General features: G+C 58.3%; 4 protein-coding genes, 1 long non-coding RNA gene and 1 other non-coding gene across 7 annotated transcripts; 3 read left to right on the plus strand and 3 right to left on the minus strand.

Moving 5' to 3' along the window:
• Window positions 1–9,892: 9,892 nt before the first annotated feature.
• On the plus strand, window positions 9,893–75,969 carry TBC1D2B (TBC1 domain family member 2B). Its single transcript, XM_042940772.1, is given in 14 exon segments — window positions 9,893–10,210; window positions 24,668–24,821; window positions 32,699–32,761; window positions 32,764–32,857; window positions 49,292–49,455; window positions 52,307–52,533; window positions 53,098–53,481; window positions 58,472–58,582; window positions 59,407–59,600; window positions 62,040–62,534; window positions 65,212–65,329; window positions 69,653–69,838; window positions 69,986–70,107; window positions 73,260–75,969. Coding segments are annotated over 14 exon segments (2,823 nt in total). The 3' UTR covers window positions 73,453–75,969.
• Window positions 75,970–78,051: 2,082 nt separating this feature from the next.
• On the minus strand, window positions 78,052–120,847 carry ADAMTS7 (ADAM metallopeptidase with thrombospondin type 1 motif 7). Its single transcript, XM_042940771.1, is given in 26 exon segments — window positions 78,052–78,297; window positions 80,468–80,630; window positions 81,969–82,115; window positions 82,209–82,382; window positions 82,639–82,791; window positions 83,494–84,759; window positions 85,052–85,265; window positions 86,369–86,495; window positions 88,436–88,577; window positions 89,918–90,162; window positions 91,201–91,321; window positions 92,168–92,301; window positions 92,464–92,633; window positions 92,721–92,866; window positions 93,171–93,263; window positions 94,135–94,279; window positions 102,803–102,946; window positions 104,016–104,165; window positions 106,430–106,506; window positions 106,509–106,556; window positions 106,870–106,941; window positions 106,943–106,954; window positions 110,462–110,658; window positions 111,584–111,749; window positions 113,284–113,639; window positions 120,757–120,847. Coding segments are annotated over 26 exon segments (4,911 nt in total). The 3' UTR covers window positions 78,052–78,139.
• An 18,513-nt stretch (window positions 120,848–139,360) lies between these two features.
• On the minus strand, window positions 139,361–148,777 carry LOC122221102. Its single transcript, XR_006203069.1, has 2 exons — window positions 148,676–148,777; window positions 139,361–139,710 (listed from the first exon to the last, which is right to left on the minus strand). It is a non-coding gene; the product is annotated as an uncharacterized LOC122221102 (long non-coding RNA).
• TRNAK-CUU lies at window positions 148,506–148,578 on the plus strand. Its single transcript has one exon. It is a non-coding gene; the product is annotated as a tRNA-Lys (tRNA).
• A 6,180-nt stretch (window positions 148,778–154,957) lies between the features above and the next one.
• On the plus strand, window positions 154,958–178,181 carry MORF4L1 (mortality factor 4 like 1). Of its 2 annotated transcripts, XM_042940773.1 has the most exons (13): window positions 154,958–155,182; window positions 160,649–160,695; window positions 162,340–162,407; window positions 165,751–165,867; window positions 167,357–167,443; window positions 167,870–167,950; window positions 170,407–170,432; window positions 171,149–171,237; window positions 172,368–172,469; window positions 173,569–173,657; window positions 174,147–174,319; window positions 174,812–174,896; window positions 177,938–178,181. In XM_042940773.1, exons 1-13 carry the CDS (start codon window positions 155,143–155,145, stop codon window positions 178,020–178,022), a joined length of 1,089 nt encoding a protein of 362 aa, XP_042796707.1. In that variant the 5' UTR covers window positions 154,958–155,142; the 3' UTR covers window positions 178,023–178,181. The 2 variants fall into 2 exon arrangements, with proteins under 2 accessions (XP_042796707.1, XP_042796708.1); XM_042940774.1 differs by lacking the exon at window positions 165,751–165,867 and having other exon boundaries at window positions 154,963–155,182.
• A 13,888-nt stretch (window positions 178,182–192,069) lies between these two features.
• CTSH (cathepsin H) lies at window positions 192,070–205,358 on the minus strand. Its single transcript, XM_042940775.1, has 12 exons — window positions 205,219–205,358; window positions 201,904–201,935; window positions 201,217–201,322; window positions 200,137–200,207; window positions 199,530–199,634; window positions 197,980–198,066; window positions 197,266–197,321; window positions 196,534–196,615; window positions 195,725–195,793; window positions 194,730–194,836; window positions 193,162–193,287; window positions 192,070–192,432 (listed from the first exon to the last, which is right to left on the minus strand). The coding sequence occupies exons 1-12, from the start codon at window positions 205,307–205,309 to the stop codon at window positions 192,357–192,359; spliced, it is 1,008 nt and encodes a 335-aa protein (XP_042796709.1). The 5' UTR covers window positions 205,310–205,358; the 3' UTR covers window positions 192,070–192,356.
• Between the last annotated feature and the right edge of the window lie 15,219 nt (window positions 205,359–220,577).

Genomic DNA, 220,577 nt, shown 5'->3' on the forward strand with positions numbered 1-220,577 from the left:
CTGGCACGTATATTCTAGCTGGGGAGGGAGGGTGGGACGGAGACCTGAGGGGTCCACATAGAGAATGTGCTGTGGGGGGGTAGTGTGCATCCCGATGACGAGGGAGAGGGAGGAGGGGCTCGCACTACTCAGATGGGGGTAGGGACAGGGGCGGGGGCCGCAGGAGCCTTGCCCGGGGGGAGGCCCCGGAGCGGGCAGGTGCCCGGGGAGAGACGCTGCTCGCCAGCAGAGGGATGAGGAGGGTCTTTGCCGGAGGCTCATGTCGGGGAGTCGAGGGGCCTCTGGTGTAGACGGGCCCTCTGGAAGGGCCAGGAGGAGGTTAGGGTACAGGATACCTGCTCATCCGTGAATCCCTCGCGTGATCCTGAGCCCCACAGCGGAAACCCAGGCCTGCTCGACATCCGGGCAGCAGGTGCACAGGGCCAGCCCCAGGGAGAGGCTCCAGGTTGGGGGTCCTACCTCCACGAGACCCCAGGCCCTTCGCGACTACGTTGCTGCAGGGAGGGAGCTCCATTTCGTCGCGTGTAAAATGGGAGCAGAAGCAGCAGCCGCTCTTTGACTGCGGGGTCGTGAGGACAGACGGTTAAGGTGACACACGTGGACATTCAAATCCAGACGGTGCTGCAAGGTGGTGGCAGACGCGGGGACAGCGGCTGCCTGGGGGAGCTCGTGGCCAGGAGGCGCAAGGAGTGGCCAGGAGCCACTGGCATCCTTCCCTGGGTCCGGGCGCCGCGTGACCGCAACGTGTCCCCCTGTGGTTCCTGGAGCTCTGCACCCCGGGTCTGGCCCTCTGCCGTTTATGTTCCGGCCGTGGGACCCTGAGCAAGGGATTGACCTTCGCTGGGCTGCAGCGTTGCCTCTGCAGCAGGGCCAACGCTCCCGTGGCGGGAAGGTGGACGAGCAAAGTCCCAGTGATGGTGCTGGGAGTCTCGGAAAGAGACGGAACCAGCCGCTACTTTGACCGTGAGCGTGCCCTGACCTCACGGCTCTGAATCGCGGTTGTTAGAGCTCCACGTGCTCATCCCAAGTCAAGATCAAAAGCCTCTGGCGGCCGTGTGATGCACACAGTCGTGAAACTCCCCCCCCCCCCATCTCGGAGTCTCCGTTTCCACGTCCACAGAAAGGGTGCCAGGCGGTCCAGTCGCCCCCCCAGGGACGGAGAGACATCCGCAGGGCGTGTCCTCTGCCCAGGGACAGGCGCACCAAGTGGTTCCGGAGGGTCAGCTACTGGGCACATCACCTTCAGGAACAGTTAATTTCCAGCCTTGATAGCGAGGCTCCAGCCAGGGGGCCCGGGACCGACACAGGCACGCAGGCAGTTCTAACCGGTCGTCCTGCCACAGATACAAGCCTGGAAAATACTGGGCTCAGAATGGAAATCCCAAGGACGAAAATTTTCTACATGGGGACGGGGGGCGGCGGGGGGGGGGGGGGCGGTGTGTGGATTATATCTTTATTTTCCCTAATCTCTAACTGAAATTCAGCAATTTCTCCCATGACTGGTGCAGAGAACAAGGCTCACTCGTGCTCACATCACCTGTGACTTTGTCACCAACAGAAATGACGAGACATTTGCACGTGCAGCTACCGCAGACATCTGGAGACGCTGGATGTTTCTCCTCGTTGCGTCAAAATGATAGTAGTCGGACCCGACACCGGATCCTGTGTTTTAACACGCTAATCAAGAAACACGTCGCTTCTACACCACAGATATTTCACCAACCCTATTCCAGGGTAATTGATCTCCACCCTAATGCTACGTATTTTACCACGCGTGTTTGAAGACACTTTTCCGAGAAGAAGCGTGCGGCCTTCACCGGACACCAAGGGGGCCCGGGGCTCAGCAAAGGCGAAGGAAGCTGGGGTTTACCGCCGGAGCGGAGCCCTGCAAGTATTCAAATGCAAAGAAATGTGTCTCTATAATTTTCCATCAGGTTCTGTCTTCCCACCTCCCTTTCAGGCAGGACACCCTGGTGAGCAGAACCTGGTCGTTTGCATGAGAAGACAAAGGCGGTTTGTGACAGAGGGGCCGGGGCCAGGGTTCTCAAGTCAGGCAAACAGCTGGGAGCCTGTGTCTGTGCTCAGAGGAACCCCGGGCCCAGGTCTGGCGGCATCAGGAGCCCCCCGAAGGACTGGGGTGGGTGATCTCTGATGGTGCTTCGCACCCCACTGCTCAGCCTTGCCCCCCCCCCCGCCCCCCGCCCTGACCTGTGCTTACCTTTGGGCCGGGCCAGGCACAGAGGTGACCCTGGCGTGGCCCTGCCCCTTACAGTCCCCCTCCCCGGGGTGCCCTGAGGGGCACAGGCTCTAGGGTCACACTGACGGGCCTAGGACCCTGGCCCCTTGCTGGCTCTGCGGCTTTGAGGGGGTGCTTAACCTCCCCGCTCGGCGTCTCTATCAAGGACGGAGGGGAGAAGCCCACCCAGCAGGGTTTGGGGACTCAGAAGCCGATCCAGGTGATAGGGCAGCAGGAAGGCAGCTGCATCTGTCGGCTGGGGAGTCTTCCAAAGCCACGTCTGTCTGTCTGATCAAAACCTCCCCGTGCTGGGCTCTCCTCCCCGGGTCATGCTCCTCCCGTAGGACCCAGGGATGCTCATGGGCCATCCAGGAAGTGACTCCTGCCTGCGGGGGCCTAGCTCACCCTCCTGGGAGGCCACCCCCAGGTCTGCCCGGCCGTTCCACCTGAGGACCCCACACCAACCCTCCGTGAGTCCACGTACTGGGAATGGGATGCCAGCGAGGCCTTTCAGGGAATCCTGGTCATGCGTGTGGCCGTTTTCACACCCTTGATATCCTGGCAGTGGGCACAGATTTGCTCCCTAACACGAGGGGGTGGAGAACAAACAGGCCGTTTTCTTTCTTCTCAAATTGTCCGCCTCAGTCTCCACTCTCCTCTGTGCCGAGAACGGGCCTGGCTACGGTTAGACGCTCAACAGGCATGTTTTAAATTTTTTTTTTTTTCAACGTTTTTTTATTTATTTTTGGGACAGAGAGAGAGACAGAGCATGAATGGGGGAGGGGCAGAGAGAGAGGGAGACACAGAATCGGAAACAGGCTCCAGGCTCCGAGCCATCAGCCCAGAGCCTGACGCGGGGCTCGAACTCACGGACTGCGAGATCGTGACCTGGCTGAAGTCGGACGCTCAACCGACTGCGCCACCCAGGCGCCCCTCAACAGGCATGTTTTAAATTATTATTCCGATGCATGATACACCCACATGCCTTTAAAAAATAAAAAAAATATTAAAAAGTTGGCATGCCTGGGTGGCTCAGGCGGTCGAGTGTCTGACTTCGGCTCGGGTTATGAGCCGGGGGCTCAGCTAGTCGGTTCGAGCCCCGCATCGGGTCCTGTGCTGACAGCTCGGAGCCTGGAGCCTGCTTCGGATTCTGTGTCTCCCTTTCTTTCTGCCCCTCCCCTGCTCATGCTCTGTCTCTCCCTGTCTCTCAAAAATGAATAAATGTTAAAAAAAATTTTTTTTAATTAAAACAAATTAAAAAAAAAAAGCAAAAAAACCAAAAACGTCTGTGACCCGAATGAAGAAACACCTCCAACCCAAAACAGTACTGGCTCTGAAGTCCCAAGAGAAAGTTGTAAAGTCACAATGAACACGTGTGTGAGTAAATGTCTATGCGATGGAATATTCATGGAAGGTTCATCGCATTCGATGAGGGTTTGGGGGTCAGATTATCTGACCCCACCAGAGTCCCCGAGTGTGTGGGAAAACTGCCAAGACATCACCAGTTGTCAGTTCAATGAATTCTCAAAGCCAAATCTTTCCAAAGCAAATTCATAAACATAATATTTTCCCAAAAGCTCAAAGCAAAAGAAATATGTGTATATGTTTACACACAGTTTATCATGTAAAATGTGACTGCCATTACAAAATTAGACACATTTGCTACGAAGTGATATGAGGATTCCCAAGAGCGCCTCGGGCCTCCCACGGTCTTAAGGGCACGGCCAGCGCACCTGCTCCACAAGCCCCTGCTGTGGGCTCCTGACCACCGAGCTGTGGCCTCCTGACCACCCAGAGGGAAGGGAAACCCCCTCAGACCAGCGGGCTTCCCCGTCGACTGTCAGTTTTCACGGCAAAGACGAGTTAATTTCTCTATAGATTATCTGGCCTCCCCAGTGAGGAGTTGTGAGCCCGGCACAAAAATGAAAATCTGCAGGATTTGCATGCTGTGTGCTCGTGAGGCCTGAGTAAGGGACAGCCAGCGCGAGGCCAGCTTAGGGCCCACCGGCAAGAGCAGGGCTCTAAGAGCACATGTTAAGAACACTTGTTGGGGCGCCTGGGTGGCTCAGTCGGTTAGGCGTCTGACTTCAGCCCAGGTCACGATCTCGCAGTTCATGGGTTCAAGCCCCGCGTCGGGCTCTGTGCTGACAGCTCAGAGCCTGGAGCCTGCTTTGGATTCTGTGTCTCCCTTTCTGTCTGCACCTCCCCCTTTTATGGTCTGTCTCTCTCTCTCTAAAATAATTAAAACATTAAAAAAAAAAAAAAAAACGATGGTGGGGCACCTGGGTGGCTCGGTCAGTTAAGTGCCTGACTTCGGCTCAGGTCATGATCTCACAGTCCGTGAGTTCGAGCCCCACGTCGGGCTCTGTGCCGACAGCTCGGAGCCTGGAGCCTGCTTCGGATTCTGTGTCTCTCTGTCTCTCTCTCTGCCCCTTCACGCTCTGTCTGTCTCTGTCTCAAAAATAAAAATAAAAACATTAAAAAAAAAAAAGAACACTTGTGCTACTGCCTCGGAGGCCAGATGGCTGCCCTGGGGCCTGGCACACAGGACACCTGCCCCCTCCCCCACAGCTGGGACAACAGCCCGACAGTGGGTCTGTAAGGATGCTTGAGTCCCTACTGTGCGCCAGGCACGTCAAATACAAGCACACACGATTTCACGTTTGCCTCAGGCACTAGACGTGGAAGACGGAGCCTGCTTGTCCCCACTGTGAAGACAGGAAACTGAGACCCGGGACTAGAGACAGACAGGCTGCACCCGCCTGCCCGCCCCCACCTTGCTCCTGCCACTGCCCCCGCCCGGGGCTCTTGCCCTGCTACTCAAACTCTGTGCGCACCTCAACAATGCATCGAATCAAAATTAATAGATATTTAGCCAATATTTCAAACTTCAAAATACAAAAGAAAGTCCAGATAGGCTCTTTCGGGGTCTCCTTACTGCCTGTCATCACACCCTGTCTTCAGGGGGCTCCCTCCCAGCTCCTGGCTCCTCAGTGCTTGGCTTGCGTGAGCATCTCTTAAACTCCTTTTGGAGGCCCTTTCACTGAATCAGGGTGGTGTCTGAACTCTGTTCGAACAGCCCCTCTTCGAGTGGTCACTTGAAATGCCCCCACCGCCCAGGCGGGCCCCACAGGCAGAGAATTCGGTGCCTAGAAGTTGTGTGAGGAGGGGGGTGGAATCTGAGGGCAGGGGGCCTGGGGAGAGGAGCCCCGAAGGCAGGTGGGCCCGGGTCCTGAGCACAGAGCCAGGCTGAGGAGCAGGACAGGAAACAGGAAGGACCCAGGGCCTCTGCCGGCAAGGCCTCCCTCCCTGCCCCACCGGGGTCCAGTCCTCACCTGCTCCCTGGGCTGTGTGACTCCCCCTAACTCCTGTGCAGGCCCCAGCCCCTGCCAACCCTCTGCCCTCCACGGGCTCCCGGGCCTCGGCCTGTCTGAGCCCTGGTGCCCTGGCCCCCCCGGGGGCTGGGAGGGTGGCCAGCGCCCCAGGTGCCCGCCCTCCGGGAAAGGGAACCACAATGTGTGGAGATTTGCCTGTCCATTTGGTAGGGAAACGAGGCCTCCTGGAAGCCAGAGTCTGCAAATCCGGGCTCAGAGGGTCCCTGGCGGGGCTCCTGTCTCTGTGGCCCCCCTGCCCACCCGGGGCCAGCACCCGTGGGAGGTGGAGGCAAGGAGCCGGGGCTGGAGACTTGTTGAAGTAGCCACCACCCTGGGGACTCACTGAGCACTGGGTGCTGTGCCAAGCACCCCACGTTTGTTAACTTAAGCTGTACGGCAGCTCTAGGAGGTAAACGGCACAGCTGGCCCCATCCTGCAGATGAGGAAACCAAGGCACAGGCAGGCGGGTGATACGCCTGGAGTCACACGGCCCCTCCCTTACTTTGGCCCCCTCCCACTGGCCCTATCAGGGCAGGAGGCACGAGACCTAGTGGGAGCATGTGGACAGCAGCCTTCTTCCCAGCGGGGGTGTCCCTGTGGGGTGGGGAGGGGGCTGTTCCCTGGTCACTGCAGCCTCTGCTCTGCCGCCTGCCTGCCCGTTCTTCCTGTTCCCTCTCCGGCACCGCCCCCTGGCCTGTGAGCTCCAGTCCCCTCCCCGACCAGGACGGCTTCCTCCAGACATGCTCTGGGGTTAACAAGGCCCTACAGAGACAGTGCCTGACCTCCAAATAATAGACCCATCTCTGTGCTCTATGCCTCAGGGACAGGGGTGCCCCATCTGTGCCGTCTGGCCCGGGGAGCTACGGGAGGAAGACCACAGGCCTCACGGCTGTGCCTCGGGCCACTGATCATTTCCTAGCAGGCAGGACAGGGCCCCTCGTGGTACGGGCGGGAAACGTACCCGCAGCCCAGCGAGGGCACACACGTGTCTAAGGACACACAGCATGCCAGGTGGTGAAGCCTACTTTCCTTTCTGGACTCCCCACTGGACCGCGAGCTCCTCCTGCGGCTGGCTGGCATCTCTGGGGTCTGAGAGGCGCAGAGGCTCTGCGTGGCTGGGCCTCTCACCCCATCCCTCTCGAAGGAAAAGGGCCCAGGATGAATCACTGGCTGTGTGTTCTCCCGGGGCTTGCCCAGAGGCTGGCCATGTGGGAGCAAGTTCACTGCCCAAATTTCCCCTTTTCGGTAAACAGCAGCCACTTCCTCCTGGGCTGGCCACTTCCTCTGGTCACTGGGCTCCAAGAGGCACCAAGCACGCCTGTCCTACACACAGGGGAGGGATGCAGGCCGCGGAAGGCTGCCCCCTGCCCAACAGGACATTGATATGCAATCTCAGAGGCTCTGGGAACTGCAAAATGTCCTTTCAAAAAAGGGCTCCAAGGGAGAAATCAGGAGCCAGCAGAGGTGGGGGGGGGGGGGGGGTTGCTGGTTAGAAAAGAAGGGAACTGGCCGCAGAGTCTCCATGTAGGAAGGCCTTCGGAGGGGGGAGGGTCTGGTTCAGCATTTTACATAAACTGTAAAAACTGTGCACGTGGAGGGTGGGGGAGGTGCCGCAGGACGCGGGAGGGGCTCCATCCTGCAGCCCTTCAGCTTGAGGCCCTCAGGAACGAGGCCTGACACAACGCGGGGTTTGTTAGTGGAAAACCAGCACGGTAGAGCGGCCATGAGACAGTGTGCAGGGCCAGTGGCCTGGGAAAGGTCTGGAGGGGGGGGACGTCGAGAGCGTGTTGGGGTTGGTCCTGGAGGCTCCGGCCACTTCCCCAGGGACTCTGCTGAGATGTTGTGGCCACTTGGCCCCTCAAGGGGATTCAGGGTGAGGCTGAGCACTCCCCACTCCCCGCACAGGGCCACATTCTGGGCCTGGACAGGGCACTTCGCTCCCTAGACTCTGCAGGCCCAGTGCCCGGCTCTGTGGCTTTCAAGGGGCCCACGAACTGTCTGTAGCCGAGGACAAATATACCCGAGCTCCAAAACCCAAGAGGAGCAAAATCCAAATTAATAAACACTTCATTAGATGTCTACAAAGCGTGACATTATGTCAGCATCACAGCAATCATAAAAACGTCACTCCTGGGGCGCCTGGCCAGCTCGGCCGGTGGAGCGAGTCATTGTTGATCTTGGGGTCGTGAGTTTGAGCCCCGGGTTGGGTGTAGAGATGACTTAAAAAACTTTAAAAAATGTCACCCCCTTGGAAAACCATGTGTAGGCTGGATTTCTCTCACTCGCCAGGGTGCCCACACAGACACCACGATCGCCAAGAAATTGTTGGTCAAACATAAACTAAAATGGATTCCTCACGGTCAGACAACATCAAGATCACAATTATAAAAATTCCTTCAAAGGTTTTTAGAGCAAAGTTTATTATAGGACGTGGGGCATTGGAACATGTTCGCTGCGGTGTGGGGTGTGGTCCCGCACAAGGAACAGGGCACCACTGCTCCCCCACGGGTGACGTGGGAGGGAGTGGAGGCTCTGGTGCGGGACGGTCACGCTCAGCGGGTCACAGAGGCCGACCGGGTCGGGTCCCGTCTGTCCGGCTGGGGGCTCAGCCCTGTTCCCGGGAGGGGGCCTTCCTCATGCTTCGCAGAACTCTGTCTCTGCCACAGGCCACGGCCACCCCACATTTGCAGAATTGGCCCACAGGGCTGAGGACAGTGGCTGTCCCCTGCTCTTCCCTGTGCCTCCTGCAGCCACGCGGATCTAGTAGGATCCAGCACTCCCAGCCGGTCCCTTTCCCATAGGATTTCCTGGTCGCGTCCCACACTGCCGCCTCACCCTGCAAGCCCATCAGTCACTGCCCCTCTCACCCATAGGGCAAGGTCCAGATGGAACTTGGTTCCCCGACTCCACAGTGTGGCCCATCCTACTCCTGCTCTCTCACCTCCCCCATGCTGGCTGGTCTGCTGCGGGACTGCCCTCTCAGACGCTGCTTAGGACAGTCGTGTTCACTATACAACGATAGTAATGACAGCTGGGACCTATGGAGGGCCTACTATGTGCTAGGCACGTGCTGAGCACTTTGCTGTGCATGTCTCCTGTAACCCTCACAAGGACAGTAGTACGAACTGTATTATCCCCATTCCCTGGGTGAAGAAGCTGAGACTCAGAGAAGTTAGGTAACTTGCCCAAGGTCACACCTCTGGTTAGTAGCAGAGCTAGAAGATGGATCCCATCAGTCTGGCTCCAGAGATCACCCTCAACACCTGTGTTTTGTGCTCAAAGAGAAAGAACCCAGGGCATGAAGGTGGGGGCCACGCCGGGCAGATCCTTGGGGTGGGGGTGGGGGGTGCCCACCAAAGCTATGTCCCGGAACAGTGAAGGTAGGGGGCATGTCTGGCTGGCTGAGCTCTCTCTTCCCGGAAACTGGTGGTGCCCTGCCCATCTCAGAAGGCTCAGCAGTCCGCTGAGTCTGTTAACGGACCTATGTAAAAAAACGCGGAAGGAAGACGGCGCGGTATTTGCTTTGAGTTGGCCCTTTCAGAAACTCGGCTATTACCTTCCTCTTTCAGCGGAAGTGCACTTGGCACACGTGCTCCACTGGTCTCAGGTGCACAACAGGGACCCGCCGGAGTCGCTACTACATCAGCACCGACTGTTCCCTGAGCTGCACCTGGAAGCCTGGACACCCCCATCCTCGCCCCCCTCCGGCGAGCGCCAGATTCTTCTCTGCTCCGACGTTGTGTCTCTGTGTGTTTTTCAGTTTGTACACGAGGGCCTTGGGTCCACGTTGTCGCCACCGGCAGGGTCTCGTCGTTTCTCACGCTTCCTCTCTTCTGGCGGCGGCCGGTCTGCACGGTCGTGGCCTCTGCCGGGCCGCCCCGCCCTCCGCGACCGTTCCCCAGGGCGCCCCCCCCCCGCCCCCGCCCCAACTCCCGCCGTCGGCCGCCTCCCCGCACCCCGGCCCCTCCCGCAGGTGCTGCGGGCCCCGGGCGAATGGCGCGCACAGGCGGCCCGGGGCAGGTGCCGCGGCCCTCGTGCCCCCGCGCAGGACGCGAGCTCCCCACAGGGCCGGGTCGGGGACCGCCACGCTCGCTGGGGCGGGAACGGAGTCGGCGGGGGCGGCGGGGGCGGCGGGGGCGGCGAACTACAAGTCCCAGGCGGCCTTGCGCGCCCGCGGGCCGTGCGCAGCGGCGGGGCGGGGCGCGCGGGGGCGGCGCGGGGGCGCGCTGACGGGGGCGCGCGAAGCCGGGGCGGCGGCGGCGGCGGCGGCGGCTGGGCGGCGATGCCGGGGCCCGGGGCGCGGGCCGAGGAGGAGGAGCGGGAGGGCGCGGCGGCGGGGCCGGCGCGGCTGTGCGGCTACCTGCAGAAGCTGTCGGGCAAGGGCCCGCTGCGCGGCTACCGCAGCCGCTGGTTCGTGTTCGACGCGCGCCGCTGCTACCTCTATTACTTCAAGAGCCCGCAGGACGCGCTGCCCCTCGGCCACCTAGACATCGCGGACGCCTGCTTCAGCTACCAGGGCCCCGACGACGCGGCCGAACCCGGCGCCGAGCCGCCCGCGCACTTCCAGGTGCACAGCGCGGGCGCCGTCACGGTGCTCAAGGTGGGAGTGCGCCCCCGCCCCTCCGGCACCCCGGTCGCTTCCCGGCCCCCGCCCCCGGCGCCCCCGTCCCTCCCTGGCGACCCCGGCGCGGGCGCCCCCGTCCCTCCCCTACGCCCGCCCGTCCCTGGAGTCCCCTCCCCTACCGCCCCCGTCCCGGGCGTCCCCGGCCCTCCCCGCCCCTGGCGCCCACGTCCCTCCCTTCCCCGCCCGCCCCGGGGCCCAGCGGACCCGGGCTTGGGGCTGCGGGCTGCGCAGTGCCCGGACCCGTCCTTCGCCCCCGCCGCTCTCTTGGGCTCCCCGCGCCCTCCCGGGAGTTCGCGACTGAGGGCTCCTTGACTGGCCTGGGTTACGACCCCTCTGTGCCTCCGCTGCCTCTCTTGTAACGTGGGGGTAACGGTGCGTCTCCCTCGTGGGGGGTGTGGGGTTGAGTGGGATCCGCCGGTTGCCCTCGCGCGGCACACAGTCGGGGGCGGCGGGGCCCTTAGAGGTCACTCACTGCAGCCCCTCCTGGCGGGCAGGGGCGCTCTGTGGGGGTCGCACAGCCCGAGAGTGGCGGAGCCTGTTTTCTGGGGAGAGGTGGGAAGGGGTTGCTTTAACCGGGTCCGCCCGAGCAAGGCTTCCTTAATCTTGTAGCCGAGACGGGGTGGGAGACACACGGGCCTCCCCGCCCTCAGGTCCCGGGGGCCCTCCTGCTGAAGCCCGCATCCCCTTCCTGGCCTCGGCCCCCGCCCCCGCGCCCCCACCCTCCACCGTCTTCCGTGTCGCGGAGCAGCAGGGCTGCGCCGGCCCGGCCAAGTGCAGAGCGGCGGGGGCCTTGCGGAGTCCCTGGGCCTGGTGAGCGCACAGCTGTTGCCGGACCTCCGAGCCGAGCCGGCAGCAGCTGGAGCTGGAGCTGGAGCCATTCTCAGAGCCGCCTCAGCTCAGCTGTTGCGGTTCAAGCAGACTCTGCGTCCTGGGTTCTTCCAGGCCCTTCCACACCGCTCCAAGTGGGTGCAGACGGCCTGTTCCTCCAGAGGAAGCCAGGCAGGGCTGCAGTTCAGCTCAGGCTGACTTAGAAACCGTTTGTATAAACTTGGGAATGACTCCAGGAGCACCCGGACTGGTGCCAGAGAAAGGCTTGTCCTCACTGCGTGTGGACGGCCCTGCGTCAGATGCGTTTACTGTGGGATTGTTTGTTGAAGAACGAAATAGAGCATTCTCTTTCAGATTGTCTTAGCGGACTTCCGAGTCCTCTATGAGGTTTGTCATTTAGAAAAATGCGAATAAATGTTGGTGTGGACCTGAGTGGGGCTTTGAGGTTGAGCCTGAAGACTGTGGTGGGAGAGGTGAGTGGTCTGGAACTCGCCCGGGACTGCCGTGCGCTTGTGCTGGGCGGCTTACGCCGCCCGTCTGTCCCAGTGTCCTTTTCAGTCCAGCGAGAGTCTCCCCTTCCTCGAGTTGTGAGCGTTCGGGAAATGTCGTGGGAAATGGCCGGCGCAGAGCGGGCACCACGCGGCCGCCACGTGAAACCAGCAGTGTCCGTGGCCAGATACGTGGTATGGTCATGAAACAGAGTATTATGCAGCAGTGAACGTAAAGAAACAGCTGTCGACACGCTTGGCTCGTGAAACTGAGCAAGCAAAGGTTACAGAATGGTTGCACACAGACGGTACCGTTTACGGACTGGTTGAAAAGGTCACGCAGATGTCTGTGTGGTGAGTGGGGAGCCGCGTGGGGTGATGAGCCCCGGGCTCAGGACGGAGTTTACCCCTTGCCGTGTTTATGTCTAGGACGGGTGGTGGGTGCACCGTGCTTCTTACGGTATTCTGTCCACCTTTGTGTGCATTCAGAGTATTTTAAAGAAGGAAATGAGTTTTGATGTGGATTTCGTGTGGATCACCGACTGTGACGAATCTGTAAAGCTGAGGGTCTGCCTTACAAAAGCAGTGGGAACGGAGACACAGGCAAGGCCGGGTTCCAGAGCAGGGGCTCGCTTGGAGGAGGAATTTTATTGTATAGTGATAACTTTTGAGCTGCGGGCGTAAAACTTCTGTGGTGGTAAAAGTGGAAATTAGTAATTTATGTTCCTCCCACTTTTCAGGTCTGAGAACTGACTCCTGTAAGTGCTGATGCTTCGTTTCAGGGTCCTCGGCCATGGGGGAGCCTCTGACTTGCCGAGGGGAGCCTCAGGTTAGTGAGGAGGCTTTGGCTTCGGCTGGTTGGGTATCATTTTACAGATACCGTTTCTTTTGACAGATGAGTTGAGGAAAAGAAAAATCAGCAGTTTGCTTACTGTGTTATCATGTGTTTCTTGTTCTAAAGCATCTGTCAGCCCTCTCTGGCAAAGCTGTGGTTTCGCTGGCTTTTTCAGAATGTTTTACTGCTTGAGTCTTAATGAAAGCTGATACTGGAATTTCTTGCTAAACTTCTCTATTCCTGAATTCAGGGATCTGATCCAGCGCCTTATTTTACAGATTTTACAGGGAAGGAGGCCAGAGAGGGGCTGTGATTTGCCTGAGATTGGAGGCTAGACTCAGACCCTCTTTGAAAGTAGAGACTCCGGGAATAGTTGAGTGTTCAAAATGCAGAATCTCTAATTGTGTTATCTGTTCTGACAGGTGTACCTTCTTTGACTTTGAATACCAGTGGTTTGGGATTAGATAAGGTGTAGTGGTTTTCCCTTTACTGCATTTGATTTCTGCCTTTTTCATGTAGTAAAAAGGCACCAGGAACATTCTGCACTTGGGAGTTGGTACAGTGGTCAGGCAGAGGCCGATGCTTCTGGGGCCGGCGAGTCTGGTGTGCTGGAGGCCTCTCCCCGGTGCAGGGGACAGTTGTGCAGCGAGCTGGCGCGCAGGGAGGACTGACTGCGGGTAGAACAGAGCAGGAGCCCCTCTCCTCCGCCAGGTCTCTGCAGCCTGGGGCGCTCCGGGCATCACCAGACTGCCAGCACATGCATCCCCTCCCTGGGCCCCTTTCTTGGAGCTGTTTGGCGCTCAAACGGACGTGGTGTCGGTTTCTGAATCACACGCGACTACACAGGCATGCGTCCTTGTTCTTAACCCGCTTTTGTGGGAAGGATGCACATTTCTCTGGTGTTGAAACCGCTCTCGGCTTAATGACGGGCATGTGTTAGCTCGGGGGAGCCTGTGTGTCCCACACAGAATGGAGGCGCCGAACCGGCCTTCTGGGCTGAATGGTTCTGCTCGGCTGTCGGGCCCTAGAGGTCCGCTCGGCGGTCTTAAAGTGTCACTTAGCTGTTTTATCAAGACCTGACTTCTCATGGGTTCGTCTCGGTCTCCCAGTTAACAAGCTCCTGAGAAGCAGGTGCTGTGTCATCGTGTGATGTCACCGTGGCTTCCTCTGACCCACCGCCCACGGCGTGGCCTGCACCCCATTTCCTGATGTTTGTATCCTCCCCTCGCGGACGCCGCCCGCAGAGTAGGTGCCCAGGCAGACGTCTGAGGCGTGAAAGCATAGAAGGGGATCACCTTCTGGTTTGGGGGCAGGCCTCGGCCCTCTGGAAGGGTGAGCCAGACCCCTCAGGCGGGCTGACTGTCGTGGCGTGCAGCACCCACGAATACGGCAGGCGTCCGCTCTCCAGAGAGCCTCGCCCCGGTCCCGGCTGGTCCCGAGTTTCGGTCTGTCGTGTTTCATGTCCGTGGCTGGGCTCCGAGGAGCTGGTGTAGTTGGAGGGGGAGGTTTTAATGACAAGGCCACGGAGTAAATATTGTAGGCCTCATAACCATGCTGTTTCTCTGACTGCTTCACTCTCATGGGACAGAAACAACCAAAAAGCGAGCGTGGCAGCATTTCTATAATTTTTATCTGTGCACTGGGATTTGAATTTCATGTGATTTTCACATGTCGCAAAATATGTTCTTTCTGTCTTTTTCCCCCAACCATTTAAAAGTGTAAAAACCATTCCCGGCTCATAGGTGTATGAAAATAGGCGGTGGGCTGGGGGTGGCCCTGGGCTGGGGTTGCTTGAACCTCCTGTTTCGGGAGGGCCTGGGGCACTTCTCGTCCACTCACTCGTTCCCTCTGCTTAGGCCCTGGGGGCTCAGCTGAACAAAACAAGTCCTGTCCCTCTGGGGCTTTCTGGATGGTGGGGAGATACGGATAACACCAACCACTGCTGCACACTGTGGAGGGGACAGGGATCCCAGTGTGTGTTTGGGGGGCGCTGGGAAAGACTTGCAGGGGTGGAGGGGGAAGGTAATGACGGGGGAATGCCAACGAGGGCCAGGTGTCAGCCAGGGAGATGGGGGGCACAGCTTTTGGCAGGGGAGGCCTTTGGGGCCGAGGCCACAGGAACCGGCAGTTTTCAGCAGGGGTTCAACCTTGTTTTTTCCTCTTCCACACTGGTGGTTGGGTCGTGTCTGATATTTTCATCTAGGTACGTTGGACGATTATCTAGTCTGCGTAGTAAGGGTTGAAGCGTTTATGTCCCACGCTGGCAGGAAGGTTTGAATTGTGAGGCTGGAGATACGGTTGCCCTGTGCTTCTTAAGCACCGCATTTTGGGGGCAGCGGGGTCTGGGAAGCTGCCCCACCCCGTGGACTGCCTTTGCTAGAACATTCCCAAGTCCACCTTCACCAAATTCTCTCCTGTTCCACTTTATCTGCTCGTATGCACGTTACCAGTTTCCTTCCCCTTTGGACGTGGCCGTTTCCCCGAGAAGAGGAGGGCCGAACGCGTCTGGGGTTGAGGTGTGGACACCAAGTGCTCACGGAGGCTTCGGAGGGGCGGACAGGTGTCCTTGTTCGGGCTCCTTTACCCATCAGCCGCTGGGTTTCAGTCTTCCTGTCTGATCAGAGCGAAATCCCTCCAAGGAAAGCAAAGAACCCTGTTATTGTAGAAATGACTCTCGAAGTGGGGCTTAATTAGGAACCATCATTTCTCTTACAGGTTTATGCAGTAGGGTCTGGGTGACACCGGGGTGGGCATCTGCCTACATCCCCGAGGTCCGGTCCTCAGCTGTCGCAGAGTGAGCGCAGTATGGATGGCGACGCTTCTAACTCGCGCCCCTTAAGCCCCTAAATACCCGGCCTGCAGCGGTCGGTGACGTGCGAGGCCCCCTGGGTGGGAAGAGGCCAGGACCATCCCTGGGGAGCCTGCGGATCCCACAATTTCCCAGATAAGCTGTAGCTCACCAGGCCGCTCCGGAAACCCTGAGCAGACAGAGGTTCGGTGCTGTCGCCCCTGGAGGTGGGTATTGGAGTTCGGGTATTGGAGTGCCGATGCTGTGTCCTACCAGGGTACGTGGCCGTGGGCAGAGACTGTCTGGGAGCACTGCCTCCCCAGCATTCAGGGGAGTGAGGCGTGTCGCAGATGCTCGGTGTGACCGGATGCTCCTGTCGCAGTGTCTGTGTGGTCATCAGCGAGTATCTCAAGAGCATCTGCTGTACTGTAAGGTTATGCTTTTCCTGCAGATGTGGCGATAGTTTTTCCATGCATTTAAGAAACTATAGTATCGGGACTTGAAAAATAGTCTAGCAGCCGATGCCTTTGGAAAACCTTTGCAGAGAAGCCGTGTTTGGCTGCAGGATTCAGCACTGGGCGTGAAGGTGGGATGCCTGCCGGTGTCTTGATTCTGGGGGACGGGGGTGGCATCTTCCCAGAGTAAGCGAACAGGAGGGGTCCTGTATGTGCAGGACCGATTTGCATGTGGCCCGGAGCCAGACGTCTGTGGTCTGTGTGATAATCCTGTGACTGCTGCAGCATTGGGGAGACCTTGTGACGGTCGTCGAGGGCTCCCCGCAGGAGGTCGGCCGGGCAGTGGTTGGGTTTTGGTACGATTGCGTAGCTGCTCACAGACGGAGCTCCTCTTGGGCCAGCGGGACATGTTCCCAGTCATTTGCTTACCTTTCCCAGGCTGATTTTGTGGGAGAACCGGAATCTGGTGGGGAGGGGTCCAGAGCCGAGTCCTTCAGACTTCCGGCCCTTCCCAGGCCCCCCAGAAGGGAGCAGTGCTCCGTGTGTGCTCGGTCCGCCCCTCAGAACGGGTCTGAGTGTCGGATGGCAGGCCTGGTGGTGGATGGGGGTGGGCAAGGCCGTGCCATCAGAGGTGTTCACCTTGCATTGTAGGAATTATTTGTAGGCAGGGGGCCCGATTTCCCTGTCCCTTCAGCTCTGTGATGTCGAGGAAAGACTGTGCTTGCAGACAAGGTGGCCCGACTTTCCAGGAGTGACGCCGGTCAGTCAGCCTTTCGCCTAACGGATCTTGTCGAGCGAGGCCATGATGGGCGCCTGGTGAGAGTCAGGCGCTGTCTCTGGCCTCGGGGAGCTTGTCCTGTCCTGTTCTGAGGTGTGATTGGGGCATTGTCCTCAGTGGCTCTGTGGGTCGGAGGAAGTCATGACGTGCTTTTGCTCTAAGGGTCATTTATCCCCAAGTCAGGATTGCTCGGGCCCTCAGAGGGCAGCGTGCCCTGACCCCGGGGGCCGAGTGAGGGATTGGGGTCCCGTAGGGGGGCGGCAGCCGCTTGGGCGCTAGAGTCTTCCCCAGACACACGAGGGATGTGTCATTATCTAAACCTAGCAGTTTGTGGCACTTGCTTCGTATTTCGACTTTAATCCATCGGTAGGAAGTTAGGCTCACGTGTAGCGGGTGGTGCACAGACACCTGAACCGCCCTGTACCCAGTCCGTGCTGCAGCCTAGGCTTACGAGGATTAGCCACGGGAGATTTGGAAATGGACGGTGTGGACGATAAGCATGGGGCTGCCTTAGCAGCGAGTGAGGCGGTGGTGTCTCCCGGCAGGGACGAGGCGTGTGCCAGAGGGGGACAGACCTCTGCTGCCCGGGAGCCGTGCCCGGCGCCCCCGCAGACCCTGTCCCAGTGGTCTTTCTTTCAAGTCTGCTGTTTAAAGGAACCATCTTTTTCGGAACCGTGGTTCTCAAACTGCATGTAGGAAAGGAGCCTCCTGGGATCCTGTTCCTGCACACTGTCGGTCCTGCCCCAGGGATCCTGACTCGGTTGGTAGGCCGGAGTGCACCTCGGGAATCCGCATGTTTATCCGTCACCCCGGCCCTCCCGCTGCAGCTCTGGGGGCCTCTCTTCGGGAACCACTGCCGTCCTCCGGATCATGACTGAGCCTTCCCCCGGCTGTGACGTCCAGAGGGGCCGGGCTGCTGATGGTTTTCTGTGCGGCTGGAAGCAGTTGTGTGGACGGAGACCAGTGAGGCGTGAGCCCCTTACCCTCAGGTTGACGCCCTGTGGTTTCTGCCTGCACATCTGCTTTGCATTCTGAGTTTCTATGAGCAGTGGTTTGGGGCCTGGCACCCCGCCCCAATTCCCCCAGGCCCTGCGGTTTGTGTCTCCTGGGCCGGTAGTGCTGCCCAGCGTCCTGGGGGTATTTCTGGGGGGTGCGGTTTAGTGATCGACTCCACTGAGGAGCTCATAAGGACTTGTAGAGGGGAGCCACCCAACACTTTCCTGAGACACCAGCTCTGCCCAGAAGACTGTTAGAAATCATCATGCCTCCCAGATGGCTCGCAAACCCGCTTAAAGGGTAGGATCTCTGGTGCCACGCTCCCCTGACCGCCCCGGGTCTCTGGTGTGTGGGGCCTGGAGCCTCCCCTTCCCAAGCCCCAGTTCCTAAAACTTCATATTAAGTCATTCATTCCTGTGTCCTATTTTTTTTTTTTAAGTTTATTTATTTTGAGAGAGAGCGTGGGGAGGGGGAGAGAGAGAATCCCAAGCAGGCTCTGTGCTGTCAGGACAGAACCAGATGCGGGGCTTGATCCCAAGAACCGTGAGATCAAGAGTCTGACTCTTGCGGCGCCTGGGTGGCTCAGTCGGTTAAGCGTTTGACTTCAGCTTAGGTCACGATCTCGCAGTCTGTGAGTTCGAGCCCCACATCAGGCTCTGTGCTGACAGCTCGGAACCTGGAGCCTGCTTCCGATTCTGTCTTCCTCTGTCTCTGCCCCTCCCCTGCTCATGCTCTGGTCTTTCTCTCTCAAAAATAAATAACCATTAAAAAAAATTTTTTATAAAAAAGAGTCCGACACTTAACCGACTGAACCACTCACGTGCCCCTCCCGTGTCCTACTTTTAAGTTAAAAACTGAAGCCCCAACAGCGCAGTGCTGTGTGGTGTGTGGAAACATCATAGGCAGGGTGGTGCGGGGCTGTCTACGGGCTGCTGGCTGTGGCTGCAGTCTGCATTTCTCCTGAGTCCATAAAACCCTGGCTCTCCCTGATTGTGCAATAGCAGAGCTGATAGGGAGCCACAGGAATGCAACCCTGTGGCCACTGGGAGGCCACGTGCCCCTTTCTCTCTGAAACAGAAAGCGCCTTGGCGGGCTTCCGTACTTCCTGCGGGGAGAGCAGACCCAGAGAGCGGCCTTGCCCTTTTCTTGGCGAAGTCCATCACCTGGCCCGGCCCCCCACGATCCCTTATCTGTGGTGCCGCCTCGTCTGTGAGCGTGCATTTGCTTTGCCGCGTTCCTTGTCTGGGCCCTCCTTCCCTGACCTTTGCCCTCGGTTGCTCATCTCTGTGACATCATTGAAGCTGGAAAGATGTCAGCTGACAGGTGGGTTTGTCTCAGGGGATTTGCTCTTTGAAAGAGGGTGCTCGAGTGGTGAAGGGGGAACCCTTCTGGTGTCTGTGTCCCCGAGTGGGTGGGAGGTGGGGTCTGGGTTCTTGCCCAGCCTTTGAACAGGATGGAGACCACAACTCATGTAATTCTTTTCATAGCTAACGTGAAAATGCTCATTTCGAGTTAGCAAGTTTGAAAAGGTAGGAGGTATGTGCTCGTGGCACCCGCCAGAGGACGAAGGTCGGTGCAGACGCATCCGCTTTCCGGGGGCCGGAGGGCCCGCACGGACGCCCTTCTCCGTGTCTGCCACTGGCGTGGACACAGGCTTCAGCACCCTCCCAGGGAACAACTACATCTGTTTCATTGGTACGGGGCCAGATCTCCTGAGATCCTGGCCAGGCTCGTGATTTCGAAACATTCAGAAGAAAATTTGGAACCTAAAGTTATTTATCAGATTTGGGTTGTTGGTTTTTCCTCTGAGTCTTATATCATCAGACCACTTACAATATTCTTGTGCTTTTTATTCCTTATGGAAGAATTACCTTAGATGCGCCTTGGGGATCTAGGTCTTTTCCAGACTTAAGAAACAAGATTCCCTCGTGACAAAAAGACATCGTGTCCTTTTAAGCAACGTGGCCGGAGAGGTGCAGACCGAGTCCGTCCCTCTGGGCACCCTCCTTTCTGTGGCTCTTCGGAGACTGGTGATCACACCGTTTCTTCCCGCCCTGCAGACGTGGGTGGGCCCCGACCTTCTGGGGAGGAGCCCAGGGCCTGCACTCTGAGCGCGCGACCGACATGCTGTGTCGTCACATAGGGCAAGACGGGTCCTGCCAAGGACGGCAGGTGGGACGTCTGGACCGGGGCTTGAGGCGTGCATCGGAGTTCGCAGGTGGTTGGTGGGGCAGGCGGAGCGCGGGCTGTGGAAGCCGACTTGGGCTCTGCTTGCCTGTGGTGTGGGGAGGGCTGCCGTTCCGCGGAGTGGGGTGAGGCGTGGGCCGGTTAGCGTGCGCACTGCACGGGCCCGCGGAAGCCAGCAGAGTCTTGAAGCTTGGGGTGCGTGTGACCTCACCGGGTGGGCGTGAGAAGAGGCTTTGGGGCACGCTGCCGCCGCGGGGGGCCGAGACAGATGAGCCAGGAGAATGCCAGGGAGCGCGAGCCGGGAGCTGGACAGACCTTGACCTTGGAGAGCTGGCGACACCCTCAGGCTGGAGAGTGGCTTCTGTCTTCCGCACCTCGTGCGTCGCGCACGGCGCTCCCGTCGTTCCCCGCAGTGGGTCCGCAAGTCGCGTGCTCAGCTCAGAGTCGTGGCTGAGAGCGTCCAGTAGACCCTGCGGACCGACGCCCGTGCTCCCTGGGACCCTGCTCTGTGTCGCCCCTGGCGCGGAAGCTACCTTTGGCGCGAACCGCTCCGGGTTTTACGTTCACCGTGTCAGTATTCGGGAGGAGCCGCGGGGAGATGCGGAGATGGGCGCGGTCGTCCTCCTCCTCTTCGAGGGACAGACGAGGGACAGACGCGGGACAGACGCTGGCTGGAGCTCTGGCGGGGCCAGCCAGCGAGGTCTTGGGTGGCGGAGGGGACGCGGGTCGTGGCTGCCCAGGGAGCTGCTTGTGGGGCCCCGTTCTGAGCCGGACGTGCGCGACCTCCTGTGACCCTCAGAGCCGGCTCAGCAGGTCGGTTCCTCCCTTCCCGTCCCATCCGCCGGCCGGTTGCACACGTTGCCTAACAGCACGCGGCACGGGGGTGGGGGGTGGGAGCGGACAGTGAGGCTCCAGGCACCGTGCGCGAGCCCGGGCTCAGCGGGTGATACCGCCCTGGCCGCATGTGCCCAGCGTTCAGGTTGATGTCTGGCACGTGGCCCGTGCTCACGTGACAGCGCACCCCCCCCCCCCCCCCCCCCCCCCCCCCCCGTCGCCCACGTGCACGTCACGTGGAGGCCCAACGTGTTCTTCCGGCGTGTGTTTACGCACGAAGAGCGCGTGAGAGGACGCACCCCGCAAGGTCAAGTTCGTTTCCCTCTTTTTCCTCCTTTCCCACATTTTGCACAGCAGATGCGGATTGTTACTATTCTTTGAAATAAAAGTCTAGAAAGACAGATACCATATGTTTTCACTCTTATGTGGATCCTGAGAAACTTAACAGAAGACCAGGGGGGAGGGAAAAGGGAAAAAAGGGAGGGAGGGAGCCAAACCATAGGAGACTCTTGAAAACTGAGAACAATCTGAGGGTCGATGGGGGGTGGGAGGGAGGGGGGGTGGGTGATGGGCATTGAGGAGGACACCAGTTGGGATGAGCACTGGGTGTTGTATGGAAACCAATTTGACAAATTTCATATTAAAAAAAATGAAAGTCTAAAGTACAGTGTTTTTTTTAAAATGTTTATTTTTGAGAGAGAGCATGAGTGGGGGAGGGGACGCGTAGACGTTTCCTCTGCCTGCCTTCTCGGGACTAGAAAGGTCTCTGCGGTCCACGATTACGGGCATGTTGCAGTAGCCACGGCTCCTTTGTTGCCTGGACAGGAATCAGCCCCATGACGCGCTCAGCCCGGGCGTCCGTCTGTCCCTGTGGCTCGCAGTCCGGGGCTCTTCCCTGGTGCGCAGGGCCCTCGGGGCCTCCCAGACACTTCACGGGCACCGCTCACGGCTCGGCGGGAACCTTCCCCCGAATTCTTGCCGACGCTCGGCGGAGCCAAGTCAGCCCTTGCATCTAGGAGGTTCCTGTCGCCAGAGGCAGAAAGAAACAAACTTGATTTTAATCCTTTAGGCATTTCCTGGTGACTTAAATGACTTTTGTTGTACATTCAAATCGTGAATCAAATTTGAATCCATTTTCTTCTCTTCCAAACTTTTAACCGGTTGTTTGTCCTGATGCCATCGCTCAATAACTAAGGTCTTTTCCCTGCTGATTTTCCTTGAAGTGCGACATTTGGTATCTGCTCTGTGTTCGATTTGCTGGCCGCGCGGGCCTTTGTCACGCGCTTCCCAGCCTCGTAGGGCACAGCCCCAGGCTTTGTGTTTTTTGTTCAGAATCTTGCAGGTTAAACTGCAGATGAATTTCAGAATTTCTGTGCTGTGCTTTGAAGAGCTCCTTTAGAATTTTGACCGGATTTTTGGGAAGTTTCTGTGATGCATGAGGATTTCTTCAACCAGGTATTTCGTAGTTTGATCGTAATTGTGAATCTGACCCTAGCTGGTTGTCGCTGCTGTAAAGGAGACAGCTCACTGGGAGTGTCTCGGGAGACCACGTCTCCCCCAGTTGTGTGCGAACGGCGACACCTGGCCCACGTTGGCGCTCGGTAAATATTTGTCAAGGGAATGACCAAACATTTGTGTGTGCGTGGCATCGTTCCCTTTTCCTTTTTTGGATGGATAAGTCGAGATAGGTCTCCAGGAAGGTCGCGGAGTCCAAGCAGGTGAGGGTGTGCTTTGATGGGCAGGGACCCTTTACCAGGGAGCGAAGGGCTGGGATCCGGGGGTAGGGGAATGTGGCTGGGGGACAGGGCCTGAGACCCGCCCCTCCCCCAGTAGCACGCCCCCTGCCAGGAGCGTGGGCCCTGAGTGAGCACGTGTTGAAATGAATTCGCTTGGACCGATTAATGCAGGACAGTTCTGAGCCCTGGGGACAGAGACAGGCTTGGTGGGGAGTGTCCCGGGGTCCAGGGGAAGGGACAGGTGGGGCCCTGCTCCGTCAGGTGTGGGGGCTTCTGGGTTTGGGGCTGGTGGAGGTCTGGGGACAGAGGCCCACGGGAGCAGCTAGGGCAGACTAACGAGGGACGCGAAAGGAGTGCGCCCGCCTCCGTGGGAAGCTCACCTCGGGAAGCTCACCAGCGTTTGCGCTGGGCTTTGAGGGACGTGTAGGAGTCACGGAGACCGGTGTTCTGGGAGACTCGGTGTGGCTCCCGTGAGTCTTCAGACAGATGGCGGTCACACGTCTCACGCAGGCACCTTCTGTGTGCTGAGCCGAGCCTGGGCTCCGCCCCTTGCGGCATGATTGGAATGCCCGTGTGGCTCTCCAGAATCTGGGATCAGAGCATTTAGATTGGGGGTGGTGTGGGGCAGATACCCACTCTCTCTCAGTCCTGCTCCCCACCCCTCTGGCCGGTGGGTGCTTGGCAGATGTGGTGGTGATAGGCTTTGGCACCGACTGGCTCGTTTGTTACCAGCGGGGCTGGAGCTCAGCGGCGAGCTCCTGGTGACAGACTCGCTGGGGTGTTCTGTGACACCACGTCACTTGGGAGTCCTGCTGCCCCGTCCAGGAAGGGCATCTGTGAGACCGCTGAGCCAGGCCTGTTGTTGTGGTCCCTGAAGAGTGTCGGCACCTCTGTAGGTAAAGAACTGAGAGGCCTTCTCAAGTCATAGTGTCCTCGGGAGGAGCAGTGGTGGCTGCCCCACACCCAGGAACCCACTGCCTTTGGCCTGCGTTTCGGTCCTTGAGGCCACTGCCCAACCCCTGGGTTTCTGCCAACCTTGGCTCTCAAAACGGACTGAATTTACTGTTACCTCTGGACCAGTGCTGTCAACGCGAATACGGTACGAGCCGTAACAGATGCTTGTACGTTTTCGGATACAGATGAGGTAGCTTTAATATATGTTATTTAATCCACCGTGTCCAAAATTTTCAGTCGTGTGGCACCGGCCGCATTTCGCATGCTCAGCGGCCACTGTGCTGGACCTGGCCGATCGGGACCAACGTTACGTGTCAGACCCAGACTGGACCCGGGCGCCTGAGAGATTTCGTTTGGGATTCTGATTCAATCCGGGCTGAGTCAGGTCGGATCTCCGTTCAGTCCTCCGTGCGGGGAGACCAGAGGGAGGACACGGAGGCTGTGCTTCGACTGACGGGGCCGCCCTGCCTGCCAGCCTGCGCTTCTGTCTCTGGTCTGAGCGCCTGACGGCGGGGCCCTCGCGGTTTCCTGTCTCCCTGGTGGCAGCACGCGGGATCGAAGTCGGGGTGCTTTCAGTGATTTCTGGATCCTCTTTACGTATTTATGCTTGCTTGTTCATTATTTTGAGCGAGGGTGCGTGAGTGAGGGAGGGGCAGAGAGGGGGAGAGAGAGAATCCCAGGCAGGTTCCCCACAGTGCAGAGCCCGATGCGGGGCTCAAACCCACAAACCGTGAGACGATGACCTGAGCTGAAACCAAGAGTTAGATGCTCCCTGGCCGAGCCTCCCGGGCGCCCCAAAAGGGAAGGAGCCCCAGTCAGTCATTGCCTCGAGGTGGTTTTGCATGCCTTCCCGACCAGGCTTTTGTAACACGAGTAGTAAGTCAGACGTTGAAAACATGTGACTTTAACATTTGGTTTTGCCCAGGAATTTAGTGAGAGATACTCACGAGGTTACTGACTGTTCCCCCGTCAGACGTTTCCCTTTAAATCGGAGCATTCTCGCGCAAGCACCTCTTTCGCCGTGTCTGCAGGGGCTGGGAGAGAGGCTTGTGACGGGTTCGGTTGCCCTGTGCCCTTTCTGGTACTTGCTGTCCTCGGTGTTAAAAGTTTTAGCCGTTGGACGTGCCGCCCGGTTTTCGGTCTGCAGAGGTATCTGTATGCTCTCCAGGTGCCAACAGCTGCAACTACTGTCGTTTGATGTGACGCGGCCAGGACGCGGCCACACGTGCGCGAGGCGTGAGTTCTCGAGACAGGACGTGTGTGTGTGCAGCGCGAAAGGGCGGCGAGACCATGCCGTCCTCCGGGCTCCCGTGGAGGCTGTCGTGTCATCTTGGGATGTGGGAAGATTCTCATCAGGGCCGGATTCCTGACGTTCGTGCTGTTTACTGGCCGGGTGAGCAAAGCCGCTCACCCTGGCGGGGAGATGTCCTTGGGCTCTTCTTCCTGACGCTCCCCTCGAGGGGCAGGGTGTGTGTCTGTCCTCGCAGGACGGGGTTTGTCCCGGCCCTCGGTCCCGTCGTTGGCCTTGACTTCGCTCTCTCCTTCCTCCCGTAGGCTCCTAACCGCCAGCTCATGGCCTACTGGCTGCAGGAGCTCCAGCAGAAGAGGTGGGAGTACTGCAACGGCCTGGACGCCGCCACGTGGGACAGCAGGGCCTCCCCGGCCCCGGGGGACTTCTCGCAGGGTCTGGTAGCCAGAGACAACTCAGGTAAGTCAGAGGCGGGGGGCCGGTGGCACTTCCTTGGGCGTGGCCGCGTGACCGGGCAGGGCAGGACGGCGTAGAAGCCCGGAACGAAAGTAACGGCGATGACCCCTCCGATGGCACTCCTGGCACCTGCGTGCTTCCTCGCGCAGAATCCCGTTCCACCCGATAACGACCTCGGGGCTCAGCGAGGTCCGTGCCCAGCACCCTGAGCGGATTGGCGATGGGGGTCTGCGGGCCGTGACCCCCGTCCTGACTGCAGGGCCAGACCCCGTGTCTGCCCCGCTGACGTGCTCGTGGCCCGAGGTCACCCGTGTTTGTGTGTGCTTGGTTCTCGATGTGCTTGGCCCATGACGCCGTCACGTCCCTGAGGGAGAGTGACCCGTTAGATGCGATTCCGTATTCTGGGTCTGTGGCATCTCCACGACTCTGGGCGATTCGAAGTGTGGAGGTCACGTGGCTTTACGTTCAAATATCAGACTTACGGCTGCAGGGTCTTCTCGGGCCTGGTGGTGTGGAGGCCCTCACGGAACACAGCAGGTGGCCGTTACTCGCGGACCATCCCCGCAGAGACCGTGGGCGGGCCGTGTTCGTGGCTCCTGTCTCCCCGCGGCGTGGACGGCCGCCGGGAAGAAGCAGGCCGCCGAGGCCGTTGCGCCCGCGTGTCTTGACGATCAGAGACGCCGATGCCGGAGCCTGGCCAGCGAGGGCCGCTTCTCACGCCTACGGAGACGTGTGGCCGGTGCTTCATGACGCCCGTGGGCCTGCTGGGTCCCCCGCCAGCCGCAGCCGGTCCCGGCATCCGCGCGGCCCTCGTTTCGGACACGGGTGCTGGGACTCCTCCGAGTCTTCCCCCTGCAAACCCGATGTCCTGCCTGCCACGTGTTCCCCGACCACAGTGTCTTCTGCAGCTCGGCTCCGGTCAGTGAGGCACGGCTGAACGTCGGCCACGCCTGTCCGGTGCGTGCTTCTCACGGACACGGACACCGACACCGAAGGGACGTCCCTGCGTCTGGTGCCCAGTTCTGTGTCGGCTGGGGTGTTGGGAGCCGCCGTTCTCGGACTTTTGACGAGAAGAGGCTCCGTAGCTCGGCCTGGATGCCACGTGAGCATTGGAAACACTGCAGGGAAGCGGGCGGACTGGTGCCGCGGGTGCCTTGTGCCCCCGTTTTTTTGTTCAAGTTTATTATAATCTGTGCACCTAACACGGAGCTTGAACTCACAACCCGAGATCAAGAGTCACAGGCCCCGCTGACCGAGCCAGCTAGGCACCGCCTGGTTCTTTGTCCTGAGGACGCAGTGGGTCTGACAGACCCGGGGCGCCAGACCGGAAGGAGTAGGTCTGTAACATAAATCCTTCCTTTCTTGGAGCCACGTCCGTGGCCGGGGAGCCGAGGAAGCATCTGAAGCCCACGGCTGGTTCTCTTTATTTGGTTTGGGGCTGAGCGGGGCCTCTGACGTTTGCTTGTTTGTTCAGCAGGGTGGGCACGCAGGGTGGGCCTGGTCCCTCCTCTCGAGACGTTCCGGTCACGCTGTGTGAAGATAAAGTCGGGGAAGCGTGGGACAGGAGGTGTGGGTAGCAGGGGTGCATGGGACGGAACGCACAGCGGGTCCCCTCCACGGAAGCGGAGTCTAGGCCGGGGCCTGAGGATGACCTGGGGCGGGGGAGGAGTCCAGCGAGGCCCCCCGCGGCTGTCTGTGGGGAGCCAGAGGGGGCCGAGCGGGGTGTGGGGGCGGCGCGAGAGCGCCTCTCCCTGTGGGTTTGGCACTCGGGGCTGCATCCCCAGGGCAGTTCCGTGTGTAGACGTGACTCTCACTGCACACCTGGATTGTGGCACCTAAGGAAAGACAACGGGACCCTGGACCGCAGGGCGGTTGTGAGACTCTTGTCGTGTGGGAAGCCAAGAAGAGGCTGTGTTGTAGCCTTTTTATCATCAGAGAGAGGGCTTGGTCAGAGGATGAAGTGCGTGAGGGCGGGATGGCGGGCGTGGGCAGGGCGCCCTGTGATGCCGCTGCAGCCACCGTTGTCTGTGACCCTGATCTGCACGAGGAATGACGCTGTCCCGCTCTGCCTCGTCACCCGCCGTCCGGGGCGCTCCCAGGTGTCCAGCGCCACCCGGACCCGAGCTGCTGGGGGCGGCGTCACGGGCGTGGACACCTCCCGTGGCAAGCAGTGGTGCATCTCGGGAGGCCGCTACGTCGGGTGGGAGAAGCCCCGGAGCCCGGGCTCGTGTTGCGCCTCCAGGGTTTACGGCCCGAGTCCAGTCTCCTGCCGCGAGGTGTCTTCCTGGAGCCGCGGCTCATCTGCACATCACCTTTGGCGCTCGTGTACGGGAGTCAATCAGCAGCCAAGACCACGCGGCCCATGAGCCGATGGTACTGCCACCTGGGCCTTCAGGAAGTTGGCCGACCTTGCTCTGGGGCCCCGGGCGCGTCTATCCTTCGGAGCCTCGGTCTGCTCGTCTGGGGGACGGAGAGGGTGGTGCCGTCTCCTGCGGCAGCCTGTGCTCTGGGCAGTGCCGCAAACCTGCCGTTTAGGGACCGTGGAGCCACGGTCTGTGTTTCTGAGGAGTCTGTGGCCCGGCGGGGCCAGGCCGGTTCAGAGGCACAGGGCTGGCCTCAGGAAGCGGAAGGCGCGGCCGTTTCGGGTGCCGGGTTCCGAGGCCAAGTGGGGGCAAGGGTGTCCCCCCCCCCCCCCCCCCCCCCGAGAAAGCTGGACGGACGGCCAGGGGCCAGACCTGCGGTGGCTCGACAAGCAAGAGCACGGTGAGCCGTGGGTCAGACGTGCCGAGTGAGGAAGGGACCTGTAGGCCGGATGGGGGGCTGGGATCGGCCCGGAAACCACGGCGGTCACGGTGAGGGCTGTGGCAGAGCAGGTGGAAAGAGGTGGGCGGCGGGGAGAGCGTGGGGGAGGGGAGGCCCCCTTGCAGCTGTGTTACGCGGGTCAGATGGCAGGCTGCCTGGGGTGCAGATCGCGGCCAGCTGCGGTCGACAGGAAACCTCGCCAACAGGGACGTGTTTGCCTCGCGGTGGGCTGCTTCCCGGCACCGCCGCCCGGCATTCGCCGTCCTTACTGCATCCGCTTTCCTGCTCGGGGGGGGGGGGGGGGGGGGGGGGGGGGTGGCGCCCCCGTGTCGGGAGGGAGCCCTCCAACCGAGCCTCAGGAGCTGGGACGCTGCCACGTGGCCTCCCCTGGCCGGAAGCGAGGTGGGGAAGCGGGTGTTGGAGCTGAGCACGTGGCCCGATCAGAACGGGCGTCGGTAAGGAAGGGAAGGCCGCGGTGAGCTCGGAGAGGTGGTGCGCACCGTCCCGCGATCGCCGAGGCTTGTTTCCTGGGGCTCCCGTCTTCCGGGTGAGAGTCTGTTCTCGTGCCTGGGGTCTGCAGCTTCAGGTGAGCCCGGCTGCCTCCGTCTCCTCTCCTGCCTCCGCCCCGGGGCCTGGCCTCCGGAAGCGCGCCGTGCCTCAGGCTCGGCTCTGCGCGCCTCTGTGCTCGCGCGACCGAGACCTAGTTTCGGCACGAAGGAATGCTTTGCGGAGACCTTCCCGGCCGTGGGGCGTGAGGCGGCTGGACCCGCAGGAGGCCCCACGAACAGCCGAGAGCTCGTGGCGAGCGGCGCTCCCGGCTCGTTCTCGCTTCTTTCCCGCGTAAACCGATGGGCAGACGAGCAGGGATGCCAAACCGTGTGCGGCCCGGTGCCTGTCTGCGGACGGGGGCGTACCTGGCGGAAATGGCAGAACGGACGGGACCACGCGTTTCCCTCTCGGAGGGGGCTCGTGGGGCGGGGCGGCCCTGCGGAGCCACGCCAGGTGCACGTGCTCACTTAAGCTGTCCGCCCCGCGAGGTGACCCCAGCAGCGGTGATTCCCTGAGCCCGTCCGCAGGGTGCCACAAGTCGCGGTACTCCACGCCGTGTCTGAGAGGCAGCCTGTTCCTGCGGGGGAAGCGCTCGGGACCGAGGGTTGACGCGTCTGTGAACGGGATGCTTTCTGCGACTTCTGCTCTAAAGGGGATTCCTCAAGTCACATCGGGAAAGGGAGTGCGTGCCGGAGGTCGGATTCCAGGTGTACCTGGGAGGAGCCTCCTTGGGGCTGCGGGCAGATGGGGTGCAGGTGGGCTGGGGTGGGTGTTGGCGGGGAGGGTGGGGGGAGGTGAGCTGGGGGAGGGCGTTACTGTGGGGGGGGGGAGGTGAGCTGGGGGGTGTTTCTGTGGAGGGTGGGAGGTGAGTGTTGGGAAGGAGGGGGAGATGAGCTGGGGGGTGTTATTGTGGGGGGTGGATGTTGTTGGGGAGGGTGGGGGGAGGTGAGCTGGGGGGTGTTACTGTGGGGGGTGGGAGGTGGGTGTTGGGGAGGGTGGGGGAGGTGAGCTGGGGGGTGTTTCTGTGGAGGGTGGGAGGTGAGTGTTGGGAAGGAGGGGGAGGTGAGCTGGGGGGTGTTATTGTGGGGGCTGGATGTTGTTGGGGAGGGTGGGGAGAGGTGAGCTGGGGGGTGTTTCTGTGGAGGGTGGGAGGTGAGTGTTGGGAAGGAGGGGGAGGTGAGTCGGGGGGGTGTTGGGGAGGGTGGGGGAGGTGAGCTGGGAGGTGTTACTGTGGAGGGTGGGAGGTGAGTGTTGCGAATGGGGGGGAGGTGAGCTGGAGGGGTGATGGGGGGAGGTGAGCTGGGGGGTGTTGGGGAGGGTGGGGTCTGAGCGTCTCGCAGGAGAGGGGAGGTGGTGCAGACCAGACAGAGGAGCCATCAGCCGGGTGTGGGGCCTCCCCCGCGACTCGGGTCTCTCAGAGGGAGGTGGCAGGACACGCAGGTCAGAGGGCAGGCGCGTGAGCCCCCAGGCCCTCCCGGGCCAGCTCTTCGTCGGCCAGTCATTCACTTGTCGTTCATCTGGTCCCCAGTGGTTACTGGGCCCGTCTTCTCTACTGTTCACGAGACTTCTGTCCGCCGTGGGAGCAGCCAGGCCAGACGTGTGGACCAGCTCCCCCGGGGGCCCTGAGAGCGCCTCCTCGTCGGTGCCTGGGTGGACGCTCTGCTCTCAGGTCTTTCTGTGGCTTCCGACCGCCGCCGCACGGTCTGGAAGACTCGCTCGATGGCGCGGGAAGAAGCTTCTCCTGTCAAGACCCCGCTGGCCCGCTCCCACAGAGATGTCTCTCCTGCAGTGTCTTCTCCGTCACCTGTGGGAATGGCCTTTTCCCATCGCTTCGCCCGCTTTCATGGACGGGGCAGCAGGCCAGGAGTGGGAGAGGAGGGCGGCCGCTGTCAGGACACGTCCGAGTGGCCCGTGGGCCCAGGGCTCCAGGTCCGGGAAGCCGGGGCCACCACGAAGGCGCGTGGAAGTGTCCGAAAGGAACAGAAGATGTCTGAACGTGCCGACCGTCCCTCCCGAGCGAAGCCGCAGGATCCCGCACAAGCTGGTGGGTCTGCTCACTGCCATTCAGGACTTCAAGGAAATGCTGCTGTGACCTAGTTTGTGTCCTCGAGGCGGTTCCTGAATGCTGATGTGAGGACTCGTGTGGACGCAAAGCCAGCCGCTCGCTCTGAATTAAGTAAATCTCCTACTGCCTTCTAAACGTTGAAAACAAGGCAAACTGACAAGAATAGCCAAAACTGGGAAATTGCTTCTTTTTCACGTCGGTAATGACTTGCAGCGTCGGTCTGTTCTTCCAGTGCTCTCTCCGGCCCCCGGCCCTTTGCTCCGCCCGGGCCCCGGGGCCCAGAGCTCCTCGGGAAGGTTTCCAGTGTGGGCCAGGGGTGCTCTGCGCCCCCAGGGGCTGCTCTCCTCGCTCCCCCAGCCTGCACAGGAAGGAGAGGCAGCCAGCTCGTCATGGACATGGGCGCAGCGTGCTGTGTTCACCCCCTGGCCCGGCCTGTGGTGCCCTCCCGAGCGTGTGTGGAAGCCCCCCCCATCAGGGGAGCCCAGGCTTCCGCGTCCCCCGCTCTGGAGGAGCAGAGGTGCCTTCTCACAGCCGTGGTCGCTGCACCTGCTGTGTCCGTCTTCCAGGGCACAGGCTACTTCTCTCCGGCCCTGGCTCTGGGCTCAGTGTCTTAATAGATGAGGCAGGTACAGGGGACTGGGCCCGATTAATAGTATTTGAACTTGTTTGTTTACTGGAACTCTTTCCAGGTGAAATCTTAGGGGGACTTCAGCCTATAAAGAGTGAAGAGGAAGGCGGCGGTTGGAGCCTAGGATGAGATCCTTCAGGAATGCGTCTTTGGGGACCGTAGGGCCCTGGAGGCCAGGGGCTCAGTGCATCCTGCTTGATGTCTTGTTATTCTGTGTCTCTTTGCGAGACGGGTTCCCGTGGGGGGCAGGTGCTTGGTCTTGTCTGAGGTACCCTGAGCACGTGGCATTCGCCATGTGGCAGTAATTTGGAACCAAGAGGTGGGAATCCGTGGTCACTGGCAACTTCTGGCTGCCTTCCTGGAGTCTCGTAAGCCGTTGCCAGCCCACGTGTTTTCTGTCTCCCGACACCCCTCCTGCTTTGCCTGCTCAGAACCCTGCTCGAGCTGCGTGCTGACCCTCGGGGCCGGAGCCACGTTCCCTGGAAGGGCACACAACCATCCTTCTTTGTCACACTCGGAGCCCTTCTCAGGCTGCCGAGGTCAGTCAGTGAGCCGTCTGCACAGCAAGAGCCCAGGGCCTGCGGCCCCGCGTTCCCTGCACGCGTGCTCAGCGCGCTCCACAGACACCCGGCCCGAGCCTCTCCGGTCCTGCACTCCTCTGACCAGAAGCAGCCTTTTCCTCAACGTCCATGTTCAGCAGGCCGTTCTGAGTTTGCTTTCACGGAGAAGAGCGGTTGATAATGGCAGTGTGCAGGCGCTTCAGGAAAGGGCAGCATAGAGCCAACTGTATCCGGCTCGCTTCTGTTTGCAAACATGCCCCGATGCCCTGTTCTCAGGAAGAAGGGTGCCGTGTGGGAGAGTACAGAGTATTTGTAGTCGGGTACATTTTTGTCAGATCTTTAGAATAAGTTTTTATTGGGGCACCTCGGTGGCTCAGTCGTTTAAGCGTCTGACTCTTGACCTTGGCTCAGGTCACGATATCACGGTTTGTGAGTTCGAGCCCCATGTAGGGCTCTGCACTGACAGTGGGGAGCCTGCTTGGGATTCTCCCTCTTTCTTTCTCAAAAGTAAATATATGTTTAAAAGAAGATTCTTCAAAAAAATAAGTTTTTATTGGAATTTTTACACAAAGAGAGAATACTATAATATCATCCCCGTGTTTACTGGGTAATTCCCACAATTAATATTTCCTGGACCTGTGCTGGCTCATGGACAGCCCTGCCCGCTTTGTGTTATTTGAAGCAAATGTTATTATTTCTTAAATAACCAAATATAGTTATTTTAAAGCAAATCCCAGACATCGTACTGTTTCAACCTTTAGTACTTCAGAAGCTTCCATTTTAAAGCTATTCTGAAATCTGGTCATGATTTAGCATCAGTGCTTCTGTGACTTTAGTGAGCCGCTCCCCTGGGAGGTGCACACCTGTTGTCTCAGGGTCACGATTGCAGATATTAGCAAACGTGTGCGGGATACTCCTGTTCCCCTGTTTTCTCGGGGAGAGACTGGTAGTGTAAGCTGATCTGTACTTTGCTTTTTCACCCTACTGGCCCGTCGCGGGGGTTGTTCCTTATCACTGCGGTGAGCGCGCTGGGCCACGGCTCTGTGCCAGCTTGCTGATCTGCAGGACCACGGAGGGGACCCTGGCTCTCCTGTCCTGGGCACGTGGTGCCTTGAGGCATGTCACAGCCTTTCTGTGACAAACATGGAAGTACTCTAGGCGACCGCGGCTGCACAAGCTGCACCCTGTCGTGCAGGTGACGTTACGAGTACCCTGTAGCGTGCCGTGTCCCACGTGGGAGCTCTGAGGAACTGACGTTTGTTTGCCTGTCTTTCAGATGTAATTTACCCGCACCCAGATGCCTCTGCAGAAAAAGCCAGAAATGTCCTCGCTGTGGAAACCGCCCCGGAGAGCTGGAGCAAGCAGCTCACCAGCCAGCCGCAGGGCACCCCAATTCCAGTAATTTCTCTTTCAAACAGTGGGGCACTGAGCTCAAGTGAGTCTTTGGAAAGCAACGTATGAAACTGAACGTGGGTTATTTCTGATGACGTGTTATAATTTTATATATGAAATTGCAAAGCTGCCTTACATTTACGAGGGTCTTTGTCAAGATCCTTTCAGGTACTTGGTTATTTTTCTAGCTTGTAGAAAGCGCCTGTCATGTGGCTCATACCGTGCCAAATGTTTTCACACCTGTGGTGTGTTTTAATTCGCTTGACTCTGTGAGGTCAGATGGTCGAGTTCTGCAGAAACAGACCGGCTCGGGAAGAGTCCTTGTCTGGGGTCTCCAGGCCCCCAGGCTGCCCGTCCAACAGTCTTCCCGGGGAGCCAGCCCCCTCCCCAGTCCCCCAGGGTTGCCCCAGGGTGCGGGCTCGAGTGAGGGAGAGGGGAGGGGAGGTGGGCTCGTGTGTGTTTGTGTTTTTAAGAAATGCTTTGTTGAGATACGACTCCTGGACCGTCCAACTCACCCATTTAAAATGTACAGCGCACGGGGCGCCTGGGTGGCGCAGTCGGTTAAGCGTCCGACTTCAGCCAGGTCACGATCTCGCGGTCCGTGAGTTCGAGCCCCGCGTCGGGCTCTGGGCTGATGGCTCGGAGCCTGGAGCCTGTTTCCGATTCTGTGTCTCCCTCTCTCTCTGCCCCTCCCCCGTTCATGCTCTGTCTCTCTCTGTCCCAAAAATAAATAAAAAACGTTGAAAAAAAAAAAATTTAAAATGTACAGCGCAGTGGTTTTTAGTGCATCCGCACGGTTGGACAGCCGTCACCGTGGTCAGTTACGGGGCAGTTCCGTCACCCCGAAAAGAAAGCCGCTAGCAACCTCTTCCCATTTCCCCGCGGCCCCGTGTCCACTAATTCGCTTTTTGTGGCTGTGGGTTTGCCTGCCCTGGACGTTTCGTGTAAATGGCCTCCCGCGTGGGAGACTTGGTGCCTGCCTGGCTCCTTCCACCGAGCAGACGTTTTCCGGTCCGTCTGTGTTCTGGCAGCTGTTAGCACTTCGTTTCTCTTTATTGTGGAAAACGCTCCGTTGTTCGGAGAGACCACGTTCTGTGTGTCCGCTCTTCTGGTGACGCACGTGTGGGCCGTTTCTCTTTGTGGTTGCTGTGAGCGGTGCTGCCGGGGCACCGGGTCCACGGGGGACGTGTGGTTGTCCCTGTTGGGTACGTACCCGGAGAGGAACTGCCGGGTCGTCTGGGGACTCTGGGTTTATGTGAGGACCTGCGGCGTGGTCCCCACATCCTCACCGGAGCCCGTTACCCTCCTTGTGGTTCTCGCCGTCGTTGGTGGTGAAGTACGGGCTCGTGGTTGTGACGTGCATTTCCCTGGTGACTGACGATATCAGGAAGCTTCATGTGCCTGTGGGCCACTTGGGAATCTTCGGAAAGACCTCTGCTCAGATCCTTTGTCCGCTTTTAACTGCGTTGTCTTTTTTTTTTAATTTTTATTTAAAATTTTCGTTTTTAGGTATTTTATTTATTTTTGAGAGAGAGCACAAACCGGGGAGGGCAGAGAGAGGGAGACAGAGGATCCAAAACTTGGACGAACTGGGGCTTGAACTAACAAACCACCAGATCGTGACCTGAGCTGGTCAGACACTCAACCGGCCACCCAGGCGCCCTTTTTTTTTTAATACTTAATTTTTTAAGGGAGGCTTTAGGGCAACGGTAAACTTGAGAGGAAGCTAGAGATCTTTATACATCCCTTTCCCCACACGTGTGTACCCCCACCCCCATTATCACCAGAGAGGAACATCTTTTACCAAGGATGAGCCTGCGTTAATTGTAATGACCCAGAGTCCACGGCTTACGTTAGGGTCACTCTTGGTGGTGTGGGTTCTGTGTGTCTGGACACACGTATAATGACACACATCCAGCAGAGCATTATACAGAGTATTTTCTCTGGCCTAAAATTTCTCTGTGCTCTTGCTTTGTCCGGAATGTCGATTTTGTTGGAATCATAGAGGGTTGGCCTTTTCAGATTGGCTTCTTGCACTGAGTAATACGCATTTAAGTTTCCTCCGTGTCTTTTGAGCCTGATGGCTCATTTGTTTTTAGTGCTGAGTCATATTCCGTTGTCTAGGCGGAGACGGTTTATTAATCCACTCACCTGCTGAAGGACATCTTCGTTGCTCCCAAGTTTCGGCGATTATGAACAAAGCTGCCGTAGACATCCGCGTGCAGGTTTTTGTGTGGACGTGACTTTTCAGCTCCTTTGGGTAAACGCCACGGAGCGTGATTGCCGGATTGTGTGTAAGAGTGTGTGCGCTTTTGTCAGAAACTGCCGACTGTCTTCCCAAGGGGCCGCCCCATGTTCCCGCCAGCGGAGAATGGGGGTCCCCCTCGCTGCACGTCCCCGTCAGCGTCTGGTGTTGTCGTGGTTCCAGATTTTGGCCATTGTTCCAGATGCGTGGTGGTGGCTCCCCCATGTTTTCGTTTGCGTTTCCCTGGTGACCTGTGACGTGGAACATCGCTCTGTACGCTTACGTGGCGTCGTATATCTTCCGCGGTGGGGCGTCTGTTAAGGTGTTTGGCCCACTTGTAATGGATTGTCCGTTTTCTTATCGTTGAGTTTTAAGAGTTCTTTGTGTATTTTGCATAACAGTCCTTTGTCAGATGTGTCTCGTGCAAACGTTTTCTCCCGGTCTGTGGCTTGTCTTCTAATTTCTTGACTGTGTGTTTCACAGAGCGGATGGTTTTAATTTTAATGAAGTCCAGTGAAACGTTATTTCTTTCACGAGTTGTGTCTTTGGTGTTGTATCTAAAAAGGCATCACCACACCTAAGGTCATCGGGGTTTTCTCTTCCGTGATCTTTCGGGAGTTTTCTAGTTTTGCATTTTACATTTTGGTCTCTGGCCCATTTTGAGTGGATTTTTGCGAAGGGCGTAACGTCCGCATCTAAATTCGTTAATTTGCACGTGGACGGCCAGCTGTTCCGGCACCATTTGTTGGAGAGACTGTCTTGGCTCCTTTGTACCCCCTTGGCTGCTCTGTCAAAGATTGATGGGTTGTATTCATGGGGGGTTATTTCTGAGCTCTTCACTCTGTTCCATCCACGTCTGTGTCTGTTCTTACTCTTGGTGTCACACAGTTTTGACGGCTGCAGCTCTACACTGTACTGAGTCTCCAAGTCGGGTAGTATTAGTCCTCCGGCTTTGGTCTTCTTCAGTATCGTGAAGAATTTGAGTCTTTTGCCTCTTCATTTAAACTTGAGAATCAGTTTGTTGATAGCCACAGAATAACTGGCTGGGATTTTGGTTGGGGTTTCACTGCGTCTATAGATCGATTTTGGAAGAACTGACCTCTGGACAATACTGAGTCTTCCTGCCCACGAACATGGACTATGTCCATAATTTTGTTCTTCTTTGATTTCATTAACCCGTTTTATAGTTTTCCTCACAGATGCTCTATACGTTTTTAGATTTATATCTAAGTATTTCATTTTCTTGGGTGCCAGTGTAAATGGTAATGTGTTTTTAATTTCAAATGCCACTTGGTCATTGTTGGTATTCGGGAAAACAGTTGATTTTTGTATATTAGTCTTATATCCTGTAACCTTGCTGTAATCACTTATTAATTTCAGGAGGTTTTTATTATTCTTTCAGAGTTTTAAAAATTAATTATTTTAATGTTTATTCATTTTTTGAGAGACAGAGAGTGCGAGTGGGGGAGGGGCAGAGAGAGAGGGAGACACAGAATCAGAAGCAGGCTCCAGGCTCCGAGCTGTCGGCACAGGGCCCGACGCGGGGCTCGAACCCACAAACAGTGAGATCATGACCTGAGCCAAAGTCAGATGCTCAACCAACTGAGCCCCCAGGTGCCCCTGGCTCCTTTCATTTCTGACCCAGGGTATCAAAGTCTCAGACTACAGTAGTTTGTTCTTCTATTTTTCCTGTGGTTTTATCGACACTGCTGATCGGGTATGTGTGTTAAGAACTGTTGTCTTCTTGGAGACTTGACCTCTTCTCATTATGAAATGCCTTCTTTATCCCTCGCGACTTCCCTTCTTTTGAAGTTGGCTCTGTCTGAAAATCATACAACTGCTTCTGCTTTCTTTTGATTAGCGTTAGCACAGTGTGTTTTTCTCCATTTACCTTTTTTTTAAAAATGCTTCTTTTTGAGAGAGAGACAGCGTATGAGCGGGGGAGGGGCAGAGAGAGAGGGAGACACAGAATCCAAAACAGGCTCCAGGCTCCGAGATGTCAGCACAGAGCCCGACACAGGGTGCAAATTCACGAACTATGAGATCATGACCTGAGCCAAATGAAGTCGGACGCTCAACAGGCTGAGCCGCCCAGGCACCCCTCCATTTACTTTTAATTTGTAAGTGCTTATATTTGAAGCGGGCTCCTGAAGACAACATGCAGTTAGGTCCTGTTTTTGTCTTCCACTCTTTTTCTGCATTTTGTGGGGTTTTTTTATTTTATTTTTTTAAGTGATCTCAACACGCAACGTGGGGCTTGAAGTCACAACCTCGAGATCGAGAGTTGCGTGCTTCACCAACAGCCAGCCGGGCTCCCCTTCCTCTTGTGGTTTTCGTCGAGCATCTTATAGCTTTCCATTTTCTCTCTTGACATATCAGCCTTACTTTTTTTTTTTTAAGTGTCTGTTCTGGAGTTTGCAACACACCTTTCCCGCTAATCCAGGTTCACTTTAAAGTCATGCTGTGCTGCTCCACAGGTGGGTGCGTGCCTTAGACAGCGAAGCCTTCTCACTTCCCGCGTCCGTCCCTGTGTCGCCACTGTCATCGTGTGGGGCACACAGAGCACGTGCACACAACACGCACACATCAGCGAACACGTCGCTGGTGTTAGTATCTTGAACGAGCTGTTATCTGGTGGATCAGTCAGAATACGAAAAATAAAGTTCTGTGTTTGACTTCCCCTGCCCCGTCTTCCGGGTCTGAGTTTCTTTTTTTTTAAATTTTTTTAAAAAATGTTTTTTATTTATTTTTGAGACAGAGAGAGACAGAGCACGAATGGGGGAGGGTCAGAGGGAGGGAGACACAGAATCTGAAACAGGCTCCAGGCTCTGAGAGGCCAGCACAGAGCCCGATGCGGGGCTCGAACTCACGGACCGCGAGATCATGACCCGAGCCGAAGTCGGACACTCAACCGACTGAGCCACCCAGGCGCCCCGGGGTCTGAGTTTCTGACCTATATCGTTTTTTTCTGCCTAGAGAACTTAACTTTCTTTTGCGAGGCAAGTCCCCTGGCAACAAGTTCCCGCCATTTCTGTTCATCTGAGAGAGTCCGTTTCTCCTTCGTTGTGAGGCTGATTTTGCAGAGGAGAGTTCGAGCTCGGTGGTTTTCTCTCCAGACCTCAAACATTTCCCTCCACTCACGTCTTGCTTGTGTGGTTTCTGAGGAGGCAGCGATGTGGGTCAGGTGTTTTCCTCGGGCTTCTCTCTGGATTTTTCCTTCACCTTCAGTTTGCTGTAATTTGGGAACGTCCTGCCAAGTTACGGTTTCTTGGAGTTTATTTTGCTAGGTGTTCTCTGTGGTTTGGTGTCTGACTCTAATCTGGGGACATCCTGCTCCTGTTTCTCTGTCGTCCCCTGGCGCACTTGCCCTCGCTCCGCAGATGGTCCGTTCTCCCGTCGACCCCAGTCTGCGGATGCGCCCTCCAGCTCCCAGGCTGTCTCCTCAGCCGTGTCCGTCCTACGAACAGGCCCTTTGGGAGCCTTTTCATTTCTCTCGTGGTGTTTTGTTTGTTTTTTTTTTTGAATCTCTGTCATTTCTTTTTGGTTCTTCCTTGGGGCCTCCAGCTCTCTGCTCATGTTGCCCACCTGGCACTGCGTGCCGTGCTCTCTGCCCGTCAGAGCCCTGAGTTCTTTTAAATTTCGGTCAAGTGTCCAGCATCCCTGTCTTGTCTGGTTCTGCTCACTCTCTTCACATCAGGCTGTTTGGCCTTCTGATGGGCCCCGTCACTGTTCTTGATGGCTGGTGTGCCATACGGGGTGACAGGAGCCGCGTCAGAGGCCCCTTGTGACGTAGTGATGCGGGGAGGGAGGAAGGGTCTTAGTCCTGTGACAGGCGAGCGTGGGCCCCTGTACCGTGGACCCACTTGCGTCTCTCTGTCCTTCCCTCCCCCGTAGGTGGACAGGATGGCGAGAGGGGCCAGAGCTGGGTGGGGGTCCCTTCTGATACCAGCCCAGCCTAGCCGGCTGGGCTCTGGCTGACCAGTTGACCCCAAGGGCAGGCCTTGTTAGGAGCAGGGCGTTCTGGAGTATTCAGAACGTTCCTTCCCATCTCCCTGCGAGAAGCCGAGGGCAGTTCTCCCATATTCTCTGTGGGACCCTGGTTGAGCTCTTGGAGGTTAAGTCACAGCCCTTTGGGGGGTCCCTGGGGTTGGTGCCCTCGGAGGGGGCTGCAAGAGCCTCCAGGGACCCCTGGTTCTGTTCAGGGTCCCGCCCCACCTGCTCCAGGACACTGGGGCTCCCATACTCTCCTGTCTTGGGGACAGCAGTGGCCCCACATCCCCTGTCCCTTGAGGATCCAAGGGGCAGTGTTTCTACTCATCAACTCGACCTTGGTGGTGGCCATGGACCCCTGGGGCCTGGGCACCTTGTGGAGGGTGAGGCTGCTGTGGGGCCCCCCGGGACCGCGTGCTGTTGGCCAGCTGCTCCCCCTGGGCTTTGAGGTGTGTGTGGGGAGAGCTGTCACAGGCACCACGTACGTGGGGGGACATGTTTCACCCGGTGGCCCCTTTTTACCTTTCTGGTTGGGTTCAGTATAAAAAGAAACGCCTTCTCAGTGTGTTGTCAGTTGCTGACACAAGGTTCACGTGGACAGTGAAGGGGGTGTGGCCACGCACCCGGCCTGCAGGAGGCTCTCACCCCTGCTCTCCTCCTCCCCTCTTCCCCTGATGCTCCCGCTCCCCGGCCACAGGAGCCTTGTTGGTCTGCATGCGGTCGGCTCCCTAGGCCCCCGTGTCCCCGCCTGCTGACTCCCTGAGCCATGGAATGCAGCCACGGCACTCGGTCCACTGGGACCTTCGCGCACGGTGCCCCCTCGAGGCACCAGCTTGTCTGCCGGCCCCCGGCAGGTGCTCCTGGAGAGGTGGTAGGGCCACCAAGAGACCGTCTCTCTGTTACAGGCAAAACAGTTGAGGCTTGGAGCAGGAAGGCGGCCTGTCCAAGGTCAGGCCAGCGTATGGCAGGATGCCCGGGGTCCCTCGGTAGGTCCCACTGTTCAGCATAAGGGCGTAATTTGGGAAACCGTTGGTTTTGCCGGATTTTCATGCCTGACCATTCTCGTCTGCCCTCACTTAGCAGCGGAACCAGGGGCGGCGGCCCGTAACCCCCCGGTGCTCCCGTGTCCTTGCCTGAGGGCGGCTGGGCCTGGGGAAAGTGCTCTTGTCCCTCCTCGTGGTCACGACACTCGGCTCATCATCGTTTGGGGTCACCGTCCGCCGCCTGTACCTACACAGGGCGGCCTTGTCCACGTGGCAGTCCCAGCTCTGTGACCTCGGGGCCTCTGTTTCTCATTTGTGAAGCGGGGGTGGTGATCACATCCTGAGGGCCCGGCACCGGGAGGCCGTGTGACAGAGCCACCCCCGCTGAGTCCTAGACGCGGGGAGCCGGAGCCGGAGTGGGGGCACAGCTGTGACAGAGCCGCCGTCCGCAGCGGCCCCTCCTGTAGAAACCGTAGGGGGTTGTGGCACTTACGGCGTGCTTCGTGAAGGTTCACGTGAAACGCTTTAGGGGCACGGAGCGACTTTAACGACCACAGAAATCCTATTCCTGTATTGGAAGCTAAAGCCTCAACGATTGCATGTACGCGTATGAATTCAAAACGGCGTTTTATTCAGAACGTAGTCAGGGTTTCCAGGGCAGACCCCACACAGCGTCCCTTCCACCGGCTTCCAGTGAACGGCGTTTTAAGTCACAGGAGTGCGTGAGGCTGCCGCTGGCTTCCAGGACTTGCCTGGGTTTGCTCCTTGCCGGTCACTGCCTGTGTCCTTGTCTGTATCAGGGAAATACTGAATAAGCCTGTATGTATGAAAGGGAATTTTTTTTTTTTATCATTTATTTCTGAGACACACACACAGCCCAAGTGGGGGAGGGGCAGAGAGAGGGGGAGGCACAGAATCCGAAGCAGGCTCCAGGCTCCGAGCTGTCAGCACAGAGCCCGACGCGGGGCGTGAACCCCTGAGCCCTGAGATCATGACCTGAGCCGAAGTCAGACGCTCAACCAACTGAGCCACTCGGGCACCTTGGGAATTTTTTTTGTATGAAAAAGAAGCTGAACGCTTGGGGGAGATTTGATAAAAGTGAGTCACTAAAATATTCCCCCCAGGACACGGGCAACATGTGCAGGGGGAGAAAATGGTGGAAAATCTGCAGATTGTAGGTTGTTTGAGGCTGTAAGTCCACGTCCCACACTCAGAAAGAATCACCAGACCTGGACGAGCTTGATGATGTCGTGCGGGTGCGGCTCATCGGGAGAGTCCAGGCTGGGGCCCAGACTCGGGAAGAGGCCTTGGCTGGCTGACCCAGGAACGCCACGCAGGTGCCCATACCTGGACAGGTGCATGCGTTGGCATGAAGTTACTTTCCGGTGGTTCCTGCTTTTACCAACCTTTTCATTACCCCCAACAGTTCAGATCACCTTCAGTAAGAGAGCTGGGTGTGCTCTGAAGTCCAGGCCGGTCCGCGTGGGAGTCGGGGCTCAGGGCTGGGGGCTGGTCCGCGTGGGAGTGGGGGCTCAGGGCTGGGGGCTGGTCCGCGTGGGAGTTGGGACTCAGGGCTCAGGGCTGGGGGCTGGTCCGTGTGGGAGTGGGGGCTCAGGGCTGGGGCTGGTCCACGTGGGAGCGGGGGCTCGGGGCTCAGGGCTGGGGCTGGTCTGCGTGGGAGCAGGGCTTGGGGCTCAGGGCTGGGGCTGGTCCGCGTGGGAGCAGGGGCTCGGGGCTCAGGGCTGGGGCTGGTCCGCATGGGAGCGGGGGCTCAGGGCTGGGGGCTGGGGACTGGTCTGCATGGGAGCGGGGGCTTGGGGCTCAGGGCTGGGGCTGGTCTGTGTGGGAGTGGGGGCTCGGGGCTCAGGGCTGGGGCTGGTCCTCGTGGGAGCGGGGGCTCGGGGCTCAGGGCTGGGGCTGGTCCTCGTGGGAGCGGGGGCTCGGGGCTCAGGGCTGGGGCTGGTCCGTGTGGGAGCGGGGGCTCGGGGCTCAGGGCTGGGGCTGGTCCGCGTGGGAGCGGGGGCTCGGGGCTCAGGGCTGGGGCTGGTCCGCGTGGGAGCGGGGGCTCGGGGCTCAGGGCTGGGGCTGGTCCACGTGGGAGCGGGGGCTCGGGGCTCAGGGCTGGGGCTGGTCCGCGTGGGAGCGGGGGCTCAGCGCTCAGGGCTGGGGCTGGTCCGCGTGGGAGCGGGGGCTCGGGGCTCAGGGCTGGGGCTGGTCCACGTGGGAGCGGGGGCTCGGGGCTCAGGGCTGGGGCTAGTCCGCGTGGGAGCAGGGGCTTGGGGCTCAGGGCTGGGGCTGGTCCGCGTGGGAGCAGGGGCTCGGGGCTCAGGGCTGGGGGCTGGTCCACATGGGAGCGGGGGCTCAGGGCTGGGGGCTGGTCCGTGTCGAGCAGGGGTTTGGGGCTCAGGGTTGGGGGCTGGCCCGTGTGGCATCGGGGGCTCAGGGCTGGGGGCTGTTCTGCGTGGGAGCGGGGGCTTGGGGTTGGGGGTGGGTTGTGGGCGGGACGGGGAGAGCGTAGGCCTGGGCATGTGGTAAATATGTGCTCCGGAGCTTGTGCAGGGTGTGAGGGAGACGGGTTTGTGCAGGAGGTGTGCGTGGGCCACCGCGGTCACAGGTTGTGTGACGACTGTGAGCAGTGCCTTGTGGCCTGGACGCAAGATCAGCTGTCAGGTGTTGAGCTCTCCCTTCATTGGCGCTCTGTACAGTCAGCCTGGTTACACGTTAGCTGTGTGGTGTTGAGCCAGTCACCTAACCTCTCTGAGCTCTGTATTCTCCATTAGTAAATTGGGTGTGTGTGTGTGTGTGTGTGTGTGTGTGTGTGTATGCATGCCCTCCCACTGCGTGAGTGTGAATGTTCAGCGGTGGTGAAGTCACCCGGTCCTGCTGCGCTCTCCACGGTGTCTGTCGGGCCGCATCAGGGGGACGGTGGCCGTAGGGACCACGCTAGCGTGCGGTCCCACCCGTGTCTGACGGGTCTCGTGCCGGGCCCTGCCCTGCTCCTTTGCTCTAGCTTCTCTCCTGACCTCAGGCCTGGTGGAAGTGGTCACCTGCGTGCCCAGCTGGTGATCTGGGGAGACCGTGCAGTCTTGGGGCCTAGGGCCGTGCCAGAGTGCCCGACTCCGGCACCCAGAGGCTTGGTGATTTGGGGAGGTGGCTGACCTGGCTGTGATGTGGAGTTAGGACGCGGTCTTCCTCATAGGCACAGCTCTGTCCACGTCGGGAGACAAGGTGCCAAAGCCCCAGGGCAGCATCTGAAAGTTCTTAACAAACTTTTCTGGTTTTGATGAACGTTTAGATGTAATAACGTACAACGAACGCACACAGGAATGAATAATACAGACTTTTGCATAAACGCCTCAGACCTCAAAAAAGAAAGAGCACAAGGAGTATAGTCACACGGTTATTTTATTTAATAATTTTTTTGAGTGTATTTATTTTGACAGATACAAGTTGGTGAGTACAAGTTGGTGCAGGGTGGGGGGGGGGGGGAGAGAGAGAGAGAGAGAGAGAGAGAGAGAGAGAGAGAGAATGAGAATGAGAATGAGAATGAGAATGAGAATGAGAATGAGAATGAGAATGAGAACGAGAACGAGAACGAGAACGAGAAAGAGAATATCCCAGGCAGGCTCCATGCTGCCAGTACAGAGCCCGACAACGCAGGGCTTGAACTTAACGAACCGTATCATGACCTGAGCTGAAGTCAAGAGTTGGGTGCTGGCGGGGCCTGGGTGGCTCAGTCACTTAAGCATCCGACCTCTGCTCAGGTCATGGTCTCACAGTTTGTGAGTTCAAGCCCCGTGTCGGACAGCTCAGAGCCTGGAGCCTGCTTCAGATTTTGTGTCTCCCTCTCTCTCACTCTCCCCTGCTCGTGCTCTCTCTCAAAAATCAGCATTTAAACAAAATTTTTATAATAAAGAGTGGGAGGCTCAACCAACTGAGTCCCCCAGGCATCCCCGCACTGACATTAGGACGGCACAAAGGAGGGGTAGCTGGCCTCTGGCCCCCATGGGGTGCGGTGGTTGCGGGGTCCGAGGGGCTGGCAGCCCCCGGGGAGCATGAGGGCGTGTTCCACACATCATCTCGCAGCTGTCTCGACCTCGACTGTCCCCAAACTTCACTTTTGAGGCCACGCATCACCAGGGCTGTGGCCGAGTGATGCCGCTCCCCAGAAACCACGGCGGCCACGAGAGGCTCCAGCCCGTCAGGCCCAGCTGGAAAGTGCACTCGGCCAGCCGCTGGCCGTGGGACAAGCTCAGAGGACGCCAGAGCCTCGTCCAGGGCCTCCCAGGCCGTGAGTGGCCCGTGTCTCCTGTTGTATTTGGCGCTGGGGGATGGGAAGAGGACCCTGTCTGCATCGTGTGCTGGTCCTGGACCCTCCTGGTGCGGGGACCCCAGTCCCTGTGATCCCAAATCCCTCCTTCCTCCCTTCCTTCTCCTTGCCTCGGGCGCAGGGCCTTCCCTGTCCGCTGGGCTCCTCGCCTCCACTGCCGGCCTGCCTGGCTTCTGTCAGTTCTCCGCCTGCTGGGTCTTGCCCCCGGGCCCCTCCTCAGGCTGTCCCCCTGCTGGGAGCCTTCTCTCTCCTGGGGACCCCCACCCCCGGGCTCCTCCACGGCCGTCGTGGCCGGAGCGCTTTGCCCCTGCACCTGCTGTGCTGGGTGTGAGCGGGTGTGAGCGGTGTCCGCCTTTCTGCCCGGGAGCCACGCTTCTGCGTGGATGCGTGCCCTTTGTGAGCGCGCAAAACCCGGACCAACTCCGGAGAACGTCAGCGGTAGGCAGTAAAGCTAAGTAGTATCTTTTCTTCTGGTGCGTTGGCAACGTGCTCCTCACGATCCTCAGAGTTCGGGGCTTGCTGGGGTTGCCGCCCCCTCTGAGAAGCGGTCTCCGAAGGACCGCCCCAGCCGTGCAGCCCGGCGTCTGTCCCAGTCACCTTCGTGCCCTCCCGTGCCCTCTGCGTCTTGCCATCAAGCACCGTGCCGTCAGGGGAGGCTGGGGGCGGGTGGGGCGCAGGGGAGGGCTGTGCCGGCGGTCACCGCACCCCTGGCTACGCTTAGGGGTTGTGGGGAGGCCCTGTAGGACGGTGGGGGTTGACTTAGGTGTTGAAGTGCAAGGAGGCACGTGCAGGGGGGAAGGCGGTGAGGGCAGGGCTTCCTGAGTCCCCGGGTCCACGTGCCTGGGGCTCGGGCGCTGGGCGTGGGTGGCGCAGGGGTGGGTGCAGGTTCTGTGCGCTGGGCCGTGGGGATCTGGAGCGGCTCCGCCTGCCTGGGCTTCCGCGATAGGAGCATTTCTCCCTTGACGGGGCTCTCAAGGCAGCGCACGTCGTGCTAGGTGCCATGGCGCGTGTGTGACGGCGGTGTGCGCCTTGATCCACGTCAGGTGGCCGGGCCCTCTGCGGCACGCCTTCCTGACGACACCGCTTTGCCACGTCATCCCGTCGGCAGTAACTGCTTTCTGCCTGTGGACGTGGCGGCCCACACTTGAGTGCCTGCTGAGGTTTGGCACAAGAAGTGTGGTGGGCGGGCAAGCGGATCGCCATAACAGGACCCAGGGGTCCAAGATCCGTGTCCCAAGGCCACCTTCAGGGCGTCCGAGGCTGGCTCCTCCCTGAGCCCCCGAGGGAGTCCGTCCGTGGCCTCTTCCAGCTCCTGGTGGCTGCGGCCACCCCGGGCCTGTGGCACATCACCCGCCATCCTCCGTGCTGGGCCCCCTCCTCCTCCCTCCCGTGTGGACACTGATGCGCCCCATCTTGAGGTCCCTAGTCGCATCCACAGGCCCCTTCTGGTCACTTCTGCCTTTTTCCTTTCAGATGGCATCTCCGGATACCCTTGTGTGTGTCCGTGTTCTTGGGACAGTCTGTCTGAGAATTGATCGGTACCAGAGGATGGGCTGTGTCACTGTCACTGGGGGGGGGGGGGGGGGCAGCTGTCGGGTCCCCTCCGTTGGTGACCCCGAGGCGGCCTGTGTCCAGGGCGGGGAGCCTTCCTGCCGCTGGTGGAGCTGGTGGAGCCCAGACCCGAGCTGGCAGGGTGCTTCCCCGTGGTCCCATCACATCTGGAATCCTAGCTCGAATGAGTGTTGGATAAACTATTTCCCAGGGCACCCGGGTAGGTCAGTGTTAAGCATCCGACTTCGACTCAGGTCATGATCTCACAGTTCATGGGTTCAAGCCCCATGTCAAGCTGTGTGCTGACAGCTCGGAGCCTGGAACCTGCTTCGGATTATGTGTCTCCCTCCCTCTCAGTCCCTCCCCCACTCACGCTCTGTCTCTCTCTCAAAAAAAAAAATTATTTCTCTGTTGGATTGTAAATGTATGTGGAGAAGTCAGTCTGAAATATGTAAATTTGGAAACAAAGCTTTTCTTGTTGATTCTGGAGGTTGCTGCTGTTTACAGAAAGTTCAGGCTGAACGTGGCAGGTCTCAAGGTGCCGTTTGGCCTTCCTGGTGGCCTCTCACTGTCCGTGCCGGTTCATTTATTGAACAAAAGCGCGGGCACCTGGCAGAGTGCCTGGGGGACATGGAAGGCCGTCTCAAAGGTTTGTCAGTCGAGAGTGGGGTCTTCAAAGAGCAAGGGCTGCCTGGGGAGGGGCCTCGAACCTCCGCCAGGAGGCCCTGTGTAGACAGCTGCGAGCCGGGTAGTGTGTGCAAGCCAGGCCTCGTGTCGCAGTCACAGAACCTCTGAACCTCACGTGGGCTCTTTGCTGTTTTGGCCTGAGCTTCCGCTTTGAGCCTGATCCCATTGCTTCCTTACCTGGGGCTGGGTAGGCGCGCGTCCCCGCGAGGGAGAACCCGGCTTTGTGCGAGCAGCCTCACCGAGGGTCGAGATGGGGAAACCCTGTGGGGTGTGTGTGCAAGGTCCAGGTTGTGTAAATAGCTGTTCTTTCCCCAGACCACCTCCTCCCGCCCTGCGCCTGCTTCCCGCGCTCTCCCCGTGAGAACCGGGGCTCAGCGCTCCTCACTCCTCCCGTTGGGGGTGCTGGTGCCCACGCGCGGCATGTCCGCGGCAGCCACGGCGGGGCCACTGAAACCGCTGTGTCGTGAGTCCGGCAGGGCCCGCACTCGGCCAAGTAACGAGCCAGTCGTGTCCAAGAAATGAGCAGATTTTCTTTCTCTTTCTGTTTCTGTTTCTCTTTCTGAGCGGCTGCTCTGCAATGGCTTTTTCTGCAAACACGGCCACCCTTGTGTGAGGTCTTGCTGGGGCGATGGTGGGCACCCGTGCAGGCACCGCGGTCGCCGCCACCGGGATACACAGCACAGGGAAGACGCTGCCCGTGGTCCCGAGTAGACACAGCCTGTGAGCAGGTGTCCGTGCCCGGCTCCTGGGGCCGTCGGTGGAGCTGGGGGGGAGGGGGGGGAGGTACGTGCTGATGCAGCGGCAGAAACCGAAGCGCATTAAGTAGTTTCTCTGCGTTCGTATTTTTAAAGCACTTTGATACGGTTCGTATCAGGGAAAGACCGTCATGCTTTAGAAACACCTAGAGCATTGAGACATGACTATTGTACGTGAGGGTGCCCTCCGTCTGCTCCCCACAGACGTGCGGCCACCGCTCCCGCCCCAGTGCCTTCAGCCACACGACACGTTTCTCCCTCCTCTGTAATTTAACCACCGTATCGGGTGGAATCTACCTACAATAAACTCACTTGTGTTAGGTGTACAGGCTGGTGGGTTTCAGGAACCGTACGTGGTTGTGTAAACCCCTCCGTGATGGAGGCTTGGAGCATTTCCGTCGCCCCCTCCCCCCAGCCCAGCCCCCTGGGCCCCTTGCGCCGACCTCTCCCAAACCCTGGTCCCTGCAGTCCCTGGTCCGTGCTCCGTCGTCGTCTCTGGTGAGTCACATGGACGAAGTCACACTGTGTGTATTCTTTTGTCCTCATCCTTCACTGAGCACGGTCTCTCTGGGACTCTTGCGCACTGGGGAGAGTTTCATATTTCGTTCCTTTAATCGCTGAACAGCATGTAGACCGTGTGGACGTGTCCGCTGGGTGACCCCCTCACCACGGATGCGCTTGGGGCTTGTACCCCGCTTGTGGCTGCTATGAATAAGGTCCGGTCCTGTGTGCAGACACGGTCTTGTTCCTGAAGGTGAACACCTGGGCCTGGGGTGAGTTGTGGGGTCGCTCAGCTCTGTGTCGATCCAGCGGTTTAAGCTGCCACCACACTGCGCATCTTCGGCCCCGCACATGCCTCCTCGCCTTGACCTTCCCGCGGGCGACTGGTCACTTACAAGTCTTAACCACACGCACACGTGCAGCGTCTGTTACCACTATGACCTTGAAGATTTAAAATACGTCACTTTAGGGGCGCTTGGGGGGCTCAGTGGGTTAAGCGTCTGACTTCGACTCAGGTCAGGATCTAACGGTTCGTGAGTTCGAGCCCGACCTCGGGCTCTGTGCTGACGGCTCAGCCTGGAGCCTGCTTCGGATTCTGTGCCTCCCCCTCTCTCTGCCCCTCCCCTGCTCATGCTCTGTCTCTTTCTGTCTCTCAAAAGCAAGTAAACGTTAGAAGTTTCTTTTTAATTTAATTTTATTTTTTTTTCAACGTTTTTTATTTATTTTTGGGACAGAGAGAGACAGAGCATGAACGGGGGAGGGGCAGAGAGAGAGGGAGACACAGAATCGGAAACAGGCTCCAGGCTCCGAGCCATCAGCCCAGAGCCTGACGGCGGGGCTCGAACTCACGGACCGTGAGATCGTGACCTGGCTGAAGTCGGACGCTTAACCGACTGCACCACCCAGGCGCCCCTGAAGTTTCTTTTTAATTTTAAAACATGTCACGTGTACACATCATTGTTCGATTTTCTTTCTTTTTTCGCTCAGCTTTTAAAACACACTTGCTCTGTGCCACGTGTTGCTTCCTCTGGGGTACTCTGTGCCAGGACGGGAACGTGTCTCCGTCTCTGGTGGATCTTGGCACCTTGAGTGGTGGCCACGGGCACAAGCGAGCGTTTGCAGGGTGGACGCACTCCCGTTCCGCGGCGGTGTATTTACTGCGTCTGTTCTGGCAGCTGTCAGGCTCCCACCATCACGTTGTTGCCGGAATGAACGGTGCTGCCATGGGCACTCCCCTCCGTCTTCCTGCCCACGTCTGGGAACTTGGGAACTGCTGGGTCATGGGCTGGCAGCTCTTAAGCTGAGCCGCGTGCTGCTGACTCCACGTGGGGACTGCCCCTCCCTCCGTTTCCTCTGTTCGTTTTCACAGTTGTCTACGTGAAGTTACATCTTGTTGTACAATTCTTTCAACAACACGCTTCCTGTTTCCTGACAGAAATTCAATGTCGTCTTTCCGTCCTGGGAGAGGACACGGTGAGAGTCGCAAGAGTGTGTTTTATACCAATGACGAGTGGGAGCTTTTAGACCCGAACCCTAAGGACCTGGAGGAGTCAATGGTGCAGGAAGAGAGGAGGAAGCAGGCGCCCGAAGGAAACAAAGGTAGGACGGTCCCTGCTGCCTGAGCCCCCCCGCCGGCCCCCAGGGGCGCGGGGACCCTTCCGTAGCAGGCGGTCCCAGGGGCAGGAGGCACAGGGATTTGCATCCTGTCTGTGGGAGATGAGTCGTGAGGGCCTGTGAAGTTAGGGACAGAACATCCGGGGGTCCTGGTGCTCTTTACAGATGTACTGATTTTTCTTATAAACCTTGCGTTTACAGAATTCTGTAACAGACATGAAGGTGGAACGCACAAGGTCACGGATTCCGGTGTGGCCTCGTCTGACTTGTGCCGTTGTGAACTTAGGGCCTCTCTTTCTTCCCAGCCCCTTCCCCTCCCCGTGCTCACCCATCTTCATTTCAAAGTAAATGCTAGACGTCACTCCATTACACGTAAATATTTCATCTAGTATGTATCTCTAAGAGATAACGACTCATCTTAAAGTTATGGCAGCGTGTTATTACACGTAGAAACAGTGAGTCTGATCTAATAGTCTAACCCTGCACTCGTTCCACAGCTGCGTGACCAGGAGGTGACGCCAGGGGACGAGGGCGCTCTGGGGCTGTGTACCCCTCTGGCCCCACCGCTGTGTCCTGTTCCCGCGGGTTTGGGGCTGGATTTCTGTTCGGGGTTCGTCAGCCTGACCCCGTCTGTACAGCTGGTTGTGATGCTCTGTCCAGGGATCCACGAGGGAATGTTGATGTTTTCCTGTAAAACGACAATAATATTGAAATTTTGCCTCATGCATGATTCTAGCGTGGGCTGGCAGGAGGCGGCGGGATTTTAGGAAATGTTTATGGGGGGGGGGGGGGGGCAAGTATTTACTAAAGGAGAGACCTTTCCCATCCCCCGGGGAGGGTGGCCGAGACTTGCTTCTGTTCGCTGGGTCATCCTTTGGGGCCCTCAGTCCCACGTGACGGGGTGTGAGATGCGGCCAGATGGGCGTGCTGTGCTCCCCGGGGCCGGCTCGGTGGGTGCGACGCCAGAGGGGGGCCCACCTGAGCGGGAGCGCCTCCTGAGGAAGGGGACCTGGGTCCCGGCGGATGGGCCGCCTTGGCTCCGACTTCTGGTAGCGGCTCCTGGAGTGAAAAGGAAGGAGGGGTCAGCGAGGCTGAGCGGCCAGGTGGGCAGGAGACTCCCGGGGCCTGTGGGCACCTTCCTGACGGGAGTCGCCCTTGAGAGGCAGCGGGGTCTGCGGACCGGTCCTGTACCGGCTGTGAGTCAGCCCGCCAGCTTGTCGCCCTGTCGCTCGGGGCCGCCCAGCCGCTCTCCTTTGTGTTTGTTCCCCTGCTGTGTAGGTGGATTTCTTTTTTTCTTCTCAGACTTCTACTAAAATCCAAGTTAGTTATATGTAGTCGGTAATAATGGCTTCAGGAGTAGAATCTAGTGATTCATCGCTTACATGCAGCACCCAGTGTTCATCCCAACAAGTGTCCCCTTAATGCCCATCCCCCATCCAACCCCCCCCCCCCACCCCGAGAACCCTCGGTTTATTCTCTGTATTTAAGAGTCTCTTAGGGTTTGCTAAGTGGACTTTTTAAAAAAAATTTTTTTAACGTTTATTTTTTTGAGAGAGAGCAAGCGGGGGTGGGGCAGAGAGAGGGAGACACAGACTCTAAAGCAGCTCCAGGCTCCGAGCTGTCAGCACAGAGCCCGACAGGAGGCTCGAACTCCCAAACTGTGAGATCACGACCTGAGCCCAAGTTGGATGCCCAACTGACTGAGCCACCCAGGCGCCCCTGCTAAGTGGACTTTTTAATCGAAAGCATAACACACACAAAGTTCCCTGATTGCAGATGAGTACTCAGCGGATTTTCCCTGTGAGCACACACTTCAACAGACAGGACAAGACCGGACCCACCCAGTCACTGGCCTCTCCCGGGGTGGCCCCTGTCCCAAAACAGCAGGAAGTCACGGCCTTGTTTTCTAGCTTTAAGGGACCTGTGTGGTTTGTACTATTTCACATTGCCTCCTTATAGCTTGAATATGTATTTGAATCCATTGATGCAGAAATGTGTTTGGGTCCTTTAGTATTTTTAAGTACCCATTTTTTTAAAAACTTATTTTGAGAGAGTGTGAGCGGGGGAGGGGCAGAGAAAGAGGGAGACACAGAATCTGAAGCAGCTCCAGGCTCCGAGCTGTCGGCACAGAGCCCGACGCGGGGCTCGAACCCACGAACTGCGAGTTCATGACCTGAGCTCAACCGACTGAGCCCCCCAGGCGCCCCTTTAAATACCTTTTTTTTTAAGAAAGAGAAGGTAATCATGTGTTCACAATTAAGAAAACGTACATTTAGGGAGGGGCTTTGTCTTGTTTTTATTTTGCTGGGAACAGATGAGCAAAAGGAAGCCAGGGATCCCCGAGGTGTGGGAGTCCCACGGGGAACCCGCTGTCTGTGCAGGTGGGGACCCTGCAAGGACTCCAGCACCATGCTCCTCCCTGGCCTGTTCTCTTTCTGTTTGGTCCTAAAAGTGGATGACATGGGAGAACGGTGACGTGAACTGACCTTTTGGAAAAGGAACTTAGCAATGAGATGCGTCCTGAGAGAAGGTGCGGGGAAGCCTTGTCATAAACCCGTTAGCGCCACCAGGCCTCATCTTAGAAACCGAGCAAGCAGGGAGAGCGTTTTCTTCAGCAGTGATCATGTGACCAGTGTAATACGGAAGGATCCCGCTCCTTGAGTTTAGGCTTGGTTTTCATCAAGGAGGAGTCGGGCGAGAGGCGCCCCCGCCTGTGTCCCCCGCGCGAGGGACCCACAGCTTTCTGGAGGATGACGGATGGGATGCTGATGCGTTTCACCGGACTTCCCAGAATGAGGATTTGTCCTGCACCTAAAAAAGTTTTGTTTTTACGCAGGAGGAACCAGCTCAGGATTTCCCTTTGATTTTGGACGTATTCCCTACAAAGGAAAGCGCCCTTTGAGAGACATGATCGGGTCCTACAAGAACCGTCACGTCAGTGGTGACCCTTCCGCCGAGGGGCCGCAGAGCAGTGGTGGCGTCAGCAAGCCGGCCCCCGAAACGCAGTTGCACAGCCAGCAGGAGGAGCTGGAGCGGCTGAAGAAAGACCTGTCCAGTCAGAAGGTGACTTCCCTTCCGCGCACGTGTGTCCCCCCACACCAGCCGCCGGGACCAGAGGGGCAAAGCCTGGCTTTCGTGGGTCTCTGGGTGTTTTGTTCCCCGGGGGGGGGGCTCCCCTCGGGGTGTTACCTCGTGGGCACTCTGGTGCCCCGGGTCACGCGTTCAGACACGAGTACATCAGTCTCTCTCGACACAGCGCTGGCCCAGAGTCCCTTCCCGGTGGGAACAGTCTCCGCGTGGTGTCAGACACCGTTTCTTCCGAAACTGAGTGCGCCTGATCGCTCCGACCAGAGCTGAGGCTTAAGGTTTTAGAGCCCCCGTTTTCTGAACACCGATGTGCGCTCGCTGGGACCTGCTGCTGATCACAGTTCGCGTGTTTGTTTCCCGTTTCCTATTACCGTTCCCTGCAGACAGGCTCCGCCGGCTAACGTCTCTTCCTCTCTGTTTCCGAGACCCCTCGAGAGGAGGTTCGCTACTAACACGCTCCCGGTGGGGTTTCCGCATTCCCTCCGCCCCGCCTTGCCCCCTGCGCCTGTTCACGGTCCCTGCTCTCCCCTCCGGCTCCAGGAGCTTGTGCGGCTGCTGCAGCAGACGGTCCGGTCGTCCCAGTATGACAAGTACTTCGCCAGCAGCCGGCTCTCCGAGGGGGTCCCGAAGGACGCGCTCGACCTTCTGCACCGCAAGGATGACCAGATCCTGGGCCTCAGCGGCCAGCTGGAGAGGCTCACCCTGGAGAGGGAGAGTCTGCAGCAGGAAGTGAGGACGCTCAAGGGCAAGGTGGGCGAGCTCAGCGAGCAGCTGGGGATGCTGGTGGAGACCATCCAGGCCAAGGACGAGGTCATCATGAAGCTCTCGCGCCAGCTCAGCGAGAGCGAGGACAGTACGTCGTCCCCCACGGGGGTGCCCGGCTCCCCCGCCAGCAGGGAGCAGCTGGAGCTGGACAGGCTGAAAGTAAGTGGGGTGTGGGCTCCGGCTGCTGGGCGGGGTTCAGACAGGCGGTGCGGGCGGCCCCTCGATGTCGCGCAGGGGTGCCGGCCTCAGTGCCTGGTGGGGGAGCGGAGCGTGGGGTCGGCTGCCCCACAGGCCCGCTCGGAGCCGGCGCCCCTGTGGCCACGCTGGCCCCGGGGAGGGTGCTACTTCCTGAACACGTTGGGTCTCCGGGTCGTCCCCAGGGTGCGGACCCGTTGGCAGGTGGGGGGAGCGCGCTGCTGTGGGAGGCAGGGGTGGTCCCCGTGCCTGCGGAGAAGCCTGCCAGCCCCCTCCCCCCCGGAGAGCTGAAGGCCCGTGGTCTGTCCGTCAGGCCCCACAGGGACCCTGGGTGTAGTCCAGTCGACCCCACGCGGGTCTCCAGCCACAGGTGTGTCCCGTCCCCAACACGCTCCTCTCCTGGCTACCCTCGTTGTGTAGACACCTTGGCACCGAGGGTGTCTGGCCCCTGAGTGTAGTGTATCCTCGGAGGCCAAGGTTCGCCACCTTGAGGTTGTTGGCGAGGCCCCGCTGTGTGCCCGGGAGCGCCTGCCCCCGTCAGTGCAGAGGATGGCAAGGGGGGGGGGGGTTGTCTCTCAGAGAATTCTAAAACAGGACTTAACACTGGGCTGACAGCAGCATCGCTGGGACATGTGCAGGGCCTCCGTCGTGATGGCTTCTCGGTGACACGTCTCCGTCAGCGTTGCCAGTGGGCCGGCCTTGCTTGCGCACACGGCCTGGAACATGCCCGACCCGCACCGCGCGGGTGATGTGCGTTTCACGCCACCTTGTTTAACGTGGACTAGAGTTGACGTTTTGTGAGCGTGCCTGTGTTTGCAGCATCTGCCTGCTGGCCCCGCCGAGCATGCTCTGTGGGGACACACGCGGGCCCAGCCAGAGCACGTGCGGGATGGAGCGGCTTGTCCTGTGTCCACGCAGCTCCCTGTGGGGACCCACACAGTTGACCCGGGTTAGGTTTCTCGCCCTTATTTACTCTCTTGTTTCTGTGGCACGGTGGGCAGGCTGGTTTCAGTCACTTGGTGATTTCGTGACCTTTTCCTCCAACGTTTCTCCCCGCTTTTTAAAGCCTGTGGCTCCAAAATCCACGAGAGCTCAAGAAGGAGGAAGGTTCTCTGGAGCCTCTGTGTGGCCCTGGGGTCCAGGCGGGATGGTCGGCCACCAGCCCCACACGCTCGCCCCTGCGCTGGCTCTCCAGCCCAACATGCTCACCCCTGCGCTGGCTCTCCGGCCCCACACGCTCGCCCCTGCGCTGGCTCTCCACCCTCACATTGTCACCCCTGTGCTGGCTCTCCAGCCCCACATGCTCACCCCTCCGCTGGCTCTCCAGTCCTACATGCTCACCCTCAGCCCTGCACTGGCTCTCCAGCCCCACACCCTCACCCCTGTGCTGGCTCTCTGGCCCCACACCCTCACCCCTGTGCTGGTTCTCCAGCCCCACACGCTCACCCCTGTACTGGCTCTCCAGCTCCACACCCTCACCCCTGCGCTGGCTCTCCAGCCTTACACGCTCACCCCTGTGCTGGCTCTCTGGCCCCACACGCTCACCCCTGTGCTGGCTCTCCAGCCCCACACTCTTACCCCTGTACTGGCTCTCCAGTTCCATACCCTCACCCCTGCACTGGCTCTCTGGCCCCACACGCTCACCCCTGCGCTGGCTCTCCGGCCCCACACCCTCTCCCCTGCGCTGGCTCTCCGGCCCCACACCCTCTCCCCTGCGCTGGCTCTCCGGCCCCACACGCTCACCCCTGCGCTGGCTCCCCGGCCCCACACCCTCTCCCCTGCGCTGGCTCTCCGGCCCCACACCCTCTCCCTGAGCTGGCTCTCCGGCCTTACACCCTCTCCCCTGCGCTGGCTCTCCGGCCCCACACCCTCTCCCCTGCGCTGGCTCTCCGGCCCCACACGCTCACCCCTGCGCTGGCTCTCCGGCCCCACACCCTCTCCCCTGCGCTGGCTCTCCAGCCTTAAAAGCTCACCCCTGTGCTGGCTCTCTGGCCCCACACCCTCTCCCCTGCGCTGGCTCTCCGGCCCCACACCCTCTCCCCTGCGCTGGCTCTCCGGCCCCACACCCTCACCCCTGCGCTGGCTCTCCGGCCCCACACCCTCTCCCCTGCGCTGGCTCTCCGGCCCCACACCCTCTCCCCTGCGCTGGCTCTCCGGCCCCACACCCTCTCCCCTGCGCTGGCTCTCCGGCCCCACACCCTCTCCCCTGCGCCGGCTCTCCGGCCCCACACCCTCACCCCTGTGCTGGCTCTCCAGCCCCACACTCTTACCCCTCTACTGGCTCTCCAGTTCCATACCCTCACCCCTGCACTGTCTCTCTGGCCCCACACCCTCACCCCTGCGCTGGCTCTCTGGCCCCACACCCTCACCTCTGTGCTGGCTCTCCAGCCCCACACTCTTACCCCTGTACTGGCTCTCCAGTTCCATACCCTCACCCTGCACTGGCTCTCCGGCCCCACACCCTCTCCCCTGCGCTGGCTCTCCGGCCCCACACCCTCTCCCCTGCGCTGGCTCTCTGGCCCCACACCCTCTCCCCTGCGCTGGCTCTCCGGCCCCACACGCTCACCCCTATGCTGGCTCTCCGGCCCCACACCCTCACCCCTGCGCTGGCTCTCCGGCCCCACACCCTCACCCCTGCGCTGGCTCTCCGGCCCCACACCCTCACCCCTGCGCGCCTCTCCAGTGGCACTGCAGGAATGGAACGCAGCGTGAGGGGTTGTGGATGCAAGAAGGGACTTGCTGTCCTCTGTGTCCTCCAGCACTTAATGCTGCGTGGTTCCCACGCTGATTGCTTCCCTTGTCCCCGAGTTTAAACGTCCTTGTGGGGGACCGTCTGTGTGTGTCGGCGGCACTCTGTCATGTCACTGTCACCATCATTTCCGGGTTTCTCAGTCAAGAGTCTGTGTCTGCAGCCTGCAGGTTTGTGCTGTTTGGAACCTGCGAGCTCTTCTCATCGGTCTGATACAGACAGGGTCACTTTCCGGGGTATTTTGAGGAGGGAGTAAACATCGGTCGTCATATCTTTCCAGCCTAGAGTTCAGGGACTTTATCTTTCCCGTACTTCCTTCCAGACCTTTTCCGTGGCTCCGTAATTCTGTGCCCGGAGTAGGTCGATCCCTGCTCTGTCCGGCACCATAGCTGGCTCGGTGGGCGCTGTCCTCGCTGTGATTTGGGGCTGCCCGTCCTGTGACTGTGTCCCCATCCCCTTGTGCCGCCCTGTCCTCCTTCCTGCGATTTGCTCCTTCCGCGTGGGCCTTCACGCTCGCGGCCTTGTTCGTTTGTCCGGCCACGCGCCGGGCTCTGCGCTCTGCCGGAAGCGCACGGTGTGTCCCTCCCCACCCCGCCCCCCGCCCCCGCGGCACCCAGTGTGGCTTGAAAGCAGAGACAGAGGCAGAACCACAGCTGCAGTGAGGGTGAGCAGCAGGGAGGAGACGTGGGCCGGCACTCGCGGTGGTCTGGACGCTGCTCTGGAGCCAGACCTGGCCTGTGTTCAAGCCCAGCTGTGGCGCCCGTGAGCCCCCCCACGGCGGGTTGGGCCCCTTCTCTGCCCAGTGTGTTCACCTGAGACCCGGCCCTCCCCTCGGGGGTCTCGCGGGGATCGGGCTCCTGGTGCCTCGCGGGGCTTCCCTGCTGTGACCGTCACCGTAGGGAGACCGTCCTTGTGATGAACAGTCAGGCCCTCCCAAGGAAGACACCGTTAGTCTGCTCTCCTGCTGTCACCCACCCCCTTGTGTCACTCGGCCTCGGTCCGTCGGGCTCGGGCGCGTGCTGCGCTTGGCCCGGCACTCCCTCTCCTCCATCTGCCGCCAGCAGCTCTCACCCACCGGGAGGGCGAGACTGAGGCCGCGAAGGGGATCGGGGCCTTCTGTGGGGCTAGACTTAGGTGTCTCGCGGGCCTGTCGTGACATGTGGTCCCACGGACTCAGAAGGTGTGCGCGTATCAGTCAGGCGTGGCCAGTGGCCCGGAGTCCAGCGGCCTGGCTCTCAGAGGCCAGATCCCGGCCCCGAGGCTCCGTCTTCACCTGGGCAGCGGAGACCTGGGGACGGCTGCCCAGCAGTTGTCGTGGTGCAGGCAGATCAGGAGTGTCATGCTGACCCATAATCCCCAGCAAGCGCCCCACAAATGTTAGCGATTGAAGGGATCACGGAAACGTCATTTTCTCTGTGGGTTTTAGGGTGGTTATGGGCCGCCAGCCCCGCGGCGATGTCCAGCCTGGGGCACGTCTCGGGGAACGGCCCTGGCTTCTGTCCCGTGAGGGTCCAGGAGCCCGCGGCTTCCCTGGAAGCCACTCCCAGCCGGCCCCCGAATTTTCCTGCGGCTGTGGCCAAGGCCGAGGGGCCGGAGCCTCCCCGGGAGCCCCGGCAGAGCGGGAGAAGCACACCGATGAAGGGCTGCGCTCGGCGGCACGTGTCCAAGCTCGGGCTTCCTGTCCTCAGGCTTCAAGGCCAGAGCCAAACGTGTCCCCACGTTTGGTAGAGCTTGTCGCCGGCCCGTGAGGCCTCTTAAAACACGGCAGATGCAGCAAACATTAACCATTGGTGAATTTAGGTGAAGGGTATGTTGGGTTCGCTGTACTTCCCTTCCAGCTTGGCCAGGGTTTGACGTCTTCCACGTGGACGCGGGAGGGACGCGCCCTCCGGAGCGCCTCACCCACTGTCGGTTGCAGGTGTGGGTCTCTAGTTGAGGGCGTGTGCGGTGTGCAAAGTGGGTGAGTAAAAACGAGCACCCGCAGAAAGTGTGCTGTCTCTCTGCTTGGGAAAGAATGGAGCGTGAGGGACGTGAGCGCAGGTAGGCGTCTGCACAGAGCGGGGACGTGGGTCCTGGTGGCCGCGGCGGTGGTCGGGGTGTCGGCACTAATTCAGCGGGACCGTTTGATTGCAAGGGCGGAATATTAATTACGTAGAATAATCAGCCTTCAGCTGGTGTGAATCGACGGGTTTTCTCTTCCAACAGGACAGCCTCCAGGGGTATAAAACCCAGAATAAGTTTCTCAACAAGGAAATTCTGGAGCTCTCGGCGCTGCGGAGGAACGCAGAAAGGAGGGAGCGGGATCTGATGGCCAAGGTGGGTCGGGCGCGGCTCTGTGTCCTGGTGGCGGGGGACTCAGAGCCTTCCGGAAGTGGGTGCCCGCAACCCTGTCCTGCTGCCGGTGGGGGTGCGGTCACGACCCCGAATCGTGTCTGAAACGTTGGGAGCGCAGAGTGCTGGGCGCTTGGTCTCATCTGAGGCGCCCCGGTGTGTCCCATCTGCACGTATGACGGGATTCACAGAAAAGCTTAAATCCTATCCTGAGGCCCCCAGAGGAAGGCTCCTTGGATTGTGATTTTAGCTGTTGTGGGGATCGATTTCCCACCTGTAAGCGGGGAAGGGGGAGAACACCTCGCTGCCAGCCCAATGGTGGCGGTGCGAGAGTCCGATGGCATTGTGGCGGGAAAGGCAGCGTGAACGTGACAGCCGTCACCGCGTCCCCCGACCTGTGCTTGCGTGTTCTCCTTGGTGTCTGTCTTGTCTGAGGCGGCGGCGGACGGGAGCTGGTCCCAGGCACAGGGTCCTGGGAAAGTGTGGGTGCCACACGGGCGCCTGCTCATGGCCCACATGCCAGGGACACGACGTGACCTCAGGAACCGGCTCGTGCCCTGGTTCCTGCTGCTCCCTTCGGCCGTCCAGGACCCATGTGGGTGTTGGCATCGGGTCCTTGGTGCCGGAGCCCCGGAAGGGAGGGGACGTGACGGGTGGCCGGTGACATAAATCAATCTCTTGTCCTCCACACGGTCCCCCGCCTCTCCTCCTGGTAGCTGGGGGCTCGTCATTCGTGGGCCGCCTGACGTACCTGAGGGTTGTGTATCCCGCGTCGGTCGGGACGGAGGTAACCCCCGCGCTGTCTGTAGTATTCCAGCCTGGAAGCCAAGCTCTGCCAGATAGAGAGCAAATACCTGATTCTGCTGCAAGAAATGAAGACGCCCGTGTGCTCAGAGGAGCAGGGGCCCTCCCGCGAGGTCATAGCCCAGCTGCTGGAGGACGCTCTGCAGGTGGAGGGCCCGGAGCAGCCGGAGCAGGCATTCGTGAAGCCTCGTCTCGTCGGGTAAGGGTGCTGGCGGGTGGTGGGACCCCCTCCTGAGGCCCCCCGCTGCAGCCACAGCGGCCGTGCGCGGGGGACGGGACGCGAGGCCGTGTCCCGGGGAGTAGGCGCCCCGTCCCGAGACACAGCTGCACCCGATGGCATTGTGGCGGGAAAGGCAGCGTGAACGTGACAGCCGCCACTGCGTCTGAGAGCACAGGGGCCCCCCGAGTGGGGACGACGCTCGGGTGGCCTGGCTCGGCGGCCCAGCACCCCCTGAGGCTCCGACGTGTGCCGTGGACACACTCGGACACGCACAGCGTCGCACATGTTAGAAAATGGCGGAGTCTGGAAGCCCGTGCCGGCTCTCCCCCTGGGGTCCTTAAGTAGTACTTTCTGAAAAACGAGATCCGTTGAGATGTTGGACGCGGAGAAACCGCAGATTCAGTCCCGTCTCCTCCTGTCTCCCCCGCTGGCCGCCCCGGGACGGCCCTGCTGCAGGGGCCTCGCGCCTCCCGCCCCGGCGAAGCCCGGTCAGCACGGCCTCCCCGCGTCTGGGCTCAAGCGCGCGGCACCCGCACTGCCGAGGCCTGTGTGCCAGGAGCCGTGCGGGCTCTCGGCGAGGCGGGTGCGTGTACCCTCGTGCCGCACAGGAGGCTGAGGCTGTGGGGGAGACGTGCTGGCCACGGTCACGGTGCCTGGGGGCAAGGACAGGGCCCGCGGACGGCACCCCGGCTGGCGGCTCTGGAGACCCCGTCCTTCCTCCCTCGTGTGCCCTTGGGCCCTCGCTGTGTACATCGTACGTGTTCAAACCGCCTGTAACTAGAACGCTGACTGTACGCACGGACTCGTTTTTACTTGATGAAAATTTCAAGCCTACAAAGTGACGGCCAGCGACACCCCACGCGTACCGTCAGCAGTTACCAGTGTTTGGCCAGTCTGGTTTCGTCTTCCCCTCCCCCAAGGTTTTTTCCTGCAGTTACTTTAAGGCAGATGCCACACGTTTTGTCTTTTCACCTTAAAACACTCCAGGATGCGTTTCTAACTTCTAACTGATGGCCCTCTTTCGTAAGTGTATGTACTTGGAGAGAGGAAGTGTGTCTGGGTGTGCACATGCGCCAGGGAGGGGCAGAGAGGGAGGGGGAGAGAGGGGATCCCAAGCAGGCTCCACGCTGTCAGCGCAGAGCACGACGCGGGGCTCGAACCCGCGAACCGCGAGATCACGACCTGAGCCAAAATCCAGAGTCAGATGCTCAACCGACCGAGCCACCCAGGCGCCCCTGATGACACTTTTTAATATGCGAACCCCACCGTGTTCTGTGTTTTCGCAACTGCCTGCCTTCAGTGTTAACTTCCTGAAATCGCACGGGGGGGATACGTGTGGCTCCCGGGCATTTCGTTCTTGCCTTGTGTACCTTTCCGGTAGGGGGGGACGTGTGGTGCCCGGACCTCGGTGTCTTTATTCCTTCCCCTGGTGGTTCCTTCCGTGCTCCCTTTACCAGATGAGGTGGGCGAACGCGTGGTTCGTGTGTCTGCCTGTCTGTGTGCGAGCTCCCGTCCTGCCGGGTGTAGACTGGAAGGGGGATCCCCGACCTGCAGGGAATACAGCTGCAGCCGCGCCGGGGCGGGTTTCCGGAGCAGCAGGGCACGGAAGGCCCGCGTGCTGGTTTTCCCGTGGCCGGCCTGGCGGGTCGCCGCACGCTTCGTGGCTTCCGACGCCGCACTTAGGCTTCTGCCGGCGGCCGACGTGTCCTGGGCTGCACTCCTTCCCCGAGGCACATGGTCACGGGATGGTCGGCAGAACGCATTCCCCGGGCTGCCGGGCGTGGCGTTCAGCCCCTGCTTCTGGAGGCCGCTGCGCCCCTGGGCTCCGGCCCCCGCTTCCTTCCGCAGCCGGCGACAGTGGGCCACGCGGCCCCTCTCCTTTGACCCCCACCGTGAAGGGCTCCTGTGCACACGCTGGCCCCTGGAACACCCGGGGTGAGCTCCCCGCCGTGAATGCCTTTTGTGAGGTGACCTCGTCACGGGTGTGAGGCCCTGGGGTTTGACGTCCTTGGGGCCACTGTCCTGCCTTCCACGTCCCTGATATCCACACAGACGTTTTCTCCCTCGTCTTTCCGCTTTTTTAAATGACGCTTTTCCAACACAAAAGTTTCCCGTCCGTCCAGGTGTGATGTACGCACACGCGTGCGTCAGCGCGGCCGAATCTCCCAGTAGCGCCGGCGTCTTCCGCTGCGCTCGGATTCCCTTTCTCTCTTGGTATCGAGAAGAGGTCTGGTCTAACTTGCCCCTGCGCAGACAGCCGGTCGTCCTGACCCCGTTTACGGAGAAGTCCGGTCTCTCCTGGACGCTCCAGCGCCGGGGCCGGGTCACGGGGCCACGCGCGCGCGGCCGGCTCTCTCTGCTGTCGTGCCGTCTTTGTGGAAGTCACGTCGTTTTATCTTCCTCCTGTTTTCTCAACAGTGAGTACGACATCTACGGGTTCAGGACCGTCCCAGAGGACGACGAGGAGGAGAAGCTGGTGGCCAAGGTCCGCGCGCTGGACCTGAAGACGCTGCACCTCACAGAGAACCAGGAAGTGTCCACCGGCGTCAAGTGGGAAAACTACTTCGCGAGCACGATGAACCGGGAGATGGCGTGCTCTCCGGAGCTGAAGAACCTGATCCGGGCGGGCATCCCGCACGAGCACCGTTCCAAGGTGTGGAAGTGGTGCGTGGACCTCCACACCCGGAAGTTCAAGGGCAGCACCGAGCCCGGGTACTTCCAGACGCTGCTCCAGAAGGCGCTGGAGAAGCAGAACCCGGCCTCCAAGCAGATCGAGCTCGACCTGCTGCGGACCCTGCCCAACAACAAGCACTACTCCTCCCCCACCTCGGAGGGCATACAGAAGCTTCGCAACGTCCTGCTGGCCTTCTCCTGGCGGAACCCGGACATCGGCTACTGCCAGGGTCTGAATAGGTGGGTGTCGGCCCCACGCCGCTCCTGTGAACCCCACCGGCCGGGACGGGCCCCTCCCCTGCGGGGACGTTGCAGTCAGCTAGGTCGAGTGACGCAGCGTCCCCCGGGGCGCCCGCCGGCTCGGTCCCTTGAGCAGCCGACTCTTGGTTTCGGCTCAGCTCACCATCTCCCTGTTCGTGAGTTCAGGCCCCGTGTTGGGCTCCGTGCTGACCGCTCAGAACCTACTCGGGATTCTCTCTCCATCTCTCTCTGCTCCTCCGTCGCTCGGGATCTCTCTCCGTCTCTCTCTTGAAATGAACAAACTTGAAAAAAGTAAAATACGAAAACAATACCGCTGCCAAATTTACGTTATCTGAAGCGACTACGTTTCTTGTTCTGGTTCCTCACGAGGTTCAGGGTTTGACCAGAAGTTTGATCTCACTGTACTTTCAATTATAATTGTATACGATTTTACGCTCATGACGCACGAAGCGGATGCTCGTGGCCATTCCTCGTTCATCCAGCGTCTTCGTGAGTTGAGAAGTTGCCCCAGATGGTTCTGCGGCTGGTTGGAACCTGGCACCTGTGGACGAGAGTCTGCGGGTCTCACGCACATCCCTGCTCCCATAGGCGGAGGACACTGGGAGGCCGCCCACCTCGTCGCTCCTCATTCGGAGCCGGGCTAGGGCGGGACGAGGCCACCGGAGGCCCCGGGGTCCGCGCCGCAGGGGGCTGCGTGCCGTGGCTGCTTGGTGCCTGGTGTCTGTGGCTGACGTGCTTTCTGCACTCGCTGGCCCTGCGCTCGTCCAGTGATGCTCTGTCCGTGCAGTGGGAGCGGGAGATACGTTGAAGCGTGAAGAAGCCGTGTGTGCTCGCGTGAGTTAGGAGTTTTGCCGTAAGCCAAGCGCACGCGTTGAGTTGTGGATGCTGACGGTTAATTCTGGTCGCTCACAGGCCCTGACTCCCCCTCCGTGCCAGATACTGACCTCCAGTAAGGGCCGCGTGTTTGTGTCTGAGTGGCCGTGCTGCAGAAGGAAGGTTTCAGCTGGCGTGTTCACACTAGGCAGTTCCCAGGAAGTCACCTGCCTCTGTGGTGGGGAGGACGGATATGCCGTCTGTGCCCCGAAAGTGATGGGTTCGGCTGCCCCTTGGCGCCCCGTTAAAAGAAAACAAGCCGTAAACGGGATGCCGCGTAAGGAACGGTTTAATTCTCTTTGAATCCACGATTCACGTGGAACACCCAGTCTAACGGCTTCCGGAAGCCACAACCCTCTGAAGGCCAGCGGATCCCTCCGGCACGCCTGTTTGGGGGCGATGCTGGCGCCCCGTTCGTCTGGCGCTGCCGTGGAACCTCCTCTTCCACAGTAAAACTTCCGGAAAATTGCCCCCATCGTCTGCACCCCATCACCCTTAGGGCCTCTTAACTTTAACCATTTTATTGGGGTTTTCCCCCAAATATTTTACATGTGCCTCCTGAGAACCCAGAACTTGGGTAGAAGAACGTTGGCCTTTTGTGAGTGATCCAGGCCTGCCTTCTTGAAACTTGGTTAAGGTGACGTCCTGCGGGCTGTGCTGACTGCAGACCCCTGGCCCCGCTCCCCACACCTTTGGGTGCTGTGGGCTTGCTGTCTCTCCTGTCCGTCCCTGCCGCGGCCAGCTTCCTGCGGCCCGTGCGCTCAGGCCTGCCTGAGGCATCCCCTTCCGCCGACCCCACGTCCCTCGTTTCCAGGTCTTAATTCGAGGTGAATCCGTCGTAATTTTATGTGAGGAAGAAAAAGACCACAGCCAGCCTCGGAGAAGTAGGGTTAGGGTTTCCCGTAAGCGAGGCACAGAAGCCGTCAGAGCAGAGGCGCTTGGATTTCAGATGCAGAGAGAAGGGCTTTTTTTCTCGTTGCTCTGTGTCCGGATCCTGCCTGAATGCCTACCGGGAGCCAAGCCTGGGATCACTGGACAGGTCCGTGACTGGGGACAGTACAACGGCTGAACCCAGGTTTCCTTTACGAGCGAGCTAACCATTGTTCAGGCTCCTGCCCCCACGTGCACGCACACCGTGGCCGCGGCTCCTTCTGAAGGCCCGTCGGAGTGGCTGTCTGTAACCCATCGTACACCTCTGGACTCTGCGCACAAAAGAGCTGCATCAGCTAAGCGTTTTTGTTTAATGAGGCTGGTTGATCGTTGGGAACGAATTTCAGCATCCTTAAACGAAAACCAAATGAAAGGGTTGGCGGGAGCAGTACCTTTGCTTCTCAAACATCATTTATCTTAGTGTTTATTTTGAGGGGGAAGGGGCAGAGAGAGAGAGAGAGAGAGAGGGAGAATGAATCCCAAGCAGGCCCTGTGCTGTCAGCACAGAGCCCAACACGGGTCTCGGACCCATGAACCATGCAGTCATGACGTGAGCTGAAATCCAGAGTCGGACGTGCCTCACTCGGGGCACCCGGCTGGCTCAGTTGGTGGAACACGTGACTCTTGATCTCGGGGTCGTGAGGTTGAGCCCCACATTGGGGGCAGAGAGGACTTAAAACAGAAAGAAAAGGACAGATGTGTTGCTCGTGCAGGAAGTTGCTTGTTCTTTGCAGGGGGACCGGAGATGGCCGCGGCTGTGTAAGCAGACGGCGCGTTGCGGCTGGCCAGCCGTGCAGCCCGGGCCCCGGCGTGCGGGGTGCCGGCCCTCACCTTGCTGTCCGTCTGTTTACAGGTTGGTGGCGGTGGCCCTGCTGTACCTGGAGCAAGAAGACGCGTTCTGGTGTCTGGTCACCATAGTGGAAGTTTTCATGCCTCGAGACTATTACACCAAGACGCTGCTGGGGTCCCAGGTACGGCTAGAAACACCGCGTGTCAGCCAGCGGCCTGGAGAGCCCAGCCGACACGTGGTGAATTAAACTTCGGTGGGGGAGGGGCTCCCGTGCGTGCTGAGCCTTGAAACAGACGTACGAGGAGGGCGTGCTGCAGACCCCGGGCCTGGCTGAGTGTGACCGGGCAGGGAAAGTCCCACCGGGCACAGCTGTCCCCCCCCCCCCCCCCCCCCCCCGTCCCCGGCAGTCCTGCTGTCTCCCTCCCTGGGCACAGGTGTCCCCCCCCATAGCCCTGCTCTCTCCCCAGCACAAGCTGTCCCCCCCCCCCCCGCCCCCGCCATAGCCATGCCCTCTCCCCGGTGCAGCCTTCCTGGGGAGTCCGGGGGCAGGAGTAGGCAAGCCAGAGATTTCTGAGGGGGGGGCACCTGCGAAGGACCAGGGAGGGAGCAGGGAGGCGGGGGAGCCCCCAGACCAGGGACCAGGGACAGGAAGGTGGCTCGAGTGGGACGGGTCCCAGATGGCCGTGTGGTTCTCAGGAAGTCTCGGCCAGGCCAGCAGGGACCCCTGTGACAGACCTGTGTCTCATGCCGACAGGCTGCATCGGGGCTCTGCCGCGGTCACTTCCTTCCTGGGAGCAGGCAGCGGGGCTGGCAGTCACCCCCCTGGCGGGAGACATGCCCACAACACCCGGCGCCCGAGGACGAAGGGGCGGGAGAGCCCAGGCTTGTGTCCTCGGGGGCAGTTCTGGCTCCAGAGCAGCCCTGGGCTGGGCTGGGGCCGCCGTCCCTGCTCCCCAACTAGCAATCCTGCTCGTAGGCCTGACCTTCACGGCCCTGCGGAGGCCAGCAGAGGCACCGGCGGGGGATAGGCGGGTGGCAGGAGGGGACTGAGGGTAGTCCTCTCCCCGCTCATCACGGGCACCGCCCGTCAGTGGGTCTGACTCCTCCGCGGTGCCCACTCCTGTCTACTGTCCCCCCTCCCCGCCCCCGTGCGGGAGGGGCCTCCCTGTTCCAGTCTGGGGGTGACTTCCTGCCCTTGCCTCTGGGCCACCAGCAGCCGCCTGGCTTCTCAGCTTCTCTGTCGCTGTGTGACTTTCCTGGGTAAAATCCCTCAGGGTCTCGGTTGTAAATACTGGGAGTAGGCTCTGTCCGCCTGGCTGGCCCCTGCCTGAGTTTTGCTTTAGGTCTGCACGTCTGCCTTCAGACCGGGTCCTCGTCGTGGCCTCTGTCACTGCCTGCCCTCTGCGCCCGCTAGTCCACCAGCCTGGACTCCCCCTCATTTCTCGCCCCCCGCGTCCCTGCGGTTAGCTTCTGGTCATTGCCGCCTGCCTGGTGGCTCTCATCCCTGCTCCCCCTTGACCCCTGACCCTTGTCAGGGTGCCCTGCCTTCCTGTATAACTGTCACTCCTGGGGTCAGCCGTGCCCCCTTGTGACGGAACACCTGCTCGCCGGTCACGCCCTGACCTCGGGTGAAGACGTGACTCCCTAGGTCACCGTTGCCCTGCCTGCATCCTGGGGAGCACCTGCCCTGGGCGCTGAGCACCGCTTCCTCGGTGCTGCGTCCTGCCCCTCTGGGGCCGCCCGCTGCTCTGGTCCGGGGCCTCGGGGACAGCGCTTGTCTGACGGGACCCTCCCCGTGTGCCTGCTGGTCCTGTAGCTGGTCAGCGGCCCTGACGTTCACTTCGATATCGCGGGCACGCGGCACGGTGAGCGCGGAGGGTGCGTGAGCGAGCTCTCCGGCCGGGGGCACTTAGCGAGCCCCCCTCGCATCTGCACAAAACCATCCGGATGCGGGCATCACGGCCCCCCTCCTCCTTGGGAGACCAGCGGAGCTCAGAGACGCTAAGCACCTTGCCCGAGGAGCTACCACCAAGGCCCAGGCTGGGGTCTGGACCTCTGTCCACTCCTCCTGGAAGGCCGGGGAGGAGAGCAGGGCCTGGGCTCTGGGCCCAGTGATCCCAGGAGAGTCATCTGGTCCTCCGGTGACCGCCTCAGTCTGCTAAGCGACCGAGAGGCTAGTTTCGCCAGTGTATAAACTGGGAAGTGAGCCGTTAACAGGCAGCAGTCGCTGTTTTGTGGGAGTGAGGGGGCCAGTAAGTAATGTCCCGTGTATCACAGACACCCGGGAGCCGGTAGCTTCAGAGACTCAAAGTCTCAGATGACTGTGTTTCAGAAGGAGAAGGTCTTACTCCGAAACTTACTCCAGCGTCAGGAAGGAGCCTTTGTCTTGGTTCCCTTGAGCCAGGCCCTCCCCGCTGTGGGGCGCGGCCCCGTGCCCCAGTTTCCACATCTGTCAGATGAGCGTCAGACTCCCCTCCTGTGGAGTGCTTGACGTCAGATTCAGACGATGCTTTAAGGGTCTGTCATAATGTTCAGAATTAAAAAAAACTCGCAGTTACAACAGGCGGAAGGGAAAAACCTATCTTAAGTATGTGGATTTGAGATGAACTGTGCCTCGTGTTGTCCCGGAAAGGGAATCGTAAACTGAAGAGACTCTCTCCCCAACTGAGAAAGTCGCAGAAGCTCCCGAGGAGAGACGGTAAGAGCAGGATGAAAACCGCGTTACTCTACCAGGGAGACCACGGTTGGCATTTTGATGTGCTCCCTTTTTGCTCCTCCCCCACCTCCCCTTAGGTATGGGCGTTGGGGGCGTGAGGTGTCCTGTCTGCTTCGCGTCACGGCTCCGGCGAGTTGCCCCGTTCGGTGGCTGCTGCGTCCCGTCGGGGCAGCGCGTGCGTGGACTGTATGTGTCCTACAGGGGTCACCGCGTGGGCCGCCCTGAAGCGGGGACAGCTCGTGTGCCCCTCTGCCCCCACAGCGCCCTGCTTCCCAAATCCCTGCCGGCTGCTCGCGCCTTCTCCATCGTTCCATCCGCTGTGCACCAGGACCTGGCCGGCACCGAGGACCCTGTCCCCTGGTGTCCCCTGGTGTCCCCCGGTGTCCCCCGGTGTCCCCCGGCGCGTTCCTTCCCCCCCGCGCCCCGCCACCTCCCGAGCCGGCGGGGCTGGGGCTGAACACAGGTCGAGCGGTGCTTGCTGCCAGCTGCTCCGCACCCGGCCCTCTGCGCCTGGACAGCCTCGAGCACGAGGTGCCGCCTGCCGCCTGACGGATACGGGGCGCTTCTCGCGCCGTGGGGGTGGCTTCTCGCCCCTCCTCTTCAGCCCAGCCCTACCCCTCCTGGCAGAAGGAGTCTGTTCCCGTCACTCATCCCGCGGTTCCTCGTTCTGGGGGCACTTGCCCTTCACTCATCCCGTGGTCACTCATTCCGCGGTCACTTGTCCCGCATTCATCCCGTGGTCACTCGTTCTGCGGTCACTCATTCTGTGGTCACTCGTTCTGCAGTCACTCATTCTGGGGTTGCTTGTGCCGTGGTCACTCATCCCGGGGTCACTTATCCCGCGGTCACTTGTCCTGTGGTCACTCGTCCTGGGGGCACTTGTCCCGCAGACACTCGTTCTGGGGGCACTTGTCCTGCTCTCATCCCGTGGTCACTCGTTCCATGGTCACTCTTTCCGTGGTCACTCGTTCCATGGTCACTCGTCCCACGGTCACTCATTCTGGGGTCACTTGTCCCGTGGTCACTCGTCCCAGGGCCACTCATCCCGTGGGCACTTGTCCCACAGACACTCGTTCTGGGGGCGCTTGTCCCGCACTCATCCCGTGGTCACTCATTCCGCGGTCACTCGTCCCGTGGACACTCGTCCTGGGGTCACTCGTCCCGCAGTCACTCGTTATGTGGTCACTTGTCCGGTGGTCGCTCATCCCAGGGTCACGTCCCACAGTCTGCTGTCCTCCCTTGCCCACCTTCAGCCCCTGAAGGTGGCCAGCACTGGCCCGAGCCCCGGCCTCAGGCGCGTGCTGTCCCGGCGCCGTCGTTCAAATGCGCAGGCGCGGTCTTTAGCGGGTGGTGCTGACCCTGCCCACCGAGAGGGGCGAGGCTTCCGGGGAGACCCCTCTAGGGGAGCACGCGCCGGCTGCATCACGTGGCGCCCTCGCGTGCCCTGGAGCGGTCTGTGCAGGTGTCCTGGGGCGGCAGCCGCTGCGAGGTGCAGGCAGTGCTTCGCGCCCTGTGACATCTGTGGGACGGCTGTGCTGCTGTCACACTAACTCTTGGGCCTGGGACTCGGTTGTGACCCATGTACCCTAGGTCTCGCGTGCAGCGGCCGGGCCGACTCTTCTCCCGGCTCAGTAGCGGATCATAGCGGCCTGCGCTCTTGGGTGTTTGGGGCACACGAGTGGGTTTCAGGCCCGGGGGTGGGCGCGCCTGCGGGCGTGAGGTCCCCCGTGCGCGGCTCAGGCGGCGTGCCCGAGCGCACCCACTCCTCCGCCTCCGACCCCTCCCCAGGTGGACCAGCGGGTGTTCAGAGACCTCCTGAGCGAGAAGCTACCCCGTCTGCACAGCCACCTGGAACAGCACAAAGTCGACTACACCCTCATCACGTTCAACTGGTTTCTGGTGGTGTTCGTGGACAGCGTCGTGAGTGACGTCCTCTTTAAGATCTGGGACTCCTTCCTCTATGAGGGACCAAAGGTGGGTCTGTTCGCCGGGTTTCTGGGCAGCGCGGTGGTGGCCAGCTGCCCGGGTGCGTGAGGGGCCGCCGTGGGGCCGGGGTCACAGGCCCGCCCCGGCCGGGCCCAGGTGTGCCTCTGCTCACAGGTGTCTCTGTCCCGCCCACAGGTCATTTTCCGCTTTGCCCTGGCTCTTTTTAAATACAAGGAGGAGGAGATCCTGAGGTTGCAGGACTCCATGTCCATTTTCAAGTATCTCCGTCACTTCACGCGCACCGTCCTCGACGCCAGGTGCGTCCTTGGGGGCGGGGGGCGTGGCGAGAGCGGGAGCGCTGGTCCCTGCTTCCCGAGGAAAGGGTGGGGACAGGCTGGGGACACCAGGTGGCCTCCAGTGATGGGGAGGGGCGGGGGGAGGATAGAGGACAGTTTATTTTTTCCCCAGTGAACATCAGTCCCAGCAGCAAAGCAGCATCTTTATTTGTCCAGCAAGCCTTTACTGAGCGTCCGGGGCACGGGGGCCACGGTGACCGAGGACGGACATCTCACGTGAAAAACCTAGGGGAGACCACTGGCGTGACAGGCTCAGGGCTGCCGTGGGGGGAGCCCAGATGGGACAAGTGCAGGGGAAAGGTGGGGGTGAGCGGGGCCGGGGGGACCCCAAAGAGAGGGTGTCCTGGGCAAAGGGGTCCTGAGGAGTGGAGGTGAGAGGCAGCGGGTCTGGGGCCGTGGCGGAGCAGGACGGGCTTCATCCCCCAAGTGTCGGGAAGACAGGAGGGCTGGCACCGGAGAGGAGACCCGGGGCCTGGGGAAGGGGGGTGGGGGGCGGAGGGGGTAGACTAGAGCGTGGAACAGGAAGCGGAGTTTGGGGAACCCCGGGCTTCTGGCCCGGGCCCCAGGCCTCAGCGGATCGTGTCCGTGTTGTGCGTGTGCCCCCGACCGCGTTTGGCGGCTGCCCTGGGGACTCGCCAGGGGCTCCCACGGCCAAGGTGGGGTACAGTTCACTGCTGCCCATGTGGTACAGGGCCGCCTTTCCCTGCACATGACCGTGTTCCGTGTCAGGTTTATCTACCCGTGAGGAAGCCATGAGTTTTTCCGCAGAGAAGCGTCTGTGGCTCACATACGTTTTCAGATTAGTTTCTAAATTATTTCTGAGAGAAAGAATGCGAGCAGGGGGAGGGGCAGAGGAAGAGAGAGAGGGTCCGAAGCAGGCTCCGCGGCGTCAGCGCAGAGCCCGATACAGGGCTCGAACTCACAGACTGCCAGATCGTGACCTGAGCCAAAGTCGGACGCTTAACCGACTGAGCCCCCCAGGCGCCCCTCAGACTTTTTGGACTGTAGCTCATAAGACCGTTTCATATCAGAACGTGAACTGCCCGTGCCAGAGCGTATAGAAGTGAAACGGTTTGTTGAAATGTTTGTGGTTCTTGCTAAAGGTCTGTGTTAGATGTTGAGGTTTCTAACTTCCTGTTACAAAACGCTTGTCATGATTCACCACGTGGGTTTCTCGTCCACTGATGTGTCACAACCTGCTTGAAAGCCCGCAGGGCCCCCCAGTAAGCTGGCAGGTGCCCCTCTTCTTGGCTGGCCCCGCGAGAAGCCGCAGGCCCTCAGGGCACCGGCGCTGGGGGAGCCCGGCCGCAGGAGGGCTCTGGGGCAGGGGCTGGGCCCAGGTCCCGGGGAGGGGACGCTGCGAGCGAAGGGGCTGATGGCTGAGGCCACGCCCGACAGCCCAGAAGGCATCGCGGTTTGTAAGGATTTTCAGGCAGCTTGACGTATCGGCGGTAGTGGCCTCGGTTTCGCCAAATGAAAAGCCAGGGAGCAAAGCCTGAGAGAGAGCAGGCCGAGAGCGTGCGCCACCCTTCCATCAGGTCAGGGTCCCCTAACCTCCCTTCGGGCCCAGGCTGCAGGATGTGCCCCCCCACCCTCCCGGCAGCGCCTCCCGCAGGCTCTGCAGCGCCACCTCGTGAGCGGCCTCGGGCACAGCCGCCCGGCCGTCGGCCTCAGAAACCCCGTCCCCGTGGCTGGGTGGCGACCCGGGTGTTTCACTCGGCTCCCCAGGCTGGCGGGTCCAGGGGAGCAATTGCACGTAACCGAGCGGCTCCGTAAGAAAGGAGGGCGCGGGTGCTGCGTCCCGCGTGCTCAGGAGACAGCGGGTCAACGGATTAAACCGGTCTCGAGTCGGGGCCCCTGGGGCCTTCAGCCTGGGCTGACCATGGGATAGCTCTCATCTCCTGACCGGGCCGCAGAGCGGAGTGTTCTGCCCTGCCCGCTGGGCTCACAGGCCCCGGCAGCACGGTCCCACCGGAGGCTCTGTGAAAATAACCTAGTGTTGTTTGCCTCCCATAGAGGGGGCTGGAGGCCGGCTCTCAGGTGCGTGGAGTCTGCGACTCGTGGCTGTAGGAAAAGGAGCTGGTCGTGTGGCCCTGGGTCCCGGGTCTGGGCTCACATTTCCGTTCACAGACCCCTGCGGCCCCGGCCGGCAGAGCCCAGTAGGAGGCACGGCTCTGTGGAGGCCTGTCCTGTTCTCCCACGTGCCCGTGTTCTAGAACAGCCTGGGAAGCTTGGCATTTGAAGGTGGCCTTCCTGACCTTCGACCTCACACAGGGAGTCCTCTGGAGTCCGGCTAAGGAGTAGGTGTTTGGAAATTCAGTAGGGAGAAATGCCAAAGGCTACACCCTCCCTTAACATTACACCTTCTAGAATAAACTTCTATCAAGGCAGCCCACGTGGGTGGATGGTGGCAGGCCACCCGTGGCCGCTGGCTCTGTCCTCACAGCCTCTCCGGGGTCTGGAGGTGCGCCAGGGCCCTGTGGCTGGGAAGACAAGCCCCTGGACTGGACGAATCAGGGGCTGCACCCGGCCCCGGGCCCTGGGGCACCTTCTCGTTCTGATCTTACTAAACCACTGGCCAGCAGCTACAGCCCCGTTTCTGTGATTTTAAACCGTTTACTGTAAATCGGTGCCTTGATCCCAGGATAGTAGGAAACCATAGAGTCCACATCTGTCTGCAGACGTGTTCGAGCCTCGTTGTGTGGCTCCTGGGTATCCGCTGCTCCCTGGTCAGGCCCGAGACGGCCCTCCGGGCCATCCTTCTGCTGGTCCCGAAGGCTCGGGCTCGGGCTCGGGCTCGCCGGCCCTGCAGTCACAGGCAAGTGCCGGGCGCCGTCCTTGTGTGCGTGTTGTGGTGGCAGCTCTGGTGACCCCAGACCTCGGGAAGGTCACTAACGTATCCCAGCCTTTCGACGAGGAATCAGAAACCAGAAAGGGAAGGGACGTCACCTGCCCCGCAACACAGCGAGCGCGCGTCTGAGTCCAGGCCGTGGCCCAGGGCCGGCCCCGTGGCCTGTGCGTGAGAAGGGCTGGCCTCCAGGCGATACGCCCGCTGGGGTCCCATCCCGTGTCCTGCCCTGCTGACGCTCCGACCCTGTCCTGTGTCCTTCCAGGAAACTGATCAGTATCTCCTTCGGGGACCTGAACCCGTTCCCCCTGCGCCAGATCCGGAACCGGCGCACCTACCACCTGGAGAAGGTCCGGCTGGAGCTGACGGAGCTGGAGGCCATCCGGGAGGACTTCCTGCGTGAACGGGACGCCAGCCCTGATAAGGGTGAGCTGGTCAGCGATGAGGAGGACACCTGAGTCCCCGTCCCCACCCCCCACGATGCTGCTCTTGCCCTCACAACCAAAGTGTGCCGAAGGGTGACCGCGGAGACGTCTCTGCTCCTTTAAAGCCCGAATGTAACGCCCGTGGTCTCTGGAGGTCTGCCGGGCAGACATCCAGGGCCACGCCGCACTTTCTCCTCTCCACTTGCGGTGGGGTTTGTCCCGTTTACGACCGTCTTCCGTGCCGTGGCGCGTGGCTGCGCGCGCCCCCAGGTGAACTGGCTGGATGTTTTCCTGGCCCTGTTGACAGCACGTGTCAGCCGGGTGGGTCATTGGCTCGCGCCCCCGGGACCCCGTCCCGGGCGCCTCCCTGTCTCGCTCCTCCTGCACCCGGTGCAGCCGAGGGCCTCCGCCGGCCGAGCAGCCACGCTGTGCTTCGCGCACTCCCGGGCTACAGTGTGGCTGCTCCGGGGGCACGAGGGTAGTGAAGAGGGGCCTTTCCTAGAAAAGCAAGTGCGTCCCACGCTCAGAAGCGGCCTGTAGAAAACCCACACATCTTCCCTGCGGGCAGGCGGCCTTGCCTCAACTCTGGAACGGCCCTGGCCCTTCCGTGCACAGCATTTCAAGCAGCGAAGGGCCTGGCTTTCCAGACAGCCCTCACTCCCTCCTGGGCACCAGCTTGGGCTCGCCTGCCCTCAGCCTGCCCTCTGCCTGGCGCAGATCTCTGTGAGATCCTTCTGTGGAGGGAGCCGTCCCGCAAAGCAGGCCCCGCCCTGGGGCCTCGGTAGAGGGGACAGGGCGGGGCCGTGGTGCAGGTTCCAGGTGACGGTCGAGGTCTCCTCCACCTGCTGGCGTGGGGGGAGGCAGCTGCCGGGGCTTGGGGCGCCGCTCGGGTCCCCTCCCCAGTGCTGCCCACGGGCATCCGCTCTGGCGGCGTCCTTGCTCATCCCCGAGGCCGTGGGGGTCACGCCGCCCAGGCCGCTCCGGAGACGGAGTGCTAGCTGTTTGAAGCCCCGGAGACAGGCTTTGCCCAAGGAAGCGGACTTCTGCCTTATCACAGCGAGGACCGTCCCTGACGCGGACGTGTGACACCGTTTCCTGGCACAGTATTGCTCAAATAGGGAAGAAATGACTTCAAGTGGGATTTTTACACTACCTGGAGAAGCTGGAAACAGCCCTTAGTTGATGTGTTCGATGCAGCCTGAGTGCTGAACCGATGGAATTTGAAGCGCTTTTTTCCCAAGTAGGGATGTCCCGTCGCCAGCGTTGAGCAGGGTCCAAGCCGGGTCCGCATCTCCACGGACCGAGTTTCCGTCCGTAGGTTGGTTGACTTGATTTTCGGGTATCAGACACGTTGCACCATTGTTCGTTTCCTGGGAGCCGCTGGTGGCGTCCTCACTGCCGTTCGCGGACCCCCTGCCCTGGCCCCCACGCAGCTGCCGGCCTGGGGACAGCGGTGAGGATGTGCGGCCGGATCAGACCGTACTTTCCGGATCGATTTCCCGGAGGTGACGGTGCCGCTGGTTTTGTCCGTCTTGCCCCAGAAAGATGCATCTTAAAAACGTGGGTCGGGCCCAGGTTCCCGCTGTATGTGGCTGGAGTCGTGGTTTCAGGGAGCGGCTGGCCGGGCTGTGCTGCTGCCTCCAGGCACTCGTCCGAGGCCGGAAGTTGGTGCGAAAGCCGAGGGGTCGGGGGAACGGGCCAGGGGTGCTGGCCTCCGGGTGTCCGGACTGGACAGGATGGGGCCGTCGCTCCAGAACCACAGGGCCCGGAACGGCCCCCTCTCCTGCCCCCTCCACCGGGCGGGCAGCGTCCCGATGGGGCAGCCTCAGCACCGGCCCAGGGCCCCTGCAGGCTGGGTCTCGTGGCGACGCTTCTTGCCCAAACGCGTGTACCGTGGCCAAGGGGATTCCCTCAACGTGTTGGGGGGGGCACCTGCCAGCTTGCACGTGGATGTGTTTTTGTTTCATGGGTTGAACATGTTAATACTTTTGTATATTTTTTCACTACAGTTTATATTTTTATAGACTTTGTATCGAGGTTTTTCTAGATGACGTACGTCTATTTTATATAACGAGTCTTGTGTACGGCTCCCTGTATTTGTGTATAACCCTGAGCACGACGTGGCTCCCCACTCCTGGGCCCCGGGCATCCCGCCTCTGGCTCATGCTGGGGCCGCTTCCCCGGGTAGCACCTCCCTGGTCACTTGCGGCCATGCGGACAGCTGTCCAGCACCCGCTGGGGCTGGACCGAGACTGGATTCTCCTCCATTGTATCAATATAGGAAATATTCTAGGCAGATAGCCAGCGCGTTTTCCTTTTTGAAGCTAAACGTGTGTATTGCACAAATCCCCACCCTTGGCTTTGCGCCGCGTGGTCTTCCCCGGGTGCCCTGGGCGGCGGCCAGCCTGGGGTGGGGGGGGGGGTGCCGGCAGGGGGGCTGCTGGCAGGTGACTTTCCTTCATGTCTCTGCAGCTTCTGTGCTCGTCTTCCAGTTAAACTTTGGAACGGTCCTACTAAAAAGCCAAATAAACTACTAATTTGTATAACATTGTGGTTTGAAATGTGGTTATAATCGCTTGTGATGGGGCTCACCCCAGGGCTTAGGGGGACAGGGGCCTCCCCGACCTGCCAGCAGGGTGTTTAGGTCCGTGCCCTTGGTTTGCTCTTTCGGGGTGTGTGGGACGAGACGCCTCGCCTCGCGGCGCAGCCCCGGCAGCCGAGGCCGAGCTGGCAGATGGGGGGGCCTCGGCCGGGAGCCGCCCTGTGTCTGGAGCAGCCCCCCGGGTCACAGCTGTGCCGTGCCCCGCCTGAGTCATGGGTTGTTTGCCTCTCGTCTGGGCTGACCGCTCGGCTGCCACCGGGGACGCCATCCCCCTCAGCCCCCATCATCGGAAAAAACACACCACGATGATTAAGACCAAATGTCTTTCCACGGTGTGGGGGAGGGGGCTCCAGGGAGGGTTCCCGGACGGAGCAGACGAGGGCCCGCTGAGAGTCTCCAGGTCAGACTCTGTGAGGCTGGGGGTTCCTGCGGCCACAGCAGCGGGAGCGGAGCCGGCACTGGGACCCCCGGGCCGTGCCCTCTGGCTCTCGCCCCTGCTCGGTGTGGGTCAGGCGCCCGTACGGAGGCCGTCACAGAGCGTGGGTCCCCAGAGCTGCTGCAAACACAGGAAGGAAGCCTGCTGCCCCTCCCCCAGCGCAGGATCCCGGGACTCTCTCAAGCCCCCGTGACTCGCTTTCCTGAAGTGACCTCAGAGTGACTAGCTCTGCCAAAGCCGTCTTCCTGCTGGGGGCAGCCCAGAGCTCAGGTGGAAGGGGGCTTGGGCCAGACCCACGCAGAGCGGGCGGGGCTCTGCAGCCGGCGGCGAGGGGGTGTTACCGGAAGGGTGCTGTGTGCGGAGAACGGGAAGCCGGGGAGCGGCTGGGCACCTCTCCCTCCGTGCCTTCCACGTAGGGACCGCCCCGTGACAGACGCCTGCTGGTGGCTTCAGCCTCTGATGCACAAGTGGCCGCGTGGCCCTCGCTACCGCGGCCTAAGGACCGCCGTGAACGGCACATGCCGTGGAACTGAATGTGGTGTCCCCCGGTGTGCACGGGGCGGGGGGCCGGGGCCTCTCTCAGCCTCGGTGTCCCCCACGTGAAGAAGGGGTCTACGCTCTCCAGGAGTAGGGCTTGTGAGCACCGTGTAAGAGGGTCAAGTTCAAGACTCATAGCCAGAGGTAAGGGTTGGAGCCTACCCAGGCCACTTCCTGGAGGAGCAGCTGGGCCGCCCCCCCCCGCCCCCAGCCGCCTCATTCCTGGTTCGAGCCCAGAATACTCCCCAGAGCACCCGGTGCCCACCTGCCATCTGCTGTTCACGCCTGCCTCCGTGGACCTAGGTCTGTCCGGCAAGAAGGGGGCTCTGGTGGGCAGGTGTTAGGTCACGGGTCAGCGGCACAGGAGCCCAGCAGCTGGGGTTGGCGGGGCAGGAACCCCCCCCCCCCCAAATCTGTCTCTGAACATGGAGATGTGGGAAAGGGACAAGCGGGGACCAGGAAGGATGTGGCCGCCCATCTCCTACCTGCACCCCGTCTCTCCCCCTGGTGCAGGTAACAGCCGAAGTGGCGAGGGCCAGGAACCAGACAGGGCGTCCCGGACCCCATCGCCATCATCCAGGAACCAGACAGGGTGTCCCGGACCCCATCGCGATCATCCCAGGGGACAGCCCCTGCTGGAGACCAGAGGGCCTTACTGCTCGAGGGAGGGTGTGACCCATTCACTGTGAAACACAGGTCTCTCCTGGAGTGGAGACATGGGGGGGTGGGCGAGCGACTTGAAGGGGCGGAAAGAGCGTGGCCCAGGACCCCCGCCCACCCCCGCCTTTGCCAAGCTGTACTCCTGCCAGAAGACCTCCCAAGGAGGCCACCAAGCACCTCTTCTAGGGGTTCCCCGAGGAGCACGTGAAGGGTGGTGAGTCAGGAGGACAGAGACCAGGGGGTCTGACCTGAAATTCTCCCAATCCAAGAGGAAGTCACGCCGTGCTCGAAACCATAGTGCTCATTTATGTGTAACAATAATAACGTTCTGCAGACTGTTAAAAAAATACCTTTCTTGGGGTGAGAGATCCCTAGCCCGCCATCAGCGGGCCGGGTTAGCACCTTTGGGGTGCAGCCCGCACTGGGGCATGAGGTCCGTGCGTCTGGGACGGTCTGTTCGTGCAGCCTGGCCTGGCTGGAGTGGGTCAGCGGCGGGCGACACGCTGATGGCCGCGGGAGGGGACCCCGTGGCCTGGTAGGGGGCAGGAGCGGCAGCACTGGGTGCGGACGGCAGGCAGCTGGCAGCGGCCCAGCAGGCGGAGGGTCTCACAGAAGCCGAAGGACAGGCGATCCCGCTCACAGCCTGGAGTGGGGTGGGGTGGGGTGGGGTGGGGTCCTCAGGAGGAGCCACACCTGCTCCCTTCCCTCCTCCACCTGGGATGTCCCCAGGATCAGGGTGGCCAGGAGCCTCAGGGGCTTGGCGGCCACCCCCAAGGGCTTGAGCCCTCTGGGCCCGGAGGTGCCAGTCCCCAGTTGTTGCTGTGGCCCCATCCCACCTGCCCGCCCTCAGGTTTCCAGAAGAAAGGCCCCGAGATGCCACCCGTGACCATCTCAAAGGCTCCTGAGAAGGCAAAGAGCCTGCTGCCCCTCCCCATCCCTGGCGTGACCTGGGCCACACAGCCTCCCGAGGAGGGACGGAGGGACGGAGGGACGGAGGGAGGAGGCAGACCGGGGCCTGGCTGGCCCTCCCGCCCTGTGCTTATCGGAGCTATTTCGGGAAGCGGTTTGCTTCCAGCCCTCCCGGCCTCGCCCCCGCTGCCACTGACGTCCCCCAGCTGCCCGGCTCAGTGCCACAGACGCCCGGGTGCGGGAGGAGCAAGAAGGCAGCCACGCCGCGGGCCTGGGACATCCCCTGGGCCACACAGAGGGCCCCTGCGGCAGGCTGGCTCCTCCGCCCCCGCTCCTGGCCGCGGGTCTGAGCTACGGCATCTGTGGACCTGCATCCTGTTCCCGCTGTGTGACCTCAAGCGAGCTTCCTCACTCCTGGGGGGGCAGTTCCCTTCTCTGCCAACAACCCCCACCTCCACAGACAGGCGGATGTGGGCCACGCTATGTCAGCTGCCTCACCACGGTGACCGCACGCCCTGGAGTTTCCAGGCTTTCTGAATGTCTTGCCTCGCCACCCCACAAACCGTCACAACATCCTGGGGCTCCAGGATCTCGGTGTCCAAGTAACCCCAGCTGGCCTCCACCCTCAACTACTCACTCGGTCAGGAAACACCTAGCCCCCCTCCCCCCATCGCCTCCTCGCAGCCCGCCCCCTGGCCCCCGGGACACCCGGCCAGCTTGGCTGTAGGCCCCAAAGGCCTCTGTTCCTACCCTCTCCCCCAGCTGGCCCTCTCCTCCAGACAGCACGGCTGCCCAAGTGCCCCTGGCACTGAGCCCAGGCGTGAAGGGCGGGAAGGAGCTGGGGCCCGGGCTGCGTGCGGCAGGGGCCGTGAGCCGCTGCTGAGCAGATGCTGGGGGTCGGGGCGGGTGGCGTCTCCGCTGGGCCTTGAGCCTGGGATTTGAGGAGGCCAGACCACCCCTCGCAGCGGCCTGGGCGGAACCGCCCAAGGAGGCAGCCGGGGTGGGGGGCACAGCCCGGAGGCCCTGAATGCCAGCCTGAGCACCGCACACTGTCCTATGTCCCGGGGGTGGCGGGGGGGGGGGCGGGCAGCTGACAGGCACAGAAGCGGCTGGGCTCTCCTCCTGACCCCCCGGCTGCAGTGGCGGCAGCGGCTGACGGGGACCGGGCAGCAGAGGGAGAGGGCCACCCTCCCTGAGCACCTCCTGGGCCCTCCCCCGCCCGGGACCTGGCTTCTGCTCTACCCACCCCGTCCCCGAGCACGGGGGCCCTCGGCCCCTCTATGCGCCGGGAAGTGGGGCCCGAGGCCGCACAGCTGGTGAGGAGCCCGGTCTCCCGTGCTCGGCACGGCTCGGGCCGCCGGGGCTGCCGGAAGGCGGCTGTGCGCCCGCGTGTGTGCAGAGCCACCTCTGGCCGGGCCCTCCTCCAGCAGGACGCAGCTGGCCAGGAAGCAGCCAGCAGGACCCTGGAAGGGAGGCGGCTGTGTGTGGCTGCACCGCCCGCCCCCCTCCAGCCCGGAGCGGGGGTGGGGTGGGGCGGGGGGCTCAGCCAGAGCCGGGGCGTCCCGGGGACGTCCCTGGCCTCACTCGGCAGGTGACCGAGACCCAGAGGAAGGAGGAGCTTGCTCCAGGCCACAAGGCAACCTGGGGGCCAGGTCGGCCACCGCCCCTCTTCCTGTGCCAGAGGGAGCCGCCCGCGGGGTGCGGTGGGCCGGACCCCCTTGCCTCCGACCCTGGCCTTGCCCCGGCTCCTGCCTGGTAACCCGCGGCCTCACCGTTCTCAGCCAGCCAGTGCCGTGGGGGCGGCAGCTGGACAGGGGGTCCCGTCTCCCTCGTGCCCCGTCACGCTCCCCCCCCCCCCCCCGCCCCGCCCCACCCCGGCACAGCCACCGCAAGGAAGCACTCACGTGGAGCCTCGCCGAGCTCACAGTCTTGGGTGCCGCACGGCCGGGAGCTCTCAGGCCAGGCCTCGTGGCCACACTGGTCACTGTCCTCCTCGGGCAGCCCAGTCTGGGTGTTGACACACCTGACCAGGCGTCTCTGCACACCGCCACCGCAGGGGGCCGAGCACTGTGGGGGAGGAGGGGGCAGGGGTGAGGGGCCGAGCACTGTTGGGGGGCAGAGGTGAGGGGGTGAGCACTGTGGGGGGGGCAGAGGTGAGGGGGTGAGCACTGTGGGGGGGGGCAGAGGTGAGGGGGTGAGCACTGTGGGGGGGGGCAGAGGTGAGGGGGTGAGCACTGTGGGGGGGGGCAGAGGTGAGGGGGTGAGCACTGTGGGGGGGGGCAGAGGTGAGGGGGTGAGCACTGTGGGGGGGGGCAGAGGTGAGGGGGTGAGCACTGTGGGGGGGGGCAGAGGTGAGGGGGTGAGCACTGTGGGGGGGGCAGAGGTGAGGGGGTGAGCACTGTGGGGGGGGAGGGGGCTGGGGGGAGGGGCCGAGCACTGTGGGGGGGCAGAGGTGAGGGGGTGAGCACTGTGGGGGGGGCAGAGGTGAGGGGGTGAGCACTGTGGGGGGGGAGGGGGCTGGGGGGAGGGGCCGAGCACTGTGGGGGGGCAGAGGTGAGGGGGTGAGCACTGTGGGGGGGGCAGAGGTGAGGGGGTGAGCACTGGGGGGGGGGGAGGGGGCAGAGGTGAGGGGCCGAGCACGGTGGGGGGGGGGGGGGGCATCCCCTGGAGCCAGTCCCTGCACCTGACAGCACCCTCCCCTGCCTCCTCAGAGCCCACCTGGCATTTACCTGCAGGAGGTACACCTGCGTGGAGGCCCAGGAGGCCCGAGACAGAGACAGGGACAGGGACAAGGGACAGGGACAGGGCCTGGAGGACCCACCACGGCCCCGGGGCAGTGCGGTGGGGGAGGGGGGGAGGCAGAAAGTTTCTCAAGGGAGCCCTCTGTCCGGAGTCAGGCTTTATTCTGATCCGTTAGGGTCCGAGGTGGTAAAAAACCCTCCAAACAGGTTTCATCTCTGACACTTGGTGCCAGGCCCTGGGCTGAGGGCCTCATCGTGTTAACCTTCACCCCCCGCTGTCGAAGACGAAGAAACAGCGGCCCCGCAAGGCAGAGCCACCGGCCCGGAGTCACTGGGCGGCCGGAGGTGCTGGAACCCCCGAGCCGGGGGGCCCCCCGCCGGCCCCTCCTCCACCCCGGCTGCCGCCTAGGCCTCCGCTGGGGTCCCTGAAGATTCACGGCTTCCGTTCCCGCCCCCCTGCGTCGGGTGCTCCCCTCGGGCCTCACCCCCAGAGTCCTCCGCGCCAGAGAACCCGCCCGGTCCTCTTCCTCTGTCCCCAGCAGCAGGGTGGGGACCTTGTGTGGCCACCGCCCGCGTCTGCGGTGAGCAGAATGGACGCCTAGGGCGGAGGACCAAGCGGTGGCTGCCGGGCACCTGTCCCGCCCCTCCTCCGCGGGCGGCTCACCTGGCCCCAGGGCCCCACCACCCACTTGGTACAGGGCTGGGTGTTGCAGGACCGCGTGCTGTTGGGTCTCAGGGCCTCCTCGCAGAGGCCCGGCTCCGGGCAGGTCACCAGACGCCGCTGCTCGCCACCGCCACAAGCCTCCGAGCACTAGGAGGGCGCGACGGCAGGGAACGGGCTGAGGGCGCTTCTAGGGGCCGAGGCCACCCCCACCCCTGCCCCGCCCCGGCCCCCAGGCCTCACCTCTCTCCAGGAAGAGACGTACCAGCTGAGGCAGGGCTGGGCGCCGCAGGGACGGCGCGCCGGTGGCACGGCCGGCCCCGGCTGGCAGTGGAAGGGCCGCAGAGGCCGGAGGTCCTGCGTGTCCACGCACTGCACGTCCCGCGTCGAGGACCCTCCGCCACAGCTGCGGGAGCACTGCGGGCCGAGCAGCACGGGTGAGCGTACCCCACGCACGAGCGCGCGCGGCCTGCGGGACCCCATCCTCCGCCCGGCCCCGGGGCGGGTGGACAGGGCGCAACGCAGAGCGGGTGACGACGAGGTCCCGAGGGTGACGGCAGGTACGGGGGGGAGGGGGGCTGGGGCAGGTCGCAGGGAACCGAGCAGGGACCAGGCAGGGGACCGGATGAGCACACGATGGCAGCCGGGCGCCTCCCACCCCAGGCCCGCGAACCTTACTCCAGTTGCCCGCGTGCCAGGCGGCACACGGCCTCAGGTGGCAGTGGCGGGCAGGCTGGGGCCGGCCCTCGGGGGCACAGTCGTCCTCCCGGCCCGAACTGCAGCGCACAGGCCTCCACACGGCACCCAGGCCGCAGGTGGTGGAGCACTGGGGACCAGGGCACGGGCCGTGAGGGCGGGCAGATCCCCAGCCAGGGGCTGCCCATCCAGGTGGGGGGTGGGGACCCTGGTGGAGCCAGGGCCTCAGCCTCCCCCTCTGCAGAGGGGGCTCTCCACCCACCTCCCAAGACGACTGTGCGTGAGGACCAGAAATCACAAGCCACTGTCTGTGCCCGCAGGGGACACAAGAGGTGACCCAGCCGTCGTGACCAGGCTCACTGCTCCCCGAAGTCACAGAGGAAGGGAGTCTGGATTCCCGTCTCTGCCTGTCCCTCCCCACCCAGGACGAGGAGTCTGAACAGAGTTGCACAGTGACACCGTGGGGGCACCTGCCAGCTTCTTCCTGTCGAGTTCAGACCCTCGCCGGCCTGAGCGGGGAGGGGCCGCTGGGGGCGGGGGGCTATGGCCGCCCCGTCCAGGGAGCTTGCCAGCCGGGTGTGAGGGACGCTGCCCCCGTCTGTGCTACCCGCCCTCCCGGCGGACCCCTGTGCCGCTGGGGGCCTCCGGGGACTCCAGGGATGGGCGCCTCCCTGGACACCTCACCACTCAGACAAGAAACGGGCCTGATAGGGTGGACTGCCCCCAGGGGCACACGGAGAATGTGACCTAGGGCAACATTTCCCTCCCCCAGCACCGGCAGGGTTCGGTCCCCGGGTCCCAGAGGAGGAGACAGAGGTGGTGAGGCCCCTACCTCGCTCCAGTTGCCCACTTCCCAGCTGGCATTCCCAGCAGGGGGCAGGCGCACGGCCAGGCTGGGGTCTGGCTGGGCCTCAGGGGCGACGCTGCCATTGGCCGAGCCGTCCTGAGCTGGTGTGACCACCACGGAACCGGGGGACTCGGGGCCCACGAGTCCTGGGCCCGGGGCCGGCAGGAGGAAGGCTCCTGGTGCTGCCGGGGTCCGAGGGGTGGGAGGCCCCGGCTCCGGGGTGCTGTCCCCGTCCCGGGTCTCCGGCTGAGCGACCGGCGGAGGAGGAGGGGCAGGAGCCCCCCCCGTGCCGGGCCACAGCTCACTGTCCGCAGGCCCCAGGCCACCGTTCAGAGTTGGCTCCCAGGCCACAGTCCCAGCTGTCCACAGCGATCCTGCGTCGGGACTGGGGAGGAATGGCTGGGGCCCGTGGCAGGTGAGGCGGGTGGGGTGGGGTGGGGCCCTGGGGGGGGGGCCGGTACCCTCCTCCTCAGACAGCTCGTTGGTCCTCTCCCACCACGGAGGGGACGTCCAGCTCTGGCTGTCTTCCCCTCCCAGGACCCCGTTTTGGCTCCCAGGGACGGCCGGTTTCTCCGTGCCACCGGCTAGAGTGGGGGGCCGGGGCAAGCTGGGGAGCCCAGAGTCTGGGGCCTCAACAGGGGTGTCTTCCTCAGGCAAGAAATTGACCAGGGGGTCCGCGGGGGTCTGCTCTGAGGGTGGGGGCGGGGAGAGGCCAGCCTGGCCGGGCCAAGGGGCAGGCGACCCGCCTCCTGGCGTCCCAGGAAGCTCTGAGGCCAGCAGGGGGGTGGCTGTGGGGGGCTCAGCGGGACTGCTCTGGGGCGGGGGCGTCCGGTCCCCCGCACCTGCCAGGTCTGGGGCGGGGTCCTCCAAGGGCCCGTAAGAGAGGTCCTCGTGGAAGTTAATGAAATTGTAGTCGTAGTAGAAATCGTCGACGAACACGGGCCCCGGCGGGCCCAGCCCAGGGTGCTCCTCGATGGCGTTGCCCACGCCGGTCGGCTCAGGTGACGAGGGGGGCGGGGGGCGTGGGGCCAGGCGCGGGGGGATGAAGTCGATCTCGTTGAGGAACTCGTGGCTGGAGGAGGAGCCGCTGCCCGAGCCTTCGGGGCCCAGCACGTCCAGGGTCCGCGGACAGGGCGGCAGAGAGCAGGTAGCCTTGCCGGCCGGCCGCCGCGCCTCGTCACAGGGGATGCCGGTGTCGTTGGTGCAGAGGACGCTCCGGAGCCGGGCGCCGTCCCCACACGTAGCCGAGCACTGGAGAGGAGGCCGGAGAGAGGGGCTCGGGCCAGGGGAGGTCAGGGGCCAGGGGAGGTCGGGGCCAGGGGAGGTCATGGCCCGGGGCGCCCTGCCTGCTGGCCGAGGGCAGAGCGGGAGGCCTCGGCCAGCCGTCTCTGGGCCTGTCCAGCCCAGCCCCAGACCGTGGCGTGCGGTGGTGGCTCTCCAGGGCAGCCCAGTCCCACCGCCCTCCCACCGTGGGGCCCACCAGGAAGGGCCCCCTGGAGACCGATGGTGGAGCTGGGGGCGGGCCCCGCATCCTGACACTCACCTGAGACCAGTTCCCCACGGCCCAGGTGGCAGGGCAGGGCACCTCACGGTTACAAGGACTTTCGGCAGGGGGCCGGGGGAGGTGCTCACAGGCAGGCGGCTGCAGAGCCCTCTGCTCATCCGGCCCCACACCGCGGATACAGAGCACAGAGCGGCGGGAGAGCCCCGCAGACCCGCAGGAGTGGGAGCACGCCTGCCACTCCCCTGCCCACCACCTGCGAGGCACACGGGCCACATCAGCGGAGCCTGGCAGCGCTCCCAGGCACCGGGGGTGCAGGCAGGGCGGGGCGGGGCGGGGCCCAGGGACAATCTCCCAGGCACTCAGGGCGCAGGCGGGTCGGGTCAGGGCCCAGGGGACAATCTCCCAGGCACTCAGGGTGCAGGTGGGTCAGGACGCAGGGGCCAATCTCCCAGGCGCTCGGGGTGCAGGTGGGTCGGGTCGGGTCAGGGCCCAGGGGACAATCTCCCAGGCACTCGGGGCGCAGGCGGGTCGGGTCAGGGCCCAGGGGACAATCTCCCAGGCACTCAGGGTGCAGGTGGGTCAGGACGCAGGGGACAATCTCCCAGGCACTCGGGGTACAGGCGGGTCGGGTCAGGGCCCAGGGGACAATCTCCCAGGCACTCAGGGTGCAGGTGGGTCAGGACGCAGGAGACAATCTCCCAGGCACTCGGGGTGCAGGCAGGTCGGGTCAGGGCCCAGGGGACAATCTCCCAGGCACTCGGGGCGCAGGCGGGTCGGGTCAGGGCCCAGGGGACAATCTCCCAGGCACTCAGGGTGCAGGTGGGTCAGGACGCAGGGGACAATCTCCCAGGCACTCGGGGTACAGGCGGGTCGGGTCAGGGCCCAGGGGACAATCTCCCAGGCACTCAGGGTGCAGGTGGGTCAGGACGCAGGAGACAATCTCCCAGGCACTCGGGGTGCAGGCAGGTCGGGTCAGGGCCCAGGGGACAATCTCCCAGGCACTCGGGGCGCAGGCGGGTCGGGTCAGGGCCCAGGGGACAATCTCCCAGGCACTCAGGGTGCAGGTGGGTCAGGACGCAGGGGACAATCTCCCAGGCACTCGGGGCGCAGGCGGGTCAGGTCAGGGCCCAGGGGACAATCTCCCAGAGCTGCAAGCCCCGAAGCCCAGTGACAGGACCTCCCCGGGGGGCTGGGCAAGACCCAAACCCTAGTGACCAGGGACATCCTAGGCCAGCTGCTCCAGGCTGGGGTGGTGGTGGCCACGACCTGGGCCTTTAGCCCCACTCCCTCAGCCCCTCCCGTGGGCCCCGGATGTGGGGTGCGTGGCAGGGCCAGGAGCGGTCAGGGCGGGCTCACCGGGCGGGGCACGGCTCCTCGCTGCACTGCCTCTGGCGGTCATCAGGCCGGACCAGGGGGTCACAGTGTCTCTCGTCCACGGGCCCCACCTGTCGCTCGGCACAGTGCACAGTCTGCCTCTGCACGCCTGGGGGGCCGCGGGGGCTCAGCCTGGGCCCGGCACCCAGGGTGCCCCCTGCCCGGGCTGCCCCGCACCCAGAGACAAGGCCACACCCGCTCCTCTAGAACCCTCCCAGAACGAGGCCTCCGCCTCCACCCCTAGACAGGGACCAGAGCGTGGAGGTCCGTGGCGTTGAGGGCCCAGCCCCTCGGCGTCCTAGCTGGGAGGCTTGGGCGGCTCACCTGGCCTCTCTGCACCTCCGTGTATTTATCTGTAAGTGGGAGGAACAGTAACACCTGCCTCGAAGCCAGGGTGTGAGGACAACACGTGGTCGTGCGAACCCAGCCTCCCCTCCCAGCGGGGTCAGCGCTCGGAAAAGGCGGAGCGAGGCCACTCGCCAGACCCCCGAACAGACACTCCTCTCCAGCCCGCCTTTGTCACTGTTTCTGTCCCCCAGCCACCACCTGCCTCTGGGCCTTTGCACGACCGCGCTCCTCCCCTTGGACGCGGACCCCACACTGTCTCCGGTGGCAGGACCGTCCAGCAGGCCCTGCCTTCCCCTGCTTCCCTCACAGGCCAGAAGACCAGGTCTCCTTGGCCTGAGCCTTCCGTCCTGTCCACTCCTCCTCCCCTAACAGAATTCTGGTTCTCTGCGAGGGCCTGCTGAGAACACTCCCCACGGGAGTTCCCATGCGCGAGGGAAGGACACAGGAGAAAAGGACACGAGTCCCTCCCCTGGGGGTCAGCCCCTCGCCCCTTCCTTCTTCCTGCCTGGACCCCAAGAAGGGGGAGGGCGGGGCTACCTTGACACACGTGAGGGGAACACTCGGATGGGGAGAGGGGTCCTGGGTCCCTAAGGCCACCCCGAGCCACCTGCACTGGTGCTCCAGCTGGCACCCCACGACCTGTAGCGCCACACGCCCCTCAGCCACCCACCTGTGAAGCGGCCGTCCGCTGACCCCCAGGGCCCGGTCTAACGGGTTTGCGGTCATGTTTGTAAACGTAAAGACGCTCTATGGGACGGGATACTTTTTAACAGCTTTTGAAAATTTCTGCCAGGTTTCCGTGTGTCGGTTTCCACTTTATCACCACACGAGGTTGTTAAGGGACGTTTGAGGGGTGCCTGGGTGGCTGAGTCGATGAAGTGTCCAAGTTTTCATTCGCCTCAGGTCGTGATCTCGTGGTTCATGGGTTTGAGCCCCGAGTCAGGTTCTGTGCTGACAGCGCGGACCCTGCTTGGGATTCTCCCTCTCCCCCTACCCCCTCTCTGTCCCTCTCTGACTCACGCTGTCTCTCAAAATAAAAAACTAAAAACTAAAAAGGAACGAGCAGACGTCTGTCCCAGACTCCTGATGCTGAGATCCCTGGACACTGAGGGGCACCGGGGGTGACGAGCCCCGGGGAACAGGGAGTCAGCGACACTTTTACACGTCTCCTACAGTTGGAAGAAATGAGTGCGCGTGGGGAACAGGCCACTGGGCCCAGAGGCTCAGAGCGGGGGTGGGGACACGCTGGTGGTCCTGGCTCCCTCCTCCCCACCTCTCCTCCTCCTCCTCCCCATCCCCCCTGCGAAGCCCCTCCTGGGGCGGCAGCCAGGGAGCACCAGGCTCTGGGCCGCCCCGGAAGGAGCCGCAAAGCCCATCTGCAGCAGGAGGTGGAGGAAGGAGCCCACGGAAGGCTGCGAGGACGAGGGTCCGGTGGCCGGCGTGGGACAGAAGCGCCGGTGAGGGGCCTGCTGAGCAGTGAGAACCAAGGAAGGGGCAGCCGGCGCGTCTCTGGGGACAGAGTGCCAGCAGCTGAGACACACTGGGCGCTCAGCACGTGTCCGGTCCTGTGCCGGCCTCTCCCCTGAAGGACCCAGGGGCAGGGCTGCCGGCGGCCCCGCTCTGGACACGGGGGCCCGAGAGCCGCACGTAAGCAGCCAGCCGGAGGCTGAAGCCGGGCACCGCGCCCACCCCTTTCCTCACCTGTGCCACAGGTGACCGTGCACTGGCTCCAGGGCCCGTAGCTCCAGGAGAACTCGGGCGGCTGGCCGTGGCCGTGGCCATCCTCCTCCCTGTGGATGGTGTACTCGTAGCGCACCCCGGGGTTGCTCTCCTGGAAGAGCAGCTAAGGCGGGTGGGCAAGGGGCCCTGTGAGCACGAGGCGTCCCCACCACCCACCCAGGGGGCCACGAGCACGAGGCTTCCCCACCGCCCACCCAGGGCCATGAGCACAAGGCGTCCCCACCGCCCACCCAGGGCCCCACGAGCACGAGGCGTCCCCACCACCCACCCAGGGCCATGAGCACGAGGCGTCCCCACTGCCCACCCAGGGCCCCACAAGCACGAGGCGTCCCCACCACCCACCTGGGGCCACGAGCACGAGGCTTCCCCACCGCCCACCCAGGGCCATGAGCACAAGGCGTCCCCACCGCCCACCCAGGGCCCCACGAGCACGAGGCGTCCCCACCACCCACCCAGGGCCATGAGCACGAGGCGTCCCCACTGCCCACCCAGGGCCCCACGAGCGTGAGGCGTCCCCACCGCCCACCTGGGGCCACGAGCACGAGGCGTCCCCACCACCCACCTGGGGCCACGAGCACGAGGCGTCCCCACCGCCCACCCAGGGCCATGAGCACGAGGCGTCCCCACTGCCCACCCAGGGCCCCACGAGCACGAGGCGTCCCCACCACCCACCTGGGGCCACGAGCACGAGGCGTCCCCACCGCCCACCCAGGGCCATGAGCACGAGGCGTCCCCACTGCCCACCCAGGGCCCCACGAGCACGAGGCGTCCCCACCACCCACCTGGGGCCACGAGCACGAGGCGTCCCCACCGCCCACCCAGGGCCATGAGCACGAGGCGTCCCCACTGCCCACCCAGGGCCCCACGAGCACGAGGCGTCCCCACCACCCACCTGGGGCCACGAGCACGAGGCATCCCCACTGCCCACCCAGGGCCCCACGAGCGTGAGGCGTCCCCACCACCCACCTGGGGCCACGAGCACGAGGCGTCCCCACCACCCACCTGGGGCCATGAGCACAAGGCATCCCCACTGCCCACCCGGGGCCCCACGAGCGTGAGGCGTCCCCGCCACCCACCTGGGGCCACGAGCACGAGGCGTCCCCACCGCCCACCTGGGGCCACGAGCACGAGGCGTCCCCACCGCCCACCTGGGGCCACGAGCACGAGGCGTCCCCACCGCCCACCCAGGGCCATGAGCACGAGGCATCCCCACGAGCATGAGGTGGCCCCACGAGCACGAGGCGTCCTGCCACCTGCCCAGAGTGATCACTGGAAGGGACCCAGCCCCAGCCACCTCTGGGACCTGGGGCTACACCGTGGGGCTGTCCTAGAGACGGGGGAAGGGAGGCAGAGGCCCAGGGCCCTGTCTCACCGTGGGGCAGGGGGTGCTGGACCCCCGGGGCCCAACTCTGCCCCCCACCCTGGGCCTCGGGAGGCAGGCACCTGGATCCAGATGGGCTCGTCGGTGGGGCCGGGGGCCGTGAGGTTCTCCCAGTTGCCTGTGCGCGCGTACGTGAAGGTGGTGCCCGCCACCGGGTAGTCCCCGCCCCACTGGATGGTCCAGCCCCCGTTGAGGAAGTACTTGTGAGGGTCCTCGCTCCGCAGGGCCAGGAAGTTGGCGGCCTCAGCCACCTCCTCGATGCGGATCTCGCGGGCGCCAGCCGGGATCAGCCCCACGTCCACGTACCCTGTTGGCCAGGGGGTGTGCAGACGCTAAGAGGCTGACCGTCCCCTTCCCTCGCCCCCCTTCCCGCTCCACCCAGCCTGCTGACGGCAAAGGTCCCACCACCAGCCCGGGGCCCAAGCTCCTCCAGAAGGCAGAGGGTCCCATGTGTCCTAGGTCACCTAAACCTAAAGGGGACCCTCAAATCCTGCCCCCGTGACCCATGCCCCTTCACGCCTCTCCTGGATGCCTAGGCTGGCTGGGCCCTTCCCGGGGACACCCTCCGTGCTGCCCACACAGCCCGTTCCCGTTCCTTCACTGACTCTATACGCTTTACCCGGTGACGCAGGGGCTGCCGTCACCCCCATCTGACCGGTGAGGAAACTGAGGCCCAGACAGATTAAGTAACATGCCCGAGGGTCCTGCTGGGGTATGAATGGGGCTCCAGGGTCCGAGCGTCCTGGCCCAGCGCCCGAGGCCCCGCTCCTTATGGGTGCCTGCACAGAGATGCACCCGGGCCTCGGGGACACAGCTCTTTCCTGCGTGAAACGCTCCTCCCATCTCACCTGGGTCTTTCATGCACCAGCTAAACTCCCCCCTCCTCCAGGAAGTCTCCCCTCACCTCCCCGGGTCAGGACCTCCTTCCTCACAGCCTGCTGGGCCCCCCACAACCGCACCTGCCACACTGAAAGCTTTCGTCACCTGTCGCTGTGAGCTCCTCACCTTCAAGCCCCCCTCACCCAGCACACGCAGCCGGCACTCACACGGCTGAGGGGGTGGAGTTGGGGGGGGGGGGGCGGCTCTCTGAAGCCTCACAAGAAGGCGGTAGCCTCTGAAGGGGCTGGCGCCACCCATAAGCCTCATCAGCCAACCCGGGGTCCCCGGGGCAGGAGGACTCCCCTGAGTACACGTCTCTGTGTCTGGGCCAAGGTGCCCGACGCCCGAGAGGACCCAGCGGGGTGGTCTCCCTGCCTCCGGTCTCTAGCCCGGGCGGGACCCCGGGGATCAGGCAGGGCTGCCGAGTTAGGAGGACCCCCCCCCCCCCCACCCACCCACCGCGTACCCAGGCCCTCAGACTCCTCGAAGGTCCCGCTCACGGTGTGGCAGGTGGAGCCGTTGCCGTGGCACACGCCACAGCGGTCCTCGACAGCACCCGAGTCAATCTCGAAGTCACAGCCCACGTTCTGGAACACACGGGAGGGAGTCCCCAGTGCCTGGCCACCAGCTGGCAGCCCTCCCTGGCCCCTGCCGCCAGGGTCCGCCAGGGTGGGAGCAGGCCCCCGCTCCGCCTGTCCCCGGGTGTGACACAGGGGGATCCACGCGTGCAGTGAGGCCATGCTGAGGGGTCACGAGGTACGGGGGGGAGGGCCTTTCACAAAGAGCTACAGCAGGCGGGGCACTGGCACCCCAGGGGCTCCCCCAGCGTGGACGAAAGTTTCCCGGAAACAGGAATCTGTATCAGAGGCCCCGGGCAAGAGCGTCCCTGCCACTCTGGGCCCCAGTGCGTCGGGTGGGGGACAGTGGCTGGGACACGGGTGGGGAAGAGGCCGGGGCTGACGCCAGAAACGAGCATACACGCTGCCGGCGTTACTGACGCTCATCTGCCAGGTTCGGGGCCCTGCATGTCCCTGCAGTGACGTCACCGAACCTGGTGACGGGGTGCAGAACCGGCCACTTTCTCTCTCAGAGGACACCACTGCCTGGGGTCATTCGGCCAGCAGGAGGCTGACCCGGGCTCTGGCTTCCCGGCAGGGGCTGTGCAGGTGCGGGCCGAGCTTCAGAGGCTCAGACAGCAGGCAGGGAGGAGGGGAGGAGGGGAGGAGGGGAAGAGGGGAGGAGGGGAGGAGGGGAGGAGGGGAGGAGGGGAGGAGGGGAGGAGGGCCACGGTGCAGGGGCTGGGGGTACACGGTCTGCCTGTGAGGGGCTCCAGTGCTGGTGGGGGCAGTGGCCTTTGCTGACGGGGGCCAGAGGGGGACCAGGAGGGAACCCGGGGCAGCTGCCGTGGGAGACGCCCCTCCCGTCGGGCATACCTTGCAGATGCCATTGATGCAGAGGTCGTGGCCGGGCCGGCCCTGGTGGCAGGGGGTGCCATCCACCACAGCGTCCCTGAGCTTCTCAGCAAAGTACTCGCTCGAAGGCCGGCAGTGCAGCTCACAGGGGCTGGCTGGGGGCCCAAGGGGAGAGCCGTGAGCGACAGCCGGGGCGGGCGTCGCACTGTGTGTCAGGGACGGGCTGGAGGCTCCGGGGACGGCACGGCCCCCCTGGGGTGGGGTCCCGGCTCCTGCCACCCACCCCCTGGCCCCTCCCCGAGGGCGGCAGGACTCACCGTCGTTGAGCACCGGCACCCAGGTGTGTAGCTGGCCCTTGTAGAGCATGGCGTCGAAGTGGCTGCACTGGACGTGGCGGAACGAGGGGCGGCCGGGGGGGCAGGCCTGCAGGTTGCACAGACGGAAGCGCTTCCGCTCGCCCACACAGTACTTGCCCTTGTACTTGGGCCTGTTGGGGGGGGGGGGGGGAGGCAGAGTGAGCGCACGGCGAGCGCGGTGCCACCGCGTCCCCGGGTGGCCCCAGCCCCACACTCACACAGGCTGCGCACACCGCCGTTCGGCACTCTGCACGCCCACACCACAGCTCCGCGAGCAGACGGACCAGGCGCTCCAGCCCGACCAGCCGCCGTCCACAGCCTCAGGCCGGAAGCCGACAGGAACACACTCCCCGTTCAGACACCACTACCGAGACAGCCGACCAGGTGGAGACGCGCACCCAGGCCAGTCGGCCATCCCCGCCCGGGTGACACTGTGGCAGCTGGGGGGCCGGGGCAGGCAGAGGACAAGACCTCTCAGGAGAGAGGAGGCTCCTCCCAGTGGTGGAGGCTCACAGGAACGACAGAGCCCAGGTGCCGACTTCCTGGTCCAGCGCGCAGGCGGGACAGGGCAGAGAGGCTGGGCTCCGAGAGCCTGAGCCAAGGCTGCCTGCAGAGCAGAGGCATGCTGGGAGCCCCACCCCTCCCCCCCACCTGACACTGCCCCCTACCTTGCTCTCCCCACACCTGGTGCCGTCCACAGCTGCATCCAGCTTGGAGTGACAGGTGGTCCCCACGGAGCACCAGAGTGTGTGGCACACATTCTGCAGGGAGGACACAGGCCATGCCCTGACCCCTCCCTGCTGCCTCCACCCGCCCACCCCTCACCACCCTGCGTGGGGCTGGCACAGGGTGGGGGTCTGCAAATGGGATTCCCAGAGGGCCCTTCCCATCTTCTCCCAAACAAGAGGCGCTGGGGGCGGCCGGCACTGGGGCTTGTTCAGAACGGCCTCCAGCCCCGCCCCCTCCCCAGCCTCCCGCCCACCTCTCCAAGCCCTGCCCATACATCTCCCAGCCCCGCCCACTCCCCCGCCCAGCCTCCCGCCCACACCTCTCCCAGCTCCACCCCCTCCCCACACTTACCTCTCCCAGCCCCGCCTACTCCCCCTCCCAGCCTCCCGCCCACCTCTCTAAGCCCTGCCCATACATCTCCCAGCCTCCCGCCCACCTCTCCAAGCCCTGCCCATACATCTCCCAGCCCCGCCTACTCCCCCGCCCAGCCTCCCGCCCACACCTCACAGCCCCACCCACACCTCTCCCAGCTCCACCCCCTCCCCACACTTACCTCTCCCAGCCCCGCCCACTCCCTTAGAAAGACCCTCACCGCCACCAAACCCGGGGTCTCTAACAAGGCTGCGAAGGCCTTCACTTCGGGCAGGTCTCCCCCAGGGAGGGGGGGGGTCTCCCCCAGGGTTTTATTTTGCCTCTTCTAACCCAGCCCTGGGAGGTGACGGTCTCGCCCATAGCCGCAGTTGGCAAATGGTCCACCCAGAATTCAGAGCTGGGTGTGTAGCCCCCCAGCCCGAGGCGGATCCCACAGGCCGAGTCCCCCAGCATCACGTGTGGGGTGTGGGCCGAGCGCAGGCGCTGCAGGCTGCGGAGGGTAGCCCCGCCCCCACCTGTGCCCACACTCACGTCCATGTCCTCACAGAAGGCCGAATAGGCCCCATACTGGAGGCGGCACTGGTGGCCCACGTCGTAGAGGACCCCGGGCGGCACCGAGGGGAAGTCGATGACATCCTTGGTGGGAGCATCGTCCAAGCACAGGCCCCACCCCCGGCTGCAGAGATGGGACAGGGGACAGGGCAAGGGGGACAGCCTGAGAGACCCATCAGGGAGGCCTCGGAGGGGCGGGGCAGGGCGGGGCGAGGGCGGGGCGAGGGCGGGGCGCGGCGGGGAGGGAAGAGCACTAAACCTGTAGGAAAACTGCAGCCTCCTCGCTCACCCCAGCCTCCCCTCCGACCTCCAGCCCAGACCCCTGGCCCAGCATTCAGGCCTTCCTGCTCCCTCCGGGTCTCCGTGTCTCCGGACACACTCAGGCTCCCTAACCAACTGGCCCCACCCCCAGAGCCATGGTTCCCACCCACGGTGCTCTAGCACTCTCCTGTGAGGAATGTCTCCTGGATCCCCTGCCCAAAGGCCCGGCCTCAGAAGCCTCCAGACCACCAATCCCCCTCCTGGCCCTGCTCTGAATTCCTGCAGGCTCTGCCCCCCCCCCCCCCCCCCCCCCCCCGCATGGGGCCACGGCCGGCCACGTCAGTGAGGGATCTGGAGAGCATCAGGCCACAGCTGATACAGCAGCCAGCGCCTCTGACACCCCACCCCAGGTGAGATCTAGGGTCTCTGTGGGGGACCACAGCCTGGGAGAGCCTGGGGCAGCCCTGCCTGCCCATCACTCCCTCATTTACTCCTGCCTGCCCCCTGGAAGCACAGGGAACCCTGATCGGCAGGCGGGGAGCACAGAGACAGAAGGTATCCCAGGCCCAGCTCGGGCCCACTTATGCCAGCGCATCTCTCCACGGGCACCTTGTGCACAGCTACCGCCTCTGGGGGCCAGTGACCATCCTGCTGCCCTTGCCAGGCCCACATGTTGACCAATGAGCCCAGGGCTCACTGCCATCATGCAGGAGTCAGAAAGGTGTCCGGGGCCTCCCTCCCTCCCTCCCTCGGGGCGGCAGTGGCTGGGGAGAACTGAGGTCGGGGGTGATGGGTAGCCGGCCCGGGCAGCACGGACACCCCGGCCAGGCAGGGCAGGGGGAGGCAGAAGCCCTCCGGTGTTCCAGTCTGAGGTGCGGGGCACCAGATGAGTGGAGGGTCCTGGTTAGGGTCGGAAGGCTGGAGGGGGTGGGTGCTGGGGTCTGGTGGGGAGGCACAGAGGAGACACCACAGGATGGGGACAGGCTGGGAGATAGACTCAGGCCAGCGCACAGGCGGGTGTGGGGAGAGGCCGGGGGCCGTCAGCCCCTGGGACCGCGGGTGAGATGGGGTGGGGGTCTGGGGTCTCCCAAGTCCCCCAGCTGGTGGCAGGCCCCAAGCTCCACCCAGAGCTGCAGTGAACACTGAGACCGGACTCCCGCTGAGGGTCCTGAGGACCCCTCCCCCCAAATCACCTGGACCATCTGTGCTAGCGGAAAACAGACCCTGTCAGCTGGGCGTTGGCAAAAGAGCAGCTGTGGGACCCAGCCCTCTGCCCAGGTGACCACAGGCCAGGTCCTCGCTTGCTCCTCAAACACCCTGGGCAGAATCTAATCCCCTTCTCACACACACAGGGCCCCCAGGGCAGAACGTCACTGGCCCTGGGTCACACCGGAGAGCGGTAACGTCAGAGTCTGAGGCCAGGCCCGAGCCGCCAGTGGCCACACGCGTCCACTTGCTGGGCTGCCCGGTGCACAGCTCCTCCCCTCCGTCCATAAGCCCGACCTCAAATACTTCACCCCAGTGCAAGTTCAAATCCATGGCAGCTGAGCCCTGGCAGAGAGAAAGCAGTGTTCTGACTGCTAACCTCGGTCTGGGGCTCCCTGGGCCTGTGCCCTGGGGCAAAGCGTCAGCAGGACCCAGGGACTCCTTCTGTCCTGCAATTCAGGATATGGGCCAGGAGGGCTCACCGCCTGGGGGGAGCTCGGACCCAGCCTGGGGGCTCCTCCAACCTGCAGTCTAATTCGCCCCAATGCCACACCGGGGCCACCCCCGGGCTGTTTCCTGGCTGGAACCTGCCACGTGTCAGGTCCTGTGGGCGGGGCGGCTGGAGTGACAACAGCCCATCTGGTCCATTCTGTGTGTGCGCGAGAGGCTGGGGGCGTCGGGGGACCCTCCGGCACCCAACACCAGAATCGGGGCCACGTTCGGGCCCAAGTGCTGATGGGGAGTGGGAGCCCCGAGTGTGGCTCCCCGCCCAGCTCCAGATGTCGCGTGGCCTGGGCCGTCCCTCACCTGCCCTGGGCCTTCACACAGGAGGCTGAGGCTGCCTGTGGGACCGAAACCACAGAGGTATAAAAAGCCGCACCAGCCCTCCGGCCAGCTCACCGCCAGGTTCCTCGCACGGGGGACACACACCCACGGCTACGGGTGGGGGCCAAGAAGCGTCCGGTCCGGGGGGGAGACCCAGGGGGCCCGTGGGCGCCGCGGGGCCTCCCCCAGACCCAGGGAACACTGCCTCACCCCATTCGGCACCGTCTGTGCGTCCTTTCCTTCTGCCCCGCTCCCCGAGGGCGGAGCTCGTCCCAGCCCCCAGCAAGGACACGGCGGGCAGAGGGGCTGAGGACGGGCTGCTCCACGCCTGCCACGTGAGCCCCCCTCCTTCCAGCTTTCCTGGGCCTCCAGGCTGGGGAGGCAGGCGCGGGGGCCGGCCTGAGGAGAAGAGCCTCCACTGCGGGCACGCCTCTCGCCGGCCACCGCCCCCCTGCAGCCCTCCTCAGTGCCCCGGCCAGCCCAGGCCCCGGCCTGCTCACCCCACCCCTCGCTCCAGGCCCCAAGCCAAGTCCCTCACGCATTCCAGCAGCTGAAAGCGAGCACAGAGACCCCTGTGTGTCTGTGGGTCCCGGGGGCAGGGCGCGGGGGTGGGGCGCTCCCTGGGTGGGGACCGCTGGGAAGAGCCCTGGGGGAGCTACGGGGAGGGGAGCACATCTTCCAGCCTGGCCCCTTATTCTCTGCCCCCAAGTGGGGCAGGAGACACACCCCTGGGGTGTTTTCAGGCCTGACCCACATGCCCAGGCTGCTGCCCTGGTTCAGGTCCATATTCCCTGTGGCTTACAAGTGGTGATAACAGTTAGAAGCCCTGAGCACTAACCACGTGCATGGCCACGTGCTGGACACTGACGTGTCTGCGGGCCAAACCTTCACAGCCACCCAAGAGGCAGGCCCGTCACGAGCCCCATGGAACACGTCTGTCAACACAAGGAAGAGCCGGGGCCAGAGTCCAGGCCCTAACCATCATCCACGACCCCTCTCTGCCTCCTCCCTCACCCCAGCAATGCCTCCTCCGTCGGGGGCCAGCACCCCCCCACACACACATTTAAACCCCACACTGAGCGACTTCTAGAAGAACATGGCAGACTGATCTCCACTCCCTCCCTGCAGCCCAGGACAGTAAAGGAGTAAAGGAGGCAGAGGTCCACAAGGACAAAAGGCGAGGGAGAGGGGACGACGGCACGTGGAACAGGTTAGCAAAACCCGGGAGGCTGGAAAGCAGCCGGTCAAGCAGTGGCTGACCTGGTCGGGCAGTGAGAGTCAAAAGCCAAGTCCAATGGGAGAAACCACCCAGAGGCAGAACCCCAGAAAGGCTCAGGCTTAGGGCCCCAGGGAGCCATGGAGGCTGGAGCGCCAGCAAGACTGGGGACAGGAGACCTCAGACCCCACACCTGCTCCCAACCCCGTGTGGCCACCTGCTGAGGGTGGGGACCACTTTCTGAAGAGGGTGAACCAGAGGATCTGGCCCAGGGTGACCTACAGACAGACCGACAGAGATGAGGACAAATTTAAGTCTACAAGCTGCCAAGCCCCTTCCCCACCTTACGCGCCTCCCCCCACCCCCCCACAGCCCCCCACCCCCCCCAGCCTAGGTGCCAGAAGCCACAGCCAGACCTACACGCCCAGGACAAGAAGAGAGAGTTCCTCCCTGAGGAAACAGACCCGCTCCATAAAAGAGCTCTAGACACTGGTATGTGACAACCTACCGAGGACACAGCCCCATCTCGCCCAGTCCCCCGCACGGACTCAGAAACACCTGCCAACCAGTGTCCCTGTGCCTCCCCCTGTGTGTGACAGGACCTCAGATAGTTTAAAACCTCTAATATGAAAGTTTTGGTTTAGTTTTGTTTTTTAGAGAGAGAGAGCAGGGGAGGGGCAGAGAGAGAGAGGGAGAGAGAGAATCCCAAGCAGTCTCTGAGCTGTCAGCACAGAGCCCAACACAGGCCTCGAACTCACAAACCATGAGATCATGACCTGAGCTGAAATCAAGAGTCAGAGGCTTAACTGACTGAGCCTGCCAGGTGCCCCAAATGTGACAGATTTTTTAAAATTAAAGAAAGATAATGCAGGGAGAAGAAAAATAATTAAATCCATACAAAGAATAACCTCAGGAAGAAAAAACAGGAAACAAGTATGGAAACGTGACAATAAGGAGGAAGAAATCAGGAAGTTAAAAGTACAGTACAAAAAACTTAATAGAAGGGTGAACATGCGGATGCTGTCCAGAAAACAGGTAAAAGCCAGTAAAAAAGTAAAAACTCACAACATGAGAGAGCAGCTGAAGGTCAAAGAGCTCCCGAAGGAGAAAACGAAATTACCAAATGACACAAGAGCATTTCCAGGGGCTGAAGGACAGGCAGTTGTAGGTTAAAAGCATCTGCCAGGTCTAAAGCAGCATGAAAAAGCTCAACCTTACATGTAAAGGAGCCAGAAGAAGAACAAACAAAACCCTGAACCAGCAGAAGGAAGGAAAGAATAAAGATTAGACAAGAAATAAATATGAGAAACATAAAAAAAAAAAACCACAGTAATACAGATCAGGTTCTTTGAAAAGATCAATAAAATTGATATACCTTTAGCTGGACTCATCAAACCAGTGAGAGAGAATGAGACAGAGACAGAGACAGAGACAGAGACAGAGACAGGGAGAGAGAGAGAGAGAGAGAGAGAGAGAGAGAGAGAGAGGTGGGGGGGAGAAGAGAGACAAAAGGCGGGGGGGGCGGGGAGGGAGGAGAGGAAAGAAAAGACTCAAATGAACAAAATCAGAAATGAAAGGAGAAATACAGCAGACTCCAAAGTACAAAGGGTTATAATAACAAAAAACCAAATGCCCACATTGAACAACACAGAAAAAATGAATTCCTAGAAACATATAACCTCCCAAAAAGAAATCAGCAATAAATAGAAAACTTGACCAGACCAGACACTGGCAATGAAACTGAATCAGTCATCAAAAACTCCCAACATCTGGTCCAGGACCAGGTGACTTCACAGGTGAATTCTACCAACATTTAAAGAGTTAACGTCTTTTCTTCTCAAATTGTTCCAAAAAATTAAAAAGGAAGGAAAACTTCCAAACTCATTCTACGAAGCGAGCATTACCTCGATACCAAAACCAAAGACACCACAAGAAAACAGAACTACAGGCCAGTATCTCTGACGAGCACGGGCGCAGAAATTCTCAGTAAAATACTTGCAAACGGAATCCAGCAATACGTTTATAACATCATTCGCTACAATCAAGTGGGATTTATTTCTGGGTTGCACGATTCACAAATCAATCAACATGATACATCACATGAATACAAGAAAGGATAAAAACCCCACGAACCTTCCAACAGGCGTAGAAAAAGCATTGGACAAAGTAACAACATCCATTCGTGATAAGAACTCTCAACAAAGTAGGTGTAGAGGGAACATTCCTTAGCTTAATAAAGGCCGTATATGAAAAATCCACAGCTAGCATCATCCTCAATGATAAAGCGCTAAGAGCTTTTCCTCTCAGATCAGGAACGAGACAAGGATGTCCACTGTCACCAGTTTCATCCAACACAGTACACAGTACTGGAAGTCCTAGCCATAGCAATCAGATAAGAAAAAGAAATGGAAAGAATCCAGGTTGGCCAGGAAGACGTAAAACTTTCCGTATCTGCAGATGACATAATACTGTACATAGAGGACCCGAAAGAGTCCACCAAAAATCTACTGGAACTGTATGTGAATTCAGTAAATCTCAGGGCACAAAATCAATATACAGAAATCTGTTGCATTTCTGTGTACTAATAATGAAGTAGAAAAAGAGAAATTAAGAAAACAACCCCATTTACAATTGCACCAAAAACAAAGTACCGAGGAATCAACTTCATCGAGGTAATGGCCTGCACTCTGGAAACTATAAAACACGGATGAAAAAAACTGAAGAGAACGCACAGAAATGGAAAGATTTCCACGCTCATGAATTAGAAGAACACATATTGTTAAAATGTCTCTACTCCTCAAAGCAGTCTACACATTTAATGCAATCCTTGTCAAAACACCACCAGCAGTTCTCACAGAGCAAAAACAAACCATCCTAAAACGTGGACGGAACCACAAAAGACCCCAAATAGCCACAACAACCTCGAAAACAAAGAACAAAACTGGACGCATCACAATGTCAGACTTCAAGATACGTTACAAAGCTGTAATGATCAAAACATTGTGGTACTGGCACAAAAACAGATCAACGAAGCAGGGCAGAAAGCCCAGGAACAAACCCACGGTCATATGGACAACTCACCTTGGACAAAGGAGGTGAGAATACACAATATGAAAAAGACAGTCTCTTCAACAAACAGTGTTGGGAAAACTGGACAGCAACATGCAGAACGACGAACGTGGACCACTTTCAGGGCACCTGGGTGGCCCCGTCGGTTAAGCGACCAACTCTCGGCTCAGGTCATGATCTCACGGTTTGTGAGTTCGAGCCCCGAGTTGGGCTCTATCTATACTGACAGTACAGAGCCTCCTTGGGATTCTGTCTCCCTCTCTCTTTGCCCCTCCCCGCCTGCTCTCTCTCTGAACAATAAACTTAAAAAAATTTCTTAAATTAAAAAAAAAAATTGGGCCACTTTCTTAACACCATACACAAAAATAAGTTTAAAATGGATTAAAGACCTATACACGAGACCTGAAACCATAAAAATCCCAGAGAAGAAAGAACACGGGTAGTGATCTGACATCAGCCGTGGCAACTCTTTTCTAGGTATGTCCTGAAGCAATGGAAACAAAAGCAAAAATAGAGAACTGGGACCTCGTCAAGGTAAAAAACTTCCGCACAGCAAAACGAATAAAACGCTGATGAAAAGAACTGGGGAGAACACACAGAAACGGAAAGACATCCCATGCTCATGGAAGAACAATAAAGGGAGGAACACGGAGAGGAGAAGAGAGGGAGAGAGGGAATCCCAAGCAGGCTCCCTGCTGTCAGCACAGAGCCCAAAGTGGGGCTCGAACTCACAAACCATGAGATCACAAGCTGAGCTGAAATCAAGAGTCGGAGGCTCAACCCACTGAGCTGTGCAGGAGCCCGGGAACAAAGCCTCTCAACACTGACGGAGAGCGACACAGCCCAAAGCTGATACCAAATCAAATGATCGATCAGGTGTGAGGGTAGAATAAAGACACTTCAAACCCCTTACCTCCACGCACCTTTTCTCAGAACCTACTCCGCCAGAACAAAGAAGCACCCCCTCTAAAGTCAGCGACAGGAGGACCCCATGGGACAATTTTAGGGCAGGCCCAGAAGGCACCCGGTCTAGATAGGAACGGGAACAGAGGCCACACTGCCTGCTGGAATCAGCACGTGCTTCAAATGTGGACAGAAGGCAGTGATGTGTTAAGAACCGCGAACGACCCAGAAACCCTGTCGTCCCGTGTTATCGGCGTTACCTCCCTGTCCCGGCCACCCACACGCCAGGAGGGAGGATGCAGAGGGGGCTACGGGCCGACCCCCAGACCCTTTTCCCTTCAGACCCCGCTTACTGGCCAGCGTAAGCCGAGGGCAGGGAGTGGTGCCAGAGCACCCACATGTTAAGAAGTGGAATAAAAACTGGGGCGCCCAGGGGGCTCAGTCGGTTGAGCGTCCGACTTCGGCTCAGGGCGTGATCTCGCGGTCCGTGGGTTCAAGCCCCGCGTCGGGCTCTGTGCTGATGGCTCGGAGGCTGGAGCCTGGAGCCTGCTTCAGATTCTGTGTCTCCCTCTCTCTCTGCCCCTCCCCTGTTCATGCTCTGTCTCTCTCTCTCAAAAATAAATAAAAACATTAAAAAAAAAAAAAAAAAAAAAAAGGAAGTGGAACAAAACCCACCCAGTTCCTTTCGTACACTCTTCTGCTGTTCTGGTCAAGGGAGCTACGGGTATGGGCCGTGTCGTTTGGGGCCTTGCACCCGAGGTCCGTTCTCCTACTTACACTTAAAACCGGCACCGTGAAAAATTCTGTGCTAATAACTTACATCTTTAAATTTTCCTTAGCCGAGAACAACGTTAAAGAGCAAATCAAAAACACGGTCACCACTTGAGAGGATCAGAAAGAGGGGACAGGCTTTAGCTTCGGTGCCTCCGGCGGCACTTTCCCCAGGACTCTGTGGCCAAGCGGCCGGGGCCGTGCCCCGTCGGGTCTCCGTCCCGTCCCAAACCCAGGGCTCGACCCCAGCCCCATCCCTAGGTCCCCACGACCCCTCTCCCTCCTGTGGGGTTGCAGGACACGGAGATGGCCTCGGGGACCTCTCGGTCCAGCCCGGGCGGACCGGCCCGTGCCTCTCTGACACCGGGCGGCCCCCCACGGGCCCGGCGGACTTACTCCAGGAACCTGGTGATGTACTCGCGGCTGCAGCGGGACCAGGTGAGGGGGGCGGTGTCGTACAGGAGCTGTGGAGACATGATGGAAGGCCGTTTCCCCACGGGCTCGCAGTCATTGCCGCTTCCGTCGTGCTGAATCCCAAAACTGCGTGAGAGCACAGGCCCCGGGGGCCGGTGAGCTGCGGGGCCGCCGGGCGGCTCTGCCTCCAGACCGCGTGGGGCCTCGGGAGGCCGACCCCTCTCGGAGCCTCAGCCTCCCCGGCCCAGAGCGTGGACGGGCGGGGGCGGCGGCGGGGGGCAGCCTACTGAGCCTGAGGGGCACCCACAGTGACGAGCCACGGCCCCCCGTGGGGATGTGGGGATGTCCCCACATCCACACTGGTCCCCAGCAGGGAATGACACGGGTCCCTCCGTGCCCTGGATTTAAGGGAGTTTGAGCCGCCCTGTCACAGAGAAACTCTCGAGACGCCATCCTGGGGAAGGAGACAAGAATGATTGTCTTTGCTCAGACTTACTACGTGCCAGGCGCCGTGCTAAGCGCTTTCAGAAACCCCACCTTGCTCAGTTCTCGGAACTGCCCAGAGAGGCCCAGGAACTAGCCAAGGTAACACAGCCAGGGAACAGCAGATTTGGGGCAGAGCGCTCTTGACCACCACAGGCGGCTTCGAGGCCCTGCACGCGTGGCTGTCACTCAAGGAACCCAGGGCAGGTGAACAATGACGCCGACATCTCTGACCACCAGGCCTCTCTGTGGCCCACACACCTCGCGCAGAGGGGCCGGCTGGAGGAGCCCTGAGCATCAGTGAGTCCAACCCCCTCGAGCAACAAGGGGCACACCAAGGTCCAGAGAGGGCAGGGCACTTGCCTGGGGTCACAGAGCAATCAGACACGCAGGTGTGGGGGACCGAGAGTCAACACGCAAGCAGTGAGCGCACCGCGGAGGGACAGCTAAAGACACTGGTGACTTTCCGGTCGTCTCAACCCCACACCGACCGGGACTCGGTCCGAGCCAGGCCCACAGGCACCCGCGTGGGCCTCCCCACATCTCACAGGGAAGCAGCCCGGTGTGGGTGGGGACATCGCAGGGACAACGTGCGGCCACAGCCAGGCCCGCTTCCCTGGGATCCTGTGGCCCGTGGGCCCAGCTGTCTGGTGCCCCCGGCATGGCAGGGGAAGCTGGGGCGTTAGTGCGGAAATGGGAGCAGGTGCGGTACCTGTGTCCGAGCTCGTGGGCCACCGTGAAGGCCAGCGGCAGGCCCGTGTCCTCGTTGATGTTGCAGCTGCGGTGCGGCTGGCACATGCCCGCCACGTGGGACAGGCCCAGGGTCTCACAGGGCCTGTTCATGGCCGCACACAGGTCCTTCCTGCGTCCAGAGAGAAAGGATCCTCAGGCTGACCTGACCAGGTGCCAGGTGGAACTAAGCCCAGAAGGCCAGTGGCTGGGCATGAGGGAGAGAGTAGGTGAGGAGGTGGGAGGGAGTGGGTGGGGAGGGAGTGGGTGGGGAGGGAGTGGGTGAGATGGGAGTGGGTGAGATGGGAGTGGGTGAGATGGGAGTGGGTGAGGGGGGGAGGGGGGAGGGGGAGGGGGAAGGGGGAGGGGAGGGGGAGGGGAGGGGAGGGGGGGAGGGGGAGGGGAGGGGGGAGGGGGGGAGGGGAGGGGGGGAGGGGGAGGGGAGGGGGGGGAAGGGGAGGGGAGGGGGGAAGGGGAGGGGAGGGGGGGAGGGGGGGGAAGGGGAGGGGGGAAGGGGAGGGGAAGGGGAGGGGGGGAAGGGGAGGGGAAGGGAGGGGGCGGGGGAGGGGAAGGGAGGGGGGGGGAAGGGTGAGGGGGGAAGGGGAGGGGGGAGAGAAGGGGAGGGGAAGGGGAGGGGGGAAGGGTGAGGGGAAGGGGAGGGGAAGGGGAGGGGAGAGGGGAAGGGGAGGGGAGGGGGGAAGGGGAGGGGAAGGGGAGGGGAGGGGAGGGGGGAAGGGGAGGGGAGGGGAGGGGGGATGGGGAGGGGAGGGGGGGAAGGGGAGGGGAGGGGGGGAAGGGAGGAGGGGAGGGGGGAAGGGGAGGGGAGGGGGGAAGGGGAGGGGAGGGGGGAAGGGGAGGGGAGGGGGGAAGGGGAGGGGGAGGGGGGAAGGGGAGGGGAGGGGGGAAGGGGAGGGGAGGGGGGAAGGGGAGGGGGGGAGAGGGGAGGGGAAGGGGAGGGGAAGGGGGAGGGGAGGAGGGGGGAAGGGGAGGGGAAGGGGAGGGGAAGGGGAGGGGAAGGGGGAGGGGACAAGGGAGAGGGGAAAGGGGAGGGGAAGGGGAGGGGAAGGGGAGGGGAGGGGGGAAGGGGAGGGGAGGGGGGAAGGGGAGGGGAGGGGGGAAGGGGAGGGGAGGGGGGGGAAGGGGAGGGGAGGGGGGAAGGGGAGGGGAGGGGAAGGGGAGGGGGAGGGGGGAGGGGAGGGGAGGGGAGGGGAAGGGGAAGGGGAGGGGAGGGGGGGGAAGGGAGGGGGGGGAAGGGGAGGGGAGGGGGAGGGGGAGGGGGAGGGGGAGGGAGGATAGGGGAGGGGGGAGGGAGGAGGGGGGAGGGGAGGGGGAGGGAGGAGGGGGGAGGGGGAGGGGGAGGAGGGGGGGGAGGGGGAGGGGGAGGGAGGAGGGGGAGGGGAAAGGGGGAGGGGGAGGGGGAGGGGAGGGGGAGGGGGAGGGGGAGGGGGGGAAGTGAGGGGGAGGGGGGAAGTGAGGGGGAGGGGGGAAGTGAGGGGGGAGGGGGGGAAGTGAGGGGGAGAGGGGGAAGTGAGGGGGAGGGGGAAGTGAGGGGGGGGAAGTGAGGGGGAGGGGGAAGTGAGGGGGGAGGGGGAAGTGGGGGGGGGAGGGGGAAGTGAGGGGGGAGGGGGAAGTGGGGGGGGGGAGGGGGAAGTGGGGGGGGGAGGGGGAAGTGGGGGGGGGAGGGGGAAGTGGGGGGGGGGGAGGGGGCACCTCCTCACCCCCCCCTCGCCCCCCACTCGGACATCGTGCCGCAGCAGCATTCACAGGGGACACCTACTTGTGCCTGGGGAGCAGCCCCGTCGCACAATTTTGGTTACTGTCCCCGTGAGGGAGCGCAGGGACAGACCCTGAACAGGCCTGGACCCCAGTGGGGGAGGGGCCACGGCTGTAAAACCAGGCCGAGAGCTCCTTCAAGGGACCACTTCCGTCTCCAGACTGTGGAGGTGGAGGCAGGATCGCACACGTGTGGCAGAAGCGTATAAGCTACACACGCACGCTCGTGCACACTCAGGGGCAGGGACACGGGTAAAACCTGAGCAAGTCTGTGGACTGCACGGGCGTCCACGTCCTGGTCGTGGTCTCCCGCTATATTATCTCGGATGCCGGCACCGGGGGGGCACCGCGGGCACCGGGGGGAACCGGGGGCACGGGGCCTGCCTTCGGACGGTTCTGGGAGAAACCCACAAGAGCTCCCCAAGTGCTGATGGAACCCAGGGGTCCAGCCAAAGGTGTGTGCGCTCCCTAACACGGGCTCCGGGGGCAGGGCCGTGTCCGCACCCCGCCGGGGGTCAGACAGCACCGCCATCCAGAGCAGGCCCCCGCTGGCCACGTTGCCACCCCCCCCACCAGCCGGGTGGCCCCCCTGGCCGTGTCGCGCCCCCCAACAGCTGGCGGCACCTGGTGAGCAGGATGGCGGTGTCGTGGTGCAGCGGGTGCGCGTCCCCCTTCATGTTGATGCTCTTTTGCCACTTGCACAGAAGCTGCGAAGGGTGTTGTCCGCGTGGTGCGTGACCTTCAGGTCTTCCTGGGGGCAGAGAGGGCAGCGCGGGTCCCTCCCCTGAGCGCCGGAGGGCCAAGCCCCCATTCTCCTCCAAAGGCAGGAGACAGAGGCCCGGTCCAGCCTCCAGGGACCACCCCTCCCCACAGGCCCATCCTGGGGGGCACCCGATGGAGGGCCGGCCGGGGACCCGGGGGGCGACGGAGGAGGACACCGCCCGGGCACCCCCCCACGGAGGCCCGCCGTGCCCTTCCACACGGGGCCCCTCGGGTGACGGACCAGGTGGGCTCTGGCGGCCGACGCCCATCGCTGGGCAGCCCGCGGCAATGTGACCTCTCACCTCCTCATCCTCCAGCAGGACGAGGCGCACGATGGTAATGTGGATGGGGTTCCCGATGCTGGGGTCGTTGAAACAGGCCGGCCACCTGCCGAGAAAGGGGGGGGGGGGGGGTCAGCCGCCAGCCTGCAGAGAGGTACCAGACAGCCACTGCCTACCTCCGACCAACAACGTCCTCACACGGGGGAGCTCACGCAGCGCACCCACACGGGATCGTGCCCGCACCTGCACACACACCGCCGAGTCTGGACAAAAGGCCGGCCCAGACCCAGGCCCGTTCTGGGCACCAGTGTGGGATCTGCTCACCCAGCTCACCCACCCCAGGGCCCTAGTTTGCCTCCTATGTCTTGGGCTGGGAGGCCCCGCGGCCTCTTCCTGCCCTGGGTTCACCAGGACCAGCATCCCAGGACTGAGTCCCCCCACGAGGCAGGAGACGCGGGCCGGGACTAGAGAGGGGGCTCGGGCAGGCACAGGCCCCCAGAGTCTCCCACTGCCCCACACTCAAGTTCTCCCTGGGGCACAGCGTGGGGCCAAGACGGCAGGCGCAAGCTCTCGGAGGCCCCACGGTCTGCACGGGGGCTCCCACCCGGTCCCAGGAAAGGCCGCCCCCAAAGTCGGAAGGTACGCGAAGGTGCAGGGAGACGGGTGGGGGAAGCTCCCTCAGAACAAGAAAGAGGTCAGCCTGCGACAGGGCGTCAGGTTCCTAGCTGGCAGAGACGGCGGGACAGGCCAGTCATGAGTTGGCTTCCAGCAGCTTCGTCAAGAAAAAAGATATTTTGATAGAAACGGACAAAACACACACTATCAAGAGGACACAAAAGCCCATTAACAGGATACATTGTTTTTTGGAGAAACCCAAGGTGCCTCCGTCCACCTCCGTGCACCTCCCCCTCCCCAGCATCAACCCAATTCCACCTCCTGGATGCTCCCTACATCCACCTCCAAGGCCACCGCCCAGCCTGAGGCAACAGCCTCTCATCTGTCCAGCTGTAAAGGTCTCCTCCAGCCTCACAGTCACCTGCCACTGAAATGCAAACCCAGTAACCGTGCCCTTGCTTAAAGCAGCAAGTGGGTCTTCCTGTCCACAGGGTGAAGACAAAAGTCCCAGTCCCGCCCCACATGCTGACGGCCCCTCCGTCCTCACTCCCTGGTCCAACCACTCTGGCTCTTTCAGAAGCCCTTGATTCTCCATACCACAGGGCCTTTGCAGATGATTGTGCCCTCGGCCTGGAATGCTCTCCCTCTCGTCTTTCCCAAGTTCTGTCCTCCCGTCTCCAGCTCTCAACCCTCGAGCACATCTTCGGGGAGCCTTTCTTCTGCCAGACACTCCCAAAGCACGTGAATGTGTCCTTCCTAGCAGCCCTCTGCTGGCCTTCAGATTCCTCAAGATGACGGTTTCGCTGACATGGGTCTCCTCGGCCCCGCGGGGGTCCGTGTGGTGGGCCCTCTTTCAGCCCAGTGACCCATCTAGCACCTGACGTGACGGGCATTCAAGAGCTCTTTGAACAAAGGAATGAATCTTGGGCACCTGCTAAAAATTTCTGACGCCTTGTCTCATTCTAAAGAATTCGCAGAAAATGAGGAAAAGCACTTTGAAGGAAGTCAGGAGTCTTCCCTAGACCACAGGCAGCAGGTCCCAGCAGAGGGGCCTGGAGGGCGAGAAGCCCCTAAGCTTCTGCCAAGACCGTCCCGACAGCTGGCCTCCCGGTGTCCCGAGTCAGGGCTGCGGGCAGCTCCCGCCACCACCAGGTCCTTCCCTTGGCACGTATGACGCCTCTGCCCCCCAAGAGGTATAGACCCCAGATAGAGGCAGAGAAGTATAGACACAGAGCAACAAACGGCAGGGACCGGAGGGAGGCAGTTGTCACCGGCCGACACACTCAGCCAGTGAGTGTCTGCGATGGCCTGAGGTCGGTACCGGTGTTTTCAACCGGATAAACGATCCCCAGGAGGTCCAGCCCAGCTCTGCTGCGGGCTCGGAGAGCAAGCCTGGGTGGACTGTGGAAGATCTGGGGGTTACAGGTGACCACAAGCTTCCAGTGAGCTGACGGTATGACACAAGCCATTCAGAAAGGGGCAGGCGGGGAACTTGGCTTGCGATGCTCGGAGCAGACCCACCCGAGCTCCCACACACAGGTCTGGGTCTGGCACACAGGGCACACTGACAAACTGGGGCCCGCAGGAGGCCTGAGTACACAGTGCGGCTGCCCTGAAGGTGGCTGTGGGGCTGAAGGGCAGTGTGCTACAGCAGCCACACCAGCAGCGGCGGACACGTGTCAAGCCCAACGTGTACAGTCCTTGTACTGAGAGCCTACCTGCAGTATATTGCTTAATCGTTCTTACTTCTAAAAGTAGGCATGACCGTCCCCATTTACAGGTAGAGCAACTGAGGCTCTATGACTGGGTTCACCTGGGCTCAGAACCCAAGTTTGCCCCAAAGCCCCCTGCTCTTAACTTCGGAAAATTCTCAACACATATTAGCTTTGAAGGCTCTGAGAAGTCCCGCAGCAGTAAACAGGTCTGTGTTCCTTTCTGTTAACCCTTCTTGCCAAACTTCTTCAACCGTGGCACCTTTTTTTCACAGAACACTTATCAGCATCTCAGAATAAGTCCTCCCTGGAATACGCTTTGCGACATGCTACAAAGAGGCAGAGTTTCCCGGAAGGGAACCTGCTCTTGTGCACCCGTCACTTTATCTGGGGTAGAGCTGGCACTCGGCACAGCCAGCGCTAAATAAACAAACACCTGCTCCAGAGAGAAAAGGGAGAGGAAGTTCTCCCCTCCTCCGCCACGGCTACCCCATCCTTCTGGCAAGCTCTGGCCACCACAGCCATCTCTGGACCCAGAGGCACAGACCTGAGCCCGAGCCCCAGCCCCATCCGTGTTGGACTGTGAAACATGTCCCTTGGCCTCTCTGAGCCTTTCTTCCCTCACCTATGAGATGGGCGGTGAGGCTCAGACAGGGCAGTGACTACAGGAGAGAACGAACAGGCCGGTGTTCCCAAGGCTGCAGCCATCACCCACGGTCCAGCCCTTTCTCAGAGGCTGCTGCATGCCCCCCGTGTCCCTGCCAGCCCCTGCAGCCTCCCCAGGTGACTGGCGCTAATGGACTCATAGGGGTCCCCTCTCTGTCCCGACCAGTGCTTGAGCTGATCAAAGGCCAGTGAGCGTGAGGGCCAGACCCCCCTCCAGGATGGGGCTCACACAGTGGATGCCTGTGTCCTGTGAGCCTGCACAGGGAGGCAGGAAGGAGCCAGGCCCTGGGCCAAATGGCAACCCTTCACCCAGGAGATGTCCACCAGCCACTAATGGACCCGACAGCCTGGGGTCCGCCCTCCCACTGCCTACAGCACCCGACCGCCCCCCCCACCGCACCCCCAGCTGCCCGGCCCCCCCGACCGCACCCCCGCCGCCGGCCCCTCAGCTGCCCAGCCCCACCCCAACCGCACCCCCCCGCCACCCCCCCCACCGCCCCCCAGGCTGCCCGGCCCCCCCGACCGCCGACCCCCACACCGCACCCCCAGCTGCCCGGCCCCCCCCCCACCACCCCCCAGCTGCCCGGCCCCCACACGCCCGCCGCCCTCCGCAGCCTCACCATGTTCATGATGGTCAGCACGTAGCTCTCGACCTGCGGCTGCCCGTGGTACTCCACCATCTTGGTGTCCGCGACCACCAGGGTCTCCACCCACTTCTCCCTGCTGACCGAGCGCTGATGCAGACGCCTCGGGCGCTGCCGACGCCACTGCTGCCGCTGCTCCCAACGCTCTCGCCGGGCCTCCGGCTCCGTGGACGCTGTGGGCCCCAGGCCGGGTGGGGGTTAGCTGCCAGCAGGCTGGCCCAGGCCGTGCCTCTCCGGGGCCTCTCCTCAGCGCTGGGGTCACAGGCAGCAGCCTGGACTCCCCTCTGTGGCTCTGCCCGGGACCTGTGCCGTGTGACCCTGACCCGGTCACTTCCCCTCTCTGACCCTGAGCATCCCTGCCTACAAACAGGAATCAGCCGAACAGCCACAGAAGCTGACCTCGGGGGGGGGCAATGAAACGGGGGACAGGAACACACAGTGAGGCAGCTCCTGGGCCCCTAGCCCCAGGGGGCTGGTGCATCCCAGCACACGCGGTCCCCAGGGCCCAGCCCGCTGCCTGGGAGACCCACTGCACTGTCCCAGGCTGACCCGGATCAGAAGAGACAGCACATCTACGAAGCAGGAAAACCAAGGCCCAGAAGCATGGCCGGGTATCTGTTCCAACCAGTGGAGTCCCTGAGCGGCGGCACCTTCCGAGGCTGGCGTGGCGGCCAAGCAGTCCCCCAACCCGGCAGCCCACGGCAGGCGGCTCCCCACCTGGACTGGCCAGCACCGTGGCCGCTCTGAAGAAGAAGAGCTGGAGCTAGGTCCCCAGGGACAGAGAGGAGTTATTCTGGGCGGGGACCAGTGTGGGGAAGGGCGGGAGGTTCCTGGCTAGCTGCCCTGGTGGGCCTGGCCAGGCAGCGGGTGAGGAGGTGGTGAGAGGGGTCAGCCCAGGGCATCAGCTGGGGCAGGCCTGGCAGGCAGAGGCCTCAGGCTGGAGGCACATTTGGAAGGCACGGGCTGTGGTGATGTGTCTGTCTGTCTGCGTCCCTTTGGTCCGAGGGGAGGTGTGCATGGAGAGGTCGAGAGAGGCTTCTGGAAAGAAGCTCGGTGCTTCCAGGCCCATCCCCTTCCCCGGGCAGGAGAGGACCATACCTGCTACCCCGCAGGTGCCGGGAGCTCTGGAGCCCCCCAGCTCCGCCCCCTTCTCTGGGGCTTGGCGCTTATAGACCACGTGGGGCTGGGCGTGGCCAGGACGAGCGGGCACACCCTCCAGGGGCTCGATGAAGTAGTCCTCGTTGGAGAGCCGAAACACACCTGTCTGGGAAGAGGTGCAGCCTCACACGGAGCGGATGAGCACTCCCGTCCCCACCGGTCCCGGAGGCCGTGCTGCCCGCCGAGCCCACGCTGCTCCCAGCACCCCGGCTGACCCCGAGCGCGCGTGCGTCTCCCGCTCTGGGCCTTTGTTCACTCCGGACCCTCCGCCTGGCACGTCCTTCCCGGCCGTTTCACACCAAGGGCCTGGGGGCTGAGCCCCGGAGCCACCAGCCTCCGAAGATGCCACACACGCCCACCTCGCCCCCCCCCCCCCCCCCCCGCCCTGTTGGGAGGAGACGGGAGCACCCTAGATCTGAGATGGCATCTTCCGCGCGGTCCCAGACGGCCGTCTTGAGTCGAGCGGCCCCGGGGCCAGCAGCCAGACCATTTCCCAAACGGCCGTCTTGAGTCGGGCGCCCGGTACACCCAGGCCACTATCCATCTCCCCTGCGTGCCAGCCATTGTGTCGTCTCAAAGCTGGCCTGCAGCCCACTCTCCCGGAGGTGATGAATCACTCCAAGTGCAGCTCTCCCCACACCCCAGCCACGGAGATGCTCAGTCACCAGGACATCCTACTCCCGGCCCCAAGGCCTTCGGAGAAGGGAAGCCCGGCAGGCGTGTCTTGGGCACATCCGCCGCATTCAGAGAGGCCCTAAGAGGGAGGGATTTGGGGAAGTGTCTTTGGGCAGCCGGCCACCTCCTGAGGAAGCTCAGGGCTCCGGCAGGGAAGAGGTTTCACCCCCCCACTGCCCCACCCCGCAGCTCCCTCCACGGCACCAAGTGTGCCCTGGGGCTGTGCAGGGTCGAGGTGAAGCCCCGCGTGCCAGAGAGTGCCCCCCCCCCCCCCCCCCCCCCCCCCCCCCCCCCCCCCCCCCCCCCCCCCCCCCGCCCAGAGGGGCTGCAGACCCGGGTGTGAATGCGGACTGCAGCACCGGCTAACTGGGTGGCCCTGGGCCAGTCCGTCTCCCCGCCTGCTTCCTCATCTGTTAATGGGAATGACACCCGTATGAACAGCTGCTGCGGATCCAAGGAGATTAGCGAGAAAGGGCAGGAGCCTAGGGCCTGATGCGTGGCAGCTGTAGCGTGGGCTCTCATTAGGCGGGTCCTGCTACCGCCCGTGGCTCCTCCTGAGCGACCTCAGCTGAGGACCGGGGGGAGGGCAGAGCCGGTCACCTAGCCCAGAGCACTGGGGGTCCCCGCGCACCCAGCAGAGGGAGGCGACCACGTCCACCCAAAGGCCTGCTCCCCCGGGGGGTGAAGGTGAGGCTGCCTGTCCAGGAGAAGCACAGCCCAAGCGGCTGTGGGGGAGCAGTCCTAACTGAGGCCGCCAAGGAGCAAGGACTGCGCGGTTCGAGGAGCTACCTGGCCTGCACAGGGATTCTCCAAGTCCGCTCTCTGCACCGGCAGAAACGGAGGCTTCGGACACTCACCCCCACCCTCCGAGGCTCTGTCCTAACAAGGCCTGCGGGCGCTCTGGCTCCGTTCAGGATTGAGCCCCGCCATCCGGAGGGCCGGCCGGGACTCCCGCGCTCACTCACCAGCCCGTCGCAGGCGCTGATGGCCGCCAGGCCGCCCTCCAGCTCGGGGTCCTGCACCTCGCCGAGCAGGTGGCAGGCGGGCGCACGGGCGCGGATGTGCGCGCGCCCCAGGCCGCCGCGCCGCCGCGTCTCGCTCACGAAGCCGGGCGCCAGCAGGTGCGCGTTGGCCGTCAGGTTGAAGCGCAGCTCGCGCCCGCGGTACTGCAGCTCGTAGAAGGCGGGCGCGGCGCGGCGCGCTGACACGTCCCGCTTGCGCAGCGCGCGCGGCCACAGCTCGTACGACAGGAAGGCGCCGCCTGCGTCCACGCGCACCGGGTGCACCACGTCCAGCGCCGCGCGGCCGTCGGCGCCGCTCCCTGCGGGGAGAAAAACCGGCCGCGGTCGGGGCTGCGGGGCACCTGCCCGGCCCGCTCCTCCACCCGGGTCACCGCGACGACCTCCGGCGGGCCCCCTCCCCTCGTCTGCGTGCGGCGCGGCGGCCAGAGGAGGCCCGCCTCCGCCCCAAACCCTGCAGTGGCCGCCTCCGAAAAAGGCAGAGCTCTGGACAGTGTGGCCCCGGGCAAGGTTATTCCTCAGTCTCACCTCGGCTACACCTGCCTCCCTGCGGTTCCCGCCCCACCCCCGCCCCCATGCCGCACTGCCGCCCCCTCCGGGTGGAACACGCTGCCCTGCCCGCTGCCTGTTGTGCAGGTTGTGCAGCAAGACCGAGCCTCGCCTCGAAGCCGCGCCTTCGAGCCCCCGCTCAAAGGTCTCACTGCCGCCTCCCCTGACCACTTTGTTTTAAACAGGCAACTCCCTGCCCCCCTCTGTCCCTGCTTCCTACCCCCCCCCCTTTTCCCCACAGCACGCAGGGAATGCCATATGCCTTGTTTCAATTTTTTTTCTATTTTCTCCCAATGCAAACTCCAGGAGGGCAAGAAGCTCTCCAGTCTTTGTTGAAGACTTTACGGGCCCAGAGTGTCCTAGGACTCTGAGCAGTTAAGACTTAGTTTCTCAGTGAGTGAGTGAATCTGTAGATGGGAGTAATAACCATTTGCACCCTTAGGGCTGTTGGGAGGGTTAGTGATCTGAACCACTTGAACCACTCCACACAGCAGTGCCTGGCCCGATGACCACGCCTGCCAGCAATTACAATTAGGGGGGATCGTATAGCCTGGTGGACTTTAACATGCGCCCTCAGGTGCCGGAGGGTTCTGCACGTCCCTCCAGGCCTCCTGCGAAGGAGAGATGGAGGAAGACCACGCAGATGGGTGGCCCCCATTTGAGCAGAGCAGCTCTGGTTCATTTGAAGAGAAGGTTCCAGACCTGGAAGACATCTGTCCTCTCCGATTTCCCGCTAACACCAGATTCCTAGCCTTTTTTGCCACACACCCCTTCTCAGAATGTTTTCAAATGCATAAGGTGCAGATGAGTGCCAAGGAAACCGATCATATTGAAACACAGTTATCAGAATAATTTTAGAAGTGGGATATAGAATTACGTGCTCCTTTGTGAACGCATTAAACAAGATCTACGGGCAACTTTTATGGTGATTTTGAAGTGACAACCTTATCTCAAGATACCTGCAACTGTAATGAGACAGAAAAGTGTTTTGGTTGTTTGCCTCGGTAACAAAGCCACAGGTGCTGCTAATGCCATTGTACTTTGGTGCTAATATGCATAATTGAAGGCAATGCAAACGGAGGTAAAAAGCTTGAAGATATAGTATCTTCCCATCCAAGTTCATGGATCCTTTCCATTTTGCCCATGTCCCTGGGGCCGCAGATTCCAGGAGGGCACCTGCAGTAAAGTCTCCAGGCTGCTTCTGAAGAAAGCAAAGGGAGGTTCAGAGAAGCGCACAACCGGCCTGAAGCCACACAGCCAGAGTCATCGAGCCGGGACTGGGCTCCAGGTCTCCCAGATGGCTTGTCTCTTCAGGAACACTGTTCTACCTTCTCAGCGGTCTGTCCCCTCCTGGGCCTCTTTCCTCATCACTAACATGAAGGAGTTGTGCTACATCAAGTTGTTGTTCAAACTTCTTTAGCTACCAGACCTAATCTGCAAAAGAAATCTCGTGTGGACACTGGACACAGCAGAGTGGCGCCATGGCAGGTGGGGGGCAGGGACCCTGGGGCTGAGGCTCTTGTCCTCTTTTGGCTCTCTGCAGTTTCCAGGCTCGGAGGAACAGTCAGGAAAGTGGCCCACCGGAGTGTGTCTCAGGCCTACGTCCTGCTCTGACCAACCGGGCGTATGCCCAGCTCCCCAGAATCCCAGCTGCTCAGGACAATGACCCCTAGGGCCACAGGCATGCCCGGACACCCTGCAGATGTCCCACCAAGGCTCCCTCTGTGGCTGCCGGGGAACCCAGCCCAGAGCCGCATCCCGGCCAGGCTGCAGAAACCCTCTCGCCCGGGTCCTGCCAGACCACGTGCAGAGTGCCCCGCACACACACCGGCAGTGTGCCCCTGCAGAGGACATGCCCCACTGCCCACAACCGCCAGGTGGCCGGCCCTCAGGGTGCAGCCCAAGAGCACATGCTCAGGCGAGAGGCGGACGCGCCGGGTGACCCTGTGTGGTTCCGGGCAAATCTTCCCTCCCCGATTCCCTGGAGGACACTCGTGCGAGGATTTTCCGGACTTCTCGGGTAAGAATTTGTTAGACACGAATTCCCAGGCCCCGTCCCAGACCCACTGAATCAGCATCTCCAGGAAATGCGACTAGGAAGCTGGGTTTTCCCCCAGAGCCTCGGGGGACTGCCATCGTCAGGGAAGTTGGACGACCCTGCACCGGGAGTGCACTTGGTCTAACAGCGGCCACACCTGGAGAGCTTGGAAAGACTGAAGAGTGCAGAGGCTGGGACGGCCCAGAGACCGATTCCATAGCCCCAGAGCTCTGGACCCCTCACTCTGCGTTTTCCTCATTTTCCCGGGCCTTCCAGGGACTCTGACGTACTCATCTCGGAGGCTGACCTTCGGAAGCCCGGGGTCGGCACTTTGAGGAGGGAGACTCCTTCTCTGACGTCCAACGAGGGCCTTTGGGACTAGAGCTTCCCAACCACCGCCTGCAGACTTGTTTTCTGTCGGTTTATTGATCTTGGTCGTTCATTTTGGCTTCCACAAATATTGGAAATATTTAATCAGTTGCCTATGTTTAAAAGTTACGCGATACTGCACAAAGTCTCAGTTTTCAGCTTTCCTGGAAAAGCCTGGCCATCTATCCCCATCAGGCCTAAATCCCCACGTGGCAGAAGCGGCTGGAGTCGAGCAGGGAGCCCCCCTGGGAGAGGGCCCGTACCCCCTCCAGCGGCCTGCCCCATGGCCCCTGCTGTGTCCCCAACTGTAAAGGTAGGGTCCTCTGGCCTCACGGTTACGCTGCCTCTCGATGACCAAAGAACTGAATTTCTAACAACAACGGGGAAAACAAGAGAGAGCCCGCCCACCGTGTTTGCTCACTTGCCCTAGTGCGTGGCATTTGGGGTGGCGCCACTGACTGCTCATTGCGAGGGAGCGGCGGGTGCTCCAAAGTCCAGGAAAATGCAGAGGACACCATCCTCCCCCTCAAAACAGAGACCCGGCAGAGGGCACTCGTCCTCACCCCTGGCCCCGTGCTGAGATGGGCCCCAGGCAGGGGAGGGGACGCCTCATGGGCGGACGGAGGAGGAAAAGTCTCATTGGAGAGGGCAACATATGAGGTGGACCCACGGAGGGTCGTGGTAGTGGGCGCCGTGTGACGGACCCCGAGAGTACAAGGTGCCACGGGTGTGGGCAACACAAGACGGGAAGCTCGGCCACGCACGCGTTTTGTACAATGGGACGATGGAGTGAAAAAATCGTGCACGGCCAAGAACGCGGCTTGGAGCACAGAAAGGTTCAGGCCGCAAGCCGGCCGCTTGGCGGCCGTGTGACCGGGGCAGTCGCCATCGTGCTGAGGCTGGCCTGGCCCTGCTCACCGGCGCGGAGAACCCAGGTCGGGAACGGAGGGAGGGGCGCGGGACAAAGGTGGGCAACGAGACAACTACATGCCAAGGTCTGAAGCGGCTCCCGGGCTCGGGCAGTCACGGCCAAGGCCACGAACGACGGGCTGGAGGTGCAGGTGCGCGGTGCCGGCCTGACGCGCTCACTGCCCCACGGAACCGCAGCCGCACTGCACACCCGCAGACGTCCGGAGCTCGCATGTGATGGGGGAGTCTGAAGCGATGCGGAGAAATGGCCCCAAGGACTCCAAACAAGTGCCCCTGGGGAGGGAGGATCCGTGTGTCCTGGGATGGGCGGTCCCGTTAAGAATCCCTGCTCTAGACCGTGGGCAAACACCGCAGGACAGAAATTCAAGGTGAGTTATACAGAAGCAGTCTGTTAAGTTCGAAACTGCGACGGGGACCAAGCAGAGAGGCACGCAGGTAACCGGCTCGAGGGTCAGCGTGTGCCAGACCCAGACGCCACCCGCGGCTGTCAGCCCACGGGGGAGACACTCCAGCATCAGGTCTGTTTCTCCATCTGCGAAATGGGTATGAGCATCGTCACACCTGCTCTCTCTGCCTGTGGGAGAGTCCCCTGGGCTCACACGCAGGTGCTGAGAACGGGACGTGGCACACACAGAAAACAGAGCTAAGTTGTAACTGAAAATTAGCAAGAGACGCTCTGAAGCATACTCCGCAGAGAGAGAGGGAGACACAGAATCGGAAGCAGGCTCCAGGCTCCCAGCTGTCAGCACAGAGCCCGACGCGGGGCTGGAACTCACCGACCGTGAGATCATGACCTGAGCTGAAGTCGGATGCTCAACCGACTGGGCCACCCAGGCGCCCCAAGAAAATACTTTTTAATCAAAAAAGAAAAATAGGGGCTCCTGGGTGGCTCAGTGGATTGAGCATCGGACTCTTGGTTTCAGCTCAGATCATGATCTCGTGGTTCTTGAGTTCGAGCACCATGTTCTCGGCACCAGTAGTGTGGTCACTGCTCGGGAGTCTCTCCCTCTCTGCCCCTCCCCTGCTCACGCTCAAGCTCGCACTCTCTCTCTCTCTCTCTCTCTCTCTCTCAAAATAAACTTTTAAAAAAAAGGCAAAAAGAAAAATATTTCTAGGAAGCTATCATTTTGGCATAATTTTTATCTTCTTTTGTTCTGCATAATTATTTTTGTAATTAACTTTATTGTTTTGCCATTAAAATATGTCATAAAGGGGGCAAAGTGTGTTATAAAACAAATAACTCTCTCACGGTCTCCTAAAGCCGACCCCTGGCAGAGACCTGGTGGCTGAAGCGAGCAGCACCCAGTGCCAGCAAGGGGAAATTGCGGGGTCCAGTCTTAGAAGGCATGCGGGTGCACGGGCACTGGGCAAGGGGATGGGTGTGGGCACTGTGCAGGAAGACGGATGGCCAGTGGTTCACGGCCAAGTCCCTCCTGCCAGGTCAGGAGCTCTGTTCAGGGTGTTACATACTTTGAATACCATCCCTAGGTGACAGAACTGTCACTTTGCAGCTTCTACCAGAGAAATGCCAACGCGGTGTTTGCCGTCATCTCTCTCTCAGGAACCAGAGTGACGGTCCAGCCCTTCAAACGACCTGACCCGAAGCTCATGCCAAAGATAACAAATAACCAAGGTGTGTGGTGTGCGTGTGGATGTGGGGGAGACAGATGCCGTCCTCCTCAGGTCGGCCTGCGTGTGCCCGGCACGCACGCACGTACACGCACACACAGCCCACGTGTGCAATTCAGCGTGCTGGTGGGGACATTACCAGGCCCCAGTCCCACCAACCCCAACAAATCCCTTAATTTGTCACAGGAGAAACAATCAGGGTACAGTTTCCTAGAAGTGTGTCCAGGATATGCCCTCTGGTCTCAAAGAAGGTCGTGTGCCGCCGGGAGAGTCTAGGACCTCTGGACAGCTCCAACGACAGTGAGACGGCTCAGCTCAGCAGCCCAGGGCTCAGGCACCCCGAGTGGGGGCAGAACGGGGAGGCCCCCTGTCATGTACCCGCAGGGACACCAGAATAGACATTCCACCCAGGGGTGGGGGGCACATTGGGTGGGAGAAGCTACCTGCCCTGCTCCACTGCCAAACGGCAGGTCCAAAGCACAGGACCCACCAAGGTCTCCCCGGTCTTCCTGGGTCTCTGTGACATTAGCGAAAATGGCCACCACACGGTAGTCAGTCACTCTGCCCTGAGCTAAGCAACTGACATTCAGCATCTCAGTCCTGCCAAGAACCGGGGGAGGCAGACACCACTGTCCCCACTTAACTACAGCCCGGGAGGGGCAGGAGGCTGGCCAAGTTCATCCATGGGTCTGGCTTCCAGTGCAAGTGGAGAACGTTCCGACTCCCCACTCCTCTCACAGCTGCCAGGGTCCTGGACCCAAGTTCCCTGGGCCAAGGGGGTCCGTGTTGCCTCATCCCCATCATCTGGTCAGTTCCCATGGGTCCCGGCTCTGAGCAGGGGGGGTAAAGGACTCACGCAGTAGCTAAAGGGCCAGACTGGCAGGCCACCCTCCTCTCTGAGCCTGTCCCGCATTGTCACCTGCCTTGCAGCACTCTTGCAGGACTGATGAGAATTAAGAACCTCATTAAATATTTGCTCCCTCTACACTCCACACGCGCTGCTAGAGGGAACCTCCCTGAAACCCTGCTTTCATGAGCTACTCCCCTCAACGGCTCCCCAAAACTTCTAAGATCTGATTGAAATGCCTCCTCCTGCACTCCGGCCCCGGACGCTTTTCCAAGGCTGCGGCATCCCCAGCACGCAGGCCCCATGCAGCCCACGCCCCGCCGCGGGGACGCCCCCCGGGGACGCCCCCCCCACCCCACCCCCACGACCCGAAGTTCATCCATCCCCAGTCCCTCCGGGCTCTGGCCTCTCCTCCCCTACAAAGCCCTTCTGACCGCTTGGCCCGCATGGCTCTCTCCCGGCTATCCGACCGGCCCCCATCAGCGCTCCCTGGGCACACGGCCAGGGGTCCCCTAGACCCTCGGCTCCGAAACTTCCAGGCCGGCTGCCTCGGACGCCTGGAGCTCCGCGGCCGAGCAAGGACCTGGACTCTGGCCAGAGGCTCGTCGGAGGCAAGCCGGGCGGGGCAGGGAGAGCCGAGCCCAGGGCCGGGAGAGAAGCTCCCCTCCGCTCCCCTCCGCTGCGCCCGGGCGCCTGAACTCGGGGGAGGGGAGGCAGGAAGTGCTGGGGGCGCGCGAGCTGGGACCCCGCGCCACCGACCCCGCGCCCCGGCCCGCTGCGTGTCCGCGGGGTGCTCCGCGCACCAGGTGCCGACGAGGCTCCACGCCGGGCCCTTCGCGCGCGGACCAGACGGGGTTGGGGGGGCCCGCGCCGTGCGCCCGAGGGCAGAGGGGCTTCCTCCGGGCACGGGCGGGGGGCCGCCGGCTGCGCGGCCGTAGAGGGCGCCCAGCGGCGCGGCTTGGTCCCCCGACCTCCCCCCCCCCCCCCGGTGCCGAACACCCGGGCCGCGAGGAAAGGGGGGCGCGGGGCCGGCCGGCGGGGAGGGGCGGCCACCCACCTGGTGCGGGTCCGGGGTCGCCGGGCGCCACGGCGCAGAGCAGCAGGAGCAGGGGGCGCAGCCGCGGCGCGGGGCTGGGGCGGCCGGGCATGGCCGGGGCGGGCGGCGCCAAGGGGGGGCCCCGCGCGCGCGCTCTCGTCCGTCCCGTCCGCTCGCCGCCCGGTCCCGGTCCGGCTCAGGACATGCCGGGCCCGCGCGCCACTCCCGCGTCGGGACCCGGCCTGCGGCAACAAAGGCTGCAGGGCCCGCCCCCTCGGCGGCGCAGGAGGCTCCAGGGACCCAGAGCCCGACGGCTAGAAGGAAAGAAAGAAAGAAAGAAAGAAAGAGCGGAGCGGAGCGAAGGAGGGAGGGCGGGAGGGGGCCGCGCGGCCGGCCGCCCCGCCCCGCCCTCGGCCCCGCCCCTCCCGGCCCGGCCCCGCCCCCGCCGCCCCGCGGGCCCCGCAGGCGGCTGTTTGGGGGCGGGCCCGGGGCCGGACGCGCGCGGCGCCCCCCGACGGCCCCGACCGCCCCTCCGGGTCGCATGCGCCCTCTGGCGGCGGAGCTCAGCCGGGCCTCTTGGCCGCGACCCTCCAAGCCCCCCAGAAACTGGAATTTCCGGAATGTGTCTTCCCTGAACTGCGCTCCCTGCGCCCGGTAGGGCGGCCCCCTCTACGAAAAGGGGTACAGAGGCCTTCCGGGGACCCCAAGGTGGACGCTGCTCCAAAGCAGGCTCAGGAGAGAGGCCCGGCCAGAGAGCGGCGGCTCCCAGGCGGGGCTGGTCCCACAGCCCTAGTCTCCAGGCTCTCTGCTGCACGTCCGTTAGGTTAGCGCGGGGCACAACAGTGCCTCCCACCCCGAGCCTGGAGGCCGGCCGGCCGCGGGCGAGGGCCCAGCCGTCTGCCCTCGGTGGCCGCGGCCCTTCCTCGTGTGCGGGCAGGAGCCCGCTCCCAGGAACACTCCTGCCTTCGCTAAACCTGGTCCTGCTCAGGGACCTCCTCCTGTTCCTGGGGACGACGGGTCGTGGTCAGCTGCCCTGCCCTGCCCAGCCCTGGCGAAGACCCCTCCCCTCCGAGGCCCACATGCCTCCTCACTGCCCATCTCCCGCGCTCCGTCCCTCATTCCTGGAAGCTCCCTCCTGACTCCTGCACCCTTAGCCCTGCTGTCCTCCAGGAGACCCCAGTAGCACGTGGCCTTGACGTCCTCATTTCCATCGACGTTTCATTCCACCTGTGCCACCAGCTCCCAGGGCCACAACCTAGGCTGTCTCAGCCCCACCCGCCCCACCTCTGAAACCTGAGGATCAGATGCCTGACCTTCAGACGGGATCCTGCGACTTTCCCCACCCTCCCCAAACCCACATCACACTATGTATTTTCTTCCTGTGGTCCCTTGTCACCTTCTTCCTCTCCCCACCTACCAGCCCCTCCGGACTTCACCTGCCTCCCTTCCTAGCCACATGCACTGTTTGACCCCTGCGCCCCCAACTACCTCCCATTCCCCTCCCCCACTACCACACCCTGCCACACACCTCACCTGAGCACCAAGCACCTGCGAAGTCCCCTCCCTCTGCACAGTGGGACAGCATGAAGTCCCTGCCCTCTGCACACAGTGGGACAGCATGAAGTCCCTGCCTTCTGCACACAGTGGGGAAGGGGCAGGAAGTCCCGGCACTCTGCGCACAGTGGGACGGCAGGTCACTCCAGCAGTGGGAGACAAATGCTTCTGCCATTTTTGTGCCCTCCCCTCCTGCTTCCCGAAGGACCTTGCTCTGGGTGCCCCCTCTTAGCTGGGTCCCTACAGCTGGTGACCCTCCATCTACAGCGTTCTGCTCTCCCTCCTTGAAAGGCACTGACACTACTCCTCCACGGCCTGGGTGCCCCTCTGCTCCCCTTCCCCGTCCCACTTCTCCAGGGGCATCTAGACTTCTCCCCTGCTGGTGCCCCAGGCTCACCCCTCCTGCAGCCTCCATTCTGGCGCAAGGGCGGTCTTCCTCCCGCCCTGCCCTGAGCTTTCCAGAGGCGCCCCCACCCCACTGCCCCCTCCCCCCTCCCCCGCAAGTCATGGCACCGACCACACGGAATGACCGCGGTGTGCTCCCGGGGTCCATCAACCCCGCCCCCTGCGAGCGGTCAAGTCCGGTCTTACTCGCCTTTGCGACCCGGCCCCCAGCACAGTAAACCTGAGAGACCAAGAGGATCTGGCGAGGGGACGCACAGCACCCCCTGGCGGGCACCACCGCCTGCCGTCCCTGCTCCTATGGCCAGCCACTGAGACCAAGACCGGTTAGAGGCCTCCCGAAAGGCAGCCCTGGCGCGTGCGTCTCGGAGCCTCGGGCGGACAGCAGTCCGCACCTGCTTCGGTTCCAGGCCACCGCCTGCCTTCGTTCGGTGCGCACCCTGCTGGGCACCGTCTCCGTGCCCCTCCTCACAAGCATGCTGGACACACATACACAAGATACACACACAATGACGAGGCTTAGTCCCGCCCTAATGACATTAGTAATAACCCAGCCGAAGAACCCTGCACATTCCGGGGGGCCAGGAGTACAATGTGGAAGGCAGCTGTGCTCGCCACTTAGAACCCACGCTGCACACAAGTCCATTTTGAACAAAGCAAGGGATCTGGTTTTGTAGCATGTTTGATGTCATTGTGATTGTAATTGTGCAGTTAAAGAGTCCTCCTCCTAAATCCTGATAGAGATCATTTGAAAAAAATTTTAATGTTTTATTTATTTTTTGAGGGGGGGAGGGGCAGAGTAGAGGGAGACACAGAATCCGAAGCAGACTCCAGGCTCTGAGCTGTCGGCACAGAGCCCGACACGGGGGTGGAACTCATGGACAGCGAGGTCATGACCTGAGCCGAAGTCAGACGCTCAGCCGACTGAGCCGTCCAGGCGCCCCGAGATTAAATGATCACTGTGCAAAGCAGCCCAGACATCTCCAGTGAGATTTGCCTTAGCTGAAACGTTACCAGAAACTGATCAAACTAAATGAAAAACTAGATGTATTCTGCTTCTATATATCCATTCGTATATTGATAGATTATTTTTTAAGTTTTATTTATTTTGAGAGAGAGAGAGTACAATGAGGGAAGGGCACAGAGGGAGAGGGGGCGAGGGAGAGAGGGACAGAGAGCGAATCCCAAGCAGGCTCTGCGCTGTCAGCACAGAGCCTGATGCAGGGCTTGAACTCACATCCCTGGGATCATGACCTGAGCTGAAATCCAGAGACAGACACTCAACCGACTGAGCCACCTAGGCGCCCTACCCCTATCGATAGGTTGTTTAAAAGGTAGCAAGTAGAGTAGGGGATTGTCCATTTAAGACTATAAACGAATAGGTAACAATAATAAAATGAGGCTCACAATTTTTAAAAATTTAATAAAAACTCTGGGCTTCAACTTTCTTATCGCTTAATGGAAACGGCCGCCCTATTTCACGTGTTTCCTAGAGCAATCCTTCTCAGCCAGGGGTGACTTCACCTCCATGGAATTTTGCTATGTCTGGAGACATTTTTGGTGGTCACGGCCAAGGGGGGGGAAGTGCCACCAAGGTGGGTAGAGGGTAGGGACGCCGCTAACCTCCCACAAGGCACAGGACGGTCCCCAACACAAATGATTGTCCAGCCCTGAATGTCACTCGTGCCCAGGCTAAAAAACTGCTCTGGTGGATTACCTAGTTTGAAGGCACGCGGCAAAGTAAGAGGCCTTATGTTTCAGTGACTTGTTTCACTTTGCGTTGTTTGGTAAGGCGGGCGCAGGGTAAACATTCAAAGTTCACAAACAGTGAAAAGTAACTCTTCCTCCCAAAGCTGGTCCCTGGTCCCTCAGTGCTCCTTCCCAGGGGCCGAGTCTGACTGAGTTTCTCACGAATCCTTCCAGGAAATGTGTCCGCAGACAACACAGCGACGTTTCACACGCAGGGCAGCACACATCTCGCTCTGTCCGCTCCTGGCTTTTTTTACTTAACAATGCAGCTTAGAGATGGTTCCGTAGCCCGGCTTGTGAATCTGCCCCAGCCTTGAATGGGCTCCCAGCACATGGGATGCAAACCAGAACGAATTCCACCAGGGCAGGAAACCTTGTTTTACCCGTTGATGTATTGTAAGCACCAGTGTTTTGCTGAGACTGTCCTCTGTGCGTTAGGGCGAGGATGTCTGTAAGAAAAGTCCGGCACCGGGGTTGCTGTTGACGGCGTGTGCATTTGGAACTTTGACAGATAGATGTTGCCAAACTAAAGACACTATTTACGGTGAGTTCCTTCCCCCCACCACACCCCTGAGCAAACTGCGAGAGTTACAAAAATAATTTTAAATTCTAGTGTAGGGGGCAGATTGTTAAACAAGAATGCCCCCCAGAAGCCCCCTCAGAGAGTCAGGAACTGGGCCAAGAGCCGGCCTTGGGAATGCCTGAGACGGCTGACTGGGAGGGGAAGCTGAGCCCACAGGCCTGACTGGCCGTTGCTCTGGAAGCCCTGGAGACCCGGGTGTCCTCAGCGTAGCCCCATCTCTGAAGCATGGTGGCCTTCACCTGCGAACCCCGGGGGCCCTGCAGGGCGGTCCACCCTTGGAGCCCCGAGCCATCGTCAGCTGGACAGAGGCCAGGTGTGACACGGAAGGAGCAATGAATCCCGCTGTGCCTCCCCTGCCATGGCTCGCGTCATCGTCCTCCCCGAGTGAAGCAGGGTCACCACCGTCGTCACACAGGCGGAGAAGCTGCCGCGTGCACGGGCTGCCATCTGCCGAAGGTCCCAGATGTGGAGGCATCAGGGGCCGGACAGGCCTGCCTGCGGCACCCGGGTCCCTGACCACGGCGCACCCCAGTCCCCAGATGGCCAGTTTGGGCTTGTCCTCGAAGGGTCTGTGCTGCGGCTCCTGCTTCAGGAGCCGTCTCTGTCACACGCTCGCTGCGCGGGAAACGGGACTCCTCCCTGCGCCCGGGCTTCCATTTACCAGCGCCTCCCAAGGGCCGGTGCCCAGAGCGGTGCCGACTCCGGAGGGACCCCGGTGACAGCCGCCGTGCTGTCGCCTGTGGTCAGCTCTCACCTTCGCCCCAAGCCCGGGAGCCCCCAGAGAGCCAGGGCCAGGTGTCAGGGGCTGGCGCCCCCCAGGACCCCGGGAGGGGCCGCTGCCTGCAAGTCTAAGCAGCTCTGGAAGTGAGCCGCACACCCAGCCTGAGCCCACAGCCGGCCTCGCTCGGGGCTCTCACCGCCTCGTCACCTCCGTGATTTCTTCTCTGTGAATTGCCTTTGCCTTCTCTGCCGTGGCCTCCCTTCGGCAATGTCCGCTCCGTATCCCTGTGTCTGGAAATAACTGGAAAAGTTTCAACGCTCTTCTGTTGCCTTATACCGAGGGCCCGGGAGCTCGTTTATCCTTTAACATTTTTTCGTGTATTTTATTAACGTTTGTAAAGGAAATATTTGTTTCAACATTTAAAAACCAGCATCTTGGGGCACCTGGCTGGCTCAGTCTCTTGACTTCGGGGTTGTCAGTTCAAGCCCCACAGTGGGTGTCAAGATTACTTAAAAATAAAATCTAAAAAAATAAGAAAGAAAGAAAGAAAGAAAGAAAGAAAGAAAGAAGAAAGAAAGAAAGAAAGAAAAGAAAGAAAGAAAGAAACAAACAAACAAACCAGAATCTTTGCTGGTAATAAAACCCTGTATAAGATAGATTATATGGGTCGTTTTTCCTTTGCTTTTTTTAAATCAATAAAATCATTTCTCTCCTTCATTTACCCGACAAATAGTCACACGTGCTGCCTGCAGTGGGGCCTAGATGAATAAAAACAGCACGAACCTCATTCTGAAATTGCTCTCGCCAACATTAAAAATGGAGCTGGTTATATAATTGGGGGGGGGGTTGGGAACAATACTTTAAAGATGAAATCAACAGCAAAATCTGTAGGGGAGAAAAAGTGAATAGCCGTGCCTACGTGAAAAGCGAAAGTTCCCCAGATGATCGAACTCCATACATCCAACGTCCACAAAACGGGAGAGACCAGGAAAGATCGGAGAAACCCGAGAAGACCATTAAGTAAATGGCACAAGGGCCCTCCTCGGAACGGAAGCACCTAAGCTTCCAGATTGGAAACGTTTACTGGCATCCGGCGCGGTGGACAAAACACAGAAAGCTGCACCAGAGCACAACCTCGCCGTGTCCCATGTGCCAACCCCTGGGTACTGAAGACAGTCATTTCCGGAGTCTCCAGAGAAGGGGCAATGGTCACAAAGACTGCGGTCCAAATGGCACCGGAATCCTGTCCGGCGGCTCCAGAGGGAAGGAGGCCACCTTCAGAGTTCCGAGGAAGCGGTTTCTGACCTAGTGCTCAGGTCCCCGCTCTCCGTCCCCGTTGTTGTGACGGGAGGAAACACAATCAAAGAGATAAACCCAAATCTGAGTGCAAAGGGGGAGCTGTCGCCTCTGAAAAGTGGGCGAATGTTCTGGAGAGACCACGGAGAGCTGCCCAGAATCGGAGGGGCGTACGGCAGGCTCTGGGCGGCGGGGACAGCAAGTCCCCAGCTACCCTGATGGGCCCTGCACCTCCCCCAGGCCCTCCGCCCTGCTCGCAGCTGCTGCTCTTACTCCGGAACTAACAAACAGAGGCTCCTAGGAACGTTCTAGTTAACCCTTGAGCAGCCCTACGAGGTGAGCGTTACTCTCCAATTCACGGGCCAGAAAAACGGAGCTTCAGTCACAGGCACGGGGCCATACGGTAACCGAGGAGCAGATCTGAAAGCGGCCGTGTCTGCGCCCCGGGGCCAGGCTCCCACATCGCGCGTTCCCGGCCACAGAGCCCAGAGCGTGCACAAAATCCGCGCGGCGCGTCAACACCGGAGAAATGCTCGCCCTCCCCGAAAGCACGGGAACGCAGACCCCGGCACGCGGCGCACGTCTCACCCGCCCCGTTGGCAAAGGTTTTGGGGTTTTGCTGATGAATTTGCACATAGAGCCAACTGATTCACGGTCACGGAGTAAACAGGCGAGTGGTGCTACAGTCACACAATCTGGAAACCCCACCGCCCCCAGTGCACGCACACCGCCCGCGCACGCACACGCACGCCCTGTGGGAGGAGGGGATGCGGCTGGAAGGCGCCCCCGAGCTGGTCCTGTTCGTGGCCTTGGCCTACTGCCCCCTGCTTCCCAGCCGCGCTTCCTGCGGGCTCCCCAGAGCCTCTGGGGACCTTGTCACCGAGAGCTTCCTAGCACCGCAGAGCAGAACAGGGGCCCTGGGAGGACAAGGAGGACCCGGAGGGGCTGCCGGGCAAGAACCCAGAAGGCCCCATGCCCTGTGACCCGGCCACCTGAAACCGCTCTGCGGGGAATGATCCCAATGGTCACGTCACTTGTGGAAAACGATCTACCGAAGCGCTATTTTTTCATTACAGTAACAATAATCAAGAGACTTTTTTTTTTATTTTTTCAATGTTTCTTCATTTTTGAGAGAGAGAGACAGAACACGAGCCACGAGCAGAGGAAGGGCAGAGAGGGAGACACAGAGTCCGAAGCAGGCTCCAGGCTCCGAGCTGTCAGCCCAGAGCCCGACGTGGGGCTCCAACCCACCAACCGTGAGATTGTGACCTGAGCCGAAATTGGAAGCTCAGCCGACTGAGCCACCCAGGCGCCCCTCAAGGGACTGTTTTTAGAAAAGAAATTTGGGGCGCCTGGGTGGCTCAGTCAGTTAAGCCTCTGACTTTGGCTCAGGTCATGAGTCTCATGGCTTATGGTCTGAGCCCCGAGATGGGCTTGGTGCTGACAGCTCAGAGCCTGGAGCTGCTTCAAATTCTGCGTCTCCCCCCCTCTCTCTTCCCCTCCCCCACTCATGCTCCGTCTCTTTCCCTCTCTCAAAAATAAATACACGTTAAAAAAAATTTTAAAGGAAAGAAAACGAAATGTACGCCCAGCCTGCACCCCTCTCCCCCTGCAACTGCTTCCTCTTGCTTTCATGCCGTGGTCCTTTGCTGATCCCCCCGTCCTGCTCTGCTTCTTGATGCGGGTGCTGGTTGCATGGGTGTGTTTGGCCTGTGAAAATCCATCGTCTGTATACTTGTGACACGTGGGCATGTGTGTGGACGTTGCGTTTCATTTAGAAGTTTGGTTTGGGGCGGGGGGCGCCCGGGTGACTCAGTCAGTTGAGTGCCTGACTCTTGATTTCAGCTCAGGTCATGATGCCAGGGTCACGGGATGGAGCCCCACACCAGGCTCCCCACTGAGCATGGATCCTGCTGAAGACACCCCTCTCTCTCTCTCTCTCTCTCTCTCTCTCTCTCTGTGCCCCTTTTTTCTGTTTGTGCCCTCTCCCAAAAATATATATATCTATTTATCCCAGGGTGATGAGGGAGTGACCTGAGGTGGGGTGGGGCTTGGGGATAAAGGCAGTGTGAGTGGTCAGGGAGGACTTCTCAGAGGAGGCAACATGTGACCTGAGACCTGCGGGAGAAGAAAGAGCCAGCCTTGGCGCCAACTGGGTACAGCACCCCAAGCAGAGGGCCTGGCAAGTGCAAGAACAGGTTTGGTGCTCTGGAACCAAGCAGAGGCTGGTGTAGCTGGGTCTCAGCACGGAGCGGGTGGGGTTAGAGGGCGAGATCAGAAGAGGAGAGCAGGCACCAGGTCAGACCAGGCCTCGTAGCCAGGTGAGGTGTGAGGAGTCCGTTCTGAATGGGACGGGAGGTCACGGAGGGTTTCGGCCGGGGGTTTGCTGTGATCTGACTCGCCTTCCGAACGCAGAGGGGAGAAGGGATCCAGCCTGTCTCTGACTATGAGACTACAAGGGGCCTCCCCATTTTACAGGGGAGAGAACAGGGACCGGAGAGGACTAGTCACTTGCCCCAAATCACACAGCAAGTTAGTGGCCAGGGGAGAGACTAGAACCCAGGTCCCCCAACATGCAGCGACACCTCCCACGAGAGGAAGAAGACCCGAGGCCCCCGGGGTCCCCTGGAAGGAAACCCTGTGAAAGTATGGTCTGATTCTGCAAACTTTCTATCGGATTACTAGTTCCCCCAGGCACTGGCCCAGACTAGAGTGGGTAATTGGGTTAATTTTCCCTTTTCTGACCACTGGGCAGAGAATCCCATTTGTCACTTATTCTCCTTCTCCTAGGCAAGGGAGGCAGAGCCCTGGAAGCAGGTCTGGCTGTGGGGACTGATGGGGGACAAGAGACATGAGGAAAACCACCTGCTGGCTCCTGGTGGCAGCCTTGCAGGGGCTCCTGGTGAAGGCAGGGAGGAAGGAAAGAGCTCTTGAGGGTGGAAGCTCCAGACTAGGGCCAGTAGGGGACTGTCCACCACAGAGAAGAGCCTGTGAACAATAGAAAGGAGGAGGAGGAGGAGGGGGAGGAGGAGGGGGGAGAGGTGGGGGAGGACAGAGGAAGGAGGGGAAGGAGAGCAGGTAGAGGAGGAGGAGGAGGTGGAGGGGGAAGGGAGGAGGAGAGGAGGAGGGGGAGGAGGGGAAAAGAGAAGGAGGAGGAGGGAAAAGGGGAGGGAGGAGGAGGAAGGGAAGGAGAGTAGGTAGAAGGGAGGAGGGGGGAGGAGAGAGAGGAGGGAGGAAGGGAGAGGGGAGGGAGGAGGGGGGAAGGGAGGAGGGAGGAAGGGAGGAGGGGGGGAAGGGAGGAGGGAGGCGGCATGGAGGTGGGGAGCAAGGCCCCATAGCAGCCAAATGTAAGGCATTTACCCCAGTGGCTCTGCTAATTCTCCCATGACCCTGGCAAGGAGTTATCCTCCTTTCCAGAGGTTCAAGGTTAATCGGTTAATCCCAGGACACACAGCTGGTCAGCGACACAAAGGGGACTATGGGCTTCTCCCCTGGGGGCCCTCCCATTCTTCAGCCCATCCCAGCTTCCTGGAGCCTCCCGCCTGGTCACTCACTGCCTTACGTGGCTGTTTTGTTTGTCGCCCACTCCCTCGTATGAGCTCGTCGTCTGGTTACCTGTTAGCTCCGCTCCGGGTGCGCTGCTGCCCCGCTAGCGCTCAGCCAGGTGCTCCGGGCGCTGAAGGTGCGCACTGCATACCTTGGGACATAAAGAAGGGGGTGGTTGAGGGAAGGCTTTTCCGTCGGAGCAGGTGGCTCTCGAGCTGAGGCCTGAGTGCTGAGAAGGGGCGGCGGGAAAACCCAAAGAAGGGCCGGGATGGATGTGTTCGAGGAAGGTCAGGCTAGTGTGACCTTCACTGGAGTGAAGCGAGCCAGCTTCACAGCGGCAGGAGACAAGGCCTAGGAAGTGGGCAGGCAGAACAGAGATTGTCGACGCTGGCATACACTGGAATTGCTTGGGGCATCTTGAAAAATACCAGGCCTCGGATTCTACCCCAGACTTCCGGGGTGTGGAATTCGTTTATCGATTTTCATTTAAGCCCTGGTTGAGGGTCTCTGTCGTGAGCCTTGTAGGTCAAAGCAGGAAATCTAGATTTTATCCTAATTGCAAGAGGAAGCCACTGGAGTGCGCTAAGCCAAGGGAGTATTGTGATCAGCGCACAGCCACCTCCTCTGAGAAGCCTTGCCTGCTTTCCCCGGCTTTGGGCCCCTGCTCCGAGCAAGCTCAGCAGGGCGCCGCCCGCGAGTCAACCGTCGGTTCTCCTACCCTGGCTGCCCCTGGTTTAGTCACCTCTCAGTGTCCAGCCGAGGTGCGGCAGGCCTGCTGGCCTTGGGGACGAGGTCCCGGGCGCGTGAACAGACCGAAATGGGGTTGGGGACCGGGGGTGCCCAGAGCTGCCGTGCGGGGTTAGCACCTTTATCTGGAGAGGGGTGTTCGAAAGCGCTGGGCTGAAGGCGGAGGGACGCAGGGGCACGCACGTGTCAGTTCCCGCGCCCGAGGCCTCTCGCGAGGAGTCTCTGAGGAGCGGCCAATAGAAACACGCTCTGGATGCTCTGGGGGCGGGCTTGGCTGCCGCCGGCCAATCGCCTCTCGGAACGTGCGGCGGCGGGTCCTGCTGCGGGAGCGGCGGGCGGAGCGGGTCACGGGGGGGGGGGGGGGGGGGGGGGACGGCGGCGGGCTGGGACCCCGCCGTCAGGCTGCGCTCCCGCACGCTGGCTGCGCCCTGACACCTCGGGGGGCGGCGGACCACCGCCTGGACGGTCCGCAGGTGGCGCGGCCGGCGCGGCGCGGGACGGGTCCCTGCGCCGTTCCAGCCGCGCGCGGCAGACGGCTTGCCCTGTGTCAGGTGCGGACGGTGCCCGTCTGCTCAGTGCACGGGGTGCGTGACCGCAGGTGGCCCTCTGGGGCTCCGCTCCAGGGGAGGCGGACGCGGTTTCTTCCGCGCGCTGCCCGCGCGTGTCGCCTGCTCCCGGCCACGCGGCCGGCGTGGGGGGGGCGGACGCCTGTGTCCGCCGCGCTTCCCTGACGCCGGGCCCGCTGGCTGCCCTCCGCGGTTTGCTGGAGTTCACGGCCTTCGTGCTGCCGCGAGCCACGGTGGGCGCCTGCTGCTGCTGCCGCCGCCGCCCCTGCGCGGGTCTGTGTGCTGCCGGCCCTCGGGCCCTGCCGGCTGCCCGGTGGAGCCCCCACGCCCCGGAGGTGCTGACCAAGCTGACTGCGGAGCCCCCCACCCCCACCCCTTCCCCCGCTCCGTGTGCCCTGCCCACTCCCAACAGCTGCCTCAGCCCGCTGCCCTGCTGTCTGCGGCGCCCCGAATTCTGCCCGGGCCCCAGCAGCCGCACCTCCAAGCAGGCCTGAACCCCGAGAAACGCCCGTCTCAGTAAGAGAGTGTCAGTACTGAGAGTGATGGGGCAGAGTATCGTTTAGAGGGAGTGATGATGTCAAGAAGCAGCGTCTAGTTTCAGGGCGGGTGTTCTGAGGTCTCCCGGGAGGGCCGTGGATTTTACTGAGGGCTGAGAGCTCCCCAAGAACCTGTGTGACCCGGGGGTGATGAGTCCCTTCCTGCCCCGCCTCGGTGTCCTCGGTCATCCAAGAAGACTCGAGAACCCCACCAGGCCTGACACTTGGGTCTCCTGCCACAGCGTCTGTGCACAGTGTCCTCCACTCCCACTCCTTGCCTATTAAAGGATGTACTCCAGCCCCCCACTTACGTGACCCCTTTATGCGTATAAGAAGCTTTGATGGCTGGAGGTTGTGAGCTCTCATCCAGGAGGCCTGCCTGCTACATGTCCCGTCTGGACCCTGGGCTGCTCTGACTGATCTGCGTCACCAATTCAGCAAAGCGCTGGCTGTTGCAGGAAAAGGGGCAGCAGGCAGAAGGGCTGAGGTGGACATAACGGAGAGGGAGCAGCAGAGGGGGCGCAGCAGTGGCCTGGGTGGCCACAGAGGGTGCAACTGTGACCTGTGGGAGAGGAGTCTCGGGAAGTAGATTTTGATCCCTAGTTATGACCGACCTTTCCCATTTTTGAGCACCTTAGAATCATCAGGTAGTGAGCTCCCTGTCCTTGGAGGTATCCCAGCAGATGCTAGATGGTCCCAAAGATGCAGAGTGGAGTGAGGCATCACATGGGGGTGTGGAGTTGCGGGATAATGGACGATTTCAGCAAGCCCTTTAGCCTCCACGGGGGGGGGGGGGGGGGGGGGGGGGCGTATCTTCAGTATTTGCTTAGAGTAGGCCTTAGGTGGGGGGATCAGCGCCCCTGCTCCCCACATCCGGCCCCAAAGGTAAATCAAACTCCCTTCTCTGGTAGCCAGCAGCTGATTCTCATACTGACGCAGGGCCTCTGTAAAGCATTCCCAGTACACATCACCCGACAAGAAGGGGTCAGAGCTCCGAGCTCTAGATTTGCAACCTTGCAAAGACCTGTTCGTACATTTCATGCCTGGTGCTTCCTATGGAGGAAGGCTTGATGCTTGAACGTAGAAAAACCCATTCCTCCTCACGGGGTCCAGGCCAGGAGCCCACCAGCCTTGGGTTAGCCTAGATGTCCAAGTGTCCTACCCAAGCTGGTGCCCGACAGAATGCTCCCATTCCTTTAAAGCACCACGATTTGGGACAATCTTAGTGTCTCGGAGAACTTGTCCACTTACAAAGCAATACGTGTTTGGAAAGTAAAGCACCGCAATGGTTCACTGGTAGCACCAAACCGTGATTGTTTCACTTGGTGTTAGTTTTATAAAAAAAAAATTTTTTTTATTACTTATTTTTGAGGGAGAGACAGAGCACGAGTGGGGGAGGGGCAGAGAGAGAGGGAGACACAGTCAAAAGCAGGCTCCAGGCTCTAAGCTGTCAGCACAGAGCCCGACGTGGGGCTCAAACTCATGGACCATGAGGTCACGACCTGAGCCGAAGTTGGACGCTCAGCTGACTGAGCCACCCAGGCACCCTGGTGTTAATTTTAAAAGTGGGTCTTTGCAGCTCATTTCTCCCTTGTGTACAGGGGAATGTTTTGTGGGAGCAGCAGGATGGAGAAGGCACCCCTACTGTGGTTTCTACCTGTCTTCCTGTAGCCCAGGCCCCAGGTGTCCACGGGACCGCCCTGGGAGCTAACGTGGAACACAGGGTGCTTTCCCAAGGGAACGTGACACTGGGAGTCACAAGTGCTCTAAATCAGAAATAATAGCTTATGACGTAGAGCTTGAGGGCAATGGTCATTTCTACAATCATTCTGTTTAAAGAATATCGTAAGAAGTTACACTCACCAGTCCATAAATACCATACTGGGATACCGACCAAGGTGTGGGAGGGAAAGACATTCAATTTGGAGTCAGCTTGATCAGAGGCCCCTGCTCTGTGCTGCTGTGTGACCCTGACCAAGTCACATTCCCTCTCTGAGCCCGTTTCTTACTCCATGAAATGAAGGGGTTAATAATTCAGTCATTAATTTGTATGCCCTCTGTGTTCTTTTCTAATTGCTCTTCACATGCAAACTATCTTTAGGGTCATTTCTTGACACAAGGCACAGATCCTGGGGCACCCAAGAGGCTCTGTCGGTGAACATCCGACATTTGATTTCAGCTCAGGTCATGATCTCGTGGTTCGTGAGATCGAGCCCTGCGTCCAGCTCTGTGCTGAAGGCATGAAGCCTGCTTGGGATTCTCTCTCTCCCTCTGCCTTCCCCTGAGCTCACTCTCTCTCTCTCTCTCTCTCTCAAAATAAATAAGCATTAAAAAAACAAAACAGAGATCCTATACATTATCACAGTTCACTTGACTCCCAGTTCTTGTGAACTGTTTCCTTTATGGAGCCCAGGGCGACTTTTACTGGCTCTTGTCATAGGAGGTGAGGTTGCTCGCCCAGAAACGGGCTGTGGGTCTCAAGGAGGTACTGGCAATCACGGCCTGAGCCCAGCTCTGAGCCGGCACTCAGGAGGCTTCTCTGGGAACGGCCTTGCATGTGGAAACGGGCCCCTGGTGTGGTCCAGAAAGACAGTCACCGGTCAAGGGCGCAGCGGCAGGGACCCGCGTCTGGGGCGGAGGGGACGGCGCACTCTGAGAAGGGAATGGTCAGTGGACGCAGACGAGAGGGCGCAGAAGCGCAGCCCACGAGAGATTCCCGAAGGAAGGAGCAAACTCGAGGCCTGTGGGGCAGGAAGAGCAGTGAGCTGGCAGTGACCGCACACGTACGAAGGAGGCGGATAAATGCTCGGAGAGGACGGATTGGTGAGAACTTATGTCCTAGACACAGAGGTGTGGAGGAGGCGACAGGTCTGAGGGAATGGAGGCCAGGCTGAGCGGGTGTCAGGTGCTACGGTGGGGGGGGTGGGCAGGGGGTGGTGGCCTGAGTGGCCACGTGTGCATCTGATGCTGTCCTTCATCCTGGTGTGTGCACGTCCCCCAGTGGCGTATAGGGGAGAGGCTGAGGGGGCCCTCAAGCTCCCGGAGCCCCTCCAAGGAGGTGAAGGTGTAAGGCCGTCAACTCTGTTGACAGGGAGAAGGGGTGGCTGGAAGAGGCCCTCCGGCTTGCACAGGTGGCCCACTGCCCTGCGGCCTCTGCCGAACCCCCGCCACGCTTCCCTGCACCCCTGACCCCCAGCCGCACAGCCCAGCTGGTCTGGGGGTCCCCCAGACGCTGGCACCTTGTCTTTTCCCCCTCAGGATGGTGGTGGGGGGCAGCGGAGCCCTCTCCCATCACCTGCACGGAGGCTTCCAGATGCTGGGACCCCCGCCAGAAGTGTTCTAGACCCTGCCACAATGCCAGCCTACGCCCTGCAGAAGCTTCTGGGACCCCCCGCGTGTGTCCTGAGCCCTGCCTCCGCCTCCGTTTTGGCTCTTGGTGGTCCGTACTGCCGGCCGGCCCCCCTGCAGCGCCTCTGGCCTGCCTTGGGGGACAAGGACCAGGCCTGTCGTGGCCCTCCACACACTGCTCTGCCCTCGGAGGATGGCACACTGCATGCTAAGTACGGTTTTCTTTCTTCTCCGTGATTATAAACTGTAAATACCTGTGTTCGGTGGTCAGTCGTATGGCTTACACAGTGGGCCCTCAGAAAGTGTCTGCTGGATGAACGAACACAGCTGCGTGCGTCCTCACTGTCCTGGCCGCCTGCACATCACGTGGTCTCTGGTCCCCTTCACCCTTCTCTTCGCCCGAGCAGGGTTCCCTGGACCCCCTCCCCAAGTTCCAGAGACAGCTCCTGAAATGCAGGCTGCGGTGGGGCCAGGCCAGCTGGCGGGGGCCTCGTCCGGGCCCCCGCTTCACGCAGCCCAGGACGCTCCCTCCTCTGTGTTGTCAGCACCCTCGGGACCCAAATCACACCGTGCTCACTCCACGGAGGAGCACCCTGCGGCGGCCGGAGGGCAGTGTCACACCATCCGGGCCCACCAGCCGTCGGGGCCTCTAATCCGAGTCGTGAGACTGGGTTAATGGAGACAAATGACGCGGGGGAATGTGGAGGTGGCTCAGGGCCCCTTACCTGCCACAGCCGCTTTGTCTTAGGAAGAGCTGGAGGCCCTCACAGATGTGAGGGCTGCCCGGGGTGGGGGTGGGGGGTGTGGGTGCAGGGGGGTGGCCTCAGGCAAACGCAGGGACTTCCAGATACTGGGAGCTGGGTCTGAGCATGGACCTCTATGAGGCTACCCCTGGCTGAATGCCCACATCCTGGGAAATCCTGGAGAGCTGGACAGGGAGGGCCAGATTCTGGAGGAAAAGGTGGGAGGGTGCCCAGGTACACAGCTCTGGCCAAGTGGCCCCTGGCGGGTGAGCGCTGGATGCCGGGTGGTGGTTCCCCAGGTGCTGGCAGGAAGGAGCCAGCAGACCCAGAGGGCCGGGCCTGGGAGCTAGGGGTTGAGGGAGGTGCCAGCGTCCAGGACGGAAGAGGCCGTCCTGTGGGGCAGGGGTGGCTGAGTGCGACCCCAGGCCCTGGGGATGTGGCCTGATTTGGAAACAGGGTCCCTGTTCCAACCCTACAGGTTGATTGGATTAAGGCTGGGCTTGGCCCTGAATCCAGCGCTGGCGTCCTCGCAACACGGCCGAGTGAAGACAGGGCCCATGATGGCTATGAAGACGCAAACAGGCCCGAGATCAGCCAAGGCCAGCAGGCACCCTGGGCGCGGAGGCGTCGGGAGGTGCTTCCCAGGAGAGCACGGCCTTGTGGCTCCAGACCCGAGACCACAGAGCCCCGGAATCCCGTTGTTCTAAGCCGCCCCCTCGGGCTCATGTGTTAGGGCGGCCTGTGCTGGGGACCCGACACTGCTATCCTGCGGGCAGGCCCCCTAGCTAAAGTCGGCAGCCCCCAGGCCGTCCTTCCCTGCCGCCCCGAGGCCGGACAGCTTCCAAGAATGGGCCGCAGCCCACGAGGTCTAACAAGGAGGCTCCGGGAACTGGCGCCCGGAGGGAAGCGGGTACGCAGGGGTCAGGCCGCACTTCCGGGCTGACTGAGCCCTGAGCGGGTCACGTGACCTCGCTGGGCCTCCACCCCCTCGCGTGTAAGCGAGACCTGGTTCCCCACAGGACACGGCCTCCGCGTGCGATCCACCTGCTAGCGTGTGTCTTCCTTCTCCTCGTGGCGATCAAATCTCATCCCGCAGACGTTTCCTGCAGGCTGGCTGTGCGCCAGGCTCGTGCCGCCCCTGGACAAGGACGTGCGCGCACGCGCACACGCACACGCACGCTACGATGCCCAGAGAGTGTCCCGCTGGATTTGAAAAAACGAGCCCACGGCTTTGTTGTGTTTACACAGACACACCCAAACACAAGGGCACAAGCCGGCTGATCTGAACCCAGGCAAATGGGAACGGTGGGGCCGTGCTGATGCGGAAGCAGGCGGCCCAGGGCATAAAGGCGTTATGCCGGGTAGACAAGGCCAGCGTGTAACAGTATGAGATGACAATTCTCCAGCAAGATCCTTGAAAATGTTCAGCTTATGTTCACAAAATGGAAGAGCTTCAAGCTATAGGATGCAAAAACCGGGATAATTACAAAGGAGAAATGGACAAATCCATGATCGTGGCCACAGATTTTTAACACGCCTCTCAGTAATGGATAGTTCAACAGATTAAAAATCAGGGTGCAGAAAATCTCAACAACGCAATTAACAAGTTTGGTCAAAGGAATAAGTATGAAACCCTGTACCCAACAGGCAGAATATACTTTTCCTGCCAAGTGTTCGGGGAATAATTTTTAATTTTTTTTAAGTTTATTTCTTTATATTGGGCGAGGGAGAGGGAGAGAGATGGAGAGGGAGGGAGGGGTAGAGAGAGAATTCCAAGCAGGCTCTGCACTGTCCACACAGAGCCTGACATGGAGCATGAACTCATGAACCCTCAGACCCCTGCACAGACCCTGCAGGGGTGGGGGTGGGGGTGTGCCTGGGGGAGAGGTGGAGGGGTGGGGCGGGGCGGGATGGGGGTGGGCTCCACTTGTGGTTAGGATGAATAATCACTGGTAACTGACACTCTTGACGAATGTGGGGGTGGGGGATCCCTCCTGCAGGGACCCAGCTGCCACCTTGGGTTATCCTAGTTGGTTTCTCAGTGACGCCCCAAGGGAGGTGGCCGCGTGGAGACCTGAAGCTGCCTTTAGTTTGATCAGCAAGACACAGATGCGTAAACGGAGGGATGGAGAAACCAGAGGCAGCCTGGGAGCTTTGGGCCAAGCCCCTGCTTTAGAGATGGGGAAACTGAGGTCCAGGGAGGCGAGGCCACTGCCAAGGTCACACAGGGAACCCATGTCACAGCCCGCCTCCCTCTGTCTGAAAGGCCCCAGGAGGAGGGCAGGCCAGCCCTGACTCGAGGTGAGCAGCCGTCAGGTTTGCCTGGGCCCGGTTTCCTGGCACCTGGGCCGCCCCGTGCCCCGCCTGGACAAGCCTGGATGGGGGTCACGCTGGCGCATGGGTCACGGTTTCTCTCTTGCCTGTCTTAAGGTCTCCCAGACAAGTTCAGAGGGCAGAGATAGCCGAGGCCCTGCCCGTCACCTGGCCCCTCCTGGCCGGGCCTGGCAGTGGGGCGGGCCGGGGCTCTAACACTGCCCTGACCCTGCCTTGCCGGGCACACAATCCCCCCAGGACTCTAGCTCAGCCAGTCTCCGACTGATTCACTCTCGTGTGTAAGAGACAGTTTAAAAGCTCCCTTGGAGACGTTGGCTTTGATCTCCATAAACATTCCCTTTGATAAATACCAGGATCCACAGAGCAGCTATTTTGAAAGACCCTATGTAGCAATGTGCTGGCATGTCTCTGTTACTTTGCAGGTTAAGGAGACCCAGACGGCCCTCTCCCTAACTCTCTGTGTCACCTTGAGCAAATCCTCACACCTTTTCAAAAAATAATTATTTTTCCTAAAAGTTTAATTCCGGTGTAGTTAGCATACGATGTTATATTAGTTTCCCGTGTACCACATTGTCATTCGACACCTCTGTGTTACTCACCAAGCCCACACCTCCCTGAGCCTCCGTTTCCCCGTCTTCGGAGGGGGAGATGTTTAGTTTATCTCTACTTCGTTGAGTTGCTCCGGGAAGTAAAGGAGAAACACCAGCCTGGCACATAGTTCCACTCATCGAGAGGTGAGGTCTGTTATCTCTGCTGTTATCTCTGATTCCTGATGGCTCCCAGGCCCGGCTACGCCTTCCTCCAGGGTTCGGGAAAGTCAGCACGGGTTCGGTGAAGACTCGGGGACTCCCTAGGGATGGAAATTTATGATTTATGATCTCCTGGCCCCTGCCGGTCCAAAATTCAACTCTGCTGTTGAACATCCACCAGTATCTTTTTCAAGATTGCTCTGGCTGTTTGGGGAGAAAAAGGAACCCTCGTGCACTGCTGGTGGGAAGCCACTTTGGCAACAGTATGGAGGTTCCTCAAAGAGTTAAAAATAGGGGCGCCTGGGTGGCCCAGCTGGTGAAGCATGAGACTCTTGATTTAGGCTCAGGGCGTGATCTCACAGTTCGTGGGATCGAGACCCAAGTTGGGCTCTGCACTGGCACCGAGGAGCCTGCTTGGGATTCTGTCCCTCTCCCTCTCTCTCTGCCCCTCCCCCACTCATGCGCACTCTCTCTTTGTCTCTCTCAAAGTAAATACACATGACACAATTCTGAATGAAAAGAACGTTAAAAGTAGAACTACCCTACAATCCAGCAACTGTGCTACTAGGTATTTACTCAAAGAACACAGAAATACAGATTCGATGGGTCACATGCACCCCGGTGTTTACAGCAGCACTGTCGACAATAGCCAAATTATGGAAAGAGCCCAAGTGTCCACCGACCGATGGATGGATAAAGATGTGGTGTATGTATACAATGGAATCGTATCATCCATCAAAAAGAATGAAATCTTGCCATTTGCAATGCCATGGATGGAGCTAGAGTATATAATGTTAAGTGAGATAAATCCGTCAGGGAAAGACAAATACCTTATGATCTAACTCGTCAGTCGAATTTAAGAAAGAAAACAAATGAACAAAGGGGAAAAAGAGAGACGAGCCAAGAAACAGACATTTGACTCTAGAGAACACAGCGCTGGCCCCCAGAGGGGAGAGGGATGGGGGGACAGTCGGAGGGGATGAAGGAGGGCGCTGGTGGTGAGGAGGGCGCTTGGGGTCCCCTTCCCCAAGATTCCGGCTTCATCCCAGGTGCTTTATGCGGAGCCAGGAGCCCGCATGCTGCCGTCCTCAACTCGCCCGGGTCCTGAAGCGCCTGCAGGGTTGACACGATGTTGGGGGCAGTGGGGAGGGGGCTCCGATAAGAGGTGTACTGACTCTTTGTGCTGCTCCAGAAAACACAGAGCATGGCACTTACCACCTAAACCGTGGGTCAGAGCATGACTGGGTGACGGAAACACATCGGCGGGCGCGTGACTATCAGAACTGTCTGGCCCGGAAATTCCGTCCTCAGTAAGCAATACCTCTCCCTTCCCCTGGCCCCCGGTCACCTCTGTGACCGTTCTACATGCCATCTCTGTGCATCTGACGGTTCTAAGCACCTCACGTAAGTGAAATCATGCAGTATTTACACTATCCATCCTTCTGTGTCTGGCTCATTTCACCGATCACAGTTTTTTAAGGCCCACCAGTGTTGTAGAATATATCACAATTTCATGCCTTTCTGTGACTCATACTCCGTCGAATGCGTACATGGATTGTGTTTATCCATTGACTTGTTGGTAGACAATTCAGTTGCTTCCACCTTTAGGCTATTGTGAATCACCTGCTGGGGACATTAGCGTACCAGTATCTGTTCAAGTCTGAGATTATAAAATGGCCCAGTGGGGACCTGTTTCCTCCTTTGTAAAACGAGCAATTGTGTGACTTCCAGCTCTAAGAGTCCATGAAGCGAATTGGCTTCCAAATAAACCAAGGGGTCTCTGAGGTCAAAGGTCCACATGTGCCAGCTGCCTACCCTCCAGAACATCAGGGTTCATCAGGCATCCACGGCCTCAGGACCCAGGGCAGCCAGGGAAGACGTGCTTACACTGAGCCCTGCACCTGCTCTGAGCCGGGATCAGTTGCTAATCCCCGGAGGACCCCCACCCCCCACCCCCAGCTACCGGGCAGGAGGTTCCAGCCAGGGGCTGGGTCCAGAGGGTATTCTCTGGTGGAGAAGCGTGGGGCACCCGCTCTCACGCTTGGTGGCAGGACCCTCAGACCTCAGCTGATCCCCACCGTGCCTGAGATGGCAGGAGGGCAGGAGGCCTGACTCTACAGCTGAACGAACGAGTCCTGGGCGGGGGGTGGGGGGTGCAGTGGGTGAAGGTCACCCTGCAGAGGGTGAAGACCAGCCACCTGCATGTTACGTGCCGCCCATGGGCAGGTATGTTCAGCTGGCGTAGTGCCAGCATTAAAAAATATTTGGTTGGTGAGATTTAAAAATCAGGAGTTTTTAGGGGGATCTGGTGGCTCAGTCGGTTAAGCGTCTGACTCTTGATTTCGGCTCAGGTCATGATCTCACGGTTCGTGAGTTCGAGCCCCACATCAGGCTCTGTGCTGACAGTGCAGAGCTTGCTTGGGATTCTGTCTCCCTCTCTCTCTGCCCCTCCCTTTCTGCCTTTCAAAGTAAATCAACTTTAAAAATGTTGTAAAAATTAGGAGTTTTTAGTTAAAATCCAGGTTTCTGGGTCCTTTTTAAACAGTAGAGGAACTGCTGGTGCCACATGGCCGGCAGTGGCTCTTGGGCTCCAGACTCACAGGCGTCCCTTGCCCGTCCTCTGCCCAGCCCCGTGGTCCAGTCAGCGGCAGGCCCGGACACCAGAGCCAGTTCAAGCATACTTAAATCCCTTTCAGCCCAGCAAGAAACACTTCATGAGCTCCAGAAAGTGAAAGGTCAGATTTAAGAACTTATTAGCTGACTGTGGCACAACGGCCGAAGCAAGGTGCTGGGGCTAGCCGGCCTCCTCCGTGTTTCGGCTGTATTGTTCATTAGCCGTGTGACCTTGAGCAAGTTACTTAACCTCTCTGTGCCTCAGTTTCCTGATCCTTATGATGGTAATGACAACACTTTGCTCCCAGGATTGCTAGGAGTCTTGAAAGAGCTCACATACACAGAGTGCTCAGGAAAAGAGCCTGAGTTGTGGAAAGTGAGAAGGGGGGTGCAGAGCAAATGATCATGGGATGCCCAGCAGGAGGCCTTGAAGGTGCCCGGGCACCAGCTCGCAGCACAAGTGTGTGAAGCCCAGCCCTGCAACCTGTTAGCTGTGTGCTCTTGGACGAGTTTTTATTTATTTCTTAAATTTTTTTCTTTAAAGTTTCTTTCTTTCTTTCTTTCTTTCTTTCTTTCTTTCTTTTTTTTTTTTTTAGAGAGAGACAGAGACAGCACAAGTGGGGGAGGGGCTGAGAGAGAGAGAGAGAGAGAGAGAATCCTAAGCAGGCTCTGCATGGTCAGCACAGAGCCCAATGCAGGGCTCAAACTCACAAACTGTGACATCATGACCTGAGCCAAAATCAAGAGTCGGACGCTTAACCGACAGAGCCCCTCCCTGGCCCCCCTGAAGGTGCTGTTAGCTCATGGGGGTGCTTCACAGGGCGGGGACCCCACAAACGACAGCTACTGCTGTGAAGTGCTGGGCGAATGCTCTCGGCCCCTGCCCACAGCTTCTCTGGGCGCGGCCCACCCCTCCCAGGGCTGCAGAGTGGACCTCGGTCTGAGGCTGGAGACTGAACTGAAAAGAACAAAGAGGCTCTTCGGGGCACAATGGCAGCATTGTGAGCACAAGGGGCTCACAGTTTCCTTTCTGTCCTCAACCTGCAGAGATGCCCTGTGGGGCCTGGGTGGGAAGGCCGTGGGAGCCCTTCCAGAATTCTGCCAGCTAGTCTCAGAGAAGGTCAAAGAGGAGGCACAGGGCCTGCTGGACCCTTGTGTGGGTGTCCTTGTTATGTAGATGAACAACATGGGGCGCAGAGTGGGAGACAGACTTGCCTGACGTCACAAAAGCAAGTTGAGGGCCGCAGCCCCTGCTCCAGACCTCACCTCCCCCGGGGTTTTCTTAGACTTTAGACATTTGACCTTTTCTCCAAATGAAGTTGTATATCCTGTCATTAAACACACGGACAAGATGCAAAAAAGTAAACGTTTATCTGGCAACTTAAATATTTAGAGTATGTCTAAACTCTTATCCTGTTTTGGCATTTTTTCCTTCTTTTTTAAAACAATAGTTTATTTATTTTTTTTTTTATTTTTTTATTTTTTTTTAATTTTTTTAACGTTTTATTTATTTTTGAGACAGAGGGAGACACAGCATGAACGGGGGAGGGGCAGAGAGAGAGAGGGAGACACAGAATGGGAAGCAGGCTCCAGGCTCCGAGCCATCAGCCCAGAGCCCGACGAGGGGCTCGAACTCACAGACCGTGAGATCACGACCTGAGCCGAAGTCGGACGCCCAACCGACTGAGCCACCCAGGCGCCCCAAAACAATAGTTTATTGAGATATACTTTACATAGTATAAAACTCATTTTTAAATTTTTTTAAATGTTTACTTACTTTTGAGAGAGAGAGAGAGAGAGAGAGAGACAGAATTCGAGCAGGGGAGGGACAGAGAGAGAGGGGGACACAGAAGCAGAAGCAGGCTCCAGGCTACGAGCTGCCAGCACGGAGCCCGACACGGGGCTCGAAACCATGAGCGGTGAGATCATGACCTGAGCCGAAGTCTGACACTTCTGCTGAGCCACCCAGGCGCCCTAAAACTCACTTTTGAAACTGTGTGATTCAGTGGGTTTCAGCGTGTGGCTGTAGAATTATCACTTTGGGAGGCGGCCGTCAGTCTCCTCCCTCTGAGGACGCGTGGATTCTAGACAATCAGTGCAGACGCGATCCTACGCTGTGGTCTCTTCTGACTGGCTTGTGTCACTTAGCATAAGGCTTTCCGGGAACATCTACACGCAGCCTGTGCGAGCACTTCACCTCTTTCATGGCCAGAGACCTTGGGCATCTGGATGTGCCACGTCTTACTCGTTCACCCCCAGGTGGTAGACACGTGGCTGGTTTCCACTTTCCGGCTCTCATGAACAGCCCTGCTGTGGACACTGGGTACCACTCTTTGTGTGGACGCGTTTTCGTTTCTCCCGGCACCTACGTAGGAGCTGAACTACTGGGTCGGACAGTGACTGTGCAGAACCTTCCGAGGACTCGGCAGACCGTTTTCCAGCGGCGTTGCTATGTTGCCCCAGCACGTGTAGGGGGTTCCCCTATCTCTACATCCTCAGCGGTACTTGTGATCACCCCTCTGCTTCCCTGCAGCCGCCCAGCCGGCTTGGACCTCCAGGACACCTGGTCCCCACCCGCAGGATGCCCGGGGATGCCCCGGGGCTACTCCCCTACACCAGGGCCCGCATGGTCTATAATCCTGCCTCCTTGATACGAATGCCGTCATCGGCGGAGGGCATGTGGCGTGGTGCTCCTCACTGAAGGGGCACCCACTGAGGGTGGGAAACAGGGACCTCATCCAGCCGAACTCCCCGCCTCGTGAGGAGGGCGCTCAGCGCCCTGGGGAGCAGGGGGCAGGCGGCCTGCACATCTAGCGCGCACGTCTGCCTGGCACCCCGGAGGCGCTTTGCGAACCGCTAGGCTGCATGGGTGGCCCAGTGGGCATTTGAACGTAGGTGGTCTCAGGCCAGCGCCCCAGTGCCCGCTTTCCACACACTTGGCAGAGGGACATCGTTGAGTCAGAGGGAGTGTAGTCGAGCCTGGCTGTACAAAGAACCCGCTCACCATCTGGGGAGCAGTAAAGACTTCCTGGGGAAGGGGCCTCCTGACTGAGCTCTGCCAGGATGGAGCTGAGAAAGGAGAGTGGGGAGGAGACTCCCGGCCAAGGGCAAGGGCCCTAGGCAGCCTTCAGGTGCATGGCTCTGCCCCTCCCAGAGCGGTGGGGCTGGGGCAGCAGGCAAGGGGTGAGGGCGGGGGCGTCGGGCACCCAGGTGAAGCCAGGCCCAGCAAGACCAGGCAGGTGTGCTGATGGGGCTCAGACTTCGGACTTCACCCCGAGGCGGTGGACCAGCCCGCAGAGTTTTCGGGGAAGTACCCGAAAGGCAGTGCCGGCTCAAGAGATCTCCCCAGATCACCAAGGAGTCTGGTTTAGGGGCGGCTGGTACCCGGAGGGGAGAAGGAAGGCGACCAGAGAGGCTCTCTTTTCTGCCGTCTCCATGGTGACACTGGAAGACGGTACAGGTCCTTTGAATGAAATTTCCTTAGTGAAATTTCAGGTGTTTTTGCGTTTCAGGCTGGCCTAGACCTTGGCGTCACCCCCTTCTCTGTGACAGAGGGGCAGGGAATGCAGGGCTGAGGTGGCCTGAGGCAGAGGGACGCAGACGTGCTGCCAACCCGTGCAACCTTGGCCACCCGTCCTCCCTCCCTCCCTCCTCCTTCCCTCCTCCTTCCTCCCTCCCTCCCTCCATCCTCCCCCCAGGTCTCCCAGGCCCAGCACCTAATGGAAACCAAGTCTGTGCCTCCTGGGAAGAGCTTCTCTCCTTGCACTCACTCGGTGACGTTCCACAGAGGGCACCAGCACTTCTATCCAGGGGCGTGGATGGTCACCAGTTCGCGAGCTCCTTAGGGACCTCCTTAAGCCCTCCCTCTGTCACCCCCCCATCATAGTTTGCCCTTGAGGAAAAGGAGGCCTACATTAGGGAAATGACTCGCATGAAGGTTAAAATTGCAAAATAACTTCCTCAAAAAATTGAACTTAGAGTTTCCGTACCACCCAGAAATCCAATCTCTGGATACACAACTGAAAGAACTGAAAGCAGGGACTGGAACGGATCCTCGTGCACCAGCACTCAGAGCAGCATCGTTCACAACAGCCGGAAGGCGGAGTAACCCGCATGTCCGTGGGCAGATGAAGAGGTAAACACAATGCGGCCTACGCATGCAACGGAATACTATTCGGCCTTAAAAGGGAAGGCCGTTCTGACACCTGCCACAACGTGGATGAACCGTGAAGACAATATGCTCAGTGAAATAATCCAGTCACGAAAAGACAAATATTGTATAATGTCACTTATATAAGGTACCTAGAGAGATCGTATTTATAGACAGAGTAGAATGGTGGGTCCCTGGGCTGGGGAGGTGGGTGGGGGGCTAGTGTCTCATGAGGACAGAGTGTCAGTCTGGGAAGATGAAATCGTTCTGGAGACAGAGGGTGGGGATAGTTGTACTAAGTAGGAATGCATTAATGGCACTGAACTGCATTTATTTTTTAACAGGTTTTTCTTAAATGCTTATTTCTTTGTTTTTGAGAGAGAGCACGTGCACACAGGCAGGGGAGGGGCAGAGAGAAAGGGAGACAAAGAATCTGAAGCAGGCTGCAGGTTCCGAGCCATTAGCGCAGAGCCTGACGTGGGGCTCGAACCCACAGACATGGATCATGACCTGAGCCGGAATTGGATGCTCAACCGACTGAGCCACCCAGGCACCCCTGGGAGGGTCCCATTTTAAAGTCTTACTTCTGCTTTACTTTTTTTCTTTCTCATCTATTGTTTAAAAAAAATAACCTTTTTATGATCACACAAGTTTATATATGCATTTTAGGAAGCTAGAGAATAAAGGCAAGCAAAAATTCAAAAAGAGGGGTGCCTGGGTGGCTCAGTCGGTTGAGCGTCCGACTTCAGCTCAGGTCATGATCTCATGGTCCGTGAGCTTGAGCCCCGCATCGGGCTCTGTGCTGACAGCTCAGAGCCTGGAGCCTGCTTCAGATTCTGTGTCTCCCTCTCTCTCTGACCCTCCCCTGTTCATGCTCTATCTCTCTCTGTATCAAAAATAAATTTAAAAAAAAATTAAAAAAAAAATTCAAAAAGACTGAGAATTCCTATTCCCCAAGGGTCACCATTAATACCTTAATATATGGCCTTCTTTTTACTGAAACGAGAGATTACATTTTATCTGCAATCAGGTTTTTCTCCTTTTCTATTACAGTAAGTCAGCCACCCCACCTTTCCATTACAGTAAATGTTCATCTCATCTAATATTCAGATTACATCGGATTTCCTCAGGGGATCCCCAGATCTCTTTAATAGCTGGTGTATCCGGAACAGTGTCCGGTCTAGGATCATCTAGTGCATCTGATCAGTATGGCCCTTCTGCCTCTTCATGTGGGCCCCTGTGTGACTCTTCAGGTCCCCACCAACTGTTAACATAGTGGTTTAGCTACAATTTGATAATCCTTGTTTGTAAGGGTTTGAAAAGGATGCTTTTTCTGATCCTACACGTTTGTGCGGTTTTTCTCCCTACAAAGCAGAGCACTCCCTCATCCACTGGGACTAGTTGGTGACTGGGAACTACAGTGCCCGCTGGGGACGCAAAATAAGTCTTTCATTTTTCAGTTTTAGTGGGGACGAAGCTTGAAGTAGTGTCCCTTCCCACACTGAGGTGTTGCCAGTCTATAGGGAAGAGGTCTTCGCCTTTTAGATCTGCGTGGGAGCAAACGCTGCGTGGTATTTTCAATTAATTTCGGAGACTGCGTTGGCTTTTCCATAACCTTCTATTGTGTGAACAGTGTGGCATGGCTTTGCTGAAAAATCCCATAAAACCTCGGAAAAATTCCAGAAACCTCAAACGCACAGGGGGTCGCGAGAGGCCAGCTACCTCTACTACCGTGCCTCGGGCTCTGAGCTTTTCCGCAGGGTTTTCGGGCCATTCCCCGGGGAGCCTGCTGTGTGCGCGTCCGGCACCTCGTAGGTCCCCTGCGTCGGGGACGAGCGGTGCCCCGGGGTCTCCGGCACCTCCGCGGCCCCGCCCCCACATGCGCTCGGGTGTCCAGGCCCGAGCGGGGGTCGCCGGCGTGGCCAACTCACCGCCGACCGCTAGAGGGCCGTTTCCACGTTTTATTAGGCAATAAAAGTTTGCGTGCGCAGAATCAGAAACGAACTGCAGTGGTGACAGTAATGAAAAACTTTACCCCCGAAAGTGTGAGAAAAAAAGAAAAGAGAAGTGGTGCGCGAGGTTAAAATAACCTTATACCTTTGAAGAGCCTCGGAAAAGGCGCTGCTTCCGCCTGCCCGGCTAGCTCAGTCGGTAGAGCATGGGACTCTTAATCCCAGGGTCGTGGGTTCGAGCCCCACGTTGGGCGGCTGTGGTTTTGCTTTCCCGACGGGCCCCATCTCCCTTCCCCAACCCTGTCCCCCAGCTCTTGCCTTCACCCGTTCGACCGCCGACTCGGAGCTTACTGTTTTCATCTTCTGAGTGCACAGGTGAAGGTTACCTGATGCGGAGAGACACGGGTCCTGACCGTCCCCTGCGAAGGCCGGGGACTCGACTGCGAGGGTCGAGAAGACTCCAACGGTAATGAAACGGTGGCGTTCTGCCAATACGTTTGAGATGTGTGGGCCTTGATTAATATTTCATTAATTAGTATTTAATGGAATGCTGTGTGGTATTGATTAGTTTGGAGACCAGCTGTGACTCACGGGGTTTTTTATGCATATTAATTTCCTGTTCTTAAATCCCTTAGAGTGAATCAACTTGCTTTTTGCGTGTGGGAAGGGCTCTGGGGCCGCTTCAGTGATCAGTTACTCGCTGTCAACGCACCAGTTACGACTGTTTTCACCTTTTTCCCCCTAAGTTAGCGATTCAAATAGAGTATTTTTCCGTCCCCCATTTGGGAGTCTGAAAACGTATCTCAAAAGCGACAAAGACTTTTTTTTTTCTTTCCCTGCATAGGTTTTCCTAAAAGAACCCAATTTCTTAGAGGGCAAAACTTGGCCTTTATGTTGACAGCTGCAAATGTTTTCCTTAGGATTTAAATCCTTTCCATGGTTCGCAGCAATTCCCAAACATTCTCCACAGCTACCAGGTGCTCTTATCAATTCGGGATACAATTTCAGACTTTGGAAGGAAGGCACAGAAAATTTCAGCATCAGAAATGAAGATCCCCAAATACCTCTATCATTACAGCACTTAAAAAAATCTCTAGGTGATGGGAGGTGACATAGAATTTTTCAAAAGGCAAAAACCTTGTTGGAGAAAAGGCAAACTGGTGAATTGACAAGAAGTCAATGAAGTGGCACACATCTATTGATTGGTGATTTTTAATTTTTAGTTCTGGTGTGGTTAACATAGTGTTATGTCAGTATCAGGTGTTCAATACGGTGATTCAATAATTCTGTACACTACTCAGTGTTCATTATGCTAAGTGCACTCTTTTCCCCAGAAGTCTTCATCATGCATCTGTTTAAAAAAATTTTTTAATGTTTTATCTATTTTTGAGAGAGAAAGAGAAAGAGAGAGACAGAGTGTGAGCAGGGGAGGGTCAAAGAGAGAGGGGAAGACACAGAAACCGAAGCAGGCTCCGGGCTCTGAGCAGTGGGCACAGAGCCCAATACAGGGGCTCAAACCCATGAACCGTGAGGTCATGACCTGAGCTGAAGTCAGTTGCTTAACCAACTAAGCCCCCCAGGTGCCCCCATCATGCATCCATTTGAAACCGAACATTGTTCGAACAGTGTTACGGGGCGAATTGTGTTCCCCTAACACGCGTGTGTTGAGGCCCTGACCCTTGTACCCCAGAACGTGGCCTTATTCGGAAATAGGGTTTTTGTAGATGTAATTAGTCAAAATGAGGATGTACCGGAGTCGAATGGGCTCTTACCCCCGCATAACTGGTGTCTTTATGAAAAGGGGGAATGTGGACACAGACGCACACCCAGAAATGCACATTTGGACACGAGGGGGAAGGGCCTCGTGAAGACACATGGTGATCAGAGCTGCCCTTTCTGCAGCCTGAATGGCGCCAGCGTTCCTGGTAAACCACCAGAGCTACAGAGAGTCGAAAAGCAGGCTCCCCCTACCCGCCTCGGGAGGAACCAGCACCTGGATCTCAGACCTCTGGGCTCCGGACTGTGAGACAGCAAATGTCTGTTGTTAAAGCCACTCTGTGGCACCCGTTATGGTAGCCCCAGGACACTAATATAATCCGTGTTCTATTAGGAGGTGATTTTGATTAAAAAAAAGATTTTTTATGCTTGGCATTAAGTAATTGCCGTCCGTTTCATTTTATTTCATCTGATCTCACTTCATTTCAAAAGTGTTGGGAAAAGCAATGGTTTGATTGGGTGTGGACCTACATTCAGCTCCGGCGAGGGCGTTAGGGTCGCAGCTCCTTGAGAACTAACATTTAAAAATGACCTCGATCTCAAGGTATATTTTCTTCTTGCTGGCCGGTGATTGATTATGTTGACTAACGATTTATTACTAGTTTTACTGAAAGGATGTATTCAAAGATACATCAAATCAAACACGCTTGAGTCTCTCATGGAACTCATATTTGAAGCCTGTATTCAATTATTCTATGAATGATTCATTTTAAGAAAGCTTGCTAATTCTCTGTGGTTCAGTTTCCTTAACAAGTAAAGGACAAGAAAAAGAGATAACTCAATCAAATGAGATGCAAAGAAATGTGTGAACCGTGTTGGGATCCTGATTTGAACCTATCAATTATAAAAACGTGTATGACACCATCTGGAGAATCTGAACGTTGACCGTATACTTGAAGATATGAAGAAGTTATTTATTTACTTATTTATTTATAACTTTTATTTTAGAGAGAGATGGAGTGCAAGTGGTGGAGGGGGGCAGACAGAGAGAATCCTAAGCAGGTTCCACACTGAGCATGGAGCCTGATGTGGGGCTCGATCCCAGGACCCCAGGATCATGACCTGAGCCAAAATCAAGAGTCAGATGCCTGACCAACTGAGCCATCCAGGCACCCTGGAAGTTGTTTTTCATTCATTCATTCATTCATTCATTCATTCATTTAAATGTTTTGTTATTTATTTTTGAGAGAGAGCAGGGGTAGGGGCAGAGAGAGAGAGAGAGAGAGAGAGGGAGGATCCCAAGAAGGCTTCATGCTGTCAGCACAGAGCCGGATGTGGGGCTCAAACTCATGAACCATGAGATCATGACCTGAGCCAAAATCGAGAGTCAGATGCCTGAACCACCGAGCCCTCCAGGCGCCCCAGAACTTACTTATTTTTAACTTAGTAACGGTATTGTGTTTAAAGAGAGCACTCATCTTTTAGAGACACATACTAACTTGTTTATGGTTGAGATAGATGTGATACCTGGGATTCGTGTTGTGGATTTTGGTGGAGGGAGGAATGCTCGTACCACCACCAGAACAAGATGGGCCACGTCAATACCTGCAGGGGCTGAGTGGTGGCTACACCCTGGTTCATTGTGCTATCCCCTCTACTTTTGTACATGTTTTTAAATCTTCGTACATTTAAATGCTATTTGATTATGCGAAAACAAACTTGTCTTAACCTCCTTAGCCCAGTGATCAAATTGAACATCACTGATGAGACAGCTAGACATCACGTGTGTCTTGATGTGACAACGCTGAGAAGTGCACAGCATCGCCTCTAAGATATTCTTTTCCGAGACCCTCAACTTAGGTGTGATCAAGGCTTTAGACCTAACTTCAAGCTTATCAAAAACATAAGGAGAAGTGAGTTAAGGAACACCGTGAGTGAACATTCTGACAAATCCAGGATGCCAGACATTCAAAAAGGCTCGGGTTCCTCAGAAAGCAAATGTCATGAACACACGCGAATACCACTGATAATTCAACATGTGTGTGGGTGGACCGTTTCGTGCCAAGGGCTCCCTCCCACCCTGCGGCAGGCTAGTGAGGTCAATGAGCTCTTTTCAGAGTGATTTTAAATGTATGAAACAAAACCACATAGGACGATAAAGGAAAACAATTATATTGAAGTACAGTTACCGAAATATCCTAAAATATGCCATGGTAATGTACATGCTTCATTTCTAATCTAACGCTCTAGCAGCAGGTCTGGTAAGTACAGCGATTTCAAAATAATGCTGGATGTAAATGATAGCTTAGAGATATATACAAGAACTACAGTGTGGCATGAAAACAGCCAGTTTATCTTGTGGCAAAGCCACGGGTGCGGTTACTGTAGCTTGTTTCCTTCATTTACAATGAAGGGAAATGCTAAATTTCATTCTGAATGTGATGAAAGTAAAGATGTAATTTTTCACCTATCCAAGTCCACGGACCCTTTGAATTATATCCATAGATTCCTGTCTTGAGAACTTCTGGCCTAGATTTTAAAAAAGATTTTTTTAAAAAGTTTATTTTATTTACATTGAAAGAGAAAGCGCAAGCAGGGGAGGGGCGGAGAGAGAGAGAGAGAGAGAGAGGGAGAGAGAGAATCCCAAGCAGGCGCCGCGCTGTCAGCACAGAGCCTGACGTGGGGCTCGAAGTCAAGAACCGCGAGACCACGACCTGAGCCAAATTCAACACTCTTGATTTCAGCTCAGGTCATGATTCCAGGGTGGTGGCGTCGAGTCCTGTGTTGAGCCCCGAGTTGAGTGTGGAGCCTGCTTAAGATTCTCTCTCTCTTTCTCTCTCTCTCTCTCTCCCCCCCATTCATGGTTTCTCTCTCACTAAATAATAATAATAATTAATAATAATTAATAATGATAATAATAAAATACAAATGCATTTTTAAAAAAGATTTATGTGCGCCTGGGTGTCTCAGTCATTAAGATCTGACTTCAGCTCAGGTGATGATCTCGTGGTTCGTGAGTTCAAGCCCCACACTGGGTGAGCTTGAGTCCCACTTCTTTCTCTTTCTTTGCCCCTCGTGGGATTCTGTCTGTCTCTCTCTCTTGCTCTCTCTCTGTCCCTCACTCACTTTCACCCTCTCTCAAAAAAAAAAAAAATCTAAAAAACAAGTAAATAAAAGACTTAAGAGATTTACCAACCAAACCCCAAATGTCATTTAATGCGTTCCGCTTTGAGAAAACAAGCCACAGCATTCAAATATAAAAACATTTTAGGAACAAGTGAGGGAAGGTGAAGTGGGAATTACATGATTTTAGGGAATCATTGTTAATTGTGCTGTGTGTGATAATGGTATTGTGGCATGTAAGAGAATGCCTTTCTATTTCAGAAGTACAGAATGAGGAAATCAGGCATGGTAGGTAACATATTATTCTTTCCAGTTCTTTTTTCTTAATTTTTTTCATGTTTATTTATTTTTGACAGAGACAGAGCATGAGTGGGGGAGGGGCAGAGAGAGAGGGAGATGCAGAATGGGAAGCAGGCTCCCGGCTCCCAGCTGTCAGCACAGAGCCCAATGTGAGATCATGACCCGAGCGGAAGTCAGATGCTCAACTGACTGAGCCATCCAGGCACCCCTTTCTAGTTCTTTATGTTTGAAAATTTCACAATATCTAGAAGAAAGTGACTTGTAACGATATTTTTATTAGGGTATACGGTAGGTAGGGTAAAATGCATCACTCCTAACTGCACAACGTGATGAATCTGTACATATGTAAACACCATGTAGCCGCACCAAAGATATAGAGCACATCCGGCCTCCCCCAAAGTTCCCTCGAGCCCCCGTCCACTACCCTGATTGCTGGAGGAAATTCTGTTTGGTGTCTGGTTTCCTTTGCACAACCTGACTTCCCCCTGTATTAAGACCAGGTTGCAGGGCTGATGATACCATGGTTGGCAAGGATGCGGGAAAGCAGGCTCGCTTAAATTGCTGGTTGAAATGTAAACTGATGAGGCTTCCATAAGGCTGTTTTAAATGCCCACAGCCTTTGACTTAGTAATTCTACATCTCGGGTCTTAAAAAAAGAAAAGAAAAAGAAAAAGAAAAAAAACCCCAATGTGTGCAGTGGTTTAGGTGGAAAGACATACGTGTTTTTCTGTTTGTTTGTTTTTACAGTGAAAAGTTGAAAGCAACCTAAATGTCCGGCAACAGAAGCAAGGTCAGATAAACTAGGGTCTGGTTATACCGAGGTACCTCCTGAGATGGACAGATGTGACTGGAGTCATCTCTAGGCCACACCGTTAAGTTTAAAAAGAAGCCACAGAACACCATGTACAGTGTGTCTACGGGGAACGAAGAACCCACAGGGAGCGAAGGGAAACGATGCGGAGGTAAATGAGGGTAAGTAAGAGGATTGCTAACGGCGTGCGCTGTGTTTACACTTCGGGCTGCCGGGTCAGAACAAGCCAAATATTCAAGTATGGGTTGTGTAGTTAACACAAAGGCAACAACCGCAACTTCGCTATGAACGGAGAAGGCAGAGAGGGTGCCGGGGTGCAGGCAGCGCAGGACGCGCGCAGAGATGGGGCTGTGGTCACCTGTGTTGGGGGCGGCAGGTGAGGGGCTGAGGCGGGAACAGGGCTCACATTCAACCGCTGAATTACTCTGACGCAGGCGACACTGAGGCAGCGCAAGTGGAGGGCGGTGGGCAGGCTCACGAAGAGACCCCAGCCCCCGCGGGAGCCCTGACCGGAGGACCCTTCCCCCGGCCTCCCTCCCCTCCCCCTCCCCCTCCCCCTCCCCCTCCCCCTCCCCCTCCCCGCCCGCGCAGCCTCCCCTCCCCCCTCCCCTCCGAACTACGGCTCCCGGCGTGCCCCGGGGCGGCGCGGGCGCAGCGGCGCGTGCGCGGCGTGCGGCCGTTGGCTGGGGCGGCGGCTGCGCGGTCGCGGCGCGGTGAGGTCTGCGGGCGCTGGCAAATCGGGCCCGGGATGTAGAGCTGGCGGTGCCTGACGGCGCGTCTGACGCGGAGCTGGGTGGGGTAGAGAGTAGGGGGCGGTAGTCGGGGGTGGTGGGAGAAGGAGGAGGAGGCGGCGGCGAATCACTTATAAATGGCGCCGAAACAGGACCCGAAGCCCAAATTCCAGGAGGGTGAGTCCGGGCCCCCGGGGAGAGGCGGCCGGCGGCGCGGGAGCGGCGGGCCCGGCTGGGCGGCGGGGGCTCGGGGGCTCGGGGGCCGGGGGCGACGCGGGCCGCGCCCGCGGGGCTGGCGGGCAGGGCTTTGTGCGGAAGGCGCATTGCGGCGGCGGGCCTCGGCGCGGGCGGGACGGCCGCGGGCGAGGCCGAGGAGCGCCGGGCGCGGCGGGGCCTGGGCGTGCCGGCCGCCCCGGGAGGGAAGCGGGCGCGGGCGGCCGCCCATTGTGGGGAGGCGGCGGGCGCGCCATGGCGGCGGCCGGGCGGTGATGTGGCGTGGGGGAGGGGAGGCGGCGCTCGCGCCGGGGGACCGCGCGGCCCGGGCTGCCCCCGGCCGGCGCCCCAGCCGCCTGCCGCCGAGGGGGCTGCGCCCGGCGGCGCGGCGGGGCCTGGCCGGGCCTCGCGTCTGTGGCGGGAGAGGCGCGCTGCTGCGAAATGGCCGCTGCGAGGTGGCCGCGCCATCATGGCCGCCGGCGCCCGGCGCGGGCCGCGCGCGCAGCGCCCCCTCCCGGCGGCCGCGCGCTTCGGGGCGGGCGGTGCGGGGCGCGCAGCCGGGATCCGGGGCGGGGCGGGGCCGGAGGGGCGCGCGGGGCTTTGTGCCGCCCGCATCCTCCGCCCTGCGGGCGCGCTCCCTGTGCGGAGACCCGGTCCCGGTGCGCCCGCAGTCCCCCCCCCCCCACCCCCGCCCCGAGGCTGAGTGCAGCGACGCTGGACGTGCGGGGACTCGGACGCTGGCTTCTTTGGCTTATTAATTGGCGCTTTCTTTTCTTCTTTTCCTTTTTCTTTTTTTCTTTTTCTTTCTCTTTTTTCTTTTTTTTTTTTTTCTTTTTCTTTTTCTTTTTCTTACTTTTTTTTTTTTTCTTTGGTGAATACATCTTGGCTGACGGTAGAACCAGACTTTGTTGGGAGATCTTTAGTGTTTACGGTTAACGCGTCTGTTCGCGTACATCAGAGTGGGGGCCTCACGATAAAGTAAAACAGAAGTAACGTTTCCTAGCCGAGCAGGGACACCTTCACGTACCGTTCATCGCGGTCGGTGGAGCTGCTAGTCACCATAGACGTCCAGATGTCTGCCCAAAACACCTGTCGTTGCGGGGATTTTCAAACTTGTAGACCCCTTACCCCCACCCCAAGCATGCTGTCACTTTCCGGACTATTTAAGAAGTTATCAAGGGTATTTTTTATAAGGACTGGCTCAGTACCTGCTTTCTCCTATCGTGAAAAGTTGCGACTACCTCCTATGGGTTAAGGTTTATGTTTTTTTAATCCAGATGTTTTAGGTCAGGGATTTTTAGTCTAGAAGTTAGTGGGTAGAACATAGGTCTATCTGAAAGGAAGAGGTTTTTTTTTTTTTTTGTTTTCTGTTTTTTGTCCAAGTGAGATTTTGTATTTCAATTACGAATCCATCCTCCTCTTAAACCGCCCCCCCCCCCCCGCCCCCCTGCACAGTAGTGTTGGCAGTGCAGCGTGGAACATCTATTCAGCTGCTCAGTCAAAATTATGGTAGCTGTTGGATTGACCAAGAGTTTGCTCCATCAGTTAAGGAGGTCCTGTAACATCAGAACGTGACACTTAAAATGCTTCGATAACCATCTCAGTATAATTGGTTTCCTCTGTAATACCAGTGTTTCAGGTAGTTACAAAAACATTCTGGGAAATGACCCATAGGCTTCGCCGATGGCGCAGAAAGTGCATCCCTGCTGTAGGACATGGAAGGACTATCGCTGAGGTTTGGAACAGTCAAGGGTGGCTTTCTGGAGAAAGTGCTTCAGTTGTGAACTAGAGGGAGGAGGGAGCCAGTAGGCGGATAACCACCCAGGAGAAGCCACGTGCTGCTGTGGTGCTGAATCAGACAGGAGTAGGAACCAAGGTGCCCGCAGAAAGGTTGGAAAGCTGCTCACCAGAGTGTTGGCCCTTACTTACCATCACTTTCCACATGTGTTTTCTACTCTCGTGTTAACGCTGAATTGCCGGGCCATCTTTAAGAAGTTATTTGGGGGCACGTGGGTGACTCAGTCGGTGAAGCACCGGACTCGATTTCATTTCGGGTCCTGATCTCATGGCCTTGGGTTTGAGCCCCACGTCAAGCTCCAAGCTCGACATGGCTTGGAGTTCTCTCTGCCCCTCCCCTTTTGCACCCGCTTACTCTCTCTTTTTTTTTTTTAAATAAACTTTTAAATGTTGTTTATAAGATGTGTTCAGGGAATGCCTTGAAAGGAAAAAGTACTACCCTGTTGGTGGTAACAATTGAATGAAGACACTGCAGAAGAATTGAGCGTATGTGATGGTGGAAATATGAATTATCAGAAAGAGTACTTCTTTCATGATTCCCTTACACTTGGAGGTTTTTCTCATTTAATGCTCAGCATATGTTAGATAAGCGGTTTTTAAGCGTGGTGACTATTTTGTACTGGACTTGATCCTCTCTTTCAAATTCTCTTCCAGCACATGGTAAAGAAAACTGTTTAGGCCCTGTCAGGAATTCACAGGCTGGTGGTAGCTTCTTAGTGTTCCTGGTGAGCATAGACCAGTGGGAGGATGGCGCCTTGGAATCTCAACCTTGAATTTGAGAGCATTGGGTAGAATTACTTTCGTCTAAGGATACTAGAAGCATTAAGAGTGGAGAAAGGCTGCAAAAGCCTGATAACCATGGTTTGCTCTCTTCCCCAATTACCAGTCTTTTTCTGCAGTTTTATTATGAGAAGTAGGCCACAGGCGTTTGTTATCCTGGTGAGTCAAATGCCTCCAAGCAGGCTGCCATCCGTCAGTGCACTAGTAGCTGCGGTGGAGGTCAGAAGGGCCCCAGTACAGTTGTCTTTGGAGGCGGCCAGGAAGACGGAGGAATAAGGCCCTTTCCACGGTGTCTTTACTTTTTTTTTTTTTTTTAAATGTTTTTTATTCATTTTTGAGACAGAGAGAGACAGAGCATGAGCAGGGGAGGGGCAGAGAGAGAGAGAGACACAGAATCCACAGCAGGCTCCAGGCTCTGAGCTGTCAGCACAGAGCCCGACGCGGGGCTCGAACTCACAGACTGTGAGATCATGACCTGAGCTGAAGCCGGACACTTAACCGACTGAGCCACCCAGGCGCCCCTCCACGGTGTCTTTAAAATGTACCTGAAGAGTGAGGTTAGGAGACACAGGTCCAATCTTTGCTGCTGCTGTTTGTTTGCTACACCTTATTCATGTCCCCAGGGTCTCAGTATTCAGTGGTGGCTCCACTTTGGATGGGCTGTAGCCACTGGAACACACTCCAAAGCTGGTCTAAACCCCCTCCTTCCAGTTCCTGTTTTGGTTAATATTCCCACCAGCCTGGAAGTCAGTTTAAACTTTCTGTTTTTGCTTGGTTGTCCTTAATTTCTCACTGCTTTTGGTTCAGATCTATTTCTTCCCATGGACTGCTGGCACAAGTCTTTGATTCGTTTCCCTATTTCCAGTCTCCATTGAAGCTCTGCACAGGCCCATCTTCTGGCACGTCCTTCAGAGGGGAACCACTGCACGGGAATTACAGAGAACTTTGAGCAGAGTAACATTACCCTGCTCGGGAGGTTCTAATACAGGTCTCTGGTGAAGCTTGAGAATCTGTAGTTTTATTATTTTTTAAATTTATTTATTTATTTTTGAGAGAGAGCCAGCTGGAGAGTGGGGGGAAGGGAGAGGGACAATCCCAAGCAGGCTCTGAGCTGTCGGCGCGGAGCCTGACTCAGGGCTCAGTCTCCCAAAACGTGAGATCATGACTTGCGCCAAGCTCAGAGAGTCAACACTTAACTGACTGAGCCACCCAGGCGCCCAAAAAATCTGTAGTTTTAAAAACTCCAAGAGATTCTTGGTCAGATTTGGGAGTTCTTACAGGATGAAGTCCACACTTCATTACATGACATAGAAGGCAGGCACACCATGATCTGTTTAACATTGATTTCTACTTTTACGTGTTTATCTTGTGCTCCAGTGATAGTGAACTATTTATATTCAAATGGTAAGGAGTGTGATAGTGTCACCTTGTCATGTTTCTGTGCTGCTGTACCCATTGTTTCCTTAGTAGCTCATCACTCCTATTGCATGTGAAGATAAAAATATGAAATCCAGCGAATTGTGCAAAAACTATTTGCTTCCATATCTGTGTCCCCCATTGATCTGATGGTGCTCAAACCGGTACAGGAAAGACTGGGTATAAATATGTTGAAAATGAACGTACGGATTTGCTTTAGGATAACTTTTTTTTTTTTTTTTAACATTTAGTTTTGAGACCGCATGAGCGGGGAAGGGGCTGAGAGAGGGAGAGAGAATCTCAAAGCAGACTCCCCACTGTTAGCACAGAGCTGGACGCAGGGCTTGAACTCATGAACCATGACTTGAGCTGAAATCAAGAGTCCGACGCTTAACCAACTGAACCACCTGGCTGCCCCACAGTTGTCAGTTTTTGAAACTTACAAGCAGCAGTTATTTTTTAAAATAGTGAAAAAATCTTGGGGCGCCTGGGTGGCTCAGTCGGTTAAGTGTCCGACTTCGGCTCAGGTCATGATCTCGCGGTCTGTGAGTTCGAGCCCCGCGTCGGGCTCTGTGCTGACAGCTGAGAGCCTGGAGCCTGTTTCAGATTCTGTGTCTCCCTCTCTCTCTGACCCTCCCCCGTTCATACTCTGTCTCTCTCTCAAAAATAAATAAACGTTAAAAAATAAAATAGTGAAAATCTTATTGCTGTCTAGTTTCTTCAAGGTTGAGCTAGTAGGTTGTTTTCGTAGTTTTAGAGCTAAAAGAGCTAACTGTGGTGGAGTACTTTTGTTACCTCTGGGTCTGATGAAGCCCAAGTAGACTGAAAATAATGTGCAAGAAATTGGTTTCTACTGTAATCAAATGTAATTTTCAGGTACTGTCAGGAATTACCTGCTTGATTTGTCTGATGAGCAGTTGGCTTCCAGGTCATCCTCTAGTCCCTTCCATTTAGTTATTCTTGCAAGTCTGAATGGTAGGTTCAACATAGAGTGTGATTTCCAAAAGTTAGAATTTTATCTGTTTTACTTGCCCAGGAAAAGGTTTGGAACCAGAGATAATAGGTAGAGCATAAGGTCCTCATTTTGGAAATATTTTAAAAATCTTATTTTCAGATGCACATTGAAATACCCAGTCCTACCAGTAGGTAGTTACTGTAGATTTTATTGGCTTAGTAGGTGGTAGACTATCTGATGATCCAAATAGATTGATAGTCTAATACATTGATTTTTGCTGTTTACATCACATCCTAAGGTGTTTTCTGTTGTAGGGTACTGTTGAAGTTTGATCTGAAGTGTTTTTCTGTACATAGCCTTACTCTTCTGGTTTTGCGAGCAATAACAGTACAGCTGTGATGGTCCTCACGTGCGACTCTTAGATACGAAGATAAATGAAAATTAACTCCTTTTTTTTTTCTTTCTTTTTTTTACTTTCACAGGTGAGCGAGTGCTGTGCTTTCATGGGCCTCTTCTCTATGAAGCAAAGGTATGAAACCTGTTTTCCTTTGACAAGTTAGCTAAAATTATTGGTTAGATGACTTGAGTCGTAAGAGAGTTAGTTGCTTTGTTCCAACATTTGTGATTCATAGAGCCCCTCATGTTCTCTTTCTGGGTGTCTAACTGCTTGCTGAGTGGGCCAGACAAAGCACTGCCACCTTGCCGTTTGTCTCAGTGACCTGCGGAAGGCCCAGTGGTTGGAGTATTTGAGGGGAGATAAAAGGTTTGTGGGAGCAAGTTGCATTGTGTTGTTAATGACTTGTGAGGACATCTGGCCAGTCACTTTCATGTGTAAGTAGTTGTTGAGTAAGCACTGAGGGATCTATTACGTTAAAGGATAAAACCTAGCGGTAAAAATGTGAGGACATTTAACTTCTTTCTGTTGGCTCGTCTGTCAGAGTTTGAATCGCGGGGGGCTTCCTTTCCTCTGTCAGTGTCATCCCAATTGTGAAAACTGGTTTTACATTTAGCCAGAGGTAAATGAAATAGTGAATTCCCAAGTAAAAAGTGTTTTTATTTTTAGTATTTTGTTTCTGGTAATTTTTAGCGTAGATATTTATGGTGTGACTGTTTTTAACAGTGGTTTTAAAAATGGTCTGCATAGCAATACAGCCTTTAGTTACATGCAATTTCTGCAGCATTCTTGGTGGGTAGTTTATGTGTGTCTGTGAAAATGGTCTTAACAATTTTGAAGTGTGTCTCCAAATAATAACCAGTTTCACTACTTTTCAGTTGTTTTGAATATATAGATGTGTGTTTTTAAAGTTCTAAAATGGCTGAATTTGGATTCATGGAGAATCCGGTCAGGAACGTCATGTGGACGTACATATGTCCTCGTGATGTAATCCTAATACAGTTTTAAGTAAGTTGTGAGTCCTCTTGATCATTTATATCCCGGAGTGTTATTTTCGTTGCATCAACTGTGGCACACTCCACTTTTCTCCTCTGACAGCTGAAACTCCAGGGAACAAGTTTTAAATGGTGGTTGGAATAACTTAAATTGTCATGATCCTCTTGGTTGTCTCAGATAAAGACTTTTAATCCGTGACGGAGAGTCATCACTTTCACTTGTCATAGTTAATACCTTTAACGATTTGTTCTAATTTGTTTGGCTGCTTTTAAGAAGAACATAAAATGTTTTTCATCTGTCACTTTGCTGGTTGCTGATAATTTGCAGCAAAACAGTTTGCCTTCCATAAGTTAATGGCGCTTTCTCATAATAGAAAGGCACTGTCTAAATAATTTTCTTTAGCTGAATTTGGTTTTTGAAATAAGTACTAGTTTCTGGCTGGCTAGACTTGGAGAAAGTGCAAAAATGACTTTCATTAGCTGTTCTCAGGGCTACTCCAGCCCATTGAGTTAAGGGTCGGGGGATCTTTTAATACAGTTTTTCAGCTTTGCTGGGCTGACTTCCACAGATTGTGACTCTAAGGCAGCTGCAGGATGGCAGTGTGTGCAAGTAACCCGAGATCCTGGATGATTTTCCGTTTGGCAGTCCTGCTCTCTTGTGCTCGTTTTGGTCCCCAAGGTTTGAGTGGAGTGTCTGAAAGATCGCATACTTGAAAGTCATCCAGGTAGTTGTCGCCTTTTTCAAAAACGATTTCTGAGTGAATTTTCTCTTTTTTTATTTCAGTGTGTAAAGGTTGCCATAAAGGACAAACAAGTGAAATACTTTATACATTACAGTGGTTGGAATAAAAAGTGAGTATTAGTATTAGATCTTTAAAAGCAATTGTATCTCTTAACAAGGTAGCTTGTGTCGTGTGTGTCACAAACCCATGCTGCTTTCTTTTTTTTTTAATTTTTATTAAAAACATTTTTGTAACATCTTTTAAGTTGGTTTATTTATTTTGAGAAAGAGATGAAGTGCCAGTGGGGGAGGGTCAGAGAAAGGGTGGGTGGAATCCCAAGTAGGCTCTGTGCCGTCAGCACACAGCCTGGTGCGGGGCTCGAACTCATGAACCGTGAGATCGTGACCTGAGCTGAAGTCGGATGCTTAAGCAACTGAGCCATCCAGGTGCCCTGCACACCCGTGCCTCTTAATTTTTGGATGGTTTTACTACATACTGAAGCAAGGGTGAAGCATTTATGGTATGATGAAAATAATAGAAATCAGGGTACCCACCATTTTATTTTAAAGTCTTTGGATGATTTCTTGTGTTCTAGTGTAATGTCTAATCGTTAGTCAACCAACTGCTCTTTTTTTTCTGGTTTTGGTTCATTTTAGGACAGCTTGAGTTTTTTTGCCTTAGCACCCACGCAGTTACGTATGTATGTTACTGCAATTAGTTATATGCAGAGCTAGTTGGATTATTCTACTTGGAAAAGGAAAAAGGTTGCCTCATTAGGAAGTAGTGACGAACTTGTATTCTGAATTTTGGTAACATAAATGTTGGCAGAGAGTGATTTCCTGTGGTTCGTTTTTTAGAATATGGTTTAACACAGATACAGAGATCTAACTGCCTACCTAATTAAACTTAATTTTTCACTTTGAAGAGTTAGACTTTTCTTTTAAAGGAGTGGTGTATTGGTCCGTTACGGCGAGTAGACAGTGGTCACAGATTGAACACGTTCTAGAATATCAAGCCAGTGGGGAGCTCTTTTTCAGCGATGGGTCTTTCTTCTTGGGACCCACAGATACGGCACATCTAATAATTTACTCGTTTCTGATGCCTGAAATGGAATATCCTGTAATTTGTACTATGAGAGGTTTTAAATTACTTTCATTAGTGTGCTTTGTCCTTCAAAAATTGCCAGAAAGTAGTTTTTTGGGGGTTGTTTTCTGGCACCTTTGAAGGCTTCGCGTCCCTTGAGCTGTGCTCTGCTGCCGACTTCTCTGTGTGAACGGGCTGTCAGGTTGGAGGGTTACTCTGTTGCTGGGAAGGAGCTATTGTCTGTGACTTTTACTGGCCCTGTGACTTTGGTCTTGTTTCATGGGGTCCCTTACCAGGTGATCCGGCCCAGTTTTATTTGTTAGAAGAATTTGTTTTCGCAAAATGCCGCTAGCTGAGAAGAAATACCAGACCCTTTTTTTCCATTAGTATTGTTGTAGAAAGGTGGAAATCTAAAATGTGTCAAAGTACGTTCCTGACAACTTGTAATTTTTTCCCATTTAATAATTAAACTACTTCTAATAATGGCGGATAAGATTTTAAACATTGAGAAATTGGGAAAATAATGGAGAAAATTATCGTTTTGGGTTTTTTTGTTTGTTTTGAGAGAGGGACAGCATGAGTGGGGGAGGGGCAGAGAGAGAATCCCAAGTAGGCTCTGCTCTGTCAGCCCAGAGTCTGACTCTGAGAGAGCCTGACCTGAGCTGAAACCAAGAGCTGGATGCTTAAAACTCCCAGGCGCCCCCAAAACTATCCTTTTGTCTTGGAGAAGTAAACTGTGATTTTTAAATGTGGTTTCGGTATTAATGCTAAATTATTTCTAACGTCCAGGAGAGCTTACCATATGGCTCCTAGCGTATGTTGTAGTTTCCTATTGAGAAAATGTTTAAGCTCTAGTTCAGTCTTGTAATAGACTTACTTTACATACTGATACTATGTCAACGTTGGTAAGGTTCAGAGTATTACCATGTGATAAGAGTCTCCATTCTCTACAGGTAATAGAATGTCGACTTTATGCACGTTACGTGTAGGAAAGTTAAAGTTCATCCAGGAAATCAAAGAAAAACAAATAGTAAATTCATGGCAGAGGTTTGCCCTCATCCCCATTTAAATAATTGTTTTAGGATTTGTGTTTTAATTCTGTTATGTATAATATTTTGTATAAAATTACATGTAGATGTGTATGGCTTTAAGACTGGATTTTGAGTGGCATTTGTGGCTTATGAGAGATTGAAAGTGCCAAATGATTGTATTTCCTGATTTTATAGCTTTAAAATAATGTTTTTCCCTTTGTTAGAGTTCAGTAACACAGGTAAATGATAGACTGCATAGATTTTGTTTTGCGCTTTGTAAAGTTAATTTTATATATTCCTTGGAAAAAGAATTTAAAAATGGCACTCAACATTGGAGATATTTCATATCTTCATAGGTGTAAAATTGAGGATATTAATGAACAAAGGTAGATGTGTTTTTTGTAGTTGATTTGGAACATAGATAAATAGACCATAATGTTGGAAAGTTTGATTTTTTTTTGTGAGTAGAGAAGCCTCGAAGCCCATTTTGAAATGGGAGCAGTTATTCAGCAGCCCAGCAAGTGTGTTATGTGTGTGTGTTTTGTTCTGTTGTTTTTTTTTTAGTGCTGTGTAAGCAGTGTCACCGGTCATTGTGATTGTGGGGGTTAGTGACAAGCTACCTTTAGAAAATTCTGAACTTGTTTAATGTTTGTGACCTATAAAAATTTCTGAGTGTTTGGCTTTCAGTTACTATCCTGGTAGTGATGTTCCTCAGGACAAAAAATGTCATTTAATTTTCCTGTGGTTCGGCAAGGGTTTTAGCTTCTGACACATAAAGGAGACAAGGATTGATTTGGTCTTTGCTTTTTCATTAAAAATTTTTTTTTTTTTTTTAGTAAACCCTGTGCCTACCATGGGGCTCAGACTCACAAACCTGAGATCAGGAGTCGCATGCTTTACCTGCTGAGCCTGCCAGGGGCCCCTTGATTTGGTTTTTAGATCAAAGTTATTTTAGATGCATTTTTTATCAGGGGGAAGGGATTTGCCGGGAACCACAATGGAGTTAGGTGGTAAATAAAAATTTTCCAGCTCTGCCTAATTCCGAGAGAGTTGGAATAGATAGAAGTAGATGTACAAGTAAAAATCAGATTCTCGTTTTGAAAATGGTTTGTAAGATTCTCTTAGAAAGTCATACAACAAAAGCCCAATCTGCAAATTGGAATTTTTAAAACTTTAGTTAAGTACATACTTTTTTCAAACGCACAGTAGATAACATAATTTCTAAATTTTCAAAAACCTTACCGGAACTCGTTGACACAGACATTTAAATATTCCATCGGTAAATAAATCTTAATAAAGCTTAAGCTAAATTCTGCACCTAGTTACTGAGATTACTTTGTACTATGCTGTCTGTATCAGAAGTGCTGTGAGGCCCAGGCGCTCTGAAAAAACTTTGAAGACACGTGAGGATATTGTAGCCCTTTTTCCTGTTCCTGAAGGAGCTCCCTCAGTACACCACCCCCTCCTGACCTCTAGGTAAATGCATGTTTTAAAGTTTTCTCTAGGAAATCATGTTGAGGATTGCTTTTTAATTATTTATTCTTCTTTTGGTTATCTTATGTAAGAGGTCAGAGGTGGGAAATCATTTGCTTTGGATACATCTATTTGTGTCACTAAAGGAGCTCCCTCAGCAGGAGAAAAGAAGCACTTTGCATGAATAGTTAAGCATTCCCTAAAAAATACCTTGTTTTTGTTTTCCCCTTTGGAAAAAAACACATCAGAAATCTTTTTTTTGTGGTTAAAAAGTTTTTTTTAGTATTTATTTTTGAGAGAGCGAGAGAGCACACACACGCGCAAGCGGGGAAGGGGCGGGTGGTGGGGGGACAGAGGATCAGAAGCAGGCTTTGCATGGACAGCAGTGAGCCTGATGTGAGGCTCGAACTCAACAACCGCAAGACCGTGACCTGAGCCGACGTCGGACACTCAAGTGAGCCCCCCAGGTACCCCGACACTCGGACATCTTGAAGGAAGGAGCTTTTCTAATTGCCAGAATGCTTATTTAAAGAGTGGTCGGTTCTTCCTTTTGATGTTTAGGAAGCCATCTCTGGTTCTGTGCGTTCATGAGTGAGTGAAGGTTGAGGATGATGTAGTCTGATAAACCATTGTAATCATTTGATTTACAGTATTTGCTGAGTTGGTGTGGATGATATTTGTGATAGACCTGGTAGATTTCTGACAGACCTTGAGTGCTTTTTCTGGTTCGGACTCTGAACTGTTTTACATGTATTATTTCTCATAACGATACTGTAAGGGTAGGCACCGTTATCTCCCATTTTATAGGTGATGAAAGTGAGGCACAGCTAGTTCTGTAACTTTGCTGTTACATAGTTAGCTAACTAGCTGATCAATTTTCCTTCTTTAAGATGGCAGCTTCTTGTGGACTCCCATGCTTCATTTTTTTTTGGAAGTTAAAATTCTTAAGATCTCTTTATTCTGTAAGGATAATTACTTAAGGACTCTTTTTTTTTTTTTTTCTCTTTAGAGAGAGAGGGCGCAGGGCACAAGTGAGCCAGGGGCAGAGAGAAGGATCAGAAAGAGAAGCGGGGCTCACCCAAAGTGGGATTCGAGGTCACCTGAAGCGGGGCTCGAGCTCATGAACTGTGAGATCAGGACCTGAGCAGAAGTCAGATGCTTAGGGACTGAGCCACCCAGGCGTCTCTGCTTAGGGACTCTTAATGTTAAGTGCCATACTGTACTCATTTTAAGAAAGGATTTGAATAATCTGTTTTTGGAATCTGGCAATTAAGGTTTAGGGTGCTGCTTTTGAGGATATAGTTTCTTTCTCTTACAGCACAGATTTTCACTGGATTTTCATTTCAGTTGAGAACGAATTTGTAGTCCCAATTAATTAAATCTCAGAGAAATCCAGAGTCTTGCCTCTTGGATCTCTACAAGTAATTGGAGGCAGGGTCTGAATAGTAGTAAAAATGTCTTTGAATGATAATTTAACTTTTGTCTTTTACAGTTGGGATGAATGGGTTCCAGAAAGCAGAGTACTCAAGTACGTGGACACCAATCTGCAGAAACAGCGAGAACTTCAAAAAGCCAATCAGTAAGTTTGTTTTGGCAACATGAGTAGGAAGAGAAATGTCTGTACATTAGTTCTGGGAAGTGGAATGAACAGTAGAAATCCTGTGGCCTGCCTGCCAAAAAAAATGATTCTTGGTACCTGTCAGCTGCCGTGTTGTGGCTTTGACTTCAATCACAGAAGCCTTTCCTAGAAAAAAGGAAGGAGTAGCAGACCAGTCATTTCTAGTCTGTCCATAGAGTTAGGTAGGAAGCAGCAGGATGTTGGAAATTTCTGTAGTTGGAAATGCACTGTGATCTTGTTGGCTCCCGGACTCTGTGGGAGTTCTACTTGGGAAGGGCACAGGGATCTCAGTTTGAATATAAATTTCAAAATGGGATCAAGCTGGCACAATTATTTTTCCATGTAAGTACTCATTTGATGACAACTTCATTGGAATTCTCTTTGAAGGGAGCAGTATGCAGAGGGGAAGATGAGAGGCGCTGCCCCAGGGAAGAAGACCGCCGGCCTGCAGCAGAAAAGTGTTGAAGTGTAAGCAGACCTGTTTTAATTTGACGTATCGTTATGGAAGTGATCGTTCTAGAAGTGAGCTTCAAGCTCCATATACCCATTGTCCTGTATTAGAGTTCATTGAAAATGGAACCTGGAACATTTCAACTTGAAAAATGCCAATGAGCACTCCTTTCTCAAGCGTTCAGTTGTTTGAAAATACATAATAATTACATATCCCTTAATTTCCCTTAGCAGGTTTTCTACCCTCCTCCCCGTTTGTTTTATGGTGAAATATACATAACATAAAGTTTACCTCTAACTCATTTTTAGGTGTATAATTCAGCAGCATTGAATACACTCACAACCCTTTTTTTTTTTTTTTTTTTTTTTTTTTAAGGAAGAGTCTATTAAAGAATTGCTTTATTAATACAAAACGTACAAACTATTAGGTGCTAAGAAATTCAGATATCTAAGTCATAGCAAAACAGGTGGCAATTCAACATCCAGGGTTGACAGAACGCTTGGAGACTGCCACAGATTAGATTCCCATGGTTGAGAGGGCATCTTCAGAGGTGAAGGGGGGCCCAGGTGTAACAGCTTTTCAAGTTCCCTCTCCTCATCAAGGATGATGAGAGGCACTCCATTCAAGGGGAGGTGTGCAATCTGGTGCTTCTGCAAGCAGGTCAAAACTCTCAAAATCTAAAGGATTGAAGGGAAGGAATTTTTCTATTTCAGGATAGGTGTCATCCGAGGCTGGAACAGTGCTTTTTGCTTTAACAGTCTTCTCAGTTACCTTTTTGGCAGAGAAGGGCTTGGAGAAAGGACTTCAAACAACACCAGCAGTTTAGTATGTGAAATCTGTTGCATAGGTTGAGAAATTAGCTTGCTTATTAATATAAGCAAGAAGGTTGAAACAAGAATGTCAGAGTCTGTTGTTGGGATTCATTCAAGTATAGTTTATAGATATTAAGAGTTAGGGTTAGTTGTCCGTGTTTTTTCGTTGTTTTTATGGTAGAATGAGTGGGTCAGGAATGTGTGTGTAAAAGCTCTTGGTCGCTCTTGGTCCTCACATGTTCGTTCTTTTTTTTTTTTTTTTTTTTTTTTTTTAATGCTTATTTTTGAGAGAGAGAGAGAGACAGAGTGCGAACAGGGGAGGGGCAGAGAGAGAGGGAGACACAGAATCTGAAGCAGGCTCTGGGCTCCCAGCTGTCAGCACAGAGCCGGACGCAGGGCTCAAACTCACGAACGGTGAGATCATGGCCTGAGCCGAAGTCGGACGCTTGACCTACTGAGCCACCCAGGCGCCCCGGTCCTCACATGTTCTTGACATCAATTAAGTAAAAGTTCATAGTTTAGTCTGACCCAGAAATACTGTTCAGACTGAACACAGATACTTGTGTTCCAGAAGTTAAACTTAGAGAAACAGGAAAAAACCTGTACTTTCAGATAGATGGCCAGCTTTTTGTATTTGTAACGGAACATAAGTTAATTTGAGTTGTAAAATGAACCTTCTGCTCTAAATTAGATGAGTACAGTTAATAACTTATAAATACTTAAAAAAAATTTTTTTTTTAATGTTTATTTTATTTTAGAGAGAGACAGAGCACGAGTAGGGGAGGGGCAGAGAGAGAGGGAGACACAGAACCTGAAGCAGGAAGCAGGCTCCAGGCTCCGAGCGGTCAGCACAGAGCCGGACGCAGGGCTCAAACTCCTGAACCGCGAGGTCATGACCTGAGCCAAAGTCGGTTGCTTAACCAACTGAGCCACCCAGGTGCCCCTATAAATACTTTCTAAAGCTGTAGAAGGGTCAGCATACTCCAGTGTTACGGTTGGGTCTCACCAGATAGAGTCCATAATCTTGGGCTTTTTGTAAACCATTTCCTTGCATTCTGTAAGTAGTTGTATGTGGAATTAAAATGAGTAGTTTACTGTTTGCCGGTTGGTAAATAAACGAGTGAAGTTGCTATTGGAGATGATGACTAAGAGGAAGGAGACATTGGTTTCAGAAGAAAAGAGCTTATTAGGTGTCAAAAAGGAAGGACTATGTACTAGGGAGAAATAGGGTGGAACATTGTGGGCCAGTGAGGGTGGAACATACACATTTACCAGTTCGCTGAACATACACATTCACCAGTTTACTGAAGTAACGGCGAATGTTGACTTTTGGAACTTGGATTTTGTGGAACGAGTAGGGTAACATAAACTACAGTATGGTTATAACTTACATGCCGTGAGCTTATAAATTAAGAGTATAATCCTAGAAGTCTCCCGATGTGGTTTTGGTTTATTTTTCTGTTATATGGAGGGAGGTGTGAATTTAGCCAACTGTCACTGAAAATTCTTAATGTCTGAGCAGGGAAACTATATTTACAGCCTGATCTTCCCATCCAAGGCAGTGTTTCTCTATGAACTTAACCCTGGTAAAAGGGAACGTATGGGGGCGGGTGTACTAGCAGTAATCACATGTTTTTCTTTTTTTTTCCTTCTCCTTTTAGGAAAACCAAAAAGAACAAACAGAAAAGTAAGAATATTAACTTGGTTAAAAATAATTATTTTACCTTCATAACATTTACATTTTGAAATCAGTGTTAAGCTTTAAGAGTTACAAAGTTTTGAGAGTAAGCTTATCATGTTTGGTGATCTCAAAGATGAGTCACAACAGTGTACATAGTTAGGTACATAGTAGTAGAGAGCCAACTTTGAGAATTCTTTTTACAATGGAAAAACCTTGTAAGCATTTATTATTTTCATGTTCTTTAGTCTTAGTCATTGGGAAGATAGTATTTTTTAATAAATGTAAGATAATGTTGCTAAATGTTACTTATTTTTTTTTTTTTTTTTTTTTTTTTATGTTTATTTTTGAGAGAGACAGAATGCGAGTGGGTATGGGGCAGGGAGAGAGGGTGGCACAGAATCTGAAGCAGGCTGCGGGCTCCGAGCTGTCAGCACAGAGCCTGACGCGGGGCTCGAACTCACGAGCTGTGAGATCATGGCCTGACCCAAAGTCGGACGCTCAACTGACTGAGCCACCCAGGCGCCCCACTAAATGTTACTTAATGCTAAATGATAGAAAAATTTATAAAAGTTGTATTTTTGGTAGGACTACGATTCTTTAGATTCAGGTAACACCTGTGTAATGGAAAAATAAGAAAGAGGGTTTATCGGGAAACTATTTTCCTTAAGAGTGTCTCCTGTATTAAGCCAAGAACCTCCTGTCCTTGTCCTGCATGTGTCTAGCACCTGGAAATGGAGATGGTGGCAGTACCAGCGAGACACCTCAGCCTCCTCGCAAGAAAAGGGCCCGAGTGGATCCTACCGTTGAGAATGTGAGTTTTTAACATTACGAATAGCATGTTAGTGTTTCTAGTCTGTGCAATAAAATAATCAGAACTTCAGTCTTGAAAACATTGTTAACATGGTTAACTACTGCAATGAAAACATTCCTCTTTTTTGGATTAAGGATTTTTTTTTTATACATCTTCTGTTTTACATGTAGCTCTGCATGTGTCCCTGCTGTGTATGTCCTCCCCAGCTCATCATCAAATATTCGTCTGTAAGCTCTATGTTCATGTACAGGACTAAATATTTCATTGGTATTCGACTGTATAGACTTACGAGTTCACGTTAAATGGTTTAGTATGTCCCAAGATGATTTAATAAACCCATAACAAATGCCACAGAAGCTTTATCTAGCCTGCATATATGTGTGTGTGAATATGAGTTTAGAATTCTTAAGTGATAAAATGTCTTGTTTGTGATTTCCAAAATTAGGAATTTGGAAGTGTGGTTTTAATTTTCAACTGACAGTTATATTTCTGAAGCTGAGGTTAGGAAGCAATGGTATACTCCTAAACAGTGTATGTTTTGAAAATAGGCAACTTCAGGCAGTTATTGAAGACTTCATTAGAAGTCAGGACACTTAATTTTATGTATAAAGAAGTAACTTTAATCTGTATGGGATAGTCCTTGGCTATTAAGAGAAGCTTCTTTTCTCCCAGCAGCTTAGCTGTAGGGATTTTTCATTTACGATTTTTGAAATGCCAACTCTGGCAGTCCATTTGAGTACTTGAACTAATTCAGGGGAGCCTGGGTGGGCTCAGTTGGTTGAGCGTCCAACTCTTGATTTCTTTCAGCTCAGGTCATGATCCCAGCCCAGGGTTGTGGGATCAAGGCCCAAGCTGGGCTTCAGATTAGGCTCCAAGCTGACAGTGCAGAGGCCGCCCTGCTTGGGATTCCCTTCCTCCCTCTGCCTCCCTCCCTCCCTCCCTCCCTTGTTCCCTTCCTCTTCTCCTGCCCCTTCTGTGTGCGCTTACTCGCTCTCTCTGTAAAATTAAAAAATAAAACAACATATACGTATGTACTTGGTGCCTCTAAATATTGAGAAAAACCCTGAATTTTGGTGTTGCTATTGAGCGAGAAAAGACAGATTTTTAATGCCCTTCCCTTTTCTGTTCAGGAGGAAACATTCATGAACAGAGTTGAAGTGAAAGTAAAGATTCCTGAAGAATTAAAACCGTGGCTTGTTGATGATTGGGACTTAATTACCCGGCAAAAACAGGTACCTTGAAAGCTACACAGATGTTCTTGCTGATGTGGAAACAGATTTTAAGGAAAAAATTGTATAGACTTGGCTCTTGAAGGGGTGTGATTGATGAATATTATTTTAATTCAGAGACTGAATAGTTTGATCATCAGAAGGCATGTCTTGGAAAGGATAGAAGAAATCCGTGAGTTTTTAGCGAGAATAGGTGGCAATAACTCGGTTTTGGAGCTTTCTAGGATAGGAAGCCCTGAAAACTGGTAAAGATGAAGTAGCACGTGGTTTCTGTTCTGTCACTGAAAATGGGGTGTCCTCACGTGGTGCTGCTGCTGCTGGGCTGTAGGAAGCACACAGTTCTCTGCCAAGTATTCATGGCCTCCCAGACAACCTGAGTGTTCTGGCCGAGACGTGTGGTTACTAGCGGAAAGGAAATCGGGGCTTTGTGAGGTACGTGTGTGACATTGCAAGAGTGCGGTCCTAGACCTCAAGTGGAGAACTTTATCGGACAGATGCACCAAGTACTTAGAATGAGCAGCGTGGGCGGGAGTGGGGGTGTGAAGATTTGGGGATAAGGAGACTTACGAGACCTCCATCATGTACAAATGTGGACTCCGTTTGGTTCTTGATTCGGTTCTGGAGCTGAACTACTGCGTTCAAACCTTGGCTTTACCACTTAGAGTTTGGACAAGTTACTCGGCCTCGGTAGGTCTCTGCCTCACACTGAAGATGTGAGCACGACCTCAGAGTTCACGTATGCTTCAAGCGGGGTGTGGCACATGGTACACACAGGGTACATAATGATGGTGTCTTGGAGGTACATTTCTGCGTGGTGCATTCCCTCCGTAGTGAATGGTGTGTGTGTGTGTGTGTCCGACAGATGCCAGTCTTTAGAGCTGTGGTGTCCAGTACGGCAGCTGCTGGTCACATTTTTGGCTCCTTCCTTGAAATTAATAAAAATTTTTAGTTCCTTAGCCACATTACGCATGTTTGAAGTGCTGGAGAGTGCCATTTCCTGTTTTGTAATACTGTTAGGTGGTCTTTTATTGCCTTAAGACTTTTCCGTTGTAATTTTCCTGTAAAAAGAACACTAGTATTCAGGTGTATTTTTTTTCCACAGCTGTTTTATCTTCCTGCCAAGAAGAACGTGGATTCCATTCTAGAGGATTATGCAAATTACAAGAAATCTCGAGGAAACACAGATAATAAGTAAGAACATACAAATCTTTCAAGTGCATAGAAAGACATTAAGTATTCTTCTTTCCAAATCTTAATCTTTTGAAACGTCCACTGCCTCTAAATGCCATCAGAAACTAGCAAAATAGAATTTCATTGGTTTGACCTGGAGTTTGGTTGGCAAACTTTTTCCTTAAAGGGCAGATGGTAAACATTTAGGTAAAAGTGAAGCTATTACGTGTTAAGTGCATAATATAACCATTTAAAATACAGTTGTTTGAAAATGTAAAAGCCATTCTCAGCCTGAAGGCCGTGGTTTACTTAGCACCGGTTTGTTTTTGGAATTGATTTCTCTTGTGCTTTTGTTTAAATCTCTTGTTTAAAAAAACCTGTCGGGTAAAAATTCATCGTCATTAGTTCAGCCTTCGACTCCGGTCCCTTGCTCCTGTATGGGTCGAGTCAATCCCCGTTTCTCAGTTGTCCGTGACCTGCTTCGCAAGTACACGTCTCTGTGTTTGTCAGGGAGTACGCCGTGAACGAGGTGGTGGCCGGCATAAAGGAGTACTTCAACGTGATGCTGGGGACTCAGCTGCTCTACAAATTTGAGAGGCCGCAGTACGCGGAGATTCTCGCAGACCACCCGGACGCGCCCATGTCCCAGGTGTACGGGGCGCCACATCTACTGAGATTGTTCGGTAATGTGCCATTGAGGAAAAAACTTTTTTCTTTGGGTTTTTGGTAGTTTTGTCTTTCCTAATGAATCTGAAGTGGTTACAGAAAATAACATTCTAAAATACTCCATTTCAATTTGAGCTTTTTATTGGAAATGTTATCTAAATCTGTTTCAAAGTTAGCATCTCTGAGATCATGTACTTTAAAAGAATCTGTGATGGGGGCGCCTGGGGGGCTCAGTCGGTTGAGCGTCCGACTTCGGCTCAAGTCATGATCTCGCGGTTTGTGGGTCTGGGCCCCGCGTCGGGCTCTGTGCCGACAGCTCGGAGCCTGGAACCCGCTTCCGATTCTGTGTCTCCCTCTCTCTCTCTCTGCCCCTCCCCTACTCGTGCTCTGTCTCTCAAAATAAATGTTAAAAAAAATTTTAAAGGCATCTGTGATGATTGTGTTAGGTCACGTAATGCCCGTGGTGCCCCCTTGGATGTAATTTTGACTACGTTATTTTATCTCCACAGTACGAATTGGAGCCATGTTGGCCTATACTCCTCTGGACGAGAAGAGTCTTGCGTTGTTGCTGAATTATCTTCATGATTTCCTAAAGTAAGTGTAACAGTATGCCTGAAATTGGAAACATGAATTAGTACAGTGCCCCGAAACTGGCTCTGACCTGTCAGCACTGTAGATCGTAGCACGTGGGAAGACACGAGTAAACGGGACAGAGCGGTACAGGAGCGAGTAGAGATGTCCGTGGGACACGAGTGCGATGTGGACCACCGCGCGTGGTGGAGCAGCGCCTTGGAGCCGTTGGGGAAAGACGGGGACCACTGGCTAGTGTTCTGGAAGGAAACCATCAGATCCACACTTTCTGTCAGGCAGTGAAATTCTAGATGAATCACAAGGTTAAGTCTAACATTGGAACTATTAAGATCAAGAAGAGTGGTAATATTTTTGTTATTTTTATAGTGAGAAGAGTCTTTGTAAATGGTAAAATCGGGGTTTGGCTGGCTCAGTCGGTTAAGTGACGCTTGATCTCAGCTCAGGTCATGATCCCAGGGTCATCCAGGGTTGGGAGTTGGAGCCCCGCGTCATTGGGCCCTGTGCTGACAGTGTGGAGCCTGCTTGAGATTCTCGCTCTCCCTCTCTCCCCCACTTCCCAACTTTTGCACACCCGTGTCCTCGGTCTCTGTCTCTCTCAAAAGAAATAAACTTCAACAAAACAAATATTAAACTCTATATAGGAGGGGCACCTGGGTGGCTCAGTTGGTTGAGCATCCGACTTCGGCTCAGGTCATGAGCTCATAGTTCATGAGTTTGAACCCTGCGTCGGGCTCTGTGCTGACAGCCTGGGGCCTGGAGCCTGCTTCGGATTCTGTGTCTCCCTCTCTTCTCTGTTCCTCCCCTGCTCACACTCTGTCTGTCTCTCAAGGATAAATAAAGATTTTAAAAAAATTTCTTTTAACTCAATATAGGAAATTATGTAAAAAGTTAAAATTCTGTGATAAAGTAGTAACACACGAAGAAGAATTTTTAATAAAGATGATCAGACCAGTGAAAAGTAGGACATTGGGATTTCACAGAACTGGCAATAGGGGGGCTGTCAGAAATGCGTTCAGTGTCCGATGATCCAAATAGCTGTGTCTCAGTGGCTACGATTGAACGTACTGAGGAAAAGGGCCATCCTGGTTTCTTCACCTTTTTAGAGGGCATTTTGGCAGTGCCTGTTGAAAGTTCAAGTGGGAACTTAGCTGGTAGAAATGCTTAAGTGCACAAAGATTTCCAAATACGTGAGGCTTTAAAATGTATGTGTATAACAAAAATTTTTAAGTGTTTGCTTATTTTGAGAGCACGTGAGCAGTGGAGGGGCAGAGAGAGAGAGGGAGAGAGAATCCCAAGCGGGCTCCGGACTGCAGGTGCGGAACCCGATGAAGGGGTCAAAGCCAGGAACCATGACATCATGTGTGACCCGAGCTGAGATCAAGAGTCAGATGCTTAACTCACTGAGCCACCCAGGCGCCCCTAGACTCTGTGTGTATAATAATGAAGAATTCTAAACAGCCAAGCTGCTGTTGAAGGCATGTCGGTCCGATCAGGGAAGATTCCCATGTCGTGTCCACTTACGAAAATCAAGTTGCTCTGAAGAGTATTTGTGTGGTACGATTCTCGTTCATGGAGAAACATCCTTAGTGTTTGGAAAAGACCTAGAAAAGTGTGGATCATACCAAAAAGTGGGTTATTTCTTGGGCATAGTTTTGGGAGGGAAGGTCATGTGTGTCTGTATTTGAATTTTCTTAAAATGATACCATGTATTTTATAATTCTAAAACCGCAGCACATGCTCGCAAATCTATAGTCCTTGCTCTACTAGTGAGACGTAGAGTCCTCTTTGCCTCGGTTTCTTTGTGAAATAAACATACTATTTACTTGATACTTCATTTCAGGTCCCTTTGATTTTTATGGTGTTCATTTCAAATTTAAACTTGAAAGTGTCACTTTCTGAATCTGTATTTAATGTAATGAATTTCAAAGAGCTAGGGAAAAGATCTAGACGTTCTTTTTTCTTTCAATGTTTATTTTTGGAGGGGGTAGGGTGGAGGAGGGGCGGGGGACACAATCTGAAGCAACTCCAGGCTCTGAGCTGTCCTCACAGAGCCCAGCGTAGGGCTTGAACTCACGAACTATGAGATCATGATCTGAGCGGAAGTCAGACACTTAACCCACTGAGCCACCCAGGCGCCCCTAGATGTTGTTTTAGGATACATTTGTGGGGCGCCTGGGTGGCTCAGTGGGTTAAGCATCTGACTCTTGATTTTAGCTCAGGTCGTGATCTCCCGATTCAGGAGTTCGAGCCCCACATCAGGCTTTGTGCTGACGGCACGGAGACTGCTTGGGATTCTCTCTCTCTCTCTCTCTCTCTCTCTCTCTCTCTCTCCCTCCCTCCCTCTCTCTCTCCCTCCCTCTCTCTCTCTCTCTCTCTCTCTCTCTCTCTCTCTCTCTCTCTCTCCCTCCCTCTCTCTCCCTCTCTCCCTCTCTCTCTCTCTCTCTCTCCCTCCCTCTCTCTCTCCCTCTCTCTCCCTCTCTCTCCCTCTCTCTCCCTCTCTCCCTCTCTCTCTCTCTCTCTCTCTCTCTCTCTCTCTCCTCCCTCTCCCTCCCTCTCTCTCTCCCTCTCTCTCCCTCTCTCTCCCTCTCTCTCCCTCTCTCTCCCTCTCTCTCCCTCTCTCTCCCTCTCTCCCTCTCTCCCTCTCTCCCTCCCTCCCTCCCTCCCTCTCTCTCTCTCTCTCTCTCTCTCTCTGTCTCCCTTTCTACCCTGCCCCCCCTCCCCTACGCTCACTTCTCACTTTCAATAAATAAACTTAAAAAAAAAAAGGATACAACATTTGTTTTGAGAAGATAGTCCAAGCTGTCAAGTTGGTATTCTGAAGACAGCCAGATATTCCTGTTTTGAAATGGGAGAGCAACTCTGGACCTTTATGCATTGTTGTTTGGTCCATAACCCTGACTGAGTTGTAACTCTGGTTTCACTGTGAGGTTGCCATGATTTTAGTATATTTTAAGAGAAATTGTTTTGTGCAGCTCTGTGCCTTGATTTGGATCAAGGTGTACGATTCTTTTTCGTCTCTGTAATGAATAATGTTTTATTTTTAGATACCTGGCAAAGAATTCTGCAACCTTGTTTAGTGCCAGCGATTATGAAGTCGCCCCGCCTGAGTACCATCGGAAAGCTGTGTGAGGCGAGGCGCTGATGCTGTTTGGATTTCTGTAAACACAGTTTTGTTTAGTCCTCCTCTTGTACAAATGATGTACTTTGCAAATGTTAGTGTATAACAGAATTGATGTTTGTTTTCTGTTTGATCTTAAACAGAGAAAATAAAAGGGGTTATAGCTCCTTTTTTCTTTTCTTTTTTTTTCATTTCAAAGTCGCTACCAGTGTATTCAGTGATGGACGACGAGAGACATACTGTAGAGTGTTTTATTGCCTAGTCGACAAAGCTGCTTTTGAATGCTGGTGGTTCTATCCCTTTGACACTCCGCACTTTTATAATATGTGTTAATGCTGTATGACAAACTGCTCTGATTCCTAGTGCCAAAGGTTCGATTCAGTGTATATACCTGAACACGCTCATCCGTCTGTGCTCCTTTTTTTATGGTGCTTAAAGTAAAGAGCCCATCCTACAGGCCGTCCATGCTGTTCCTTAGGCATCATCCCTTTGCTCCGATTGTTGAAGAATGGTGGCTTGTTTCATGGTTTTGTATTTGTGTCTAATGCACGTGTTAACATGATAGACGCAATGCGTTGTGTAGCTACAGTTTTCTGGAAAAGCCAATCTTTTAGGAATTGTTTTTCAGATCTTCAATAAATTTTTTCTTTAAATTTCAAAGAGCAATGTGCTTGTGTGGGTACATTTTGAGACCTCTGTACTGTGTATCCCTTTTCACGTCTAGGCAGTGGTACTTCAGGGAGCCAGGGAGGTGTTGGATTTTCTCGTTTGGCCTTTTATGGAAGGAGGTGGTTGGCTGCAGCATCTCCCTCTCATCCACGGAAGCTCTGGCAATTTGCTCTCGAGTTCTCGCTGAGGAGTTAGCCACAGGACCGTTTCTCTGCTTTTCGTAGACTCTTGTTAATCTTGAGCAGTATGGGAAGTTTTACAACTGTGACATCTTGCTTTCTCATTATTTTAAGATGTTCACTGACATTCACAGGGCTTAAAATCCAGGGTTTTCTTTATCAGACATTAACTTCTCCCCACCTATGTAAATGGAGCGGAAGAACGGAGCAGCAAAGGGTGCCTGGGTGCCCCTGGGTCCAGCGTGGATCACGATCTCCCCGTTTGTGAGTCTGAGCCCTGCTTCAGGCTCTGGGCTCCGTGCTGGGATCCTTTCTCCCCAGCCCCTCCCCTGCTTGTGCTCTTTCTCCCAAAATAAACTTAAAAAGGAGCAGAGCATTGATAGGTCTGCCTGGTGACACTACAGGCAGTAATGTTGCCTGGACATTAACTCTATTAAGCATTTTGAGTAGGTTTTCATTTACTAGTTGTTTTTTGTTTTTTTTTTTTAAAGTAAGCTTCACTCACGCCCAGCACAGGAGCCCAAGGTGGGGCTTGAACTCACCACCCTGAGATCATGACCTGAGCTGAGACCAAAAGTCAGAGGCTCAACTGAGTCACCCAGGTGCCCCCATATGCTAGTAATTCTTAAGGTGGTTCCAGAACATGATGTGCAGTGGTCAGAGGAGCTCGAATAAAATCTAATCAAGATGATCCTGAACTGATAGTTATTAATTGATGCTTACCGAAAAACGAAAGTGTTCATGTTAAAATCTTTTTTTTTAGTTGAAGTACAATTGACCTGTTAGTTTTACATGTACAGCACAGTGATTTTGTATTTGTATACATTGTGAAGTGATCACCACAGTTAGGTCTAGTTAACATCCACCATACGTGTTTATACAAACTTTTTAAAAACATTTTGTTCTAATAGTTTTTTAAACCTAGGTCTTTGTTTCCAAACGTCTGTGCGCCCCCGCCGTGGAGACTTCTGGACCAGCTTCCCTCGCGAGGCAGTCTAGAATCCCTTAGTCTTAAGTGTGTTCCTTGAACTAGGAACTGAACCCACTGGCAGGACAGGAGCAGGCCTTGTCGCTTTCACTTCCTCTCCCTCGTTCCTGCCGTGACTTCGGTGTTCGGGACTCTTTATAAGTAGCGCATCACTTCTTAAAGGCAGCAGTTTCCAAGTCGTTGGTGAAACGGCAGGTTTTGGTCCTGCATTGGCACGGTCTTTGGACCTGACGGACGTGTGTGTGTAAGACCGCGCCCGTGGAGCGATGGGCTCCGGTCGTGTGCTGGCCCCGGGGCTGCGTCGTCTGGCTGTGACCGCGTCCCCGGCGCCCAGTGCAGCAGTATTGGCGGCACCTTGTTCACGGGTTCGCGCTTTGACTTGTATCTGTCTTCTCGTGGTGGGATTGCCCAGGTTTTGACATTGTTTCCTCAGAATGGAGAAACTTTGCTCCTTCTTACCACCCACCACCCCTCACCCCGTCTTTGCCTTTACGGAGCATGATTTTTGTGCAGCCCCGTCCTGCCGTGTCTCCTGGGCATTCGTTCATAATAGCTGCTCCCGTTTAGTGTCTGTTACAAACAGGAAGTGAAGGTTCTGCAGGGGAAGGAACTTGCCCAACACCCCCCACCCCCAGGCCACCCCCCACTCCCCCACCAGGCGTGCCTCTGTTGGCCGATGGCATCGGTTACCACATGCTCCCCACACACCGTGTGCCTTTCCCATGGGCCTCTTTGCCGTCGGTTACAGAGCGTGTTTTCCATGGTGTCCTGGCCTTAACCCGCCACCACCAGTCTCTGCCCCTGCACGGGTCCCTTCTCCTGCCGCTTCCTTCCTTAGCACTAGTGTTCTCCTGTTCGGTAGTGATTGAGTTTCTGACGTGCGGTCAGGTTGGGTTAAGGGCCAAGCTCTGGAGACAACCCCTTCCCTTGCCGTGCTCTGCTTCAGCCACTTCGAAAATTCTTCTGACCTTGCTGTGACGTTCGGCAGCTGAATAAAAGAGCGAGTGGAGAAGAGTATCACGGCAGATCAGCGGGTGTTGCAGTGCAGTAGCCGGCGATCTGAAATTGCTCTCGCCGCAGACCCCGCAGATCCCTAGAAACGCAAGGTGAAATAAAACCCTAAAAATCATAGGTGAGCACAAAAAGGAGAGACACAAAGCTGAGTGTCCCCAGAGTTTGCCCCCAGTGTAGTTCGCACAGAGAGACCACGTAGGAAATACCTTTAGTGATAGTTAGAGAAACAGTTGTGAACACGAGAAAAGGAACAAGGTAGACGTTTAAAGAGCCCAGTAGAAAGCGACACAGTTGGTGATGGAGGCGGCCTCCCGCTGGGGGTTCTTGGAAACCACCTCTGCTTGAGGGCCTGGGCCCAGCAGGCGGGGTGGGGGTGGGGGGGGCTCGAGGGGCCAGCCCCCTGAGGGGGACGGTCCGGTGGGTGCTTGGAAGCCCGAGTGAAGGCCTGCTCTTGTCCTGCAGGTGCTTGTCCGGGGCGGGGGGCGGGGTGGGCTTGACAGTCTTGGGCCGAGGAATGTGACTTGTAGTCTGGGTCTGCCAAGAATCAGGGCCCCGCGAGGTTATACCTTAAGGTTCTGGGAGGAGACATAACTGTTTCTTGAAAATAACACGCGCAATGCATCATTACCTGAGAGAATGAAGAAGAAAAAAAGCATCGTGGGGCGCCTGGGGTGGCTCAGTCGGTTGAGCATCCGACTTCGGTTCGGGTCATGATCTCACGGTTCGTGAGTTCGAGCCCTGCGTTGGTCTCACTGCTTTTGGCCTGTCAGCACAGAGCCTGCTTCGGATTCTCTCTGCCCCTCCCCCACGTGTGTGCTCCCAAAGATAAATGTTAAAAAAAAAAACAAAAAACATTGAGAAAACTCAGGGTATGAGCTCTTGGATTCAGTTTCCTTTTCACAAAGAACAAGCACCCTGAGGCCGACTCACAAGACTCCTGCAGACGTGGGAGCCACCAAGACACTTGAACTGTACCTTCAGAGAGAGAGGAGTTGCGATCTTCAGAGGGGGGTTTCGGTTGAGTCCAGCAGAGGACCTAAAGTAACTAGATGAGAGTTCGAGAACCGAGGCTTGCAATAGCTGAAGCAGGGGCTTAATTGGGGGGGGGGGGGGGGGGTGGTCTCGGACTGGACACAGGTGATGATGCCAAGCGAATTGGAAGTCGGCTTCAGATCCTGTCTCCTTCTCTTTGCCTGCCCCTCCCCGCCCCTCCCCCCCCCCGCTCTCAAAAATAAAGATTAAAGAAACAAAAATTTCAGACAAAACCAGAAAAATACATCAAAATTTACCAGCAACCCAAACAGGGGACAAAATTCCCATGTTTAGTACGGGAAGTGGGACTTGCGTGGAGCAGCGAAGGCCAGTGAAGGAGATGACAACGGGGGCGTCGCCACCACCACGCCGTCCTGTCCACACGTGAAATCCCATCCCGCGGCGACCAGGGCCTACAAGTTTTCCTGTTGTCAAGGAACAAGGCACACAGTGGAATGCAGACAGAAAATGGGTTAATTTTTTAAATGTAAGGGAGAATAAATAGTAAGGTATTTTCAGACCTTAATATAATTATAATATAATATAATTAATAATTGCAAATGGCTAAACACTTCTTAAAAGATCGTGGCAGTGGTTAAAGGAACAGACCTGACTCTGCTGTCACAAGGGATGCAGCTGACACGCTGGATGGCACTCGAGAAGGAGGTAGGTTGTGGGTTTCCCACCGTAGGTTGTGACGGGAGTGATGTCTCCTCGTGCCTCGGGCCTTGCTGGGCTCAGCTGGGGTCACTTGAGCCAGAGGGGAGATCACCCCATGGAAATTCAGGGGCCGGCCACCTCGGCAACGTGTTCGGGGGTGCGGTGGTGCGGGCCGTGTTGGAATGTCACGGTCAAGGTGAAGGCCAGCTCACACCTTACTTGCACCTTGCACTGCCCACCGAGGCGCCTGGTGCAGGAGGCGCTGGCCGCGGGCCTGTGTGTTTGGAGCCCTGGACCGCCTCTGAAGGTCCTGTGCTCACGCGGTTAGGGACCAACCCAGAAACACGGGTGCCCCTCTTGTTCTCGTGGAGGGTTCCAGAAGGCTTGCTTATGTGGAGTATATGTACTGCTATCTACCATCTTGGAAATTAAGTTGAGAACTTCAAAAATTACTCATGAGAAAACATTGTTACCATATTTCTAAGTAATTATTCTCCAAAAGAAACGTGAGAACAATGGCGTTGTTTTACAGTTTTGCAAATAAGAGACAACCCGTTCTCAGACGTCCTGCATTCGGTCTGTGTGCCTTGTTCTGCTTGAGCTCCATGAAGAAAATCCAATCTCACACAGCAAAGGGAGTGTTTTAATAGTTGTTTCAGAGAATTGTGGATATTTTCTGAGACGATACCAAGCTCGACAGGTGGTTGTTTTTGTTTGTAATCGGCCATTTGCATTTCTTTTCTATTTTATTACTGAAGCATAGCTAACATGCAGTGTCCTGTTCAGGCGTCGGGCACAGCAGTCTGGCGGGGCCCAGCGGTGCTTTCCTCCCCTTACACTTACCGTGTAACTGGAAGTTTGTGCCTCTTACTCCCCTCCGCCTGCTTCGTCTGTCTCCAGCACACCCCCCATCTCTGGCGACCAACCCGTTCCTCCTCTGTATTTAAGAATCTGTTCGCTCACTTCTTTTGTTCTTTAGATTCCTATACGTGAAATTATAGTATTTGTCTCTCTGTCTGATTTCACTTGGCCTGATTCCCTCCAGGTCCATCCATGTCACAAATGACGAGATTTCATTCTTTTCGATGGTATATATATATACACATACGGAGTAGATTATTACTCAACCATCGAAAAGAATGAAATATATATATATATATATATATATATATATATATATATATATATGTATATAGCACATGTTCTTGGTCCATTCATCTGTCCACAGACACTGTCTCTCTCCGTACCTTGGCTGTTGTTAATAATGCTGCAATAAACACAAGGGTGCGTATATCTTTTCTAATTAGTGTCTTCATTTTATTTGGGTAAATACACAGTAGTGGGATTACTGGATGATAGGATGTTTCTATTTTTAATTACTTTTTGAAGTTTATTTGTTTTGAGGGAGAGCGCGCGAGTGAAGGAGGGGCAGAGAGAAAGGGAGAGAAAGAATCCCAAGCAGGCTGCACGCTTTTAGTGCCCGAGCCCGATGCGGGACTTGAACCCACCAACTGAGATCATAACCTGAGCTGAGACCAAGAGTCAGATGCTCAACCGGCAGAGCCACCTAGGCACCGCTCCTTTTTCACTTTTCGAGGACCCTCCACCCTGTTCTCCAGGGTGGCTGGCCAGCCTGCGTTCCCACCAACAGCGCATGAACGTTCCCCTTTCTCCACAGCCTCGCCAACGCTTACTTCTTGTGGTGTTGATTTTAGCCGTTCTGACAGGTGTGAGGTGGTATCTCGTGGTTCTGATTTGCGCTTCCCTGATGACGAGCGAGGTCGAGCGCCTTTTCACGTGTCTGTTGGCATCTGGATGTCTTTGGAGAAATGTGTATTCGGGTCTTCTGCCCGGTTTTTAAACGTATCGCGTTTTTGGTGTTGAGTTGTACGAGTTCTGAATAGATTCTGGATATTAACCTCTGGTAAGTCATTGGTAAATACCTTCTACTTGTAGGTTGCCTTTTCGTTTTATTGATGGCTCCCCTCCCTGTGCAAAAGCCGTTTACTTTGATGCAGTCCCAGTAATTTATTTTTGCTTTTCTGAGGAGACGTACTTACAAATATGTCGCTAAGGCCGACGTCCAAGAGACGACCGCCAGTGTTCTCTTAGGATTTTTATGGTTTCAGGACTCCCGTGTAGGTCTTCAGTCCGTCTTGAATCTTTTTTTGTGTAAGAAAGTGATCTTGTTTTGCTTGTTTTTTGCATGTGGCTGTCCAGTTTTCCCAGCACCATTTCTTGAAGAGACTGTCTGTTCCCCACTGGATGTTCCTTCCTGCTGTGTCATAGAGTAATTGACTATGAATGTGGGTTTGTTTCTGGGCCGGCGCCCTGTTCGGTTCTGCTGATGTGCGTGTCTTTTTGTGCCGGAACCATACTGTCTGGATCGCTACAGCTTGGTCCACCTTGGAGTCCGGGCTGGTGACACCTCTCGTCTCGTTCTTTCTTGGGACTGCTTTGGCTATTTTGAGGTCTTTTGTGGTTCCGTACACACTTTATGATTATTTATTCTAGGTCTGTGAAAAGAAGCAGTGGTACTTTTCTAAAGGTTAATTTCAAAGTGGAATGTGAAACTATATAAGATTTTTTTTTTACTTTTACTACATTAAAACCCTTTAGTCTTTGTTTCTTGTTTTTGATTTGATTTGATTTTTTAATTTTTTTTAATGTTTATTTATTTTTGACAGAGAGAGACAGAGCATGAGCAGGGGAGGGGCAGAGAGAGAGGGAGACACAGAATCAGAAGCAGGCTCCAGGCTCCAAGCTATCAGCACAGAGCCCAACGCGGGGCTCGAACTCACGGACCACAAGATCGTGACCTGAGCCGAAGTCGGATGCTCAACCGACTGAGCCACCCAGGCGCCCCTCTTGTTTTTGATTTTAAATCCTTTCGTCTTTGAACGGATACTGCGCTCCTGCATAGTTTTTTTTTATCAGTGGGCACCAGTCGTTTGGAAAGCATTGTTTCGCTGAGTTTACGCAAGTTTTCCCGATGTTAAGCAGCTCTTTCCACAACGTGGAGGTGAGTTATGTAGATGCTCCTCTGAATAGGCCCGGAGCGAAGGTGTTTGCGTCTGTGGAGGTGGCAGGGGGCTCCCCTGACAGACGAGGCTCCCCCGTGCCGTCCCGGCCACGTGGAGACGGAGCGTGGTGCCCCGGCCACTGTCCCAGCGAAGGTCCTCGCGGCCCTCGAGCCTTCCCAGCCGAGCTGTCCCTTGCACCCGCTCCTGCCCGAATTGCAGGTTGTGAGCGGAGGACAGGTTCGCAAAAGACTCCCGCCACTCCGTGCCGGCGTGGTGTGCGAGGGCGGGTGCCCTGGGCACCTGGCTACTTGCTGCCGCGGGTCGTGGCGTGTCTGCCCCCTGCTGAGACCGCATTCCCGGGTGTCGTCTGGCCACCCGGTGACCGGCCTGGGCCCCTCCCGTCATCGAGGGGACACCAGTCTGTCCGTGCTGGATACCGAGACCTGGGCTGGCCTTCCCTGCCGCCCTTTTGCCAGCGTGTGGCCGGTGGACTCAGAGACCTGGGTCTCCTGTCCCCGCGTTAAGCGCCGCGTGCTCGCAGCCTGCCCGGGCCTGGGTCTCCGCCGTGGGAGCCAAGGGGCCTCTCACACCACGTGCCCGGTGTCTGCACCCCCCATTCCCGCAGCCCTGGGTCCTGCCGATCCGGGGAACTTTATCCAGAGCGTGTGACGCGTGAGCGCCCGCGCTGTGGGAGGCTGGAGCTGGGCAGGTGCGTGGCTCCCCTTGGTGAAGTCTCTGAGCAGGCGTGGGACTGTTCGTGCCTCGAGGCTGACCCACGGCAGTGACCTTTCTGTCCGGATCTGAACCGTGGGCTCGGCGAAAGGGGGGCCCAGTGACAGCAAAGAAGCCCTCAGGCCCGTCAACGGGGAGTCGGTGTAGGCCGGGCTCCTGGGCCCAGGCTGAGAAATGAGCTCGCTTACTGGGTGTTGGTTGATTTCAGAACGTCTGTGGCAGGCCGCTGCGTGCCAGGCGTTAGGCAGGGGTTGTGGACACAAATGCAGGTGTGGCCCCTTCGACGGAAACCGGAGGCGGGTGGCAGAGACAGGCTGCCCGGGGGACATCCCCACCCTAGTCTAAAGCACAGCGGTGTCTGAGTTAGCACGCACAGCACAGGCTCCGGAGCAGGAGGGAGCGCAGGCATCTGGGGTCCCAGAACCCGGCGGGCGCGGAGAGGACCGAGGGGCCCGGCTGGGAGGGGAGTGCGGGACCTTGTGTTCTGTTCATTCCAGGAGCTGGGGAGGACCGGGCGACTTAGGTGAGCGGAGGCAGGGAGGGCGCATGATCGGACTCGTACCCTGAGCAGTTTCCTCTGCCTGCAGGGTGAGCAGTGGGCCTGGAGGAGGGGTGGTGGTTGAAGGGGCGTATGGGGAGGGGCGTGGGGGGTCCAGCAGTGGCACGTGTCAGCTTGGGGAAGAGGGAGGGGAGGGGTGTGTGCTGGTCCGGAGGTGTGGGTGTGGGACAGGGGCATCGGTGCGGGGTAACGGGGGTCCAGACCCTTGTCAGCCGAGGTCGTGGCGCCCTCTGCTGGAAGGGGCCTCAGAGGCCCAGGGGGACTGGCCGGCGGGGCTCCATGAGGTCCGCTGTGGCTCCCGTGTGGCTCCCCTGGCCGACCGCGGTCTCAGGAAGGGGCGTAGGGGCACGCCCTGGGCCACGAGGCCTGGAGAGCTGGGCTCGGCCCTTCCCCGGCCGCGGCTTCACCCCTGTGACCCTCAGTCTCCCCCTCGGAGGAGCGAGGGCCGCAGGAGGAGTGTCACACAGGGACGGTCGTCACGGGCTGTCGACATGTGTAATGTGATGAGACAACAGCTCTGGAAGGTTCTGTCCTCCTCTCCCGCCGAGCCGGCCGGGAGCAGGCGGGCAGTTGCACTTAGCCAGAAGGAGGTGTCTGCCCCTCTGCACCCCCCCCCCCACCTCCCCCCGTGTGCGGCAGGAGGCGTCCCCCAGACGCCTGCGTGTTCCCGGCGCCCACTCGGACCGGCAGGGCCTTCGGGGGCAGGTCCTGTGTCCTGTGACCCATGTGGGAGTCTAGGGGCTCCGCGCGCAGGGGGCGGGCGGGTAGCGGGCGGCAGCCACGGAGAGAGCGAGCCCGCAAGTCTGTCAGCTCCTCTTCCTCGCGCCCGCTCCAGTTACTGCCAGTGGTGGCGCAGGTCCTTCCAGAACTTTCCTGCGGGCGCTGCCGCTGGAGTCCCACTGGGGCCGGGCAGGGGAGAGCCCGGAGCCGGAGCACAGCCAGCGCGTGGGCGCGAGCACGGACGGGTGCTGTGGCGCGGGCGCGCCCAGTTGTGTGCAGGGCAGGGACCCGCGCCCCCGGGTCCCGGCGCCTCCGGGACGGTGGGGGTGGGGCGGCTGCGGAAACGAAACCAGAGTCAAGCGGCCCTTGTGCGTGTGGCTCTGTGGCCCGTCTGCATCGTGACCCCGAGGATGCTGGCAGAGTGAGAAAAACAGGAACCCAGGCACCTGGATGGCTCGGTTGGCAGAGCGTGCGGCTCTCGACCTCGGGTTGTGAGGTGACAAAAAATAAAATCTTAAGAGGGAAAAGGGAATTGAAAATGAGAAAGAAGATGTGAGACATGGGGCGGATGGTTTCAGGAGAGCGGATCAGCTTTGCAAGGCAGCCCTGAGCGGGCGGGCGTGGGCGCCGGGGGACAAGCCTCCGAGGGTGCGAGGGAAGGAGGGAAGCCCCTGGGGGAGGCTGGCCCGTGTCGCCAGCGTGGGGCCTGCTGTCCCAGTGGTCGCTCCCGCCTCTACTCCCACGAGGGAGGGGCGTTTTCCCGAGACCAGCCTCCGGGCCATCCAAGAATTCCAGAGGTCCGTCCTCCCTCCGAGGCCGGACTGCCGGGCCCCAAAGTCAGCGTGTGCGCTGACGGGTTGTGGCGACCACAGGTCCCCGCGGAGCACGGGGCCGGGCCCACTCTGGGGACGCCTGCCTGCACAGGGCCACGCCTGCACCCCAACTTGCCTGAATGGCTCCTTCTCGGCCACCATGTATGTGTTCAGCCCTCATCAGTCTTTCCTGGTGTGGGGACTGTCCCGGGAGCCCTTAGACTTTGAACTTGGGTCAGCTGCCAGCACCTCTTCCCTTCCGCTGGGGGGGGTCCCCTGCTTTCCCCTGTGAGCCTGCCTCAGGGCCACCCGGGCCACCTCAATGGCCATCCCTGCCTCCGTCCTCTGGCCCACCGTCACCTGGCGAGGCCCTCCGAGGCCCACACACGGCAAGGCTCGTCTACCCGCGGCCCCGGCGCAGAAAGCGTGGGAGGCTGCCCCAGGGCCTTTCCCCGACTGTCCGCCGTCTGTCTGTTCTTTGTCCCCAGACCCGCCGTAAGTTCTCCACTTCTTCAAAACACGCCAGGGACTGGGCAAAATAGGCACCGGCTAACGTTCCCTCCCAGCCACGCCCCGGTGGCAGCCAGGGACCCAGCAGGGGAAGGACACGCGGGTCCAGAACCGCAGACAAGGGGAGGAGCCGGGTCGGTGGTGCCCGCGACCGACTGACCGTCCGGCCCTGAGGGCACATTCCATCGCTCCGGATTCCTCCCCAAGGTTGGGAGATTCCCGAGGATGGTCTGCGGAGGCGGGGGAGGGGGGGCACCGAGAGCTGGCGTGACAGCCGCGCTGTGTCGCCTCCTGACTCTGTCATTTGGGGCGTGTTGCTCAACCAGGCGGCTCCTCAGTTTCCTCCTCTGAAAATGGGGTCATAACCGCGTCCAGCTCACGGGGTGCCTTTCGTTGGGAGGGGCAGTCTGGCCGGTGACAGTGGCAGCAGAGCGTGCCGGGGCGTCGAGCTAAGCTGCCCGTCCCCGGAAGGGAGCCCCCCACCCTTGGCGCGGCCCTCAGGGCCCCGCGGGGGCTATAGGGGCAGGGTCCCTCGTCCTCCCACCGGACGTGCGGGGCCAGGGGCCCCACCAGGACTCGCCCGCGGTAGTGGACTCCCTCCCTGCCGGTCCCCCTCGGTGGCCGTTCCCCAGGGGCCCCTGGCCCTCTGGCCCTGAGCTGCTCCATCAGTCCCTGCGACAGACAGACGCAGCCTCCAGCCGAAACTCGTGGGGGCACTTACACCCCTGCTGCCCCAGTAGGCCTTGGGAGCTCGGCCTCGCCTGCCGCCCTCGTGGCGCGGCTGTGAGCGTCGGGCCACGAGTGTGGCGCGGCTCCGTCCGGCGCGGCACACAGCTGTAGGCGTCCCTTCCCGCCCGAGGCGTCAGGTAAACAGAGGCCGGGCTGGAATTCGGGGCACTCGCAAAGCATGGGGACTCAGACGGGGTCTCCCCGATCACACGCTCGGCAAGCCAGACCCGCCCGCCCGTTGTCCGGGGAATGCCGCAACTTCAGCACTAAACATCCCCGGTCTCGGGAGGAGCCCGAGTGCCGGGCGGGGCAGGGCAAGCCCGGCCCGAGTTCTTCGGTGGCAGGCGGGAAGCTGCTCGTACTTCTGTGTGCACGCACGTTTGTGACACTTCACGGAACAGGAGCCTGCCCTTTCCTGCCCACGCACACCGCATCTGAGCAGGGGAGAGGCTTGACGTTTTCAGGTTTGGGGGCTGCCGAAGGGCTTCATGCCTGTCCCCCCAGAAGGGTGGCTTGCGTGCGTGGACGCTGCTCTCCGGAGGCGGCTGGACCCAGAGGAGGGGCACCCCCCACCCCGCACTCTGGAGGAGGGGTGTCCTCGCCCAGGAGCCCCAGCGCTCGTGCAGGTGGCGCCTGGCCTGAAGGGGACGTTCCTGGGCTGGCGGGTGCGGCCCTTCCCACGGCGCCCGGCGGGCAGAGTGGGCGCATCAGCCTGGTTCCTCTCCCGCGACCACCCGCCGGGACCACGGGCCCCCAGCCTCCGCTTCCTCTGCGGACGTCGCGGCGACCCCCGCGCCTTCCAACACGCCTCTCCCTTAACTGTCCTTTAGCGAGGCCCACTCGTCCCTCAGAGCTCAGCTCCGACGGCCTCCGCCTGCGGGGCCCCGTCTCCTGGGCACAGAGCCCGGTGGCGTCCCGCACGAACCCGCAAGGGGCTCGCCCTGGACTTTTTTTTTTTTTTTTAGGTACAACTCACATACCGTAAACTTCCCACTTTCAAAGTGTGCCACGCAGGGGCGCCTGGCGGGCTCAGTGGGTTAAGCGTCCGACTCTTGATTTCAGCTCGGGTCGTGATCTCACGGTTTGTGAGTTTGAGCCCCGCATCGGGCTCTGCGCGACAGTGTGGAGCCTGCGTGGGATTCTCTCTCCCTCTCTCTGCCCCTCCCCTGCCTGTGCTCTGTCTCAAAAATAAACGTTTAAAAAAAGGCTTATCAAAAAAGACTACGTTCTGGGTGAAGATTTAGGTTAAATTGTTTTTCCAGCTGGGTGTCCGGTCTAGCACCTTTTATCGAGTGGCAAAGACTAACGTGTCCATATGCTACTCACGGACCGGATTCTCCTTCTGGAGACTCTGGGTGGTAGATCTGTTTGTTCTTGGCTGGTGCACCTTCCAGTGTTGACATGCATTCCCTTCACTCATTCATAAAATCTTAGCACATCTCGGCCTTGTTTCCCTTCAGGTAAACAGAAAACTGTCAAGCAGTTTTACTGAGAGTTGAGTTGGAAACGTACCAAATCCGTGTTTTTATTCTGGGCAAGAGTTCGCTCATTTATGTTGATGGAGAAGGTGGTTACTGCTCAGTTTACCCAAGCCCTGCTTTTGCTTCTAATAATTTTGTCATTTTCTTGTATCTAGAACCTCTGTTACTTTTTTTTAATCTTTATTTTTGAGAGGGAGAGAGGGAGACACGGAATCCGAAGCGGGCTCCAGGCTCCGAGCCGTCGGCACGGAGCCGGACGCGGGGCTCGAACCCACAAACCCTGACCTCATGACCTGAGCCGACGCCGGATGCTTAACCCACTGAGCCACCCAGGTGCCCCCATACTGGTATCTTCTAAATAAGCCTTGTTGTCAACCCCCCCCCCCCCACTTCCCCCCAAATATCCTCAAGCCTTTAGCTCTCCAGGAGGCCCAAATGACACGAAAGGCTTCACGGTAAGGAAACCATAAACTGCAGGACAGAGAGCAGAGCCCCGGCTCCTCCCGTGGACCCGGCTCCCTGAGGCCAAGGGCCACAGCAGCGAGTCCGTGGCCGCCTTCTGAACGGAGACCAGGAGCTCTCAACGGGGAAGGGGTGGTGTGGGGCTGGCAGGAGCGTCAGGCAGGTTGAGGGGCAGGGCTGGGGGTGGGGGGGTGGGACAGTCCTGGGGGGAGGCCAGTGGCTGGGGAGGGAGGCCACTGAGAGGGACAGACTTCCGGGCCAACGCCGGGGATCCGAGTGCCGACTCTGCCAAGCCCGGCATGTTTTCGCACCTCCCTGCCGGGGACAACCTGTCTCAAAGCCAGCCTGTGACGGTGACACCAGTGCCCTCACCGTCCTCCCGGCCAGGCAGCCCCTCGGGGCCTCCCTCTGGGGGGACGTGTCCCTGGAGGACAGACCGGGGCCGCTCCGTGTGTGGCCCCAGCACACAGCACAAGCCCGCACGGGGAGGCTTCGCCAAGTGTTTATTGAACAAAGACCTCAGGGAAGACCGTCACGGGCGCTCTCCACACGTGAGAAGCGGCCCTGTGGGAGATAAAGAATGTTCGCGGCCACATGGGTTGGAGTTCGTTACAGGCACAGGGCTGGTGGCCACCTTTACGTCAGAGGACATGGGTGGGACTCCTCTTCCTCAGGCCTGCAGGCAGGGCCCGGGGGGGAGGCCCCAGGCGGTGTCCCTGCCACCTCGCCCAGGGCAGGACTCCCTCCGTCTGTCCGTCCGTCCGTCCGTCCAGGCTCACACCAGCGGGATAGGGTAGGAGGCACAGGCCGCCAGCCCACACATGTTCTTTCCGCGCTCGATGAGGAAGTACCTGGGCAGACAGGGTGGGCGGGGGCCTGGCTGGAGCTTCCTCACCACAGACCTTTCTGGAAGGTTTTACCGCTCACCAAGATCTGGCTCCGGGGGTGAGGGCGTCTGAATTTACTCATAAAACAGGAGCTCTGGGCTTACTTTATCGTCAGAAAACCTGACCTGACTTTGCGAAGACCTTTTCCTTGTCTCTCTTCGGCTGACATATTGTGTCCACACCCCACCTTCCCCAGAATTTTCCGGGGCTCCTTCTCAGCCCTGACCTAGGCCCTCACATAGTTATGTATGGTCTCTGTCCCCGCCCCACCCTGCCCTAGGACGCAGACTCTGGTGGGGGACAGGACAGAGTCCCCTCAGGGCATGTACCCGGGGCACCTGGTGCCAGCCCCTGGCTGCAACGGTCAGGGATAAGCTCGTTGCCTTGGTAACCTGCCCTCCCAGCCCGGTTCCCTCCCAGCAGGGCTCTATGCTGGGTCTGGTTCCGGCCACAGATCCCCCTGAGACAATGTTCCCGTTCCTGACACACGACTGTTAAGATCTGGGGCTCGGGGCAGGCGGGGGCTGCCAGGGACGTCTCCGGGGTGCGTGGGTCACAGTCTCAGGCCCCTCCCCGGGGGCCCGCACGGGGTCTCGGCCAACTGGCCCCTGCTCAGAAGCCACACACCCGACGGGGCGGTGACCCCTCCAGGGCCCCCAGACCCGAGCAACCACGCCCTTCCCAGCTGCTTACCCTTTCATCCCCCACCGGGGACCCCAAGAGTTTTTCACGATCCAGTAGGGAATCCCATCTTTTTCTCCATACCCAACGGCCAGTACTGCGTGGTTTACTTTATCTGGAGTTTTATGACAGGAAGTGCTGGAGAACGAAAATAAAAAAGGCGTGAACACACAGGAAGGACGAAAGCATCCGACGGCTCAGCCCCCGTCCCGCGGCGGTCCTTGGAGGCTCCAAAGCAGTGTTTCTCAATGCGGGCACCGGAGCCACGTAAGGAGAACTAACTGCGCTCACGGTGCGAGACACGTAGTCCCTCCAGTCCTCTCGGTTCCGTTCACACAAAGGAGCGCACGAGGGGTGCTGGCCCAGCTACAGGCCCGGACGCTCTCTGACGCCCAGTTCACAGCAAGGAGAGATCACCCTCCAGCTGCACCTGCCGTTTCTACTGCACCTGTGCACTTGCCTTCCCTGCGCCCCTCCCATACCCGCGCACCTGTGCGCCCGCGCCCCTCCCGCACCCGTGCACCTGTGCACCTCCCATACCCGCGCACGCAACAGTATCTGGGGTGTTGCTTTGTTGCCACTGAATTTATTTTTAAGACTACCTGTACTTGGGGCAAACGCACAGGTTTTCCGTGGACAACGGGGAACCAGTTTCCACAAGGAAATCCTAAGAAACTCAAGAGGACAAGAGGCGGTGCTGACTCGTCACTGGGCTGACGCCTGACTGGGTTCCTGCTCTGGGACAGGCCAGGGCGGGTGGCGGTGCACCTGCAGGGCCCGCAGCTCTGCTCCCGTCCCAGGGAAGCTTCGCTTGGCAGGAGGCCCCTGCCGGATGGCGACCCAGGGCTGAGGAGCCCGAGAAAGGCAGGCCTGCAGCCACAAGCCCTCAGTGTGGCTGGGGTGGGGCGCGAGGGCCGAATGGGGACCCCGCGGCAGATGAGCTCAGAGAAAGAAGGGCCAGATCGCCGGGGTCCCCCAGCCCAGCCGACCCTGGACCATGGAGGGGTACACCGAGGAGGCGGAGGCTGGCGTGGCCGGAGAGCGGCCCCCCGGTGGGGCACAAGGACGCGTGGGTCAGAGCACGTTTCTGGGCAGCGTTATGAGGGTGGGGAGGAGACGTGTCGGATCTGAGGTCCCCACGGGCCACCCGCTTGAGCTGGCCGGACGGCCGTGGGTCCTGTGGGTCTGCTCATGACGTGGGACAGGCGGGTGGCCAGAGGCCAGGGTGAGGTGAGCCCCGTCCCAGAAACGCTCGGTTTTCTGAAGAGCGGTATAGGGAGACTCCCGGCGCGGGGTCCCGAGAGCGGCCGCTGTCTCCTCCCTCTCTCGCAGCTTCCCACCCTGAACGCGGGTGTTTTCGGCCGCGGGCGATTCTTCCACCGACACAGAGCAAGCACTGTCGCCGAGCGGCCCGGTCTGTCCTCCTCCCCGCTCCTCGCCACGCCAGACTCCACGCCCGGAGCCGCGGGGCCCGAGTGGGCCGCGGGAAACGCCAAGCCCGCGGCGCCCTCAAGCAACGGCCTGGCCAGGAGTCGGGGACGCCCGCCCGGCCCCGGCCCTGTGGCTGCGGGCCCGCTCACCTGGAGTAGACGCCCTTTCTGTACATCATGAAGTCGCTGGTGACCTCGAAGGCAAAGCTCACGGGGTTGTACAGGGCCACCGCCTCCACCATCGCCTCCTCGTCATTCTGTGGACACACAGTCTCTGTCACCTCTGACCCTGTTCAAAACGTGCTCCTTCGTCCCAGGGTAGGGACGGAGGCTGGGGGCTGGGTGGGTGCACGAGGAAGGAAGAGAAGACTGCGTTGGGCCAAAAAGCCACTAAGGGGCAGAGGCTGCACCCTCCGCCCAGCAGACGGTGGGGGGTTTGCCTGAATGGCCCGGTTCCTGCCCTTTTTTATTTGGCTTACAGGCCGCTCCCCTGAAACCTCGGCTCCCCTGTGACCCTCCTTCCCTTTGCTGGGCCGGTCTGCTGGCGATCTCCCTTCCTAAGAAGGAAACCCTCAGGGTGGGGGCCATGGGTGCAGGTGGGCCGGCTCGTTCCGTCACTGCGGTCCCCCCACAGTCCCTCCATGACGCCCCCTCCCCTGCCCTCGGGACCCCTGCCCTCACAAAGCTGGCAAAATCAACCACCTCTCCCTCTGCCTGCGTCCTGGCGTGAAGCCAGCCGCGGGCACTTCACGTTGTGGGCTTGTTTGTTACGGCAGCATAACCTGGCTTATCCTGACTGAAGCACATTCATACTCGGCGAATCTGCATTCAGTCTCCCGTGCACACGCTGATGGCACTCACGCACGCACACCCCGTGTTGCGGGATGGGAGTCGCTGCCTGCAACTTACGGAGGAGGACGCGGAGACAAGGCTGGAGCCCTGCACAGACCCAGGTCAGAGCCCCCGCGCCTGATGCTAGTCCCACGCTCTGCCCCTCCCGCCTCCCTCCCACCCTCTGCCGCCGCGGTGACTGGGCACAACGATAAGACCTTCTAGGCAAAGTGCTAGGAGAGGAGGCTGCGCGCCGTGCCCCGGCCCCCTCGTGAGAACACAGTCCCCGTCGGAGGGAAGGGTCCGGTACTCACGATTGTGATGTTGGCTACGTCCTTCACGAAGGCAATGGCCTTGCTGGGCTGGAATTTGCAGTCCCCGTCCTGTTCAGGCAAACGGTGTGGGACAGGGGTGAGGGAGGCTCGGCCCCAGGCTGGGACTTCAGGCCTCCCCCGAGCCGGCTGATGACGTCTGCGGGGCCAACGCCCCGTGTGCCGGGGCCGGGTGATGGGGTCACTTAAAAGGGAGTCAGAGGCGTCCTTGTTCTCAAGGAGCTCACAGGGGCGGGACGGCCCGGCACTGGCTTCGGCAGAGGTGGGCTCACGGGCACTCGGCGGGACGGAGGTGAGCGCGAGCCCGCCTGGCCGGGGAAGGGAGGGAAGACTCAGCGGGTGGACTGAAGGAGCGGCTGTGTGACCTCCGATGGCTGGAAGGCGGACTCGAGTGAGGGTCTAGGGTGGGGACGGTCCCCAGACAGCCCACCGGTGGCCGGCAGGTTTTCAGGGGGCTGGTGCCGCTCACCGGTGAGGGGACACCGGTGGCAGGCGGGGCCACACACAGGTCTGGGGGAAGGACAGGGCTGTGGACAGGGAGGACGTGGCCCGGTGACCCGTGGCGTGTTCAGCAGGCCTTGGGAAAGAGGGTGCGGGTGCTGGAGGGCGTGCTCTGGCACCGATAGCAGACGGGGGGAGCAGCCGAGGCTGGCGCCGGGGCGGGGGGTGGGGGGGACCCGGAGCGGCGGGAGGGCGGTGCTGCAGCCTGGAGGGGAGGAGGAGGCGCTCCCCGAGGCTGAGGGGTCGGCGCCGCGCAGCCCAGGCCACGAGGCCGTGCCACCCAGGGTTACCTGGCCCTTGTAGGGGTAGGTGTCTTCACCCATGATGCCTTTGTTGTACCGGATGTACTCGAACGCCTGGCTGGGGAGGCCCCTGTGAGAAGCACGAGCGGAGGTGTCTACCTGAACCGGCCCCGCCACCGGCGGCCCCTGCGGGCGCTGGACCTCGACCGGGGCAGGGCCCAGCCGCAGGGGAGCTCTCTGGGCGCGGGAGGGGCTGGCAGGGCCGCCCCAGCTCCCTGGCCCCGGGACAGACCCCCGGAGTCCGAGGACGGTCAAACACGTGTCAGGGGCACAGAGAGCCCTTGGGGGTCTCAGGGACCCCGGGCCCAGGCCCTTCTGCCAGGAAGAGCAAGCAGTCCCACCGGACGGCAGAAGGGACCCGCCCACGGCCTGCTCTGGCCGCCGCCGTGCCCGCTGGGCCCCCGAGCGCAAGGCGCTTTGCAACCATGACCGCCCAGCTCCTCCCGTGAACCCCGTGTGGCCCACACTGTTATCTCTTGGGGCTCAAAGACGCTGAACAAGCTCCCAGGGACCCCTCAGCCACAGCCATGGAAAGAGGGCGGATGGTGGAACCAGACAGGCCTGGGCTCGGATCCCAGCTCTGCCGAATTCCGGCTAAGGGACCTTGGGTGTATGACCGTCCCCTCCATGAAGCCGGGACGACTCTGCTCCCACCGCCGACCCAACAGAAGCGGTCGTGGGAAACGAGGGGGGCTCTGGGCCCCCCGGGCAGGGACGCACCCTTGGCAGCCATGATTGTTGAAGTTCTGGGCACAGTCGACCAGCTGCTGTTCCGCCTGCGGGAAGGGGCGAGCGCGGTGAGCGAGCGCGGTGAGCGAGGGCTGGCGCACACCCCTGTGGCCTCATCGGCGCTGTGTCAAGGCCGGTTACAAGCACCCAGGGTGGGGACAGCAGGAGTGCGGGGGCAGGCCAGGGCCGGCGGGCGAGGGCAGGTGGCTGCTGGGCGCTGCCCGTAGGTGTGCGCGGCGAGGCCCGTGTGCCCACGGTGGCAGGCCTCACGGGAGACCCTGCTCCGCCCTCCGGGCCCTGCCCCTCGCCCCGCTTGCCCTGGGGTCACGGGGTCAGCAGCCGCACACACAGGCCCCGCTCTTCCCTCCCGCTGACAGCCGCGGCAGTCGGGAGGGCATGGCTCCTAGAGGTGCCCCACCCCGCAGGCGCTGCTTTCCGAAGTCCCCTCAGGCCGCCAAGACCAGCGCCACCTGGGCGCCACCCGGAACGGGCCCTTGGCTGTGTCCTGGGGAAACCTCATTCCTTTCCGGCAAAATGTGCACGGAGACTCCCAGGCCGGACGTCCACAAGGCTGGGGGCCCGGTGCCAGCTGGGGCGGCATCGCCACCGAGCCCCGAAGGAGCCTGAAGGCCCACCTGGCCCTCCTGCCAGGCCCTGGGGCCAAGCCACGACCTCCGTGGGTGGCCCCAGGGGCGGGCTGCTTACCAAGGACAGCAGTTTCCCGGTTTTGATGGCGATGGCAGACTCCAGGGCCCCCGTGGTGGAGAAGGTCCAGCAACTGCCACAGCCGCCCTAGAGAGGCCGGGGCGGGGATCAGTCACGGGGACCCCAGGAGGCAGGCTCCCGCGCCCTCGGGCCCTCGCGGGGTCCCTCCTGTTACAGGTGGGGTGCCCGAGGCCTGCAGAGGAGCAGGAGCGGCTGCCAGCCACGAGTGCCTCCTAGCCCCGGCCCCTCGCTGACCAGGCCCCACGGCCCCGCGAGGGCCGGAGCCCCCGTCTCTGGATTTCCTCCTCCTTCTGAATCTTACGCTCCTCCTCCGTTCCCCACAGTTTCCCAGCAGGACTCGCCCAAGTCTCGTTTCCAGAACCTTCTCTGTCACCTCTCCACCTCCAACCTCACCCCACCCACTGTCCTCACAAGCAAGCTAACAACTCCCCAAACCCTGTGTCGGCCCTGACCTCCATCGGGGCCCAGATGGTCCCGCCCCACCTCGCCCACCTGCCACAGTCACGGCCCTCCTCGGGGCGCCACGCGGGTCAGGCGCCACAGCTTGGCTGCCTGTGTGTCACCGCCGTGCCAGCCGGGGGTCACCTCCGTCCCGTCAACTGTAAAACGGGGCCGGTGCGCCTGCCTCCCGGGGCTGTGAGCGGCACAGACACGGTCCTGTGGCTCAGGCCTCATGCCTCTTCCTCCCTGACTGGTCGGCCCCTGAACACCCCTCTCATCACCCCTCACCGCCCAGGGGTCAGTTCTCCGGCCTTGCCGTCCCGCAGAGGGCCTTCCTGCTGGCCTCTTCCTCCCTCCGTTCGGGGAGGACCCCGTCCGGTCAAGAAGACCTTGTCATGGACAAGGAGAAAATGTTTCTCAGCGAGAGTCTCAACGGAAGGCCAGTGTTCCTCGGGGGGTGGGGACTTCCCCTCATACTCTCTGGAGGTGAGGGGATGGTGTCGTTCTGGAGAAGGCCACCAAAGGCCACTGCACTGTGACTTCTGGAGGAGGGACATCGTGGGCAGAGGGGACAGCAGGGGGCAGGGGCAGACTCCCCGGAACACGGCCGGCTGCCTCACAGCTTTGTGAGGGCAGGAGGCCAGGCCACTGCAGGGGGCGGCCGGCCAGAGTGTGCCTGGTGGGCGGGCTGCACGCCGCGAGCTGACCGCTTGCAGCCACCCAGCGGGAGAGGCTGGCCAGGCCTCGCTGGGCGGATGGAGGGTGGGAAGAAACGACACGGGGTGGCAGGAACGGGGTCCTGGGGTCCCATCTCCGAAGGGCGCAGAGAATACGATGTTCAGAGGGACTTTGTAGGAGACCTGGGACGCATGGGGAACCCTGGGTGTGGGGGGCACAGCTGAGCTTCAGTCTAACAAGGAGGGACTTTGTCTCCCTCCAGAGCAGCCCCCAGCATCACCTCACAGCCTCCCAGAGGCGGGGGGATGGGGACAGACACAGATCTGGGGACACCTGCCATGCTCTGGGTTCTTCTGGGAATATTGTCTGCGAAAGTGGCGATTTGGGGGGGGGGGGGGTGCCGCGCATACCTGATTTTTCACCGGCGAGACATACTTCCCCTTTGTGCGCCAGTCCACAAACGGTGGGTAGGGACCAGTGCCCCGCAGGTAGTTACCTCTGGTGGCTGAGCAGTTCTGCAACAGCCAAACACAATGTTTTCAGGGGAAAAGCGTGCAGTTAAACAAAATCACCGAGAGAGGAGAAAGAACCATCCCGCCCCCAGCGACTGGGTCCGAACGCTAACAGACGCGTGCCTTTCAGAGCCCCGGCCGGAGAACCAGGTTCGGCAAATAAAAATGCAGTTCCTGCAGTTAAATTTGAACCTGACGTGAACGATGAATAACTCTGTTATTCAGCTTAAGTACGCCCTGTGCACGTTTATGACATATTTACACCAAAAAGTCACGTGCTGTTTGCATGAAATTGAGTTTTAGCTGCGCATCTGTATTTTCTGGGGCAACCCTAAGTCTGGGGTCCACAAGGCTGAGGCCACAGGTGTGGACGGAGGAACTGCTCCGAGCGGCCTCTCTGACTCCCCAAGAACCCCGGTGAGGGGGTGGGGCGGGCTCTGCTGGGAAAGGAGGGCAAAGGTCTGGGCGGAAGGAGTCCGATCTGGTGACAACACACAACACCTACCTGAGGCTCCGACCAAAGATACTTGTGTTTTATTTCGGCAAAGCTCATGTCCGAAAACTGGTTCAGTCCCACTGAAAAAGAGAAGGAAAAACAAAAAACCCAAAGAAAGAGGGGCTCCTAAGTCACTAAGACACAGAAAAAACAAAGAGACCCACGTCAACCTGCGTCCCAAGTCTGCAGCAGCCGGTGCCCTCACGTGTTCTGAACGTGACGTGACCTAACACGCCAAGGTCAGGCGTGCCTGTGCCTCCGAACCGCCCGGGGAGCGTCTCAGCTGTGCGCGCGTGGGCTGCGTGGCAGGGATGTGGGTGCGGTTATTGGGGGGGGGGCCTGGGCACCCGGCGCCTGACACCCGGCCAGGAGAGCCCGATGGCCATCCAGGTGAAGAGCCTTCCACCGGCCGTCACCGCCGCACGGGGCGGGGAGCACTCCCATCCCCCCCACAGCCCAGTGAAGCATCAGAGGCGTCGACGAGCTCCCCCTCGTGTGACAGCACACGTGTGACAGCTCCCCCTCGTGTGACAGCTCCCCCTGTCCCCCTGTGTGACAGCACAGCCAGTGTGGGCAGAAACGAGAGCCATGCACGGCTTTCCCGTATTACGCCTGCCGCCCACGCTACGGTCAGCTGGCCCTGCCGTGGTTTCTGAGGCCCTGGATACACCGTGTGCACGTGCTTCTCGTGACGCCACCCCGGAGGGAAGGCGGATGTCCCTAGAGGCTGCTCCTGAGTGCAGAGCACCGCAGGGGGGGGCTGCTGGCCAGCACTCCAAGGGCAGGGCTCGGCATCGGGACGGACCCTTGGCGGGCAGGAGCGGGCAAGAGAGGGCAGGGCTCCTACACGGTCTCCTATAGACCTCACGACCGGCGGAGGGGCCCGGTACCGTCCCGCATCCCAGAGACTCTCGGAGCCCAGCAGAGCCGGAATCCGGGGTCCGCTAAGTACGGCTGCAGAGCCGGGCTCGGGACGTGCCCGCACCCTAACTCCCGGTGCGCCTTCCACCCTCGGGCGCCCCTAGCGCGCGTGTGTCCGGCCCTGAGACGCGGCCCCGGGAGCCTGGCGGGAAGGCGGCCCCGCGGTACTTTTAAAGGTGTGGTTCCCAGCGTTGTGGGCACTTATCCTCCTCCAGTTGCCGACAAAGGTCTGCAGCCTGCGCTGGTACTCCTCTGAGCTGTATCTCTTTTGGTGCTAAAACAAAACACATCAGGCGTAAGTCACGGAGACGAGCGGCGGCTCGCCAGAAGGAGACGGTTCGTTTCCTAAGAGGAGGGCTGGAGCTCTCCTTTCCGCCTCGACCCTCGAGGGAGCCGTGCCAGTGGGCGGGCACCGCTGAGGCGTCTGCTGAGGAAGTCAGGAGGTGGCCAAGCGCGGCCCTGCCTCCGGGGGCCTGTGGCCCGAGCGAAGGCGAGGGGCCGGGTCCCGGAGGCCCCGGGAGACACGGGCCACGTGCAGGTCCTCCGCGGACGCACAGCCACTGCCGGGTCGGGTGTCTGTCACACATCACCGTCTCTCGGAAGCACCTGCACTCGTGTCCTCCAAACTGCCCTGCAGCCGGCAGGCATCGCACGGCGACTGGGACGGAACACACGCCTCGGAGGTGAACGCGCTCGCGTCGCTGAATCTTTCCCGCTTTGGCCAGCTCCCTGTCCGGAAGGCCCCAGGGGCAGGGGGCTGGAAAATCCCTCCCCGTCGCCTCAGATCGGGCACAGCAGGGCGTGAGAACAGGCAACAGAGAGGGGAAGAGCGGCGGAGAGAAGTTGGGCACTGACCTGGACCATCCATGACTTAAAGTGAACTTTCTCTGTAGAAAGGAAAAAAAAAAAAACCAGATTAGGCCCCGGGTTCCTGGCCTTGATGCTGGCCCGCAGCCAGGCAGGGCACTTTAGAACTGATTTGCATTTCAGGAAACTAGGCTAAATTCAAAGCACCGAAAATGGTGTTGTGTCGCACAGAATGCCAAAAAGCCCTCGAACTCTCACTGCTGCTGCGGCTGCGGGAGCGAAACGGCCGGTGGGTGTCCTCGGGCAGGCGCCCAGACGACAGACGGGGCCCCCGGTACTCTTTTACCCCGTGTGGGTGCCGGCTGTCCATCTGTGTTTATGTGGACCCCAAGGGTCAACAGATTTGTTCTTCAAGGGACAGATAAGAGATATCTCGGTCTCTGCAGTGTCCTGTGGTCTCCGTCACCGCCACCCCGCTCTGCCCCTGCCATGTGACCGCACTCCGGTAAAGCGCGAGTCACAAACGCTGCCCCGCAGTGTCCGTACGCGGGGCTTTGTGTTGTCTGCAATTTCGCGTTACATTTCAGTGGCCGCGAAGGACGCACTCCAGCTTATTGTAAATACTGGCATTTTAAAATGAGACGGCCACATCGTGCTCTCAGAGTTAGCCAGGGAATCCATGTGCAACACCGCGGTGGGAAAGTCGCCATCCGCAACAGAAGGGAGCGGGGCACGTGTTCACACTCGATGCCCGACCGTCCTTTCAGGCTACGAGGACGGAAAGTATGCATTTAAGTTATTTTTACTTCCTGTGACTCACACATCCCTGAACATTACACAAATGTATTCTGGATTGAATAATCATCATTAACACCCCAACTGATTAAACTATTTCAGGGGCGCCTGGGCGGCTCAGTCGGTTAAGCGTCCGACTTCGGCTCAGGTCGTGATCTCGTGGTCCACGAGTTCAAGCCCCGCGTCGGGCTCTGTGCCGACAGCTCAGAGCCCGGAGCCTGCTTCGGATTCTGTGTCTCCCTCTCTCTCTGCCCCTTCCCCGCTTGCATTCTCTCTCTCTCTCTCCAAAATAAATAAGCATTAAAAAAGATTTAAAAGTATTCCAAATATACGCTATGAAAAATAATCGTTAAACACGAAAAACAAACTTGTATCAGAAGTGTACCCCTCATGAGATAAACAGGACTTTACTAACAACACCCGCTCGTGGATTCATAGATTCATGAGTGAATATTTCCTATTTTTTTTGAACGGGTCAGCGTTAATTCTAGGAATAAATCAAAGGACTAAGAAATCCTGCTAAGTAAGCAGATCTTAACTGCCGATTGCTTCTGGGAATGGAAGGCAATTTTTAGAGCAAAGGCTCTCAATTCCTCTGTTCCTAATCACATGATGCTCTACAACCCCATCAGCTGATACCTCTGTGAGGCCCTCTCTTCCATCTCTGTTTCCTTGAAGAACCAGCAACAGCCTTGAAGAAGGATTTGTTACCATCTGTCTTTGCTGCCTCCGAGGTGTTTATGACCACAAGGCCCAGACTTAGGACGAGTGAGAGGCACTCTCTCCCGGAAGATCAGTGTTAGCAAAGAGGATGTTTGGAAGTAAAGGGGCTGGGTGCTGACCCCTTATCTGTGCCCAAGTCACTGGGAATTTCTCTGTGTTCCTCCAGGGACTGCCATCCCTCCCCGTCCCTCCCCACCCCTCACCCCCACCTTGAAATTCCCCCGGTTAAAGAGCACTGCTTCTCAGCATTCTGGCTTCCCTGTGTGGGTCACACGCCTATTCAGAAACCAAGCTGTTGCCACTTTCCCTGGGAAAGAAATGCCCGTTTCTCCAGTACAATCCGGTGAAAGGTTTCAGAGGGTTCCCAGTCCTGGTTTTAGGGCCCTGTGCAGCAGATGGCTTCAGAAGAAGACAGACCTCAACTCAGGACCAGGGTTTGAGGCCAGATGCAGTTTAGGACAACTGACTGGCCTCTTTGCCTCTGGGCGATTTCAAAATCAGCAAGTAGGTGTGACGAGCCTGGCCTGTTCCTCATTCGCTGGAGATCAGTGGGAGAAAAAGCCAGAGATGCTCTTGGGGCTGGGCCGGAAGGACCTGCTGGTGAGCCCAGAGTCCCAACCTCGGGACAGACCCATTTCAAACCCACTGTGACTTTTGGAGGGGGCATCTTTACGTCTGCCCTGTCTGGGAGACTGTGCACGGGACAGCAAACTATGGCAAGCCGGAAAATGTTTGTTTTACACTTTCGAAGCATTGAAAAACATATACAACATTTTGTAAGACCTGAGAATCATCTGAGTTCAAATTTCAGAGTCCAGAAATAAAGGTTTATGGGAACACAGCCCCGCTCACTCATGTACACACCGTCTACGGTTACCCTCACCAGCAGAGTTAAGTAGTCGCTACACGCGGTGTGACCCACAAAGCCTAAAATATTTCCTATCTGGCCCTTACAAGAAAGAGCTTGCGGGGCCCGGCTCTGGAGTTAGTACGGGTGCCTGTGCAACCGTCCACACAGCCACACAGCCGGGGCAGAGCACAGCCCTGGCCCCGGGGGAACTGGGTTCTCCTCGGCTTGGGGCTGACCTGCAGCTGGCCCCTTCGCCCCCACCCAGGTTTGCAAGACCGGGGGGCTTCCTAGCACAAATGTGTACAGAGGAACGGGGCAAGATTCTGAGCCAACAAGATTCAGCCTCCGTGATCTCTGTCCCGTCCCAAGGCTGTCCCTTGGCAATCCTCTGGGTGCAGGGCGAGTAGGGCGGCAGCAGGGAGGGCGGCAGGCTCGCAGGGAAGAGCCCTCAGCCTGGGGAGGTGCCCGGGGCCGCAGCAGCAGCAGAAGGGGTGCACGAACAGAGTGCCCCCGGCCTAAAGGGCAGCCCTGGGGCCTGACCGTCCACCAAAGCGCTTGGAGCAGCGCCCTCAGGCTTCAAGGGCTAGAATAGGTCGCTCCTGCAAAGCCCATTCTACAGAACTCTCAGGGCAACTGTGGAGACCCCCAGGAAGTTGCCAGAAAGGCTGGAAAGTCCCTGCTCATCCCCGCAGGGGCACAGCCAATCCTCTACGTCCCCCCACGGGACGTGGAGGCAGCGGCTTCTCCGGGGCTCCAGGCCCTGCAGGCGCCTGGGCCAGTGGGGCCTTGGACGCCCAGCCCACCCGCTCCTCCGGTCACGCAAGACGCCCTCTCAGCCTCCCCCTCCTCCCGGCCCCCTCCCCTAACGCAGCTCACCCCTCCCGGGTCCTGGGGCCGGGGAGAGGCCCTGCCTCACCGCCCCCAGCCAGGTGCTCCCCACCCCCGCCCGAGCCGGCCCGGCCTGGGCCCTCTCCCGCGGCGCCCCCTCCCCGTACCTAAGGAGCTCACGTAGAGGTCGGCGGCGCCGCAGGCCGGGGGTCCCAGGAGCCCCGCGCCCGCGCAGAGCAGCGACAACACGGCCCACATCGTAGCGGCTTGACCCGCGGACTGGCTCCGAGGGCCCGGGAGCGCGGCGGAGGCGGCTCCGGGGCGGGGGCGGGGGCACCGGGATGGGGCGGGGCTCCGGGGGCGGGGCGGGGCTCCAGGCGGGGGCACCGGGGGGCGGGGCTCCATGGGGGAGGGGCACCGGGGATGGGGCGGGGCGGGGCTCCAGGCGGGGGCGGGGCACCGGGGGCGGGGCTCCGGGACACCCTGCGCCCGATGAGGAGACGCACCCGTGGTGCGCGCTCTGCCACCTCTTCCTCCTACGGTGCAAGGAAGGCCTTCGCGGGCAGGGGTTGCTGCGGGGCAGTCACAGCGTGACCTCGTCTCCCTGCCCGCCCCCACCCCCGGATGCCCCTATCTCCACCGTCCGCCCCCAACCCCCGCAACCCCCCATCTCCCCCACCGGCCCCCACCCCCCGCAGCCCCTCATCTCCCTGCCTGCCCCCCTGTCCCGCAGCCCCCCCTCTCCCCCGCCTGCCCCGCAGCCCCCCATCTCTCCCGCCCGCCCCCGCCCCCTGAACTCCCATCTCTGGTCCTCATTAACCACGTGGAATGAACTTACAAGTCATATATAGTCTTCCTTCTTTCTGCAGATTTGCCAAATACAGAAAATGGCCCTGAAGCTGCTAATAGGACTTGTTTTGTGAGGCCCCCCCCCGCCCCCGCCCACGTTGGGGGCCATGTTCTTCACCTTTGTACTCGCCACAGGTTGTTCACCCCCCACCCACACTCCCATTTTATGGATGGGGAAACTGAGGCCCCAGAGTTTGTGGTAACTGTCCCAGGAAGCGTGTGTTGGGAATCTGAACCCAGGTTTGATCTACTGCAGTCTGTCATTCTCCATTTTTGCAGCCAGAGGCAATTTGGGGTGCGGTCAGGGCCTGTGGGGCCGTTCTGTCTCAGCTCCCACCTCTCTCCCCAGGGCTTTTCTCTCCTAAAGTTCTCAGGCCAGGCTGTGCTCTGAGGCCCCAGGGGACCAGGTTGGGGGGGGGGGGGATGAGGGTTGTCTCCTAGGATGTGGCTGGTGGGTAGGGGCCCAGGCACGTGCACGGAAGGGGCCTAAGGGTGATCTCTTGCGGCGTGTGGACACTGACTCTGCAGGAGAACCGGCATCGGTGCCCGCAGACTCTGTCCTGGCAGATAAAGCGGATCTTTGTCAGTTTGTGACTTTGCTCCCATCTGGATGTCCCTCTGGTGCACTTTGAGGCAAAGATCTCGGGTTCTGCCCTGCAGTGAGGTTTGGTAAGTCCCCGGCCTCGGGAGGACGCACAGCTGGCCTCTCCCGCAGCAGGAAACACGGCACCTGCCCATCCCAGGCGCCTCTGACCTCTGACCCCAGACCTGCCCCCTGGGCTGGGGCCCCGGTGACCCTGTGGTGTGGATCAAGAGGGTGTGAGATGCAGTGAGGAAGGCGGTGGCTTGGTCAGCTGGAGACCAGTGTCTGGGTCTGGTCCCACTGAGGATTCACGGTGCGACCCGGGCAAGTGGTTTGCACCGTAAAAGTGACTCGCCCCAGATACGGGCTCAGTCGTGTGCCCTGTGTCCTTTGCTGCCTACACTCGTTTTCATGGTGGGTTTGTCTGCATGTCTGGCTCCCTCTGGGAATCACCTCTGGGATGGCCTCTCCGTGCTTCCGGTCCTCTGTACCTCTACAGAGGAGGCACTGGCAGCACAGCCCTGCTGGGCCCTCGGGCGGCGGCCCGAAAGTTCCGTCCTGGGTTATTTGTTCAGACACAGTCCAGGCACTGCTGTGAAGGGACTTTGCAGACGAAATCAAGGCTTTCAGCCAGCTGACGTTAACGGATTGTCCAAGGGCCCCAGGACAATCACGTGGGCCCTTCAAAGCAGAAGAGGAAGAGGCAGGGAGATGTGCCCGTCACCTCCAGGGGAGGCAGGGGAGCCCGTCACCTCCACATGACTTCTGACCTTGAGAACTATGAGATGATGTCTGTGTTGTCCTGAACCCCTGCCTGTGCGGTGATTCGTCACGCAGCAGGAGGAAACTCACCCAGCAGGTGAGACGTTCAGGTTAACTGGTGCCTCTGGTGGCAGGTGGTGGGCACGTTCTCAGGCTCCCGGGCATGCAGAGGCTGGCACGCATTTGCGCTTCTGGGGTCTGGGGGCTAAGAGAGGAGTCGTTACCTCCATTATGGTTGTGTTAGACCCAGTTCTGAGGGCTTTACGTGAACAAACTTTCTCATCCTCACTATTGATCCCCATTTTACAGATGAAATGATCGAGGCACCTAAGCGATCGCCTAAGGCCACACAGATAAGTGATGGAGCTGGGGTTCGAACCGCTGGCCGGCTGAACCCACAATTCTATGAAGTAGATATCGTCCTCTCGGGAGCAGGTCAATGACAGCGAGCCCCGGGCCTGCCCTCCTTTCTAATTAGCCATCAGCAGGGGTCGGGCACCAACCAAACCACAGCTCCTGATTCCTCGGGGATCACCCGCAGGCTGCCCCGCCTCCCCGGCTGTGGTCACCTGTCAGAGTCCACCTCTCAGCAGACAAGCTGAGGGCTCGCCAGATTCATTTTTGCACCCCGCCTCTGGCGTCTTGTGATAGTAGGAACCGCATTAACAATGTAATACGACATAGTAGCTGCCACCGGCGTGGATTTGCCTATTTAATGCCCATAAACCCTGTGAGGTTTGTAGGAGCATACAGGTACCCACTTCCCAGATAAAGCAGCTGAGACGTGGGGAAGTTCAGTAGGCCTGCTGGCAAGTGATGGAGCTTTTTCCACAGCTACGTGCTGACTTTGCGTAGCGGGAAGATAGGGCGTTGGTTAAGTGGTCGGGTGGACGACTGTCTGTAGAGGGGCCTGTATGGTGGAGTGGATAGAAGGAGCAATGGCTGGCTGGAGGGAGGGAAGGAGGGAAGGAAAGGAGGGAGGGAGGGGATGGAAGTATGGAAGGATGCATGGATGGTTGGATGGATGGATGAATGGATGGATGATTGACTGGATGAATGGATAGATGAGTGGATAGAAGGAAAGAAGGAAGGAAGGAAGGAAGGAAGGAAGGAAGGAAGGAAGGAAGGAAGGACGGGAGGGAGGAGATGGATGGATGGTTGGATGGATGGATGGTTGGATGGATGAATGGATGGATGGTTGATTGGATGGATGGATAGATGAGTGGATAGAAGGAAGGAAGGATGGATGGATGGATGGATGGATAGATGAGTGGATAGAAGGAAGGAAGGAAGGATGGATGGATGGATGGATGGGAGGGAGGGAGGAGATGGATGGATGGTTGGATGGATGGATGGTTGGATGGATGAATGGATGGATGGTTGATTGGATGGATGGATAGATGAGTGGATAGAAGGAAGGAAGGATGGATGGATGGATGGATGGATGGATAGATGAGTGGATAGAAGGAAGGAAGGATGGATGGATGGATGGATGGGAGGGAGGGAGGAGATGGATGGATGGTTGGATGGATGGATGGTTGGATGGATGAATGGATGGATGGTTGATTGGATGGATGGAAAGATGAGTGGATGGAAGGAAGGAAGGATGGATGGATGGATGGATGGATGGATGGGTGGATGAATGGATGGATGGATAGATGAGTGGATAGAAGGAAGGATGGATGGATGGATGGATGGATGGATGGATGGATGAGTGGATAGAAGGAAGGATGGATGGATGGATGGATGAATGGATGGATGGATAGATGAGTGGATAGAAGGAAGGAAGGAAGGATGGATGGATGGATGGATGGATGAGTGGATAGAAGGAAGGAAAGAAGGATGGATGGATGGATGGATGGGAGGGAGGGAGGAGATGGATGGATGGTTGGATGGATGGATGGTTGGATGGATGAATGGATGGATGGTTGATTGGATGGATGGAAAGATGAGTGGATGAAAGGAAGGAAGGAGGGATGGATGGATGGATGGATGGGTGGATGAATGGATGGATGGAAAGATGAGTGGATGGAAGGAAGGAAGGATGGATGGATGGATGGATGGATGGATGGTGGGTGGATGGATGGATGGATAGATGAGTGGATAGAAGGAAGGAAGGAAGGATGGATTGATGGATGGATGGGAGAGAGGAAGGGAGGGAGGGAGGAAGGAGATGGGTGGATGGTGGGTAGATACAGAGGTGAGTGACTGAAGAGCTTGTCAAACAGGAAAGGTAAGGAATGCAGGAGGGAGTAAGTCTGCATCCGGGAGATTCATAGGAACTCGGGTCTTGTGCTGGCTCTGTCATCCACCAGGAGACACTCTGTCAACTTGGTCCCTTCCTGTGCTGTGGATCAGAGAAGTTGTCCTGGAGATGTCCTCCAACTACGAGAGAGGCCACAAGTTAGTGTCCCGAGAAGTTAGCGAGCACCCTTGGTGAAGATACTGCATCTGCAGCCAGAAGAAGGGCGAAAGCTTCCAGAAAAGTCCGGAAGCCGCGTTTCATCAAGGCCGCCAGGACTGGGAGGAAGGCAGTACGTCATGTACAAGGGAAGAGTTAGAGCCCGTCATTGTTTTAGTTTTTAAAGTTTGACACTTTGTTCATCACGGTTTTTTTTTTCTTTTTGCATTAATATTTGATTTTTAAAAACATTGCCCTAAAATATTATTTATTTTGGTTACTCCAGTTTTTGGGCGCTCGCTTACATTTTGTGCCTGAGGGGTATGTGTCGCTTCATTCGCCCTCGTCTTGGCCCCTTGAGGGAACCAGCAGTTTCTGGAATCTTCCGCAAGCCCCCACACTTCTGTGCAACTTACTCCTGCTTAGTTCGTTTTGCTCTTGCGTCTGGGGGAGGCAGGAGCTGGGGGGCCAGAGCCCAGAGCATGTCTGCCTCCACTCATCTGTCCTCCAGAGCCCCCTTCAGTCTCCTGTTGTGCACAGATTCTCACCGTCGACCCTGTCACGCAGGGTCACCTCCTGTGATACGTCCGTCCGCCCGCACCGCGCTCCGCACCATGCACAGGCGAGCTCCCCGTCCCGCACATCCCCCAGCTCCCTCCCTACTCTCCTGGCTTGTCCTCTCTCCCCTACAGAAACTTCCCCTTCCAGAACCCCCCAATTAATAGTCTGCATCCTTTACCGTTCGTGAGAGCGCCTTGTGGAACTGAGCGATTTTCAGCCGGTTTGCACCTGTTTGGCTGTTAGTCTGAGGGCTCAGTGCCCAAGCCGTCCTGGTGGCTAAATATTTTGAAAGTCGGGTTTCCTGTATCTTGCCCTCCGCGGGGAAATGAAGATAAAAATGCTGGGGTGTTGGAGCTCAAGCCCAGGGCCCGGCATACAGCAAGCACAGCACGAATGCAGCAGTAGAAATAGTTGACCTCATTTATTCGGGGTCAGATGGTGACAGGCTCGGGCGTTACAGGTGACACCTGAGGGGCGTCTGGCTGAGGGAGGTTTGGAGGTGCTGTGCCCACCCCCCGATGCGGCTTGCCCTTGCCGTGAGAGGAACAAGCACGGACGTCAGGGTTTGTGGTCGGGCGCGAGGCTCATTGGGAACCAGGGGGCAGGAAGCCGCAGGTGGGGCCGTGCAGGGGCCCCCGACCCAGAAGAGGACCAGTAGCTTTGCCCTGCCCCGGCCGAGCGGGACATTCCTGACCTCCCTTCCCGGCAAGGAGGAGTGGCCTTGCCTCGTGGGGGGCGTGAGTCAACTGGGCCTGAGTGTGGGCGGCAGTTACGCGGCAAACACTCGCAGTCACAGGTGGCGAGATGAGGGCCGACAGGGAGCCGGCCGGGTGCCGGGACCGGCGAGACGGTGGCCGTGCTCGGTGCACCCGGGCGACCCCTGGCCAGCCTCACGGGGCGGGGGGGCCTAGGCGCCTCTCCTGCCCCTGCCTGGTCCCCGTCCCGCCAGCGGTCGCTCAGACCCTTCCTCCTCGGACACCCGGCCCCTCCTCTCCTCTCAGCCAGAAACCTGGGGTTTCTACCCCTTGGAGGTCCCGTGGGAGACACGGCCCCCCCCAGAGCTCTCTCTGGCCCGACCCCTTCCTCTTGTTCCGTTTTCTAACCACCGTGAGGTCTGTGCAGCGCACGACCCACCGTTTTCGAGTGACCACGCAGAGGCAGGCCACGAACAGATCTAAACCGCTTCTGACCTGGGCTGCCGCGCTTTTCTCCCGACACCGGCGCTCAGTTTCTTTGTGTCCCTCTCTCTTTTGTTTGGACCGAAATTCAAATAAAATGAAGTGAGCCATTTCGGTGGCACTTGGGAGTTCATAGGGTTATGCAACCACCATGTGGGCCGAGTTTCAAAACTTTGTTATCTCCACGGAACAGCCCACGCCCATTAAGTAACCACTCCCGGCTTCCTCCACCCCAAATTCCCCAGCAGCCACTAACCTGTTTTCTGCCTGCAAACATTCGCCTGCTCTGGACACTTGGCATAAAAGGAATTCTATGCCGTGTGACATTTACCGGGTGATGTTTCGTAATTGCCTTCTTTGGCTTAGCATCATGGTCTCGAGGTCCATCCGAACCGTAGCACGTATCGATCGATGCCTTTTCGGGTCACCTGTGCCCCCAGCGCGGGGCTGGAACTCCCCACCCTGAGATCAAGAGCCGGCCGGGGGCCCCGATGTTTGTTTAAGGCCGAGGGACGGTCCCTGCGTGCAGACGCCACGCTTCGTCTGTTCCACCGTCCACCCGTGGACACGTGCGTGGTCTTCGCCTCGGGGTTATCGTGGAGGCTGCTGCTGGCGACGTCCGCGCACAGGTTTCTGCGCGAACACGTGTTTTTTTTTCCCCCGGGGGTGGGGCCCTGGCAGGGGCATCACGGCGTAGCGCTGTCTGACTCCCCGAGGACCCGCCAGACCGTTTTCCCCACAGAGGCTGTGTGTCATGTTTCAGTCCCACCAGCGGTGAACGCGGGTCTGCACTTGTCTCGCAGGGACTCGTGATTTTCTGGGGGTTTGGGATGTGACCGCAGACCTCGCAGTGGGCGTGAAGCCGCGTGGTGGTTGTGATTTGCATTTCCTTCACGACTCGGACTGTTGAGCATTGTCTCAGGTGCTCGGTGGCTGTCCGTCCGGCTTTTTTTTTTTTTTTTTTAATTTTATTTGAGGGCGGGGAGGGGCAGAGAGAGAGGGAGAGGGAGAATCCCAGGCGGGTTCCGGGTGGGGACCCCGGGTGGGGTCTCGTGGGAGGCGGTGACACAGGTCTGCGGCATGACACAGAGGTCACCCGGAGATGGGACAGATGAAGCCCGGGACTGGAGAGAATTAAGGAAGGTTTCCCGGAGAGAAGGGCATTGCCAGAGGGTGGGGTCTGGGGAGGCAGGAAGGGGACCACAAGGGTGGTGCTCCAGGAGGAGGGGACAGCGTGACGGGGGCCGGGAGGTGGCCCAGGGCCGAGGGCTGCAGAGCTGACGTCAGACCCCGCGCTGGCAGTCACTGTATACCCGGGGCACACTGCCGTGGGACAGTCGGGGTTCCTTCCCTGTGCAGCGGGGGTGATGGCGCCCCTGGGACTCGCACAGCGGGTCGGGCGTGGCGGGTGCTTGTAGAAGCTTCCTGTCGCTGCCGTAGCAACTTATCACGCCCTTAGGGGCTCAAAACAACACAAACGTATCTTCTCCCATCCTGGAGGTCCGTGGCTCTGGGGGACGTGGCCCATCCCCCTGGGCAGGTCTCAAGACCAGAGTCAGGGGGTCCGTGGGCCTGGGCTTTTATCTAGAGGTTCTGGGGGAGAATCTTCCCCCAACTCATTCAGGCTCAGGCAGAATTTACTTCCTGCAGTTGTGGGGCTGAGGGCCCCGGGTCCTTGCTGGCCGTCAGCACAAGGCCACCTGCGTCTCCGTCACCGTCTTCCAGCCAGTGGGGGCAGGGAGTCCTCCTTTCACACTTACAACTCTCTGACTTCACCTCTGCACCGTCTCTCTGCCTCCAGCTGGAGAAAGCTCTCTACTTGTTTTCTTTTTATTCTGAGAGAGAAAGACAGCAGGAGCTGGGGAGGGGCAGAGAGAGAGGGAGAGAGAGCATCCCCCGGAGCCCGACGCAGGGCTCGATCCCACACTGTGAGATCATGGCCTGAGTCGAAATCCAGTGTTGGACGTTCAACTGACTGAGCCACCCGGGTGTCCCTGAAAGTGCTCTACCTTTAAGGACGTGTGGGATTAGACTGGGCCACGTGATAAGGCTAATCTTCCTATTTTAAAGCCTATAACCTTAATTAACTCTGCAAAGCCCCTCTGGCCAACATACTATATTCACAGGATCCAGGGGTTGGGGGGTGGACACCTTCGGGGGCACATCTGCCCGCCACCGTCCCATAACTGAGGCCAGCCAACGGCGCGGCCCGGTGGGCACACGCGGGGCTAGGGGGTGATGAGGTCACGGAAGTGAACGTGGCCGTGTCCAGGGGCCGGGTGGACCTCTGCTCACGTGTGCCTGGTGAGGCTTGGGCACGTTATTCCCCGGGCCAGGCTTCTGAAAGAACCCTCCTGGAGGTGTTGAAACTCGACCCTGATTCAGGAGGCCTGGGGCGGACCCAGATCCCGCGTTCGTGATCAGGTCCCAGGCGATGCTGACGTTGCGGGTTTAGGGGGCAAATTTTGAATGGCAGGATGTGGTCCATTTACTCAGCAAGCAGCCCTGCGGGCCGCGCTGGGCGGTGGCTGATGCAGGACTGCGTTTCCACCCTCTTGCACACTGACAACTGTGTAATGAAGGGAGAGACGACTGTCAGACGAACGCTGGCACACTGGCCGTTCTCTGGTTTTCACGAGCGTAGAGTTTTCCAGACGCCACATCGCGCGTGACAGATCGAACGCGGAAGCAGACGCAGGAATCCTGCGTTTTTGCTTCGGCCAGACACGAAAGAGATTTGCAAAAATGTAAAACAATGCCATTTTTCTCACTGAGTTATTTTTGGGGGGGAAATTTAGTGAGTTTTCATTAACAAACGAGCTCTTGATGTCTGTTGGGAAACGACAGTCAACCGAGTAAATGTGGAGGTGTAATTGGTTTTGTGAAACGATTCACGGATAGGGCCGCAAGCAGAGTGTGGTCCCCAGTGGGAGGTTTTACAGGAAGGAGGCGGGAAGTCCCCAAGGGAGGGACGGACGTCCAGGGCCTGGCAGGGGGTCACCCACATGACCCCCGCAGCGCTGGTCTGGGAATTTCAGCCGCTTACAAGGTGACATTCTTGTCTGAGAAGTAAGCAGTGAGCCCGTAAGAAAGAGAGTCGAGGGGACAGAAACGCGGAAAGGCCCCGCCCTGCCTGGACACAGAGGTGATTTTGGGCACCACTGCCCCCACTGGTAAACTGGCCCTGTTTCGTGTCCCCAGAACCTCACCCCACAGGTGGCCTGCATGCCCTTGACAGAAAGCTGGTTGTCACTGTGCTGCAGTCCGTTTCTGTCTCTCCATCTCCCCAGTGGCTCTGGTGACAGTCTAGGAACACCCATGTCTCCCCGTTTCTGTCTCTCTGTCCCCCCACCCCCAGTGGCTCTGGTGACAGTCTGGTGACACCCATGTCTCCCTGCTTCTGTCTCTCTGTTCCCCCACCCCCAGTGGCTCCGGTGACAGTCTGGGGACAGCCCATGTCTCCCCACCTCTGTCTCTCTGTCCCCCCACCCCCAGTGGCTCTGGTGACAGTCTGGTGACACCCATGTCTGCCCTCTTCTGTCTCTCTGTCCCCCCACCCCCAGTGGCTCTGGTGACAGTCTAGGGACACCCACGTCTCCCCGCTTCTGTCTCTCTGTCCCCCCACCCCCAGTGGCTCTGGTGACAGTCTGGGGACAGCCCATGTCTCCCCACCTCTGTCTCTCTGTCCCCCCACCCCCAGTGGCTCTGGTGACAGTCTGGTGACAGCTCATGTCTCCCCACCTCTGTCTCTCTGTCCCCCCACCCCCAGTGGCTCTGGTGACAGTCTGGGGACAGCCCATGTCTCCCCGCCTCTGTCTCTCTGTTCCCCCACCCCCAGTGGCTCTGGTGACAGTCTGGGGACAGCTCATGTCTCCCCGCCTCTGTCTCTCTGTCCCCCCACCCCCAGTGGCTCTGGTGACAGTCTGGGGACAGCCCATGTCTCCCTGCCTCTCTCTCTGTCCCCCCACCCCCAGCGTCTCGCCCCGGGTTTCGCAGCCCGCCAGGCGCCACGTGAGCGTTAGACCCCGGGTTGTTCATTTCTTAGTTCCTTTAGCCAGGTGGAAACAGAAGGTTCGGGGAAATGTTCCTGAGTGTACATCGTTTGGACAAAACAGCACCGAGTGCCGGTGAAGGTCAGCCTTTACCTCAACGGTGTTTCAGGTCAAATTTCGAGTTCCGTGTAATCAGGCCGTGTGACTTAGAGTACAAGGGCACCGCCACGTTGGCGAGATGGCAAGCTCAGTGATGCTTATTACCACGGCACAGAGAGCCTTTGAGTCTAAACAAGATGACCAACGCTCGCTTGGCCTGGGGCTCATACGACATCACTCCGTAGGATGGTGTTACCACCTAGTGAGAGCCTGTCCCGCCAGAGCTGCTCCTTTGTCACAGGAGTCCGAACAGCATGGCTGTGTTGTTAGGTTATGAGGACAAATACTTTTTAGAATAAGGCTCATCTGTCTGGAGCAAAGACAAGGGCGCATCCACATGTCGGGAGCACGGTCCCACGCGCCTTGAGCGATCCAGGGAGACAGACGTCGCAGGGGGCGGGGTCACGGTCCCCAGAAGATACCAGGGCCTGGTCCCTGGAACCCAACAGACTTGCCTGGGGCTCGGGCTCCAGGGTCAATGTGTGGGCCAGTCCCTTTCTGTCGTTCAAGTCAAAACCAAAGGTGAAGTTCTCGGGAAAGGATGGAAGGGAGTCAAGCCTCGGGGGTGATGATTTGGGCTAGTTTCTGTTTTAACACGTCGGCATGTAATACGTTTGTTGCTGTCTGATGAGATCTTATAAACTGTGGTAAGACATGTACAAACGCAGAATTTGCCATCCTAACTCTTGAGAGCTCAGTGGTTTAAGTACACGCACGCCGTCTGTAGCCGGCCCTGCTGTCTGTCCCCTGGACTCTCTTCATCTTGCGACGCTGAGGCTCTGTCCCCACCGAACACCAGCTCCCCCGCTCCCACGCCCGGCCCAGCCCCCATGCACCGAACCCCCCCAGTCCCCGCCCGCCCCCCCCCCCCCGTCCCCAGCCTCCCCACCTCAGCCCCCGGCCCACCCCCACGCACTGAGCTCCCCCCAGTCCACCGATGGATCCAGCCAGGCGCCCCTACACTTCCTCTTTAAGGCTGAATTGTGTGTGCAGACCGCACACGTCTATCTGTCCGTCCATCAGCGGGCACTCGGGTGGCCCGCTCCTTCTGGCTGGGTGAAGAATGCTGCTGTGAACATCGGAGCACAGTTAACCCTTGGGGAACCTGCTCTCTGCTCCCTGGGTGCGTGGCCGGAAGTAGGATGCTGATGTTACTGCTGTTTTTCAAAGAATGGACATAATTGTTCAAACACTTCCCCGAAGTTTGAGTTTTGCATACACTCATCAGTAAGTACCATTATAGTGGCCGATCTAACACACTTATGTGGGTTTTTGGGGGGAGTCCTCAACAGCTTGCAAGCATGCAGAGGGCACCTGTACTTGGGGAACGGCTGGCCCCAGGTGAGAAGCTGCCACCTGCCTGGGAACAGACTCAGGAGGTTGACACGGACCCGCGACCCCCTGCAGGTGGGTCAGGGGTGACCCCTGGTTTCTGGCTGGCACAATCGGGTGGGGTGCGGAGATCGGTCTGGTCCAGTGGAGTCGAGGTGGCCGTGGGGCACCCCCGTGGAGACGGCTTCTAGATGTTTGGCCGTAGGGGCTGGAGCCTAGAAGGAGGGGTGGCTGTAGCTAGAAACTCAGGGGTCATTAGCCGGGTGGGTCTCCTGTCCCCAGCTGGGTCTGGAGTTCCAGGAGGCCAGGGACCGGGTGGGATGCACATTACCTGGAGGTGGGAGCCCCACCAATACCTGGAGGGCGTGTGGGTCCTGGTGACACCGCCATAACCTTGTGGCAACAACCGGCCCCTGTTGGGAAGGAGGCCACGGTCGTGAAGCACAGGGCTGGTGGGAGTGGCTGCTGGGGCGGCCAGGGGCCCGGGCAGCTCTGTTCGCCTTGGTGAGACCCACTTACAGCACAGGACCCTCAAGGACCAGGGCAGCCTTCCTCGCGCCTACTGACCTTAACAAGCTCCCTCGTGGGCTTGGGGGCGCACAGCCCCAGGAGACCGCTTACAGCTCCGCCCACAGCCCCGCCCACAGCCCCAAGAGCCCCCCCCATGGCCTCGCCCACGGCCCCATGGGCTCCCCGGCAACCCGCCCCCACAGCTCCTCGAGCCCACCTGCAACCCACCCGAGGCAAAGCCGTGTCCCTTCTTGAGCCAGCTCCACTGTCACCCACCTACAAAAGGGGCCAGAAGCCGTGCCCAGCTGCACACGAGCCCGAGGCCGAAGGAAAAGTCAGTACCGCTGACCCTGTCTGTACCGCAAATGCTCATATTTTGGTCACCATGCATGCTTCCGTTAATTTTGAATTTTTACTTTTTATTTTATAAATACAAAATATTAATTAAACACAAAATAAAATAAATTAAGTTTATTTATTTTTGAGAGAGAGAGAGAGAGAGAGAGAGACAGAGCGTGAGTGGGGGAGGGGCAGAGAGAGAAGGAGACACAGAACCCGAAGCAGGCTCCAGGCTCCAGGCTTCGAGCTGTCAGCACAGAGCCCGACGCGGGGCTCTGACGGTGAGATCACGACCTGAGCCAAAGTTGGACCCTTAGCTAACTGAGCCACCCAGGTGCCCCCATTTTTGTCTTTTTAAAAGCATTAGAATCACCTTAATGACAGAGATCTTTTGGCAGCCTCTTAAATTTGACATGGGGGTGGCGTGTGTTTCTCTGGCCTCACTTTTCCTGTCCTGGAAAAGCCTGAGAGCTGCCTGGCACCTCACCCGATCCGCAGCACGTGTGCCCGCGTTCAGGTGACCGGTGGCCTCGTGGCCTCTGTAATGGTGACATCACGGTTTTGCATTCTCCGGGTTTCAGCTCAGACGTGCCAGCCTCAGGTGGCCTGCACACCACGACCCTGCCCCCGGTATTTGCAAAAATTGCCCGCTGCCCGCCGTCCAGCAGAAGGCGGCTTTGTGGGGACAGGGACCCTGACGGCATGGCTCGTAACCGAGTCCGCAGTGGCCGGGGTGGCCTGACGCTGAGCCTCCTGTAAACGTGTCATGAAGGAACAACAGCCAGCGGTCGTCCAGTGCTCGCCGTGCGCCAGTCCCCCGGCCGATCTTCACGGGAACCTTCACTGTCGTTGTAGACCCCGTTTCACAGAAGGGGACACTGAGCCAAAGGGCAGACGTAGAAGTTGCCTAAGGCCCTACAGCAGGTGAGCGGCGAAGCGGGGAGCGGACGCTGGGCCGCCTGGCTCACAGCGGGACATTTGGGGCCAGCCCGTGCACTCTTAGCTGCTGTCCCACGTCCACCTGTCTCCCTGACCAATCGTGATGACCCGCAGACGTCCCCTGGGGAGGGAGCAAAGTAGCCGCAATGCTGCCGCCCGTCGGGAACAGAGGAAGAACACGTTGAGCTCCGGTCCGGTGCACCTGCCGCCTCGGGGTCTGCTCGCGGTGGGGAAAAGGGCGCGGGGGTCCCCATCCTGAAGGACGCGGACACCCAGTTGTGGTTTCCTCCTTCCCTCCAGGACCTCAGAGGAGGGGACAGCACTCAGCACACGCCTGGGCCTCGGGGACTTGGGCTGGTGGGCCGGGCCCATGGAGCCCCAGCTCGGCCTTTACTCCAGACGGTAACAGCTGCTGCCGTGGCTTACCACGAGAGATCTTTCTGGGACCCTGTCATGTGCTGCCCCCACCATCAGCCGTTGCTTCCGTGCCGAGCGCTTTAGCTGTATTAGCTCATTTAATTCTATTCTGTGATGAAGTATCCCCACCCCTGTGGTTCAGTCACTTGCTGGGCCCCCCGCAGGCGAGTGGTGAAGCTGGCTGTCCAAACCAGGCCCTGTCCCTGTAGAGGCGCCCCCGCTTGGGTCACAGTAGAAGTGGGATAAAAAAGGGTCTGGGGGACCTGGAGAGCAGGTCCCAGGGGCCGTGGCCCCGGGAGGTTCCGGAAGTGGGTCCCGCCTTACCCCAGGCTCCATGCCTGTACCTGAGGGCAGCGTTCTGGGCCCAGGTTCCACGAGTGACCGTGAGGAGGCATCGGGGGTGGACCCGGGGCGGGGTGCACTCCCGCTCACCTTCCTGTCGCCCTTGGAGGCGCTGGTGGGGGGGCGGGGTCATGTCCCAGCCACAAGGCAGGTCCTAGGCCTCAACTGGCCCCACCCGGGAGCTGCCCTCCCCTCCGGGAATTCTTTTCTCCCGGCTTCCCACCATCTGCTTTCCTCCGCATCACCTCCACCTCTGTGCTGCCCCTCATGCCAGCTGCTGCCCGGACGAGGACACGCGCTCACGCTTCTGGGCTTTCGCTAACCTCCCTGCTTGGGGTGCGCTCCCTCCCTGCCTGCCTGGCGGGTCGCCCCTGCTCGCAGCCCCCTCCATCTCTGCGGGGCTTCTCTGAACCCTCCCCCACGTCCTCTCCTCCGCTGCCCCCCAAGGCCCTTCCTGTCCCCTCCTGTGATGGCTGAAGTGGCCTGTCTCTCTAGTGACTTGAAGAACCTGCAAATCCTCTGTTCCCGCAGCTCGATCCCCTGGTGACCCAGCGGGCCTTGGGGACGGCGTGGGATCAATAGAACACTGCGGGAGCTCTGAGGCTGGGTCGCAAGTAGCCCTTCAGCTTTTCCCCAGCCTCCTGGAAGGTGGCTCTGGGACCGGGAGGAACCCAGCCACACGCAGAGGCCCGGTGTGGGTGGCGGGGGCAGGGGGACAGCCCAGCTCGGCCCCCAGCCAGCACCACCTTCCCGCCACGGAGAGCGCCGTCCCGGACCCCGCGTCCAGTCGAGCCTTCAGATGACCCCCCCAGCCCCAGCTGCCGTGACCGTGACCTCACGAGAGAGACTCCAGCTGGACCCCGTCGGCCCCCCAGACTTTGAAATGTAACAGAAACTGTTTCAAGCCATTAAATTTCGGCGCGATTGTTCCGGGGCAGCGGATAACTGGACTGCAGACCGCGTGTCCCCGAGGGCAGGGCTTGTGTCCCTCCTGTCCCTCCGGTCCCTGCCCGGGCTCCAGTGAGGACCGAGCGCTCCTCAGATTCCCCTTGAGTGCACGAATGAAACCCGTCGAGACTCACTGTTCACCCTGAGATAGAAGAAATTTATTAGCAAGAGGTAATCAGGAAACATATATTTTTACAAAAATGGAAATTTCTTT

This window comes from Panthera leo, chromosome B3 (genome assembly GCF_018350215.1).
Source record: "Panthera leo isolate Ple1 chromosome B3, P.leo_Ple1_pat1.1, whole genome shotgun sequence".
NCBI lineage: Eukaryota > Metazoa > Chordata > Mammalia > Carnivora > Felidae > Panthera > Panthera leo.

Bases quoted from the DNA above. Each gene is read 5' to 3' on its own strand.
- MORF4L1 (XM_042940773.1), top strand. From the start codon at position 155,143: ATGGCGCCGAAACAGGACCCGAAGCCCAAATTCCAGGAGG. The intron at 174,320-174,811 runs GTAATGTGCCAT...TTATCTCCACAG, and splicing joins ACATCTACTGAGATTGTTCG to TACGAATTGGAGCCATGTTG. The intron at 174,897-177,937 runs GTAAGTGTAACA...TTTTATTTTTAG, and splicing joins TATCTTCATGATTTCCTAAA to ATACCTGGCAAAGAATTCTG.
- CTSH (XM_042940775.1), bottom strand. From the start codon at position 205,309: ATGTGGGCCGTGTTGTCGCTGCTCTGCGCGGGCGCGGGGCTCCTGGGA. The intron at 201,936-205,218 runs GTACGGGGAGGG...TCCTTTCTACAG, and splicing joins CCTCTACGTGAGCTCCTTAG to AGAAAGTTCACTTTAAGTCA. The intron at 198,067-199,529 runs GTATGCGCGGCA...CGGCCTCTCTAG, and splicing joins TCTCGCCGGTGAAAAATCAG to GGCGGCTGTGGCAGTTGCTG.